Raw genomic sequence first — 248882 nt, forward strand, 5'->3', positions numbered from 1 at the left:
GTTATCGCTGTTTTCTATGTTCGTGGAGTAAATATTTTTACAAGGCTTTTTTAAAATGCCAGGTAGCCAGTGTTTCACGTGCGTTTGGCCAATCAGCATACACTTATGTCACTGGTAGAAATGTTTTAGACCCTTCTCAGAAATAGGAGTTTTCCTAGTTTCCTAGTTCCTAGTTTCTGTGGTGCAAACACACCAAAAAGTGGAAACTTAGTTCTAGGAACTATGAAAATGATTCTCTGGTGCGAAAGCCCCTCAAGTTAATCTTACAGGAATGGTTCACCCATATGATGTTCCCAACCTGATGACTTTCTTTCTTCCAAGAGACCTTAAAAAGAAATGTTAATGCTATACAAATATTAATGAAAGTCAGGCTGTCAAGCTCCAAAATAAAAAAAATAAATAAAAAAATAACTGTCCATGTGACTTATGCCATACATTTGAAGTCTTCAGAAACTATAAAATATCTTTTGTGCTGAAATGTAATCATTATTCACTTGCTCATTTTTGGGTGAACTGTCCCTTTAAGGAAGCCCACAATAAATACATCAGTTTAGGGTTATGTCTATCAGACATGTATGTACATAAGAATATATGATACCGAGCACTAGGCAAACATTCTAACCCATGCATTCCTTTTTAAACCAAAACTGCCATTTCCCTTCTGGAAAGCACACAGAACATTTATTTTTATTTGTAACATTTTATTTATTTTCCAAAAATAAAAAAAAGTCTTAAAGACATTAACCCCTGAGAGGCCCTGAAGCCCCACAAATGAATACATTCAGCCAACGAAACATTGGGGAGTTTGATTCTCCAGAGTACAGCAGGTGGTCATGTGGATATGAAGTTCAATTTGGGCCACAAGAAGCACCAGCCAAAACTCTGTAAGTGCAAATTCAAACAGATGGAGAGCGTGAATACTGCGGACAGTAATGCTGTTCCCCCAAATGACGACACATACACACACACGCAAACACATACACACACAATTCATTCCTGAGCTCATGTACAATATGCAGAAGCACCGAAAACTGCACATTAAAGCAATGCATAAAGAAAGCAACTGTAATAATATACAAATGTGTTTGAGGGTCTTTGAAATTTGAATGTTCCTTATTGATTAAATGCAATTATGTCTTGTGTATATCTTCTAATCTTTTATACACTAAAAACTCTACATTCAGATCATCTTAGAAACATACATGATCTCTTATAGGCTCATATTCCTTTATCAAACTTCACCTTACAGACAGAAGTATTGATAAAATACAGTGCAGTACATACAGTACGCTGTGTACTGTGATAGGCATATACAACATTTTAGTTCATATACAATGCAAAATATATACAGTAAAATGTTTAAAAATCCCCGTTCAGATTTATGGACACAATATTTTTGGAAGGTACAGGCATGTTCGATTTTTAAGAACATTAAATTAAAACAATGTAATAAAGTATGAACTCTCCATGTCTTATTCAGTATATAGCATGCACAGTTTAATCAAAATATTTACTGGATCTAACAAATATGAAGCAGCAATACCCCTTTTAAGCTTGCCAAAATGTGATAAATATGAGTCTCATACTGTACTTTGGTGAAGACTGGTAATGTAAACCTAGCAAAGACGAGCAGTAACACAATGCTATTAGTTTGGAGTCATACACTTAACTATCAAGCACTCTGGGAATTGTTTAATCTTGTACTATTAACATAGCAATTAACTACGCAATTAAAACTTTATCTGGGAGCTCTCATCAGGTTGCAATGCTAGCAAATGCTAACAAAAACAAGGTCTGAATGGCTTGTCTTTTCATAATGAAAAAAAAAATTGCTAAAGTAGCATAGTCCAGTTGTTGTATTATATTTCAATTAAATATTGAATAGCTTACAGGCTATCTATATAGCTATAAAATAATATTTTTGGCACAATGTTGAACATTAGAAGCTGTGGATACATGTACCTGTTGAGAGTCTTGTTTAACAAAGATCTAACTGAGTACTAATGATCAATAATAATAAAAATAACAAACTATTATTATTATTATTATTGTTGTTATTATCATCTTTATTAATATTAATACACTTATGGTAACATATGAATGTCAATACAAAGTCTGTTGGCTTATGCAATAAACGTTTTAGCAGCATTGGTTCAATACTATAAAAATCCATTTAGTATATAGTAAAATCCAGCTGCATGTTTCAAAGCTATTGAGTTATGTATAAGTCTACCAGCTATATTTGGTAAAGCAGGTAAAATCAGAAAAACAATTCCTTTAATGCCGCATAATCAAATTTAAAAGTGAATGAAACTCAAAAGCTGCACTTAGTGAATTAATTTGCTAAAACTGATGCAAAATCAGGGTATATTGCTTGAACGTATGGATATTTCCATAAGCACACATACATCACCAAGACGTTTGAAAGACTCCATCATCTAGAATGCATCTTGTTTTAAGTGTCATTAATATAAGCGCAATTCATGTATTTGAGATGATAAAACACAAAAATATCTTGTTCTAATATCCAAATTTGAAAAGCAAAGTGTTTCAGATGAACAAACGACACCCAGATAAAAACGATATGTAAACGGCTCTGTGACCTACGTGTGCTTTCAGGGGTGTGAGCATTTGTGCAAGCAAAGGTGAAGGATAAAGTCTGTCAATATGTAACATAATCCAATTTAAGTTAGTATTTCGAAAATCCATACTTGAATCCAAACGGGAAAAGTCACTGGTGGAAACAAATATAAACTGTACTATATGGAGGAAGTTAATTCACAGTAGGCCCTTCCGGAAATACTGCAGTCTGCGATAGCTATAAGCTGGACCAATTCATGTCAGAAGTGTCCAAAAAGTCTGTGGAAAATAAGCTAGAAGAGCTGTGTCCATCCATATGTACCATCCCAGGCCCCTCCACTCCAGTCCCACCCATTCCGAGTTCCAGCCAATCCATAGGATCGGAGGCGGAGTCTATCAAATCTGAAGGCGAGTGACTGGAAAAACCCATGTCACATGTATCCATTGGGGAACGTGGGTGGTCTAGGATACTCGGCGTGCTGAGCATTTGGTTGTGGAGGTCAACAATTAGCGTCGTCGGTCCTCCTGGCTCCACTCCCAGCAAAGGTTTGCCAGTAGTGCTTTCCAGGAAATCCTCAAGACGCCCACCTCTTGGGTCACAGTTGCTGTGCATCTTAATTGAAGGAGGCTGAGGTTCTAAAATGAAAGTTTTGAGGGGCGTATCAGGAGGACGGGAAAGACTGAGGGGGGAGGAGCTTGAGCAAAGGGGCGTGTTCGGCCGAAGCCTTTCGAGAACAGGATCAGGTGCAGCTTTAAAATTCTCAGAGATATCTGTAGGATGCAGGAAACAAAGAGCGTGAGCAGCTATACGCTTCTCTCATCTAACTTGCTTTTAAATATTAAAAAAAATCATCATCATCATCAAAAAAAAATAAGAATTTATCTCATCCACGCTGAATTAGGATGTCAAACAGGTCGTCAACCTGCTGATGGCAGCCATTCTCCTGCAAGAACATCAACCTCATTAAATATCATTAGGGATCTCGTTCAATAATCAGATCTGGGATCTGCTCCCCGAAATCCATGAAATCACTCAGATGAAATGGGACAACAAATCCTAAATCAGTCCCAAGTGTTGACAAATCATGGATTTCAACTCAACTTAATGGTCAGAAACATTAATATGAAAAGAAAACAAGTTAATCTCGCAGGGGAACAACAGAAGTTCAACAGAAGATGTAAGAGAGATGGAGGAAGAGACAGTACCTGATGACAAAGAGCTATGGGTGAACACAAGGTGGAAGGAGAGAGCAAAGCATGCTGGTCCGAATCCACACACATCTCCTCCTGACAGAGAGATATGGATGCATATTAAAGGTTTCGTTCTGTCATTATTTTCATGGAACACTAACAGATGATTTCTAATGAATTTCCATGCAGTTCATCTCCATACACAGTAGTTTACAGGACAAAAATACACCAAAATGTAACATAAAAGTAGCCCATATTATTAATACACTATATTCCAAGTCTCCTGAATAGTAGAAGTCGTTTGACCTGTTTTTGTGGTGCTTATTTGATGTTTTTGATGTCTTTGGAGATTGACAGACATGGTCACCATTGAACTATATGAAAAAAACTGCATGAAAGCACTCCTTTTGTGCTCCACATGAAAAATGACAGCTTAAAATGACAGAACATGATGGGAAGAAACAGAGGTGTAAAAAAAGGGATAAAATGATATGTAATGTGGTTAAAAAAAAAAAGAGGAGAGGTTTTAGAGTCAGATTAAGCAGGATAGATCATGATACCATGCCAAACTATCAAAACGGTTAACATGCATGTCTCAATAAAGGTCTTAAGACGTTAGCACAAGCTGCGCTCTATTTATATCACAGACCTATAAATCCGTTCTCCACGAACAGAATCTGTGCCGTATAGCAGTCTAGACACAACTCTTATTAGAATTCCTGCCTCGTATGACATAGATTTTGTTATTTAGGTTTAGAAAATATTCTTGCTGGCCCCAAGACAGTCTTCACACAGAGTACAGACACAAACACAAGCTCTGCTCCGAAAGCCTTTTTTGTAACTCTTTCCAGCTTTACACAGTCAACAGTTCTTAATCTTAGGTGTTCTGAGATCTCTTTGGCTCGAGGCATGCTTCACATCAGGCCGAGTTTCTTGTGAAGAGCAAACTCCAAATTTGTGAATGTTTTTGAATGGACTCCAGGTTATTCATGACTCTGGTAAGCCTCTTGGGAAGACTTCAGACAAGGGAATCAATTTTTTTTTTTAATTCTAGTATCCACTGTGAATGTTTACAAGGTTTGCACATAAATCATTACTTAAAAGGGTGCTATTACTTTTTCACTTTTTCAACTTTAGTTAGTCTGTAATGTGGCTGTTTGAGCATAAAAAAGATCTGCAAAGTCCAATTTCTTATTACTATCAATGTTTAAAACAATTATTTTTTTCTGGAAACTTATTTTTTTCTGGAAACCATTAATTCATTTATTTTATTTTTTTTTCAATGTTTAAAACACTTATTTTTTTCTGGAAACCATTAATTCATTTATTTACAAAAAAAAAAAAAAAAAAAAAAACCTTTTGTATAGTCCCCAAACGTTTGTAGCATTTTGTTTCTCAATTACTGTGATTAAACCGAACAGCCGATTTAATTCAAAAATTCAGTTATCCCAAAGGGTTCACATACTTTTTCCACATTGAAACTTCTTTACAACAATGTACATTGCAAGGCACAATAATGCAAATGATGTCTAGCACACCAGGTTTTGGAACAGATCTTTAGCATGTACACAAACCAAACACTTACGTTATTGTTGTTGGGAGATGAGGGAACGTGTTCAGTGTCGTTCATGGAATCCACTGGAGAGAAGAACGGATGGACATTGGCTGGTGATGAGATGGATGTGCAGCTTGATGCTTTGTAATTGGTCGTCACATTTAGGTCTGGCTTTAGTGCCTGTCAAAGTAAAAACATGCATCTCAATTAGTCCCAATGCTAATGGGCTAACAGCCCATGCCTGCAGCCCTCATTTGAACACCAGTGACAGTGATTAGTCATTAACATTTTAATAAGTGGGTTTAAAAGTCTCATAACCGTGTTCAATGACTTGTCAGGAATAAGTGATGTTGCTTTATACATATCATTAACTTATATGGAGGAATGATGGCAGTTTTCTGCAAAAGTCCTCTTAGCTATCATAGAGTCTCAATGAACATTAACAGCTTAAAGAATGAATGTGGTGATTGAACTAGAAGTAATATCAGCTGAGACTTATCTTTTTCTCCTTTCATTATTTGATCGGACTGACAAAATGTATGACATTTTTACATAAAATAATACGGTCATGTATGTATTCCACATTCAAATTATATTCTGTTTCACACACTATTAAAAAAATACAAAAAAGTGTGTAAAAACACAGCAATAAAGTATTTTTGTACTAACCTTTTTGATTGGCTGTTTTAAAATGACGGTTTGTATGGGCTGTTCTGATTGGTTGTTTTTGTTAAGGAATTCAGTCACGGATTGGTTGGTAAACATGGTGGGTGTACGCTGCAGTCTCTGAAAACGACATAAACATCAATGATTACATGATAATTGTATAGATTTTGACATCTCTAAGCACTGAGGCACAAGTTTAATTTGATTGCTTACTTTGCTCTGGGCGCGGCGGCCTCTGGCCGGTGTCTCTGTGTTTTGATTGGACAGTGTTAGCAGGAACTGGTTGCCATTGCTGTCGGTCACTATGGTGGGGGTTGAGTTTGAGTTCAGTGCATCCGCTGGGAATGAAGAAACAGGACTTGACTGCTGGTTGGTAAGTGCTTGAGGCAACTGCTGGAAAAATGGAAAAGAAGAAAGGTTAGCAGAAAACATGAGATGTGCCATGATTTTCCATTACAATAAAAGTTCAATGTCTGACTACTGCTGTGCCACAAACATAACCCCAGGAGGCTGCGATGTAGTGCTAGGGTGTCAAGGGAGATGTTCTGAGAAAAAGTGTTTCTCCTAAAAGTACTCTGAAAATACAGTGACAACCAGGCTTGCCAGGTCTACATAACAAAACCAGCCCAACTGGTACTGAAAACTAACTAAATCACACCCCAAACTAGGCGACTTGCATTCCTGGGGAAAATGGCGTCAAAATTGCAACAAAATCGCTCAAAAATAAAAAAAAAAGTATGTTTTGTGCTGTCTAGTAGCTGATGGAATAAAAACTGTACATCAGTATAAAAGTAGTAAAAAGTAAACTCATTTGTGTCTTAATTTTTTACTTAATTTTTTAAAATTTAAATATTTTCATTTAATTTTTTTTTGTAATTATGTTACGATTTTTTTTTATTTTTTTGTTTTTATTTTTTTTTGTGATTTTGTTAGTTTTTTTTTTTTAAAAAAGATTAACTTTTGCAATTTTAGCCTTTAATTATGATAGGTCAGTGCAGAGGAGACAGGAAGCGAAGTGCGATAGAGAGGGGGCAGGATCGGGAAAGTTCCTCGAGTCGGGATCTGAACTCGGGGCATGCTGCCCACAAGGGTACTGGCACCAAATTTTATGATTTTTTTTAAAACATTTGGTTTATTTCCAGTAATTTAATGTGAAAAATTTAGTTGCCAAGGCAGCATTTTCAACAAGTTTTTTTATGATTTTTTTTAATTAATTTTATTTATTTCCAGTAATTTTAGTATGTTTCGTTATAGATAGCGGTAGTTATCCTGGTTTATACTTTGAGAAACTGGCTCCTTCGTGAAGGGATCATGACTCAAAGCATGAACCAGACAGGATTTAATTTTGGAACTGTTTTTTTAATTACTCTAATTAGATGATGGTGTTAACGGTTCATATGATCAATCTCAAAAAGGAAATTGTACTGACTTGTTTTTGTTGGTTGTGCTGCTGTTTTTGTGTTTTCCTCTTCCTCTGATGTACTTGTTGCTGCAGGTTGCGCTGATTCTGTTGCATTATGAGCTGCTGCTGCTGCTGGTCCTGCTCCAGCTCTATTGCAACACCCGTCCTTTGCTGCTGCGTCTGCCCTACCTGCGGGAACACCTGCGGCTCTGTCACCATCTCGCTGTCTTCGATCACCTCTATGACCTCCTCTTTAATGATCGCTCTGATCTGCTCCATAGTGACACCAGGAAGTTCCTCTGTCGATCGGTCCGGCGCATCCACACGTTTGCCTTTCAGCTGCGAGCGCAGAGATTCGACCAGCTGCTGTTTCTGCAGCAGCATGCGTGTCAGCTCCTGAATGCGCCGGTCCTTCTCCTGCAGCATCTGGTCCTTGTCTACAGGGGGCGCCGCAGACTGGGACACCAGACAGCAGGAGGAAGGAGACGTCCGGCTGCCGGGCTCCTCTTTAATGCAGACCATGGAAGGGAGAGGAGGAGAAGGTTGCAAGGAGAGCTGGGTAAGAGGAGAGGTCACCTGCAAGGGACAGGAATAGCAAATACATAAATATTAAGAGCTATTCAGAATTTACTCTTTGAGTAAATAGTTACAGTATATAATTGTATAAATGCAATAAATCCATACTCTAGGAATACCATGTCACCAGACACAAGCGGTACAGCACAACAAAACTACATTGCATGCATAATAAACAGTCTACACTAGAAGCAGCTGATATACTGCAATGTACAGTTAGTCGATGGATGCTGCCTTGCGGCACAGCTACTTAAAAAACAACTTTACTACTATGTTAAAATAAAAAAAATTTACATGTAGGTTTTCATACACATATAAGAAAGAAATTATTGATTGCTATTAGGGATGTAACGATTAACCGCGAGCCAGTTGAAAATCGATTCAAATATGTGACGGTTCAAATCATTTGAGATGCTTGATAAAATAGTGGTTATTTTTTTGGTGGTAGTTTTTTTTATGAATGTATGTGTGGGGGGTATATATTTGATTTGTACTGTATTTGTTAAATATGTACTGAACATTACTGCAAAGCTTGTATGATTTTAAAAAAATTCTAATATAAATGGATTTTTTTACCAAATAAACAAATATAAATAGCAATCAATTTTATATTCATGTCATACACAGATGTAAAGAATTACTGAATAACAATTTTATTATTATTATTTTGATGTTTTTCTTTAAACCTTGTTAATAAAATAAATGTTCAATTATAAGATCTTCATTTAAAATAAAGTGGAATTTTGCTGGAGTTTAGCCTAATTATTATTTTGAAGTAAACTCCTTTTACTTTTATTGATAAAATACTTATTATATCATTATCAATATTTAGACTAACAGATTTTCTTTAAAAACAAAGATAGCTGAAGTCTAGATTAATTGTTTTTTTTATTATTAATTTTTTTATATTTTTATTTAAATTAATATATTGTTGTTATTTATTTTATTGTTATCAGTTTTATTCTACTAAAGAAATCTAACCTAACTATTATTTTGATACAACTGATTTCATTAATAATGAATGAATTGAATATTTTTCTATTTTATTATAATTATGCAACCTGCAGCTTTTCTATATTTTATAAATTATTAGACCAACAGATTTTTTTCTATATTTTATGAATTATTTTTATTTCATTTTTTTGTTGATGAATTGTGGAGTATTTTTATTTTATTTTGGTTTGTGGTGAGTGAACACTCAGAGGTGACGTGCAGCTCTGACACATGCATCAGCCTCTAGCTGTAGTGGTGCAACGCTTCCACAGCAGACACAGGGTAAACTTATCTGTAAATGTCACTTTTTACACACTTGATAACGTTTCACAACTGCTTGTCCTGAAGTTACCCATTTGTATTCGTTTGACTAGCAGAACAAAAGCATAGGAGACACTTACCATTTCCCCAAAAGCATCCCCATTACAGCTCGTTTCATCTGGGCTCATTCCAGTCGATGAGTGCTCTGAGTGGGCGGGGGAAACCGGAGGGGAGGAGCTAGTGCTACCAAACTGCATTATCTGAGGTGCTGTCATCTGAGCTCCGCCCCTTTCTGCAGTAGCAATGAATGAGAAGGAAGCAACCCCCACGTTCCTGTCTGCTGATTGGGTGGAGGAAGAGACTCCTCCCACTACAGGGGCTGGTGGTGTGTTGGTTTTAGATGTCGTTGGTGCGTTGGTGCCACCGTTCTGCTCATGAAAATTCTTCAGCCGCTCAATAAGGTCATTTTTGGTGCCTGAGACGGTTAAACCACGCACTTTTAACTCCTGCTTCAGCTCTGCCACCTGCAGGAAGTGAAGAGAATGACAGGATGTGACAGGATTTCATTAGACTCCCAGTCAGTGATCAGTACGGACATTTAGAGTTATTATCATAGCAGGGGATTCAACCTTCAGCTCATCCAGGTTGGGAGGCAGGGGTCCTATTTTTATTCCACCCCCGACTGCAGCGGTCTGCTGATTCTGACCAGTCAGATTAGTGGATGTTGACTGGGGGGGCGTGTCATTGTTGGATGGCGACGGGCAATTGGCTGAGGCAGGCTGCTGATCAGCAGGAGGCCTAAATAAAGTGTATACAAATTTTATTATAATGTTAATTGCATTTAATTTTTTGCATTCATGCTATTACATGACAGATACAGGTTAAACATTCAACAACATAATATTATAAATTATAAATATATATTTATATTATAAATATATTTTATGATTATTCTATTGTATATAATTTTATAAAAAAAATATAAAAAAATACTTAAAATCTAACATATAATTGTATCATTCAATATTTAAACAAAATGCATAGTAATTTGTCAGATACGTAATTGTAACATATTTTATACGCTCTCTTGAAAATAAAATAGATTTACAAAAATATATATTTATGTAAACAATACAATAAATATCTGGCATATCTTACTTGGGTGGAGCAGGCAGGATGGTGTGGTGTGGTGTGTTGTTTTTTTTTTTGTTTTGGTTGATGATCTGCAGCTGGAGGAAGAGCTGCTGCTGATAGAGGAGTTTGGTGTAGGAGGAGTCCAGCAGAGGTGGAGGCTCACGCTCGGGTTTCTGGTCTGGAGGAACATACTGGTGATACTTCAGCTTCTTCACCTTTGGTTTGTTATCTCTCACCTTCTTAGAGCGCTGAACAGGGCGCTCACTACCCACTTTACCACCCTAAAAGAGACAGAAAGACATTAGCATGGAAGAGGATTTATCTTGTGGCATCAACACACTTGTGCAAGAGTTTAAAACTGTAATTCCAGCTGTCCTGGATTAAATGAGGAACTGTCACCTTTTGTAGTGCAGGAGCTTGCTTGTGGCCTGTTGCTCCATTGGTTAGTTTCTGCTGAGGGGCGGGGCCAGCTGTGTTAGGCAGCGGTGGTGGTGGAGGAGGAGGAGGAGGAGGAGGGGGCGGGACCTAAGAAAATCCAGAAAAGCACATGAACTCCATCGTGTTTGCGTGACTGCATTCAGAGAGCACATGCGTGTGTGTATGTAAATGCAACTACAGGACCAAAACATTCATGTGCGCAGATGATCAAGTGCGATTACACGCATGCTTGTTAGAATAAGTGTGTGTGAATGTGTCTGTGTGGATGTGTAACGAGCTGAATGAAGATGGTGAGCACTGCAAGTAATTCAGGGCTCTGGAGAGCTGACTGAGCACAACGAGCTACTCGAAGACTTCAAAGTGTGTGTGTGTGTGTGAGATATTCTGATGATGATAGATTATTAGTTTGTTAACCTTAGAGGGGATTTACTCAAACTGCCAAGATTTGTGCAGGTTTAATTAAAAGTTGAGGGCACCTCTTTGAGACACTCAATTTACATTCTGTGCATTAAAAGTATATATGTTACTGGTGATGGGAAAGTACATATTTTTGACATGCCACTGATACAGTTTGAAGTGTTTTATTATTATAATTATTATTAATACTACTAATACTATTTTGAATTAGCTTCTATTTTTGTTTATTAGTTTTCATTTTAATTTTAGTTTTAAGGTTTAGTACTTTTGACCTTTGATACTTCTGTTTAATTAATTTTTATTTCAGTTTTTAGTCATTAAATACTTAATCTTAAATGAAAATCAGAAATTCACTGGCAATTAGAAATGCATTAGAGATGCACTGACAACTAACCAAAAAAAAAAAAAAAAAGTCGGTTGAAAATAAAATATAAATATCAGATTAAAAATAATTTACTATATATTCTTAATCTAATTTTTAATAAGCTTTATTTTCAAATAAAAACTGTTTCTAATAGTTTTAAATTTAGTTAACAAAAATGATACTGACATCACTAAATTCATTAGCTTAGCTGTTCATAATAACTGGTTTAGTTAGTTGAATTTTATATTACCATAAATGATGCATATTTAACAAGAACACAAATGTAGGATGCAGTGATTTATCATTCTATGTATTCATATATTTTTGTTTACAGTAAGTATAAGCAATGTTATGTGCTTTTAATTTTCGATATTTATATTTAGCTTTATTTTCATTTCAGTTTTAATCTTTTTTTTTTTTAAAAATGAAAATTAGAAGTGTTGCATTGGCAACTATCTGAAATAAGTTAATTAAAAACAAAATATAAATATATTACATGAAAAACATGTATTTTATTACATATTTTAATGTATAAAGTTAATAAGCTTTATTTCAAATAATGAAAACCTCTAATGGTTTTCGTTTTAGTTAAGAATAACAATATTGACTAATTGCATGTCAACATTAAAATGTAGCTAAATTCATTGCCTTAAAATACATTTTAAGCTTAGTTTTTATTTGGCAGGTTAGTTTGTATTGATTGTTTTTTTTTAATTAATTAAATTTTTTTTTATTTGTTTTCTAAAAATTATAATTCTTAAAAATGTTTTTAAGTATGCAAACTGACATAAGGCACCTGTTTTGGTGTTGTTTCATTGGCCGGTATCTCAGGTGGCAAAGGTAAGTGTCCTTGACCGAGGGGAGAGTCCTGATTAAGTGTCTGCTCCGGTGAGAACGCGTCACTGCTTTCCTCATCAAACGAAGAGCTCTCCGCTTCTACTTTTGGAAACTCCGTCTCTGAGAAAGAGAAAGTGAAAAAAGGATGCTTAACATAAAATATTTTCACATTTTCTGAAGAAAGTATAAGAGATGTTTACCTAAGATTTAAAGATGCTTAAGATATAATTTTTTTATTATTGGATTTTTGGTATGTTGTTATTCTGTTTGTTTTTTGGTATGTTTCTGTTCATTTTAAATTTATTTTTATTTTTGCATTTTATTTGCTTTATTTTCTGCCAGGTGTTTGATTAGTCAAGTAACAACAGCCCACCTCTCCTTAAAGGGATAGTTCACCCAAAAATTAAAATTTGCTGTTTATCTGCTTACCCCCAGGGCATCCAAGATGTAGGTGACGGCTAAAACATACAATAAAACAAAAGAAAGTGACGATACATTGATGTGTAAAGTTAAGTTTATTTATCGTAATTTTTTTTTTTTTTATTGTATGTTTTAGCCGTGATTCCCATCCACTTCCATTATAAGACTGACAGACTGCAACGGTTTCAGTTAAAAATCTTTGTTTGTGTTCTGCTGAAGAAAACAAAGTCACCTACATCTTGGTTACCCTGGGGGTAAGCAGATAAACATCAAATTTTCATTTTTGGGTGAACTATCCCTTTAACAAGCTGCATGGATTAAAATATAATTTATGCCCACAGCTCAAACATACTGTATGGGACTTCTAATACTTCTTTAAATAATAATAAAAAAAAAAAAAAAAAAAAATAATAAAAATAAGAAAAAAAAGAATGAATTGTTGTAGAAATGTTGTTAGTAATATTATCTTAAATAAGAAAAACGCCGTAATAGTTGGTAGTATTATATGATCTTTAGCGCACTGCTTCCACATTCCACTTACGCTGCACTAATATTGTCCCAGAGTGAATAATAAAACCTTTAAACTCCAGTGCATGATATTTATATTTAATTTGAGCCTGTTCTGAGAGCGTGGCACTATGCTGATAATCATCAACGATCTAATTAGGATGTTTATGGAGTAAAACAGTTCAAGTCGTTCTGTGCAAACGTCTTTCAGCCTTCCTTCACTGTGCTGCATTGTGTGACGCTGCACAAACTTCATGGTTAATCGACTCATACCACCACAGAGTGGCGTATTCTGTATGAACACAAATGTAAATTCCCCTCTAATTAATTTAACTTGGTGTTCAACGCACAGCAATCTCATTACCATAACTCTGCATTAAATGATCACGTTCTGCACCGCTGCAGGAACGTGGCGGGATATAAATATGAAGATGAATGCGCACACACGGCTAATGATGTGCTGGAATGAGTACTGGAGCCTGTGTATGGATGTAGATTGAGCGGAAAAAGGGAATGATCCAAAGGAAATGTTGAGTGAGAGGAATATAAATGCGAATGTTAGTCCATATTATAAACATTTCTATATAATTTGACAAAATATATACATAGTAGTTAAAATTATAGTAATTAAAATTACTTTAAATTTACTTAAAATGTAGTGAACTAGACACAATTGTGTTATACTTCTAATTGTGGTTAAACATTTAATTTTGTTTTTATGTTGTGTTTTTTGTTTCATGTTTGTTGCTTGAATGTAGTACCTATGATGGCTTGTTTGAGGCTGCTGTGCACTGGAAGGATGTTTTTGTGAATGAGCTCCATCAGTCCGGGTCGCTGGGAGATTTTATCGTTCAGATCGTCGGCTAGACGAGCTCGTTTCAGCAGAAGCTGTCTGGCCTGTAGAGACGGCTCTGCTGACGTCTCTGTATACAGGAAATACATACATATAAATACATATCGTGCATGATCACATTGTTCATCATATGTACTTCAGATTAAATTGTACATACCACATTTTAAATAAATGCATTTAAAGCACAGGTTGCATCCGAAATCACATACTTCTCTACTATACTGTAGGTGAAAAACAGTATGTGAGAAGTATGTCTGAACTCACAGTATTTATTATACAGTAGGTAAAGAGTCCCTATTATTTATGGTGAGGTTTTGAAATATGCATACGGTGGACATTTTACTGCTAGGATTTGTGAATGGCAGTGAAGTGACACAACTGACACTGTTAGGTCAGGTGACAAAGAAAACATAATGAATGTAGTACATCCGGATTACATTCATACTACTCACATTAATACTATATAAAACATACTTTTTAAACAGTCGCTAAGTAATTGCTTATTCCACAGAAGTACCTACTCACAAAGAATGTGATTTTGGATGCAGCCATAGTCTTTCTATGAGGTGTGTGTCAGGGTTTGAGCTGCAGGGGGCGTTATTAAAATACTCACCTTCAAGAATGTGCATCCTGACCAGCTCGGACCTCTCTGGACGACTGCGGATCTTTCTCTTCAGGTAGTCTTCAGTCTGAGATACAAGAGGAAAGTATGAGAAATAAAGTTTCATTTGGCTTCACTGGAAAGAGATGATTAGGATCTGTGAAGGACTTACCCGAGCTCGTTCTAAACTTCGTCTCTGCTCATGAAAGGATGCAGAACTTTTCAGTGCTGGAAGGCAAAAAGAAACGAAGTGATAAGACTATTAAATCCAAAGTTGATATATAAATGTATAAAGTTTCTCTTAAAGGAGCTGTGAGAACAGAAAACATTTTTCGGTAAATGAGAAAAATCATAAATAGCAAACTCGTTATCTGCGTCGTGCAGATTACAGGAAACATCTTTACTGCAGTGAGGTGCAAATTCTTTTCAACTTTTTTTGGATCAGGTAAAAATGTTATTTTTGTATATATAAAAAAAAAGATTTAGAGAGAAAAAAAAAGATGTTTGATAAAAGACCTTGATACAGGAACAACACATTAAACTGCACCTCTTTACTCCAGGCACACATACGCACTGGTACACGCAAAATCTAAAAATAATATCGCAACAGGCACATCCGGGAGACAGTTTAATCCAGCAGGTTCACAGTCTTGAGTGTGTGTTTCTGCCCCATATTTAATACATCTTGAAACACAGCAGAAACACAGGAGTCTCCGGAGACTGAAAGCAAAGCTCACTGAAGATACAGATACTAGAGATTTATGAAAATTTGTGAATGGCGCTTGGCCAGGCAAAAGTCTGCGTGGTCTGCTGAACAGTCTGTATAATTATCCCTTTCTAAATATATATTTAAACAAATTATATTGTATTTCAGTTTCTAGATATTTATTTAAACAAATTATATTGTAATAATAATTATATATAATTAAAGTATTAAACAAATTATATTGTAATAATAATAATATATATATATTATTACGTGTATGTGTGTAAATATATAAGTTTAGTTTATGTATATTTACTTATTTTTAACTTTCATTTATCATAATATATTGATATATGATTATATTTCATACATTTATTACACACATATAACTATACATTATATTTATTACTAACATGTAAAATCACTTTCAGTTGTTGCAGATTGAAAACATTACACTTTAAAATAAATAAATAAATAAATAAATTAATAAAATAAAAGCCTGATAGCTATGGATATAGATATAGCTTATATCTAAAACTACAACATTTTTAACAACTGAAAGGGTTTTTGTTCCTACTTTTCTATTGTGTACTGCAAGTTCATTTTTGTTTTCATTTTTTTTTCTTTTTTTTTTAATTTTTTTTATAATTTTTTTAATAATTATGTTAAATAATGTTAAATCATTTAAAAAATATGTGCTACGTACAGTATAGCCTATGTGCTTTTTAAGAATTAAAAAGCCACAAATTCAGGAAAGCAGACAAATATATAATTTAAGAGATAAATGCAATGACAGCACGTGGAAGCAAAAACAGTGGGCTGGAAAAAAGCAAGAGGAAAAAGAAGAGTAGTTGTTTATTAGGAGATTCTGGTCTGCGGGTCAGAGCGATTCACATACTGCCCACAGCAACACACAAGCTTCTTTCACATCACTGCATCCACACACAATGCCCTTTAACCCTGACCACCAAAAACACAAAATGCAGTTATGCGCCTGAAGAGAGAACAAAAAGTGTGTGTGAGAGGAAGAAATGATGAGGTTAGTGTGAAAAACCACTTGATCTGTGTGATGTCTCATCGTCATTTTCAGCTCTAACACCCCATTAAACGCCACGTCACCCAACCGCCATCTTGATACCAGGGATTTATTATATCACCGGGGTCAAACACAGTCACATTATCTGACAGAAAATCTTCAACAGGCCAATTACTAAAGCTAATTACGCACTAAATGAGGATCCTATATTCACAATGGTCCTCCACTGTCAAAGCCTTGATGATGTTTGTCGTTTATCTGCAGATGAGACATTAACAAGGCTAAAAAGGTGAAAATTAGGGCACAGGCAGTTTGTGTTGTACAACTTCTTATAACTGCATTTGTAGACGTCTGTAGAGGCTTTCTAGAGTATCCAATGATTTCATGTTGTTTTATGTAATCAGACTTGCAGAAAGTCCCTGTAACCACATCCCCATCAAGATTCAGGCTCAAATCTTCAGATTTCCTTTCTGAACTGCATGCTGGATATGTGATTCATCGTGCTGATAATGCAAACTTAAGGGTTTCTAAAACAGAACATGTTTCCTTTGACTAAAACACTTACAAAACAGTGTTATCAGCATTCACGCAAACTAACAATGCATGCAAAACTTCATTAACATTTCCTGAAATCAAAACTAAATTGAAAAACAAACTACACTAAAATACATGTCATGCAATAAAGCACAAAAATACAGAAACTAAACCAAATCAAAACTAACTAAAACTAGAACACACACACAAAACACTAACTTTAAATTCAGAATAAAAAATAATGAAATTAAAAATGATGAATTAACCTAAATCAAAATCACAAATTGAAAATAATAATAATAATAATAATAATAAATAATGAACTAATAATAATGAATCAATATTATACATAGATAAGTTGTATATATATATATATATATCGATATATATATAGGGCAAAACCAATTGTTGTTCCTACTTTTATATTGCATACTACAATACATTTTTCTTTTTTTTTATCTATCTCTTTTATAATATTGCAAACATTCTATAGAAAAAAAAAAAACTATGTTAAATTAGCATATATGTACATTTAAGACTCCTTTAATATTTCCTTTTATGTCTATGATATATTACTCCCTGCCTACAGTGAATGAGTATCACAAAGCCACAACTACAGAAAAACAAATAATTTATTTATATTTAAATATAAATAATAAATGTAATAATAGCTTGTGAAAATATATTGAATATATTCAATTCAATTCAGAAAAAAAATAATGTAAATATGTATTATATATATATATATTTATGTTTAAAATTAAAAATTATTTTATGCTTTTTTGAAAAGCTTTTCAACATCAGAAAACCGGTCAAACTAAATTTACAATCTGTCCTGGTGGTTCTGAGTTCTGATGCTTCAAAAGTCAAACTGTCCTTCTTCTGAAGGCTATAATGACGGGTTTTAATGGGGGAAGCTTCATTTGAGAGTAGAAGATGGCAGCTCAGTCAAGGGTGATCAGATAAGAGTGAAAGAGTGCATTCAAGTTGACAGGAAATGCAAGCCAGCACAGGAAGTGAAAGGGAGAAGACAGTGAAAGTGGGGCTCAGGAATATTCTGAAAGTGCAGATACGCATTTGCACATTTGCTGGTTGCTCTTCCTTCCCATTGGGATCCATATTTAGATCCAGACAGTTAATGGGTGAGCGCTGTAAAGATCCCCAAGGTTGCCATCTGCTGTCATTGCGGTTTATTTCTATCCTGGACAGAGCCTTTCTAACCAAATGACTTTCTATATTCTCTCTTCAGAGTATCTAGTTTGATCATATAATCAAAAGGATTTGGAAAGCAAATTGAAAGCAAATGGCTTTGATGATTAAACCAGGCGTCTGACCCCTTACTAACAGATATAATGGGAAACATGGCATATATTTAAATACACTGCTTATCACCTGCTCAATGGCTCAGCTGAGTGTGTGTGTGTGTAGCCCACCCAAATGAAGAGCATGGCTAATCATGCACTCACTATGAGTAAGAGTGCACTAAATATTTCCATCTTAGACTAAATATTTCCATCTTAGTTTTAGCATGAAAATGTGTAATCTAAACATTTAGTGTCTGTAATACAAATCAGATTTAAAGCATTTTGAGACATTCAGGTTTAAATTAAATTTTTTAAATTATTTTAAAGCTTTTTTATGAGCATTTTTTGTAAATCTATTTTAAATGTATTTTTTTTGTATTCATATAAAATTGAAATGATTGTGGTTTTTTTTGATGATGTTTTCCCAAACCTACTTTTATTTTAACGCAAACATGCCATGTTTCATTTATCCCAAAAAATAATTTCTCAGGACACATATTTAAGTGATACTGGATAGGTAGTGCGATTTTATGCATTGAATTAAAAAAAAAAAAAAAAAAAAAAAAAAAAAATTCACAGAAATAATTAAAATAGAAGAAATTAATGAAAATAAAAGAAAAAAAGAAAGTTAAAGAAATAAATGAAAATAAAAGAAATGCAAAATAAAAGAAAGAATGAATATAAAAGAAATACAAATAAATGAATAAATAAATAAATCAACAAATAAGACTGATGTAATCAGAATGTCACTGTAACCATACGCTCAAATCTTCAGGGCAGTTTTCAATGAATCAACATGACAGATGGATAGTATAGAATGCTAAAGAGATCATTTATAAAAGATATATAAAAATTAAGGAGATCTCTAAGAAACAGCTTCTTAGTATTTTCTATGGTGTCACTGTTGCCGGTTGAACAGTGTTGACAGTCAGTCAGTGTGCCAAGTGAGATGCTGATATCAGCAGACACTGGGTTCAAACTGGAAGATGCTGGAAGATATTATGGGCCCAGTATGAAGCATTACATAAACCTACTTAGGGGAACCATCACCTTATTTGAACCCTCTACTTCTGCTTTTCTGGCTTTCATTTCGTTTTCTTTTTCAGATGATTCTAAGAAGAGATCTTAAGCAAGATTTCCTTAAAGGGCCAGTCACACAATCAAAGTTTATTAGAAATCAAACATAAATTTATGTCAGATTTATTAGTATGTGTTGCTTGCATGCTTTAAAAAGGATGCATGTAAATCTATAATCATACTGTGATTTTTATAGATGAAATTGGCACATGAAGCATTGAAAACAGGTATGATTAAACTTCACAACTGTAAATTAAAATGGGGGGGTTGAAGAAATGCAAAGTTTTCACAAACAGTTCAATCTTTGATTAGCTAGTCCAGATCTCTGGAGACAAAACGAGGTGGTTACATGGTATCTGCATATTTGAGAGAATGAAATTAAAGAATTCAAGTCTCTACTGTAAATACTTAAAATGCAAACTAATATTCAGATGCAGATGAAGGGGTCAGAGCAACGGTCTGTTTTTAACTCTCTAACTTCAAGCATCACATCAATCTGATCATTTGGATTACACAGCTTGTGTTTCTCCACAAGATATCGTCAAAAGGTTAAGTCTGATGTTTTGTGTAGGAGTAAAGTTGGAGATCGGAGGATGGCACACAATTGCAACTTACTGGTTATATGTTTCTGCCATACATGATAATCGTTAATAACTTGGAAACAAAAACAGGACCGAATCTGTTTGCCAGTGGGTAATACTGCTGTTAATCTCTAAAATAAAATAATAAAATAAAATAAATGTGTACAGCTTCTTTGCAACAACTTCTCCAATTTTGCTCTCTTAAAAACATGGAAACACTTCTACTACTTTTTTTCTTTGATATTTTAGTTATTCACGTTAATTAAATTTGTAACATGGAAGGAAACAACTTAAATTAATCATGATCCTATAATACAAAAAACTTCACTGTAAAACTATTATCGAAGTAAACTGGAATAACCCATAAGAGGTGCATGAAACAGCATTTAAAATGTTCTCAAAGGCTGCTAAATTAATCATGAACCTTTGCGTTGTTTTAAACTGTGCATCCTGTGTGAGCCAACTTTAGTGTTAAAGTCTCAGTTAAATGTCAACAATATGCTTAACATAACGCCTATAGAGACACTAAAATTACGCGACTTAAACTTCTCGCCTGACTAAACTCTACAACCACTACAAAAAGTGTAACAGAACCATCCTTTTGCACTGATATAAAAGCGGCTTCAAATTAACCTAGACCCAAACAACATTAACAGAGGCGGACACCACATTTAATGAACCGAATCAAACTTTCTGCTCATACACCATCTTAGCTATGACCAATAGTAACCTAAAACTTGAGGTGTATCTTGAGGTATTAAATATAATTTGGTAATTCTTGTATAAGACACTTGGTGAAGGAGAACAAGTATAAAAGAAAAAGAGTAAGAGATCTGTTGAGTAATTTGGGCTACGCTCCTTTAAAGTTTGGACTTCAAAAAGAGCTTTTTCAACTTACACTGGGATCCATGTTTGGGTGAGACCTCCGGTTACTCGTTTTACTCCTCATTAAGCCCTGAAATCATCATCATTTTAACTAACTTAACTCAAACCATACATCTCCAGCCAACATTAGATGGAAACCATTTTGTTCAAATCAAGCATGTCTTTACTGCCTTAATTCAAACCATACATCTCCAGCCAACATGAGATGGAAACCGGGGGGGTGGGGGGATGGGGATGCATGGCGGTCGGGGGCCTGAGAAATAAAACCGGGTGGGGTGGGGGTGTGGTCAAGTGACGAGAGTGATGTGAGACACTATGATCCAAAAGCACACCTTTTGTTAATAAAAGTTTAATTTCTTCGTTTAACATAATCGAGTTTGTCTTTATTGTTGCTGGTTTCGACTTATTCATTTTGTTAATAAAAGTTCGATGTTTAACATAGGCCTATTGCGAATTTGCCATTGTTCTATTTTATGGCTGATGTGTTTTAATTAATAGGCTTATAATGAACCACAAACTACAATCGTTTTAAAGAAAGGGGAAATCCATAGACCGTTTATTTATTTGTGTTACAATTAGAGATGCACCGATTGCAATTTTCTTGGCCAATTCTGATTTCCGATAGTTCTCCCGATACCGATTTTTGTTTGTTGATTTTTATTACTAAGACATTATGTGTTTTTGGACTGATTCGACTTATATTTTTTTGTTCAACGCAATGTTTTATTTTCATTAAAAAAACACAAGTAAAAAGTCAGTAATAAAATACGAACAAATAAAAAAAAAATAAAAAATTGCAAACAACAGCACAAATAAATGCAACGGAATAAATAGAGCTATGAAACTAAGTTAAGTAAAGTAGGTTTTTATTCAGGTAACAAATACTACAGAAATTAAAGTAATCAAATGTAAAATAACACATCCAGTGCTATTTTACATTTGATTACTTTAATTTCTGTAGTCTTCATTGTAAAAACTAAATACAGATTAATGCTTACCATTAAAGTTATAAAACGTATTCAGTCAGGCGCAGAAAGTGATTTTCTTTGTTTTTTGTTCTTTGATTCACATGACAGACAGCAGCAGGAATATTGGACAGCAGTCCCTTTAAGAGTTTATCCACAGACCCAATATACTGTTACACAACATGCGTTCTCTTTCTCAACTATTTAACATTCCAAAACTGACACTGTTTAACTGGATACTTGCCAAGACGGGCAAATTGAAATAATTTTGTATGTATTTAAACGTTTTAGCGCAGTTAGGCACTCATGACTGGGTTTTGTGGCTCACAAGCTGTTTGAGACCAAGCAAGACTTGTGCGCTCCACTTATATAGATCAGTGGTGGGACGCATGCTTTTGGTGTAAGCGTGAAACCTGCGGGAATGACTAAAATAATGTGCAGTACAAGCACTATTTAACTGGTGCGTTATTGCCTGTGCCGCTGGCAACAAAACGGATCAGCTCAGAATCTGAAAGAAGTGAGACTGATCGGTTGGTCGCCGATCCGGGCTGATCATGAGGAAAAACGGCCGATTCTGATCCCTGGCCGATCGATCGGTGCATCTCTAGTTACAATGCGGGTAAAACATATTTTCCTTATTTATATTGTTTATAAAAGTTCAAAGTTTAATATAAGTGAATTTGTCATCATACTGTTTTATTGTAGGCTATAGCCTTTTTTTATTATTATTAAGAATAATAATGAGCCACAAACTAAGCATTCGTTTGAAGTAAGGAGAAAACATTTTACAACGCGGGTATGACTTATTCGTTCTGTTTATAAAAGTTGTATGTTTAATATAAGCTACTTTGTCACTGTAGTATTGCTGATGTTGTGTGTGTGTTTTTTTCATTAAGAGTAATACTGAATCAACCATAAGCATTAATTTTGTTCCAAGAACAGGAAAGATCTAACGTTAAAGATCAAAAGTGCTGCAGATGCGAGAATGCGAGATTGGTTGCTGCTGAGGTAAATAGACGCTTTGATCCTTCTCTGCTGTATCTTTGCACTAGCTGTAGAAATGATCGTTAATTACTGATTTGGGTACGGCACAGACGTGTTACAGGTAATAACATGATCAAAAATTCATGGAAACAAATTAACTCAGTGAAGTCAGTAAGTTCAAATGACTTTCACAATCAATTTGATTCAACTTAATTCATGTTTTACTGTTGCTTCTTGTCATTGTAGGCTTAGGCTACTTTTTTCTATGAATTTTAATGAATATACTAATAAATAAAATGAGTTTGATTTATTTATTTTTTGTTACAAAATATTAATTTATTTATTTTTAACAACGCACCCCCAGCCCTTTCATTTTTTAATTTATTTATTTTTAACACCATTTTTTCTTGGGCTACACGCCAGGGGGTGCTGATGTGAAAACACCATCAGAATAGTGATGACCTGACATTTAAACTCGAAATATTGTAGTTTTGAGATGAATGGGCCAACTTTTCATGCTCAGAGAAAAACCACAAGGTAAAGGAAGTTCGACTCTATCTTGTTTACCAAACCAAATCAGCATCTTAGACAGGATGAGAGACACTAGCTATACCTACTAGGTCTAACCACAAGGCATCTACATTTCACCCAGATTCACATAAAGATGAGAACCATGAACCAGGTGTAGGAACGAATCTTGTTCAAGGAAGGAAAATGCTTTCAAAATCAGACCAAAGGAACATTCGGGATGTGCTACAGACGTCTGAGATCCTCAAATCTACATGCTAACAGAACTGCCTAGTAGCACCTGATTATTAACTACAGTAGTACTAGTAGGAGTGTGGGAGTGCTCCTTACGTGGCATGATCCCCTGGTTCACCAGTTCTTCTCGAGTCCGTCTCTGCTGAAGTTTGAGTTGAAGCACTACAAGAAAACAAGAAATCAAGTCAACGATGAAGACATTTAGTCAACTATCAAGGATGAAAATTGGGCAAAATGACTAATTCAACTCTGCCTGCACAACGGGTTTACAAATACTCATTCTTGGGACATAATTTTGCACTGTTACACAACAATAGATTGATTGGATGGTTGGTTTCAGAAGTGCAAAATCAACTATGCACATCAATTGTGCACAAATACAAAACTATACATACATATACATGAAATTAAACATTTTATAGAGTTCAAACCCAGTAAAAAAAATAAGAGTGCTAGTATGATGCTAACAGAACGGTCTTGTGCGATGAAAACAGAAGCACATCTGAAAGTTGTGAGGAAATTACTTCACTGTAGTTCATTACTATTCTAATGCATCAATATTTGCATGTTCGGGAGACAGCACGCTATAAACGTAAGAAAATACAGCATGACAAGACACATAAGTTGATAAAATACCCGGCGAGCAGCTCGATCGGTCTCCTTCATCCTCCTCTCGAACAAGCTCTTCCTGAAAGCCGGCAGAGAGCTTATCAGTCAGAGAGGAGAGAGTACAGACTTCAACATACTTCCTCTTCCTGTTTCTGCATTCAATTTAAAACAGAAGTGTACGAGATGTTTCCACGGTTTACCACAGGAAGAAAGACTCAATTCTATTAAATGAGTGTCTGAATCTAAATAGTGATTAAACCGAGAAACACGTATAAAAAATATGCTGGCGTGTAAAATACAATATACAGTAGCAGGCAATGGTTTAGATGTTTATACTACTTTAAGCAAACATCTTTACAGGTTATCTGGGGTTGGACTGAAACCTCAAAGGTACAGTCACAACAAAATATTCGCTTGATCAAGTGATTTACCAGTAAAGCCACAAAGAGACAGGAGCTTACTGGCCCATATATAAATTAACCTACAATAATATAATTGTCATTATGCAAAATATCCATAACAAATATTCATCAAGGCCCCCAAAACAGAAAGACAAGCAACTACCTCTTCCACTAGAAGAAACACCAACAGTAGCGCAATGGAAAATGCTCGCTGTGTGTCAAAGGCTTTACTGAAACCATTCTGGTGGATAAAAATGTAAAGCCTCATATCGTATATTGGTATCATACCGCTTCAAACATCTACGAGAATGCAAAACCAAGCCGTTTATGTAACAAACACAACTAAACACCACCACAGAGGGAAAGGGCTCTGTTAGATTAATAACCTGATACAAGGCTAAAACGAGCCATCTCTCGCTGTGGTTTTGGTTCTCGCATCTGACATTTTGACACATTTGCTCCCCGGAGTCATCGTTAACCATGTGGCATAGAGTCAACATGAACGAATCGAGATGTTAGAGGAATCACAATAAGAGCTGACAGAACATGCAGAAAAATAAAAAAAACTGTCAATCATATAAACAAATATTTAAACATTTTCGTCAAGAAATGTTACAAAATATGTAATATATGTGACCCTGGACCACAATAAGGGTCAATTTTTGGAAATTGAAATGTATAATACATCTGAAAGCTGAATAAATAAGCTTGATGTATGGTTTGTTAGGACAATATTTGGGAGAGATACAACTATTTGAAAATCTGGAATCTCAGGCTGCAAAAAAAATCTAAATATTGAGAAAATCGCCTTTAAAGTTGTCCAAATGAAGTTCTTAGTAATACATATTACTAATCAAAAATTACATTTTGATATATTTACGGCAGGAAATTTACAAAATATCTTCATGGAACATGATCTTAACTTAATATCCTAATGATTTTTGGCATAAAATAAAAATCGATTATTTTGACCCATACAATGTATTGTTAGCTATTGCTACAAGTATACCACCAGTGCTACTTATGACTGGTTTTGTGCTCCAGGGTCACATATATGATTACGATGGTAATGATATGTACTTGTGACGTCAGCATAGTCTGAGATTAAAGCCAGAAGATGTGTTATTGAACATGGCTGATGATGTTGAGGTCTGAACCTGTCAGCACGGGTAAATTTATTAACTGAGCGCCTATAGCAACTGTACACATGCTGTTTGTGTTGTGGAATAGAGCCAGTGCCGCACCTGTTGCGCTGCTAAATTGTGATCTGGCTCTAGGTCATCACAACAGCTGATGGGCTGCTGAATTTTCATCTAGCGTGAGGTCACTAAATGAGGTGAAATTGAGAAGGCTGGCAGGAGGTGTGTGCAAGTGTTTCAGGAGGACAGCGGTGCTAACATACACACTAAACCTCAATGTTGTAAGCAAGAGAAATGAGGCTGATGACTCATAATTGCAGTATTAGGGATCTAAAGTTGGTCCGGGAAAATTGTGCTTGTGTGTGTGTGTGTGTGTGTGTGTGTGTGTGTGTGTGTGTGAGACGTGTGAGTTTTCCTTCAGTGTCAGAGTGAGATACTGCAGCACAAACTACTGCCAAAACACATCATCCACATTGATATAGAGATGTAATGTCATCCTCAAGAGACCTGAAGAGTGAGAACAAAAGAGGAAAATAAAGGGATGCCCATCCTATCTAGGCTCTAACTTCTGCTCTATTTCCCAAATTAAATCTTGAAAAATGCTGCAAGATGCTGTTAAATAATACATTAAGGCATGTTTATTATTTTTTTAACCATGAGTAGAACTTATTGTCTTACATATTTACATATGAAACATAATTAATTTGTAAATAATATTTGTTTATTATTTTTTTTGTAAATGATTTTAAATTATTGTTTTATGTGTTTAATTTTGAAAGTAGTATAGATTATATTTTATATATGTAATTGTATGCCATGAAAATATTTGCCACACAGATAAAAATTTTGTCATCATTTAAAGCCTCATTTCACCTGTATAAGTTTCTTTGTTATGTTGAATTTAGATTTCAGTTTGCACACCATAGTAGGGAAAGACATACTATGGAAGACAACTGTTTGATTACCAGCATTCTTCTGTTTGTGTTTCAATATCAGGTCTTTTATTGTTTAAAAATTAAACATGATGATTTTGGCATATTTCAGGTCTTTCATAAAAATTTTGGCATACAGCCATGAAAACCCAAAAAGACAATATTACAACCTCTATGTTGACCATTTTGTATGAATAGTGATTGAAAAGTGTTTTTAATACAAAAAAAGTCAACCTTCAGATAATTATGTTCAGTTATGCACTCAATACTTGGTCGGGAATCCTTTTGCAGAAATGACTGCTTCAATGCGGCGTGGCATGGAGGCAATCAGCCTGTTGGCACTGCTGAGGTGTTATGGAGGCCCAGGATGCTTCGATAGCGGCCTTAAGCTCATCCAGAGTGTGTTGGGTCTTGCGTCTCTCAACTTTCTCTTCACAATATCCCACAGATTTCTCTATGGGGTTCAGGGTCAGGAGAGTTGGCAGGCCAATTGAGCACAGTAATACCATGGTAAGTAAACCATTTACCAGTGGTTTTGGCACTGTGAGCAGGTGCCAGGTCGTGCTGAAAAAACGAAATCTTCATCTCCATAAAGCTTCTCAGCAGATGGAAGCATGAAGTGCTCCAAAATCTCCTGATAGCTAGCTGCATTGACCCTGCCCTTGATAAAACACAGTGGACCAACACCAGCAGCTGACATGGCACCCCAGACCATCACTGACTGTGGGTACTTGACACTGGACTTCAGGCATTTTGGCATTTCCTTCTCCCCAGTCTTCCTCCAGACTCTGGCACCTTGATTTCCGAATGACATGCAAATTTGCTTTCATCCGAAAAAAGTACTTTGGTCCACTGAGCAACAGTCCAGTGCTGCTTCTCTGTAGCCCAGGTCAGGCGCTTCTGCCGCTGTTTCTGGTTCAAAAGCACACGCCTGTGCACGGTGGCTCTGGATGTTTCTACTCCAGACTCAGTCCACTGCTTCCGCAGGTCCCCCAAGGTCTGGAATCGGTCCTTCTCCACAATCTTCCTCAGGGTCCGGTCACCTCTTTTCGTTGTGCAGCGTTTTTTTGCCACACTTTTTCCTTCCCACAGACTTCCCACTGAGGTGCCTTGATACAGCACTCTGGGAACAGCCTTTCGTTCAGAAATTTCTTTCTGTGTCTTACCCTCTCGCTTGAGGGTGTCAGGTCGGCAGTCTTACCCATGACTGCGGTTTTGAGTAATGAACCAGGCTGGGAGCGTTTTTAAAAGCCTCAGGAATCTTTTGCAGGTGTTTAGAGTTAATTAGTTGATTCAGATGATTAGGTTAATAGCTCGTTTAGAGAACCTTTTCATGATATGCTAATTTTTTGAGATAGGAATTTTGGGTTTTCATGAGCTGTATGCCAAAATCATCAGTTTTAAAACAATAAAAGACCTGAAATATTTCAGTTGGTGTGCAATGAATCTAAAATATATGAAAGTTTAATTTTTATCATTACATTATGGAAAATAATGAACTTTTTCACTATATGCTAATTTTTTGAGAAGGACCTGTATAAAAGAAACTCGTATAGGTTTGGAACTACATGAGGCTGTGTAAAGGATGAAAGGTGAGCTATCCCTTTAAGTGTAGGTATGAGGTAGCATCAAGGGATTTAAAATATGATCATGCAGAATAAGTGATTAAGCATCAATATGTGTTTTATAAAGTAATAATTAACAGCCAATATGCTAGTAATATGCTAATAAGCAACTAGTTAACAGTTAACAGATTGATTCCCAAATTAAAGTGTTACCCATCTCTCAAACGAATTCAACAATGCCAGGATATAAACTGATCTGACCATTGTAAATGAGTCATTTTACTTTGTGTTTGTCACTACAAATCTCACAGTTAAACTAAGCTCACAATGCACAACTTATCTGGAATCCCTCCATCTTTCTCTGTAGCTTGTTCTCCATATGTTTCTATTTGAGTCCTCACAGTCATATTGTACCTGACACTCAATCTGTGTGGCAGGCTGCTGAGCTGCTGCTGAGTTATTGAGGTTATCACAGTAAATTACACCTCATGTCTCAAATTGCAACCTGCAGGACACCTAAATGTGCTGTTCAAGCATGTGTGTGTGTGTGCATGAGCTGATGCTTCTTCATCCTGGATTGTGGGAATGTCATCGCTCTGGTTCCCTTATCGCCCTTGGCATAGCACGCACAGCAAGCACAATCACACAAACACGTGCAAACAGCTCAGTGGATCATGCCTGCTGTTTACAGGTCTCAGCTTATAAAATATTTAATGATACAACATCACTGCTCACATTTGATATAATTACATCTGATTGCTAATCCACAGCAAGTTTAAACTCTTTCAACACACTTAGTCGATAAGCCCATCTCAAAAGTGAATTCCTGTCATCATTTTCTCACCCTCAAGTTGTTCCAAACCTGTATGAATTTATTTTCTTCTGCTGAACACAAAATATATTTCGAAGAATGTTGGGAACCAAGCAGTTGATGGTAGTCATTGACTTCCATTGCATTTTTTTTCCATACTATGGAAGTCAATGGGGTACATCAACTGTTTAGTTACACACATTCTTCTTCTTTTGTGTTCACCAAAAGAGTAAATGATGGCAGAATTGTCATTTTTGGGTGCACAAACCCTTAAGCAAGACTTCATTGGTGGCACAAGTATAGTTTACACAAAACGGTGTACCATTACATGCAGGGACAAAATAATGCTAATGAAACCATGTTGCAGTGTTGTTATTGTTAAATAATTAAAATAATAATATTATTCATTTATTTGTGGTTGAAATATAGCTGAAATAAAATAAAACAGAAATATTAGATTAAAAACTAAAAAAAAAAAAAAAAAAAAACTAAAAATTAGAAAAATAGATTTGGCAACTAACTGAAACATACTTAAGCTAAAGTACTAAACTTACTAAAACTGCAATAAATAAAAAATCAAGCTTTATATATTAATTAATTTATTTTGTTAATTTAAAAAATAATTATTTAAAACATGACAAATGTAACTAAAACTAAACCTAAAAAAAAAACTGAAATACAACTGAAGATACTGATAAATAATGTAACATTGTATAAATAATAATAAAATAACACTGTAAAACTCAACACCATTTTTCTCAATTTTTATCATATATCAGGCCTATATTGTACGAGTCTAAAAGCTTAAAACAGTAATAGCACACCCCACAAAGCCACACAATTAGAGATCTCAATAATATCTGTAACACAAATGGTGTGGATCGAGCTATTCAAAGTTTAACTGACTAAAGGGTCTTTTGAAATGCTTTAAGAATGTTTGTTGGTCTGAACGCACACATGCAACATGACTCCACACCTTCTCTCAGACTCAGACAGGCACGCCGCTCACGGTCCAATCGGACGGCTTGTTTCTTCACGCCGCGGCTGATTGGAGAAGATCCAAATGGGGCGGGGTTGGCATGGAGCCACGAGCTGGTGTCCAGCATGGTGGTCAGGTTTTTAAAAAAGGTTTCAAAAGGTCAAAAAATAAGTGCTACAGCACTTTTCCTTCAAAGAGACGCTGAGATTTCTAACTCCAAACTTCATTCAGCCTTTGTGTCTTTCACACTCCGCCTGTTTCTGGCATTCACTCAGAACTGCTGATGTGCTAACATGAATCCAGATGAGAGAAAAAGAGAGTGGAAGACGATGGAAAAGAAATAAATAAGAAATAAAGGAAGAAGATATCTGATGAGAAGAAACAGCTACATCAAAGATCCAGAGCCCTGCTGTTGCAGAAGCAGCATGGAGACTGAAGTTACCCGCAGGGAAAGGTGTGTGTGTGTGTGTGTGTGACAGCACTACCGCACAACCACAGCTGTTCCTCAAGTCATTCAGTACACACACACACACACACATTTGTGCTGAGTAGTGTGTGCTTTATTAAACCAGCACACTCTGCACTCAATGACCTCTCTCTGCTGACAGAATGACACACACAAACGCACATTCGCAGTCACAGAAGTGTGTTTCTCAATATGAATATATGGCTGAAATTAAAATCTGTGAAATATGACTTCCTAAAAATGTGCAGATTTCTGGCGGCTGCATGGAGAACATCACAATTGCCTAGTGCAGCTATTTAAAGCTGCTGTATTTATGGTAATGCGTCCAAAGTCTGTCTGACAGCCACACCTCACCGCTACGGTGTAAAATCGCTCAGTTCGGCAGGTGTTTTAGGAGCCTTTTTTAGCAAATGCGGTGCAGACTTATTCCTGTAGCACATTTGGTTTTACATCCCGAAGTGTGAGGGTGTAAGATATCCTTGGAGGAGACAAATCAAGAAAGATGCGTGCATTTTATAGATAAACTTGGCACTTAAGAAAATGTGATAGCTCAAGGTTGACAGAAATGACGAACTGCATTTAAATGAATAAAATGTGTGTATATGTAAACAGTCTTGTCTCCTGCATCATGAGTTATAAAAGGAGTCTCTCATCAGTGTTGTTACTGTTAACTAAAACCATTAATGTTTTTTTTTTAATTGAAATAATGCTGAAACGAAATAAAAAATAATTATTATTATGGAAAAAATGGATCTACTGTACTAAAGTGAATGGGTGTCGTCAGAATGAGAATCCAAATTAAACCATCACAATAACCCAAAAGCAATCCACACAACTCCAGTCCGTCAGTTAATGTCTTATAAATTTAAAAGCAGTGTGTCTGTAAACAAATCCACCATTAAGATGTTTTAAAGTCATTCTTAAGATGTTTTTTTGGCTTGTAAGTTAAGCATATTTCTCTCCTGATTCAGACAAGATACCTGGAGAAAGCAATATTACGGATAGAGGACTCATATTTTAGCTGAATAGCTGGAAGCGATGGCTTTAAGTTAAAAATATCTTTTGGCTTTTTGCTTCACAAGACATTAATTAATAACTAGAGTCTTCTGGATTATTGTTGTTTTTATCAGCTGTTTAAACTCTCATTCTGACGGCACCCATTCACTGCAGAGGATCCATTGGTGAGCAAGTGATGTAATGACAAATTTCTCCAAATCGGTTCCAAAGAATAAACCAACTCATCTATGGCCCTCAGGATGGCCTGAGGGTGAGTGAATTTTCAGCAAAATTTCATTTTGGGGTGAACTATTTCTTTAAAGGAGAAGTTCACTTCCAAAATAAAAAAAAAAAATTCCTGATAATTTACTCACCCCACGTCATGCTAGTTGTAGGTGTTCTTTTTTTTTTTTGTTTCAGTCAAATTAAGTTTTTTTTTTTGAGGATTACATTATTTTTCTTCACATAGTGGAGTATAATGGCAGCCAACGAGTGGAAGGTCCAAACTGCAGTTTCAATGCAGCTGCAAAGGCCTCTACATGATCCCAGCCGAGGAATAAGGGTCTTATCTAATGAAACTCTGTCATTTTCTAAAAAAAATTAAATAGAATACACTATAGAACAAAATATAGATAAACTTTAGATATATATATAATATATATATATATATATATATATAGATATATATATATATTATATGTATATATTAAATATATATAAAATACATATATATATAAACTTATAACTTATATGTTAAAAAAAAATAATAATTTCTTTGCCACTGAAGAAAGAAAGACATGAACATCTTGGATAACATGGGGGTTAGTTCAGGAAATTTTCATTCTAGAAGTGAACTAATCCTTTAAAGCTAAATAGAAATCTTAAAAAACCTAATAAACACTAACATACACATAGCACATGAACAAATTACTAAATCTTACACAAAAACTACAATTAAAATTAAACTATGTATGTATATGTGTATATGTATTATATGATGTTTATTTGCAAAAACAAATAACTCAGTTTTTATTTTCTTAAATCATATTTTTATTTTATTTTATGTTTTTATTGTGTTTTATTGTGTTAGTTTAGTTGTTATTATTGTTATTTAGCTGTATATTTTAGTTATTATAAAACAACCCAAATGCAGTCTGATGTTAATTGGAATGCAGGATAGAAAAAAAAAAAAATCTTGATTTTTGAAAGTTTTTAAGATTTTGAGAGTTTTTATATCCAACTATAACTAAAATAATAGTCTCTCATGCATCTGAGGTCCACAACAATCACCACAATGACAACCCTGCAATGTTGCCAAACAAACATGCAGTTGGCCCCCAAAAATTAACTAAAATGTACACAAATGAATGGCATTGGATAATATAACAAATATATAAACGCGTCCAAATATTCTTTATGTCTTGACTGTACAGCATAAAGACAGAACATACACTAGCCTATGTCTTCTGTAAATACACATACTGCTGTGAGTTTCATTGCTGAAACAATACGATTTATTTAAAAATAATTCTTTTTAAAAGCCATACATATAATCAAGCAATAAGCACCAAACTTAAATAACATTATGTAACTCATTTCCAGTTCCTGTACAGAAAGTGCAAGTGACACTGCAGACAGAGTAGAGTGCACGTCTGCAGCCAGACCCTTCTCACTAGGGCCGATCCATTAGCCTCAACGAGGCACTTAAAATCAGGTCACTCCGGCTGCTTAAAAGCATCTGCTAAATGACTACTCACTTGCCAGACTGTGTATAAAGTCTAAGTGATTGCAGGCTGCCCAATACTGTTCAAGGATTAAAAAAAATAATAAACCAAAGTGCTGAAAAGATCCACTGGGTGGCAGTAGTGACACCTCAGAGATAACAAGGCTTCTACAACTAGGTTTTTAATCTGAATTTCAGTTTCATATTTAGAGCTTGTGGGATGTGAGTGTGGGTGTTAACAAAGATTAGTAAAGCAAAATAACCCTAGAAACCTTTATTAGCCAGAGGCTGGTCACCATATGCTAAACACAGTTAATCAGCTTAGCCATGTGCGAGCATGTGCACGTTTGCAGATCAGAACACTAAGCCTATCATATCAAATCATAACATTATGTCTATGCCTAATTGTGCATGTTAGTGAAAGTACATTTATTTGTTCTGATTTTGGTAACCCTTAACAATACGACCCATTACGGATAACTCACCCAAAAATGAAAAGTCTGTCATCACTTATTCACCCTCTAGCTTCTGCTGAACACAAAAGAAGATATTTTGAAGAATGTTAGGATCCAAACAGCTGCTGGTAGCCACTGACTTCCATAATAAAGAAACCGCTATGGAAGTCACTGACTAAGGGCAACTGTTTGGTTACCAACATTATTTAAAATACCTTATTTTGTGTTCAGCAAATGATGACAAATGTTTCATTTTTGGGTGAACTTTATCTTTAATGCAATAGCTAACATTAAAACGAGCAATACATTTGTTACAGCATTTATTTATCTTTGTTAATGTTACTTGATAAAACTACAACTTTATTTAGGTCCTTTAAATAATATTAAGCAACTTTTGATTCTAATAAATGTATTATCAAATGCTTAAATTAGCTTTAACTGAGATTAAAGAATGCTTCACAGGTATTTTTCATTGTTAGATCAAGTTAATTAATGTAGTTAGCTAATGTCAACAAATGTATTGTAAAGTGTTACCATAATTTTTTGGAATTATTTAAAAAAAATCTATTTTTTAATTTTGTGATAGTACACAGAGGGTCCAAGATCAGCATCCAATAAGTAATAAATGAAAACAAAATTGCTTGCCAATTGGCTGCTAGGTTTACAAAAGACCAGCAACAAAATACATTGTCTAGAATGAATCATACCTCATTTCTTTAACATTTTTGGTTGAAAACTGGCCATCAGAAGCTTACCTAGGATTTCTTAAGTTTTATTTCCTTCATAACTCCATGTGGTGACACTGACATATACTGTGTGTGAAAAATTCTTCTCATTAAGCCACCCAGACAAAAATATGAAGAACAAAATCAGTCCTGACGTTGTTCTGACAGGCGGCGTTTCACAGAGCGATGGAGACTGACTCATCTCATATACTGTATTATGCAGCGAGTGACACAATGACCTGCACTGATTGCCAGAAATACATAAGAAAAACAGCTAAATAATTCCAGCATGACTGAAAAATAATTTGAGTATGAGATATATTTATGACAAATAAATTCTCGATTCACCTGTTATTGGGTAGTGTGGCAAAAAGTACATTTTAGACCATCAGCTTAACTCTACAGTATACAGTATATGCAAGTTGCTTGATAAAAATAAACAGTATGTTTACCTAATTTTGAACAAGGAATTTTTTAAAAAATTGGAATTTATAGAAGCAATAAGCAACTCTAAACTGTTACTTAAAATAAGTGGACATCTGTCATATTGGTATTGGTTATCATATAAGTAAAGCTTATGAATGCTGTGTTCACAAATGCTGCAGTCAGAATTATTGAAGATTCAATGTCTTAGATTTAATAATTACATGCAACCGTTTTTGCATTACAAGAAGCTCACCATTCTTCCTCTCATGAATAGGAAGCAAGTTGAGGGCGGGCTGAAGAGACAGTTCTTGCAGCTCATTGGTTACGGCATCACTCTGTGGACTGGAGGCGGAGCCTGTGACATCAGCAGGGGCGGTGACACTGGGACTTGACTCCTCCCCCATAGTCGCCATAGTCAAAAACAACCCTAAAACAAAAAGAAACATTATTAAAAGTAATTACAAAAGTAATTTATTGTTAACCTACTTTAAGTTAGTATTTAGTAAGCTTGTATAACTTCAAAGGGAACAAAATGTAATTTGTGACAACATTTTCCAGAATATGTACGAGGATATTTTCCAGGAAAATGTAAAACATTGTCAATATGACCTTTAGTTACATAACAAAGAAGAGGGCCATTCTACTCGGAGAGGAAATGTGTGTGTGTGTGTGTTTTTTATATTATGGTATATGTTTGTGTGTGTGTGTGGTGTGGGGTTATGCAATCTCTGTTGAAAGGAAAAAAACAGCGGTAACACAAACTCTGCTGCGGTAATTTTTGATAACACTTCACATACAGAAAGAGAAACACAAGTAGAATCTCAGCAGTGACAGATTGTGAAGGCTAACATAACATCATCCTAACACTGAGTCACAAATTCAGTCACGACCACATCTGCTAATGAGGTTCACCATGTCCAGCAATCAACTTCCATTTCAGAATGTTTGCAATATCTGGAACACATCAATGTTTAAAAAAAAAGAGATCATTTTAGAATGTCCGCATTCTGCAACATTTAGGCCTAGTTTCACAGACAGGGTTTAGACTAAACCAAGATTAGGCCATAGTTTAATTAGGACATTTAAGTAATTTTTTATAAACGTACCTTATAAAAAAACATTACTGGTGTGCATCTTGAGACAAAACAAAGGCACGTTTTAAGATCAATCAGTGCAAGGTTTTTTTTTTTTTTTTTTTTTTTTTTTTTTTTTAAAGTTAAATTAAACAGCTCAGACTTACATTTTAGTCTGGACTAGGCTTAATCCTTGTCTGTTAAGCTGGGGGCTAGAATGTTACAATGTTAAAAAAAAAAACACATAATTGCAATATGTTTAAATGTAAAGGGCGGAAAAAGATAATTTTACAAACATTTGAATGTTCAAACAAGAGAGTTTCTGAATATCTGCTACAACTAATGTTTGAATATACAGGGAAATGAGAATTACAGAATGAATGAAAAACTAGAACATTTGAATGTTGAAAAAAAAATACATCTAGAGTGTTTGAATTAAAAAAATAATAATATAAGGATAATTCTGTGTTCACAATGTATGAGTGTGTGTTTGTAACATCCAGGAAATATAGGATGCATAAAAAATATTTAACACACACAACTCACTTCTTTAAAGGAACTTTAATACTAATGTAATCATTAAATCACAAATTTCTCTTCTTTCAGAGAAATTCAACAAAAACCTCTCAACTTTCTCAGTAAAATGGAGTCTGCTTCCATCAGAACTGATCTCAAGTAACAAAAATCCCTGTTCAAAAACCCCCCAAAAAACAGTTCAATGTCAGATCCTATTACCTTGCTTTAAATAACAGGGAAATGACATGGTTAATTCAGCTATTTAATTGGAAGTTGCAAACGTCAAGAAAGCTGCAAACTCAAGCACAGGAGACATATGAAGTAGTTCAGCTCAATTACTTGGTAAAGCCCAATTAATATTTGAGCAAAAACTAATGAAGATTTTTTTTGGTTTAATTTGAGTCTAATTAGGAATTTTAAAAAGACAACTATAATAAGTGAGTCTATAATTAGTGAATTCTATTGATTCAGTGGAGCATTTTCACTGAGCTCTTGAAAAAAAAAAGTAGTAGTTGTGATAAATGAACACTTGCAGAACAAGAGAATTGGTTTTGATAGAAAGATTGTCAGGTGTTTTCAGAAATGCATTTCTCTCTACAGGGTTTGAATACAGAGCAGATAACAGTTTAGTCATGAGCACAGTGAGTCACACAAACACATACACACACACACACACACACACACACACACACACACACACACACACACAAGTGAGTACACACACACACACACACACACACACACACACACACACACACACACACACACACATACTTCGTTCTCATCAGGCCATCTGAGCAAAACTGTGCTGCTGGAATCTATTGCCATGGTGATGATGTCACAATTGGAAAAACATGACTGACGGGCACATTCTGTTTACTTCTCAGTTTCCCAGCACCGCATTTGCTTTCGCAAAGTAATTTATTTTTCCCTAATTTCCTTGTTTTTCTTCTGTTTGTTTGGTTCACAGAACATTTCTGGGTAGTAAGTAATACTAAAAATATGAGTGGGAGTATTTTTTGGTGAGTAAAATGTGCTGAAAGCGATGATGAACAGAGGGAAGTGTTGGGAAAAGGGACGGCGCGAGTCTCACATGTACTGATGTGGACAGATTGTCCAAGGAGTCATATGATGCGATTTCAAGTTTTCCTTTCTCTTTGGAGTGTTACAAACTGTTTGTGAATAGATAAGATACCTAAAGTTGCAAAGACTAAAGTCTCAAACTGAAAGAGATATTCTTTATAAAAGTTAAGACTTGTCCACGCCTTCCTAAAGGTTGATTTATACTTCTGCGTCAAAACTACACCGTAGGTTGTGTGTAGTATGTGCAGGCTTCGGCGTAGCCTGACATGCACCTCTCCAAAAATGTGGATCTCTCCAAATCTGTGACTGGTCTGCTAGTACCCCTTCCTCCGTATGTATTTGAGTATTGTGTGTGTGTTTTGCACTTTAATATATTTTAATGTTACAAAATAAAACAAAGCAAAGAACAAGTGTCTTCTCATTTATTATAAAATGTAGCATTACATCACTTTGTTGTCCGTGACAAACAGTTGTTCTGCCAAGGTACAAGTCCTTGTGGAGATTGAAAAAAATGGCATCTTCTGCTGTTCCACTGTCATCTCTTTTTTGTTGTTTTAAATAAATTATCTGTTATTTGATATTTATTTGCCACCGTCACGGCTGCTTCTCTGACAACCTGCTTCTTCTTCAGCTTTTGCAGTGGTCTGCAGGTTACACAAGCAACATGCCCGTGGACACTGCAGACTACCGGTTTCCATGTGTACTACACGTCAACGCGGACAAAGACGCAGAAGTATAAATGAATACCGACGCACATCCTACGGCGTAGAGGCATATGTCCAATGCAGAAGTATAAATCAGCCTTAAAACATCTTTTTTACAAGCACGAACATGTATGTATCACTGTGTGAGAAGATTTTCACGATGTGGAAAATCGTCACGCGCAAAGAAAGAAGGCATAATTTAGATTCTCGCTGTAGTATTGTTGCCGCCACTGTGTGTGTAGTTGTGAAAGCGAAACTACTATGTATGGCCTTCTAAAAGAGGACACGACAAGAAATCAGTGTTTATGTTGTATTTACAACACTATTCCAGAACAGTTCAACCCAAATATTCAGATGTTTCCTGGAGAGAAGCCTACAATGCCGGTGTTCTGACAAATAATGCTGACTCACAGCCTGTAAGTACATTTTCATATTTAAAGAATTTGCCACTGATGATTCAAACGCGAATTTTGAGCTGTGCAGATTAATGCTTGTTGTTTGTCGTTTCTCCGATCAAAAATGCAAAATTATGGTTTTGTCTCGTCACACCGGGACACGCCATCACAGTATGGTATGGGACGTAACATTTCCGTCACACGCTTCAGGTATTCGCCCAATCACAACGCACTGGATAGCTGGCCAATCAGAGCACACATCGCTTTTCAGAATGATGAGCTTTGTAAAAATCAATGTGTTTCAGAAAGGCGGGGCATAGAGGAGCAACAATAATGTAAAGTATGTGAAAAATAATGTGTTTTTTCATTATACCAAATACACAAAATAATGTTCTAAAGTTTGACAGTTTAAAAGCTGAGCCTAAGCCTCCAGCCTTTGGATTACCAATTCGTCACTTTAGAACTAGTAACGAAGGAAGGTTGAGTTGCTTCATTAAAAGCTTATTGTATTAATGTATTAAAAGCGGTGTATTACGTATAACTAGTAGAGTATTATGAGAGACTGACTGAGCGATTATGATTACCTGCATCTGATACAGCATTCATTCTAGGGCTGTGCAAAAAATCAAATGCGACTTTCATGCGCATCTCATCAGTAAAGGCGCTCCAGCACGTGCTTTCAGATGGAGCGCATTTTCTACACAGAGCCATAGTTCAAGTCGCTAGGATTATTTGAAGCAGTGGACTAGGGTGACGTTCATCTGAGCTCATACGCGCTTCTCTACACTATACTGACCTGGGTCACCAGTAGCAAACAATGGAGCGCGCTCTGCTGGACAAACTAAGTAATAACACCATTCAGAAGCATTTAATCTGCATTACATGTTTTGCAAAAACAAATTTTACATCGGCGGCATATCCGACGATACAGATATATCGGCGAAAGGCTCATATTGGCTAATAATATTGGCTAAACGATATATCGGTCGGGCTCTACAAATAATAGCTTAATGAGACCACAGGCCTGCCCGTCAGATTTACCCAAAACTAATTATAACTCATGTTTAACTACTATAGAGACATCAGAGTCAGCGGCAGATTCTAGAAGATCTGGCTGAGGTGAGGTGCTCTCGGGCAGCTTCATGAGCGCAGAATGGCCGCTGCCGCTCTGGAGCTCACAACAACGTCAAAGCAAATTTTTAAATATGTTATCTTTATTTATAAACCGCCTTTTTGAAGTTCAAACAAGTATAATTTCGCCTAAAATGCTCTTAAAACTACATTCCGTGACACAAAATAGTATTATTTTTTAAATTATAGTGTATTTGGACGTCCGCCATGAAACTCGCTATAAGAAATACGGCAAGCGTTGTGATACAAATGGCTGAAAACAACTGTTGGAGTTCTATTGTACTCTAATATCAACACTCTTATCAGCCAATCAGATCGAGGACCAGAAAGAACTGTTGTGTATATGTCAAATGATTAATCGTGATTGATCGTATCCATAATAAAAGTTTTTGTGTACATAAAATATGTGTATGTACGGTGTATATTTATGTATAAATAAATACTAGGGATGCACCGAATGTTCGGCAACCTAAATTTTTCGGCTGAAAATAGCAACAAAAGCTCTTTCGATGTTCTGCCGAATAAGCAAAAAGACTGAATAAATTGTACTGAACAATGATATGACACAATCAAATAGCACCCAGAGAAAAGTGAGAGGAGCACACTCTTTAATGCAGTACACATGTCAGCAGTGTGGAAGCATTTAAACTGTCCGAGAAAGACGCAAAAATCATTACATGCACCGACAGCGAGAGACTGTTTATTACTGCATTGCATGTCTTCGATGAGAAGAGGAAGAGGTGATTGTTGCTGGTTACTGTATGATGATTGAAAAGGCCTTAAACAATTAGTAAATAAACTGCAAAACATTCTGTTTTCTAAAACATGCACGAATTGCATGTATTCTGACAGCGCTGCACGAGTTCACGGTGGATCTGCTTGTTAAACAGGGTTCAAAGTCCAAGCCCGAGGAAAATCTGCACTGAACCAGTGTTACTCATCAGTTGCTCAGTCACATTTTTATGAATTTTTACAAGGCATGTGACAATGCGATATGTGCTACGTATTCGTTACGAGACTCATTTATAAATTTGCTGTCAACAAAAAGTGCTGAGGTCTTCCTGCACGTTTCCGCCAAAATAAAAGCTGAGAAGAAGCAAGAACTCCATCAACATTTATAAATGATAGAATTGTAATTTTACTGTTGTTCTACAAAAAATAAAAAGTAAGACAATAATAATGATACTAATTATTACAACAGCTCTGTTAATACATGTATTATAACATTCATACAGTGTTCAAATTAGGATCTGAAATATCTTCTCAGCAAAGCTGCTTTTAATTTTACAGTAAAAATATATGCATGATTCAAGAAGGGGGTCTGATGGCCAAAAAAATATTATTTTACCAACTTATTCATTTTAAGTTAAATTGTGCTTTGTTGGTATAATGTCTGCTAGAATGTTAAAAATGTTCAGTGTTAAATATTTTTTAATTGTTGTTTTGTAATTGTATTTGTTCTTTGAAAAGCAAGACAAAACAGTAAAAAGGACATTTTGGCTATTTAATTTATGCAATGGTGAAAAAATTGTTAATTATTTTTTTGTAATTGTGTTTTTGTTTTTCATTTTCTTCGGCTTCGGCCAAGAATTTTCATTTCGGTGCTTTCCTAATAAATACACACACATGCATGTATATATAGTTTACTGTTTACCATAACTGTTTAGTTAATTTTTGCTATGCTATTTAAAAAAGACAGAGAAAAAAAAAAAAACTCCAGTATGCTTCTGTATAGGGCTGGGCGATATGAGCAAAAATTCATATCTCTGTATTTATTGGCTGATTTGCGGTATATGGTGGCCTATATATCTAGGTATTTTGTTTTTGGATTAAACAACATTGTAACATTGCAATCTAAAAACAAAAATAATCCTTTTAAAGCAGAAGTTAAAGTTACTAAACTAAAAATGAAAATAATAAAAAGCACAGACAAATTGAGTAAAAAGTCTATTTTGATTACCCCATTACACTTCAAAGTTAGTTCTATCATAAAAATGCACTTACTTGTAGGTTTAGAATTCTACATATGTCACATTTATTGACCAACTACAAATATTTCAGCAAAATGTATTATTTTAGTCAGATTTATTGCGATCCTATTTCATTGAGCTCTGTCTGTTTGGTGCACATTGCGCGCGGCAGCGCTCGTTCTAAAAGAAGTCTGTGGAGTTTAGCGGAGAATCGCAAAGCAAAAGCTCATGCTCTTCTGACAGCAAAATGGAAATATTTCCATGGCTTTTTTAACATTTACAGATGGAGAATATACCTGTGAAATTCAAGTTATGCATTAAGGAAAACAGCACATCTCCAACACATTAAACAGCGCGTCTCTGTCAGCCTCACACGCAGCCTTGCTGTGAGAGCATCTGACGGGGTGAGCGGGAGCCACTTTGAACTGAAACTACTGAACTATGAAACTATACATATATCATGAACTCAAAATGTGTAGCCGCTACGCAAAATGTGTACAGGTTGGCAGGTCTGTAAATATACAAAGTACACACATATTTATTAAACTTTTATTTTGGATGTGAATAATCATTTGACAGCACTAATATATATACACACATATAACATTCACTCTGAAATCCTGACTGTACAGTTGAACAGTACACTCACTCACGCTAATCACGGATGACGACACAGACTTTGCTATACACTTAGACGAAATGTATATAATTTATTGATCATTATGGGAAACTGATGCTCCAGTGCTGGGAACATATTGCACTTACTGACAATCGTATATCACTGCTAACTCTAGGCAGACATTACAGTCTTTCCAATACACTGTTTTATTACCTCCCAGCCAACTGATCTTTTAAATCCAATTAAAATCTTGGGGTTGAGGCAACTTTTTAGGGTGAGGAATGGGATCAGGGTATGACTTACACCCAAGCCTACAGCATTAACACCATGGCTCAACATGTGTTGCATTTTGGCTCAACTTTTAATATGTGGTTTCCCTCAGGTCTTTGAATTGTAAAACTGTGGGCAGGTTTCTCATTTTGGCTTTCGTGGTCAGTCTGTTTGCTTTTATCTGGGTCAGAATGCAAAACATCATTCTCTTTGGGAGGAATGCTCTCTGGTGGTACTATCAGCTTCAACGGAAGGCAGTTAGTAGGGATGCAACGATACCATTTTTTCAGAACCGATCCGATCCGATCCGATACTGAAAATTCTGAGTATCTGCCGATACCGATCCAATACGATACCAGCACAGTTTTTTTTAATCAATGTAGAATTTCTAAACTTCTCTGTGTTGACCTGATCATTAATCACAATCTACTACATATACACAACTATATAATCATAATCTATGTCAAAAATACTATTATAAACTAGGTTAGTGGATAATTCAGCAGCAAAAGATACTCTAGATTCTAGAAAAATCACGGGTGCACAATAATTTTATAAAATCTAGTTAAATATTCAAATAAAAGTGAATAAGTCTAAAATCTGGTAAAATGTGACACATTGCTCTTTTTTTATTGTCCCAAAATACATTCATGTAAACAAGTATATACATTTATATAGAAATCTAAAAGATGTTTCTTTTAAATGTACTGTATAGCACAGTACTAAAGGCAGCAACATGTGATGGATAGGACAGAACAAGAAAGACTATTAATAATCTTTGATTGCGCAGAAAAGTATTATAGTACTAAAGGTGCCAATACAGAGCGGCACAGAGCACTTATGCGCATCCTGTGCACAGAAAGATGAGCTTGAAACAAGACGGAGTCACAGTGTGCAGGCTGCGCAGCCCTCTGGGTCTGCATAGAACAGTTAGTACAACACACATGCTGCTCTGCTCATGTTCATCTTCAGTTCTCTCTTCACAGCAGTTCAGTCAGTGTACTGTTTGAGTAAATGAATCACTCTGGGATATTGGTTTATTTCGACTCAGAGAGAGTGTCAGCCACGTTAAAAAAGTAAATAACTTAAGTAATTTGTGGATTAATGCATACTGTAGGGGGGAGCGGGTTGGTTAAAGATTTTGTGTGATTTTTTGTGATGTTTTTAATGTTTTTTTTCTATGAGGAGACGGTTGTTTAATAAGACTTTTTTTTTGTGAAGGGCATCACTAGGGAAAGGGAAGAGATATTGATACGTAGTGTATTAAATCTGTGCGTTAGTTTAATGAGCCTTTTCTTTGAACAGTTTTAAACCTCAGTTACCATGCGCTCTTGAAGAGAGTTTCATCGTTTTGACTGTAGTAACCGACCGCAACACACAGTTTGATTGCTGAATGGAGGATGACAGACAGCCTCAGCGGAAAGAAGAGTTTATGTGAACTTGAATTTAATTACTTCAATATTATTCTGTACCTCACATGAAACTATGGAACAACTTCAGAACACTTAAAATATGTCCACAAAAACGTTTTGGTGCTTTATAATGTTTTTGTGCCTTTTGTGTGGCTCAACAATAACACAGAATAGTATACGCACAATATTGGATTTGGATCGGTCTCGTCTGACTGATACCCGATCTGCAGAAAATGCCAGTATCGGAGCCGATACCGATCCTGAGTATTGGATCGATGCATCCCTAGCAGTAAGATGTTTTTTTTTTCTGCTTACCAAGCTAAACAAGTGAGGCACAGACAACGCAATAGTTTAAGACTACACACTTGACCCAAACGATGAGGTCACTGGGTCAGAATATCATGCCATGCGCCTGGTGCCTCTGCAAAGTGGCAGCTGGCTAATCCATGCCAGGTGCGACCAGGCCAACTGCTTGGTACTCAGCCAAGTAGCACACATTGCCATCTGATTTTCAGTCGCACAGTCAAGCAGGCTAGTACTGTTATTCTGTCTGAGATGCATCAGATTACAGCAACAAAATGGGTTGTGAATGGGATTTCACATTGACTTTGACTACTAGGCTATATGGCTACCAATTTTGCAACTATAGTGGAAAGTATTTCATTCACACATATGCAATTTACTTAGCATGACGTGAACGTCTTACAAATAGAGGATCTGGAGGGATGTTAAAACAGAGCTTGAGAAGCTCAGAGAACATCAGGGGTTTTGGGAATTGCATACGATGCAGCAAAATAAACACAAGCAGATTTGAGTTCAGTTACCTGATTTACTTCCTGCTCAAAAAACTCCAACGTAATTCCATGTCAGGTGTGAGGCGCCAGTACCTGAAAGAAAGAAAAATAGCTAATAAAACAACAGCTATGAGATCTTACACGAGGGGCATTAAAAAGAATGTTCAATTTGTATTTTGCAAAAAAGTATTTTATATTTGTAAGAAACATTTAAATTTACTTTTATTATATAAATATTCATATTTTTCTTGCCATGCTAGGCGCAAATCCACGCTGATAATGAACGTGCACTGAAAAAATTAACTTGTAGGATTTACTTTAAAAAAAATCTTCGTAACAATTTGCACCAACATATTCTAGGTAAATTTTAAGTATTGAACCAAGTAAAATCTACTTAACTATGTTAGGTAAATTTAGCAAAGGAATTAAGTAAATTTAACATGGCCAGTTAGAGTTTGATGAGTAATATCTACTTATTTATTTAGTTAAATGCAATACTCCAGTACATTTCCCTCAGTTACAGTTTATAAAACTTACTTTAACAAGGTAACACTCAAAAACAACCATGCTTTTAAAACATGTGGTTCACTTGCAAACATGCAAGTAAACAAATAGACAGCTTGTTATCCTTCAAAGATAATATGTCCACTCAATATAATTATTTCCCAAATGAACACAAAGACCTCGATACTTGGTACACGATACACAATGATGGTAACAATCAGTGGCTAGTGTTTGAGTATAAATGGATCATTTCGAGTAGAAAATGAACTCCACATGTCACAAAACAGTAAGTTACTAAACCTAACAACAAAAGCAACCATAAAACAGTGTAAATACAACTCGAAAACAGTTAAAAATGTAACCTTTTTAATTATTCATGCCCCAGTGCATGATGGGAAATACAGGATCATAACTTTGATATTTACTTAAAGAATCCTTGTAAACATAACAAGCAATTCCTAATAGGGCTGGGTGATATATCGCATGTGATTGTCACGTGCATTTCGTCAGTAAAGCCGGTTCCCTGACTGACAAGCTACGCAATATCACGTTCATTATCGCAGATGAATCGCCTTCGATAATGAACGCGATATTGCGTAGCTTGTCAGTGATCTGCGGCTCTGTATATTAAATGCTGCTCCATTTGAAAGCAGGTGATGGCGATTTAGCGGTAATCAGGGAACCGGCTTTACTGACGAAATGCGCGTGACAATCACATGCGATATATCGCCCAGCCCTAATTCCTAGTAAAATATACTTATAAGTTCAAACTTTAATTTCTACAAGCTTAAATTGAGTACTAATATAGAATTTACTTTTTTTTATTCTTGCCTTAACTAAATTATTTAATGTAGAAATTTCATTTGTTTTTATGTAGTATTTACTTCACCACAAAATCATTTTTATCAGCGTGGATTTGCGCAGCTTGTCATTTAACAACGGCTCTGTGCATTAACAGCTGCTCTATGTGAAATCACGCACCTGATGGAATTTACCGCTGATTAGAGAACCGGCTTTACTGAAGACATGCGCATTAATTATCGGCCGATATTTATTGTGCACCCCTAATACCAACTACACAAACTGTGTGGGGGAAACCTAAACTGAACCATTCACTACAAATACTACAAGCAGGGCGTCGCTGAAAATGAGTGTGTAAGTTTGTTTACAGAATGCTGTTGTCACTTCTGCAAACTCCCATATGCACAAATAATTATTTGATAAATATAATTTCCCAGCAGCCAGTGGGCCCCTCCCAAGTGTAGGCCCCTGAGCTTCAGCCCCTTACAGCCCGTGCATTAATGCGCCCCTGATCAGTACCCACATGGGCCGCACAAAGATACCAGAAGAGTACTGTTATCATACACAGAAATCCACACAGCAGAATTACGTCAATAAACCATAACCATAAGATTATCCACCTAGAACAACAGTTCCACTCGGACCATTTAGGCAACCCAAACAACACATATTTTTGTGTGGAAGAATTAAGTGCTTTATCAAAAGTACAAGTTTCACATTTCTGCTGTTGATAAAATCAAACTTGTTTTAAACCTGGAACATTCCTTTGAAACCTGCGCTGCAAGAACAAAAGCACGAAAGTGAGAATGACTAAAAGAACAGAGACATAAGAGACACACCGACAGGAATACACAAGCACTGTCGGTTTTATAAATTTAAGCTGATTTATCTCAAAGTCTCCTGTGTGAGATAAAGCAGAAGTTTGAGTTCCTTTTGTCCCACTTTATTTTGTCACTATGAATCATAAGTTCACAAGTCACACTTGTTGATCATAAACCGTGTTATTACTGTGAATATGTGGAATATCTTGTATTCAGTTAAAATGTTGATGTGACAGAAAGAGCAATCAATAAATCTCATGCATCATGCAATACATCTCAAGACACTTACAAAAGAACCTTGAACCCAAACAAGCTTAAAAAGCATTTGATTTAGCAAACCAACAACATTAATGCAAAACAGGACATTACACTATTGTTTTATAATGCAGTTATATAGTACAAATGCATCTTTATGACCATCGGCTTCAATCAGACAAAAAAAAAAAATAAATAAATAAATGATTGTAATACCATGGTACTCTAACACACCTTGGTACTGTATGATTACAGTATTCATACACTGTGGTATTTACATGGTAGTACAATACATTAATGTAAAAGTGCATAAAACATGGTATTACCATGCCCATACCATACTGCTTTTAACCCAAAGGCAAAATAACACACTTAAAAGGCTGAAAATAACATATGTTAAGAGCTGTCATAACATGCCAAACCACCTAATGACAGATGCATACAATAAAAGAATAAAAACACCATGTCATGATGCATGTTACATAACATTCCCAGCTTCAAAGCATCAGGACCACATCACCCTCCCGAGCCCACTGTGGCCAAGGTGACCTGCATCCCGTATAACCTTCAGTCAGACGTTTGACAACCCCCCAAAACATGCTGTCTCACCTAACAAGTAACCTGACAAGCAAACTCAGGCCATGTGCTTGCTGTTCTTAACTAACGTTACACAGTACAACTTCCAGCAAGCATATAATGCAATATTAAACGCCATGAAAGCATTCGAATAAACGACTGCGCATACACAGCGCAAGCGTGTCAAACAGTCTTAACAATAATCAGTTTAACAGTTGTCTTACTTTACAGTGCTTGATGCATCCTGGTCTGCACTCCATTAATCGTTTCCGATATCCAGTAAACTTCAACCGGAAACCCGCCTGTCTTTAGGACTCGTCCAACAGTGTGGACTCTGAAGAACGGCATTGCGGACAGCCAATAGGCTCATTCAGATGACTTCCGCGAACCCACTAAGCCAATCACTTCGCTGCTCGATGTTCTCGGTGGAACAAGTGGACCAATTAGAATGCTCACCGGTTGTGGTGGAACGCTCAGCGTTGAGATTCTACCACAGCAATAGATAAGTGTGTACATAATAGTAATTAGCATGTACATAAGTTTTGATACAGTAAAAAATGTATATTAATTTAATTCATATTTAAATATTATACTTTATAGTGGACAGATATCTCTAATAACAAAAAACATTCTATTTAGGTTTTTTTTTTTAAATTATTATTATTATTTTTTTTTAATCACAATGGAGCATTCAGCTTTCTGAGTACTCAAGCAACCCATGAAGCAGGACAATTTATTAACAACATTAATAGTTGTAGTTGTAGTAGTAGTAGTAGTAGTAGTAATACGTGTAATAAGAAAAAAAAAACATTTTTTATAAATACATTATTTGGATTTATTTTAATAAAAAAAAAACTTTAACAAATCACTAAATGATGGGGACATGGAAGGCTAAATTTATTTTGACAGAGTTTTGAGTTGAAGTACACCACAAAAAGAGGGATCTTGCTGCCTCCTATAGGCCAATTTATGCAATTATGCAAATTATTTGAAAAAAAAAAAAAAAAAAAAAAGGTATTGTCTACTTTTTGCAGCTGTGGTTTTTACCAACATTGTTGGTTGTTACCTTTACCATCACATTATTATTCACATTAGCAGGATATGAAATTCCTGTACACTGTACTGTTTAATTAAATAATTGTAATAAAGCTATTTCTCTTGAGCTTTTTCTTAATTTTCTTTAAATAATGTTTCTTAGAGTAAATTATCTACAGGACAAAAATGAGGTAAGAAAGTATAATGGCAGGTTTATCTTTTGTATACCCTATAATAATTGGCTGATACATCACCTTGTTGAAATTGAATAAAAAGTCTTTAAAAAATAGTCTATTTCAAAGTCTCAAGTCCTCTGAGAACATTTTTATTGTTTTACTGTCATTAAAAGAAGAGGACAGCATTAACAGGACAGCAACAGAAATACAGCAAACTGATTACAGTAGTAGGCTATTCATATTTTCATAGATTTAGAGGTGAATGACAATTGAATTGTTTTATAATTAAGAATATTCTATAAGGGTGTCATGGGAACATAGTGGTATTTTATTAAATCAAACTTCTGTGGTAAGTTAAAAATTTACATTTTATATACAGTAGGTTATTCAGTGACAAGAAATAATTAGGCTATTACCTACACAGTTAATGAGCTACTTAATTAAAACAGCACAACAACAATAAACATCCACAAAGTAAAACCTGAATATAGCTCATCACCTACAGGGAATATTACATCTCCATCACTCATGAGAAAGTTCCTGAACAGCTCATAAAATGGTTTGATTAAAAAAAGGTCTGTGATCTTGTTACAGATGAGGGGGCTCTGGTAAGACCTCCTGTCAGAGTTCTGCGTCTTGATGGATTCTCAGCTAGTCTCCGTGCATCTTCTTCCTCCTCTCTCCAGAGCTCACGCTTTTTCCTCTCTAACTCCTCCTTATCTTCATAATTCTCCTCCAGCTCTCTCTCCTTTCGTGCAATCTCTTCCTGTCTCTCCTCCAGAATCTTCTCTTGTTTTTCTCGTATCTTTCTCTCTGAATTCGGGTAAAATGACGTTGTGTAGCAGCTTCTGCCATTGATGGCCACCAAAGTATCGATCATCTCCAGAAGTTTGGTCACTTGCTCAAAGTTTCCCATGTTCTTGTTATTGAAGAATACAAATCCACCACTGCATGTGCGGATAAAGTCTCTGAGGTCTTTGTCTGAGCTGGCAATCACATCATTTGGCATTTTCCCCTCTAGGCGGTCTCCGTGTGTGAGCAGAACAACCGTGTAATTCCAAACGTTCTTCCCGAACATGTTCTGGATTGTCTTATGCATGTTCTTGTCCTCATTGGTTAAGTTTCCCACTGGCTGAACCAGAAGAAACACGTGTGGTCCTGGTTTATAGAGAGAGACAGATTTCATGATCTCCCTGATGACTTCCTTCTCCATTCGATTGGTCTTATTCAGTCCCGGCGTGTCGATTATGGTCACAGGTCGCCCGTTGATGTTTCCAGATGCTCTTTCGCAGAACTGTGTGACTCTGCTCAGCTGCATATCCGTGTTGAAGACATTGCATCTGAGGATGGTGTTTCCAGATGAGCTTTTTCCAGACCCTCTCGCACCCAGTAACATGATGCGCAATTCCTCTGCCTCAGCCTCAGCTGGAAAAAAGATAATGCACATAGTATGGTATGTTGAAATTTTAAACTAGGAGAAGATATTAAGAGATAAATCACAACAACAACAACAAAAAAATAATAATAATAATAAATAAATAACTCACCATTATGTATTTACTTTTTTTTAAATAACATTTTATTTTATTTTCGTTTGAGTGTATTGCATGGAAGAAAGTAAGTCAATCAGGTTGGAATGACATGAATATTCCTTTTAACGGGTAATTCACCCCAAAATGAAAAATGGTGGTAATCAAAGAGTTTTTGTTCCTATGACTTCCATAGTGTTTTTGCCCATACTATGGAAGTCAATGGGATACAGGGTTGGAACTACATGAGGTTATAATTCATGATTTAATGACAAGGATATGATGTGATGTAAGGGACTGACAGTTATACCACCTTCCCATCACTAGATCACCTTCTCCAGAATACTGACAGAAATCTTCATTGTTCACACTTGTGCAATTCACATTGTTTTCTACTGATTTCATTCCATGTTAAACACTATCTCTGAACCCAACTATATGTATTATTGTACTACTTGAAGGACTTGAAACTGCATAACTTAATCAAATTCAATATAGGCTACTATGAGAGAACGTGGATTCTGTTCCAAACCTAAGCGAGCAGATTCACTGTCTATTTTCTACATTAGCAGCTGCCTCGTAAGGGAGCATTCTAAATTCAAAATCCAATCCAATCCAATCCAATATTACACTAATACACAAAACTCTCTTACAGTATGCCATTCTTCAATCTTTAGGGTTTGCTCAAAAAGTGTTGTGTCAGTTATGTTCTTTTGTCTGAACTGCAGTCCCTATGTTCTTATGCCCAAAAACTGTTTGGAAAAGCACATATGACTTTGAAAAACCCTGTTAGTATCAGTTCTGAGCATTCTTGGTATTCTGATCTGATGAGTTCGGTTCTTTATCTTGTTTTTGTTCTTCTTGGCATTTTGTTTTTTGTATTTACAGCTCAGATCGGAGTGATTTCATGTGCAATGGCCATTGTCAACTTCTCTAACTCAAGCACTAGCAGACAATAGACCCACTGCAACTGCTTTGTACATTGATTTATTTATATTTAGTGCCAGTGGTAGTTAACATCACACTTACCATTCAAGGAGGGTGATTTTGAATTTGCCTTTAAGTCTTGACTATCTAAACCAGATAAAGCCAGATCATTGTTTAATGATAATAACATACTACTACTAATAAACATCATGAATTAATATAAATATCACAATTTATATGGCTTACCATGCAAAGTTGGTGATTTTGAGTGTGTTCTTACATTTTCATATAGTTCATCAATTTCAGCTACGGAATATATTAATATTAATATTCATTGTTAGTGAAAATTTGTGTCTCTTTATATAAGACTTACTAGAATGATTTGATTTGAATGAATTGATTCAGACATGATATATGAATCGGTAACTCACAACCCAGTGACGAGTCCAGTTCAAATGCTTCTTTCTCTATTTCAGCCTTCAGACTGTCCCACAGCTTCTCATCTGAAGTCATTGTTCTGTTTTATATATATATATATATTTAAAAAATAAAAAAATAAATAAGATAAATGAAATATTTGGTCTCAGTATTTGAGAATCACCTCCCATCTTTAATATCTAAAGATGTATAAATGAAAATACTCACAGTGGTCAGAGCTGATATACTTATGATTCTGGATCCACAGACAGAGTGTAGAGTCCTTGATTCTGAGTTCCTTCACCACTGTGAATGACTGAGAATCCTGTTTAACCAGTGTCTTTAAGGGTTGCACAATGAGAAGTCTTCTATCTGTCTTCTAACAGGCATTTAGATGATAAGAAACGAACTAAACATCTTTCAGATAGGCAAACAATTTCATTAGTTTCAAGCATGAAGACATACTATTGAGTTAAAGGGTCGGTAAGGTAAAGGTTGCTCATATATATATAGACAGAGAAAATTGACATAATTTTCAGCTGAATTAAAAAAAAAGTTTTTGCAAAATTTTTATGAATATTGCTCAAAACTGATTCCTGTTTATTGAAATATAGTTGAAGACTATAATGAAGACGTTTTAAAATATTCACATAACAAGTTGAATGGCAAACAGTCCTATTTGGAGCTTTTTATATGACTGTGTTAAGTATTTCATCTTGTGGTGAGTCAGGAAGTGATGTGCGACTTGTTTTCAGGAAGTGCATACTGAGATAACACCTGTGAGCTCGCAAGTCAAGAACAAAAAAAATATGAAACATCAAACAGTGTTATCTCTGATTGCCATCTGTTGCTATTTTATAAATGTGTTTTTCATTCAAATTCAATTCAAAGCTATGCATGTATATAATATGAAATAATACTAACCAAACATAAATATCCCTATAAGCACAGCCCTAAAAATTATAAAATAATAATTAATTATTTTTTAGTGTGTGTGTGGGCATGGCCTATTTTCACAGTTTTTTGATCCTGACACAAAATGACCCGCTAACATAAATTGACTAATCATATCAGCAGCACATGTGAAAGTGTGAATAAGTACTAGTCAGGTTAATCACTATCATACTAGTTAGAGCAGACTGATGGAGGGAAGAAGCACTTCCAATCATTGTGTTTTGCATTTTGATGCATCAAAATGCATCAAAATGGCCTCACATGCAAGGAAATTGTTATAAAGAATATAGCACCTGAAAGAACCATTTACCGGATCAGGACGTCCCAGAGTGACCAGCAAGCGCCAGGACCGTCTCCTCCTGAGGGGTCAGCTACAGAATCATGTCTCCAGCAGTGCAGAGCTTGCTCAGGAACGGCAGCAGGTTGTTGTGAGAGCATCTGCACACACAGGCCTGGTGTCAAGAACAGCAGCAAAGAAGCCACTTCTCTCCAAGAAAAACATCAAGGACAGACTGAAATTCTGCAGGAAGTACAAGGACTGGACAGCAGAAGTGGAAAGAAAAGAACAGGTGCACAGTTATTTTCACATCCTGTGACGTGCCAACAGTGAAGCAGCCTGAGAGCATCCATGTGTGGAGGTGCTTTTCAACCAAGGGAGTGGGCTCTCTCATAATTCTGCACAAAAACACTGACAGGAATAAAGAATGGTCTCAAAACGTCCTGCAAGAGCAACAACTTCCAACGATCCGTGAGCAATTTGGTGATGATCCGTCCATTTTCCAGCATGAAGGAGCACCATGTCACAAAGCAAGAGTGATAAAGAAGTGGCTCGAAGATCATTACATTAAAATTTTGGAAACTGTGGCCAGGCAGCTCCCCGGATCTCAATCCCACAGAGAACCTGTGGGCAGTCCTCAGAAGGCGAGAGGACAAGCAGAAGCCCAAAAACTCTGATCAACTCTGAGAACTGATAAGGCAAGAATGGATGGCCATGAATCAGGATTTGACCCAGAAGCTAATATCCAGCATGTAGAGGTTATGAAGAACAAGGGTCGACACTGTAAATATCGACTCATTATATTTTTTTTGCCAATAAAAGCCTTTACAACTTATGATTTGCTTATCATTGTTTTTCAGTATACCATAGACACAGAAACAGAACTGTCAATTCAGCGTAAATAAACTTATAAATATTTTCGCTTACAGTTTCCCTTTATTTAAAGCTGAGGGAGCGGCTAACGTTTCTGATTGGCTACAGACCTCGAGGTCAAATGCAACTTTTCTCCAATCATCTTCGAGGAAATTTCTACAAGCGTTTTCATTGGCTAAATCGGATCCGGAAGTGGACGTTGATCTCTTCTCTGGAGCTCTGTATTCCTCTCAAATCAGAACTCAGGAAAAATATTATTTGCTTTCTAGCTAAATAAAATAAAGAAAGTCACTTTGCAATTGCACCTTAGCGTTTCCAGGGATGGGCTCTAAAGATCTGAAACTCATGGATGTGTTTTCATACGAGAGTCTCGTGCACGCAGTCGCCGGTGCGATGGTAAAAACACAGCTTTTCATCACAACTGTACGGTCTTTACATGATCCACACATTTACAGCTTTTGAATGATGACACAGTCGCGCATATTTATCTACTTTCCTGAGCTCTACCTGCTGCGTGACAAAATTAAAAACAAATCAAGAAGAAATCAAACAAAATGTGGCTTTCTTATTTGCTTTGTACCTTTAAAGTCAGCATGTTATATATGACAAAAAAATAGGATATACAGTAATATTTTATATAGTAATATGCAAGATAATATTTTGTTTCAGTTCATATTTTTTATTTAATATGAATATAGTAATAACTTGTATTAATAGAAAAACATTGGCTTATTGTGTTATTATGCTATAATGCTAAATATAATATAATTAATATTATATTATTATGATATAATGTTAGGTTTTACATTATATAGTATAGTATAATATCTATCTATCTATCTATCTATCTATCTATCTATCTATCTATCTATCTATCCCAGTGATAATCTCTTGAGTGTATTAGAATCTGTTGATTTAAAGTGATTTGTTTGTTTGTTTGTAGGGCAGTGTAACAGCAATGACTGTTTTCTTTCCTCTTGACACAGCCCGGCTCAGACTGCAAGGTAAAAAGGGAAATGCATAAGTTTATTTTCCTGCTGACTTGACTTTTGTTAGTGTTTTAAAATACGCGACCACATTTCTTTCTGTTTCTGTGCAGTTGACGAGAAGCGGAAAGCCAAATCTACCCCAGCCATATTGTCTGAGATCATCAAGGAGGAGGGTCTGTAAGTTATTTCACATGCATCTCTTTGTTTTGTGTCTTTATTTATTAAAATTATCTTTTTCATTTCAGGTTGCATGCATAACCGTTTTTTTTTTTTTTTTTTTTACTCTCTCCAGGTTAGCTCCATATAGAGGCTGGTTTCCAGTGATCTGCAGCCTTTGTTGCTCAAACTTCGTCTACTTCTATTGTTTCCATAGTCTGAAGGCCACCTGGCTGCAAGGTCAGAGGTCAACACCAGGACGAGATCTCATTTTTGGCATTGCTGCAGGTTTGCTTTTCTCAAAAACGTGAAGTGATCAAAAATGATGTAATTTTTTTTGTAATATTTTTTTATTAAGTTTTTTGGGATCAGTAAGATTTTTAATGTTTTTTTAAACAGTCTCTTTTGCTCATCAAGGCTGTATTTATTTGTTAAAAAATACAGAAGAACAGTAATATTGTGGAATATTATTGCAATTTCTAAAATTGGTTTCTTATTTTAATATACTTATAATTTATTTCTGTGACACAGCGCTGAATTTTCAGCATCATTACTCCAGTCTTTAGTGTCACATGATCCTTCAGAAATCATTCTCATATGATGATTTGTTATCAGTGTTAAAACTGTTGTGCTACTTAATGTTTTTTTGGAACCTGTGATACTTTTTTCCTTGATTCTTTGATGAATAAAAAGTTAAAAAGAACAGTGTTTATTCAAAATAGAAATATTTAAGTTTTTGCTATTACTTTTTATTCATCTAACACATCCTTACTGAATAAAATTATTAATTTCTTAAAAAAAAATAAAAAAAAATATTTACTGACACCACACTTTTGAATAGTAATGTATATATATATTGTAACACAAAATTTCTATTTTGAATAAACACTGTTCTTTTTAACTTTTTATTCATCAAAGAATCCTGGAAAAAAATAATCAAATGTCCCAAAAAAATATTAAACAGCAAAACTGTTTCCAACACTGATTATAAATCAGCATATTAGAACGATTTCTGAAGGATCATGTAACACTTAAGTTATTTTAAATTGCAATAATATTTCACAAAATTATTTGTTTTTTCCTGTATTTTTGATAAATAGATACAGCCTTGTTGAGCATAAGCAACTTCTTTGAAAAATATAAAAAAAAAAATCTTACTGATCCCAGACTTTTGAATGGCAGTGTATATATTTTGTACAACCAGTATTTAAACAGAAATGTAGGAATGCATTGTTGGTGCTTCCCTTGTGGGAAAGCACAATTTAGCTTTAAATTACATGGTTTCTTCTTTTCATTTTGAGTTCTCTTTGTTTCGAACATTAATATTGTGAATTATTAAATGGTGTTGCTGCTAATTTATACAGAGACCTGTATGATTTTTTTTTTTTTTTTTTTTTTTTTTTTTTTTTTTGGCAATCATTATTGGGTACTAGGGCTGGGTTTTGACACAAATTTCATGATTCGATTCTCATTCACAAGCTTACAATTTGATTCGATTCGATTCAATATTTATTATTTTGGATATCAGGTACACATGCCAAATTTTCTCAAGGAAAACAAATCTCTTAACTAATGCTGTAAAATATACACTATAGGGTTCAAACGGTATTAAATTGGTATTTTGTTGGTTTTTTGTGGGTTATTTTTTTATGATTTTTTTAGGCTATGCAACTGCTTAAATGACACTTTTTAATAATAAAAGTTACAATTACATAATATTTTTACTTAAATTAGTTTTTTTTTTTATATACAAACATTTAAATGGGGGCTGTCATAAAAAAAATATAAATAAAACATTGTAGAACAATAAAAGTTATAATGAATGTATTATATGGTGCATAGACTTAGCAAAATGCCCCTCTCTACAGTTTATTATTCTAGCTGACTGAGTTTATGGTTTTTTGGAGGTAAATGTGACATAACGTGACAGTGTTTACAAGCCGTTATATTGGCGTCTTTGCTCAGCTGAAACACTGATTGAGCGATTACATGAGACAGGATATGGACTGTAATGTTGTACTCTTTCTTTTAACTTACCTTCGGATGTTTAGTCATGACTCATGTTTTTTTGTGCTGAAACTGGTATTAATGTGTGAGGAGATAATGTGAGATTAATCTGTGTGCCGCATCTGTTGAACTGAGTCGCTACAGCGATCTGTCACTCAACATTAAACAGCGCTAAAACAGCATTTACTGTTTGAATACTGCAATACAATGGACATAATTTGAAAAGTACCAAATCACAATGCTTATTGCGATTTTTTGGATGGGAGGTGCCCATCAATGTTCCGTCCATTAACTGAAAACAATAAGTTACTGTTCATAACCTTGGTTCTCTGAAACATCGAATGTAGAGATCCACCTATGGGAAGGGCATCTGCTCCTGACCTCTGCAGAAGCATCCAATTGCCGGCTTGAAAGAGAGGAGCACATGCCGAGTGGCAAGTAAGGGCCGCCCCTTAACCAAGCGCATATAGCCCCTGCATGCGCTACCTTTCCTCAGTGAGCATATTCATTTCTCCTGCAGCAAGCGGGGCAAACTTGGTGGATCTCTCACTCTGTTTTTCAAAGAACACACATTTGGCCCAATGTGTTTAAGTTTGCCCTCTCATGGGCCAGGCCAGAGAGAACCACCCAGTCCGGGTGAGGGTGGTGGACTTCCCCATTCGATTGGGACAGGAGCTCCATGAGAAATGGGAGGGGCCATGGCTAGGCATACAGAAGAGGGATTATCTCTCTCAGCCATAGAGACTTGGGCCGTGTGGGTGCTATCAAAATCAGGGTCAAATTCAGTTTTTTTCACCCTGACCAGGGTAGTAGTTTTTAGGCAGAGCAAGTCCTTGTCCCATAGCAAGAAGAAGCCTGGCCAAGCCTTCTCCCGCACTCAGACAAATCATCCTAGGCTTGAGCGAGCCCGAACGGGAGAACTGTGAATTCTTATCACATGCCTTGGTTGGTGAAACGAAATAATTTCCTGTGCGGAGGATAAATGCTTATGTGGAAGAAATGCATCTTTTTAAATCGATTGGTGTAAATGCTTATGTGGATTGATGTGAACCAATGGATTACTGAACGTAACAGAGAGCCGTGTGTTAACATTTTGAAATTGTATTTCCTCAAATGTTTGTTCAACACTGAGATCCAGAATAGGACGGAGAGAACCATCATTCTTTGGAACTAGGAAATAACGAGAGTCTGCTTAAGTGCGGGGACACTCGAACCAACCCATTTCTCAAGGAGGAAGGGGATTTCATCTTTCAGAATGTGAACAGAGCTCTCTTCCATATGAGAAGAGAGGACTTAGTTGAAACGTAGGGTCTTTTGTAAACTGAAGTCTGAACCCCTTCGTTATTGTGTGAATCACCCATTCAGGAGCTGACTAAGACAGACTGTACATGATTTGCGAGCATCCCCACACAGACCAGAGAACTGCTTAGAGCTGCTAGTTTGGCCGGTTCGCTCATTTGTGGTACAATGGCGCCATCTTGTCTGTAACAAAGGTGCAGCATGTAGGGCTATAAAGAGATGTTCTCTCTTATTAACAAATTCATGTGATTTGTTTGATTTTTATCTTTTTTGTGTGTTGGGCAACACTGAGACCGAAGCATTTACTGAATTTGTGAGAGAAGTGTGAAGGAAGCTGTGTGCTGACACAGCTTGTGCACTTTTTCCTCACTGTATTCCCTGCTGAAAATGGGGAAACAAACACTGGGCTACACCGGGAACAGTGAAGCCTGTGCCAACACCCCTGACTCCGCCGACAGATAACCTCTGTTGTTTAAACGGGGAAATATGAGGGGCAGAACTGGTGTCCAGAGGCTGGCCGCCAAAGAGCTTGAACTCATAGTCACCTGTGGGCTCATGTTTAGACGGGGGTTATGATTCAAGCCAGTGGGAGTGAGGTTAGGGTTTTTTTTCTGGCGTGGCGTATGCTTCCTAGGAAGGCAAAGTTTAAAACCCTCATCCTTCTTTTCCTTATCGTCGCAGCACTGCTGTATTAGTGTGATGGCAGAACTGAAGAGAGCCTGGCCAGGCTCGACCGGTGATTCACTTTCAGGGAGACTGTAAAGATAAAGCCACAGTGTGTGATTTCTGACCACAGAGAGAGCCATAGAGCGCCCGCTTGTTCAGACAGTTTGAGGAGCATTACGGAGAACAAGGTGATTCACCGTGAGTAACTCTTCCCAGAGAACGCCGGTGATGACGACCCTTTCTTTTGTTATCCCATGTTGACCGGCAGTTCGCTGGTAAGCAGATGGCAGGGAGGAGATGCTGAGGGCTCTTACTGCCAAAGCCAGGGCTTTATAAGAGGCCTGATGAATGAACGCTGAAAAACGATCCGTTTTGCCTGGAAGAACAGGCTGTGATGGTACATGTGTTTCGCACATGCAGAGAAGATGGGAAAAGCAGCTTTTGTTTTTTTTTGTTTTTATAAATATGGATTTTTTTTTACCCAGCCCTATTGGGTACCATTCAAAGTTTGGGTTAAAAGAAAAAAAGAAAAATGGGTTAAAAGAAAAAAAGAAATTAATAGATTTTTTTTGCAATTTTTTTATTAATGTTGTATAAGGTGAACCCTTTAAAAAAAAAAAAAAAAAACAGGATTTCCACAAAAACACTAAGCAGCAAAAACATTTTTTCAACATTAGCAATAATAAAAAACATTATTAAAGGGATACTTCACCCCAAAAAGAAAGTTTTGTCATTTTACTTAGTTTTGTTGAACACAAAATATAAAGATATTTTGAAGAATGTTGGTAACCAAGTAGCTGTTGGTTCCCGTTTGACTTCCATCCAGTCAATGGCTACCAGCAACTGTTCGGTTACCTACATTCTTCAAAATATCTTCATACAGTATGTACTAAACCTTTCTGTCTTCCTCTAGGTGTAGTAAATGTTCTCGTGACCACTCCGCTCTGGGTGGTGAATACCAGACTGAAACTGCAGGGGGCGAAATTCAGAAATGAAGACATACAGCCCACACACTACAACGGAATTATTGGTAATTTTAAAAGACATCATACAAGATCTTAATTTCATTATCTTTTAATTCAGATGTGTGTCCAGTGATGATATAAGGTGATCCGTCTCTCTTTAGATGCGTTTGTACAGATCATGCAGCAGGAAGGAGTGGGTGCGTTATGGAACGGGACGTTTCCCTCCCTGCTGCTGGTGCTCAATCCAGCCGTGCAGTTCATGATCTACGAGGGTCTGAAGAGGCAGCTCATGAGGGGCGTCCACAGAGAGGTCAGAGAAGCAGCATAAATAAACAGATGAGTCACAAGATCTCTGTTGCCTGGGAAACAGTAACTACAGCATTTCTGATATTAAAAAACATGCAGATGACGATTCGCTCATTTAGATGCTTGTATTCATGTGCAAGCATCTGTCGAGTATACAACCCCACATGCGGCCGTAGACGTGCATTGTTACCATAGCAACATAGGAATATGGTTATGTAACTCCTTGGTAACCATGGATGATGTCACAGTCCATTGAAGTTTAAATCAGAACATATCAGTGTTTTGGTTTGACTTTTAATGTGTTAATGTCTTGATTTATCTACATATTTAAGTTTCTTTACCCAAAAACCTACATTCTGTCATCATATTGGGGTTTTGTGATAACGGAGATGGAATGTAAATGCACAATTTGTGCGATTGAATGAGCATAAAAATTTGACTAAATCTTCAATGACAACCTGCAGTGTTTTTAGTGTTATAGAGGAAAGACAGACTCCTTCATAGTTTAACTTGACTATTTTTTCCATTATATTTCTGTCTGATTGTTTATAGCTCTCCTCAGTGGAGGTGTTTCTTATTGGAGCCATTGCCAAGGCCGTTGCAACCACCATAACATACCCTCTACAGACAGTTCAATCTGTTCTACGGGTAAGATCAGAATACATTTAGTTTATATGTGCCCAAGCAGCTCATATCATGCATATTGGATTATTGGTTCTCAACTGATTTTGTTGCAGGTCTTTGATTTTATATACTGTTAGCAGCTCATATCATGCTTTTTGGATTATTTGTTATGTATTGGTTTTGTTGGAAAGATATTTTGAAAGAAATAAAGACTTTATTTAAAAGGAACATACTCTGAAAAAATGCATTAAATCTACAGTTACAATAGCTGTTAATCAAACAATCTGTATCACAGATTTACAAAAAAAATATTAAGCAGAACAACTGTTCGCAACATCAATAAAAATAAGAAATGTTTCTTGGTCAACAAATCATCATAGTAGGATCATGTAACACTGGAGACTTAATAATAAGAAATGTTTCTTGATCAACAAATCATCATAATAAACTAGTACAGTTGGCTTGAGAAAGTCTGACCTATTTGAAGTATTTTTAAAAGTGTTCATTTGAAGAAGTCTGAAGTTTGAATAAACGATAGATAGATAGATAGACAGATAGATAGACAGATAGATAGATAGACAGATAGATAGATAGATAGATAGATAGATAGATAGATAGATAGATAGATAGATAGATAGATAGATAGATAGATAGATAGATAGATAGATAGATAGATAGATAGACAGATAGATAGATAGACAGTAGATAGATAGATAGATAGATAGATAGATAGATAGATAGATAGATAGATAGACAGATAGATAGACAGATAGATAGATAGATAGATAGATAAGATAGATAGATAGATAGATAGATAGATAGATAGATAGACAGATAGATAGATAGATAGATAGATAGATAGATAGATAGATAGATAGATAGATAGATAGACAGATAGATAGACAGATAGATCAGATAGATAGATAGGTAGATAGATAGACAGATAGATAGATAGATAGATAGATAGATAGATAGATAGATAGATAGATAGATAGATAGATAGATGATCACAGGAATAAATTACACTTTAAAATATATTAAAACAGAACAGTAATAAAAACATTTGTCACAGAAAGAAATCACAGATGAATTTGCACCTAAAAACTATACAGATTGGACATGTGACCACTGATGTCAAAAACAATAGATAAGAAAGGGAAGAGTTTTCCCTCCCTTCTAAGAGTTGGTTTTTACTCTCTAAACTATGCATGGTTATATAGTTACGTAAGTTTTATTATTTGCATCTGCATCCGTTAGTTCAGATCTGCTGTGATATATGAAACCAGAGAACCACACTTTTTTTTTTAAAGCTTCAGTTTTGTTTGTGGAATTGCAGTATTGCCTATTTTATCTGTCGTTCTCATTTGTGTTCAGTTTGGACAGCATGGGCAGCCCGCAGATCAGTCCAAACTCCTGAACAGCCTGAGATCTGTTATGTTTCTGCTGATCAATAGAGTCAGGTAGAATAACACATTTCACCTGACCTGATTTTGCCTGTGTAGTGCAAATATATTTCACTCTGCAGTTCATTTTTAGTAGCTGTCATGCAAGCTATTGTCAAGTGATTCATTGGTTTCTGTTGACTTCTGAACTCCTCCGCTCAGACTGAGATGTTTGTTGATTGATTTGTTGCAGGAAGTGGGGTGTGCTGGGATTGTTTAAAGGCCTGGAGGCGAAGCTGCTTCAGACGGTCCTAACTGCCGCACTCATGTTCTTACTGTACGAGAAGATCGCCAACAGCACCTTCAGGGTCATGGGCTTCAGAGCACAGTGACGGCCCACTGACCTCTCACAGGATGATTATTAGCTCACCGATGTCATAGGAACTGAGTATACCTGTGTTATGAAAAATAGTCAATTGATATGTTTTTATTTAATTTTTTATATATATATATATATATTATATATATATATATATATATATATATATATATATATATATATAAAAATACACACAATGGACAGGAACACTCAAAAGTTTAGACACACTTGACTCAGTTTGTGTTCCTCGTGATCTTTAAAACATTTTGATCTATAGGCTTCAGTAATTGTAATAAAATATAAATATTAAAATATAAATAATATATATAATATAAATAATCAAATAAAATATAAATATTAGGGGGGAAATTAAAACGAAAATTTTTGGCAGCTAACTAAGCTAAATAATTAAGTTTAACTAAATAAACTAAATAATAATTATTAAAACTAAAAAGCTACACAGAAAAAAAAACACTTAAACTAATATTAGAATGAAGACTAAAAATATAAAACAATAGCTAATTTAAAATATTAATAATGCTTTATTAGTATATACATAATATTCTGATTCATAGATTGCAAGGTTTACAGTATAAAATGTGGGTATTTCAATGATGATCATTTGTGTTATTTCATAGTTGAGTGACTTTATTAGTATTCAGGAATTCTTAAGAAAATACTAAGAGTAAGTGTGTCCAAACTTTTGATTGAAAATATTAATAAATTATCACAAATAAGATGTATGCAATAGTACTGTAATCAGTCCCACTTATAAAAATAATTATTGCAATATGTGCTCTTTAATGCTAAATTGCCTCAATAGGTCAATACCTTGGTCAGTGTTTCATGTAGATTTTTAAAGAATATTTCATTTAAAATATGAACTGATTGTTTTTATGAATACCAACAAATCTGGACTGCTTTACATAATAGTGTCAAAAAGAAAATGATGCATGTGACGGATCTGTTTTGTAAGATCATTGCTGTCAACACTGGAGCCTGCTCTTAGATCTGCCTTCCTACATTAATACAGTTTACTGTACGAAAACAACTTCCAGACTAGTGTTGGTGGTACTTGATTTCACTTGACAACACAAAGCCACTGAGACTGTAACAGACCTTCAACCTAAAATGTTTACAGTCTGGACATGAAAATAACTTTTTTTTCTTCTTCAATCTTTCTTGATAAGGGACTGTAGAATAACTAGTTAGTCATCCAAACTGAATTTTAGATAGTAAAATCATTTCTCTCTCAGCACTGATGTTCACACTGTATGAGAATGCATACAGTTACAGTTATGTATGAATGTAAAATGTGAATGTTTATTATTGAATGTCAATGATTCTATTGACATTAATAAAAATATTTATTAATAATCACAGATTCAGGGTCAGTCTGATGATTCAAAATATAAATAATTTAGATGATTCATTAATGACTAATTAACATAGATTTTATAATTGATGTCACATAAAAGTTGTATGTATATATATATTTCTACAATAAAATAATTGATCAATGATAATGTGGTATAACATTGATTGTTTTGCTTTTTTATATTTAATTTTTTATCTTTGCTTTCAATAGAAGCAACCTACATTTTAAAATCCACTGGTAATGTTATTGTTTTAGTGATTATGCAAACAAAAAGTAATTTTGTTTGTTGGTTTTTAAATATAAAACCTTTATATTTTGAAATAAAATAACCCATGTTTTTTTGAAGAGTCCATGCACATTATAAAAGCTACTGATGCAAGCTGTTATTTACTTAAGTTGGTCAACCGATGTGATTGCGCGTATGCTCCGGTACCTGCCCCTACTCTAATAACATGCCACTTTGGTCCGGGACCTCTCAATTTACAAATTAAGCACTGACAACAGGCATTAGTAAATCACTAACATTCATAACCATTTAGGTGACTACAAAAAAACAAAGATGGCTTGTAGAGAGAGAGAGAGAGAATGATGAGAAAACACAATTATCATAATTTTTATACTTTGATTTTATTAGTATACATGAACATCATAATTTTTATACTTTTATTATTATAATAATGTTTAAATTACCAGCATAAATGTGTAAAGTTAAAAGAAGCAGACAATTATATTTTTATTTATTTTCTATTTTTATTTATTTTATTAGAAGCAGAAAAAAAGTCTATATATATATATACGTGTGTGTGTGTGTGTGTTTATTGAAGGAAAAAAGTTACAATGATCATTTTCATGTTTAAACATGAAATTATTTTAAAATCTGGCAGAATTGTATTAAAACACTCTTTATTGCAACACAACACTTTTAAAGAGCATTTTGGCTAAGTGCCTAATGTAAACTTATATTTCAATCAATGTTTTCTGTACAAAAAGAAAGTATTACTTGTCATATAAAGTATTCTCCATCATTAAAAAGAACAGTAAATTCATAATTAATTATATTTGATTTATGCAGGAAATATGCAAGTTTTACTCCTGCAAATTACAGGTATTTATCCAAACTCTCAATAGCATCCTCTTTTGTGTAGGATCTCCATGCATGTGGAATCTCACCAGATCCTTTGAAAGTTTTGTGATAGTACTTCTCCAGATCTGACTGGAATCGACATACAAACCACTTCCAGTATGGCAGCTCTGAGAAATCAGGTGTGATGGACCAGTTTGCATACTTAGGACCAGCTGTTTTGTAAAATTTCCATGGTATTTTCCTGTCTGCGTTAGTGGAAGGGTAAAAGTGACGATCACTTGCCACTGCAGATGTGCAAAAACTCACACTTAGATTAGTTGTACCTTTGTAAAACATCCCATTCATCCCACAGTTACGATGGAAGGGGACAATATGATCTCCAGGATGGTCCTCCATTGTGTTAATACATATGGCTTTACAGAAGGGACACTGTTCCCAGCAGCATTGGCAGAAATGTTCAATCAAAACCTCATCTGGCTGTTCCCTGAACATTTTCATTTCAATATCAGAGGTTTTTGTTAAGGTTCTGTTCAACTCTGCTATTATGGGGTGAAGTTCTTTCTTTACAACCTTCTCTAAAAGTTCAAAGTCTGTAATGTCCTGACAGCAGTTACCAGTGAGATGTTCTTTACTGTATTCAAGCTTGTCTTTCAGACAGTCTGAGAAAATCTCCAGCCACAAATTGGCATCTCCACCTTTACTCAAGACTTCAGCTGTAGCAGTTTCAGCAGCCGTGATGACACATTGCTCCTTGTGTCTGATGTTCCCTTTAATCATTACAAGAGATGAGGAGTTACCCTCTGTTATGTATGCTTTTACTTCACGTTGGATAAAATCTTCAAAGTGGTCCCGAGGATAATTAATGTACTCTATAAACTTGTAAAAGTCCTCCTCCTCTGCTAGTGCTTTCAGAATGTGTTTCTCCAGGTTTGACCTGTTGCCCTTGAAAGCTGGAATATTGGTCCGCATCTCTCCTGCTAGATCGTTTGCCGTCTTGTTGTAGACACTCTGAAGAATGGGTTTTTTCAGCTCACTACAAATCAAGGCTCCAAATACTGCAGCAGATGTTGCACCTTTGCAGAATCCCTGGAAGACGCTGTAGTATTCTGGTTTCTTCTTTTCTAAATAAATCCAGGGATCATTAGCCTCTCTGAAAACCTGATGAAGTTCTGCAAACCTCATACCTGCCTGTTGGCACATATAAAGTGTCAAATCAACAATGAACTCTTTTTTGAACTCATATTTTGTATACATGCACTTGTGTCCTCCAACAGAATCTTTAACAAGTTGTGCAATTTCCTGTATATAACTTGAATTATAACCGATCTTTGCAACTGATTTCGACTTCACCCGGTTCTCGGTTTGACGAAGGACATTGTGCATCAGTTGTTTTATTGACTCTTGCTCTTCTTGGGGTAACAGGGAAGTAACATTGGGATTTCTGCCAGATTTTTTGATGGGATTTACATATATGATAAAATCAGACACTTGAAAGATGTTTTCAAACTTACTGAATCTGCTACGCACAAGTGTTCCTTCATGCATTTCATTTAGGATTGTAATTACATCATTTTCTATGTCGATTTCTTTAAAAGGTGGAACATCTGCTGTCAGCTCAGAGACCCACTTTTCCCAAACTGATTCAAATAGTCTTCTCAACTCATTCTCATCATGAGCCATGTGCTTAAGACTGAATGCAAGCTCTTTACTCTTCTCTAGTAGTTTTCTTTCATGCAATGTTTTCTCTCCATCCAGTTTGGTGAGAGCTTCCTTTTGATAGATTATGTTCTCCAGCTTTCTTTTTGCATCTCTCACAAGCTCCCCATGAAGGTGTTTGATTTTCTCCTGAAATTTCAGTCTCCACTGAATCAACATTTCTTTTTCTTTGTGTTCTTCAAAGTAATGTTTCATGGAGCTTTTCACCTCTTCAAGGGTCTTTGCCATCTCCTCTTCCAGTTCTCTAATTTCAACTTTATGCAGTTGTCTGTTGTTGATTCTGTTGTGTAATTTGTCTTCAATCTCCAACATGGCACTTCTGAGACTCCAGGTCCACTTTGCGTACTCCTCCTCCAATTTCCTGTATGTTACAATTTCCAAAGTATTCTTGAAGCTGAAAACAAAGTTTTCATTCAGAAGAGCATTCCAGAGGTCTCCAATACGATCTCTGAACTGTGTCAGTGTTACACCACTACATCGTGAGGCATGAGACAGAATAGTGCTCTTAAGCTCCTGGACGTTTTCACTGTAACATGGATTGGGTGGTGCCATGGGTGGGCTGCCCTCCCAGAGCTGGGCAAAATACCTCACATCAGTCTTTATATCAAATTTAATGACATCACTGAAACATTCTGCATCACAGACTTCTTCTTTAGCAGCTAGTTGAGTCATTTCATCTAGTTTCTCCTGCAAGCGCCTTTTCCCTACCATGTTCTTCTCGCCTGCTGTGATGTCTCCAACGTTCTGATGCACAAACATGCAGCTGGGGTTCAGTCGCACCTTCTTCATCCTCAGGAAGGCTTGAACAACAATCTGAAGGATGTCCTGCATCTCAGCTGGATTCTCACCAAAGATATTGATTAGAGTCATGTTTCCAAGACCAACAACAAACGTTGCCATTTCATTATCGTGATTTCTTGTTGACCTGCCAGCCAACTCCAGAGCTCGAAGACCCTCAGTATCTACGACAAGAATGTAGTCAAAATGTATCTCTTTCCTTAGTTCTTCAGACACCTTGACCAGCTGCATGAAGGCTCCTCTGGTGCACCTTCCAGCGCTGACTGCAAACTGCAGTCCAAACATGGCATTCAGCATGGTGGATTTCCCAGTGCTCTGAATCCCTAAAACAGACAACACGAAGACTCTCTGGTCTCCCAGGATTTTGATAAGTTCCTCTAAAACTGCTTGAACCCAAATCAGAGGCACATGAGCTGCATCACCGTCCATCAGCTCCAGTGGGTATCCGGAGATCATGAGCTCTGCTACAATCCGTGGTAGAGACCTGACATCTATTTTACATCCAGATCCTGTATTTTTCTTAACACATACATCTGATTCATATATCTGCCCAATTTCACGAAGTATATGCTCCAAGCCAAATGTTGCTGCATTCAGTTTCTCCGAGAGCATCTCTAGTTGTGATTGTTCTACTGCGAGATGTTCAGATTTATTGTGTTTCTTTTTCAAATCCAGCACTTTTGACCATTTTTCATCATATTTATGATGAAGAATGGAGAGGTCTTCTGAAGTGTACTCATCCAGAAGGATCCCGAGCCATTTAAGGAAATACATCTTCTCGTCAACATTTCTGGAATAAATTTTATCAGTAAACAACGTCATAAAATTACTGACGCTAGATGCTTTCTGCTGCTCCCGGATTTTGTGCATTTCTGTTTGTTTTTGACTATTGTGCATTTCAATGTTATCCCCTTGAGGTCGATGTAGTTCTTTGTTTTTCAGACACCAGTCGTGCCACAGTTTTCCCTGACAAGGCAGAAACGTTTCTTTGATTTTGAACAGTTCCTTTCCCTCCAGTAGTCTTATCATCCACTCTGCTGTGTCCTTTCCTCCCCTGCAGTCATCATCATTCTCGTCAACTTTGATTCCTGTGTGTTTGCCAATATTCGTAAGTTTAAAAACTGACAGTTTTTTTGAGAGGCAGTCTTTGATGGCTCTTCTGACATCCTCAGATATATCTGATTTATTTCTTTGTTTCAGGCCAATTGTATATTTGCCTTCCTGCAGTTTGGAAACACCGGAGTCATCTTCAGTCAGAAGGCAAATGAGAGGCTTTGTGCTGCTGTAGAGCTTTTCCACCATTGCCATAATTTTGTCACTCTTATCAAGATATGGCAAAAGCACTACGTTTATCGAGGAGTCTTTAGTCAGAATTTTTAGCTGTGTCTCATTAGCTTGAGCATCACCATGAAGATTACAGAATGCAACACAGTCTGGGAATTTATCGTTTTTATCTCCCGACGGACAGTACCAGGCGATCTCAACAACTCCATCCATTAGCAGGTGGGATTTGCTGCTTCCACAACAGTGTCTGTGAAAGAATGTGTTATGCCGTTCATTGATCAGGTTGTTCATTAATTCAGATTTGGATGCAGAAACTTCTGAAAACCTAAAAAATGCAATCATAGGTGTTTCAGCCTGCTGGATTGTCTGGTTTTTGCTAATGTTTCTTTTGTGTGACTTCCAACTTTTCTTGATTTGTCGGAAGGTCCACAGGGGAAATTCAATCTCTTGGGTGAATGGATTGGGCACAAGCAGAGGAAGAGCATACTGACACTGTGAGAGTTTTGTTACCATGAGCTGACGTAGGAAATTATCTGCATAGAGGTACACTATCATCTGAATGTCCATTGGGTGAATGGGCTGGCTTCTACTCTGTTCATTTGTTTGTTCAGGTGCAGACCTCTTGAAAATTTTCTCAAAAGCATCGGTCTTTCCTGTATCTAAAGCCATGGTTCTTTGTGAGTTGAACACTTCACTGGGTTTTTCTTTTACTGGGATGTATCTTGCTCTGTAATCTGTCATCAGGAGTCTTTGTATATAAGTTTGAACCAAGTTACTCTCCTCACAAGGTTCATGCCTCTGTAATGAAGGTGCAGATACTTGCAGAAAGGTGTTTGACTTTAGTTTGCTGTGGAACTTGCCCAAGAGATTAAGCCTACCAACGAGTTGATGGATGTTTTTCCGCTTGCAGCTTTCTTTGTCTTCATATTGGTCTAGTCCCACCACTCCATGTTCATTGTCTTTTTTCTGATAAAATAGAAAAGAGCTGTTCATATCTCATATTATATTTAATTAAATCAATTTAAATGTATTCAATTTATGTGAAATGAAGTCTAATCAATGAAGTTCACAAACGGTGCATGTCAGTGCTATAAATATTAAAGAAATAATTCACACGACAATGTAATTTCTTTAATTACTCTCATGTTGTTCCAAACAATAGAACACTCAGAAAGCTCTCGGATTTCATAAAAAAAAAAAAAAATCTTAATTTGTGTTTCTAAGATGAATGAAGTTCTAACAGTTTTGGAATGACATGAGTAATTAATGATGAAAATTTTCATTTTTGGGTGAACTAACTCTTTAAGGTTAAAAAATAAAATGTAATCTGTCACTTAGAGGGGAAGCTGTATATCATTAATTTAATTTTATGTAATGCATCATTTTAATTTCATGATCTGCTATGTATTTAGTGTATTTGTGGGATACAATTTTACCTTGCTATTGCCTGGTTTCATTTGAAATTGACTGCCTAAAAATAAAAAGACGAAACAGTAGAGAAATCAAGGTTTTCTGTGTGTAAACATTTGTTAAACATCTGTTATAATCAATTATATAAAACCTATTGTTGAAATGATACTATGCTTTATTTTCAGAAAAATAAAAATATACAGAATACATTGGACTACTACTCTGATGGAAACAGGAGGTATCAAATGATTAGTCATACGTTTGTACTTACTGTCTGGGGCAAAGTCACTTCTTTGTTTTTTGATATTTGCTGTAACAGAAATTAAACCAATTACAATTGCTCAACATGTGCTGCTCACTTAAGCAAACCAAACTAACATCATGTAATCATAAAATCTGAATTCTTAAATTCTGAATTCTTGAATTCCGGAAGTCTTTAATTAATGTCTTAAATTAGTCAGCTGTTGCTATAGTATAGTATAGTACTATTGCAGTAGGGCTGCAATAAATTATTATTTTGGTAATCGATTAATCTAACAATTATTAGAATGACTAATCGATTAATCATCGATTATTTCACTCATTAATCAGTAGACTTTTTTCAGCTTTTGCAGTTTTGTTAAACTTTGTTAAAGAGCACAGCATATTTTTACAAACTGTATTCATCCAAACACTATTGAGCAGCTTTAGATTTGGCTGTGTTTGGTCTAAGGTAGGGATGGGTGTATCATCCTAAATATCAATATATCCATATATATCGATACTGATGCGAGTGATGTGTTTTAGATTTTTATTTTTTTTGTGTAATTATATTTTTTTTGTTTATTGCCTACATTAAAAGTTCTATTTTGTATTGTGTTTTTTTATTTATTGACTTTGTGTATTCTACATATTTTTTATTTTATTTGTGCAACAGCGTGTCACTGGCAGTCCCTAATGAAAATGAACCATGGCTTTACTAAAATGACTGTAGTTCAACTCGAGGACGGACTGGGAGTGAAAAACGTCCCTGGATTTTCTCCCAAATAGGCCACCACAACTGCAAACAGTCACTACACAATATTACAGCAATCCTGTCGCATTTGTGGCAAATAACATCACAAATCCCATGGTGACCCTGCTGACAAAAACAATAGAAACGGTCACAGAAATTCTAATGGTTTCCACTTCAAATAAAACTTTTTAAAACAATAGAAACGGTCACAGAGTTGCTAAAAAGAACATTATGTTGTGTATATTATTTGGTGTAATGTAATGAAATGTGTTGCAATTCAAAAAACACATTATTTTTTCACATACTGTCTTTCGCATACCCCGCCTTTCTGAAGCACGTCGATTTTTACAAAGCTCATTGTTCTGAAAAGTGAGGTGTTCTCTGATTGGCCAGCTATCCAGCGTGTTGTGATTGGCCGAATGCCAAGCGCTACTCTACACTGCTCAAAACTTGCCTTTGAATCATCATTGGCAAATCCTTTACATATGAAAACGTACTTACAGGCTGTGAGAAGCGCCAGACTGTCCTTGCAAAGTTGGAATTGCCCCACTTTATAGAAACAACTCTCCCAGGATCAGGAATCAGTCCTCTATAAAATGCACTGCACAAATCTGAATATTTGGTTTGAATTGTTCTGGAACAGTGTTGTAAATACAGCTTAACCCCTGAATTCTAGTTGTGTCCTCTTTTGGAAGACCAAACAAAGTAGCTTCGCTTTCACAACGAAACAGCATCTCCACAACATGGCGACGCACCAACAGCAATACTACAACGAGAAATAAAGTTACGCCTTCTATCTTTGCGTGAACATTTGGGCGGTGATAAGCAAACCTTCCCATACAGTGACTTAGGGGGGGCGTGTTTAAATGAGACGTTTTAGGAGGGCGTGGACGAGTCTTAACTTTTATAAATAATATCTTTTTGGGTCTGAGACTTTAGTCTTTGCAACTTTATGGATCTTATCTATGCACAAACAGATTTTAACACTTCAAAGAGAAAGGAAAACTTGAAATTGTATCATATGACCCCTTTAAATAAAAGCCACCAATAGAAGACGACCAATTACCAGTAGAGACCAACAGGCACAATTACAGTTTCCATTAAAACCAATACAATTTAAATTATAACCAGTAAAACCATCACAAATTATGTGAAGGTTCCTATTTTTTTTTTCAGCAGGGTATTGAAATAAACGTATTATTGTATGAACTAAAAAACATGAAATCTACATAAAAAAACAGAAGGGAAAAATGTAAAATATGACAATGATAAACCTAGATTTTAGAAACCTGAAACAACAGAATTTGATTATTCATATCTCTCTCTGTGTGTGTAGTATCGCCCATCAGAGCCGGGCCAAGGCATAAGCGAACTAAGCGGCTGCTTAAGGCCCCCCATGGTCACCAGGGGGCCCCCAAGAGTACATGAAATATCAGGTTACATTTTTATTTTATTTATTTATTTATTGTGATATATTGTGTCAATGGACAATGGTAATTATACAAAAATCAAATATTAAAATAATTAAATAATCTATATGTATCATCTTATTATTATTTATTGAGTCATGCACAACTCAGATCAGAATCAGATCAGAGGTGTTTACTGTAGGTTAGTCTGAATCCACTCTGAACTAATTGTTTTCACACGTTTTCGGAGTTCTATTCACTGGCAGATCTTCCCATTATAACAAGAAAAACAGTTTCTCACATAATACATTTTAAAATTTGAGAAAAGTTTTGTTTGTCCACGTAAACTGTTTCAGGAATGACAACTGGAAGTCTAGAAAATATGCGAGTGAATCAGCTGAACTGTTCCGCGAGTCATTGCTATGATTGACACTTTTGACAGTGATAAATATTGTAGCTATGGATGGAATGAACTATCTGACCAGCTGATATCAAAATAGAGCTGAGTAACATACCTACAGCAGCGACAAGTCTGCTGGCTGAATATATTTAGCAGCTCCTACAGTTAAATTTAAAATACTTAATGCATTATTATTTAATTATTATACCATTAATAATTAACTTATTCATATTTTAGTACACTAAAAGTAGAAAAATTTGGCACAATAGTCATTTTTATAATAAATCCAAGCAAATACTGAGTTGATGATTGATCCTGTGCTGCCATCTAGTGTTAACAGTGGTAATTTCATATCATTTTCATCTTAAAAGTTTTGTTTTTTACTAGGAGACATATTTTGGCATCCCCCCCGCCTCCCATCTTCATGAATAAAAAGTGAATCTTTAAAGTGAATTTTATTGCACAACTGTAGAGTTAAAAAATAATATAGGCTTTAAAATATTTTGAGTGTTTAAAAAAATTTTACTGCACATGAACAGTGGGTAAAGGGTAGTGTGTGTATTTTATATATATATATATATATATATATATATATAGTCATGCACCTCACTCCAGCCAGGCAACCAATGTTGGCAAATGGCAACCCCGATATAATATAATATAACATTTTACTTAGCTAGTTTTAGATAAAGTTTTTGTCTTCTGTGTAAAAAAATAAATAAATAAATAATAAATAAACTTTCCTGGTATATATTTTTTGTAATGAAACAATTCTGTTTCATAAAATTGCCACTGATAAAAGCTTAACATTATTTACCTTAGTCTACCTTTGGGGTCTTTGCTATTATATTTAAATATCATTATTATAGATTAAGAGTTGTTTTTTTTATGTACAGATGGCTTGCTGCTGTGTATAATAATTTATGTTGTTAAAATAACATTCTGTTCTGTAAATGCATTGTCTGCTGGTTTATTTAGCTACTTTTCAGTACACCACATTAAGTATGCCATTAAGTGTAAGACTTTAAATGTTAAACTGAGGGGTCCGCAAATAAAATTCTGCTTAGGGCCCCATAAAGGCTTTGGTTGGCCCTGTCGCCCATCCCTACTCTGAAGCATTGTGTCTTCCTTTATTGAATTGCATACAGGAGGGCTGAATTACAATCTTGCACTACAGTGCCACACTGGTCTAACCGCATTGTTGCAGGCTCTTGCATTAGGTCATATGAGACCAAATGACAACTTGACAACAAAAATATTTGTTTACACATTTGTTGACATTTTTTTTTGTATTGTCAACATTGTCGACATGGCCCTGAAATATAATGACATTTTTTTTTTTAATTGTCAACATTGTCGATAATGTCAACGAGTCATTTCAGCCCTATATTGTGGTGTATATTTTGGTGTTAAATGTGTAAAATAGTCTCTTTTGTCACCATTTGACTTCATTCTAAATAAAAAATAAATAAAATAAAAAAAAACGTTGCATTCTCTTTCCTTAATTACTAATCTGAGCAATGGTTGAAACTTTATATTACAAGGATGTCCTGTGTTTATTTGCCTCTTTATAATGAATGGTTTATTCCTCAATTGTAAGTCGCTTTGGATAAAAGCGTCTACTTAATGAATAATTTTATGGATAAAAACAAGATTTAGAAATATGGCCTGTTTAATATTTGTGAAATCTGTCAGTGCAGATGAGCTTGTGGTCAACCTTCCTGATATGCATTTAAACAAAATGTAAGTTAAAAAGAAATCACACTTACTCTCTTGGAATGACTCATTACTCTTTCTTTTCCTTAGTCCTGATTCCTGACAATGTGCAGAAGAAGTTTTTGTATTGTTTTTATTATCAGCCTTTGAGAAAGGAGAACCTGTTACATGAAAATATAATACTTTAGCTTCCATGTGCAAAGACAATGTGCTCAATCAATTGGTCATTAAGATGATGATTATGGATTTGTTTGCTTACCCATGATGATGTCCTACAGTAGATCAGACCAAACCCTTTTCCAGCTTAAATCATGATAACTCTATCAGAGAGCACTGTGATTTACTGAGAAAAAGGTGAGGCAAAAAAAAAAAAGTCATACAAGTGAGTCAGATACAAGTAAAAAAAAAAAAAACCAAAAAAAAAAAAATAAAAAAATAAAAAGCTGATTTACTAAAAGATATTTCATACTCTATAAATGCAAACACAACAGGATGTGCAGTTGCATGCATTACTGTGTCACATGATATGAATGCTTGCAAATCCAGATCAACTCTGTCATCTGCTTACAGACAAAAAAAAAAAAAAAACAATCTTACAACCAACACTCGTCTAATAATCAAATTTTGAGGAAGAGGCTCTAACTCTTGAGAAAATGACACTGACATCATTTAATGTGTAAAACCTCAATTGTAATTGTAACATTTTTAAAATGTTTACTTAAATTTCACCAAAGCTATTTTTATGGAACCTTAACTTCATTTTCTAAAAATTGGAATTAAAAAATTAGCTCTTAATCACCATTGCCAATAGTACAACATATTAAGAGCATGTGTGCAGTGACCATGTTAATAGCATAATATTCTGAAACACAACACACCTGCCACCTTACCTTTGCCACACAGCAAAATGAAATATTCTGACATCTTCCTTTTCAGTCTATTGTATTACTACATATAATGTAATTAATTTGTATTCTTCACTGTATGAAGATGACTTACTGCTATTACTGCCTACTGCCTACTACTATTTGCTGTAAGACAAAGGGCGCTGGAGAAAGCAGATTGTTGGACCTGCTGTAGCCTACTGGTTTCAGATATCAAATGTAAACATAACAAATTATTAACAAACATAATAAATGCCTGCCAATAAGAAAATTAAACTTTTATCCATCTTAGAAACTTCTGCTCGTGGCTTTGGAATTGTCAACCTTTTGAGACAGTTTCTAATGCAATTGTTTACTTAAGTATTTGGTTTTTGCGTGTTTTTATTTATTTATTTTGCATTTGGTATTTAAAACACATTTATTTCCTACATAATATAAAGTACAAAACACAACGTAATGTAACACGATGTAAATATAAATTGCGGACTCCGAGGTATAAAATATCGGTATTCGAAAATTATAAACAAGTCAAATGAGTATAACAAACGTACCGTCTGATGATTCCAGAGTCTGAGGATAAACTGATCTCACCTCACAGCTGCACACGGAGGCAGAAATGAAACTTACAGTAAGTGAAACGAAACGAAACTAATACTGATTACCATTTTTCCAGCTCTTGTTAAAACCGTCAGGGCTGTGCGAAGTGGGGCTTCATGGCCCTTTTCTTTTGTTTACACGTTAGTGCAGGCAAACTTAACTTACTTTAAAATGTGTATTCTAGTGGGGTCAAATTGCATCCCTACTGTTTTTCCCAAAATAACCAACTGATAGTCAAGATACATTTTTGTTGTTGCTATGGACTGCGTTGACAATAGTGATGCAGAAGTTTACACTGGTGATGTAGACTACGTAGTAATAATAAGGTCCTGAGAGAAAACTGATTTTACAGTAACTGATCCAATTTTCAGCAGCAATTTTTTTTTTGTACAATATCAAGGTTAGGCCTATGCGAATAAAGGCTGTAAATAGGGAGTAGCCTACGTATTAAGAAAAATATCATTAGCCTATATTTTCAGAAGGATATAGTTTTATTTAATTTTATAATTTAATAACCTAGTCTGTGGAGTAAAACGCCTCCCAGTGGGCATGGCTTAATTACTGTAGTTACTCTGTTCTGAACATCAAATCCTTTGTTGCTCCATCAAATGTATTCTAACTAGGTGGTTGAATAAAAATATTTGGACACTATATTTAAAATCGCCTTAAGTTAGCATCAGGTAGCTAGTTAGTTAGCCAGTTAGCATCAGCTAACAATGTCTTGCAAATAGGTTATTATAACCCCCTTTGGTACAAATTAATTTTTTGTTAAAAATCTGATAACATGAAAACATTTTTTCATACCAGGTTTATAATTTAGGCCTATGCCATTGTCTCTAAAATTATGATTCTGGACATTTAATTTTTGTTTCACAGAAAAAAAAATTACAGTCGTAAAGGCGTGCATTTCCCCCTCTCTACCCTATGTACTGGCACACAAAGGGAAACTGACATTAGAAATCATTTGTAAGACACAGTCATTTTATAAAAGAATTTTTGCATTATTTGAATAGCATGAAATGGAGGGGTTCCTCCACCTTGAACTGCCTGATTGGTATCTCCCTCCTACACACTCTTGACACATACAAACTTAGCCAGGGTAGTGCCATATTTATTTTGACAGGATCAAATGAGAGATGAAGGATAGAAGTGTGGATCTGATTGAAAATCAAACTATAAAAACAGATGAAACATTCACAAAAAGAATATACAGTAATACTTTTGCTGATGGTTATGGCTGTGCAAAAAATTGGTCCAGGTAAAGCAGGGCCATCAGTTTCTTTGGATGATTGTTTTGTACTGTCAATTCAGCCTATTTAATGTCCTGAAACACACACACACACACACACTCACACACACAGTCTCTTTTTCTATTGTATGACATTGTCTAAACTAAAATTTTATTTTATTTATATCTTGATAATAAGAATACTAATAAATATTCCCCACCTCACCACATTCAATGCAACCCCCCCCAAAACAAACAAACAAACAAACAAAACAAACAAAACAAAAACAAAAAACAAACAGACAACAACAACAGCAGCAACAAAATCTTACGTAAATTACATACTTGGAATGAAACCCCTTTTTTCAAAAGGTGGTGAGATGAATACACTGTAAGTAATTGTTTACAACTGAACACCGTCGTAATGTTCTCTAAATATTTTTTCCTTAATTCATCCTTTCTGTACAATACTCACAAATGTTACCATCGATTCTAATAAAGGATTTCTTTTTAAGACGTGAAGTTACAGGGGCTTAAAGACCATTTCAAACAGTTCCTTGAGCCTAAAGGTCATTCTACTGAAGTCATTATCCTACAGGAAAAGAAACAGAAAAAAGACTGAATTTAGTCTATGAAAAAAGGTTTTTATTAATTTTATTAATTTTTTTTTTTTTTTTATTAAATATTAATAATTATTTAGAATAAATTGATTAACTACATTTCCAAACTCACCCTGTTGGTGGTGCAGTGGTGGAAAACATATTCAATAGCCGTGATAAACTCTCGCACTGTGTGATAGTCATTATTCGCCAAGTTCATTTTCACTCTGCCCAGCATCATGGGACCACAGATGTTCTCACTGTATCCTGGAACCTGGACACCCGCAGTGCAGACGTCACATGCATGTACACCATGTATAAGAGCTTTAAATATTTAAATGATCCAGAACAGGACAGACACACAGGCAGATGATATTTACATTGGGATACAGGTCAGTCATGCTCTCACGTAGCAGGTGTAACAGCAGGTACTGGCAGTGCTAGAACAAACAAATCTATAAGTGTTCAATTCTTTTCCCTGTACAATGAAAGAAATGTTGTTTTGGACCCCAATGACTTCCACTTTATGGGCTAAAAAAAATCGTATGAACTTTACCAGTGTGTACTGAGAGACTGGACTGCTCAAAACATCCTGTTGGGTCTTTTGGCTAGAACTTTCCATATTCTTCATCACACAAAATGTGCAGCTCCACTGGCTTCTGTACACACAAAACACACAGTGTTACACAGTCACATGTTTAGTCTGTGTAATCCAGCATGATTTCTCTCTCTCTCACCCAGGTGAGTCTCCGCCTGGAGCTGGTAGGTGACAGCGTGAATGAAAAGCTCGTGGACACTCGTCACAACACACAAGCTCTCCGTCAGAGTTACACACGAAACACACGTCATCATTCAGCTGGGACAAGAGTTCATACAGAAATTAACTATACTGTTACGAGATTTCAAATGTCAGCAGTTCTGATGAGTTTTTGATGGTCTTGTTGATGCTTTGACATGACTGTAATTGTGAGTGATGTTGTCTTACTTGGTTCTGATCCGGTTCTTTGCAGATCGCACAATCACAGTTGACTGCATGTGGTTCCAAAACTCTTTTCTGAAAGTATGTGAAAGCGTATTAGTATTGTGTATACTGCAAAATCATTTGATCAGACCCTGCCATACACTCTTAAAAAATAAAGGTGCTTCACGATGCCATAGAAGAACATTTTTGTCTAAATGGTTCCATAAAGAACCTTTAACATCTGAAGAACCGTTCTGTTTTACAGACTGTTTCTTCATTTTATAAAAAGGTAAGAAAGAGATGGTTCTTTAAAGAACCTTTGACTGAATGGTTCTTTGTGGAACCAAAAATGGTTCTTCTTTGGCATCGTTGTGAAGAACCTTTAAAGCACCTTTATTTCTAAGAGTGTACTAACAGACAGCAATCATTCACGCATAGTATGAAAAAGAAAAATATGGAAGTCAATGGCTACCATTGACTATTTTGTCACCAACATTCAACAGAAGAAAAAAAAATCATTTAGGTTTGAAACAACTTGAGGGTGAGTAAATGATGACAGGATTTTCATTTTTGAGTGAGCCGTCCCTTTAAAGTCTATAAACACTTACGAACCCCATAAAAATAACACTAGTCATATAAATACGGCGCAAACATCAGGCATGATCATATGTGATATCTTGAATTATCTAGTGTTTTTGTATGATTTTATATTGGGTTTTATTATATGTTAAAGGACCCTCATGGGGTCATCATAGCACAATGAGATAGCCTTGTTTGTTGACAGCCACTGTTTGTAGAAATTTTCAAAAATAATTTTTTTATATATTTACTATTTAGTATTTTCTTTTACCTTTATAAGCTTCCCAAGAGGCATTCCATGGGACACAATGTCTTTCTTCCATGTTCCATCTGGTTTGCTCAATTTGGTGAAATCCTCAGGCGTCAGCCAGTGGTTCTCTGTTCTTATGCATCTCCTACAACGCCCTGAGATGAAGACAATACTGAGTGCAAAAGTCTTGTCAGCCTTCTGGTTCTCAGTTCATTTTGTTCTCATTTTTGGTTTGTGGTTGAAATTTAAGTTCGGTGTTATTATTTAAGATACCCTTATAGTGCCTCTTGTGGAGGTGTCAGATAAAAATTGCAGCGAAATATACCCTCAGCAAGGTATTTCAGGTTTTGCAGGAATGTAGGCAGAGTCACATATTTCCAATGAGCCTGGCTTTTGAGAAACAGATAACTTGTCTTCAAAATTTTTATAGTTGTGCATGTAAAACACTGACAAAAGCATAAAAGCATTCCCACTCACACACCTGTGGAAAATCGATATTTGTGTAGAATGCCAGAATCAGAACCACAGGTAACAGGCAGGACTGGACCTTCAAACACGCTCATGTCAATAGCCTCATCATCATCTTCCTCATCATCATCGTCTTTATTGTCTTCGATCTCTTCATGTGATTCTACAACAAATACACAAATATTCACTAAACAGAACAAAGTCTTTCTTATTCTGAATAACTGTTGTAATGATCTTATTTAAAGGAATGTTCCTCCACAAAAGAAAGAAGATGAGTCCCATTTACTCACCTTGTTTTTTCAAACCCTCGTGGCTTTTTTTCTTCTGCAGAACACAAAAGGATAAATTTTGGTAGCACTATATTTTACAGTACTTATGTACTTATTATAGTAATTACAATGACTAGGTAACTTACAGTACGTACTAACCCTGAACCTACCACATGTTCAGTAGTTACCTTATATTACAAGTACTTTCTTTACACTGTAAGCAGGCTACACTGTAAGTGCACATACTGTCAAATAAATTGCAACCGAAATTTTGATCAACATCTTGGTCACTTTTAAGTCACATTTGAAAGCTGCAGCCTAGAAAGGATAAGTCTTCCATGAAATCAGATCTACAATGATCGAAAATCAGCCAAACCTTTGCATCCTGAACCCTGCTTTTTTTAAAGGTTGGAGCTGAAAGAAATCCATCCTATAAACAGAAAAAAAACAAAGTTAAATTTGTTGTGAACTTATTTATACTGTATATGACAGTTGTTATTTATATTATCTATGTTGTGTCCAATTTTGTTTCAGGTAACTGTTATTTAATCTGTGTTTCTGTAAAATATGATTTACTAACAGATCACACTCACGAATCGAGTCCATATTAAACAACAACAACAAAAAAAAGTTTAGTGCATTAGTTATAACTGTTATTTAAAGTGGTCTTATGCACCTCTATGAGTTTCTGGAGTGGGATCCCACTGCAAAGGATGCTGGTCCTCCACTTTTTGTTCTTCTCCTTCATACCAAACCTCTCAAACTCAGTGGGCTTGAACCACTGTTCCTCACTGAAGATGCACTTCTGCTCTGAAGACAGATAAATGATCTACGATCAACTACTACTGGAATGACTTTGTTCATTTGGATGTTCTAAATGCTCCAGAATTACAACCTTGAGACATTCAAAAATGTGTAGCTCTTCATAAACATTACTCAATTCTTGAACATGTAGAAACGTTTTTGCACCTACTATCATAATATTTTTTCAAATACAGGACACCCTCTTTATAGCCACATGTAACAGGAAGTTGATATTTGTTCTGAGTGTTTTTTCGTCCTGAAGATGATTCTGAAACAAGCAAAATCAAAATCAGTTAGGTAAAGAAGAAAAAAAAAACTTCTCAATAACATGTTTGGCAATGTAAATGTGCATCTCCTGTTATTTTGAAGAACATCTACTTGATTCATCACTGTTTTATCATTATATTAGTAAAAAATAGTTTCTGGACTTACTGGGGCAGTTTTGTTTCTTGACTTGTTTCTTCTTCTTAGAATGGGAGGAAGACCCCGTCTGCTGTCTCTTCTTACAGCTTTGTTTCTTCATCGTCCTCTATTTTATCGCTTCATGTCAGTCATTCAGATTCTAGAATGCTCTGAAAGAGTCATTTCATGAAGGAGACTTTCGTATATTCAGCATTATTTGAACAGCAGGAAGTGGACGTGTTCCTCCATGTTGAATTTTCTGTGGTGTGATATCTCCCCTCCCACACTCACAGTGTCGAAACTGAACTGAAAGCTGCTTCCTGGTCCAGAGCCTTTGCATCTTTCTAGATACAATTTAGTAAAGAGCCATACAGATACCTAATGGGTTAACCATGGTATTCCAAATTTATTTTTTATTTTTTTTGACCACAAAATGACTCTAATTTGCCTCTTTGCATTGGAATTTAAAAGCCTTTCTCTATTTAACCTTAAATACTACACTAAGTGTAATATAAGTAATATAAATACTAGAAAAAAATCTTTTAATCAATGGACCATTATTATAATTATTGTACAAATAATATTTAGCACCAAAAGATCTCCTTAAAAAAAAAAAAAAAAATAATAATAATAATAATATAATAATAATATATATATATATATATATATATATATATATTATATATATGTATATTATTGAACTAAAATATATAACATTTATTTAAATGAAAAAGAATTAAGCTGTATGGTCACATTATAAGTAAGCAATACCTGAGGGTTAAATAAAAAAAACATATTAATGTTTCCTCTCCATCACTCTCCAGAATAAAACGATATTGTAAATGTCATCGATAATAATCAATACATAATATGCTGTAATGTTTACCAAACATCGCTTCAAATACCTGTATAGTGAAGTGAAGCTGTCGTCTATTCTACTTAAATCCATTCAAATGGATTGTCAACGCTCGTTTGTTTTGAGAGCTCCATGAACCACGTGACCGCGCGGCGACTCCGGCAAGATCAAAGCTTGTCGTAACCCTGTTTTTCAGTGGCTCTGGCTTTAATGAACTGAAGCGCTACATTTTACGATTCACGCCACATTAAGTGCGCCATTAAGTTTCATATCTCAAGCAGGGCTACTAATTTGACATGAGATTTATATATTTATCTTATCAGATATACACATTTGCAGACGCACACAGGGTGAACATCTTTCATTTACTCTCTTCGTACACCAACACATTGCTCTCCATTTCCTCTAGCTCCCCCTACTGGTCACTATCCTACATCCCTCTTTTCCTTAGAAATATGTGCTTATTCATCAAAATGAACCACACCTCAAAAGTCTCAACATAATGCATACTTTCCAATACAGCATACTGTCATTCCAATTATTATTTGGACTTAACATAAACATCACTTAGCAACACTTAATAACCATATTTGCCCAACAGATATTAGACTTATAACCTCAGATGATGCTAACCCTGAGACAACATACAGAACTACCACATTTTGCTATAAGTTTGATTTCATAATTGCTGTTAATAGTGTTAATCGTCTGTTTGTTTACGTCTTTTATGAATTTTTCCGAACATTTCTGCCGTATGCACATAAACTGACAGTCATCACTGATAAGCTACTACTAAATATTGTAGAAACTTAATTTTCTGTAAAGTTGCTTTGCAATGATTTGTATCGTAAAAAGCGCTATACAATTAAACTTGAATTTAATTAAATTGAATCACCTTAAAGGGATAGTTCACCCAAAAATGAAATTTTGATGTTTATCTGCTTTTTATATAGTTTTTTCCCCCTCTGATGCACTAAAAAGCCTGAACTGTCTGAACTGTACTGTGCGTCCTTGACACAGCCTGCACGTGAGGCATCTTCTTCTTGCTCGCTTTACTTATAAGTGCATTACCGCCACCTATCTCTCAAATGGACCACTGAAACTCCCAATTGAGTTTGTAGATAGGGTCTGCGATCCGCCGTAAGCAAGTAAGAAGAAGAAGTTCAAGTTCAAGTTCAAGTCTGCTTTGTCAATTCTTCCACATGTACAGTACATACATACAGAGAATCAAAATTGCATTACTCTCAGACCCCCGGTGCATTCAGATAACACTAACAGTAGAGCCTAAAAATCTAGATCAAATATAAAATATAAGATAAAACTATACAATAAGGGAATGTAAAAAAGACATAATAGAAAAAATAAAATAAAAATAAGGTTAAATAAAAGCAGCGCAAGGCACATGGCAGGTAGAGTGCAAACCAGTGAACAAACAGTGCAGATAAAAAGATTTTTAGTGCAAAAAAAAAAAGCTTATTCAGTCTGATTAAAGTGACAAAGGGCTCAAGAGCAGTTATTTTACTTAAACTGACTGATGAGGTGGTAGAATGACGTCAGTTCCATGGTGAATGAGGTAGTGAGCAGACCAATGCTGCACAAAGTGACTGGTGCATGTCATCGTTTGTTAGAGGGAGGGGGGGGTGGAAGGACCTGGAGATGTGGGATCTGGGGGGGGTTCATAGTTCAGTTGTGCCTGGGGCAGAAGAGGGACGGGGGGGCAAGTTCGGGGGAGCGAGTTCAGCTTTCTGACAGCCTGATGGATGAAGCTGTCCTTCAGTCTGCTGGTCCTGGCCTGGAGACTCCGCAGTCTCCTCCCTGATGGCAGCAGACTGAAGAAGCTGTGTGACGGGTGAGTGGGATCACCTGCAATGCAGAGGGCTTTGCGAGTGAGACGGGTTCCATAAATGTCCTGGAGGGAGGGGAGAGAGACACCAATGATCTTCTCAGCTGCTCTCACTATGCGTTGCAGAGTCTTCCGGCAGGACGCGTTGCAGGCGCCATACCACACAGTGATGCAGCTAGTCAGGATGCTCTCAATGGTGCCTCTGTAGAAGGTGTACATGATGGGGGGTGGGGCTCTGGCTCTCCTCAGTTTGCGGAGGAAGTAGAGACGCTGCTGTGATTTCTTGGCCAGTGCTGCAGTGTTGTCGGTCCAGGAGAGGTCCTCTGTGATGTGCACACCCAGGAACTTGGTGCTGCTCACTCTCTCCACAGTCGCACCGTTGATGGTTAGAGGAACATGCTGAGTGTGCGCTCTCCTGAAGTCAACAACAATCTCCTTCGTCTTCTCCACGTTCAGAGAGAGAATGTTGTCATTGCACCACACGGCCAGGCGGCTCACCTCCCTCATGTGGTTTGTCTCATCCTTGTTGCTAATGAGACCCACCACAGTCGTGTCATCCGCAAACTTAATGAAGAGGTTGGAATTGTGTGACGGTGTGCAGTCGTGGGTCAGCAGAGTGAAGAGGAGGGGGCTCAGCACACATCCTTGAGGGGCCCCAGTGTTCAGTGTGATGGATGTTGCTGCCGACACGTACTGCCTGAGGTCTTCCAGTCAGAAAGTCCAACAGCCAGTTTCACAGTGAAGTGTTGAGCCCCAGCTCGACCAGTTTTTGAATGAGCTGTTGAGCGATGATTGTGTTGAATGCTGAACTGAAGTCTATGAACAGCATTCTGACGTATGAGTCTTTTTTCTCTAGATGTGTGAGTGCTGAGTGGAGGGTAGTTGAGATGGCATCATCGGTCGACCGTTGTTGGACCGATATGCAAACTGGAATGGGTCCAGGGAGGGGGGGGGAGGGCAGACTTGATGTGGTGCATGACTAGCCGTTCGAAGCACTTCATGAGGATGGGAGTAAGTGCAACAGGACGGTAGTCATTGAAGCAGGATGGAGAAGACGCCTCATGTGCAGGCTGTGTCGAGGACACACAGTACAGTTCAGACAGTTCTGGCATTTTAGTGCATCGGAGGTAAAAAACCAACAACATATAAATACTGTTCAGTTTCTTGCACAGACTGATCATTCTGTGTCTTTGTATCGTCACGAGCCGCAGGGTTTAATTTCATTTTGTTTGTGTATGTTTTAGCCATGATTCCCATCCACTTACATTATAAGACTGACAGACTGCAACGATTTCAGTTAAAAATCGCAGTTTGTGTTCTACTGAAGAAACGAAGTCACCTACATCTTGAATGCCCTGGGGGTAAGCAGATAAACATTAAATTTTCATTTTTGGGTGAACTATTCCTTTAAATCACCATAGAAATTAGAAACATTAACAACTCTTTAAAACAACTGAAAACTCAGTTTTCCCTTCTATGTTTCTTTTCCTCGTTTTCCCCTATCTTAAAGGCCGGGACACACCAAGTCAACATCAAAGAACGAGCGTTGACGAAAGCCGATGGTGTTGTTGCCTCAAATCGGTAGTGTTGCTTTCGTCAATGAAAATTCTGACTAAATATCGACGTCAACGAACCTTTATCACGTGACGAAAACGAGACGAGACACAACGTAAATGCTGGTCATGTGACGATGACTATAATTAAATGTATAATGCAATATTGTTGACGAATAAAAACAAGATCAAATGTGGTTTACAAAATAAAAACTATGCCAAAATATCTCTTCATTTTCGTTGACCAAAACGAGACGAAACAAAATGTTATAATGTTATTTTGTCTCGCTTATTGGCATTATTATTTTGCAGTATTTCTGTTTCTTGTGTCTCACTTCAGGGGCTGTGTCAGGTCGCACTGTGCAGACGCAGGCAACATCACTTCCTCAAGCCCCACTTGCAGCATTATTTAGAAGACGACAACAAACAAAGTTAGGTGGGATTTATACTTTCGCCTGGCTCGGCTTCGCGAGCCTCCGCTGACTGCGAGCACACCTTCCCAAATGGACGAGGCTTTTATACTTGTCACGTTCATCGTTGTACTATTCTTTGAAATGACAGGGGGCGACGAAGAGTAATTGTCCTCTAAAACTGTCGGGAATCACCGATGCGGAGCCAGGGGGGCAGGGTTTCATATTTTTTTGAAGCATCCCTGGGCGCCGCCATTGGCTAGCGGACCCCCACCTGCTGTTAGCATTCCATTGACTCTCATTCGTTTTGGCGTCACTTTGACAGCAAATAACTTTACATCTGAGGCATTTAAAGACTCCATTTGTCCATTCATTATTTCTAAAGAAACACGAAAATGTATAAATGGCCCCATTACCTTGTATCTTACGTTATGGCCCCGTAGAAGCAGTTTTTGTAAAAATAGTCTAACGATTGCGTCATAACCTGCGACTCTCTGTCGCACAGTAGAGAAATTACCGTATGGACAGGAGGAGAAGCTCGCAGGCAATCTTTTACTGTCTATGAGGCAATCGGGGGGACGTGGAGGCATGAAATCAAGGGAGAAGCCCATAAAGAGTCCATAAAAGACACGGGACAAAATTATTCAACGACGTCTGCAAGATTTGGTGGGTGATTCAGATTTCTTTTGGCACAGCGATTAGAAGACTTACAATTGTCAGACAGGTTGCTCACGTGACATTTACGTCATCAAGCTGAGTTTGAGTCTGCGCAGTACGCTCGACCCCCAGGAAGTGTGTGCTTCTAATTGACTTCACTTGTCTCCGTTGAATCCAACGGGGTCGCTGTGTCCATTTCTTTTACTGTGCGGAGCTGTGCAGAAAGTTCCAAAAAATGGCGTGCATGCCACCATGCGAAATGAGTTCGCGCACACTCAAAGCAAACTTTCGGCAACACCGCAATGACGTCTTTTTCCACGCTCACCAAAGCGAACTTGCGGACGCGTCGAGTATAAATCACCCTTGACACAGAGAAAGGGACCGATGGCCGGCCAGCAGGGGTTCGTCTTTGGGAGAAAAATTGGCTGATTTTTTAAAATTTATTTATTGTTTTTATTTATTTTATTTAAATTTATGTGTGTGTACTTCTAACATGTTTGGTTGGTAAAATAAATGTTGTAAATTCAAATCAGAGCGTCTTCCGTGTCTGGAATGGATGTATTCTTGAGTCTATAAGGTAACAATAATATAATAAGATAACCTTTTTTTTGAAATGGGTTTGGCTAAAAGAAAATTTTGGTTTAGTCTATACTACTAGGTACTTGTACTATATTGACTGGGTTAAATAGAATGGCATTACTAAAGAGAGACTAAAATACAATTTTCATTGACTAAAGCTAGACTAAATGTCATCAGTTTTCGTCGACTAAAACTAGACGAAAATAGTCATGGATAATTCAGACTAAAATAAGATTAAAATGCTCAGACTTTTAGTTGACTGAAACTTGACTAGACTAAAAAGAATATGAACGTGATTAAAACTAATAAAAACTAAAATGACAGCTTTACACAAAGACTAGACTAAAACTAAAATTAAAACAGGCCGCCAAAAACAACACTAAACATCGGCAGCGTCCAACCAAAAAGCTGCACTTGAACACACCGCACAGACTACAGCCGACGGCAAACTATCATGTGCATTTTGCACATGCATGAGAGGAACGAGCTGTCCATATCAGCAAATATCAAAAGTATATATTCGTCATTCAAAAAGAGAAACCGAAACAAAGATATACGAGATAAACACAGATATACGAAATGTAAACAAATCAGCGCTTGCTTACCATTTTGAATATCAGTAATGTTGATAACTTTAATCATTGAAAGTGGCTCATGTTGTTATGAAAACATTCACGAATATAAATGATTGGGAAAGACCACGTAACATTTAAAACTGCCTTCTGTCTGTACCACCTTCATTTACTTGCTTATTTTCATCACTTTCGTTTAAATTTTTGGCACTGATTTGTTTGCTAAACTGATTATCCAATCAGAGCTCTCACTCTCACTGATGGCCCTGACGGCCCCGACGCTGATTCAACATGTTGAATCGGGCCAACTGCCCATGAGCCCGATGAGAGCCGACGAGTGGAACACACCAAACAAACTAGCCCGACCGTCACTCGCCATAGGTCCAACGGCCAACCGTCGGCTTAGTGTGTCCCAGCCTTAAAATGTCCTTGAAAAAACTTCTCCAAAACACAAACACAATCAATTCCCTTGATGGCTGGGGTAGACTACCGTGCCACCCAGACAGTGCCAGAGATTATATTTCCCTTTAATGCCAACTGCCTGTCTAACATAATCCTTCAGTGCAAGAGGTTCCCTCCTGATCCTCCGAGGCCTATGTACAGATTCTTCTCTCACAGGCACATGTCCAGATGGTTCTTTAGAGACATGGTCTGATCCGATCCAGGCATCATCCATGTCAGCACTATGAATTTGTGGTGAAATCCATCTCTTGAATGAAGAAACATGTCTCACACCATTTTTTTCCAGAATGACAGATGATCCTTTCCTCTCCACAACACGGTTCGGCTCAGGCTTGAATGCTGTGGTTAACTTGTTCTTTTTTTGGTTGCTTTAGCAGAACACAATCGCCTGCTTGGATCATGCTGTCCACTGCTGCTCGTCTTTTGTCAGCCGCCTGTCTACCCTTTTCCTTTTGAACAAAATCTCTCTGTCTCACTGCAGCATCTCCCACTGAAGAGGAAATGATACTGCTCACCTCTGGCAACTTAGTATGGAGTTGCCGACTGAACAATAACTCAGCAGGGCTGCAACCAGTAACAGAGTGTGGAGTAGAGTGATAGGCCAGTAAGAATGTGTACACTTCCTTACGCCTGTCTTTAGCTTCAGAATGAGCTGCTCATGTGGCTTGGCACAGTGTTCTGTCTCTCGACCTAACCATTTGCTTAAGACCAGTATGGTACGATGTGTCTGTTCTGAATTGCATTGAGCACCAAGAATTCTTTGAATTCAGCCCCTATAAATTGTGTGGCGTTGTCAGAAACAATTGTCTCTGGAAATCCGTGAGTGGCAAATATCTGAGTCAAACACTTGATGATGTTGCTAGCAGTGATGCGGTGAAGCACACTCACCTCCACCCATCTTAAATCGTAGTCGGTTATGACCAGCAAATGCTCACCTGAAGGGAACGGCCTACATGCATCAATTGCAACAATTTGCCATGGTTTCTGTGGCAGTTCAGGATGCGTGACTGGAACAGGTCTGGGAGATGCCCGATTTATTTGACATGTGGCGCAGGACCTGACAAGTTGCTCTGCATCTTTATTAATTCTCGGCCACCATACCTTTGTACGGAGGCGCTGTTTGGTTTTTACAATACCCTGATGCCCCTCGTGGCCAACAGCTGAGTACGGTACCTGGCTGCTTGAGGAATAACGATGCGGTTTCCCCTTAGGACAGTTTATCTTTGATGCACGTGTAATCAAGAATACACAAACTCCAACAATTCTGCTTGATCCATTTCCTCAAACTGCACTGAGTTTCATCGGCTGCTGCTATTTCCTCCAATCCGTGAGGTGTAAAAGCTTTCGGGACGGCATGCTTTGCAACAAAGTAAATGTGCTCATCGTCATCTACTGCAGCTGGTGATGGGTTCACAGTTAGATGAGAAAGTGAATCAGCTGCATTCTGTGGGCCAGGTTCTAAATAACTTTGAATTTGTAGGGCTGTAGGCTTAAAGCCCTACACTCAATCCTGGCAGGGGCTTTTGATTTTGGTGAGTAAATCGCCTGCAACAGTTTGTGGTCAGTTATCATTGAAAATTATCTAAAGTACAAGAACACATGGAACTTCTCACAGGCCCACACCATAGCAGCTTCTCTTTCGGTCTGAGAATACCACCTTTCCACATCCGTCAAAGCACGGCTGGCATAGTACACTGGCTTGTACGCACCATCAGCTTGTGCTTGGGTCAAGATCGCGCCGAGCCCTACTGGACTGGTATCTACGATCACCTGTGTGTCCGCCTCCTGGCTGTAGTAAGCCATCGTTTGTGAACTTGCCAGTGCCACCTTCAATGCCTTGATTGCAGCCTCTTGTTCCTTCCCCCAATACATTGTTTGTGATGTTGTAGTTGGATGATTCAATGGATCTGCAGTAGTAGTCAGGTTGGGAATGAATCGACCACAATAATTTACCAAGCTGAGAAAACTCCTCGCCTCAGTGGCGTTCTTTGGCTGTCAAAGGGTTTTGCACTGCCTCCACTTTAGACTGTGCTGCCCCAACTCCGTTCTTTGAAAGCACATGTCCCATGAATTCCATCTCCGTCATCCTTTTTAACTTTTTTTAGTGTCAGCTGTGTAAGAAAGAGTGATGAGGACGCCTTCCATTCCCACATCTTTGGTAGACTTTTAGGTGGGAACAACCAAATGTTAAGGTGATAAGATTAAACAGAATCCCTAGCAGTTATTTGATGTACCCTTTTGGTCAGCAGATGGTTCTTGATATTCTGCTGCTGCTCCCACGCTATAATTGACAAATTATTGCTCCGGAGGTACACTATTTACATACTAAGATCGGAAAGAACTATCTCTATGATAATTAAGCTCTTTGTAGGGAAAGGAGCATAGTTTAATACACAATTTTTAGTGGAAGCTGGGTCGAGGCAGACTATAATTTCTTACAGCTGTTTCTCCTGCAAGAGTTTCAGCACTTGATACAAGCGTGTGTCATGCTCCTGCACAGTCTTTTCAAATACCACTTCATCCGAGATGTTGTGGACTCCATCAGTGACCTGCAAAACTTGCTGGATTATGCGTTGGTACATTTCAGGAGCAGAAGAGATGCCAAACATGAGTCTTTTATATTTTCATAGGCCAATGTCTGTGACAAATGTAGTCAATGCTCGTGATTCAGGTTCCAACTGAATTTGGTGATATCCCCATTTCAAGTCCAACTTAGAGAACCACTCGGCACCTGTCATGTGCTCCAGAATTTCATCGATGGAGGGAATGGGGTGTCATTCGCGCACGACAGCTTCATTGACTCTATGCATATCCACACAAATCCTGATGTCTCCACCTTTCTTATGCACTACCACGAGAGGTGATACCCATTGAGTAGGTCCATCTGCTTTTTCGATGACATCCAATTGTTCGAGCTGCTGCAGTTTCTCCTCAACTAACTTCCTGACACTGAACAGCAGTCTGTGTATCGGCTGTGCAACAGGAACGATGCTGCTGTTGACATGTAATTGTAGACGGTAGTCTTTTATCTTCCCTAAACCTTCAAAACATGCCTTGTATTCCTTTTGTAATGATGTTGCAAATGTAGAAGTGTCCTCATGGTGCACTGCATTGATATTTGACAGAGCACCAATGTGTAAAATCCCGAGAGCAGTTGCAGTTTTGCATCCCAACACAGATGTCTGTGCACCATTCACAACCAAAATGTCTGCTTTTGCGCTCTTATTCCCTGCAGCCGGACTAATGTCAGCAGTGAAATATTCTTCCATAGCCAGTGGTGTATCTGATCCATAAGCATATAGCTGTTTGGATGTGCTCTTTAACTGTGTATGACCGTTGTTATGCAGTGCTTGGAACACATTTGAACCGGCAATGTTATGACTTGCACCCGAGTCTATTAGCATGGTCACTGGCATCCCATCTACCAGTATTGACATTTCAGCATCATTTGTGTCCCCTTACAGAATGAACAACCATTCAGGATAATCATCTTCTCCCATGATGTCCACTGACACTTTGTTGTGCGGTGCCTTACTTGTCACTTGGTTTACTTTTATTCCTGTTTTGGTATGGCAAATCACTGCAAAGTGGCCCTCTTTGCAACAGGAGCAAGAGTGTTTCCCTTTTGCAACAGTACACATTTTCCCATAATGTCCTACTGTACATGGCCACAACAACGGCATTTTAGTTGGCTTGCATGCTTTGTGCTTTGTTGTGAAAATGCAGACAATTTGTATTTTGATTGTGGCTTGCCTTCAGAAGACTGTGTGCACACGTGCAAAGTTTTGACTTTTCAAACAGCATTAATAGTGAGTTTTTCTATTTTTGCAGCTTGTTGGTCTGCAGTTTCCATAGTTCTGGCAATATCTTGCAAAATATACAATTTGAGATCCTTCTCCCGCAAAAGTCTTCTGAGAAAAGTAGAGATACACTTTTCAATGACTTGATCATGAAATGAAATCATCTTTATGATCGCCAAAATGGGAAAGTCACAGCCAACTGCTTCAGTCTGCTTACAAACGAGTCCACTGACTCACCCTGCTCTTGTACTGCTTGCCGAAAAATATGCCTCTCATATGGAACGTTTTTCTTTGGCGTGAAATAATTGTTCTGAGCATCATCTTTAATGCCGGAGGCCATCACAATAGAGTTTGAAACTGCTCACCTATTTTGCCCATCGCACTGCAATGCCGGTGTTGTTCCCAATTATGGCATGGTCGGTGTGCACATCAAACGGGCTGAGAGGAGGCGATTCAGGGCCATCGCTATGTTGCTGATATTTCCCTTTTAGTATGCTTTAAGGTCTCACAATTTTAAGAACAATCCACATTAAAGTGCCTTCATTCAAGAGCTTTAGTCCTCGTCGCCAGATGTAGCCTAATATTTATCTTATTAGATATACACATTTGCAGATGAGTGAACTTTTATTTACTCTCTTCGTACACCAACACATTGCTCCCCCTTTCCTCTAGCTCCCCCTACTGGTCACTATCCTACAGGCAGCGTTTCTTATTTATAGTATTATTTCATTAATTAAGGTTTTAGTCTCTTAATTAGTTTCTTATTTAGAGTCTTATTTAGCAGTTTTAGTTTCTTATTTAGAGTATTATTTCATTAAAAAGGGGTTAGTTCACCCCCCCAAAAAAGAATTATATATATATATATATATATATACATGTGTGTGTATGTGTGTGTGCATACATGTGTGTGTGTGTGTATTTTTTGTCATTTACACACAAAAAAAATAGATTTAAATAATCTTTTGGGGGTATTTTCACAGTCAGATGTAATTTGCTGTGTGTGTCATTTACACACAAAAAAAATAGATTTAAATATTATTTTTTGGGTGTTCTACGGTGTTGTAATATTGGAATATGATTTCATTCATTAACACTCTTACTGTTGTCCTGTATCACAAACAGGCACACACATCAACATCAATATTCCTTAGAATATTTCCACTTTTTAATTTGAAATGTGATAAAAAAAAAAAATGTTCATGATGCCTATTAATGGATTAATTAATGTTAACAAACTGAAAATTTTACGGTATTACCATTACCATCAATAAATTGTACTCTCTCTCTCTCTCTCTCTCTCTATATATATATATATATATATATATACACACACACACACACACACACACACATATACACACACACACACACACACACACTCCATATTTTATGTGATATGCTGGAAGTTCCCTATCAGTCAGTCACTTTGGAAGTCACATTGGTGACCAACAAATTGGGAATATTGCTAGAGAAACCAATCTACTTCGAGTGTAAACTAAGCCAGTCAATGCACATTGTCATGCAATATTTGCATCTGACTGCCACGCCTCACAGCACGAGTATACAGTAAATAGGCAGCAGGTGCGATGCGTATTCAACTTTTCGCTTTGGAACCAAGTGGTAGTTTTGTTACTCTCCCCATTACAAGCTTCAGTGTAGGATGAGCAAGCCTCTGTGTGTGGGTGTTACGGCACTGCAGTGGGTTGCTGAATCCTTTGTTGAGTGGGTGCAAACTGGCAAAAGCCAGGGGAAGACTACTTCTGGTAGTCACTTTGGTGGTCTCAGGGTGTTGGTGAAGACTTTGCCTCCAAGGAACCAACCTCCCAGGGACCCTCATCCCACCAGCACTCAACAGTCTGTGGAGATGCTCGAGGAACGTGCTGGACCTTCTCGAGGTGTACCAGCCATATCCTTTGGAGCTCCCCCCGATGATCGGATGTCAATCGCAGCACTGGAGGGTGAGCCAGAGCTCTCTGGGGAGAATAATCCAGCTGTGTTTCCATCTTCTAGGATGGTAGCAATGCCAGAGGTGGACCCTGACATGACGGCTATGCTTGCCCGGGCCACCGAGAGGGTAGGGCTCAAATGGAAACCTCCACCGTCCGTGTCCTAAACTTTCGAGGCTGGATAATAGGTTTCTCTGTGCATTTTTTCCCGGAAGTGCATGAAGAACTTGCCAGTTCAGCTATGTCACCTTTTACTGCCCAAAACCATTCTGGTAGCTTCCCCCCACCAAGTATGTTTTACATAATCAGATTCTGAAAATCAAGTACCTGTAATTAGATTAAATTATATTTTAAAATACTCGTAATCAGACTACAGTTGCTTTTTTATTGATTACATGATAACATATTATTCACAAAACAAAAAGAAATTATTCATAATTTATTGATTCTCCCTAATACCTTTTTTCATCTTACAAATGTTCCTTTCTAAAATATCCTTCCAGTTTTGTGGACATTCACACAAAGACCAGTCATTATTCAGGTGGATGCAATTACACAGAAAACTGAGAGGCCACACAGCATTTGACCACTGGGTTTACAAAAATCCTTTCAGGTTTAAGAAGTGCTTCAACATTGCATCAACAATAAATTAATTTTTATTTATTTACTTTTTAATTTATTTATCACTCAGTGAGTTAACCATGTATTACTAAGTCTTTGGAAGGCTTTTGTCATTGAAACACATGCACAAATTCGCATGATTTCTTATTCACATATAATGTACTTTTTTTTTTTTGTGATTTGAACCTCTTTCTCCTAATATATTAACTTGAAGTCACCCTGAGTTTTTAAAATGAATATTTTAATAATTATGTGTTACATTTGCATTTTTTACAGTTTTCTGATGTTGGTTAATGGTCACATGAAGTGCAGGTAAATAAAAAAAATGTACAAACCCTTTTTTTAGTAAGTGTTGTATTTTGATTGATCACTTTTAAATTATTATAATTTAATTATTAGCTTTTCATTGAACTCACAAACCCCCCTGCAGCTCCTTTACAAACCCCAGTTCGGTAAACCTTGACATAATGTAATGTTTAATGCACATGTGTGGTTTATAACAACGAATGGAATATATTTTCTTACTCTTTGTATTTTTATATCAGTATAACTCACCTTCATGCTCCGTCAGTGAGCTTCTTATAAAACATTGCTGCCCTCTTCAGGTAAAAGCAACATAGCAATTAAACAAGGAGGCTTTATTTCATAGTAACACTCCATTCACTGACTGAGTTTATTGAAACAAAATTACTGGAATTATGAGCTCTGCCTATCAAGTGACTGAAAGTGCTAAATAAATAATGCTCGGCACATAATTTACGAAGGGTAAACTTTCCAGTTCAGGTATGTTCAAAATATTCATCTGAAAAGAAAACAAACCAGGTTAGAAGAGCAAAATGGAGATAGCTTATTGTTTAGTTTAGTTTAGTTTAGTTTAGTTTAGTTTTAAAGACTACCATTAGGTCACAGAATTGAAAAGATATTGTTTCATTCTGGACAAAATGCATTCAAGTACTAAGACACATTACCATCAATTCTTCCTGTTCTCATCTACATGAGACTCTTGAGGTTTGTGCCTTGGCATAACATACTTGTTTTCCAGGACTTGCATGATTCTTTTCCACCAATTTTCTCAAATATATAAGGGGGGACCATTGCTTTGCCACATTTTATGCAGTCCCTCTTTCCTGACAATAAAGTTGAATTTTGATGTGTTAATAAAACAGTTGTGTAAATGATCTACGGATAGTCTAAGTTGAATCATTTTCATCAATTAATTATAAAAATGTATTTGAATGTTAAATAACTGTATATAGGCAAGTGTAACATGTAAGTCATGTTAGAAAACTGTGGTTTTCTGGCAATTGTAACATCTGAAAAATACATTTTGTTAAATTGTTTGTTTTGTAAAATAATTTTTGTTATGAAATTATTTTTTGGGTTAAATGTTTGTTTAAGAGTTTTTTTGTTAATTAGATGAGATTAGGAGAAATTTAGCATTACATAATTTGCTGACCAAAGGATTATGTGCAATGAATGGGTGCCATCAGAATGAAAATGTCTTAAATGATGATTTTGTTTCTTTAAAAAAACAAAGCTTTTCACTTCACATAACATTAATTGATTGATTGAGTCATGTAGATTACTTGTGGATTTTTGTGATGTTTTTATGTTGTTAGAACTGTCATTCTGACGGCACCCATTCACTGCAGAGGATCCATTGGTGAGTAAGAGATGTAATGCTTAATTTCTACAAATCTGTTTCAATGAAGAACATTCATTAGGTCTGAGGGTGAGTACATTTTCAGCATTTTTTCATTTTTGAGTGAGCTATTCCTTTAACCTACTTTGGGTCAATTAAATGCACAAATGTATATGGTACTAATTATTTTAGATGTCAGGAAAAACAAAGTACACATCTCTTTCTTACCTTTTTATAATATGAAGAACCTTCTTTCTCCACAAAGAATCTTTTGTGAAACAGAAAGGTTCTTCAGATGTGAACCTTTCAAAAGATCATTTTAAACTGAAACATTTACTCCTTCATTGTTGTGTGTCATTCAGATATGAATAGCGAATGCCTTTTCAATTCCAAGTGAATTAACCTGAATTGAGGTATAAATGCAGATGCAATTCTCATCTGTAAGTACGGAAGAATTCAAATGAATTGGAACTCAAAGAAATGAATGCAACTGTATTTTAGAAAAGCAATATTTGATGCAAGTTTTGGACGTTGGTGTGGCAAAGCCTTGGAAAAAAGTTTTAAAACACCTGAAATGTGAAGGTTCAAAGGAGAGATGATAAGAATTCCATGGCACTTCTCGTAAAGAGTAGGGATGTAACCCTAGGTGTCCTGGCCAAATTACCGCCACAGGCCCTCCTAATAATCCCCATCCACTTTGCTCTATGACTCTCTCTCCTCTCCACCTGTACAGTAGCTGGTGTGTGATGAGCGCACTGGCGCCGTTGTACTGTGGCTGCCTTGGCATCATCTAGGTGGATGCTGCACACTGGTGGTGATTGAGAAGAGGCCCCTGTATGATTGTAAAGCACTTTGGGTGTACAACAATACACAATAAAGCGCTATATAAAAATGTCTAATTCATTCATTCATTCATTCATTCATTCATTCATTCATTCATTCATTCATTCATTCATAATTACCCTACCCCTTCAAACCATTCTCCTGGCACATACTCTTCATTCATGATGTGTCAATTACACAAAATTAACACAACAAAAATTACATAACAACATGTTTAAAAAAACAAACACTAATAGTAATTATTTAATAATAATTAATTTCTAAATGTAAAATCAAACAATCAAAATACTCAAATTACTGCACACATTTTTTTATATAAAGGTACCCGTTTATTTAAGTTTAAATAAAAGAAGGAAAAAAACAGTAGAACAATAAATGTGAAAAAAATAACAATAATGTTCAGTTAGATTCAGATCTTAGATGTGAAGAGTGTAATTTTTGATGTTGAAATTCATTCTACCTCAGCTTAGAAGAGGCAACTATAATTTGAACATTTATTGATAGTGTCCATAGCTGTCTCTGTTGGGCTTTTAAAACGGCATTGTGTTTCTTTGGCCATGTACACACTGCAGCTAAATTTCCTTGCCAATTCACATTTTAGTGCTTAATGGTGTTGTAAGTAATTCACAGGAGTGACAACTGTGTTATACAACCGAATTAACTCCTGAAAATTCTGCATTTACAAAAATTGCACAATTGTTCAATTCTGAATTTAACAATTAGTTGTTAATGATGATGATTTAAACACATACTGTACCAGAGTTGTGCCTTTCTTCAGTATGCTTAATAGACATCGCTTATAATATGTGGACATAGCAACACTTCAAGAGTGCGCTCTGCAAAACATTACTGACATATTGACAAACAACCTACAGCATGATGTTATAGGAGCTTAAAGATGGTTTCACACTCCCTCTTGAATACTTCCTTCAGCCTTGAGGTCATTCTACTCATGTCACTGCCCTACAGAGATGAGGGGTGGGGGGGAACAAATGTAAAGCTTAGTATATAAAAATAGGATGATAAATGTAAAAGGTGAAGACTATTGTCATTGGTAAACATTACATAAGGTTAAAATGAAACTCACTTCACTGGAAGTGCAACAGTTGTTGAAAATCAGTTCAATATCTGTGACAAACTCCTGTAATGTTTGATAATCATTATTCTCCAACTTCAGCTTCATTCTGTCCAGACCACAAATGTTCTCACTGAATTCTGGAACCTGAACACCAGCAGTTCAGATGTCATATACTTTATATAAATCACATATAAGAGCTGTAAGAGCCAGATGAATATGAGACTTACATCGGTCTTGCTCTCATGTAGCAGGTGTAACAGCAGGTACTGGCAGTGCTAGAAGACAATCAAACAGACATTTAATTGTTAATTGTTTGGTCTATAAAATGAAAGAAACCCCACTGACGGTGGACCCCACTGAATTGCACTGTAAAAAGTTTTACATAAACATCACCAGTGTGTACTGAGAGACTGGACTGCTCAAAACATCCTGGAGGGTCTTTTGATTGGAACCTTCCATATTCTTCATCACACAAAATGTGCAGCTCCACTGGCTTCTGTACACACAAAACACACAGTGTTACACAGTCACATGTTTAGTCTGTGTAATCCAGCATGATTTCTCTCTCTCTCACCCAGGTGAGTCTTCCTGTACAGCTGGTAGGTGACAGAGTGAATGAAAAGCTCGTGGACACTCGTCACAACACACAAGATCTTCCTCAGAGTCACACATGTAACACATGTCATCATTCTGCTGGGACAAGAGTTCGCAGAGGATTTTTAGTTGTCATGTTGATGTTCTGATGTGGCTGTAATTGTAAGTGATGGTGTCTTACTAGGTCCTGATTCAGGTCCTCACAGATCTTACAATCGCAGGTTATCATATGCAGTTCCAAAACTCTTTTCTGAAAAGTATGTGAGAATGAAGTGTCAAATTATTTCAAAGAGTTTAAAATGTGAATTTCATTGGTTTTTCAATTGGTCTTTTTTTTTTTTTTTTTTTTTTTTTTATTTAACAAAAGATTTCATTCAATAAAACAAACAAACAAACAAACAAGAATTAAACTTCAAATTTTCATGTCAGTAAAGTTGATCAGAACCACTTTGAGGAATATGTACCATGTACTACATACATGTGTAACAATTTAATGCAATGGGACAATTTTATATGATACATTTGTATAAACTTCTCTATGAAGATTCTATGAAATAATAAAGAATAATAACCAAAATAATAGATGTGCTGTGATAGTGATACAAAATAATGTCATAATCAATATATTTTCATATCAATCATACCATTGCAGCTTTATCCCTTTTCCAAAAGTAAGCATGCTGTTTAAAATAAAAGTTATGACTGATGCATATTTACAATTAAATCAAAACAATTGGGTTGCTGTATCTTCCGAGGTACATTAATATTTCTAAAATGAACAACTAATATTTCTCTGACATGCGTATAGGTTGATGAATCTATGCCTACACATAAAAAAGCCCTGCCTATGTGCTGACCCGATGATGACCCGCTTTAGAATTCGAACAACAATAGTACCAGATGACTATTATTCTGTTGCACAGAACTGAACTGATGATGATATGGTTTGATCTTTGTCTGACTAGTCAGGTCAAAGGTGTGTTTAAATATTAAATATATTTTTCAATTTTCTACTCCTGAATGTAAAACTGAAAGGTCAAAGTAACATCTTGTTTTTAAAAAAAAATAAAAAATAAAAAAATAAATTAAAAAATCATTTCACCATTATAAGTTTCCCCAGAGGTATCCCATTGGATAAAATGTCTTTTCTCCACATTCCATCTGGCTTGTTTAGTCTGATAAAATCCTCAGGTGTCAGCCAGAAGTCTTTTGTTCTTATGCATCTCCCACAACGCCCTGGAATAACAACACTGAGCCTCTGTATCGAAGTTTAAAAAACTCTTAGAGCTATGAATTAATCCAAAATGTATTTGGGCACTTGCATCACACTTAAAATGTCTAAATGTCATTGCAGTAGATACAAAATATAAACCAAGTGGGACTCCACCAGAGCTTCTCTGTATGTCACTTTTGCTCACGGACTTCTGGTGTTTTGGGTGATTTTTTGTGCAAATACTCCATGAAGTCAGTTCTTCTCAAATTCACACAGTTATCCAGAGTAAACACTGATGGAGTTCATCATATTACCGTGTTCTATTGAACAAATTTACCAATTTTTAAATCTGCAAAATATATCTGTTTTGCCTACTAAATTTAAACAAACCTCATTTTTTTGTGACACATTTTGCTTAAAATATGCATTTGCTAGCTTTCTCAAGAATAAATAACACTTTTTGAGTGATGGTTGAAGTTTGATATTTTGTATTTTCAATGACATCCAGGCATTTTTTGGAGCTACTGTAGCTATAAATGTAAAACATAACTGACTAACACACAATATTACTTATTTTTTAAATATACCCACTCACATACCTGTGGCAAAGCGATTTTTGTATAGGATGCCAGAGCCAGAACCACAGGTGACAGGTAGAATTTGAACTTCAAACATGGTCATGTCAATGATATCTTTATCATCCTCATCAACAATGTCACCATTGTCATCACTGCTCCTGCTGTCTGATTCTACAACAAATTCACAAACAATAAGGAAACAGAAAATAAAGAATACAGAAATAGAAAACGGTTGATATTAATCAGCATATTGTCTAGTTATGGGTGACTGTTATACTGACTGGAGGAGGAGGTGAACCGCTCTCTCTGACACTGCAAAATTAAGAGATGCAGACATGTCAGTGATGGGGAACATGGGAAAAGCTCTCACAACCCTGTTTATCTGAGATTATGTACCCTAAATATCGGGACTGGATTTGTTATTTATTTTTCATTTTTTTTTATGTAAAGTCATCATATCAGGATCTAACCTTTCTTTTTCTGAGTCTATCAGCAACAGGTGAGGAGTTAGGAGAATCAACCTGTACAACAGACAGAGATTTAAAAACATTTTTTATTTCATAAATATGTTTTGTGGTAATTTTGTGCTTTTTGGTAACAAAAACAGTCAAACCTGTTTATTCTGAATCCGGCTTTTCTTAAAGGATGACAGAAGTCCAGCCTATGGATGGAAGATGTGCGAATCTTATCAACCCTGATATATGTTATTGTTCTACTTTAATTAACACTCAAATATTTAGATTTACTAATAACTGAATCATAAAATCAGATCCGTTAAATGCAAACATTGTGCATTTTAGCCATTATTGAATGCTAGATAAAATTTTATGCACCTCTGTGAGTTTCTGGAGTGGAATATTATCACAAAAGATGCTGGTCTTCCATTTTTTGTTTCTCCCTTTTCCTCCAAACCTCTCAAATTCGTTGGGCTTGAACCACTGGTCTTCACTTAAGATGCACTTCTCCACTGAAGACAGATAAATATTTATCTAAAATAATACTGGATTTACTTTTGGACTTGTTTTAGAGGAAGTGTTTTGAACATGTCTAGATGCTCCAGAATTATTTTTGTGACTCTTCACGTTATATTAAACATAACTGCAATCTTTAATCGTCTGGACCTACTGTCATTATATTTCTCCACATGCAGGATGCCGTCTTTATCTCCACATGTGACAGGAAGTTCAGATTTGTTTCCAAATTTTTGTTTCAAATACTGTGTGGAGTCTGAAACAAATATCACAAAAGTCAAACATCACACAGACTTGTTCAATTAAACAAATTTACCAGTTCTATTAAAATACAGATTTGTTTAAAGTTTTTTGTTTCAAATACTGTGTATATATTATATATATATATATATTGTTCAATTAAACAAATTTACCAGTTCTATTAAAATTGTTTTGTCAATTAAATTTAAACAAACCTTCTTTTGGGCATCAATGGAGCTTCAAATTGAACACGTTGCATGCTGAGCTGTGTTAACTCTCTTTAGAATTCATCTAATTGTTTTGTAATGTAATTGCTGAAATGTACTCTACTTTGGAAAGCTCACTTGGAAACTTTGGTACCTTCGGCTTGTCTCTTGTTGGGTGTACAGAGAGATGATGGCCCTTTCTGGTTACATTTACGTTTTTTCAGTTTCCGTTTTTTCCCTTGTTTTGCTTCTGCGCTGTCATTCTCACTCAGACTGTCAGATCCTGTGCTGCTCCCAGGATGCCATTCTGATTCAGATTCTGAGTCAGACGTAATCTCTATGTCCGACTCTCCTTCCATGTCCTGTGGTTCTCTGAAAAACAAGCAATACTGACCGATTATATGCGTTTCATAGAGGAAATTACCATTACTTTGCACGTTTAAACATGATCATGTGAACTTGCTTTGTTTACTGTATGTAATGATGAATAAAATTATGTTACAAAGATGAGCATGATATGAGAAAAGAAACATGAACATGTCTATAGTTTACCAATAAAGGAAATGTTTATATTTACAGTAAGTGAAATAATTTCAATATAAGGGAAAATACAAAAATGGACTGACAGTCATTTTAAAAAGCACAGATTTTAACATTAAAATTTATAATACAACAAATGTAAATATAAATAAATGTGCATTTTAATAAAATAATTGTATTGTTTTAAAATATTAGTATTACATCATTTTACACTATTACATTTATAATTTTTTAATCACTATACTACATGTTGTACAGTATTTGAACTTTCTACAGTGCACATAAATGCTGTAATTGCAAAACTGACATCATATTCTTATTGTACAGTAGCTGCATAAAGCAAACTGAGTCCTTCACGCTGTTTTGTTTGCCAAAAAAACAACAACATAAGAACTAGATAAACTCCATACATTATAATGGGATTGAAATCTAATGAACACTGGAAGCTTCTCTCATACTGAAACAAAACTGAAAGTTACCTCCTGTAGTGTTGTTTTGAAATCTATGTGACAGATAGAAAAAAAAAAAAGAAAAAAATAGAAAAGAAAAGAATAGAAACCACAGACCAGAAAATATTCACAACATCAAACTTGGATTCACTAATTAATTAATGTACTTACCTGTTTCTGTACAATGTCTGTTTCCTCGCTCTACGCACAGGTAATTACGTACATACAAAAACATGGTAACCTCCTTTCCTTTCATATGCTCCACCTAACCACACCTTTCAGCTGGTGTGGCTGCGTCACTGAGGAACTATTCCACTTTATCCTTTAAAAAACATTAATAAAGAAACACCAACTTGCACATCATTCAGAATTCAATTTGGGAATGCTGTTTAAATAACAAGTCATTTTCTGAATTTGAATGGAACCATTGTATTTGAGGAACCAGAAAACTAAAAACTAGAATGACAGAACAACAGACTCTAGTAAAACTCCTCCCACTTATTACACAAGAGAGCGCCTGCAGGGGACTTAGATTTACTGTTTTCCTCAGAAACACACTGACACAGAAACGAAACTGAAATTTAAACTGAAATAAAACCATATCATTGTGGTTCGACTGAATTAATACAAATACAAACAATTATATATTCTCACTATCCTTTCAAACCAGCATATCTCCACACATGATCAAATGTTAAATAATAAAAGCTTAAAAGTTTGGTACAGTACATTCAACTATTGAATATATTGCAATAGTTCTTATATTAAAATCCTAAATAGACATAATTAAAAGAATCTGATTGAGAAATCACAAGGATTAGTTTATATCACACACAAATACAAATAGGTTAGATAAAGTCTGAAATTATAAAATATTAAAGAAAAACATAAATATTAGTACCTCTCAGAAATTCAGTAATAGGCACCGGTAAGACTTTTCAAAGGTAGATAGTTACTGTTCATCTCTAATGAGAAGCAAAAACAAGATGTGAAAGTGACCAAAGGTTTTCAAAGAAATCATAAAAGACAGAGAAGCATCATACAGAACATGAATGGGTGCACATATTAAAAGTAATAAATGCTGGTTTGTTAAAAGGGACAGATGGAAAAAGACATTTATTTTTATACATATAAAAAAACTGGTGGAATTTTTTTTTTTTTTTTTTTTTATTTTAATTTTTGCTTTTGATTTTTAGTTTTATAGGATACCTGTGTCATTTTTATTCTTGGTCTGCATGTTTACACTGGATTTGTTGTCGGACAATGGCCTTGTGTTGCTACTCTGTTTTCCTTCCGATCACACTCTGGCTGTGTCTGATTCATTACTGACTCAGCATTTATCTTCTTTAGGTCTTTGAGGGGCAAATGTTATGTCACATTTAGTTCACTTGATTGATATAGAAAAAAAAATAGATATTGCATAAAATGTTACAAACAGTTGCCATTGATGAAAACAAATACAATAGAAGTCAATGGCTACTGACAACTGTTTGGTTACCTACATTTTTCAAAATATCTTCTTCAGTATCTTTTTTTTTTCACCAGAAGAAAGAAACATACAGGATTGGAACAACCTGAGTGTGAGTAAATGATGGCAGAATTTTCAATCCCTTAATCTACTTGAGAAAATAATTTTAGAGTATGTCAGAATAATATCAGATTTAACAATTTATTATTAGTCATGTAAATCTGTAACATGCCAATAACATGATCAGTTCAGAGATAATCAATGCAAGACATCAAATTCTCAAAGATAATTCTAAGTGTAAAAGATACATATCTGACCTCAGAAAGATATATAATGAGGAGTGTATTATTTGACATGAAATAAAAAAAAAAAAAATGACTTCCAGGTGCCCAGATTCTCTGAGATTAATGTTTGAGGAAGTGTTCCAGAAAATCTTCAGTATCCACTAACCGCTCTCTTTTACAAGTCTTTCAAAGATACAATCTGGGTAGCTTTGAATATTTATTACATCTCATTATAATGTATGTAAGATGCATGATTTTTTTTTTTACTTTTGCAGTCCTGCAAAGACAAGCAATTTGGAGAATGAATGGATGCTGTATATGACTTATTCAAGTCAAGTCAAGTCAAGTCTGCTTTATTGTCAATTCTTCCACATGTACAGTACATACATACAGAGAATCAAAATTGCATTACTCTCAGACCCCCGGTGCATACAGATAACACTAACAGTAGAGCCTAAAAATCTAGATCAAATATCAAAATATAAGATACAACTATACAATAAGGGAATGTAAAAAAGACATTAATAAAAAATAAAAATAAGTTTAAAGTTCAGCGCAAGGCACATGGCAGATTGTAAACCAGTGAACAAACAGTGCAGATAAAAAGATTTTTAGTGCAAAAAAAAGCTTATTCAGTCTGATTAAAGTGACAAAAGGGCTCAAGAGCAGTTATTTTATTTAAACTGACTGATGAGGTGGTAGAATGACGTCAGTTCCATGTGAATGAGGTAGTGAGCAGCCCATGCTGCACAAAGTGACTGGTGCATGTCATCGTAATGTTAGAGGAGGGGGGGTGGAAGGACCTGGAGATGTGGGATCTGGGAGAGGGGGTTTCATAGTTCAGTTGTGCCTGGGGCAGAAGAGGGACAAGGGGGCAGGTTCGGGAGCGAGTTCAGCTTCCTGACAGCCTGATGGATGAAGCTGTCCTTCAGTCTGCTGGTCCTGGCCTGGAGACTCCGCAGTCTCCTCCCTGATGGCAGCAGACTGAAGAAGCTGTGTGACGGGGGAGTGGGATCACCTGCAATGCAGAGGGCTTTGCGAGTGAGACGGATTCCGTAAAATTTCCTGGAGGGAGGGGAGAGAGACACCAATGATCTTCTCAGCTGCTCTCACTATGCGTTGCAGAGTCTTCCGGCAGGACGCGTTGCAGGCGCCATACCACACAGTGATGCAGTTCGTCAGAATGCTCTCGATCGTGCCTCTGTAGAAGGTGCACATGATGGGGGGTGGGGCTCTGGCTCTCCTCAGTTTGCGGAGGAAGTAGAGACGCTGTTCTGATTTCTTGGCCAGTGCTGCGTTGTCGTTGGTCCAGGAGAGGTCCTCTGTGATGTGCACACCCAGGAACTTGGTGCTGCTCACTCTCTCCACAGTCGCACCATTGATGGTCAGAGGAACATGCTGAGTGTGCACTCTCCTGAAGTCAACAACAATCTCCTTCTTTAGTTCAGGGATGCTCAAATCTGGCTCATGAGATCCAATTTCCTGCAGAGTTTAGCTCTAACCCTAATCAAACACACCTAAACATGCTAATCAGTGTCTTCAGGATCATTAGAAAATCACAAGTAGGTGAGTTTGATCAGGGTTGGAGCTAAACTCTGCAGTGGATTGGCTCTCCAGGGCAAGATTTGAGGAAGCCTGATTTAGTTGTTGTTCAACACTTAAAGGAATCATTAATGTCAAGTGCATTTTAATGCTGATTTTAACAATTCAATGCTTGTCGCCAATTATATTTGTCCAAAAAATCCTCTGTTGTGTGGTGTCATTGCGATTATTTAACTGCTTCCAATCAAGGCGGAGCGTCCACGAACTTGATATTGCTTGGTGCTTGATATTTACAACTCTTGATCAGGCTGCCTTTGGCGGGATACCCAGGATAGCCAATGAGAGCGAGCAAGCGTCACCTACTGGATGTTTTGTGCTTCTATAGCCAAAACTTGGCAGCCACAAACTTGCCATGAAACAGAGTACTGAGAAAGAACATCACCCATATTCTATTTTACACTTTATTTTTCAGTGTGGAACAGAACGAATGCAAGGAGAGCTAGCTGACAATGTTTATTGTTCTATATTTATTATTTTTCTCTAGTCAGGTTTGATCTCGCAAGTCTTTGTGAGATCATGTGTCACTGTGAAAACGTTCCTACAAATCAGCAAGCGTGTGGTCTCTCAGTCTCGTCTAATGTGCAGATTCAGAGGATTATAAGGCTAAAAATCGTTTGAAACTGTCTTCATGTCTATGGTCTCCCATGGTTTTAAAATCGGTTATGATTTGAAAATTGTCTAGTGTGGGGCCAGCCTTATTTTCTAATGGATGCTGGAAAACATACTGGGGCTGGTTCAAAGGATATATCTATACTGACTTATGCTTTTCTTGCAGGCAGCTCAGCAATATTTTGCACAGAGCTACTGATGAGAGAATTGAATGCTCATGGATGAAAGATTGATATATTTTTGAAAACTATGGGTCATACAAAAACTGTTTCTAGTTACAAAATCTTTGGACTTTAAATATCTGCACTGAAGAGAGATGCTTATCTGACTTTACTTGATGTTTACTCTTAAAGAACAATCCCAGTCACCAAAAACAACATTCCTAAAATGGAAGACATAAAAAGGTGGTCTTACCTGAAGGATGTGGATTTAACCCAAATAAATGTAAATGCTGGATTACCTATAGGCATGAATGCCCCAAACCTTAGAGCTGTCGAGAATAATTAACAGCAAGGGTACAGGAAAATATGCTGTAAAAAATGCTCCCGGGGTGGGTCATTAGTCGTCCACTAAGTCTTGATATAGATGGGAATGGTTGGGATACACCAACAGCTCAAGTCAACTGAAGCACAACACCTTTTGTTGTTATGCTTGAAAGAGGATATGCAGAAATTGTACCTCAGGATGAGCTGGAACCAGTGAATGGAACATACCACAACATGGACTCTATCACCTTCGTAAAAAGTGAGGTGTTTGATTTTGCAGCCACATTTGATGAAACGTCTTTGAACAAAAAACTGCAAGGTCCAGATTTGACCAATACACTTACAACGGTGATGTGTACTACTCATTAAGGTCCAATTGCTTTCATGACATTTACCAAAACAATGTTCCAGGAAAGGCATACTGTCCATTGTTAGTTCTCTTTATGATAACTTGGGTTTTATGGCACCAGTCATTATTCCTGCAAGGCAAATTTTGCAATAACAATAAATGTCATTTTAAGTATATTTCTGAGGAGTACATAAAAAGTACACTGAAAGTATACTTTTAGTTAAAAAGAAGCATACTATAGCACACTTCAATAAACTTATTTTTCATAAGGGATTGATTCCTGCATAAATGCATTTCAAAGATGTATAGATAATGGAACTAACTTCGTTAGTAATCGTGAACTGCAACAAGATTTGCACTGAACCAAAATTTGAAACTCTCTTGCACAGGATGAAATAAAGGAGTCTTTCAACCCACTGTGTGCGGCCCATCATGATGGAGTCTGGGAGTGCTAAGTGCAAGAAGATGCTTTGTTCTGTGTTGATGCAGCAAGTATTGGTTGACAAATCCTTGCTTACTGTGCTATTTTAAATTATCGTCCAGTTACCCCATCCTCAGACGATTCAACAACCTTGAGGCACTGACCCCGAACCACATTCTTCAGCTAAGAGCCAGTCCTATTTTACCTCCAAGACTCTTCAGAAGGGATGATCTCTACAGTCATAGATGCCGGAAGCAAGTGCAATACATAGTAGACCTGTTTTGAAAAAGATGGAACAAAGAATATCTTGAATTGATGCGAGGGTATTAAAAGTGGAATGAAGTACATTGAAGTTTAAAGAGAGTTTAGATATTTTGTTTACTGTAGAATGTGTGTCTTTCATGCAAATTACCATCTGTCCCCAAAAGGTGCAAACTCTCCACATCTAGGCATTGATCAATGTAAATTCCAATTTTTAGTTACTGTCTTCATTTGGAGGATGTTTGTCTTGGTCTGAGTAATTAAGGAAAATTTGCAAGAGGCTCAGGGCAATTTTGTAGCTAGATGAGCCCATAGTGTGGATTGTGTCCATAGTTTTATATGGCACATGTGATCGTAGGCGGCTGCAGCGCCGATTAAAGTCGGACACAGGGACGTGCAGGGGGGTGGCCCGGTGGCTTTTAGAGTGAAGACTACAGTTCCTGAAGCTCGTTGCATTAACAGGTAGAGACATTAAAATCCACATTACAGTCAACGGATGATTCGCTGAATTAGTAATTTGGTAGTTTGTTTTATGTATTCTGTCGGTAATGATTTGCTCTCAGCCTTCTAACAGTGATAACAACAAAATATTCACGTTCTTAGAATTAGAATGCTTAGTCAAATTATTGTACCCAATCAGATCTAATAAAATAACACAAAATTGTCTGTTGTTGGCACACTTTGTAGACAAAAAATAAAAATAAAAATAAAATGCCTTCACAAAAAAGAAGACAGAGAGAGAAAGAGTGAAGGGAGGCTGCTAAAAGCAATTCAACATTACAAACATGAATTCATAGCTCCAGCAAGCCAGCAGGTAAATAAACATATAGAATATTTAGCAGTTTGTCACACTCTAATTCTTGTAATGTAGTATATTTCCAATTATATTCACTTGTTTTGATACTAGCAATCTATAAGACATATTTTATTAAAACCATATTAATAGTAGGCCTATAAATAGTAAAAAAAAAAAACAGTTCTACATCAGTTGTTTCTTAGTATATAATATATTTATGCTGTAAAATATAAAATTAAATGTCTAATACTTATAGGGGAGAGTGGGGTAAGATAAGCCATTTTTGTACACATGTACAATGAAAGTATCTATCCTATCCTAATGAAAGTATTCCTATCATTTTAAATGATCAGAATGTATCTATCACAAAGGGTTCTAAAAATATGTCTTCTTATAAAAAAGTGTTCCTCAGTTTGCCCCGGGTTTGGGGTAAGTTGACCCGAGTCGAGTCAGTGGGTAACATGCACAATCTGATCTAGGTGTAAAATGACCATCTGACCAAATCTGATTCAATCCCATGTAAAATGAATAATAATTAAAAAACTATATTTCTTTTCATAAAGTTACCTTTAACAACATAAAACCAACCAAATTAAGTTTAAATCTCAATATTTAATTGTTTGCATTTCTGAAACAATATGTTTAACACCAAAGTTGTAGCCTTCCTAAAAACAGACTAAACAGAGAGTTTGTTGGCCATTACTACAGGTGTCTATCAGAGAAGGATTTGGTGCACTTTTACACTGTCCATATAAAAAAAACTACAAATAATATGTATATACGATAAACTAATCCACTAATATCACATTGAAATACCAGTTTATAATTCAGAGATTTAACTTAACTACAGTGCCTTATTGTGGCGTAAGTTAAAATGCTGACACAATTTACTCCACAACATTTGGCTCACTTTGTCCCATAGCTATTTTTTGGAAAAAATAGCTACATATAAACATGGCATAATCTCCTTTCGCTCCACCTAACCACAGCTTGCAGCAGGTGAGCCTTCCTAAGGCATTAAGAATTCAACCTAATCACTTACAAAAATGAAAAATGAAGAGAAACACATATAGAATTTAATTTGGGAATGCTTTTTAAATTACAAGTTAATTTCTGAATTTGACATATAAGGTGGTAAACAGAAAACTAGAAACTAGAAGAAGAATTTGTCAGGAAGAAATGAGAGAACAACAGAACAACTCCTTCCCTTCATTACACCAGAGTGTGAATACAGGGACTTTGATCTACTGTATTTGCTTCAAATACTGTACACACTGACACAGAAATTAAACTGAAATTTAAATTTAATTTAAACTGCTCTATTTTCATGTTGTAATTTTGTTTGTAACTGTAAATGTTTAAGTGATATGCCATTCATGAGCTTTTGCACATTAAATAGAACCTATTATATTTATTGTTGTTACTAATGTAGATATACCAGTAGATACTGTATGTATATGTAGATGCCTCATTAGCGACTGTTTCTATTAGTGGAGAAAGCGTAATGGTCTCTTGTTATTGGGAGTTACTTGATTACATGTCTGTTTAATTGGTTGAAGTGTATGAGTTTTTGTTTTTTGGGGATCTCAGTTGGCATTTAAGAATAGGAATGAATGGGAAGTGCCTTCAGCTGAATCCCACCTGTCACAATATGTCATTGACTTCTTTTATAAAACTTTTTTTTTTTTTTTTTTCAGTTTAAACTAAAACTAGTTTTAACCAAAACTAAAGCATTAGCCAACAGGCTGGCGATTCAATAAATGATAAGCTATTTCCTCAAAAAAAAAAAAAAAAAAAAGCTGTTTATTCAGCATAGTGAAGCCTCTCCTCCATTGACAACCATTCAAAAAAAAAAAAAAAGTTGCAGGCTTGCCTTCTTTGTTCATTCATCATAGTAATCAATGAATATTCAAAGATGGCACAATCCTGCACAGCCAATGATCTGCGAAACCATAGAATAGTGAATGAAGTCAAGTTGACCGTTACAACATGATGGATGCATCTACGTGCTTGAAGTGGACGAAGGGGGCATCTATTCATACCTATGGATACACCTTACATGTATTTTTTTTATTCATAACATCTTAGACCACAGTTCTATTTCTTTCTCTCATCAGTATTGACTATTTTTGTTTAATTTCAGACCTAAGTTTTTCACTCATCATGTTTTTAATCATGTCATTACAACTTCAGTGATTTGCTCCTCCTTGACTGAGGAGTTAATCTGGGGATTTTCAAAATCAGCAGGAATTAGAAAGATATATTGAGGCGGTGTGTCTTGTGACTGTTTTTCCACCAGCTTCTTCAAAGACAAATCAATTGATTTCAGGGTGTTGTTAATGTTATTAAACTGATTTTCCAGACATTTAATTAACTGCATCTGGCCTATCTTCTCAGTCTCTTCAGAAGCAACAGGTTTCTGCCAGTCAGCAGGAGAATCACTGAAGTTCAGCTGAGCTGCTGCTTCATCTGTGGTCTGATCTGCCTCGTCTACAACAGGAGATACTGCAGGTTCTGTAGCATCAGTGGGAGAATCACTGAAGTTCAACTGAGCTGCTGCTTCGTCTGTGGTCTGATCAGTCTCCTCTATGACAGGAGATACTGCAGGTTCTGTAGCATCAGCAGGGGAATCACTGAAGTTCAACTGAGCTGCTGCTTCGTCTGTGGTCTGATCAGTCTCCTCTATGACAGGAGATACTGCAGGTTCTGTAGCATCAGCAGGAGAATCACTGAAGTTCAACTGAGCTGCTGCTTCATCTGTGGTCTGATCTGCCTCATCTATGACAGGAGCTACTGCAGGTTCTGTAGCATCAGTGGGATGAGCAGGTGAGTCTTGGTTTGGGGAATATAGTCAAAGATAGTGAATTAAAACATTTCATTTAATTTTGGTATCACTCGCTTAAATAAGAATATTTAATGGTCATCCTATTCTAACCAACCCACTTAGTTCAACACTGATCCTTCATAGTCGAATAAAAATCAATCAATTCTAAAAAGTCTCATATTAAGAGAAATTAATCATGATAGAATGAAATAACTGATCTCAACAAACCTGTATCATTCCCAGTAGATTCTATATGTTCTGTGATCTTTTTAATGATAGTTTCAGTTAAATTTACAGGTTCCCTCCTGTTCTGTGGTGAAAAGAAATGATAAGATTTAAGTAATGCTTTCTGTTTGTCTGCTAAAAGGGGATATGTGAGAAATAATACATATCCATGAATACATGAAATAATGAGGGGATGTTAAAAAAAAAAGTCACACATACACACACATACTGTATACATGAAAAAATACAATATTTTAAAATACAGTATGTTAAAATGTAATTTATTCCTGTAATGGCAGAGACTCCAGTCTTCAGTGTCACATGATCCTTCAAAAATCATTTTAATATTCTGATTTGGTGCTCAAGAAACATTTCTTCTTATTATTATTATCAGTCATCAATGATTGTGTAAATCAGGGGTTGGCTACCTATGGCACTCATGGAAATGTTGGCTCCCAGAGGGATAATCACTGGCACATGAGCCATAGGAAAAAATGCATACCGACGTACATTTTGAGGTAATCATTCCTCATATTCACACAGCCTGTTAAAGGGATAGTTCACCCAAAAATCAAAATTATGTCATTAATGACTCACCCTCATGTCGTTCCAAACCCGTGAGACCTCCGTTCACCTTCGGAACACAGTATAAGATATTTTAGATTTAGTCCGAGAGCTTTCTGTCCCTCCATTGAGAATGTATGTACGGTATACTGTCCACGTCCAGAAAGGTATAAAAACATCTTCAAAGTAGTCCATGTGACGTCAGAGGGTCCGTTAGAATTTTTTGAAGCATCGAAAATACATTTTGGTCCAAAAATATCAAAAACTACTACGACTTTATTCAGCATTGACTTCTCTCCCCGGGTCTGTTTATGAGCGCGTTCACAGCACATCCGGTTCGCGAACGAATCACTCGATGTAACCGGATCTTCTTGAACCAGTTCACCAAATCGAACTGAATCGTTTGAAACGGTTCGCGTCAACAATAAGCATTAATCCACAAATGACTTAAGCTGTTAACTTTTTTAACATGGCTGACACTCCCTCTGAGTTCAAATAAACCAATATCCCGGAGTAATTCATTTACTCAAACAGTACACTGACTGAACCGAGCCAGATAACGAACGAAACATTGACTCGTTCTCGAGTCAAGAACCGTTTGCATCGTTTTTCGGATCACCGGTAGTTGATGGGAAGTTCTGTTCTTCTCCGCGAACCGGTTCTTTCGGACAGTTTGATTCAATAAACCGGTTGCCGAAAACGGTTCACCAGTTCTTTTGCTAATGTTGTGCGCTCGACGTATGACTTCATTGGCGATGATTGCCCCTTGATTCAAGCCTTCGGTTTACCCGCGCTCATAACATTAGCACAGACTCAGTTCAGAATCAATCACCAAAAGAACCAGTTCAGTTCAGACGCGCTGTGTGTCAGTCTGCTTCACGTATGCCCAGTATCATCAGCTCCTCGGTTCTCGAATCGGACGCGTCCGACTGTAACGGTTCTTGAGTCGAGAATGAGTCAATGTTTCGTTCGTTATCTGGCTCGGTTCAGTCAGTGTACTGTTTGAGTAAATGAATTACTCCGGGATCTTGATTTATTTGAACTCAGAGGGAGTGTCAGCCATGTTAAAAAAGTTAAACAGCTTAAGTCATTTGTGGATTAATGCTTATTGTTTGACGCGAACCGTTTCAAACGATTCGTTTGATTTGGTGAACTGGTTCAAGAAGATCCGGTTACATCGAGTGATTCGTTCGCGAACCGGATGTGCTGTGAACGGCTCATAACAGACCCGGGAGAGAAGTCAATGCTGAATAAAGTCGTAGTTTTTGATATTTTTTGACCAAAATGTATTTTCGATGCTTCAAAAAATTCTAACGGACCCCTCTGATGTCACTTGGACTACTTTTGAAGATGTTTTTTATTACCTTTCTGGACGTGGACAGTATACGTATATACATTCTCAATGGAGGGACAAGAAAGCTCTCCGACTAAATCTAAAATATCTTAAACTGTGTTCCGAAGATGAACGGAGGTATCACGGGTTTGGAACGACATGAGGGTGAGTCATTAATGACATAATTTTGATTTTTGGGTGAACTATCCCTTTAAGAGCTATAAATATTAATGAAGTGTGAGAATTAACCCGTGCTAGTCTAGAGATGTGTGTGTGTGTGTGGATCTGTTTGACTGTTTGCTTGAGTGATGTGAAGATTTTGAGTTTAATAACAATGCTGCTTATTTAGATGCTAAAATAAACTTTTAGGATTTTGAAAAGTTTAAAAAAATTAAAAAATGCTTCAGAAATATTTAAAGTTCAAAAAAGGTCTGAAAGGTTGCTGACCCCTTTTGTAAACCATTTCTTTGATGAATAGAAAGTTCAAAAGAACAGCATTGATTTCAATTAGAAATTATTTGTAAGATTATAAAGGGTTTTTTTCACTCATCAATTTAATTCATCCTTGCTGAATAAAAGTCTTTAAAAAATATCTTACTGACCACAAACTTCTGAATAGCAGTGTATATTCCTTTATCCCTCATATGTCAATACTTATATTTCAATATTCTATTAAAATTTATCAGTAAGTGCATGCACATTGCTCAGTGGGTATCTCAACCCATCGAATCTCACCAGTTTGACTCTTTCAGCAACAGATATGGACTCATCTGAAGAACTGTCTGTATGGGGCAGAAAACAATTACTTTTTTTTCAGATGAACAGGTGATAATCAGTAAATGGTGTGAAAGTGAATCAACAATGGTGAAATTAGCAGTTATGTGCTGTAAATATAGCAACTTGCTGCATACAGAGTTTGTACTATTTGTGCACAATTATTTTTGAAAAATAAATTTTACAGCTTTGCACTCCACTGAACTTGTAAGCTTAGAAAATGTCTGGATGAATTTGCAATGTAAATGATCACCCAAACCTACCCAGCTGAACTGTTCCCTTCAGCACTGTGTCTTCTTCATTTCCACACACAGGTATTTCATTTCTATTTCTGTGATTGTTTTCCTTACTGCCAGTGAAATCTAATTGTAGAAAAGTCCCAACTTTTATTAGGTTTAAATGTTTTGACTGTAAAGAAGTCATAGCCTATATGCTCAACTAAACATAGACCTCTTAAAGAGTTAATAAAGACGCAATTTTCTTACGTTTTGTATGGTTAGGTGTCTTTCTTCTTGTCACATTTCGCTGAGATGATGAGTCTGCACCACATCTATCTGTCTGTGTCACCTATAAATAAAAAATATGAACATATCTGAGTAATTCTGCATCATGATTAATCAATGGTATACTAATGTTAAAATGAATCTTTAAAAAGAAAACAAAGTACTGAATAGATTACAATTAATATTTTCATGAAACACATGCTTGTGAGTTTGCTAATTCATTTGCAGTGGTTGAAATACCTGTCTAGATGACTTCCTCGGATATCCATACTGTGGCAGACACCTATTCTAAGATGGTTGCATTATAATAAGATTTACTTAAATCATATGAGGACCAGTAGGAAAATAAAAAATAACATTCAAGCCTTTCACTGTCTGCACACAGTACATACTTGTATGAGTTTCTCTAATGGCACTTGTTGAAGGCCATTTGATGACTTGTAATAGATGCTACTCTTCCACTTCTTGTTATTCCCCTTTCCTCCAAACTTCTCAAACTGTCTGGGTGTAATCCATTTCCCTTTATATGAAACGCACTTCTCTCCTAAGACAGGGAAACATAAAGAACATATGAATAAGGAGCATATAATTAAAACAGTACATGTCTTTCTAAAACTAAATTTGCATTTCAGTTTCTTTCTGACAATAAGAAAAAATGGCCATAATCTCGAAACTTACCATTCTCATATCTTTTTTTGTATATAAGACCAGTGATTTTTCCACAACAGACGGGAAGTTTTGTCTTATTTCTGGCCTCCTGAAAGATTTCGTCCAGGTCTAGACATTAAAAAGGAAAGGATTCTGTAATTACGAGCTATCAGACTTGTATTGATTTTCCCTGTTCTTCGCTTGGTTTTTTATTTATGTTTTCTTATCACACACCTTTCGTACACAAGAGATGATCAAAATGTAATTCTCTGCTAAATTAAACTCAACTTCACCTTGATTTATAAAAATGCCAAAGATGTGCTTTAATGTAGTCTTTAGAAGTATAAAAAACACTTTGTCTGAAGTTTTACAGACCGCTTCAAGAATTAAAACTGATTATTACTTTTTTTTCTCAATATATAATTCTCCACCCCTGCTTACCTGGACTGCTTTTACTTCTATTTTTTTTCTTCTTGTTGGAATATGCTCCTTTCTCCTTGCCATCGTGTTCCCTAATCTTTCTTTTTCCTCCTTGTTTTCCTTTACTTTTTTCCATTTCACTCATCCAGTCAGATCCCGAAGAGCTGTCCGAATCCTGCTCTGAATCTATGGTTGATTTACCATCCATCTCCCGTGGGTATCTAAAGGACAGTCATCATTTAGTTGTGGATATTTAGAATTGGTTGTATTAGGCGAAATAGATACACACTTGTGAACAGAATGAATGATTCTTTCAGTTCACACCATTCAGATAAATCCATGCAATTTTCCTATTAAACTGTTAAGAGAAGATCATGTGCACAAATGCCTTTCATCAAAAACATTCACTATGTCATAAAATATATATCTCTGAGCATAATTAATGGAAGGACAAGATGACCTTACCTGTATAACACAGAAATGAACCTGGCTGCACTTCAAACTACTACTACACTAAAGAGAAACTAAATGAAACACTGCTATCAGACTGGATTCTCTACTCTGGTGTTCCAGAAGTAACGTCTATCACAACAACACTGACGACACAGAAACACGCTCCTAGGACTCTTTGTCTTTGCATTAAAGAAAAGAAACTGGAAATGAAATATTCAGAAAAAGAGATCTGTCAACATTTGTTTTTTACCTGACCACACCTGTCTTCTTACAGTAGCTCTGCATTCCTGATGAGTCACTTCATTTGTAACAACAATCCACACATAAAAAGTACTTTTAAAAATAATTAAATGAACATTAATATAAAACTAATACATATAATTAAACACACACACACACACACACACACACACACACACACACACATACACACACATATATAAACACACACACATACTTGCATTTGTGGTTTAAGGGGACTCTCCATAGGCATAATTTATACAGTACAAACTGTATTTTCTATCTCCCTACACCAACCCTACCCCTTACAGAAAACTACTGCCAATTTTTGAATTTGATAAAACACCTTTTTGTATGTTTTTTAAGCCTTTTGTTTTATGGGGACACAGGAAGTGTCCTCATAAACTATGTTTACATTGTAGTACCCAAGTCATTTTACACATTTGTGTCCTCATAAACCATATATACAGTACACACATAAATAGGCTACATATATAACAGAAAGCAGGTTATGTGGCATACCTGCTTATGTTTGAGGTAAGTGAGCGGATTAACTCAGCTTTCGGTTTGCAAAAACATAACTTTTCAAGGTATTTAAATAGTCATAGCAATTCTCTGAACATAACCCGCTCCAGAGCAGCTCCTGCTACTTCGGAGCTATCAGCGCGTGCATGCGTGACCTACATTTACACTATTATAATAAGGCAATGTTTATTTTATTCTAATATATTCACTCTGATCTGATCTGCATTCAAACGTTTTTGCAACGGGGAGCATTTGTATGATAATATATTTCTAAAATAAAAACATGTGATATCTTACTGTACTTTACAATATGGAAGCAAAATGACTAAACATTAAAAAAACAAAAACAAACGTATGCAGTCAAATTATCTTTGCAAGCACAAACTGTAGTGCAACTTTTGTTTGGAGAAGGACAAAGAGAATGAATTTAAACCATATTATTAAGTAAATTAAATGTGATTTGATTCACTTAACAATACAAATTTAGTATGGTATGTTTCTACTATTAGATAAATACTGTTATGCGAATATGCTGATGTAAATCTGATTGAGGAACAGTAAAATGAAATTCACACATGAGGGCTACCTGTTTCTCCAGTTGCTCTTGTAGGCCGATCGACAACATGTAAAAGATGCACACCTTCTACTTTTTTACTATTTAAAATGACCTGAAACAGAATAATAAAGACAACTAAAAATAACACATTTTAGGGCAATTTCCAAAACAGTGTAAATATCTGGCTGTGTTTTTTTTTTTTTTAAACAGAAGGTATGTATACTACAATGGCATATGTTTAGACGGGCTACTCGTTTATCAGTGGAGATCAGAAAGGGTGGTCAGACTGTTTAAAACTATTTTATTTTTGCAATCACAGAAATGACACATCTTACTTTTAAGGTATCTGGACATTGACAGTGAAAGGTCTATAAAGAATAACAGAAAAACAGAGGTTCTGTACAACACTGCCACCTGCATCCCATATTGAGAAAAACAATGCCTGCTGCAATGGAAAGATTGTAGCTGTACAGCAATCCTCAAATAAGAAACATCCTATCCATCCATCCTCCAAACAACTTATTCTATGTAGGGTCCCAGAATATTAAAATTTTTTATACATTGTAATGATATCTAATTAATAAAGCTGATTATGAGTGATCAAAAGTGATTATAGGTACATTTGCCTGTTAATAACCTGACCCAGAGACAAAACAGGAACATTTATAGTTTACTGTAAATTTTTCATGGTTTTATGATGAGTCTATGTGGATTGAAACCTCAATGCAGTTTTGTTTCTGGAAAATGACACGAAAAAAAAAAAAAAACTGAAATAAAATAAAACTGAGATTTTCACATTTTAAATATGTGACAAAAACAGTAAAAAAAGTTTACCAAAAGGTGTTAATTTTCTTGGCTATTGCGCATTAAAACCAAACTTGTGTAATAATTGTCTAATAAAGATATATATACTTTTAATCATAGCCTCAGTACTACCCCTAATTTGTTCGGTGTCAAACTTTAGTCTACTTGACTATTTAAAACTTCCGTAATTTGCTCCTTCTTGACTAAGGAGTTAATCTGGGGATTTTCAATAACAGCAGGAGTTAGACTGATGTATTGAGGCAGTGTGTTTTGTGACTGTTTTTCCACCAGCTTCTTTAAAGACAAATCAATTGATTGTAGGGTGTTATTGATAGTATTAAACTGGTTTGCCAGAAATTCAAATAGCTGCATCTGGCTGGTCTTCTCAGTCTCTTCAGAAACAACAGGATTCTGCCATTCAGCAGGAGAATCACTGAAGTTCAGCTGAGCTGCTGCTTCATCTGTGGTCTGACTGGCCTCCTCTATGACAGGAGATACTGCAGGTTCTGTAGCATCAGTGGGAGGTGCAGATGAATCAGTTTGGGGAAGGACAAAGAGATAAGAGATTAGACAAAGTCTGAATTGTTAAAACCCAAAGGAAATAAAGAAATATTTGTACCACTCAATAACAGACACTGATAAGAGTTTTCAAAGGCCAGTGGTTACGGTTCAACTATAAATATTTTTATTCTAATGAGAAGCAAAAAAAAAGAGATATGAAAGTGACCAAAGATAGTCAAATAAAAATATGATACGGCAAATCCATAAAGTTCAAAATAAGAGAAATTACATGACAGAAAATAAAAGAGCTCACTAACCTCTAGCATTGGCAGTAGATTCTACCGGTTCTGTCATCTTTTTACTGACAGTTTCAGCTAAAATCACAGATTCTCTCCTGTTCTGTGCCGAAAAAAAGAATAAGATTAAAGCAATGCTTCATTTGTTAATGAAGGATATTTGTGCACAGTAATTGGGTACATGTCATTAACTAAGGGAGAAAGAGAAAGATAAAGTTACTTATTTGTATTAATTTGATATATTTGGTTATTTTTATATAATCACTACCTCAGAATGTGAGCAGAATTTGTCAATGTGAGTTATGTCATCTTGTCAATAATAATAATATAAATGTATATATTTCAATTTATATCCCTTAATAATATATTGTGCTACATTATACGCTAAACTCAACTCTCCATATTATAATACACATGCAGTATTAATTAAACTAATAATTTCCAATTGCTCAATAAATAAACATCTCACCATTTTGACTCTCTCAGCAACAGATACAGACTCTTCCGAAGAACTGTCTGTATGTGGTAGAAAGCGTAAACACATTAGGGTCAATGTAGATGACCACGTAAAAACATAAAACCACATAAAAACATTTACAATGAGAGAAGAAGCTCATTGGCAATCTAGACTCAGCAACCTGGCTTAATATGTGCAAAATAACCTCAAGGAAGTATGGTGGGGATCAGAGAACTGAAGAACAGGTAATTAACACTAGATAGTGTGATAGTGAGACAGAGATCACTAACTAATAAACCTGAAATAAAAATGTTGATTCAAACTCACCCGGCAGGATTGTTTTCTTGTCAATTCCACACACAGGTATTTCCAGAGTCTTGGAAAACAGTCTTTTCCAGGACTCTGGAAAACCTTTTAAGGAGTTAATTAATTCACTCCTCCTTGTTACATTTTGCACTGAGTTCGCACCGTCTCTATCTGTCTGTGTCACCTGTGGTAAAATACAATGGTAGTGATTTTAAAACATCTCAGCATGATATTAGTAACTTACTGGATTATTTTCAAAAGTAATCTATAAAACCAAAAAACAAAGTAAAAAAAATATTAAAGTTGATTCATAACCCACAGAATACAATCACTGTTGTGAGGCTGAACTACAACATATGGATATCATTTATGTTTTATGGCCTATGGGCTTATAACTCGTGCATTGGTACAATATATACAAAATACCTGTCTATTTGACTCTCTCAGTTGTCCAAATTCTGAAAGACACCCATTCTAGGAGAAAAAGGAAAGTTCATTTAAATAAGATGAAGTTTACATATGTTCATAAAAATGTCAAATAAACTCGTCAAGACTTCACACTAGCTGAATACATACTTGTATGAGTTTCAGCAATTTAACTTGTTGAAGGCCATTTGATGGCTTGTAATAGATGCTACCCTTCCACTTCTTGTGATGCCCTTTTCCTCCAAACTCCTCAAACTGTCCGGGCGTAAACCATTTCCCTTTACATGAAATACACTTCTCTCCTGAAGACAAATAAACATTATACAGAACATATAAATGGAGTACACATATTTTAAATAATAAATTCTGGTTTGTTAACACATACAGAGGGAAAGAGACACTTTGGCACTTAGCCATGAATTTACAAACATCTGTGAAAAAAATGGGTGGTTCTTAAAAGCTCAGTGCATTCAAGTGTGGTACTGTGATAGGATGCCACCTTTGCAATAAGCCAGTTTGTGAAATTGCATTCCTGTTGGATATTATACTGTTAACTGTAAGTGGAGCATTTAGGAGCGGCAGCACAAAGCAAAGACCATGTAAAGTCACAGAGCGGATGTGTCAAGTGCTGAGGAGTATGGTGTATACAAGTCGCCAACGCTCTGTTGATTCCATAACTGAAGAGTTCCAAACTTCCACTGGTATTAATATCAGCAGAAAAACTGTGGCAGGGGCTTATGGAATGGATCTGGATAGGTGAGCAGCTGCATGCAAGCCTCACATCATCAAGTACTAAGAGTCAGATAGAGTGGTGTAAAGCACACCACCACTGGACTCTGGAGCAGAGGAAACCTGTTCTGCAGAATGATGAACCACACTTCTCTGTTTGGCAGTCTGATGAGTGAGTCTGGGTTTAATGGATACCAAGAGAACATTACTTGTCCAACTGCAAGTTCAGTGGAAGAGAGAGTGTTGTGTGCATAAACATGGGGCTGTTTTGTCAGCATTTGGCCTAGACCCCTTAATTCCAGTGAAGGGAAACTTAATGCTTAAGGATACTGTACCAAAATTTTTTGCACAATGCTATGCTTCCAACTGAGGAGAACAGTTTGAGGTAGGCTCTTTTCTGTTCCCTGTTTTTTCCAATTCATAAAGATGCCAGTGAAGATGTGCCTGTTTGGTTAGAGTCGCACTGAAGCTGTGCATCTTCAGAAGCGGCTCCGTGCGCAAAGTTACAAAAAATACCGTGAACACTGCCACGTTTAAATTGGGGCCTCACTTACTCAACACGCACGGCTGCCCACTTCCCGATGACATCATTTTAACCATGCAGACCTTTGCCCTCGTACAAGTTTAAACCAGGCTTGACTGTGCCGAACTGCACAAAGCGAGGTTCATAAAGATATGGATGAGTTTGGTGTGGAAGAACTTGAATAGCCTGCACATATGTAGCCCTGACCTCAACCCCATCTTTGGGATGAACTGTAACAGAGATTGTGAGGCCAAGCCTTCTTGTCCAACATCAGTGCCTGATGAAGAAGATCCAAGATGGCAGAGGGTAGTACTTGAATTCAAAGTACTATCAGCAAAATAGCATTGAAAATCACAATAGTTATAAACAATATATGTTAAAGTCTCAGTGGATGGACATTACACTATGCAGCCGTGTCATGATACATCAGCCGTCTATGTGGTTGGAAGAGACTGATCACATCAATGCCATACCAAAGACGGATTATACATCTTATAATTTATAAGACTATATTTGTGCATGAAGGGGCAAATTGGTAAAAACAGCGATTAAAACGACATCGGTAGATTTATCAAACAGATCGGAGAAAGATTAAGTGTGTTTGGATATATCCTGTTGACTCTGATACCACTCTCGGGAGATGTACATCTAAATCCGGGACTGACTATACCTCATTTGAATACCCCAGTGACATTTACTACGGATGGTGCACCTCAACAAGTGAAAGGTGATTACCTCACTGGAGAGTTGCAGAGAAATCAGGATTTGGTGCATTTGAGTCCAGGGCCGATGATGGACGATTTGGGTGTGCCTGTGCTCCTGACGGTATATCTCACTAAATAATTGGTGAACATTTTGTGGGTGTGATGCAGAGCAAATTTGACTGTATACATCTGGATGCTGGGCCAATGATGGTCGATTTGGGTGGCCTCATAGCGCATGTTGCTGGTGGTGTGCCTCACTGGATGGAGGGCGGGTGCTTGGCTGGTGTCTTGCGGAGCTACTTGGATTCTCTGCATCCAGGAATTGATCTGGAGGTGGCTGTCTCGACAGTTCCTGTGGCTCAGGGATTAGTTGATGGCATGTCTCATCGGGTGAGGGGTGAGTGCTTCGATATGGTGATGCAGAGCAACCAGGGCTCTACACAGCCTTTAAGGACAGACTTGAGAAATGTAGAAGCTTTACCATAGGAAAAAGTGCTGATTGTGTCTTCTTCGCAAATTTTGAATCAAATGAGCTCTGAGGTGAGATTTTAGTACAGAGTAAATCCGGAAATTTCAAACAGAGACAATTGAAACTTTTTTAAACTGTAAACCACGCAAGCATTCTGTGGGACATTGATGCCAAACGAAAAGGATTATTGGGTGTTCATTTAAATATTCATACAATTATGGCAAAATGTGATGAAATGAAACATCTTGTCACAAATTCAAATTAGGATTTTTTATGTCTGACTGAGGGCCTGTCCACACGAACACAGGTATTTTCAAAACCGCAGCTTTTTCTATGCAGTTTGGCCATTCATCCACATGCAAACACAGCACCAGATCACTGAAACCGAACATTTTTGAAAACTCCTGCCAGATTTTCAAAAACTCAGGTTGCAGTGTTATCGTGTAGACAGCGAAATCCGGGATTTTGGCTTGTGATGTCGAAGCACGTGCTGTTATCTCTTACTGGAAACTTTTTCAGGCTTCTGATTAGACAACATGGCTTTACAGTTGAGATTATATCGCCACCTGTTGGCTTGGCATGATCTTGACAGTGCTTCATAGCATGCTTTTGTGTTTTCACATGGACAGAGATTTTTTATAAAAATGGAAGGATAAACTCTTCATCATACTTCATCAGCAATGTTGTGCGTTCCTGGTTCTAATATTTTTTAGAAGGGATAGGTTGGTGGGTAGAGGTGGGGGTATTATGTTTTATATTAAGGATAGTATTTGATGTACTGAACTACAGTTAGCTTATAACTTTGATATTGAATGTATAGTTTTAGATGTTTCTCTTTCACCACAAATGTCTTTTATAATTATAGCAGTTTATCAGCCACCTTCAGCAAAAAAAAAAAAAAGAATTTTATGATAAATTATATATGCTTCTTAAATTATGTGATTTTACCAAAGAAGTTATTCTACTTGGAGACTTAAATGTAAATAGGTTAGATAAAACTGGAAGGAAGAAATTGAAAGATATAACTAGTAACTCTGATCTGAAGCAGCTTGTAAAAGGACCCACAAGAATAACTAGATCGTCTGAAACACAAATTTATTAAAGAGCAGGTCATATGGGTTTTTGAAAAATCTCTTTTGCAGTTTATAACGTAGCTATCCTTAAATGAAAACAATCTGCAAAGTTGTTAATCAAAAAACTGCATGATAAATAAAGATATTGTCTCTCAAAAGAGAGAGTCGACTCAGAGTCGCCTTTACGATTCGTTACATTTTCAAATCTTTTGTCTGTTACCGGTATATCGTCACTGGGTAACACATTTGCATAATCCCCGCCTGCCCGCGAAATACGAACAGAGTCTGATCTGCCCACAAACACTTTTGCTATTAGTGCGTTTCACATCATGTTGAGAAAGACGCGGTGTTCAAGGATACAACAGAAATACAATTCAAGCCTTTTGTTGTGTGCTTGTCATTTTATCAAGAACTGCTTCTCTAATCTGGGCTTTTATCTTCGTTGGCTTCTAATCTTATTAATTTGGACTAACAAGCTCTCTGAACCACGACCTGTAAGTAGTACGATTGATACGTTAGGTGTACATTTTCAATTGAGTGCTCAAAATATCAGTTTTTTGTGCCGATATGTGATGTATACCTAGTGCAGCTTTAGGTTTCCAGGTAAAGCACAATATTACTGTCTTACTGAAGTAGTTCTAAAAATTCGCAGTGAACCTAAGAATATGTAGATTATTGTAGACTGACGTTGTTCTAATTACTTTGTTTAATAATAAAGAATGTAGTGTAACATACAGACTTTATAATAATTGAGAAACTGCTGTTTATTGTGCTGCACTGGCAGTTACAGGGTTAATGCGGGAGAGATGAGTGATTTCGGCTGGTGCTCCTGTGATACAACTGTTCTGCGTTCTGATTAAAAGTTAAGACCAAGCGTCTTTTGTCTGTCGTTCTTCAAACATTACGGTAGATATATTTTGGTTTACAAACTGTATTGTTTAATCAGTTAGTCACGTTAGCACTCGGCTAACGTATCCACCTAGTGTTCACAGTTTAGCAGCTAAACTTTAGCTGTGGGCACGATTCGCTTGCATGAGTGTTTTGTATTTTATGTCATTATAAGAACGGATTGACTATATTATTGTTTTATGTAAAGGTGCTTTGTCAATGGTAGCGCTGGCTAACTAGCTCAAGGGCTCATCTCTGTGCCAATCACAACAGGTTTGGCCAGCTGACCAATCAGAGCAGAGTAGGCTTGAGGAAGGGAGGGGCTTGCTCCGAACTTGCTTGAAACGAATCATTTGCTAATCATTGGCAAATGACTCTAATATTAAATGTATATTCTGAGAAAATTACAATGTTTTCTGACCTAAGATGCATTTAAACCTGATGTAGGGGACTCCAATACAATATTGGGACACTTTAAAATACCATATGACCTGCTCTTTAAATTGTTACAAATAAACCTGATCACGTACTTTTAATATGATTACAGGATTGTCAGATCATAATTGAACTTTTGTAGTAAGAAAACTGACTATAAATAGAAAAAACATGATTTGAATCATTTAAAGAGGGAATTAGAAGATATAAAGAGGGAAGAAATTTTTTTCTCAAAAGGGTGTTGAAAGGGATACAAATGTTCTAATGGATGTTATTCAAACTACTGTGAAAGATCCTATTGTAAAGAGAGATGCACATACACTTTCATCTCGCTCTCTCTCTCCTCTCTCTTGAATTGGCAATATCTGAGTAAAAAGTTAGCGATTTCTAATCTTATGTGTATGGTGGTTATCGCCCTGATCAGTCTGTAATGATATGAGGTTAGCAAACTTTAGCGAACATTTCTTTGAATAACATGACCGTAAATATGAACACACGGTTGAATGTAACATAAAACAAATGATTACTTTTCATTAAAATCTTTATTAATGCAAATAATGCTTACATTTATGTGTTTTTTTTATTCGCTCGGGCAGCCATGTTGCTGCTGAAGCCAGTTTATGCTGAAATAATTCATACCCCTTCATTTGAAGTGTGGTCCAGAAAAATCTTAGTTTGAAGGGCTATCTGGCCCTTCACCTTACCCCTACCCTTCCAACCAAAAGAGAATCGAGACACCCCACCCCTTCACGTGAACGCGCGAAACGGAGAGGTAGGGGAAAGGGGAAGGGCTAAGGGGTAGAAATGGGATTGGGCCTAAGTCTAATTGTCCGGATATCCCATGTATTGCACTGATGGATAGTGTCTTGTCCAAGTTTACTCTTAAACAGGTGTAAAATAGAGAAGTTGATAGAATAATTAGTTCACTTAAAAATTCAACAGCTAAAGATAAATATGGATTGGACACTATTTTTTTAAAAACTCATAAAAATTATTTACCAGACTTCTAACTCAGATTATTAATTTACTGATAATTTTTCCCTCTGCAATGAAATTTGGAGTAATTACCCCGTTCATAAATCTGGAAGTTATACAGAAATTAGTCATTATAGACCAATAAGTATTCTCCCAGTAATGTTGAAAGTCGCTGAAAAATGGGTAGCGGAGCAAATAATCACATATCGTAATAATAGTGCCTTTTCCCTTCACCCTATGCAATTCTGTTTTAGAAAAAAATATTTTACAGAAACGGCAAATTGTTTTATGTTGGAAAATATTAAATCTTTGATGGATAAAGGAGGTGTAGTTGGTGCTGTATTCCTGGATTTTAAGAAAGCTTTTGAAACTGTAAATCATGAGATTTTACTTTCTGTGTTATTAAATTAACATTTTTCAACTGAGGCCGTTATGTGGTTTAAATCTTATTTAGAAAATAGAAAACAATGTGTACGGGTTATAAATGCGACATCAGATTACTTGGATTATAATATTGGAGTTCCGCAAAGTTCTATTTTAGGCCCATTATTGTTTATTATGCATGTAAATGATTTACCAAATGTATATCCTCCAGATGTTATTTGTCAATTGTATGCGGATGATGTTGTGTTGTATGTACATGCAAAAAGTCAACAACAGGCTGCACAGAAATTCACTGACACTATGAATCAAGTTACACAATGGCTTATCAACTCACGTTTACATCTTAATGCCAGAATAACTGCTTGTATGTTTTTTTACTAAAATGCCAGACTATGATGTGAATGCAGATGTATTTGTCCAGAAACAAAAACTTGAGGTAGTACATGAATTTAAATATTTAGGATTATTATTAGATTATCAACTTTCTTTTAAAAAAACATGTGAAGAAAGTGGTAAATATAGTGAAATTTAATTTAGCGAATTTCAGATTTATCAGAAATAGTTTGATCAATGTAACAGCAGTTCAATTCATGAATGCAATGATTATTCCCCATATCACATATTGTGTGACTACCTGGACTCAAACATGTAGGTCTTTTCTTAAACCAGTTGAAATGATGTACAAACTCTTTATAAAGTCTTTACAAAGGTCTTTTCACCATTGTAGCATATTAACTAAGTTTTCTATTTTAAGTTGGGAACATTTGATTCAATTTGCTGATTTGGTACTTGTTTTTAAGATCTTAAATGGTTTAGCTCCACCTGTTTTTAAGGATTACATAGATCAGATAACAGGACGGTATACACAAGCCAGTATTAGAGGTGACTGTAACATGCCATTAAGAAACACTACCTTTGGTCAATTATTTTTTGCTTTCAGAGGAACACATGAGTCGAATAGACTCCCAGTAGAGCTGAAAGAATAAAAACATTGAACAGGACACTGTGGTTTCTCGAAAAAAACTGAAAATATGGTTATTGATCCATCAAAATTTTGATATGGATATGGTAGTTTGTAATTTTGCATTTCAATATAATGTTTTCCTTCTGTTTTCATATTTTCTCTCTGTTCATAATTTGGTGTATAAATATTGCTTGTCCTGTCCTTAACATCAACCTGCCAAAAGGGACTACGGATGAAAACTGCTAATGTAATTAAAGTCAAAGTGTAATAGTGAAGTGTCCCAATACTTTTGGACATGTAGTGTATGTGTGTTTATTTATTAATGACACTCTACATTAGTTAAATCTCATTTCAATCTGACTTTAAAAAACTACATCTGCAATTTAATTTCTCACAATGTGAAAAATAAATACAATAAATAATTATTTTTGTCCTCCCAAAACTTACCATTGTCATATTTTATTCTGTACAGACAACCTGCCATTTTTCCACAACGAACAGCCAGTTGTTTTTTTTTTTTTGATTTTTTGATGTTTTTTGTTAGGTCTACCCCTAAAAAAAAAAAAAAAATAGAATAGAAGAATATTTTCTCAGGACACAATCATACAAAAACAGTACAAAATTACTCTTAAAAAAAAACAAATAAACAAAAAAATTATAGAAAATGTATGACATTATTGGGAAGAAAAAAAGAAACCTAAGTATTAAAGCATTAGTTACCCGTGTCATTTTTATTCTTGGTCTGCCTGTTTACACTGGACATTTGGTGTGAAAATGGCCTCTTGTTGTTACTCTGCTTGAAGCATCTTTGCTTTTTCCTTTGTTCTTTCATTCTCTTTCTGTCATCTTCATTAAAATCAGTTTCTGAGCAGATTTCCTTCAGTTCACATTCTGGCTTAATCTGCTTCATAACTGATTCAGCATTCATCTTCTTCAGGTCTATGAGGGGCAAATGTTATGTTATATTGGATCTGCTAATGGACCTCAGCTTACTTCATAAATGGCGTCAATGCTGCCAATTGCCTTGATGTGGTCTTAGAATTTTATTAAAAACATGAACAATCTAGATCACCGACTGTTTCAAGAAACAAAAGTTAAAAATATTTATTCTAGGTATCGGTTTATGCTTACCTGGAAGCCTAGAGTTTTTACTTCTGGCTATTTTCTTCTTGCTACTATTTTGTTGATTCATCTTTCTTTTCTCCCCTTGTTTTCCTTTCCTTTTTCCCGTCTCATTCCTCCAGCCAGATTCAGATGCGCTGGCACAATCCTGCTCTGAAACGGTAAATAATTCTCCATCCATCTCCTGTTGCACGATAAGAATTTATTTAATGATTTTTTGTGCTCTTTGTATTGTAGAAGTATAATGTTGCAAATATAATCACTTGAACTGTGAATATGTGAGAGTGAGCCAAAATGGATTACACACATGAAAACAAAATACATATCATTAATTCATTTGAATGTATACAGTTCAGGTAAATTCATGGAATATTCTATTAAATTGCTTAGAAGCAGATGCCTTTCTGTCATAAACATCTAAATAAATAAACTAGGACTATCCACAGATTAAAACAACGTACAGTTAAAATAATTAAAGTGGGATTTCATAAGTTGTAACAGCAAAATGTTCTTCAGGGTTCCCAGTCATATCCAGTCTTTTTGTGATCTATACTTTTAGTATATATGCAGAATTTCTAAGACCATGAGAACCTTGGTTTTTAAAGAAATAAACATAAGTCCTTTTTCAGGCATTTTGATGCACCCTTGGAGGTTCTCGAGGCGCGTTTTTAAAAATGTAACAACTTGTAGCACGTTGTAGCACGTGTTTACATCGTAGAAACACAACAGAAATGCAGTGAAACAATGGAAAAAAGATTCGAAACATTCACGTAATGTAGGTAGCCCAGATATTTGTCCTCTCAGGACGCTTCTGTAGTTGCATTTTGTTTCAAAAACAGCACTACAAGCTTCAAACGATACTATATTTAAGATCTCATGCACTCTTTTAGAAGTTAAAAAGATAACAGAAATCGCCAGTCAGCGTAAATGGAAAACAGATTGTCTTGAATTAAACACATTTAAATACTACTCATTAACAGCAATAAGCAGCTTGGTAGTTACCTCAAACTATTCAGATACAGGGGCGTATTCTGAACTGTCATCCGACTGCAAGTAGAGAATTCCAAAAAGAATCGATTCCGGTGCATTTGGGAATCGAGAGTTGATTCCACAGGCTGGAATCGATTCCATCAAGGGGAATCGACTCCTCATTTAGAGCCTTTTTCAGTTCAACAAAGCATATCTATGGGAGTTTCTCAAACGGAAGGCTGCATCCTACGAAGGCTGCACTCATTTAAATTAACGAAAATAAACTGAAAGAAAACAAATACAGCTACATATTATGAGAATAATACATTCTACGACCTATCCTGCAATAATCATGGTGAGATTAGGTTCCTTCAATCTAAAAAAAAAAAAAAAAAAAAAAAAAAGAACCGGAAAAGATTCGAAAACGACAGTGAGGAATCGATTTCAGAAGCAGGAATCAGAATCGGACTCGATTCCAAAAATTTCGGAATCGAACAGCCCTTGTGGGCGGAGAAACACAAGAAGGTGCATGCTGAAAAGGATGCGCGGGATATTTTCGCTTCAGCTAGTATTTAAATCATCCTTCATGTTTTAAATAATTCAAACAAACTAAAGTTTCATTACATGCTTTTCTTCTATTTATGCATTGTGCCCCAGTAAAAGAGTCGGGATAGTTCACCCAAAAAGAAAAGGCTATCATTTACTCACCCTCATGTTGTTTCAAACCTGTACGAATTAGTTTCTTCTGCCGAAAAATTTTGAAGAATGCTGATAATCAAACAGTAGCTGGTAGCCATTGATTTCCTATAATATGAAAATAAATACTGTGAAAGACAGTGCTACCTGTTTGGGTGCAAACATTCTTCAGAATATCATCTTTTGTTTTTAGCAGAAGAAACGAACTCACATAGGTTTGGAACAGTTTCAGGGTGAGTAATGACTTCTCAGTTTTGGGTGAACAATCCCAAGGTGAAAATCAAGGTGTAATACAAACGTTGAATTTACTCACCTGACCATCTGCCATCTAAGTATATCTACATACCAAATGATATATTCAATGAAATTTATGATTTTTATTTACATAATAATATTAACACACACACACACACACACACACACACACACACACACACACACACACACACACACGCACGCACACAGGCACACAGACACACACAAATACAGGACAAAAAGAAACTACAAAAAAAAAATACATTAAACAAAATGTACTACTGTTATTAATAATTATCATATATATATATATATATTATAGATATATATATATATATAATATATATATATATATATATGATAATTCATAGATTATATATATATATATATATATATATATATATATATATATATCTATAGGTATATATATATAATAAGATTTTCAAAATGTTTAGATAAAGGTATCAATTTATTCATATGTACATATATATATACATTTATATATAAAAAAAAACATTACAATGAACAACAAATAATTAAAACAACAAAATGCTGCAATATATTTTGTTTTAATATGTGACAAACAGAGGTGTAAAAAGAACTGAAACATCAGTGAAAGTACAGATACTCAGTGAAAATTTTACTCAATTAAAAGTACAAGTATCTGGCCAAAACCATACTTGAGTAAAGGAAAAAAGTACCAGTTTAAATCATACTCAAGTATTAAAAAAGTAGAGTTTTTTTCTAACGGATATAAAGAATTTTTGTTAAAGGGAGAAAATGAAACAAAATGCAATCTTAGATGTATGGTCAAACACATACATCTAGTGCAACAACAACAATTAAAATGCAGCACAGTGGAACACACACAAATACAGGGAAAGGGATTAGAAGGAAACTGTCCTTTCCACCCTCATGCCATCCATATATAATATAAGATATATTATATATTATATATTATTATATATATATATATTATATATAATATATATATATATATAGCCTTTCATTATCCGATGAAATACAAACTACTATTGTTCATTTTTTAATAAAATTCTAAGACCACATTCAAGGCAATGGCAGCATTGACGCCCATTTATGAAGTAAGCTGAGGTCCATTAGCCGATTCAATATATATGCCTTTCATTTATCCGATGAACACAAACTAAGAGTTTTATAATAAAAATGTATTTTATTTTTTCAGTGTTTTATTTGTTTGGGATGTAAAAAAATGAAAAATAAAAATACCAATATTTTAAATTTGACCGTCGTGTTCACTTTGTGTGGTTTCTGAAGTGGTCCTTTACCCATGCATTATACAGACTAAAAATATTTTCTTGTGTTCATCTGAACAAAGAAAGTCATAAACACCTGGGACGACATGAGGGAGAGTAAATGATGAGAGAATTTTCATTTTTGGTTGAACTATTCCTTGGAATAGCAAGATGTGATACAGAGGCTAAAACATATTCCAGACAGAATACAAGAAAGGCCACTTTTTTCTATTCAACATCACTGTCTAAAACAGGGATGGGGAACGTTTAACCTGGAGGGCAGAGTTTAGCTGCAACCTTAATCAAATACACCTGAACAAGCTAATCAAGGTCTTCAGGATACAGGTATAGGGTTTTTTTTCTTTTTTTTTCTCAGGGTTGGAGAAACTCTGCAGGACATGGCCCTCCAGGATCAACATTCCCCACCCCTGTTCTAAAAGGAAAATTAAACTTTTTATTGTTTATTTGGGGCATTTAGAGGTTGTTGTTTTTTTAGATTAATTAATGAGCAAATCATGCAATTATTAAGATTAATAAATATTCATTGACAGTCATAATTGCTACTCAGTGTGTCATATAATGACATTATAAATACAACTTATCAATTACCTGGTAAGAACATCACTAAACATAAATTACAATTTATTTAACATGCAATGTTCATTTAAACACTTTTTTGGAGATTTGTAACATAATAACATTCCCACAAAAATATTAATTGTATTTAAATTCTCATCACTGATTTATTTGCACTCAATCTTGTACATTCAGCCAATATATTACACAGATAATGGCTCTATCAAAACATGATAGATGCTACCTCAATATGCTTCTTCAGATTTGATTAACTTTTGAAGCCTGACATTTATCTGATGAAAGTCACAAATGAAGTAGAAATGTGTGTGCTTGATTCATGAAAACAATGATCATTGGTTCTCACGTCAAGCAGACACATTTGAACTTCTGTTTACCATATTTATTGTGCATAAGTTAAAACAAAAATGAAATGTACTTTTTAAGATGAAAAAATATTGTAAGGCGTAAAAAGTTCTGTTTTTTTCTCCAGAAATGTAATCAAGTAAAAGTACAAATAAACAGTTTAAATTGTACTTGAATAAAGTACAAATCCCCTAAAATAAAAGTAATCAAGTAAAATTACTCAAGTATTTTACACCTCTGGTGACAAAAACAGTGAACGATTATCAAAAAGGTGTTTATTGTCTTGGCTATTAAAAACACATTAAAAACAAAATTAATTAAATTTAAACTTAATAAAAAATAATAATAATTATAATATATTTATTGATAACCTCTCAGATCACAGTTCTGCTTCCTCAGTACTTCCCCCACCTTCTGTGACTGGCTCCTCCTTGACTAAGGAATTAATCTGGGGATTTTCAAAATCAGCAGGAATTAGAAAGATATATTGAGGCGGTGTGTCTTGTGACTGTTTTTCCACCAGCTTCTTTAAAGACAAATCAATTGATTTTAGGGTGTTGTTAATAGTCTTAAACTGATTTTCCAGAAATTTAATTAACTGCATGTTCTCAGTCTCTTCAGAAGCAGTAGGTTTCTGCCATTCAGCAGGAGAATCACTGAAGTTCAGCTGAGCTGCTGCTTCATCTGTGTTCTGATTGGCCTCCTCTACAACAGGAGATACTGCAGGTTCTGTAGCATCAGTGGGAGAATCACTGAAGTTCAGCTGAGCTGCTGCTGCTGCTTCATTATCGTGGTCTGTTTGTCTAATATAGGAGATGATGTAGGTTCTGTAGCATCAGTGGGAGAATCACTGAAGTTCAGCTGAGCTGCTGCTTCGTCTGTGGTCTGATCTGCCTCGTCTACGACAGGAGATACTGCAGGTTCTGTAGCATCAGTGGGAGAATCACTGAAGTTCAGCTGAGCTGCTGCTGCTGCTTCATCTGTGGTCTGATCTGCCTCGTCTACAACAGGAGATACTGCAGGTTCTGTAGCATCAGTGGGAGAATCACTGAAGTTCAGCAGAGCTGCTGAGCTTCATCTGTGGTCTGATCTGCTCTACGACAGGAGATACTGTGGGTTCTGTAGATCTAGTGAATCACTGAAGTTCAGCAGAGCTGCTGCTGCTGCTTCATCTGTGGTCTGATCTGCCTCCTCTACGGCGTTACTGTGGGTAGCATCAGTGAGAGAATCACTGAAGTTCAGCTGAGCTGCTGCTGCTGCTTCATCTGTGGTCTGATCTGCCTCCTCTACGGCAGGAGATACTGTGGGTTCTGTAGCATCAGTGGGAGAATCACTGAAGTTCAGCAGAGCTGCTGCTGCTTCATCTGTGGTCTGATCTGCCTCGTCTACGACAGGAGATACTGTGGGTTCTGTAGCATCAGTGGGAGAATCACTGAAGTTCAGCTGAGCTGCTGCTGCTGCTTCATCTGTGGTCTGATCTGCCTCGTCTACGACAGGAGATACTGTGGGTTCTGTAGCATCAGTGGGAGAATCACTGAAGTTCAGCAGAGCTGCTGCTGCTTCATCTGTGGTCTGATCTGCCTCCTCTACGACTGGAGATACTGCAGGTTCTGTAGCATCAGTGAGAGGTACAGATGAATCTTGGTTTAGGGAAGGACAAAGATAAATCATGAGGATGAGTTTATAGCACACACAAACAAGTTATACAAAGTATGAAATGGTAAAATTCAAAAGAAAAAACAAATATTAGTACCACTCAGAAATTCAGTAATAGACACTGGTAAGAGTTGTATGAATTACTATGAATATTCTTATTCTAATGAGAAGCAAAATCAAGAAATTTAAAAGTAACCAAAGGTCTTCAGTCTAATAAAAATATGTCATTTTAAAAACCGTAAAGTTCGAAATAATAATAATTATAATCATAATATATAGAAAATAAAAGAGCTCACTAACCTCTAGCATTGGCAGTAGATTTTACCCGTTCTGTGATCTTTTTACTGTTCTGTGCCTATAAAGAAAGGATAAGGCTAATGATACATGGGGCAACTTTTTGAGCAATTTTGCCGGGCAATTTTTTTTTTGAGCAATGTTACTTGGGCACTTTCCCACTGAGAATTTGTAACAAATTTCTATCTGGATACTTTAGATCAGCCATGGGCCCTGTGTCTCACCTGGTTGCCTGTTGACGGCAACATTTCCCAAAGTTGCTTGGCAACATTGCTCAAAAAGTTGCCCCGTGTATCATCAGCCTAAGATTAAAGCAATGCTTCATGTATTAATGGAGGACATGTGGGCACAGTAATTGGCATGGTGGTATAAACAGTAACTGAGGGATAAGGTGAAATACAAAGTTAGTTATTTGGATAATTGTACATATGTAGTTATTTTTATATAATGACTCCCTCAGAATATGAGCAGAATTCCTCCAGTGTCAAGCTGTTGTTTACATTATTATTTAATATAATAATTATTATAATTTATTCTTATTTTAAACTATAGAATATTAAGCAGAGTCTGCTGCTGTTATGACATCCTGTCAATAATAATAATATAAATGTATTTATTTCCATTTATGGTTATATATCATCCTGCATATGCTAAATTCAGCTCTACAAAATAGGATAATACACATACAATCATAATATACAATTGATCAATACATGCACATCTCACCATTTTGACTTTTTCAGCAACAGATACAGACTCATCTGAAGATCTGTCTGTATGTGGTAGAAAACAAACATAAACCATAAACATTTTAGGGTCAATGTAGATGACAACATAAAAAAAGAAACACTAACAATAAGAGAAAAAGCTATTTGGCAATCTAGACTCAGCAACCTGGCTTAATATGTGCAAAACATCCTCAAGCAATTATAATGGGGATCAGAGAACTGAAGAACAGGTAATTAACAGTAGATGGTGTGATGTTGAGACAGATCACTATTGGTAGATCACTAACTAATGAATCTGAAATGCAAATGTTCATTCAAACTCACCCAGCTGGAAAGTTTCCTGTTCAATTCGACAAACAGGTATTTCCAGACTCTTGGAAAACAATCTTTTCCAGGACTCTGTCTGTGTCACCTATGGTAAAATATAACGGCAGTGATTTTAAAACATCTCGGCATGATGATAACTTAATGGATCATTGTCAAAAGTAATCTATAGAGCCAAAAAAGTCAAAAACATTAAAGTGGATTCAGACACAATACAATCACTGTTGTGAGGCTGAACTACAACATATGAATATGGTTCATGTTTTATGGGTTATGGGCTTATATTGTGCATTATATTATTGTGCATTGGTACTGTGTATACTAAATACCTCTCTAATTGACTCCCTCAGTTGCCTTGATACTGCAGGTTCTGTATCATCAGTGGGAGGTGCAGGTGAATCTTGGTTTGGGGAAGGACAAAGAAATAAATCATGAGGATGAGGATGAGTGACAGCGCACACAAACAGGTTAGACAAAGTCTGAAATGGTAAAATACACAGGGAAAAAAAAACAAATATTAGTACCACTCAGAAATTCAGTAATTGAGAAATTTGGTGTGATTTTTAATGGTAAGTGTTTTTTAATGTTCAGATGGTTACTGTTCAACTGTAAATAAAATACTATTATTCTAATGATAAGCAAAAATGAGATGTGAAAGTGTCATGATGTCCACAGCTCCAACGTCATCAGGGCACTACAATCCGGACTATTGACTTATCAGGCATTCCAAAGACATTTGGGACTTATCTCCAGTTTGACGGACCCACTGCAGATTTCAGCCAGAGCAGCTGGCATCCAAAGGGCCTCATCAGTGTCTGTCCCAGAGTCTGCTCCTGTCCAGGAGCCTCCAGAGTTCACTCCTGTCTGTGAGTCTGCTCCAGAGCTTGTTCCAGGCTATGAGTCGGATCCAGAGCCCGCTCCAGTCTTTGAGTCTGATCCAGAGCCAACTGCAGAATCTCCCAAGTCGACGGGGTCCGCTTCAGCTCCTCACAAGGTGGTGGCCTCCGCTGTAGAACCTCCAGTGATAGCGGCTTCGGCAGCAGAACCCCCTGAAGCGGCGGCAGTGTCCGGCTCAGCTCCTCTCAAGGGGCTGGCACACATTAATGAACTCTCTGCCTGTCCAGCCATGGCCAAGGAGGCCATTTATGAACTCTCTGCCTGTCCGGCCACAGCCAAGGAGGCCATTTATGAACTCTCTGACTGTCCTGTTATGGCCGCAGAGGCTGCTGTTAACCTCTCTGTGCTCTCTGTTGCATTTCTACCTGATCCACCTTGGTTTTCATCTGCCTTACTAGCTCCATTTTGGAGGACGTCTGCTCTGCTGTGGTGGCCATCTGCTCCACCATGAGGATCTTCGGGCCCGTCTGCTCTGCTGTGGTGGCCATCAGCCCACCTGCTCCACCCTGGTGATCTTCAGACCCATCCTGATGGTCTTCAGCTCCGCCCTGGTGGTCTTCATCCTTGCCTGTTCTGCTGGCTCCACCCTGGCTTCCTGCTTTGCTGGTTCCGCCTTGGCTTTTTTCTCTGCCTCACTCCCCAGACCCCCCTCTTCCTGCAAATTGACTTGGCCCTGTCCCTCCCCTGTTCCACCTCTGCTCCACCTTCCTCCTGGACTTAAGTCTGCATCTGGAAGCTGCTTCTTAACTGGGTGGGGGGGCTCTGTCACAATATCTAGCTGAAGTGCCCATGAGCTCCACCAAAGGGCACTCCACCCCTGACTCTTGCCACTCTACCCTGGACTTCATTTCCCATAACCTCCTGCCTAGGAACCAATTTACAGACACACCCCATTCGCAATCAGGAGGACTATTTAAGTTGGACACTTGCTCATACTCTTTGCTGAGTAGGCCTATAGTTTGTACGATTGTTACTGCATTCCTTGCCATTTCTAGTTTTGGTGTTTCTCTGTGTTTCCTCACCTTTCCTTTCCTTTCCTCACCTTTCCTTTCCTTGCCTTTCTTTGTTTTTTATTTGGTTTTTGTTTTTTTTTTTTTGATTGTTTACCTGGTTTTTTTTTTTATTGAGTACTCTTTTGTCTCGCTTTGGATCCTGCTGTGATTGCTGATTACTCAATCTGCCTGTACAACCTAAAATACAACCTAAACAACCTAAAGCCTGCAAGTGTATCTTCAACCCTGCTGGCATGCTCCTCATTACAGAAAGTAACCAAAGGTCTTCACAGTTTAATAAAAATATGGAATTTTAAAAATCATAAACTTCAAAATAAGAGAAATATAATAATATATAGAAAATAAAAGAGCTCACTAACCTCTAGCACTAGCAGTAGATTCTACTGGTTCTGTGATCTTTTCAGTGAGAGTTTCAGTTACAGTTACAGATTCTCTCCTGTTCTGTGCCAAAAAAAGGATTAAAGCAATGTTTCATTTCTTCATGGAGGATATGTGGGTACAGTAAATGGGTACATTTCAGTAACTGAGGGAAAAGGTGAAATATAAAGTTAGTTAGTTGGGTTAATGAGCTGTACGTATTTAGTTATTTTTAATAACTCCCTCAGAATTCTTTCAGTATCAAGCTGTTGTTTACACATAATTTAATAGAATGATTATTATTATTTATTCTTATTTTAAACTATAGATCTCCGGACGTCACATGACCCTTTCTATTTATACCACCATGCTGGCAGGCAGGGACAGCCAGGAGTGAATATGTAATGAGTGGCGCCAGCATGAATTTCAAAGCAACAGAGCTCACTGTGCAATTTAATTCAAAAGACATAGACCTGTACATAGCAAAACTTAATAGATGAAAATAACAGATCCCTATAGATGGTTTTATCGGCAACAACATAAACAAATGTTACTGCGCATGCACGCTTTTGTGGCCCTAACTTAACTTCCGGTATACAGACTTATTTAAAATGCAAATTCATTCTCTGCCAGCAGGAGGTGCTTTAAGGCGGGAGAAACAGAGGTTTCCCAGGTAACGGCTGTACACAAAGCATGAACCGCTTGTGCTTACAAGCCCTCATGCTTTATCAGGCATAAAACATGCAAGATGAATTGAAAATGACATCGAAAAATTTTCAAAAGACAGTCTTCCTACGTGCATCGTTTTGATTTTTAAACGTGCTGTATGTGCTCATGTTTATTCAACTTCCTTTTGGAAAATTGGTCAGTTTTGATATCGTGGCGGGTCGCCACAAAAAAAATAAATGTATGGAAAACACATCCCACAGCACAACCTGAGCCCAACTTCATTACTCATCACTTTAACTTTAACTGCGTTTGTAGCCAGGGCAACTAGCCAGACCGATAAACAAACACAGACCAGAAGTTAACTTCGGGCCAGGCGTGTGTGCCCGATGAAACGGTCTATAATGCCCCCAGGGTGCTTTTAACGTACATATCAATAAGTTACAACTACCTCATCAACTTTTCCTCGTCCTACTCCGGAGACTAAAAGCCTAGAAAAAGCCTGGAGGGGTACAAATGGATGCAATCTAATTTTTGATGAATAAACCTGCTATGTCATCATTGAAAGGGTATGTCAAGTGTGTTGTTAGCTAACGTAATCGACCATAGCTATCATTGTAAATAGCCAGTAGCTATATCACCGTGAGTACAGTAGACATCATAAATATCATGAAATCTTAACCCGTTTAATCCCTAAGTTTGTGTTGGTTTGTACGTTTTATTGCAGTGAACCATTTTAGTTGTCTATCAGGATCCTTAGGAACATGATAAAATGATTTCCCCTTTGCTTTATGGAACAATCACATAGGAAAATGCATATTTTTCAATTAACTCTTTCCCTGCCATTAACGAGTTATCTCTTCTTTTAGAAGACAATGCTTCCCCGCCATTAACAAGTTTTTACGGCTTTTCATGTTTCACTGTTATACACTCGAGGGCATTATTAAACACCTTCTGAAAGAATACAAAACCTCCCGAACAAAAACACACATGAACAGGACGGAAAAACAAGCGATCTCTTATGTAAACAGATGCATATGATAAATAATGCGATCATCAGCAATAGACAGCATACACAAAAATGAGTAAATGGAGTAAAATGATGAGCCAGGAAGTGGTATATGGCTGTGCAAGCTTTGGAGGTGTTGATGGAAGCGATTTACTGCATTTATGATTTGATAATTGTACTGAATATTATCCAGATGTAGTTTTTGATAAAAATGTGATTTTCTCACCTTTTTGCTCAAAATTATAATTTTTTGTGAAACCTACCTATATTCAAGTGTTGATAAAAATGAATGCTTTAAGCTAGAATAAAACAGTTCCCTTTCAAGGGAACTTCAAACTGCGTCCTCTAGGGGTCGCTATGTGGAACACCTCGTCGTGACCTGTGTCTGAAGCATACATTGAAAAAACACCAACGAGTTGGCCGGCGACAGCCTCTGACGTCAATACCGGCGTGACTATAAACAGGCACCGGGATAACACGTCATTCTCTTCTTCGTCTTCACTGACTGTTTTGTTTGAAGTGTGCATCTGAAAGAACTGGTAAGAGTGCTCTTTCTCTGTCTATCATGGCGACTACTAGCAAGTGTTTAGATAATGTGTGCGTGTCGGCGTTATTTGACACCTGATGACACACACAATCTTTGCGTCATTTGTTTTTTGTACAGAGCACGCACGTGATGTCTTTGAGGAGGCAATCTGCGTGCATTGTGAGCGTTTTTTCAATGAAAAAGCTCCACTCTCGTTCGTCTCTCTTTCCGAGAAAAAAAAAAAAGACAGCCATCTGCTTCCCGCGGTTCAGCATCCGCCACTGCTGAGGCACAGAGGAGAATGAGCACGTGAGAATTTCAGGTGGATCTGTCTGAATGATTTAGAGAGGGACTTTCCCTTTCACGCTCGTAATGGCGGCGGACGAGAGAGAGCCTCGGGAGGATGATGTTATATCTTTAACACTTTCTGATACTGAGGTTAGTGCTCTGCTGGGTTTTTACCCAGGAAAAAGCAGGAGCTATTTGAGGATGGTGAAGAAGCTGAGGCTGAGCCTTCTCAATTCTCCTGCCCTTTGTATGTAGAGCTGTTGGAGGTTATGGATCGGATCGCAAGCCACGGCAAGGTTGAAACGCTAACAAGGTGACGCTGTGAGGCCGCCTCGATGAGTGTTGTCTTTCCGACCATAGCCCTCCAGCTCAGGTGAGCCTTCCATTTCTGCCTGATCTCCATACAGAGATCGAAAGGAAATGAAAGAGGCCATTTTCTTCTCGCATCCATCGGTTTCGGCATAAGAGTTTTGCCGACATCGAGGCGATGCGCGAAAACGGCTATGAGAGGATGCCCCCTGTAGAAAGAGCTTTCTTTCTGCGGGGGAGACATCCTCTCTTAATCTCCCTCCTTGCCATCTAAGCCCCTTGAAGAAATACATCTCGCTTTAATGGCAAGGCATACGCAGCAGCAGGTCAGGCTGTGGCTTTATTACACACGATGGTGGTGCTTCAAGCATATCAGACTGATCTGCTAAGAGACCTGGATAGAGGGGAAGGCCTTTTTCCTGATCAGGTAGCCGAGCTGCGCTGCACCACATATCTCTCTCCAGGCTACCAAGCAGGCTGCCTCTGTCATGCGCAGGACCATGGTGGTAGCGGAGAGACTTCTGTGGATGAACCTGGCAGTCATCGAGAAGAAAGCCTTTTCAGGCTCAGGTTTCGCCTTCTGAACTTTTTGGTATTTCCGTTGAGACGGTGATCGAGAAGTTTGGGGAGACGAAGGTGCACTCCGCTGCTTTCAGATCCTTCGTTCCATGAAGGTACAGGTCTGAGCCCGAGCAACATAGGGGTCCTGGCCTGTCTTGATCTGAGGATCAAAGATGGGCACAGAAGGCTAGTTTCGCGACTCGTGCTTCTCCCCCACCTGCGGGCAGGGGTAAGAGGAATTGTGGGTCACAAGGAGGTAAGCAGAACCTAAGGGATGTGATCCAGACGAGGCAGCGTTCTCGTCTGAATCAGCGATACCGAGGTATCTACTCATTCCCTTTAGGGATTTTTAACTTCTGCTTTTATCCTCCCCTTCCTAATTCCCCTGTAACCACCAGCTCTCCACCTGATCAAGGTTAGGTGGAAACCTCTCGCATAATAGTCTCCTATGCTGGACCTATAATGTTTTTGGCTGGTTCTATGTTCATAGCAACCACCTTACTGATGGTCCGGACTAAAAGGAGGCGCCCCTTGAGTGGGGCTCCAGCGCAGGAGGGTGGGAGTATAAAAATAACCCTTTCTGTATATACTTATGTGTAAATTGCTGGCGGTTATGTGTCTACTAATAAACTCTGTGAGTTTCCTTTGCAGTGCTCAGTTACAGTGTTTACTAAACACTCGTCAGCACCAGCCATCCGGCTTCATGTTCCGGTATTAGGCGGCTGAGATCACAAGTTTCTGCGGGAGCCTACTTGATCATCAGGCCTGGCACAGCACTGCAGGGAATTTCATGGATGTCCAGCCAGGTCAACCTGAGGGGTCTCCTGGCCGCTTAGCTGTGCTGTCGCATCCAGTGGGAAGTGAAGGTGGCAGTTACAGAAGTCTTCTTGTATATGCTGCCTTAGGTGATGCTCCCCTTGCTAGAGGTTTGTAAAATTTGAGCTTGCCTCTCCCGTGCGGTTCAGCGCCTCTGCGATGCTTAGGAACCTTCAGGTACACACACTAAGCTCTGTGTACTTTCTGAAAACCACATGGTGGTCAGTGTGCACATGAACACTTTGCGCACTTTCTAAAAATACACGTATTGGTAAGTGTGCACACAAGACTCTGCGCACTTTCTGAAATCCTGTATGGTAAGCTCCACCTCGTTCCCTTTCTTGAGATGATTAGACCTTGGTTCCTTGGGCTCCATTCAGCCAGTGTGTATTCGTTTATACACTTCAAGCATCGCTTCCCTCAACATGGGGGCTATTTGGGCGATTCTCGTGGTAGTTTAGCAGCGCTCCCCTTTTCCAAGAAGGGTTGCCTATTAGCGCGCTACTCTGGATTCGGAGTTCTCCTCTCATATGAGACTGAGTTCACTGTTTTTCCCCAGAACGCTCCAGCATTATTTCCACAGATCGAGTTGATGACTCTCAAACATACTGTTTTGAGATGCACCATTCCATCTATGAGCTGCTCTATCAGAGTGCCACGAGAGCCCTTCCTTAGAACAGTATTTGAAAATCCATGCTATGGTAAGTGTGCACGTGAAGTCTTTGCACACTTTCTGAAATCCACACTGTGGTAAGTTTGCACGCTAGTATTCTGCATTCTTTCTAAAATCCTATATGGTGAGGGCTTCGCGCGGTTGCTTCGTGCCCTTTCTTGAGTTGGTAAAAGCCCCGTTCATCTTGGGCGCCACTCCACCTATGTATCCTCGGATACCTATCTAAACAGGGTGTTGCTACTGGAGATCTGTTGAGACAGCTCCTTCAGCAAGCTTTTGCGAGAGCCCTTGTGTGACAGGCAAGACTTAGCATAAAATGCTAGGTTCCTAGCCGTATGCCTTTAAAGGATTCCTTCCTGATTCCAAGCCTTCAGCTCTACCCCGGGCTGAGGCCCTAACAATTAAGTTGGGTATGTAGCTTAGGCCTTTGGCCATAAGGGGTACTGTCACAGACAGTCGTCTAAACGTCCCAGGGGCAACTCCCATGGAAATGGTAGAGTTGATACTTAGTGTTCGCCATGATTCTGGCCTGCACTCCCCTCAGCATGGCGGTGTGGGTATACTGTTCCCCATAGCGACCCCTAGAGGACGCAGTTCGAAGTTCCCTTGAAAGGGAACGTCTCAGGTTACGAATGTAACCATGGTTCCCTGAGTAGGGAACGAGACACTGCGTCCTCTAGCTCCCTGCCATGCTTCAGATGCAAGCTTCAGACGAAGAAGTGAATGACGTGTTATCCCGGTGCCTGTTTATAGTCGCGCCGGTATTGTCATCAGAGGCTGTCGCCAGCCAACTCGTTGGTGTTTTTTCAATGTATGCTTCAGACACGGGTCACGACGAGGTGTTCCCCATAGCGACCCCTAGAGGACGCAGTGTCTCGTTCCCTACTCAGGGAACCATGGTTACATTCCTAACCTGAAATGATTTTTTTGTTTAAAAGTAGATGCTTTGATCTTTATTTTGGTGTTTGCATATTCAAATATTCATACAGCAAATTATACTATAGGCCATCAAATTTTAGTGAAAATCATCAAAATCGCTGGTGATGGCTGGCAACTTTTTTCAAATATGCTGGTGGGAAAAGAGTTAAAGAGAGAATATTATAATTTGGTGGTTATGGTTTTAGTGTTTTTTATAATATGCTGGTGGGAAAAGAGTTAAAGATTCTCTTTTTAAGATTGATAGGTCCTTATTGATCACATCTCAGTGGGTGAAGTCGTGGCCTAGTGGTTAGAGAGTTTAACTCCTAACCCTAAGGTTGTGGGTTCGAGTCTCGAGCCGGCAATACCACGACTGAGGTGCCATTGAACCCCCAACTGCTTCCCGGGCGCCGCAGCATAAATGGCTGCCCACTGCTCTGGGTGTGTGTTCACGGTGTGTGTGTGTGTGTGTGTTCACTGCTGTGTGTGTGCATTTTGGATGGGCACAAATTCTGAGTATGGGTCACGTCACATCTCAGATTGACTGCATGTTTATTTGCGCGGCTGGATGTTGTACTCATGAAAAATTATCACATTGTTTGTATTTGCTAAAACTGATTTACTCAAGTCAAAACACGGACGGAATTGGCGTTAGCGTGAGCGCCACTTATTGTGATGCGGGAGCATGACTTGCCAGTGTTCTGACGACTTGTGCTACCCTGTCAGATTTTGCTACCTCCCATTAAAATGGATGGTAGCATAATTTGATAGTGAAAAGTTCCACCTATCAGATTTTGCTTCCAGCATGATATTAATAAGGTGTGAAGCTTTATTAACATGTACACCTACCCCAACCCTAAACCTACCCTTACAGTAGGATAAATACAGTGTTGGTGACATAATCTGATAGGTAGCATTATTTGTCAGAACACCGGCAGATGATTCCGCAGCCTTCCTCGAACAGTTGTGTTCAGGACTTTTTTTGATTTACTTAACGGATATTGCGTGAGGGGGCAAGAAACGGGCCAAGAGAGGTCACGTAAGGGACACATAAATTAAGCCGGAACATCCCGGCTAATACTGGATGGTTGGCAACCCTAGCTTCACCAGCCTGTTCAGGCATCCTGGTGCACAGCAGTTGTCCACCATGTTGAAATAGTAAGGTTTGTAAGGTCTAAATAGTCTGGTTTTAAATTATGGTTCAACCACTGACATTACCAATACTACAGCCTCTATAGTGCTCTCCTGATGGCCTGCCAAAATGGCGGAGTTTAGATTGCTTGACGTCAACCTCCGCAGCTCTATAGAATATTAAGTCTAAGAGTCTACTGCTGTTATGACATTCTGTCATTAATAATAATAATGTATATATTTCCATTTATGATTATACATAATCATGCACATGCTAAACTCAACTCTCAAAAATAGGATAATACACATACAATAATAATTTACAATTGACCAATACATGCACATCTCACCATTTTGACTCTTTCAGCAACAGATACAGACTCATCTGAAAAACTGTCTGTATGTGGTAGAAAACAAACATAAACCATAAACATTTTTAGAGTCAACAAATGAACACATAAACAAAAACACTAACAATAAGGGAAAAGGCATTTTGATAATCTAGACTCATCAGCCTGGTTTAATATGTGCAAAACGTCCTCAAGCAAGTATAGTGGAGATCAGAGACTGGTAAGACTTTTCAAAGCCCAATGGTTATTGTTCAACTATAAATATTCTTATTCTAATGAGAAGCAAAAACAAGAGATGTGAAAGAAACCATGGCTCTTCACAGTCTAATAAAAATATGAAATTTGAAAAATCATAAAGTTCAAAATAAGAGAAACAACATAATATATAGAAAATAAAAGAGCTCACTAACATCTGTCATTGGCAGTAGATTCTCTCCTGTTCTGTGCCAAAAAGAAAGGATAAGATTAAAGCCATTGTTGATGTATTAATGGAGGATATGTGGGCACAGTAATTAGGCACATTTCAGTAACTGAGGGAGAAGATGAAATATAAAGATAGTTATTTGGGTTAATTAAGCAGTTCTAAATTCCAATCCTTGCACAATAATTTACAATTGCTCACTACATGCACATCTCACCTTTTTGACTCTTACAGCAACAGATACAGACTCATCTGAAGAACTGTCTGTGTGTAGTAGAAAACAAACATGAACTATAAACATTTTTAGGGTCAATGTAGATGACCACATAAAAAACAGGAACACTAACAATAAGAAAAAAAGCTCTTTGGCAATCTAGATTCAGCAACCTGGCTTAATATGTGCAAAACGTTCTTAAGCAAGTATAGTGGGGATCAGAGAACTAAAGAACAGCTAATAAACAGTAAATGATGTAATATTGAGACAGAGATAACTTATGGTAGATCACTAACTAATAAATCTGAAATGCAAATGTTCATTCAAACTCACCCAGCTGGATTGTTTCCTCTTCAATTCTACATTCAGGTTTTTCCAGAGTCTTGGAAAACAATCTTTTATGGGACTCTGTCTGTGTCACCTATGGTAAAATATTATGGTAGTGATTTTAAAACATTAAATGGATACAGGTATAAAGAGGTAACAGGTGCATCCACTCATTCAGATTTTTGCTTCAGAGTCAAATGGGTGAATGAATTTCAACTGCACAAAGCCAATCGTTTCTGAGAGCTGGAAGGAGAAGAGGTTGTTCTGGTTGGCGTTATGGTGCATACAGCGGTGTCCCTGTCATCAGCGATTCCCCTGGGCACTTCAACTAAAAGAGCAAATCACGGATGAGTCGCATCTTTTTAAAGATGCCACTCTGTCCATGTCCTCTTGGTTGCAGTTGTTATCTGTCTTCTGTCAACAGCCATGATCGTTGTCTTCAGTGTCTGGGCATCCAACACACTGAAGCTGTGTTTGTGGATGGTTCATGTGTTCACTTGTGAGCGTATGAAAATGGCAGCGCTGTGATCGCATCTCTCTCTCCTCAAGGTGATGAGAGTGGCACACTTTCTCTGTCTCCTCCCACAGTGGCTGTCTTGTGCGGCTCCTGAGTGATTTTGGCTCATGACGGTCCCAGCATTTCATTCGGTGCACCGCCATTCTTACTGTTTCGTTCGAGGGTCGGGCATGGCAGTACAGTGTCCTCCCCTTCGTGCTGTCCCTGTCTCCCCCCCATGTCTTTACGAAGGTTGCAGAGGGCGCCCTTACCCCGTTATGGGAAGTGGGCATCAGGATCCTCAACTATCTCAAGCATGTCCCACTCGTGAGAACAGATGTGCGATCACAGGGACCTGGCGCTCCGGTGCCTCAGCTATTTGGTGCTTTGGATCAAATGGGAAAAGATCAAGCTTTACTCCGTACACTGAATCTCATTCTCGGTATAGAGTTAGACTTGATGAGTATGATGGCGTCTCACCAATGAGCATGCCCAGTCAGTGCTGAACTGCCTGAGTTCCCTCAGAGGCATTCGCACCTGCAGTCATGCCGCTCAGATTGCTTCATATGAGACCTCTTCAGCACTGGTTACAATCCAGTGTCCAGAGATGGGCATGGAGCGGCGGTACAGTTCTCGTGACCATCATGCCGACGGGTTGCCGCTCCTTCAGCCCCTGGGCAGACCTTGCCTTTCTACAGGCCGGAGTGCCCTTAGAACAAGTCTCTCGGCATGTCGTTGTCATGACGGATATCTCCAGTGTGGGCTGGGGTTGCCTTGAGATGCTGGCAGTGCTACTAGTCTTGCGGCAGTTCCGGCCAATGCTGCTTGGCAAGCACATGTTGGTCCGCACAGACAACACTGCGACTGTTTCATACATCAACTGGCAGGGCTGTATATGATCACGTCGCATGTCACAACTCGCCCGCCATCTCCTCCTCTAGAGTCACTTGAGGCTCAAGTCGCTGCACACCATCCACATTCCGTGCGGCCGACGTGCTCTCACGACAGCTTATTTTTCCCTGGACAGTGGCGACTTCATTTCCAAGTGGTCCAGCTGAGCTGGAGTCGATTTGGGGAAGCTCAGGGGGAACTGTTTGCTTCTCACTAGTCCTCCCACTGCTTTTTATACTATTCCTTGACTCAGGCCCTCCTCGGCATGGATGCATTGGCACACAGCTGGCCCGGGCTCTACACAAGTATGTGTTTCCTCCAGTGAGCCTTCTTGCACTCACACTGTGCAAGGTCAGGGAAGATGAGGAACAGATCTTGCTGGTTGCACCTTACTGCCCATTAGGCTCAGAAACTCATGCTCCTTGCGGATCTCCTTTCTCGGGGGCTCGGCACCCTATAGCACCTGCGTCTGGATCTTGGGATGTGGCAGACCTAAGTTATATGCCACTGGTGGTGGAAGACACTTTCACTCAGGCCAGAGCCCTCTCTATGAGGAGAGCTTTTTCCTTGAAGTGGAGTCTGTTCGAAAACTGGTGTTGTTCTCACCGAGAAGACCCCTGGAGATGCACAATTGAAGTCGTGCTTTCTTTCCTGCAAGAGAGGTTAGAGTGTAGGCTGTCACCCTCCACCTTGAAAGTGTATGTTGCTGCTACTGCAGCACATCACGAAGCAGTGGACAGCCGGTCCCTGCATAAGCATGATCTGGTCATTAGGTTCCTGAGGGGTGCCAGAAGGTTAAATCCTCTTAGTCACCCTGGTGCCCTTCAGGGATCTCTCTACCGACCTGGCTGGCCTTCAGAGGGATCCCTCTGACTGCACTTCCATCAAGAAGGTTGGGGACCTCCAAACATTTTTGGTGAGCGAAGAGTGCCTTGTGTTCAGGCCGGCCTACTCTTACATTGTCCTGAGGCCCCGGCCTGGATACGTGCCCAAGGCTCCCACCACACCATGGTGAACCTACAAGCACTGCCCTCGGATGAGGAAGACCCAGCCTTAGCATTGCTGTGTCCCATAAAGGTGTTGTGCATATATGTGGACCGCACCTGGAGTTTCAGAAGTTCTGAGCTGCTCTTGCTCTGCTACAGAGGACATCAAAAAGTGAAGGCTGTCTCCAAGTAGAGTTTGGCCCACTGGATATTGGATGCCATCGCCTTGACGTAGCAATCCCAAAGCAAGCCATTCTCCCTGGTGGTGAGGGCTCAATCCACACAGAATGTTGCCTCCTATGCGCTGGCGCACAGCACCTCTCTGGCAGACATCTGTAGAGCTGCGGGCTGGGCGACAATGAACACCTTTGCAAGATTTTACAGTCTCCGTGTTGAGCCAGTTTCTTCCTGTGGGTTGGGTAATAGGTAATTAGCGGGAAGGACCGGGCGGTTTCGCGCTTGCTGCACCATCGCCCTTCACACGGTGATGCGAGCACCTTTTTCCTCCTGTAAGTTCCCCGGATGGCGAACCCTGGTTGAGTGTCTTCCAGCACCCCCGGCAGTCAGACTGGGCGGAGCAGTCTGACGCCAGGCCCAGTATTGGTGTTAGGTTGCCTGGGTCTCTGGTCAGCCCTTGTACTGGGCTAGGTGTCCATATAACTTGATTCCATTCAGGCGATCCCATATGTGTATTCTTCCATGGTAAGGTTTCCCTCTCTGTCAACCCGTGTCTTCCCTTTGACAGACCATTCTGTCAGTCTCTGCTGGCAGTTGTTCCTCCCTACCTTCAGCAAGGACCTGCCTCAGAGTACCATTCCATATGTAGTACTGCCCTAGGCCTGGGTCAGTCCATATTAGCATCTCCACATGATACCTCCCTACCGGAAGGATGTGGCCACTGTAGAGTCCTTACCTTGGAAGGCTCGCTTCCCCATCATTATTGCCTAAGCTGAGAACAACAAATAGGAAAGATCTGAAGCAAATCTTTCACTGTAGGTTGAAATCCCTTCTGTTAAGAATTTTTTTGTGGATGGAACAGGAGCATGGCTATCTCCAGTTGATTTTGATGTACCCACGGGCACCAAGGTCAGTAAATTTGCGCTGGGGTGTTGGGAAGGTTACGACCATTGCATAGCATTTGTCTGACACGCGGCTGCTTGTCAACATTTGTGGTGCCACATGGCTGCGACAGTGTTCAGATTGTGGCACTTTCCATGGACCCCTATAGAAACAGTAGGCATTCTGAGACATTCGCCTGGGACTGCAAATTTGCAATGGCTGGTCTAGCATGAAAAATAAGCATTTTTAACACTATTTGAGCAAAATAAACAACATTTATGATACAGTTTTTGTCAGATTTCAGTTTTGCTGAATTTGATGTTTTCCGATTCAAAGAGATAAGAGCTGCACTTGCATGCCGGAGAGGCATTTCAAAGATGGCCGCCGAGTGACATGACTTGCCTTAAAGGGACTTTGGCTAAACTCAACTCTCCAAAGTAGGATATTACACATACAATAATAATCTACAATTGATCAATACATGCACATCTCACCGTTTTGACTCTTTCAGCAGCAGATACAGACTCATCTGAAGAACTGTCTGTATGTGGTAGAAAACAAACATAAAGCATAAACATTATTAGGGTCAATGTAGATGACCACATAAAAAAAACAGAAACACTAACAATGAGAGAAAACTCTTTGGCAATCTAGACTTAGCAGTTTGTCTTAATATGTGCAACATGTCCTCAAGCAAGTATAGTGGGGATCAGAGAACTGAAGAACAAGTAACACAAAGTAAATAGTGTGATGTTGAGACAGAGATCAGATCAGTAATGGTAGATCACTAATTAATGAATCTGAAATGCAAATGTTGATTCAAACTCACCCAGCTGGATTGTTTCCTCTTCAATTCCACATACAGGTGTTTTCGGAGTCCTGGAAAACAATCTTTTTGGTGTCGCCTATGTTAAAATAGTGGTAATAATGGTAGTGATTTTAAAACATTTCTCCATGATAATAACTAATGAATAATTGTCATAAGTAAAAAAGCCCAAAATATCAAAGTTGATTCATAACCCACATAATACAATCACTGTTGTGAGGTTGAACTACAACATATGAATATGGTTTGATTTAAAACCTATGGGCTTATAACTTTGGTACTGTATATACAAAATACCTCTCTATTTGACTCCCTCATTTGTCCAAATTCTGAAAGACACCCATTCTAGGAGAAAAAAGGAAGGATCATATAAATAAGATGAGGTTCACATATGTTCATAAAAATGTCAAACAAATTCAGACCTTACACTAGCTGTGTACATACTTGTATGAGTTCCAGTAATTTAAATGGTTGAAAGCCATTTGATGGCTTGTAATAGATGCTACTCTTCCACTTCTTGTGATGCCCTTTTCCTCCAAACTTCTCAAACATACTGGGCGTAAACCATTTCCCTTTACATAAAATACACTTCTCTCCTAAAGACAGAGAAACATAAGAAACATACAGAACATATGAATACAGTATCATGTCACTGAAACCAAACCTTTTTGAAAACTCCTGCCAGGGTGAAGATTTTGAGAAACTCTGGTTTGATTGTTGTCATGTAGCCTGTGAAACTGGAGATTTTGGCTTATGACATCAGAGTCCATGCTTTTTTGTCAGGCTTCTGATTGGCCAACATGGCTTTACAGTTAGGGTTATATCCCCACCTGTTGGTTTGGTATGCTCTTGAGAGCACTTAATAGCATGTTTTTGTGTTTTCATGTGGATGACATTTTTTTAAACAAAGGAGGAAAAACTGTTAAATGTAAAAAAATAGCCGTGTATATGTAGACTAAGCCTAAAAAGACAAAAATATTGGGACACTAAACTCAAGCACCTAGCCACGCTGTCTGCATTTACAAACATTTACAAACATCATTTACAAACATCTGTAAAAAAACTGGTTCTTTCTGAACAGCTCAGTGCATTCATGCATGATACTGTGACAGGATGCCACCTTTGCAATAAGTCAGTTTGAGTTCGATAAGAAGAAAAGATCTAAATTATCCAGTTGCGGTACACTTTTTAACTTTGAATCATGATGTAACCTCTTTACGTTTTTGTGGGATTGAAAAAGTAACTTTGCCACCTAGAGGTGGAGACATTGAATTACTTCTACAAAGACGCAAACTGTTTTGGATTTACACCCTTCAAACTTTATCACCTATGGGTATGAACGATGAAGCATTATTTAATGTAATGCTATAGTCATGCAATTGTTTTGAATGAGGTGTTTTTTCCACTATGTATTCATGATGAGTTTGAGTGACTGTGGAACCTGACTGATTGTTATAACTGTTTAGAATTACAATTTGATGCTGTTTGATGACGATGTGTTGATTATGTGTCTTTTGGATGATTTTGTTAACCTATAGGGGATCTTGATTGTTGTAACTATAACAACTGTTTATGATGTGGTGCTAATTATATACTCCCAATGAGTTTAATTATTTGCAGATGGAACTCTGTTAATTGGTCATGTGTTTATCTCAAAAGAGATGAATTTGAACATTTATATACTCCTGATGAAGGTCGTGTGACCGAAACGTTGTGTGATTAAAAATTTATTTTAAATTTATTTTAAATTTATTTTATAAATAGTGTGTGGGAGTTCCTTATATGAATAAGTCAGTTTGTAAAATTTCATCCCTGTTGCCAGGGGTGGATTAAGGTGGTCAGGGGCCCCTAGGCTCCTCTTTGTGTGACCCCCCAAATCATTATGCTTTACTGGAGAAATGTATTTAGTGTCATACATGGTCCACACGCAAACAGTAAGGTGAACTGTCATACACACACAGCCAATCCTACAGTGTTTCCTCTACATTGCCAGTGTCCCCACAGTAATTTGTGAGACTGTGGTGGGTGCACATTAGTTCCTCTAGAGCAGGGATCTCCAACCCTGCTCCTGGAGAGCTACCATCCTGCAGACTTCAGTTCCAACCCTGCTCCAACTCACCTGTCTGTAATTATCAAGTAGCACTGAACACCTTGATTAGCTGTTTCAGGTGTGTTTGATGGGGGTTGGAGCTGAAATCTGCAGGACAGTAGCTCTCCAGGAGCAGGGTTGGAGACCCCTGCTCTAGAGGGTTCAAGGCGTATGCCCCCCTGTAAGTTAATTTTGTTCATTTTAAATTTAAATGCATAAATCTGGTGCATTTTGAGAGCAGAATCAAGTGACTAGATCAATGAAGAAATATGTGCTCTTGTAAACAATTTTGTGCTCTTGTAGTAGTTTATTTATTGGTTGCATATATGTGAATGTGATGGTAAGGCTCAATTTTTATAAAAACTACAAAAGCTATTCTGTCAAGAACAGTGAATGATTTTCTCCTCCTCTTTTGTTGTTTGATTATCATTACCACCGACACTTAATTAACTCAAGAGACGAGACATGAAATTGGGTTCACGAGAACAAGATGATAATTCTCAATGACCACAAAAACATAACTGGAAAAAAATAGTCTGCAGGTGCATTTAGAATTGTTTTAACTAATCATCTGGTAATAAATGCCATTTCAGTTCTACTTTCTGAGTATGATTTATCATATTTAGTAAAAGACAACAACACTCAAGCACTGTAAAAGGTTTTGCCACAAACTCAACTGACTGGCTTCTCTCATGTATCATTTCAGTCTCTTCAGACCATAAAACTGTAAATGAACAATGAGCTTCTAGAACATTTGACCTCCTAACTGAACGCCTTTTCACAAATTGAAAATAGAAATAAAAACAGTAGAAATAACAAAAAATAAACAACATAGTTATTTCTTAGCTGTATTAAGTGCAAACAATAAGTGCAGCCATAATCAAAGTAGCCTACTCTCTCAATATTCAAAGTGCAAATAGAGACCAAATTTTCCCAGCATGATACACAGCTACAGACAACTACACAACCTATTGTAGCCTACACACTAATAACAGCCTAGATATGTTATGTAGCCTAATTTGCTCACATCATCAAGTATAAAGTTGTACTAAGAGTCATATAGAATGGTGTAAAGCACCCCACCACTGGACTCTGGAGCAGAGGAAATCTGTTCTGTGGAGTGATGAATCACTCTTATCTGTCTGGCAGTCTGATGGGTGAGTCTGGGTTTAATGGATACAAGGAGAACGTTACTTGCCAAACTGCATCGTGTCAACTTTCAACTTTGGTGGAGGGATAGTGTGCTGAGGCCCGTTGTGCATAAACATGAGGCTGTTTTTCAGGATTTATACCAGGCCCCTTATTTCCAGTGAAGGGGAAAACTTAATTTTCTAACTTCATGAGAACAGTTTGAGTAAGGCTCTTATCTTTTCCAGCATGACTGTGCCCTAGTGCATAAAGCCAGGTCCGTAAAGCTGTGGATGAGTTTGGTATGGAAGAACTTGACTGGTCCCCACATTTGTAGCCCTGATCTCAACCCCATCAAACACCTTTGGGATGAATTGTAATGGCTCTGCTGGATGAATAGGCCAAAGAAAAAAAATATTGTAGAAATCCTTCCAAGTAGAATAATTCTGCTATAGGATCATTCCACAAAATCAGTGCCTTTTTCACTTGGGGAAAAAAAAAAAACAAGTATAATCAACATTTTTATTTATATCCACGAAATGAAGACACCTTAAATTGACAAGAAATTGTACTGTGCCATCTCAGTATATGTAATTTATTATTTTATGACTATTGTTCTACCTCATGTTTTGGTATTTTTGTCAACTCTGTTACCGACACAAGTGTTACTAGAAACTATAATTTTATATATAATTAAAACTGTGATAGTTTTCACATTATATGAGAAGCATTTTAGTCCCTCTTTTCACTGGGATTGTGATTTTGTTTTTAAAAAAAATTTCACTGGGAATTTTTTTATTTATATTTTTATATTGTCATTCAGATGACCAAGAACATTCTAATTTTGGAGGGTGACCACGTCACTTAAGAAAAAATTATTTTTACAAGAGAGACATTAAAAAATAGTAAACAGTCAATTTTTCAGTTTAAGTCAGTTCATTGTTGATTTAGCAACAATAAAGATTTACATTTTTCTAAGAGGTCTAATGTTTAAGGGTATTGCTAGATAATCTGTTTGTCTGTGTCCCCTCACAGAACTTCAAATATACTGAACTGGTTCAATTATTAGGCAAGGAAGATGATCAGATCTCGGTCTTTCTTTAATCATCTAAAACCAGACCAAGATCTTGACTTTCTTAAACATTGAAAGGCTGAGGTAAAGGTCTGCAGTCATCTTGCTGCTCGTTTGTAATTTAATTTATATGGATGCATTATTGACAATGATTTATGGGGGAAAAAAAAAAGTTTTATTGAGACTGATCATCCTATGCCGGTCATTGACAGCAACAGTAATAGTAAAAATTCCACAAATACTAACTAACATGTAACTCGCGCTCATATGCCACTGAATGATTATTTAATTAGCATTAGCTCAAAATTACACCCAGGGTGACATTTTAAACATGTTTGCATTTTACACAGACAATTTTTAAAAACAGGGTGACACCTAATCTATGTCATCCCTGTTACCCCGATGTCAAAACATGTTACCCTGAAAAGTAAAAGGACTGACAGTGACAGGTTTGACTATTTCAAACTAATTTGCTAATTACTAGCTAATAGTCAAGTTCACAAAAACGCATCGTACACTTTAAAGATTTCGATTATATTAAATGTAATAAATAATTGTTTGAATTTACATTTTAAAAATGGTAACATTATTGACACTGCATGATGCCACCCAACCCCCCAAGTCCTGCTGAAAAAGAAATATCATAGTGAGGAACAAGCCAAAAACGTTACCCTTATCAGCATAAATGTTATTTAAATTATTTAAAATAATATCTAAGTGACTTTTTTGATGTAATATTGATGAAAGAATAGTATTATGTTTTAAAATTTCTAATTTATCAAAAGGCACCAATTTCATGGAATGACCCTATAGCTGAAGCTGTTATAGCTGCAAAGTGGGAACCAACTCCATATTAATTGTCTATGTGTTTAGAATGTGATGTCATTACAGTCCCTGCTGGTGTAATGGTCTAGTGTCCCAATACTTTTGTGCATATAGTGTGTGCACGTATTTATTTATTAAGTGACACTCTACATTTGTTAAATCTGACTTTAAACACTACATATGCAATTTAATCTCACAATGTGAAAAATAAATCAAATAAATAAAATTTTTTTCTCCCAAAACTTACCATTGTCATATTTTATTCTGTACAGGTGACCTGCAATTTTTCCACAATGGACAGCCAGCTGGTCCTTTTTCCTGACCTCTTGAAAGACATCTGTTAGGTCTACCCCTTAAAATAAATAAATAAATAAATAAATAAATAAATAAATAAATAAATAAATACAATAATTAAAATATTTTCTTAGGATATAATCATTAGAGAAACAGATCAAAAGTAATCTTCATATCAATGAACAAAGACATTTCTAGGAGATGCTTGACATAATTGGATTTGCTTATGAACCTCAGCTATCTAAAGATCACTGACGGTTTCAAAAATCAAAGTTAAAAATATTAGATGTCATTTTATGCTTACCTGGAAGCCTAGAGTTTTTCGTTCTGGCTATTTTCTTTGTTTTACCATTTTGTTGATCCATCTTTCTTTTTACCCCTTGTTTTCCTTTCCTTTTTCCCGTCTCACTCATCCAGTCAGATTCTGATGAGCTGCTCCAATCCTGCTCTGAATCTGTGAATAATTCACCATCCATCCTCTGTGGCACAGTCAGCATTTAGTCAGTGATTTTTAGTGATCCGATACCTTTGATCATAAACATTTGCTATGTTGTAAACATAAAAATAACTAAATATATACATACATAATAACTGGAACTGTCCATAGATTAAAACAACTTAAAATCATAATTACATTAAAACTCATCATAGGATTTCATAAGTTGTAACTGCAGAATGTTTTTCAGAGATCCCACTCTTTTTCAGTAGTTTTGTGATTTACACTTTAGACTCCTTATATATGCAGATGTTCCAAAACCATGAGAACCTTGGTTCTTTAAGGGGAAAATATATATATTAAATTTATAGTCATCTTCATGCACCCTTGGAAGGTGCGTTTTTAAAAATGTAACTTCTTTTAATTTGAGCACAGTGTTTTTTGGCATGCATGTGTCATGCGCAAGATGCTCTGAAAGACAAGAGAAGTCTGTCTAGCATGTGTTTACATAACAGAAAAACAATGGGAAAGCAGTGCAGAGGAATGCAAACAAATGTTATGTGTGAACATAGAAATGAACACAGTAACTTGCTTCTTTGACTGTTTGTTTAAAAAAAAAAAAATACAATAAAAATAAAAAACCCCAAACCATTCATATAATGTGTGCTCTCTCAGGACATTTTTTTGTTGCCAAAAACAGCACTACAATACTATATTTGAAAAGACTGGCATCAATTAATCAGAATCAGAATCAGAATGAGCTTTATTGCCAGGTATGTTTACACATAAAAGGAATTTGTATTCATGACAGAAGCTTCTGCAGTGCAACAGAAGAATGACAGTGACAGAACAAAAAAACAGATAATAAAAGAATAAAATAATAGAACAAGTAAGGAATAACAATATACAAATTGACAATTGTATGTGTGTCAGGGACACCACCGGACACAGATGCATGTTTCAGTGTGAGACCAATTTATTTTTATAAGTCCAAAAGAAACTTCCTCAAACGAACAGAAAAAGGCCGGGAAATCAATGAAAACAGAAAAATCAGAGGCTTCAATGTCCTTGCGAAACCACCCGGCAGGGGGCGCCCGATGGCGCGGCCGCGTAGAGAACGGAGAGGGGAGGAAGACACATGAGAACCGACATCAGAGCGGACCGAAAAAACTTCTGCGGAATGCAGATGCCTCGTCTGGGAAATGAGGAAGGGGGAAAAATAGAAAGACCAAAACAACTGGTGGCAGAAAAACCTGACAAGGACCGACAATGGCACGACTAAACAAGGCTAGACTGGAGCGGACAGAGTGGCTGTACATTGACTATTGGCGTGCAACGATCTGGCACCAATTGGCACGAAAGACGGAAATAAATACAGCGAGAGATGAACAGACATTGAATTCAGGTGAGCGGAGTCAAACAATTAGGAGCGGAAGGGAAGAGGTAGTAACGAGTGGGGGGGGGGGGAACGCCACAGAAGGGTGCATGGCGAATGATCAAAACAAAAAACACCATGTGCGCAAATGCAGACATATACAGAACACGCACACCGAAGAACAGGGTGATCAGACAGAAGACATGACAGTACCCCCCCTCCGACGGACGCCACCAGGCGCCGCAGGAAGGGGCTCACCTCGTCGCCGATAGGAAGTCCTCGACCAGTGTCCGATCCAAGATGTCCTGGGCCGGAATCCAGCTCCTCTCCTCTGGACCATAGCCCTCCCAGTCCACAAGATATTGAAAGCCCCGACCCCTACGTCGGACATCTAGCAACTTCCGCACCGTATAGACCGGGGAGCCATCCACTAGACGGGGGGGAGGGGGGGTTGGGGCAGAGGGAACAAGAGGGGAATGCAACACAGGTTTAACCCTGGAAACATGGAAAATAGGGTGCACCCGACCAAGCGTGGTAGGGAGCTTGAGCCGCACCGCCGCTGGACTCAGGACCTTGGTGATCCGGTATGGGCCAATGAACCTGGGTGCCAACTTACGTGAGGCTACCCTGAGAGGCAGGTCCTTGGTGGAGAGCCATACCCTTTGACCACACACGTAACGGGGAGCAGGAGTCCGGTGATGATCGGCCGCTGCTTTGGTCCGCCTATTAGCCTGGGCCAAGGCCGCCTTAGCCCTCTTCCAGGTGCGTCGACACCGTCGGACAAGAGCCAAAGCAGACGGGACCGCAGCTTCGGGTTCCTGTGTGGGAAACAGGGGGGGTTGATAACCGACAGAACACTGGAATGGGGACATACCTGTGGCAGAGGCCGGAAGGGAGTTATGGGCGTATTCTACCCAGGACAGCTGTTGACACCAGGAGCTCGGATTGTGGGATGCCAGGCAGCGAAGAGTACGTTCCAAATCCTGGTTTGCTCGCTCTGACTGCCCGTTGGTCTGGGGATGGAATCCTGATGACAGACTCGTAGAGGCCCCGATCTGCCGACAGAACTCCCTCCAAAACCGGGAGACAAACTGGGGACCCCTATATCAGAGACCACGTTGACTGGAAGACCATGAATCCGGAACACGTGATCAATCATCACCTGAGCAGTCTCCTTGGCAGAGGGGAGCTTGGGAAGGGGAATGAAATGGGCCGCCTTGGAGAAACGGTCCACCACCGTGAGAATGACGGTGTTACCCTTAGATTCAGGGAGGCCAGTGACAAAATCAAGGGCCAAATGTGACCAGGGGCGAGACGGGATGGGCAACGGGTGGAGCAGACCAACGGGAGGCGCATTGGAAGTCTTGTTCTGAGCGCACACAGAGCAGGCAGCCACAAACTGCCTGACATCCTTGGCCATGGATGGCCACCAGAATCGCTGACGGATGGCAGCCAGCGACCTCCGGACTCCTGGATGACAGACCAGCCTGGACGAGTGACCCCACTGGATTACTTCAGAGCGCAGCTTGGTGGGAACAAATAGATTACCCGCTGGAACCCCCCTTCGGCACAGGCCCCTTAAGTAGGGGCCTCCTCTACTCGTCTCTCGATGCCCCAAGAGAGGGATGCCACCACCACCTCTTTGGGCAAAATGGTGTCAGCTGACTCTTCCTCCCCAGGAGCCTCGAAGAGACGAGAAAGAGCGTCGGGCTTAACATTTTTGGACCCGGGCCTGTAAGACAGGGGTGAAATTGAACCGGCCAAAGAAGAGGGCCCAGCGAGCCTGTCGGGAGCTCAGCCTCCTGGCCGAACGGATATACTCAAGGTTTTTGTGATCCGTCCAGACCAGGAAGGGCCGAGCTGCGCCCTCCAACCAGTGACGCCACTCCCCCAAAGCCAGCCTGACCGCCAAAAACTCCCGATTACCTATGTCGTAATACCGTTTTGGGGAACTCAGGTGGTGGGAGAAGAAGGCACAGGGATGCACCTTTCCATTCTTTTGTGACCGCTGAGATAGGACCGCGCCTACACCAACATCAGAGGCATCCACCTCAACAATGAATTGACGTTCAGGGTCTGGAATAGACAAGACAGGAGCAGAGATAAACCGGGACTTTTAATTTATCAAAGGCCTCCTGTGCCCCAATATTCCACTTGAACGATACCTTAGGAGAGGTGAGTGCCGTTAAGGGTGCAGCAATCTGACCAAAGTTCCGGATGAACCGCCGATAGAAGTTGGCAAACCCCAGGAACCGCTGCAGAGCCTTACGAGAGTCAGGAGCTGGCCACTCGTCAACGGCCCTTACCTTACAGGGGTCCGCTCTGATCTCTCCCGCAGAAATAACGAACCCCGAGAACGGAACCGACTGGGCATGGAAGACGCACTTCTCCGCCTTGACATAAAGCTGGTTCTCCAGCAGCCGTTGTAGCACCTGGCGAACATGCTGAGTGTGTACCTGCAGAGATGGGGAAAATATCAATATATCATCAAGATACACAAAAAGACGAAGCGATTCACCATGTCTCTCAACACGTCGTTAACCAGGGCCTGGAAGACAGCTGGGGCATTGGTCAGACCAAATGGTAGGACCCGGTACTCAAAGTGTCCCGTGGGTGTGTTGAAGGCTGTCTTCCACTCATCCCCCTCACGTATGCGAATTAGATGATAGGCATTCCGGAGGTCTAGCTTGGTGAAGACCTTGGCTCCCTGCAATAGCTCAAAGGCAGACGACATAAGAGGCAAGGGCGTACCTGTTCTTAATAGTGATGTCATTCAGGCCTCGATAATCTATACAAGGACGCAGGGAGCCATCCTTCTTCTTGACAAAGAAGAACCCAGCACCTGCAGGAGATGAAGAGGGTCGAATGAGACCGGCTTTGAGGGATTCATTAATGTACTTGTCCATGGCCTCTCTTTCAGGACCTGAAAGGGAAAACAAGTGACCCTTGGGCGGAGAAGTGCCTGGGAGGAGCTCGATGGCACAATCGTAAGGGCGATGTGGAGGTAAGGAGGTAGCCTGGGACTTGCTAAACACCTGGCACAAGTTGTGGTACTCCACCGGGACCCCATTCAAATCAGCAGCCTCCACCTGCAAGACAGGAGACACACAGACACCGGAAAAGAGGCAGCACCCAAGCAAGACGCAAGACAAAACTTACTCCAAGACAAGACAGAGTTGCTAGACCAATCCACGTGAGGGCCATGTTGCACCAACCACGAGTGCCCCAATACTATGGGGGCACTCGGGGATTCAAGAAGGTACAGCGTGGTTACCTCACGGTGATTGCCCGAGACAATAAGATTGACAGGAGGAGTAGCATAGGAGACAGTAGTAATTAAGGTGCCATTCAAGGAACGGGCAGGAATAGATTCAGGAAGAGGAATGGCAGGAATCCCCCACCGGGTGGCTAGAGAGACGTCCATAAAGTTGCCCTCTGCTCCTGAGTCAACCAGTGCCGCGCAAGAGTTAGAAAAACATCACCAAACTGAATAGAGGCAGGAAGGAGAGTACGAGAGGAGGGGGAATTCAATAAAGGGGGTAACGCTCACCAGGATCCCCCTCTTTACTGGCGAGCCTTGACTTTTAGCGGGCAGCCTGCTGCGAAGTGACCTGATTTGCCGCAATACAGGCACAGCCCTAGGGCAAGGAGTTGCTGCTTTTGTTGTGGAGTGAGGCGAAGGCGCCCCACCTGCATTGGCTCAGGCTCAGTGGAGGAGACATTCAGGGAGTCTGTGGGGGAAACAGGAGATGACTCCTCCGTCCTCCAGGACGGACGAACTGCCAGGCGCTGGCAGCGAAGACGACCCTCGATCCGCAATGCCATATTGATAAGGTCATCAAAGTCACATGGCAAGTCCTGAGTGGCCAGCTCATCCTGGATGTCATCCTCTAGCCCTGCACGGAACATAGCTCGACAGGCCTCCTCATTCCAGTCACAGGTAGCTGCCAGAGTCTTGAAATGGATAGCATAGTCAGTCACTGAGCGACCCGCCTGACGGAGCCGTGCTAGCTGGTTGGCCGCTTCCTGACCTCTGGCAGAGCGGTCAAACAGCCTCTCCATCTCCTGGCGGAAAGCTTTGAAGGATGCACAACAGGGAGCTTGAGTCTCCCAGACGGATGTTCCCCAGTCTCTAGCCTTTCCAGTTAATAGAGTTAATACAAAAGCCACTTTGGACTCCTCAAGTGCGTATGTGCGTAGCTGCAGGGCAAACACCACGGAACACTGGGACAAGAAGGCCAGCAGGAATTGGGGTCCCCATCATAGGGTGGTGGGTTATTACATCGGGGCTCCGGCTCATGGCGAGGAAGCTGGTGAACTGCACCACCCTGTGCGGCTTCTCGTTGCAGCTCTTGGATGCAGGTGGTCAGCTCAGCCACTTGGTTTGCTAGGAACTCCACCTCCCTTGTGGTGTTCGTCAGTCTGGCTTCATGCTGGCCCAAAAGAACGCCCTGCTGGGTGACTGCGGTTCTGACCGGATCTGCGCCTGCTGTGTCCATCTTGGCCAGATCGTTCTGTCAGGGACACCACCGGACACAGATGCAGGTTTCAGTGTGAGACCAATTTATTTAATAAGTCCAAAAGAAACTTCCTCAAACAAACAGGAAAAGGCCGGGAAATCAATGAAAATAGTCCAACAGAAAAATTAGAGGCTTCAATGTCCTTGCGAAACCACCCGGCAGGGGGCGCCCGATGGCGCGGCCGCGTAGAGAACGGAGAGGGGAGGAAGACACATGAGAACCGACATCAGAGCGGACCGAAAAACTTCTGTGGAATGCAGATGCCTCGTCTGGGAAATGAGGAAGGGGGAAAAAATAGAAAGAACAAAACAACTGGTGGCAGAAAAACCTGACAAGGACCGACAATGGCACGACTAAACAAGGTTAGACTGGAGCGGACAGAGTGGCTGTACATTGACTATTGACGTGCAACGATCTGGCACCAATTGGCACGAAAGACGGAAATAAATACAGCGAGAGATGAACAGACATTGAATTCAGGTGAGCGGAGTCAAACAATTAGGAGCGAAGAAGGAGGTAGTAACGAGGGGGGCGAGTGGAACGCCACAGAAAGGTGCATGGCGAACGATCAAAACAAAACACCATGTGCGCAGATGCAGACATATACAGAACACGCACACCGAAGAACAGGGTGATCAGACAGAAGACATGACAATGTGCAGGTATATTAGAATAAACAATTAGAATTTAGGGTTCTAGACTGCGACCAAAATTATCACATGTGACAATTTTTTTGAGAATGTGCCAGTGAAAATATGATGTGGTCGCATTTATGCCAGTGCATGGTCTGCTGCTCCATACGCCGCAGAGCCACAGCACATTGTTGTGGAAATGGTTCATAAACACATGAATTTTAACTAGTGCTGACTAACTAATTTATTGAATCAATAATTAATTAAATTGATTAATCTCACCTAACATTAAAGCTTTTAAATATATTTTTATACTGCAATAATTTCACATTCAATCTTAAAATAAATGTAGAAACAACTGATTCAAGGCGGGTATCACTGATACCATTAACCACTGACTTCCTCTTTTGATTTCCTCTTTTTTTTTTGTTCTTTGATTAATAGACATCACGGCAGCTGGATTTTTAGGTTATTTGGCTGCTATTACTTTAGGAGCTGCCAATGCTGAATGTGACGCAGATCTGACATGCAGGCTTGTAGTTTCATCCACGCTTTACTTTGAAATGATACAGGCTTCAGCACTCACCACCGTATTTGTGCGTGCCATTGAAGAGTATGTGCTACAAGCACAGTATAACGACTGACAGGACAGGAAGATTCTTTTTGAATGACATATGACCTGACAACATCTCATCTGACCACAGTTCACTGTTCCACTGAAGCTCCTCGTCAGCTGTACCGTTTCCGTACTCGTTTGACATGCCTGGCACTGTGGAGTGCGCGTCCAAAAAACGAGGGTGGCGATCCCTAGCTCCACCTCTACATTAACTGCGTTAAATATTTTTAACAATGTTAAACTGGAAAAATTAATCACCTACATAAACAACCTAATTTTGACAGCACTAATTTTAACACAACAACACATAAAATATGCATATTTTACAAGTTAAATACATGGTGTTTACATGAAAAAATCAGTGTGTTAAATATGCGCAAACAATGCGTATTCAACGCATGAAATATATGTATAATATGCGTTAAATATGTGTGAAATATCACAACTTGACAGCAGAAAAAAAGGAAAAAAAATGTTAAATGTTTATTTACAAAAAAGCCTTGAGTCGAGCAAAACGAGGCAGTTTTATTTTTTATCAAATTTTTCATGGAACCGCAAATTAAATATTTCATTTCTATAAACTATAATAGGGCTGTGCGATTAATCGAAATCGTAATAAAATCGCGATTTGAGCGTGCGCGATTTCTAAATCGTTTTATAGCACGATTTTCCGCGGTCCCAACCTCCCGCAGTATGCTATCCGATCCAATCAGAATGCAGCGCACCTAAGTGGAGCGCGAGAACAGAACAGACTGGGCATATGCCTAACTCCAGGTTCACACACTCTGTCTGTGATGCATATTTTTTCCGAGCCCATGTTAATGGATCAGAACGTTCACAATGCACACGGTAAAAGATGTGAACAGAAAAGGTTAGAAATCGAAAGGTCCGAAAAGAATGAATATCTAGCGCATGAGCATAGAGAGAGTTGTGAGTGAGTGAGAGGAGACGTTTTAATTGCGCGCACTCTCTCCGGACGAGAGCAGCGTGTATCTGAGCACGCGTGTCTCGTTTTGTGACAAAACAAAGGAAATATGCGTGCGAGCGGAGAGATTGGTGCTCGCGCATTATTTTAATGTGCTTTCGCGTTACAATAACGCGCTCTCGCTGCTGCTTCTGAACCGCATACACATACTATATACGTATTGCAGACGGAGTACGTGTGAACCTTGGGCAATAAATATATTTCAGCACCTGAGGCACCGCAACAATGAGCTCTATGACCAATGCATGGCAAAAAAAAAAAAAAAAAAGGACACGGGTTTTATTTAATTTTTTTATTTTTTTGCCATGTCTAGACATTTTGTTTGACATCTTTACTTAGTGGTTATTTTGACTTATGTCTGTTCTAGGCATGTTACAACTTTTTGATAAAGCTGTCATTGGTTTTCTTTTGGAAATATGTTTCAAATTTATACTGAATGCATTTATGACTGTAAAGCATGTCTGTGTGTGTCAAAATCGTGATTAAAATCGAAATCGCAAAATTGATCAAAAAATCGTGATAGGTTTTTTTTGTCCATATCGCACAGCCCTAAGCTATAAGACAAAAAAGGTCAAATAAATAAGCCGATCTAAATGGACTTTGATATAGGGCCCCCTCAAAATCACATTCAGTGGGGGGTAGGGGTTAAAATCAAGCCCATCCTGCCAGCATGAATGTTTTGCTGGGTTATAGGGCCTTCAATTGGAGTAAATAAATGAATGAATAAATAAAACAGGACAGGACCAAAAAATTATAGCTATTACTGAATTCATGGCAAATGCAACAAATGTAATATAATAATGCATTTTTGTCATATAGAAATGCACTTGACAGTAAAGCGTTGATTTTGAGCTGGAATTGCAGGAAATTGCTTATAAATTCTGTGATCATTTCCTCACCCTTCTGTGGAACACAAAAGAAGATATTTTGTATTTTACCAAGCCATTTTGGTTACCCTTGATTATGGACAAATATTTCTTGAATTTCTCAAATTATCTTTTATGTTCTACAGAAGAAAGAAATGTATACAGGTTTGGAATGACATGATGTTGAGTAAATTATGATATTTTACATTTTTTTGTGTTAATCTCCCTTTAAGAACTTTATTATTTGTAAATAGCCAACACCTAATTTATATAAGACACTGACATTTATCTTTAATCAGGGTCTTATTAAATCAACATTTTACTTCAATTAAAATTCATTAAAATTAAACATTTGAAGAGAAAGAAGTTCTTGAGTTTAACTGACTAGTATTAGTAAGATGGTGGTCACAAGAAGTAAAACCATTGTCCTAATTATCATGGTTATATGGTTTTTAAAATAAATAATAGTAATAAACAATGAAATTTGTAGTTAAGAAAAAAAAAACCTACAAAAACACCTTTTATAAATTGTAAATATTCCCCAGTATGTAATAACCATAGACTGTAACGTCACCCGTTCTGAAGAGCGTTTTTGAAGCCTAAAGTGGGCGGAGCCAGCCGTCGCCTGCTTGGCAGTGCATGATGCCACATCACTCCTGGATAATCGAAAATGGGCAAAGAGGCAGGAGCTGGTTGCTGAAACCATGCCCACCTAGCTCGACAGTGGTGACAGCAGTGACAATCCACCTGTCACTCAAGTGGCCATGCCCTTAATTATGCAGAACTTTAAGGCTTAATATAATTTAAACAGATGAGTTAAAAAAAAAAAAAAATCACCCCTCTCACAGTTGTCATGAAGGGCAAAATTAGCTATATAGACCAAAATCACTTTTTGTACCAGGCTGTAAACATATTTTTTTCTGCTGTAAAATTGGGCATTTTAACATTGGGAGTCTATGGGACTGACTCCGTTTTGGAGCCAGCCTCTAGAGGCCAGTCGTTGGATTGCACTGTGAATTGTTTTAGTCACTTCAGTGTTGGTTTCCTTGTGCCACACAACATCCAACAGGAGGGGGGGTGGGTGCTCTGGAGGTCCCTCAGGACAGACATGAGACGGTGGGCCTCCATAGCGGTACCTGCTCGAGGCACCATGGTGGGGTAGGGAACACAGGAGGCATTGGTGGAGTAGGGAACACAGGAGGCCATGGTGGTACAGGCAGTTCAGAAGGCCATAGCAGAGCAGCCTCCGAGGCCGCAGCCCCAGCCCCTACCTCGGCCTCTACGGCCATCTGCCTTCCACCGCAAAAAATCTCCACTAACAGAGAGAGCACAGAGCTCACCTACCTGCTTAGCAGAGCAGAGAGCCCAGAGAAAATCCATTTAGAAATATATATTTCAAATCTGTTTTCACAATAGGCCCATACCGGGACTTAGTGAGAGAGTTCAATACAAGAAGTCCGAACTCGGTGCCCGCAGAGTACAGTCTGGACACAAGCTCCCTTTGGAAACTTACTTATTAAAGGAGGTCGGCCTAATAGCTGGTCATTGGCCTGGCCTTCCTGGCCAGCATGGTGCCACCATCAGCACAGAGTAATGACCCTCCCTGATCCTCTGAATGACTTGAGGAATAAATGGAAAAAGGCGGAAAAGCATACAACAATCCTGTTGGCCATTCTTGAGATAAAGAGAACACCTAGGCCAGAGCAGTCTTCCTGTACTATAAGGGAGTACCATTCCTGACCATGAATTGTTTCCCTGGATGCATAAAAATCGACCTGGGCTTCCCCATAATGGGTTCAAATTTGACCCACTACTTTGGGTGTAAGCGCCACTCTCCTGGGAGAGGCCCTGTCCTGGACAGGATATCGGTTGCCACAAGTGGGATGTGAATTGTTCTCAGTGATGCTAGCCGGGGTCATGCTGAAGTCAGTAGCTAATTAGTCACCTGGAGACAGCACAGTGTAGCGACTTCATCCCACCCTGGTGAATTATATGATAGATGATCTGTTCTCACTAGCACATGCTTGTGATGAATTAAGTGGAGCAACCCCATGAGGGCAAGATAAACTGCTTTTAGTTTGTGTAAGTATTTGTTATAATAAGCTCATTTGTGTGTTCCAAAGACCAATGGAGCTTCCGCGTGCCCCTAAATGACCAGCCCTCCCAGACAGCTCTCCAGCCTGTCAGTGATGAATCTGTTGTGATCACTGCTCTTCTGTGAGGAAGAACTCCCAGTGGAACTCTTCTGAGAAGAAAGTCTCTGTTCCTCCAGGGGAGCAGAACCTTCATGCAGAACTGTGTCACCAACAGCTTTTCTCCTTTGTCTTTTTTGGATGGAGATGAAATTAATTGAACCAACACTGTGTGCCACATGCTCTCAACAGGCCCAGAAGGATCACCACTGATGCTGCTGCTACTATCAGCCAAAACAACTTCTTTAATTTGTGCGCATTCACCAGTTTTCCTGACTGGAAATGTCTTAATGCTTTTCCCAGACTGTTGGCCCTCTGAGGTGAGACGTGTATTTATTGTCACAGAATTAAAATGGATCCTGATAAAGTTCACTATTCTACCAATTTACAGTGGAACCAATGGATTGAATATGGGCCAGTACTTTCTCTGTGTCCATTACTCCTTGATTTAGAGTGGGGATGCAGATCAACCAGTCGTCTAGATATGGAAGAATTTTGATTCCCTGTAACTGAAGGGGGTCTAAGGCCTGAGACCACTCGAGTAATACTCTCGGGGAATTATTTTGAATGAGAGTACCTTTAAGTATTGGTTGAGACTCATGAGGTCGGGAATGGACCGATAACCACCCTTTTTTATTTTTTTTTATTGTGGAGTAAAACCCATTTTGCTGTGCGGTGGGAGGAAATGGGTCCAATGGCTGAAATGGGTCCAATGGCTCCTTTTTTCAACACATTTTGAACTTCCTCCACCAATACTGGCTCCAAAAGGGCATGCTTGACAATAGTCATTTGGACCCCTGAAAAGGGAGGTGAAACTGCAGTCGGTACTCATGAGTTACCGTGGACAAACCCTTCAGGGAAGTGAGGTGGGATTCTGACTGTTGACATGAAAGCTATGTTCTTAGACACCAGCAGGGCCACCACATCATGTCCATATCAGGCAACGTTTATACATGAAGCCCCTGGTGATTCCTTACCTCTGCAGCATCTGAATGGGAATCTCCCAATTCTGATTGATGATCACTATCGAACAGTGAGTTGGGGGAAAAATAGACAGCACATCTTCATCTACAGCCTCTTCTCCCTGAGGCACAGATGGAGGAATGCTTTCCAGGCTGAGCGAAGAGTTGATTAGAAAAAGGAATGATGAGCCTCTAATCTGTCCATTCTCTGAGATAAGCTCTGAAGAGTAGTCAGAATCTTAAACTGTACATCTGTACTTTCTGTTGGTGGAGCAGTGGTTGGTTTATCTACACACTTATGACTTCTTGGTTAGAAATTGTAGTCATACTGGTGGTCATGCAAATGTTTGCGAGTGCACTTATGATCACGACCACATAAAGAGCATTCCCTCTTTTTACCATGCTCAGCCACCATGCTGCGAATCCAGTTCGCATGACAGTCTCTCCTTTCTAGGCAGGACGTGGTCCGGGAACAGAACTAAGTCACCCTGCCTTAGAAACAGGCAATTGGCTGTGGGAGAGGACAATGCATATTGTTTGACTCGCATGCCTCTGGTGGGCCTGGCTGCTGCCAAGGAAATTGTGCTCTCACAATATTTTCAGACCTTTTTCAAGTATATGCTGAGCCTCCTGGCCTTGGTTAAAACCACTGCAGGCAGCGATGGGATTTGAACCCATGCCCCCAAAGAGGCTAGAGCCTAAATCCAGCACCTTAGACCCCTCTCACAAGTTGCACTGCAAGGATTATCCATATTGTCTGTCAGGTGAGCAATCCTAGACATGAGGGGCATCTGGATGTCCATCACAGGGGTCCATTGCTGATTGACAAAACTGGCAGCACTGAGATGAAATGGATGCAATTGCAACTGCAGTAAATTAAGCCAGCAAAAAAAAGATGACCTTCACCTGTAAGCGAACATACTCAGAAGGCTTATACCAACCCCCAATGATCGTGAGCATTAGTAAGGGTTAATTAAATGCAAATAGAAAAATTGACCTTCACTATTAAGCGAAAATACCTGGTCTCTGAGGCGAGAAAGGTAAGAGAATGAGCCTGAAGGTCATCCCGCTTTTATAGTCCGGGAAGCTCCACCTCCAGGGTCATTTGCATGACTTTGTTTACATAAGGTCCCGAGAGAAGGCAGAACGAAGGTTATCATTCTGTTAAGACCGTAGTGACGGTCAGAGTGAGATCGAAACAGATCGTGAGGGTTTAGGATGCCATTTGGGTCAGGGCCATTCTTGCTCTGTCTGCATAGCATACGTGAATACGCTGATGACGTATCCTGTCTGCCCGAACCGGGTGCGCAAAGGTATGCAAATACATATGTTGACAGGCAGGTAGGAAAGTCAATTATTAGATGAACATTTATTTGTCCTATGCCTTCCACAGAATTTATAAATGTATATGTTTTTTGCAATCCTGTAAAAATTTCAAAGCATTTGTATTTATATTTAGATCATAATATACAAACAAACATTGTCCCATTTTATATAGGCAGCGAGTTCTAAACATGCAGTCAAGCGCGAACTCCAGAAGTTATTTTCTACTGTAAGCAAGATGTTCATGCTCAGAACCTGAGCCAGCAACCTTTTGCAAAGACCCCTCTCCCCCCTTATTTAGTGTTGCCACGTCCAACAAGCCATGCCGCTTTCATGCCACGCATGATGTTATCATGCAGTGAAAAATAAAGCAAAGAGGAAACTGACACCATGCCGCCAGACAAGACAGAGCAAGTTACTTTAAAGTAGCTTTAAAATTTTGACTTTTTTTAAGAAAGTCAAACAATAAATACCATTTTGTAGCTTTTTAATGTGTCGTGACAGATCACTGAAGTGCCTCAATTGTCTCCATTGTCAAGTTAAATAAAATGGTGCGCTTACGTTTGCAAAGTGATTTTTGTACAATGTTTATAAAATGTTTGTGTTTATGAAAATTCTTTGAAATTTTAATAAAATCTGGTTTAAATTATTTGTTTTTTTTTATATGAAATTTATTGTTTGTTGATCTCTTCAAATAAATTTTTTTTAAGATACAGTCAGTACGGAAAGTATTCAGAACCCTTAAATTTTTCACTCTTTGTTATATTGCAGCCATTTGCTAAAATCATTTAAGTTATTTTTTTTCCCCTCATTAATGTACACACAGCACCCCATATTGACAGAAAAACACAGAATTGTTGACATTTTTGCAGATTTATTAAAAAAAAAAATCATTCAAGTATTCAGACCCTTTGCTGTGACACTTATATATTTAACTCAGGTGCTGTCCATTTCTTCTGATCATCCTTGAGATGGTTCTACACCTTCATTTGAGTCCAGCTGTGTTTGATTATACTGATTGGACTTGATTAGGAAAGCCACACACCTGTCTATATAAGACCTTACAGCTTACAGTGCATGTCAGAGCAAATGAGAATCATGAGGTCAAAGGAACTGCCTGAAGAGCTCAGAGACAGAATTGTGGCAAGGCATAGATCTGGCCAAGGTTACAAAAAAATGTCTGCTGCACTTAAGGTTCCTAAGAGCACAGTGGCCTCCATAATCCTTAAATGTAAGATGTTTGGGAGGACCAGAACCCTTCCGGCCAAACTGAGTTATCAGGGGAGAAGAGCCTTGGTGAAAGAGGTAAAGAAGAACCCAAAGATCACTGTGGCTGAGCTCCAGAGATGCAGTCAGGAGATGGGAGAAAGTTGTAGAAAGTCAACCATCACTGCAGCCCTCCACCAGTCGGAGCTTTATGGCAGAGTGGACTGACGGAAGCCTCTCCTCAGTGCAAGACACATGAAAGCCTGCATGGATGTTTGCTAAAAAACACCTTAAGGACTCCAAGATGGTGAGAAATAAGGTTCTCTGGTCTGATGAGACCAAGATGGAACTTTTTGGCCTTAATTCTAAGTGGTATGTGTGGAGAAAACCAGGCACTGCTCATCACCTGTCCAATACAGTCCCAACAGTGAAGCATGGTGGTGGCAGCATTCATGCTGTGGGGGTGTTTTTCAGCTGCAGGGACAGGATGACTGGTTGCAATTGAGGGAAAGATGAATGCGGCCAAGTACAGGGATATCCTGGATGAAAACTTTCTCCAGAGTTCTCAGGACCTCAGACTGGGCCGAAGGTTCACCTTCCAACAAGACAATGACCCTAAGTACACAGCTAAAATAATGAAGTAGTGGCCCAGCCAGAGCCCTGACTTAAACCCAATTGAGCATCTCTGGAGAGACCTGAAAATGGCTGTCCACCAACATTTACCATCCAACCTGACAGAACTGGAGAGGATTTGCAAGGAGGAATGGCAGAGGATCCTCAAATCCAGGTGTGAAAAACTTGTTGCATCTTTCCCAAAAAGACTCATGGCTGTATTAGATCAAAAGTGTGCTTCTACTAAATACTGAGCAAAGGGTCTGAATACTTAGGACCGTGTGATATTTCAGTTTTTCTTTTTTAATAAATGTACAAAAATGTCAACAATTCTGTGTTTTTCTGTCAATATGGGGTGCTGTGTGTCTGCCATATAACAAATAGTGAAACATTTAAGGGGGTCTGAATACTTTCCGTACCCACTTTATAAGGTCTTTGTGTCATGTAGTGCGCCCAATAATAGCACTGCATATTAAATTAAAAATATATCATTGCTGTGGCTCAGTCATGAATCACTGATACAGTATGCTTAAGTAAATGATAATTAAAACATTTTGATCAGTTTTATGCAATTTACAAGAAGCCTGTTACATTTAAGAAAGCAACTCAGAAATTATAGAAGAAAAATGAGATCATTATTTTCAAAAACTCAAAAGAAATGCAAATACTTTCTTAACACTTTAATTACTGAGAACTTCTAATAAAAACGTTAAGCATGTTAAGAAAATGATATTTTTTTTTATATTATTTATTTTAATATAAATCACGGTCGCACCACATTACATTTTTAAGACTATAGGCTAGATGAAAAACACTAATATCACTTAATTTGACATTTTAATATGAATTTGTGTACACAAAATTCTTAATGCTTGAACAATTGCAACAGATATTATTATTTATTATTATTTGTATTGAAATTGGCCTGTCAAATATATTTAGCTGACAAACTAGCTAATGGGTAAATGACGTAAAAGGATATATCCTTTTACGTCATTTACCCATTAGCTAGTTTGTCACTGTGGTCTACTCTTTTATTGTTGTTTTTCAATTAAGAATATCAATAAATCTGTATTTTTAAGCATTTGTTTTAGTCTTAAAAGGTGAAAGGTGTATAGATGCAATGAAAACAGACGATTATCTTTTCTTGTAAAACGTGATCACAAAATCGCGAATTCGAAAGCGAAAGCGTCAGAAGCCCGGCTTATAACACCAAAAGAGGAACCACCTAATTTGGAAAACGGGATATCTTCAGTTATACACATTCAAATACTACTCTTTAACAGCAATAAGCATTGGCAGTTACCTCAAATTCCTCAGATACAGCAGCGTATTCTGAATTATCGTCCGACTAAGTAGAGAAAGAGGGAGGAGAAGCACGAGGAGGGGGGCGTGCAAGACTGAAGAGGATGCGCGGGATCGCTTCAGTGGGTGTTTGAATCACCCTTCATATTTTTAATAATTTTAATAAACTAACGTTTAATTAACAAGAAAGCCTGTTTTTTTTTTATTTATACATTGTGCTCCAGTAAAAGAGTCGGTGTAGTTGTTCCAAACCCGTTTTTTTTTCTGCTGAAAACTGGTAATATTTTGAATAATGTTTATAAACAAACAGTTGCAGCTTTAAGTGAGTAAATGACGACTTAACATTTTTGGATGAACTATCCCTTAAAGGGCAACCCAGATAAAATGTTACATTTAGTCACCTGACCACGTGCCACCTGTCATCTACTGTAAGTATATCTACACATAGGCTACCTAGTCATCAAAATACTCAAAATACAAAAAGGCTACTGAACAAAAAGAAACTACACAAAAAAACACCTAAAACAAAAACTACTATTAATAATAAACATAAAAAATCCAAATTTTTACATAAAAGTATTGATTTATTTATATTTAATGTATGTTTATGACATAGAGATTAATGAACAGAATATGATTCAAACAACAAATTGCTGCAATACATTTTGATTTAGTTCTTTAAGGTGAATTGTGCAATTTTTATTGTTAAAATAGTTTATTGTTAAAAAACAAAGAAACAAAGAAACAAAAAAAACCCCACAAAGCCACAAATTAAAAACAAAAAAAGACATTTTTAGATAAATTTCCAAAAAAAGAAGGCAAATATCTGGCTCTGTAGTGTTTTTAATGCCGTGTGTTTGGGGGTGGGGCGGTCTGTTTTTTGAACAATGGAAGACGAAGCAGGTCAGAAAGGGTGGTCAGATTGTTTAGGAACCTATTTAAAACAATCATTGTTCTTGCAATTACAGAAAAGCCTTCACCTTTAAGGTACCTGAACACTGACAGTCATAAGGTCTATATGGAGACGAAGAAAAAGTTAATATTAGCAGATCTTCTGTATTGTCATAATCAAATTACCATAAGTATAATGTTGGGAATGACATAATCGCTCACTGCATTGGAAAGATGGAAATACATTAAAAAAAAAACAGCAACTAAGCCCTGTACTGCATCCGTCCATTCTCCAAACCACTTATTCTTCACAGGACTAAAAAATTTAAAATTTTATACATATTATATACATTATAATGAGATTATATTCTCATTATAATGTATCTTTGAAAGACTTGTAAAAGAGAGCAGTCATTGGATACTGAAGATTTTCTGGAACTCTTCCTCAAACATTTGCTTCACCCTGGCACCCATTCGTCCAAACTCATTGTCCTTTAGAGAGCAAGAGAACAAAATATAAAAAAATCTGTCAAAAATCAAATGTAATGTACAGTATGAGTCCACGTATAAGATTGCAAAACAACTTCATTTTAACAAGCTACTGATCAGTTATTTGGTGATTTATTTATTATGTAACATGTTTCAGTGAATCTTACCCTATTGAACGTGCTGCAGTTGCTGAAAATGAGCTGAAAGTCAGAGACGAACGCTCCTACCGTCTGATACTCTCCACTTTCCAACTTCTGCTTTATTCTGTCCAGCCACATCGGCTGAGTTATGATCTCAGAGTATCTGGGCACCTGGAAGTTATTTTATTTCTGGTTTTTAAATGCAATGTAAATTCATATTTTTCATCACTTCTATTCTCTTTAGATTTTACATTAAGGTATGAAAAGAGTAAAATTCTGAAGCTGGGTCACATGTAAAAGACAGCAAGAAGAAGAAAGGAGGCAATCTCACTGTTTGTCGTGGATCCTCAACAAACACCTTCTGGATGTCCTCTCTGTACACACATAACAGGAGACAGTGGCAGTGCTAAAGATGAAAAACAACACACACATATCCACAGTTAGACCCATAAACATTTGTTCTGTTTCTAAACCTGCTGAGCAGCCTGTAGGCAGCACTTTAGGGCACTGAAGGCTGTTACAAATTGTGAGCACCTTTAGATGTTTGTGTTTATCTTCTATATTAAGGTGCTGAATTTGTGTGTGTGTGTGTGTGTGTTTACCAATATGTGTTGAGACACTGGGGCTTTGAAAGCTTCTTGTTCAGAGATGTTACTGGAGTCACGCCACTGTTGACTGTTTCTTAACACGCAAAAGGTACAAATCCATTCCCTGCAAGCAAACACATATATACAGGATGAATGTCCAACATACATACTTGCTGATTTAATGGTTTTCTCTTTGTCTGTCTCTCTCACCCAGGTGAGTCTTCATCTACAGTTGGTAGGTGACAGTGTGAATGAAAAGCTCGTGGACACTCGTCACAACACACAAGAGCTCCCTCAGAGTGACACACATAACACTCGTCATCATTGTTCTGGGCCATCTAGTCAAAGGATGACATGACACAATATTTATCATCATCACAGAAATGAGCTCAAATGCATTTGGCTCTTCTATCTTACAAACTTGTTCACCACAAAAGGGGTGGAAAAAATACATTTTGCATCAAGAAATTTAAGCTTACTGTAAGTCCAAGTTTTATTATTATATACTGTATATATATTTTTTGACATTAGTTTCATAACCATTTAAAGGATAGATAAATGAAAATTCTGTCATCACTTATCCTCAATTTTTCCAAATCCAGTGTTGGGGGTAACACATTATAAGTAACGTGAGTTAAGTAATCAGATTACTTTTTTTAAGTAACTAGTTTACTTAACTTTACTTTAACTAATTTAGAAGGTTTACTTTTTCAAATAAGAAATGCCAGTTACTTTGTTTCCCATGTATTGACTGTCAGCTCTTGTGTTGCCATGTTGAGAGAAATCGGGAGTAAGTGCAGAGGCTGTGTCTGCGCTGTGTGAACATGATGTTACTGTAGTTCTAGACTAAATATGAACATGTATTTACTCATCTGACCCGCACAAAAACAGATTCAGAATTCCTCATTTAATCTCATTTTATTAACCAATATCTTTGATAATGACCTACGATGATCCAATTCAACTATACTAAGCAAAAATGACACATTTGTGTTTCATTTTTGTCATTGGTGAATAGAGTTTAACTTTCTTCACCTGTGTCATATTCTTCATGTAATTTGTTTGAGCTGCGCCCTCTACTGTACAGACGTGAATTTACATTTCCTTCAGCCTGAGTATTCATTTAACTTTTGTTGTGAAAGGGCTTTTACGTTTGTAAAAGAATAACTTTTTTTATAATAAAAACAACAACAAAAAAGGCCTGCCCAGATTTAATAGGTAACTCAAAAGTAATGTAAGGCATTACTTTCCATAAAAAGTAACTAAGTAACATAATTAGTTACTTTTTAAGGAGTGACGCAATGTTGTAATGCATTACTTTTAAAAGTAACTTTCCCCAACACTGTCCAAATCTGTATGAGTTTCTTTCTTCTGTTGAACACAAAAGAAGACATTCTGAAGAATGTTAATAACCAAACAGTTGACTGACTTCCACTGTATTTCTTCCCTACTATGGAAGTCAATAACTACAGTATGTCAACTGTTTGGTAAAGAATATTTAAAAAAAAAAACTCTTTAGTGTTTAACAGAAAGAAAGAAACTCATAATACAGTTTTAGAACAAGTGAATAAATGATCATGTACACATTTAAAAGACTGTTAAGAATTTAAGTTAATATCATAAATAATTTTTATGATGATTGCTTATGATAAAATATTTCAGGTAGAGATGTTTCTCACCACATCTTCCTTTTGAGTACTGCATTTTGCACATTCACACAGAAGGGAATGGATCCGCAGGATTTTTTTCTAGAACAAACAATAAATAAACAAACAAATAAATAAATACTCCTGCTTTTTGTAGGCACTCTCCCATTTGTTACCTTGAGTAAAAAGTTGAGTGTTTTTCCATGGCACAGTATATCTTTCTTCCAGTGTCCATCAGTGAGAGTCGGTTCCTGTTTTACAAATTCCTCCAGAGTGAACCATCTTTCCTCAGTACGTACACACTTCCCACGACTCCCTGCAACACAACATAAACATAAACACTTCCCACTCAAACCTCTGACACAGACAAAACAAACTGAGCTCTGCACACAAATCCGAGCAATAACATACCTGACGCAAACCTGTATTTGTACAGAGTCCCAGTCAGTGAAACACAGGTGACTGGTAAAGAGGGAGCCTGGAAAACAGACAGATCCGCCATGTCTTCCTCCTCCTCCTCTTCCTCAACTCTCCCTCGAAACTCTGTTCCTTCTCCTCTCCCTCCCTGCTCCTGGAAATCTTCAGAATCACTTTCCTCCAACAAACTAGAGCTTGTTTCTAAATCTTAAGGAATAAAACACATTACAGCATTCAGACAAAGAGCGTGTGAATGAGCGAGGATTATGGGTACTCACCTGTAGGGATGTAACGATTACTGGTTTGACAATAAATCATGATAAAATTCCCCACGGTTAGTATTACCGTTTCATCTTTTACAACTCGCGATAAATAAATACTGTCCAGCATAAAGCACAGTTTTCAGTAACAGTCTCACGTGCGCACAGCATGCAGAGTAGTTTCGTTTTGAGTGAAAACAGGGCGGAAAAGCTGGGAGATTTTAAAAGAGTGCTAAGGGAATTATTCAAATGAATATATGAATGAATTAATTATATCAATGTACCTTTGAAGGTTCTGATTGTCTTCTGAAACGATTCGATGGCATTTTGTTTTCATCTTTGCTCCATGTAATAGCTTACCTAAAGCAGCGGTTCTCAATTCCAGTCCCCGCGCCCCCCTGCTCTGCACATTTTGTATGTTTCTCTCATGGCTTCAGACGTTTGTTCTATTTGAACGTAAGTGCCCTGTGACGTGGACATCACAGGATATTCCGCCATGATTCCAGTTTGAAGTGAATGTACTGTAGGCTATATGTTCCATTCAAAGTGCACTGAAGTGTGCGAGACAGAGTATTTGAGTGGAGCGGCGTGATTTTGCCTGGAGGTAGGAGTGGATTTTTTTAAAGTGTTGAGTGTTGAGGTTTTCACTCATTCCGAAAGCGATTATGCCAACTCACGCATTAAACACAATTAGGGACGAGTGCGGGAGTTGTACGTTGTAAGTTGTACAGTTTGTTAATCTCCGCTCAAAACTAATGTGCTGCTACATTGCTGCACACGTACAGAGCACACAAGCTATTACATAACATAGCCTACAGATCGTGCGCATACACTCAGGAATGAAGAAAAACTGAAAAGTTACAGCATATTCTTTCTTTTTCTGAAGTAACTTAGTTACCCTCAGCTTCACCACAGTAGAGAGAGACGTTGCATAGACAAGTAAACTAAGTGAGTTAAAGGGTGACTCCACCACAAAATGAAAATTTTGTCATTAATCACTTACCCTCATGTCGTTCCAAACCCGTAAAAGCTTTGTTCGTCTTCGGAACACAATTTACACAAAGAAAACTAAAATAACGACTTTATTAAACAATTCCTCTTCTCGTCTCGACGCTTCATAACATTACGGTTGAATCACTGATGGCAGATGGACTATTCTGACGATGCTTTTCATACTTTCCTGGACCTTGACACTGTTATTTATTTGGCAGTCAATGGGACAGTCACAACCTCCCGGTTTTCATCCAAAATATCTTAAATTGTGTTCCGAAGATGAACGAAGCTTTTACAGATTTGGAACAACATGGGGGTAAGTGATTAAAGACAAAATTTTCATTTTGGGATGGAGTGTCCTGTTAAGCAGTCAATCAATATGGACTTGGGCTAATTGTAGTGTTCCAATAAACCATGTTAAAACTATTCTCCAAGTATTATGCATTTATTTTTTGTTTAATATAATTTCTGAAGAGAACTTTGATTTTTCAAGCATATTGAAATAATTTAGCTGCGGAGCGGTGTTTCTGATCAGTGGAGTGAAGAGTGGCGCGAGGAGCGGGAAATGGTGAACCAGGAGCGTAGCTGGAGCAGAGTGATTTTTGCATGCTTGGAGCGCGGAGGGGAAATTGTTGCCGCTCCACTCCACTCACATACTCTGGTGCGAGACGTGAATTTAAATGTCCATGTGTGAAGACGTTGTGCAGCGCAAATACATGAATGAATGTTCCGAATGAGGTAAACTTCAACAGATTTCCCCTGCTCAGGGAGTAGGGACCATGTCAATGGGAACACAGTTAATGCACGGAGCTCACTTCTTTAGAGTTGATTGTTTGTTTTATGAGTGTTGTGTGTTAGAGAAGAGAGATGTGATGTTAAGGGGGTCATGAGGACTGGAATTGAGAACCGCTGACCTAAAGGAAATGTTCTTAATATCAATGCTGTTTTGTCCACAGAGGTTGCAGGAAACAGCTGTAATTCAGCTTTTCCATAAGCCCTACCTGCTGTCAGAGAGTGGATTTATGTAGCTTCTGTCTGGCCAAAAATGGTCCGAATTCACATGCCCTGTTGTAAATTTTGACTGGTTGATGAAAAACAAGTTTATGTGGATTCTATACATTTAAACAATTCAGATAAGTTATCTAGAATTATTTATGGAGTGGATAAAATACATATAATAATTTATTAAGCAATTATCATTTTGACATAATCTTTTCTTTATTTAAAGGCTGAAATGTGAGGTTTACCTTTTTATTAAACTTTTTCAAAGCTTTATTTGAACATTTACATTAGATATCTCAACATGCTATTAAACTGTTATCAGTCAAGTTGTCATTTAAATTTCTGGACATCATTGGTAAGGTTATTGTTTTAGTGATTATGCAAACAAAAAGTCATTTTGTTTGTTGATTTTTAAATATAAAACTTGGTTAAGTGATTTATGTGTCTGTACTTTTTTAACATCTCCAGCACATTTTAACAATACCGTGATAATACTGATAACTGTGATAATTTTGGTCACTTTAACCGTGATAAGAAATTTTCATACCATTACATCCCTACTCACCTGCACTGGAGCTCTCAGATGAGCTGACTGGAAACTTCATGTTCTGCAGGAAGGAAGAAAGTCACTTATGAATGTCAAATGAAAAACAGAGGAAAAGCAAATCCTGACATTGCACATAGAGAGACAAAGTACTTTTTGAACACATGTTCTCTTTCTTCTCTCCATCGGTGGACACTGAAGATGCTCCTCCTGAAAAATGAGAAAGAAAGTGATACACATGTATATGAGGAGTCTGCTGTATTTAATGTAACTATATATTTACCTCATATGCTGTAATTAAAGAGTCGATACAAAAATGTGTGCTGTATTTCTGTTGCTTTGTATTAGAAGCACATTCCAGCTATAATCTATAAGTTGCTAGTTGTACAATCAAACATTTTTTTTAAACAAGAAAAAAGGTGCATTTTTTTTTTTCAAAACAGTAGTTGTACCAATTAAATACAGAAATAAAAATGCGAGTAAAAAGTTCATTTGTGCAGGCAAATTAGAACTTTATGTTCATATAGATATTGTACAAATAAAAATGAAATAATGACTAATAAATACAACAACCAATAATTATTTATATCTTAAAAATTAGTTATTTGTTTATTTAGATTTTGTAAATTTTATATATATATATATATTAAATTACTACTTTCATTTTTACAACAGTCCCGCTCTACAGACTGATAATGCATTGACTGAATATTTATCAAAATGAAAAAGTTAATTTAAAAATATGTGTATAAAAAGTATTTGTGCAGTGTAAAATAAGTTTACAGCAAAACCAAGGACAATTTGCAAAACCTTTTAACAAAGATCCCAAGAATCCCAACAATCTGTAAGTGCTCGCATTATTTACTTCTATGAGTTTCTTTAGCGGTGTGTTTCTGCAGCGGATGCTGAGTTTCCAGTTTTTGCACTTTTCCTTCCCTGCAAACTTCTCAAAATCAGCTGGGGTGAAATACACTTCTTCCCTACAGAAGACAAGGACAGGATGCATTCAGGCCAAGCAATCCACCCCACCAAACTGTAATAAAACTAGGAGAAATGATAGCAAAAACTCAATGATGGTGAACCTTCAGGCAGTTTGTCCCGATACAGAGTGCCTTCTTTATCCCCACAGGTTACAGGCAGCTGAATTTTATAAATGGGCCACATCCAAATCTCCTGTTTGTCTCCTTTCTTCACAGGAGATGCTGAGAAAGAGAGAGAAGATGACACAGATCAGGAGAGAGTGAAAATACAGAGTCACCGGGCACCAGGAAACAGAGTGCATGTGTTAGTAGTAGTGATACTAATATAGTTTTTATGACTTTTTTTTTTTTTTGAGTAATTTTGTTGTGTGCTTTGTTAGTTACAGAATCTGTACATTTTCATTTTTGGACAAACTCTCCTTTAATTTTATTGCAGTTTCAGTTATTTTAGTGCATCGATAAGAACTAAATGAAAATAAGAAATAAGTTTCCTCTGAAACTCTCTGAAATAAAATGTTTTTTTATATTTTATATTATTTTAGGTTTGGTTTACTTTATTGCAAGCAACAACATTTTTTATTATTTTAGATTTAGTGGTATTTAACCCTGATGAGAGCTTGGATCTGCTGTAGTTCAGGGACTCACAGAAAGAGGGTTTTTTGGCTGGTTTCCTCCGCTTGGGTGTGGAAGCAGAGGAAGGACCAGGATCATCACTATCCTCACTACTTCTATCATCTTTACTTCTCTTTCTAGTGTAGCTCTTCTTCTTCCCTTTCTCTCCTTTTCCTTCACTCTCTTCCTCCTCTGTCAGTGTCTCAACATCCGGAGGTTTCTCATAGAGTTTGAAAGTGCCTGGGACAAAGAAAAGAATAAAAAGATACTGTGCATATGAATGCATTCTTGATCTATCGTAGTATAGTTGCTCATAATAATAAAAAACACAAACCGTCCAGCAGACTGTTTCTGAGGATGCGTAGCGTTGGGTACAGCTGCAGGATATGATCTTCAAACACACAGCGCCAGAACAGATGTATGTACTGAGGTCTCTTTTTCTCCACCCAGTCCAGAACCTCATAGAAGCCCTTCTCCTTCTGCTCACGAGAACGCATCTTTTTCACATTCTACAGACAAAAAAAAGTTATGTAGGCTACACAATCATGGGGAAGACTGCTGACTTGACAGTTGTTCAAAAGACGACCATTGACACCTTGCACAAGGAGGGCAAGACACAAAGGGTCATTGCAAAAGAGGCTGGCTGTTCACAGAGCTTTAGTAGAGAGGTGAAGGGAAGGAAAAGATGTGGTAGAAAAAAAGTGTACAAGCAATAGGGATAACCGCTGGAGAGGATTGTGAAACAAAACCCATTCAAAAATGTTAGAGAGATTAATAAAGAGTTGACTGCAGCAGGAGTCGGTGCTTCAAGAACCACTACGCACAGACGTATGCAAGACATGGGTTTCAGCTGTTGCATTCCTTGTCAAGCCACTCTTGAACAACAGATAGCGTCAGAAGCGTCTTGCTTCAAAAAGGACTGGACTGCTGCTGAGTAGTCCAAAGTTGTGTGCTCTGATGAAAGTAAATTTTGCATTTCCTTTGGATATCAGAGTCCCAGAGTCTGGAGGAAGAGAGGAGAAGCACACAATCCACGTTGCTTGAGGTCCAGTGTAAAGTTTCCACAGTCACTGATGGTTTGGGGTGCCATGTCATCTGCTGGTGTTGGTCCCACTGTGTTTTCTGAGGTCCAAGGTCAACGCAGCCGTATACCAGGAAGTTTTAGAGCACTTCATGCTTCCTGCTGCTGACCAACTTTATGGAGATACAGATTTCATTTTCCAACAGGACTTGGCCCCAGCACACAGTGCCAAAGCTTCCAGTACCTGGTTTAAGGACCATGGTATCCCTGTTCTTAACTGGCCAGCAAACTCGCCTGACCTTAACCCCATAGAAAATCTATGGGGTATTGTGAAGAGGAAGATGCGATATGCCAGACCCAACAATGCAGAAGAGCTGAAGGCCACTATCAGAGCAACCTGGGCTCTCATAACACCTGAGCAGTGCCACAGATCGACTCCATGCCACGCCGCATTGTTGCAGTAATTCAGGCAAAATGAGCCCCAACTAAGTATTGAGTGCTGTACATGCTCATACTTTTCATGTTCATACTTTTCAGTTGGCCAAGATTTCTAAAAATCCTTTCTTTGTATTGGTCTTAAGTAATATTCTAATTTTCAGATACTGAATTTGGGATTTTCCTTAGTTGTCAGTTATAATCATCAAAATTAAAATAAATAAACATTTGAAATATATCAGTCTGTGTGTAATGAATGAATATAATATACAAGTTTCACTTTTTGAATGGAATTAGTGTAATAAATCAACTTTTTGATGATATTCTAATTACATGACCAGCACCTGTATATCTCAACTTTTTGATGATATTCTATTTATTTGATTTTTGATTGTATATATGCTTCATTTGTGTATCTATGTTTTATAAAAATATTTTTTTTAATTTAAGTTTTTTGCAAAGATACTATGTGGCATGTTGGAAATGTGGTATTGCTATTGTGGCATTGCTAAAGTCCAATTAGGGTGCAATGTCCAAAAACAGCTATGGTACAATGATAAAATAATAATAATAATAAAAAAAAAAAACCTTGGTATTGCCATAGTACATGACCCCAAACATGGTATTACTATGGTTAAATGCCCAAAAAACAATATTATCATGGTATTACCATAGTATATGGTATTACCAAGTTACCATGGTATTATAACTTTTTGTCTAGTTTCAGAAATAGCGTGAGTTACTATATAAGAGTACAATATACTGCCCTTCAGCTAACTCTAAAATGAAAGTAAAATGCACAGGGTGGGTGTAAGGGTGGGCGTGTTTCTACCTCAAAAAGCTTCTCTGACACCAGATCGTGGTCGCGCAGCTGAGTGAGGAGTCTGTGTGGTTGCTCTATGCACGAAATCTCCGTCTTTTTCCGGTGGAAGAAAAACAGCAACTCTTCATTCGTTAGAAAGTCTAACGGGTCCATCTGGGCGCTGACTCCCATTAATTCGACCTATAGTGTGACATTAAATAATTTCAGCGACTTTACAGCAGCATGCAGATTAATATACAACGAAACAGATATAGTTCCGTGTCTAAACATAATTATAAAGCAATGTCTCACTCACACTCTTGTACTAACAGAATAGGCCAGATATGTTATGTACGGATGTTTTGCTGACATTAACGCAACAGTTGCGTATCTGACTCTTGCGTAACGTTACCTGTCATCGGCGGAACTGTCTGGAAGAATGTGTGTATTTCTGTACTTGACACGAGGTGAAGTAAAACAGAAAGAGTTGCTTCCAAATCTCCCGCCTGTATAGGGAAAATCTGGCTCATAAAGTCAAAATGTGGAAGTGATGTAGGGAAAGCGGATGTTGATCTGTTACAGGGCTGGAGTTCCGCTAACCGGGTCATTCGAACGGCTTCTTAGAATTCTTTGAAAGACAGCAGGGCGTGTATATAAGGCGCACCGCTTCGACGTTTATTTAGGACGTTTATCGTAATTTCACGTGTTCCAGTTCTGTTTATTACATAAATGCGAATGCTGACATTAAGTTTAACTTTTTAATGAAATGTATTAAGCTAATAACCATGGATTAACTAGGTTTTGATAAAAAAAAACTGCCATATACAAGTTTAAAACAGGTTTTATATTAGGCCCTACGTTTTATTTATAACATATATTTATTCCCTAATGACCTTAAAATAATACAGGCTGCAGTTGCCGCTTAAAATAGGCTACAAAGTTTAAAATAATACTAAAATAGAAGCAATTTAATCATTCAAGACTTGAGTTTCTGTAAAATCTTTTTTTGCAAAATAAAGAAGGGCTTTTATTATGAGATCAAAATCCTTTCTGCTCAATTTGTGCAGAAATTGTTTCTGGCTTGATTTAGGTTTAAAATCACCTTGAATTACTAAAAATGTACATGGCCCTTGGTCTACATTCAGTTTTTTTTATTAACTATCAATGTCTTATGTCCCAATGTCTTAATGAATGAGACTTATTTGACTTACTATACTTTATGTATGATGAAAGCACAATGAATTTGACAAATTAAATTCACATAAGGGAATAAACGTGCAATTTGTGTTAATAGTGTGTCAATGTGAGAACATGTGACTCGAGATCAATCTTCTTATGCTCCCATAATATATATATATATATATATATATATATATACAATAAAAAAGACCTGTAGCCTATTTCATTTTATGATTAACTTTTTGTTTGTTTTGTTTATACAAAAGAAAAATAAGACCCATATGCTTTTTTTCCCCACAGCAACTTTTAGTTTTAACTGTACGTGGTTATTTTTCCACAGTAATGAAAACATCTTCATAGTGACTTGTGTAGCATCATACATACAGTACCTCATATTTTACACAAATCCAGTCAGAGTTAACCAAAAGCGTATTACTGCTACATTAACATATACAATGAGCACCAAATATAGGGATTCATATTAAACCTAAAATGTAAATCTGGATACAGTTTGAGAATTTTGAAAACAAACATTAAAGCATGACATAAATGAAGAAATGTTTTAGATTCTCCATTTCACAGTTACATGAAAATAGGCTAAATCAGCAGATATACATGTTGAAATTGTTGAGAAGGTTTAGCTTCTCAGCATTATTGTGGGTTCTGAATCCAGTTCAGTTAGGCCTACTAGATGAGGTTTGTTCTTCAGCAATCTGTAGAATTATCTGTTGCATTGTATATTAATCTGGATGCTGTTTGTAAAGTCGCTAAAATGATTTAATGTCACACACTATAGATCAAATTAATGGGAGTCAGGGCCCTCACTAGGCCCACACTATTACTCTATATCTAAACTTGATCTGAAACATCTGAAATGGATGCAGTCACCACATAAAAAAAAAAAAAAAACTCCTTTAGACTGAGCTTGAAATTGCACATTTCCCAAGCAGACACAGCACAATGGGTTCAGCAGGTGAGCCATGCTGGCTAGGTTACTGCTGCTTGTTATTGCTAAGTCCCTCTACACACATGGCTTTACTTAAAGGGGTCATATGATGTGATTTCAATTTTTCCTTTCTCTTTGGAGTGTTACAAGCTCTTGGTGCATAAAGAAGATCTCTAAAGTTGCAAAGACTAAAGTCTCAAACCCAAAGAGATATTCTTTATAAAAGTTAAGAGTCAACCACTCCTACCTAAAACGGCTCGTTCTAACACGCCCCCACATGTCTACGTCACTGTGTGGGAAGATTTGCATAATGCTGCCCAAATGTTCATGCAAAGAAAGAAAGCGTAACTTTCGTTCTCGCTGTTGCAGCCGGTGCCATGTTGTGGAGACGCTGTGTGTTTTGTTGTGAAAGTGAAACTACTTTGTTTGGGCTTCCAAACGAGGACACAACTAGAAATCAGTGATTAAGTTGTATTTACAACACTGTTCCAGAACACTTCAAACCAAATATTCAGATGTGTGCAGCGGCGTGATGCGGCGCGGTGTGATGCAACGCAACGCGTAATAAGACAGTATAAGTCAGCGGTTCTCAATTCCAGTCCTCGCGCCCCCTGTTCTGCACATTTTGTATGTTTCTATTATTGCTTCAGACGTTTGTTCTATTCGAACATAAGTGCCCTGCGAAGTGGACATCACAGGATATTCCGGCATGATTCCAGTTCGAAGCAAGCGTATATGTTCCATTTAAAGGTCATTTAAGAGTACGAGACGTGAATTTAAATTGTATTTATTTACCAAGGTATATTATATCACATTTGTCCATGTCTGAAGACATTGCGCAGCAAAAATCCGTGAATGAATGTTCCGAAGTGAGGTAAACTTGCAAAATATGTAGAGCTGGGGGCGTGAGGACTGGAATTGAGAACCGCTGGTTTTGTCATTATAATCCATAATTATGTCCCCACTGGATGCAACAAATCCCTCCTTTATAATGGGTTTTAATGTTTTTTTTTTTTTTTCTTGGCCCTCCAGGACACATGGCATCACAGTATGGTGAGGGGCATGATATTTCCATCACACGCTTGAGGTATTTGGCTAATCACAACTCACTGGATATCTGGCCAATCAGAGCACACCTCGCTTTTCAGAGCGGTGAGCTTTGTAAAAATCTGCGCGTTTCAGAAAAGCAGGGCATAAAGGAGAATCAATAATGTAAAGTATGTGGAAAATAATGTTTTTTTTAACCTTAAACCACAAACACATTTCATTACACCAAATACACCAAATAATGTTCTTTTTAGCAACATCATATGACCCCTTTAAGGAAACCTAAAACACCCTAGCACTCCTAGTGGTAAAGAAGAAAACTGCCCACAAAATTAATAAATAAATATTAACAGGTTCATGTTTGTTCCACCTCAAATATGGCTTGTGAGATCCACTTAGCTCCAACTTTGATCAAACTCACACACCTGTGATTTTCTAATGATCCTGAAGACATAATCAGGTGTGTTTGATTAAGGTTAGACCTAAAATCTGCAGGAAAGTGGATCTTGTGAGTCAGATTTGAGGATCCCTGGCCAATATGAAACAACATGTTCTGAAAAGGTCTCTTTTGGTTTGAGCCATTACAGTTCAACTGAGTGGCTAAAGAATGGCCAGTCAATGTTTTTTTTGTATTCTTCTAGTTGCATTAGAGGACTGCATATAAAAGATCACCTGTCATGGTCCAAATGATTTAATTTAGAACAGCAAGCTGCAAGAAAAAACCTGCAGTACTCCGACAAGAAAAAGTGTGTAGCCTACGTCTGCTCAGACCCTGACGTGACGCTAAGCACTTTTCCACGTCCAAAGGCAGTTTTTACAAATATGAGCGTTGGCGTCGATTTAAGCATACGTACACACTAAAATAAAATCTGCTTTATAAATGAGGCCCCTTAAAGGATTAGTTCACCCAAAAATGAAAATTAGGCCATAGATTACTCACCCTCAAGACATCCTATGTGTATATGACTTTCTTCTTTCAGACAAATCCAGTCAGAGTTATATTAAAAATTATCTTTGATCTTTCAAGCTGTTTAATGCCACTCAGCAGGTGTCACATGCATCAGTCCAAAAGAAGTTAAATAAAAAGCACCCATCCATAAAAAAAAGTGTCTAACACGGCTCCGGGGGCTGAGCAAAGGCCTCCTGTAGCGAATCAATGCATTTTTGTAAGAAAAAAATATCCATATTCAAAACATAATAATAATAATAATGAAATACAAAACTTGCTCTCATCTTATAAGAGGACTTTGGACCACTGGGCAACAGTCCAGTTCTTCTTCTTCTTAGCCCAGGTAAGACGCAGCTGACATTGTCTTTGCTTCAGGAGTGGCTTAACAAGAGGAATACGACAACTGTAGCCAAATTCATTGACACGTCTGTGTGTGGTGGCTCTTGATGCCTTGACCCCAGCCTCAGTCCATTCCTTGTGAAGTTCACTCAAATTCTTGAATGGATTTTGCTTGACAATCCTCATAAGGCTGCAGTTCTCTCGGTTGGTTGTGCATCTTTTTCTTCCACACTTTTTCCTTCCACTCAACTTGTAAACATGCTTGGATACAGTTCTCTTTGAACAGCCAGCTTCTTTGGCACTGAATATTTGTGGCTTACCCTCCTTGTGAAGGGTGTCAATGATTGTCTTCTGGACAACTGTCAGATCAGCAGCCTTCCCCGTGATTGTGTAGCCTAGTGAACCAAACTGAGAGACCATTTTGAAGGCTCAGGAAACCTTTGCAGGTGTTTTGAGTTGATTAGCTGATTGGCATGTCACCATATTCTAATTTGTTGAGATTTTGTTAAACATACATCTCGGCTGATGTCTTTGTACTGTACAGTACATCTTTCTGTTACTAACAGTACAGAAAGATCTGTCATAAAAACCTAATTAAATCATAACCTTATCAAAGTACTTAGAATGATAAAGACTTTATAGATCACAACATTCTATTTAGTTTAAGCAAAAATGTTAATATCATCTTGAAACACTTAATCAACTGCATGTCAAATAAAGGCACACAACTCTAAGAAATTCTGGAATTAAAGTTATAATTACTTACTAATATAACTTCACTTCCATGATAAATTCTAGCATTGCTAGCAACAATTATTAGTGTCATTCATTACCTTTGAGAGGGACTCATCGTGGAACCCACACTTCCCTTCCTTCAGTTTATAAGACTTCATTTCTGACATTCACAAACACTTCAAATGTGGGATGATACTTTGGACCAAAAATACAAACTCCTCAGTCTGAAAAAGAAAAAATCTATGAAAGTAATTCTTGGGCAGAAAAAAAACCAAAAGGCCTGATAAATCAGCATTTATCTTTGTGCTAAAACAACTAGAAAAAAAAGGGGGAGAAAAATAACTAAATGTGACATTGTTAGAGACATTAAAGGGATAGTTCACCCAAAAATTTTAATTTAGTAATAAGTAATTCTTTTTTATATATTTTTTACTGGACCATGAAATCAGAAATTAATTTTCTCCTTAATTTATATTTTTGAGGAAACTAACACATTAATTATAACAGAATATATTGTAGAGATTTTTGCAACTAAAAATAATGAATAATGTTTAATTTAAATATGATACCGTTGGCTGCACTGTTAGATCCGTCTGGTTGACAACACAGACGGTATTGTGTTCCCAGGATGAGACAACACTTTGAACTGGTTTTAATATGTTTATTCTCCACGTGCTGGTCCTTAACTTAAGAAGAGGTTGGGGTTAGGAAGAGGCTGTGTAGGCCAGCCAGAACCTAGGTAACAAAAATGGTCCCTTCCAACATAAGAGACAATAGCTCCTCAAATAATTGCTAAACAGCCTTTATTTTTAACACAATTAAGAAATTTGACTTTTAGGCAGGAGTGTTTCCTCCAAGGAGTCAAGGGAGGCTGTACCTCCTCAAAAACACCCCCAAAGTGAATGAATTGCCTCCATCGTGACATGATTGGATATGACTGGTTATGACTGGCTGTGATTGGTTCATATATGAAATCCCGCCTCTTGTGTTTGTGTGCTTTCGTTAAATTAGTCTGAATGAGCAATATAATGGCATTAATGGAAAGACTCATTTAAAAAGTTAAGTAAACAATTCACACACATAGATATAACCAGTAATTTATGTCAACAAGACAAAACAAGACTTAAAATTGCATGAAAATATGAGCTGTGGGAGTTTTTAGTAAGTAATCAGCTTGGTGACATTTAAAGTAAACATGGAAGACAAGAAATTGTTGAAAAACTAAAGCCTTTACAAACTGTAAACTGATTGTATTCCTTGTATAATCACTGAAGCTTTCAGTTTTTCATTGCAAGCCCATTGGTTCTACATTCTCACAATTAAAGTTGACTCCACTGCAGTGAATCTCTTATTTACATCTACACTTTAGGGCTTTTCACACTGCACTTAACCCAGGGTTATCATAGTTTTAATCCCTGCTTTTAACCCTAAGGTAATTTCACACTTGTAATTTAGAAGCAGGGTTAGAACCACGTTTTAAACAGGATTATAACAGGAACCCTGCTCCAGAGAAGGATTACTGCCACTTTCGCATTGTGGTGTCAAAATTATACAATGTGAAATGACACTTTGTTAGAATGTTACAATTAGAAGTTTATCAACCAATCACATGCCTCATATTCACGTGCTTTGGACAGTCACAGAAACACCACGTATAAACAGCTGTTTCAGCGATTGATGGAAAAACATGTCAAATGTTGATGGAAAAATACATGATTTGGAGTGCAGAAGGTTGAATTGTGTACCTTTACAGCCTGAGAAGTCAGTTCAGGAAATATTACAGCCTACAATATGAGGATGTGAAATGCTAGAGCCTTGATGTAAACAGGTTGTGTGCTGTATTCATCCAATCAATGACATTAACACCACAAATATGCAAATAAGAATGTAAACCCAGGGTTTAGGAATGTACGGTGTTAGCCCCAGGTAAATTATGAACATTGTGCTCATATGATATGAATCAGAGTGCATGTTAATACAAGCCCACCCAAATGCCATGACCAATTTTTAGTATTATATTATCATTTAAACAAAAAATATTGGTACCTCTGACAGTGGAACATTCCATGGGAGCAAATGGACATCCACTATGTTTTCTTCCTGTCTCACAGCTATTGGTCGCAGAAAGACAAGTGCTTGGGCAACGACAGGGGAAGGAGGAAAGATCATCCTTTTTATGAGATCTTTGATGTCAATCATCACATAAGCTTCAGTCACTTTAAGCGGCTCCATTATTGCTACATTAGCACCAGTGAAATGTGCTACAGATAAACAATCCATGACTTTCTCTGTAAAACACATAAAAATTGTAGATACTTATATTATTTAATATATGCAGCTGGTTTTCCAACAAAGCTGATTATTTAAACCCTCACACTGTGAGAATTTTATGCATCCATCACATTTAGAATGTAGAAATTACCATACCTGCGAACATTTCACAGTGTGGAAGGTGCAGTCCTGTGATTGAACCATTAAAACAGTTCATGTCGTACAAGGGTCCTGCAGGCTGCCTCACACCCAAACCATCTAACAGACGAGGATCCCATGAGACAGTGTTAAAAAAGCACCTATCCTTCACCCTCCATCACAAACACAAGGCTGGTCAGACTGCAACGAAACTAAACCAGCAACAGCAACTTCCCAGAAAAAATTGAAGATTACTGAGGTTAAAACACACACACACACAGACAAACACACACACACACAAATACCTTTAGATTTTTGTGTTTGTCCTTGTCATTTCCTTTAAGTATTTTAGGTGTAAACTCTTCTGCAATTTCTGAGTACAGTACAATACAATTCTGAGTAAATACAATACAATACAATACAAATACAAAAGAAGTTTAGCATCTAGGATAGCTAAAGTTTTCTCCATGGCATAATTGTGATGACAGCTTTCCAAGATCACATAAAAGACAAATAGCATTTTATTGGTTATGAATAAAGTCATCTTTGAATAGTTAATAACACCCAGCAGCTGTAAAGAGTCCTTTTTTTTTTTTGGTTGGTTTTTTTAATCTTGTAAGTGCTGCTAACAGTCTACATGACAAAGCCGCAGGATTCTCGTGACACAAGCTTGGCTTGCCTGCTGCTTCTCTACCACTTCAAAATGAATTGAGCTTGCGGTTGTTGCATATACTGTGTACATGTAGTGCAGCCAGATGAAAGGGGAGTTTCAGGGCCGCCCACACCTTTGTTTATGACTTTTTACACATTTAATAAAAATGTTTTTATTGATATTTTTTAATATTGGAAAATTTAATATTTTAAAATTTTGATTTTACAAGTTTTGTTTTTATGATTATTTTTGAAATTTTAGTTGAGAACTATAGCATGTCGCTGGGTCATTTTTAGGGGAGCTATGGCTCATGGTGTAAGAACGTTTTTGATATAGACATTTCAGTGCTTCAGATCTTAACAGTGAGGGTAAGTGACATCATTTCCTGTATCTTACATAGTTGTGGGAGGTGATTTTTTTTGTTTATTGACAATGGTTGTTGGGGTTAATCAGTTGACGCAAGATTTACGAACACTCCTGTATATATATATATCTATATATATATATATAAAAAAAAGTTTAAAAAAAAATAATGTTGTAGAATTAGGTAAATGACTCTTTAGGGTTTTCATAAATAAAATGAATGGAATATTACCAAAAGAAAACTACAATAAAATATTTTGATTACACAATGATACATGATGGAAAAAATGCACTGACTAATACGGACAACAAGAAATCATGATTTTCAGCTATTTAAGACACTTTTTGCAAAAAATATTATATTGTTATGGACGGTAACATCTTTTAATTCATAACAATGAGTATTAAAATAACAAAAAATATAACCATTTGAAACAAGCAGAAAAAAATAATGACTTTGGACATCAAAATTTACCTGCAATTATAGAATCACTCTTTTGAATAATGAAAAGTAGTTTTTGTCTGCTCATCATATTCATCAATGTTTGAATCATTTAAGAAGAAACTGCATTTTCTGTATTTCATTTCTGGGTTAAAAAACGAAAAATGAATGGACGCAAAAGTACAGAGACCCTCACTTGCACTGGAAAGAGAGTATTACAAAAAAAGATGCACAGTGTTAAACAGCAACTAAGTCATGTATTGCATTAATCCATTGTCCTATGTAGGACTTCAAATTTCAAAATTGCATACATCTTATATACATAATAATGAGATCTAATGAATATTTAAAGATTCTCAAATCTCAATTGTATCTTTGAAAAACTTGTAAAGAGAGCAGTCATTGGATACTGAAGATTTTCTGGAACTCTTCCTCAAACATTTGCTTCAGCCTGGCACCCATTCGGCCAAACTCACTGTCCTTTAGAGAGCAAGAGAACAAAATATAAAAAAAATCTGTCAAAAATCAAATGTCCTCTTGTAAAGTTAATCATCTCAACAATAATCATCAATAATGTCCTATATATGTGTTTACATATAAGATAGCAAAACAACTTCATTTTAACAAGCTACTGATCAGTTATTTGGCGATTTATTTATTATGTAACATGTTTCAGTGAATCTTACCCTATTGAACGTGCTGCAGTTGCTGAAAATGAGCTGAAAGTCAGAGACGAACGCTCCTACCGTCTGATACTCTCCACTTTCCAACTTCTGCTTTATTCTGTCCAGCCACATCGGCTGAGTTATGATCTCAGAGTATCTGCGCACCTGGAAGTCATTTTATTTCTGGTTTTTAAATGCAATGTAAAGTCATATTTTTCATCACTTCTATTCTCTTTAGATTTTACATTAAGGTATGAAAAGAGTAAAATTCTGAAGCTGGGTCACATGTAAAAGACAGCAAGAAGAAGAAAGGAGGCAATCTCACTGTTTGTCGTGGATCCTCAACAAACACCTTCTGGATGTCCTCTCTGTACACACATAACAGGAGACAGTGGCAGTGCTAAAGATGAAAAACAACACACACATATCCACAGTTAGACCCATAAACATTTGTTCTGTTTCTAAACCTGCTGAGCAGCCTGTAGGCAGCACTTTAGGGCACTGAAGGCTGTTACAAATTGTGAGCACCTTTAAATGTTTGTGTTTATCTTCTATATTAAGGTGCTGAATTTGTGTGTGTGTGTGTGTGTGTGTGTGTGTGTGTGTGTGTGTGTGAGGTCTCGGTGCCCCAAACATTGAATGGCTCTACACCACTTCCAGAACAGGACATCTTCTAAACATGCTCAACAATGACGATATAACCGTTAGAGAACTATCACGCGAATCGCTGTTTTTACATCTACAGCGTCGCAAAATACCTGCTGCTTCTACAAACAAGTCCCAGTTTCTTGGATTTAAACTAAAGCAGAACGGAAAGTTAGACATCAGAGCAGCCGGATTTGGAGTGCGCTCCGATTGGCTAGATTTAAATGATCTCTGCTGCCGTACAGAAATACAGCTGTCCTGGATGAGACCCGACGGAGAAGTAGTTACTCTCAGCGACAACATAATCACCGATCCGCTGGTTTGGTTGATCTGGTTGCAAAGGACTTGCAAAAGGTAATCTGTGAACATGATAGAAAGATATACAAGCATAGCACTGTACGATTTAACTGGTTTCATCATAACACATCTGACAGTGATTACTTTAAAAATACTCCAAATACTCCTGACATTGTAATTATAAATGAGGTTATGAAATCTGTATGTATCTTTGAGGTGGGCTGCTGTTTTGACCTGTATATGGATACTTGCTATTATTCTAAACTACTGAAACATCAACCACTGGTAGATCTCATTCACCAACTTGGATACAACTGTAAATTAATAATTCTGGTATTTGGAAGTTTAGGCCATGTCCATAACAATGAGATCAGGGGGATGCAGTTAGGGGCGCTGCAAAAAAAGGAAGCAAAAAGGCTTGCAAAATTCTGCTCTGTTTCAGCCACCATTGGGAGCATGCATATATGGAAATGGAGATGTTTTGTTTATCCTTAATGTATTGAGTATTATAAATGGAAGAACCTGTACAAGTATGTGAGCCATGAATTGTAGATCTGTCACCTTGACAAAGACCCTTCCCAGAGTATTTGGATCTTGTTTTCTTTGTAATGTCTTTTAGATCCAAATAAAAGCAATCAAATGTGTGTGTGTGTGTGTGTGTGTGTGTGTGTGTGTGTGTGTGTGTGTGTGTGTGTGTGTGTGTTTACCAATATGTGTTGAGACACTGGGGCATTGAAAGCTTCTTGTTCAGAAATATTACTGGAGTCACGCCACTGTTGACTGTTTCTTAACACGCAAAAGGTACAAATCCATTCCCTACAAGCAAACACACATATATACAGGATGAATGTCCAACATACATACTTGCTGATTTAATGTTTTTCTCTATGTCTGTCTCTCTCACCCAGGTGAGTCTTCATCTACAGTTGGTAGGTGACAGTGTGAATGAAAAGCTTGTGGACACTCGTCACAACACACAAGAGCTCCCTCAGAGTGACACACATAACACTCGTCATCATTGTTCTGGGCCATCTAGTCAAAGGATGACATGACACAACATTTTATCATCATCACAGAAATAAGCTCAAATGCATTTGGCTCTTCTATCTTACAAACTTGTTTTGATGTATAGGAATCTAACCACAACAAGTCGTATTTTACTGCAAAAGAAAGAAAAAAAAGTGTAGGCCCAAGATTTTTATTATTATTATTTTTTTTGGACATTACACTGACATTATTTTCATAACCGTAAAGGGAACAGAAGAAAGAAACTCATGAATAAAGGTTTAGAACCAGTGAAGCATGAGTAAATGTAAAATTTAAAAAATAAACAATACATTTTTTATATAAATATAAAATTTTCAGTGATTTTCATGACTTTATTCTATGAAAATCATTTTAATTATCATGTAATGTAATGTTAATAATCATTTAATTAACATTAATGTACAGTTGAGATCAAAAGTTTACATCTCCCTTTCAGAATCTGCAACATCAAGTGTGAACAGTGTCATTATTATAAATTCAACTATTATTTTCTCTTGTGGACTTTATGTAAACATATTTCATGTGAAATATCTTATTCAGGTCAGTACTAAATAAATAATAACATGCAATTTGTATGATCCCTCTTATTTTGGTAAAATAATTAACATTTTGTAGATTGTAAATTGGGGGTTAAACTTTTGACCTAAAGTGTACACATTTAAAAGACTTAAAGGGATACTCCACCCCAAAATTAAAATTTTGTCATTAATCACTTACCCCCATGTCGTTCCAAACCCGTAAAAGCTTCGTTCGTCTTTCAGAACACAATTTAAGATATTTTGGATGAAAACCAGGAGGCTTAAGACTGTCCCATAGACTGCCAAATAAATAACAGTGTCAAGGTCTAGGAAAGTATGAGGATGCGCTGTTTCTACATGTATTAACTTTGATTTGAAAGAAAACAGCGCATCCTTGTGGTGCGGATGATACAGAAGAGCATACACAGCATACGGTGATATGGAGAGACACAAAGGAGACTTTTAACAAAGGAATTGTTGAATAAAGTTGTTCTTTTTGTTTTCTTCACTTACAAAAGGTGTTCCCGTAGCTTCATATAACCCAGATTGCACATCTGATGGCAGATGAAGTATTCTGATGACGACTTTCATAATTTTTATGGACCTTGACACTGTTATTTACTTGGCAGTCTATGGGACAGTCACAGGCCTCCCGGTTTTCATCCAAAATATCTTAAATTGTGTTCCAAAGACGAACTGAGCTTTTATGGGTTTGGAACAACCTGGGGGTAAGTGATTAATGACAAAATTTTCATTTTGGGGTGTGTATTTTATTATGGATTTTGTGTTAAAATCGAATTTTATTTTTATGTTTATTGTTTTTGATTATAATTTTTGGGGTTGAGTTGTTTTTATAAATTTTTTTTTTTTGAGTATTGTTTTTTTAACATTCACACAGAAGGGAATGGACGTGCAGGATCTGTTTCTAGAAATTAAAAACAAACAAACAAACAAATTAAATAATCATACTTTTTATATGCTATTTCTCCCATTTGTTACCTTGAGTAAAACGTTAAGCATTTTTCCATGGCACAGTATATCTTTCTTCCAGTGTCCATCAGTGAGAGTCGGTTCCTGTTTTACAAATTCCTCCGGAGTGAACCATCTTTCCTCAGTACGTACACACTTCCCACGACTCCCTGCAACACAACATAAACATAAACACTTCCCACTCAAACCTCTGACACAGACAAAACAAACTGAGCTCTGCACACAAATCCATGCAATAACATACCTGACGCAAACCTGTATTTGTACAGAGTCCCAGTCAGTGAAACACAGGTGACTGGTAAAGAGGGAGCCTGGAAAACAGACAGATCCGCCATGTCTTCCTCCTCCTCTTTAACTCTCCCTCTAAACTCTGTTCCTTCTCCTCTCCCTCCCTGCTCCTGGACATCTTCAGCATCACTTTCCTCCAACAAACTAGAGCTTGTTTCTAAATCTTAAGGAATAAAACACATTACCGCATTCAGACAGACAGCAGAGAGCATGTGAATGAGCGAGGATTATGGGTACTCACTTGGACTGGAGCTCTCAGATGAGCTGACTGGAAACCTCATGTTCTGCAGAAAGGAAGAAAGTCACTAATGAATGTCAAATGAAAAACAGAGGAAAAGCAAAACCTGACATTGCACATAGAGAGACAAAGTACTTTTTGAACACAGGTTTTCTTTGTACTCTTCCTCTGTGGACAATGAAGATGCCCCTCCTGAAAAAGAAACGAGAAATGAAGTGATACACATGTATATCAGGGGTCTGCTGTATTTAATATAACTACATATTTACCTTATGTTATTAACTTAAATACTAGGGCTAGGTACTGACACAAATTTCACATTTCAATTCACAAGCTTACAATTAGATTCGATGCAATATTGATTATTTTGGCTATATACCAGGTTCAATATCGATTATTTTTTATATATTTTGGTTTTTTTGTTTTATTTAATTGTGTTGTATGTGATTGAGGTTAAGATGGTATTACATTATAATACTGTGGGTTAAAATTAACTAATCTGTATACAAACACAAATTATACTCAATTATTTTTTATAATATTAAACTTATAATACTAACTTGACAATTAAATAATTATATTTCTACTCTAATATTTATTTTTTTGAAATTTAAACATTTAAATTGTGGCTGTCAAACAAACTTGATGTATTTATTCAAACGACGTAAGCCTAAAATTCAAGAATCAAGAAAATTCTAAATGCAAAAATCAAGAAACTAATATTTTTTACCCAACACCAAGAAAATTCTAAATGCAAAAATCAAGAAACTAATATTTTTTACCCAACACCAGCTGATACAAAAATATGTAATGTACTACTGTTGCTTTGTATAAGAAGCATATTCCTGCTAAAAAATATGTAATGTACTACTGTTGCTTTGTATAAGAAGCATATTCCTGCTATAGACTAAGTTCCTAGAGTTGTAGAATCAAATATTTGTTTTATACAATTACTTCTCTTGGCAATTTTATTTCAAAACAACGTATCACAGTGGTGGGTGTCCCTCCTGAGAATATAATGTAGAAATCAGAAAAATAAAAACCAATGCCACTGACATCAGAGGGTCCGTAGAAAAACAAACATACATTTTGGTTCCACATATCAAAATACTTTATCTCATAATTGGTGGTTGTATATAATAATGAATCTAATAAAAAAATGCAAATATATATAAAACACACATTTGTGTTGTTAAATATTTTGGGATGTTAAATAAAAGTGTTGGGTTTACCTAATAAGAAATCAAATTTATACGCTGTTGCTGCATTACTCCGCTATCGAGAAGGCTATGTTAACAAATCACGCAGTTCAATTAACACTCCATACACCATAATGACAAAGCAAAAAAAGATTTGTCAATTTCATACATTTATGAAAAAAAAAAAAAAATGAAATAAGTACATTGCATAAATATTCAAACCCTTAACTCAGTACTTAGCTGAAGCGAATTTACATTTTTTTTGTTTTTGGGTTTGAAGTGTTTGGCTTTTCAGATTTTTGTTTTTATATTCCATTCTTCTCCTCGCCTCTCCACCTCTCAAGCTCTGTCAGGTTGGATGGGGGCAGACGCAAATGTTCAGATCAATTTTTTTCTTCAGTGTGGACACAGGCTTCCATAGCAAGCTATATGAATGCTCCTGAGCTCAATTTCAACTGTCCCAGATAGGGGTTTGAATACTTATGCAATGGAATCATTAAAGTTTTCTTTTTTTAATAACTTTCCAAGTTAAAAACCTGTTTTTTTTTTTTTTTTTTTTTTGCTTTGCCATTATGGTGTATGGAGTGTAGACTGATGTGGAAAAAAAGTAATTTAAAGCAGTATAACATAAGGCTGCAACATAACAAAATGTGAAAAAAATGAAGTATACTTTTGCAAGGCACTGTGTGTGTGTGTGTGTGTGTGTGTGTGTGTGTGTGTGTGTGTATATATATGCTGTGTGTGTGTGTGTGTGTGTATATATATATATATATATATATATATATATATATATATATATAATATTCTATATATAATTTCTAGCTAATTGTAATTTAACCTATGAAATTTAATCTTTAAACCATTTAAATTACAACTAAAATTCTACAGAGAGTGGGACAACAGTATATAAAGATAATGTATTGACTAAATATTTATCAAAACAGTAAAAGTTAATTAAAATATCTAAATAAAAAGTATTTGTGCAGTGTACTTTAAGTTTAAAGCAAAACCAAGGGCCATTTTCAAATCCTTGTTTTTAACAAAGATCCCAAGAATCCCAACAATCTGTAAGTGCTCGCATTATTTACTTCTATGAGTTTCTTTAGCGGTGTGTTTCTGCAGCGGATGCTGAGTTTCCAGTTTTTTGTTGTTTTTATTATTTACTTATATGTGTTAACCAGCTGGGGTGAACCAACGTCCCTGGGACAAAATACACTTCTCCCCTACAGAAGACAAGGACAGGATGCATTCAGATCAAACAATCTGCACATAAATAGTATAATAAATAATACTGTAATAAAATTAAAAGAAATGATAGAAAAAACTCAGTGATGGTGAACCTCTGGACAGTTTGTCCCGATACAGAGTGCCTTCTTTATCCCCACAGGTTACAGGCAGCTGAGCTTCCGGCAATGTCAAAATCTCCTGCTTGTCTCCTTTCTTCACAGAAGATGCTGAGAAAGAGAGAGAAGACGACACAGATCAGGAGAGAGTGAAAATACACAATCAAGACACCAGGCACCCGGGAACTGTTATTTTAGTATCACTGAGATAATATTATAGATTTTATTATTACTTGAATATATTTTAAGTTTTATATTTTCTTAATTTTAAAGTAATTTTGTGTTTTTTCAGTTTCGTCTTGGACTGCCTGAGGGTGAGTACATTTTCTGAAAATTTTCATTTTGAGGTAAACTTACCTTTAAGGTGATGATAAACTGGGAAACTTTTTTAAGAAATGTTGCTGGCTAACTTGGCTGAGCAAAGTTGCTTGAGCACTTTCTCAGTGAGAACGGGCGACAAATTTCTATCTGGACATTAGACTGGTAGTGGGCCCTATGTCTCACCTGGTTACCCATTGACAGCAACATTGTCCAGCAACATTTCTCAAAAAGTTGCCATGTGTATCATCACATTTAATTATTATTTCAGTTTCAGTAAAGTTTTAGTGGTATTTAACCCTGATGAGAACTAGGATCTGCTGTAGTTCAGGGACACACAGAAAGAGGGTTTTTTGGCTGGTTTCCTCCGCTTGGGTGTGAAAGCAGAGAAAAGGTCAGGATCATCACTATCCTCACTACTTCTATCATCTTTACTTCTCTTTCTAGTGTAGCTCTTCTCCTTCCCTTTCTCTCCTTTTCCTTCACTCTCTTCCTCCTCTGTCAGTGTCTCAACATCCGGAGGTTTTTCATAGAGTCTGAAAGTGCCTGGGACAAAGAAAAGAATAAAAAGATACTGTACATATGAATGCATTCTTGATCTATCGTAGTATAGTTGCTCATAATAATAAAAACCACAAACCATCCAGCAGGCTGTTTCTGAGGATGCGTAGCGTTGGGTACAGCTGCAGGATATGATCTTCAAACACACAACGCCAGAACTGATGCATGTACTGAGGTCTCTTTTTCTCCACCCAGTCCAGAACCTCATAGAAGCCCTTCTCCTTCTGCTCACGAGAACGCATCTTTTTCACATTCTACAGACAAAAACAGAAAGAAGTACATAAAGGAAGAAGGAAGTAGATCAAATGTCTTATGCATAAATAAGCAAAACAATGAACTGACACACTTTGACACACAACTTTTCTAAAAGGTATAGTGGAGGTACCATGGTAAAGTAAGATCAGTAAAAAAAAAAAAATTAAGAAATAAATACTGTTATTTCTAGTTACAAAAAATCTGTTTCAAATAAATGCTGTCTTTTTTTTTTTTTTACTTTCTATTCATCCAAAAACAATCAAAAAAAAAAAGAGGCAAGGAGGCAGACTGCTAGCAAGTTTTCTGATGTAAGATGTACTTACAATCATATTTTGCTTACATTCATTAACAAAAGCAATGTTCCCTGCTGCTGTTGTTTTAACACTGTTTTAAATGTGTCGGCACAGTGAAATTTTGTGTCATTGTCAATAGTGTAGGAAAAGCACATTAGTCATGTAAGTTGCTGTAAATCAAGCAGCCTTCTGTTGGTTAACGTGGCGAAACTGCGCTGAAAACTGATTTAAAATCAACAATCTTTTCCCAATTTCACACGAAACTTTCGAGAGTGAAGAAACCTTTACAAATTACTTGAATTTAGTATGCAAAATTTCGCCCAGCAACAGTAAATGTGACCCCACTTTTAGACTGTATTTTACTCTGTTTTTGTCAATAAAGAAACAATGACTGCAATGTTATTTATTTATTATGTCTAAAGTAGTGGTAGATTTGATCAAATGATTAGCAATATGTGATAAGTGCTTTGGAGCCACTGGTGCAGACTAGCTAGCTTACAATATCTAAATTTACTAACATGACATCAAATAAGTGGCTAACATAATGTCTAACATTATGTTTATTACATAGCAAATGAACCAATCAGAAGATGGACCATTTGTTCACTATTCAGGTAAGTACTGCAGTAAAACTCACACTGAATAATTCATTTATACCAAATCAAGCAGTTTTAGTTTAGAAACTTTAGTTTCAGCATTATTTTGATCTTTTATTAGGTAGAAGACTCTGTCGCAGTCCCACATGACCAGGAAGTTACCTAATATCAGTGCACAGGTGGGTTATCTACTGTAGGAAGGAGAAAGATCATCTAGTACTGTGCTTTTGTCTCAAACAGCTACCCCTTTACAGTTCAAATTGGCTCAATCCTCAAGCCCGCCGGCCGCTCGTTGTCAAGCCCACCGGCCGCTACTGACGCAAGCCCACCAGCCTCTGGCCTCTCAAGCTGGCAGGCCACTTCACTCTCACAAACCTCAGCCTAAAGGAAGAGGCTGAGGAGGAGGCGGTCTTCCAAAGCTCCAGCGTGCCTCTCTGCACTCATAGACATGGCGCTACCCCCAGAGTCCTCGGCTCCTATCCTCACCCCAGAATCCCCTCCAGAACGCTCTCCTTCGTCTCGACTGGTCCCGACCAGCTATCCATCGTCTCCCAAGTCTCCCTCGCCTTTGCTGGTCCCGACCAGCTAGCTCTCCATTGTCTCCCGAGTGTCCTTCGTCTCCGCTGGTCCCAACCAGCTCTCCATCATCTCCCAAGTCTCCTTCGCCTCCGCTGGTCCCGACCAGCTCTCCATCGTCTCCCGAGTCTCCTTCGCCTCCATTGGTCCCGACCAGCTCTCCATCGTCTCCCGAGTCTCTTTCGTCTCCGCTGGTCCCAACCAGCTCTCCATCGCCTCCCGAGTCTCCTTCGCCTCCACTGGTCCTGTCCAGCTCTCCATTGTCTCCCGAATGTCCTTCATCTCCGCTGGTCCCAACCAGCCCTCAATCATCTCCCAAGTCTCCTTCGCCTCCGCTGGTCCCGACCAGCTCTCCATCGTCTTCCGAGTTTTCTTCGCCTCCTTCGCCTCCGCTGGTCTCGTCCAGCCCTCCTTCGTCTCCTGAGTCCCCTGTGCTAGCAAAGCTCTGCTCCTTCAGAGCGCCCCCCCAGAGCCTGCTCCTCCACAGTATCCCCCAGAGCCCGCTCCTCCAGAGTGCCCCCCCCAGAGCCCACTCCTCCAGAGTGCCCTCCAGAGCATCCTCCGGAATCCCTCCGGGCATTGAAAGACCTAGTTTTTCCCAAGAAAATTTGGGTGGGGGCATATATCCGTGGCCATAGTGGCCGGGCCGGGGTACATGGACAAGGCCACGAAGGCACCTCCATGGCCTCCAGAATGGCTGGCACCTCCATGGCTAACTGAACTGTCTGCTCCGCCATGGCCTCCTGAACTGTCTGCTCCACCATGACTCCCCAAGTTCCCTGCTCCTCCATGGCTCCCAGAGCTGCCTGCTCCACCATGGCCCCCTGAGTTCCTTCCCAGTTGGAACTGTTATGGCGCGGGACGCGCCTTCTAGGTGGGGGGAGATATGTCACGTTAATGTTCTGTGTTTCTATTCTCTCTGCCGTTTGATCTAGTTTTCCCTTGTGTTTTCCTTTGCCCATATTTGGTCTTCTTGTTCCTGTTCCATGATTTTTTTCTTTTTGATTCCTTGTGTGTCTCGTCTTCCCCTCATTAAGATGTTTACTTAAGGAGTGTTTGGTTCAGAGTTCTTTGTTCAGTGTTTATTGTCATACCCTGTTCTACTTTGTCTGCCCTTTTGGAGTTTATGTTATTAAAGTCTGTTCAATTGGAAGTGTATCTCCTCGTTTTGCCTCCTACCGTGACATTTATAAGATATGGATTTATTCAAACATAAACATTGAAGAACAGTATATATTATATTAAATAAGCTATGTTATATGGTACATATATTTAGGAAATTGTTCTTCTCTGAAGTTAATTTTTCCAGCCGACTAAGTTTATGGTCAGCGATTTTATTTTTTCCTGAGGTAAATGTGACGTTACGTGACATTGTTTACAAGCTTTTAAACTGATGTCTTTGCGTGGTTGAAACACTGATTGAGCGATTACATGAGACAGAATTTCGGCAAGTTGTACTCTTTTCGACATACCTTCGAATGTTTATTCATTTTAATTTTGTGCTGCCGTTTCTAACTGAGTCAGTGCAGCTACAGCGGGTGAAATAAGTATTGAACATGTCACCATTTTTCGCAGTAAATATATTTCTAAAGGTGGTGTTGACTTGAAATTTTCACCAGATGTTGGTAACAACCCAAGTAATCCATACAAAGGAAACAAAAAAAGTTTAGAAATTAAGTTAAAAAGGCATTGAAAGCCAAGACACCAGCTGAAATCTATCAGAAAATAGAAAGCAATCCTTCCCCTTGTTGTCAGTAGAAATTAACATTAACTGGTTCATTCCCAACACCTACAGTACTAGGATGATGATTATGAAACAAGGGTTTCAGCAAGACAATGATCCCAAACACAGCCAAGGAAACTCCCGATTGGTTTCAGACAAAGAAAATAAAGCTGCTAGAATGGCCCAGACAATAACCTGACTTGAATCCAATAGAAAATAAGAACTAAAGATCAGAGTTCATAGAAGAGGCCAACAGAACCTTCAAGATTTGAAGACTGTGGAAGAATGAGGCAAAATCACACTTGAACAATGCATATGACTAGTTTCTCCATACAGGAGGCATCCTGAAGCTATCATTACCGACAAAGGTTTTTGTACAAAGTATTAAATAAATTTCAGTAGTTCAATACTTTTCCCCTGGGTCATTCCATGTTATTACACATAACTCAATTGCTGAACTTATTTGTTTTGTTTCATTTGTATGTATGGATTACTTGGGTTGTTACCAACATATAGTAAAAATTTCAAGTTAACAGAAAGTAAAGAAATATATTTACTGGGAAAAATGGTGACGTGTTCAATACTTATTTTACCTGCTGTATCTTTCCAACACATTCTCACTCCCAACTAGTCACATATTGACGCTTGGTCAGGACCCCTTGTAGTCACATTTTATGATGCACAGGGTACCCCTTTAGCATCATTTTTCAACGTGCAGGGTCCTCCATTGCTTTTAAGGCTGGGACACACAAGCCGATGATTGGCCATTGGCCAATGTCGGGCCAACGGCTAGCACAATCGGGCTAGTTTGTTTGGTGTGTTTCACTCATTGGCTCTCGTCGGCTCACGTTGGCGGTAGTTTGCCCGATTCAACATGGCGTCGGGGCCATCGGTAAGAATGAGAGCTCCGATTGGATGTTTATCGAATGGGTCACTGCCCGAGAATTAAAGCGAAAGTGATGAAAACAAGCACTTACATTTTCTTTTGATTTTACTCACAGGACAGCAGCTCTACAAAAATATGGTCTTTTACAACATGATGCATTGTTGTAGATTAAACTACTCAACAGTATATTTAGTAAGCAACTTTAAATTTAATAACCCTGAACGTAATCAGAAGTAAAATGCAACATACACAGTAGCGCAGCAATAATATTAATGCAAAACCATCCTGACAAATTCTTTTTTCAGAACAATACGGTATACCTTTACTTTTACTCTCAAAACCTTATTAGAGTATACAAGATAATACTTTTATTTAAAGGACAGTTCACCCAAAAATGACAATTCTGTAATCATTTACTCACCCTCAAGTTGTTCCAGGTTAGGAATTTTCATTTTTGGGTGAACTATTCCTTTTGATTATAAATATGACTAGTAGCTTTTCCCCAATACGGTATTAGTAGTTACTTAAAGTAGTTTACTAAAGTATCTCAATATTTCTTCTACCAATTACATTGTCATAGCTCTAAACAATTTCTCTTTTCCTTCTTTCCCTAAATCAGACCAGACCCCTGTACTGCAGGATAAAGATGAATGTACCAGCACTGGACAGGTTTTTTAAATGAATGGCAGCATGGATGGGGTGCCACAATCCAGACCCTGGTGTTTCTTTTCTGTCTGCCAGTGGTACATCATACAGAGTGGTCTCCAGAGTGTTTGACATGCCTCATTCCACTGTCATTGTCCTCCTAGTTGCTGAGGAGGTGCTGGCCATTCACCAAGAGATTCACCTCCCGAAGACCCCAGAACACATGGAGGGTGTCACACTATGCTGCAGGAAGGAACACGGAGCCATGGATAATCGAAAGAGTCTTTATTAATCCAACACAGGGGTAAATCCAACATGGAGAACAGGAGGAAGACACATGTACTTGACTGTTAGACCTGACAAAACTGAACTGAAAGGACATGGGTTTTTAAAGGCAGGATAATTGGGGAAGAATGAGTCACACCTGGGAGCAAATTAACACAAAGAAAGATAAAACTGGGTCACAGGGAGCAAAACATACACAGACATGTCCATAATCCTGACATTTCACCCCCCTCCCGGAAGGTGCGTCCTCGCACTGTAGGCAACAACAGGAGGAGGCATAGGTGGGAGCTTTGAAGGAGGCTCAAGTGGAGGACAGACCCCCGGGAGGGGGCCATCAGACAGAGACCATGGAGGGAGGAGCCAGGGAGGAGACGGGAGGAGCTTGGAGCAGGAGGAGTCCATCTGGACCCAGGCGACAGCCATAATGACGGCCCATGCTGGAGCCAATGGTGGGAGGAGCCATGGAGAAGGAATGGCCACTGACTCCAGGGGGCCAACCAATGGTTGCGGAGCAGGTGGAGGAGGAGCCCGAGGCGGAGACGGAGAGCCAATGAGCCAGGGGAATGCCGAGGATCCGGGGGGCAGGGTGGAGCCAAGGGCTCTGGTGAACAAGGCGGAGATCCAGAGATCCACGGCGGAGCCAGAGCGACGGAGGACCAAGGTGGAGCTGGCAGGAGAAAGGAGCCCAACAGAGCTGATGGTGGGTCGACGTCTGACCAAGGCGGAGCCAGAGGGACAAGGGAGCCCGGTGGAGCTGATGAATCGATGGTTGACAGTGGAGGTGAGGGAGCTTGGAGCCGAGGTGGAGCCTCTGGGACTAGGGGCCGAGGCGGAGTCCGGGCAAGGAAGGCTGGAGGCGGGGATGAGGGATACTCCAGCCACAGCGACACTGGAGGATGGCAGTCAAGCTGAGCTTGCACCGCATAGATGGTGGGCTGAGGGCAAGCAGAGGGGCTGTCAGACAACAGCGGTGGAGGAAGCAGGAGCGGGTGGGAGGGCGGGCATTTTCGAGGAGCGGGCACTGGAGGACACTTTCTAGGAGCAGACACTGGAGGACACTTTCTAGGAGCAGGCCCTGGAGAATCGGAAGCCCCCTCAGGGCTGGACAAGAAAACCAAGGACAAAGGAAGGCTGGATGGGACCAGCGGAGATGACGGAGAGAGGAGAGGGGGCAGTTCAACCTCCAGTTCAGATTCCCAGTCTATCAGATCCCCCTCCCAGTTTTGGCACCGACACCGCTCCATACTCGGCTCACCCTCAGCCGCGATGCAGGGGGCGGAGCTCCACTCCGCACTCACACTGTCCAAGGCTCTCTCCCTTGTGGAGGGCACTGTACCCAGCTCTCGCACCTGGTCTGACAGGTTGGGCTCCATATCCGGGGTGATCTTCCACTCAGTCGCTTAGCATTGCGCTGGCTCATTGATCGCGGCAGTAATGGGCTCTCCATCACCGGTGGGCTCGGGCTTCGGGGGATCTCTGTCATCTGTGGGCTCAGGCTGATGCTCCGTGGATTCGGCGAGATCCTCCTCGGGGCCGATGGTGAATGGTGATCTGTTTCTCGCCAGAATCCACTCCACGAAGGCGGTGAAATCCACTCGAGGGCCCCAAGGCTCTCTCCCTTGTGGAGGGCACTGTACCCAGCTGTTGTGACTGTTGTGAAAGTTTGGGCTTGCTCCAGCAGGAGGAGGAGAAATTCTGGGCGGGTGTAGGGATCCATACACAACGTAAAGAAAAAACTGAGGTAAAAACAGAAAACAAATGGAGGGGAGACACGCAATAAACTGTTTGTAGGTCAGGTCTTCTGTCACACTATGCTGTCGGAAGAAACACGGAGCCGTGGATAATCGAAAGAGTCTTTATTAATCCAACACAGATGTAAATCCAACATGGAGAGCAGGAGAAAGATATATGTACTTGACTGGTAGACCCGACAAAACTGAACTGAAAGGACATTGGTTTTTAAAGGGAGGATAATTGGGGAAGAACGAGACACACCTGGGAGCAAATTAACGCAATCAAAGGAAGACAAAACTGGGTCACATGGAGCAAAACATACATAGACAGGTCGATAATCCTGACACAAATTGAGGTTATCTTAGGAATAATTAATTTTTTTCTGATGTTAAACCTAAGCTGTGTTGTAAATAGTTGTAAAAAGTACTTTCAGTAATGTATAGAACAATATGTTTTAATGTGTAAAAAAAAAAAAACAATTTTTACAGAACAAAAACCTGACCAAGTGTCAATATGTGACGAGTTGGGAGTGAGAATGTGTTTATCTGTCACTCCACATTAAACAGCACAAAACAGTAGACAAAATTTGAGACTTTGCTTCATATCAAAAGTACATTTACATATACATTAATTGAGTCATTTAGCAGATGCTTTTATCCGAAGCGACTTATTAATGAGGACAATGGAAGCAATCAAAATCAACAAAAGAGCAATGATATGCAATTGCTATAACAAGTCTCAGTAAGCTTAATGCAGTGCACATTGCAAGTTTTTTTTTTTATTATATAGCTAATAGATAAAAAGAAAACTAGTGTCAGAGGCCTTTTTTGATTTTGTTAATTGTATAATAAATAAAAAGAAAACAAATAGATATAGAATTCAAAAAGATTAGAGATGCTAGTGTTAGTTGTTGTTTTATTTTGTTTGTTTGTTTGTAAAAGTAATAAAGCGCAAAGCCTATTATGATTTATTAGATGGGAGGTCAACTACAACATTCCTTTCATTAACTGAAAACAGGCTAGACTAATCGATTCCTGAGATTTAAGAATCCACATTGTTTCGAAAAATGACAATCGATTAAAATCGAGGAATCAATCTTTTTCCCAAATCTACTGAAGACTGGATAATGATGCTGAAAATTCAGCTTTGACATTACAGAAATAAATTAAATTTTTAATCATATACAGATATATATATATATATATATATATATATATATATATATATATATATATATATATATATATATATATATGTGTGTCATATGTATGTAATAATATAATATGTAATAACGGTTCACAATTTTTTTTCCACTTTTTGATGTTAAATGCAGGCTTTTTTGTATCCTTGTGCAGTGGTGCCCTGAGAAGTGGGTATACTCTTAATTTATGCCCCCCAACCTGGTCTTTCATGTGTTTTTAGGGAATATTTGCATTTATTCACATGAGTTTGGATTAGTTATTCAGTGATTAGTAATGGTCTGACATGATTTTGGCTAATGCAGGACAATACTGAATGATGCACATCAGAGGGGATTTAGAAGTGGGTATACGCCGTATAGGGTGTATTAGGGTGCAATGTCCAAAAACATTGACTTGCTATGGTACAATGATGAATAACATGGTATTGCCATAGTACATGTCCCAAAACATGGTATTACTATGGTTAAATGGGCAAAAACAATAGTATCATACCACACAAAAATATCAGGGTATTACCATAGTATATGCTCCAAAACAAAACGTTCATAATAATAATAATAATATAAAAATGTTCAATAATGTATTATTATGGGACCATGTTAAAAAAATTGAAAATGTATTGTTGAAAATGTATTGCTATGGTTGAATGTCCAAAAATAATGTTATTAGTACCATGTCTAAAAACGTTATTAGTAGCATGTCTATAAGAGTTACTGCCCTTCAGCTAACTCTAAAATGAAAGTAAAATGCACAGGGTGGGTGCAAGGGTGGGCGTGTTTCTACCTCAAAGAGTTTCTCTGACACCAGATCGTGGTCGCGCAGCTGAGTGAGGAGTCTGTGTGGTTGCTCTATGTATGAAATCTCCGTCTTTTTCCGGTGGAACAAAAACAGCAACTCTTCATTCGTTAGAAAGTCTAACGGGTCCATTTGGGCGCTGACTCTATATTCATTATATGAAGATATCATTATATCATTTTAGCGACTTTACAACAGCATGCAGATTACAATGCAACAGATACAGTTATGTTTCAAAATATATTATTATAGGCTCAAGCAATGTCTCACACTTGTATCAAATGAATAGACCAGATATGTTATGTTCTGATGTTTTGCTGGCATTAAACGCAACAGTTGCATATTTGACTCTTGCGCAGCCTACCTTTTACCGGTGATCTGTCTTGAAAAAATGTTTGTATTTCTGTACTTGACACGAGGAGTAAAACAGAAAGGGTTGTTTCCAAATCTCCCGCCTGTATCTTATAGCCTAGTTAATAAAGTGAGAAGAATGCGGAAGTTGTGTAAAAAAAAAAAAAAAAAAAAAGGAGGAAAAAGGAGGCGTGTTGTTGGGGTGGTTGTTCTCCGGCAGGGTGGTGTTTTTTTTTTTAACGACTAACGACAGCAGGACGCTTGTAGGCACAGCGTTTTGACGTTTATTTAGGATGTAAATCGCAATTTCATGTGTTCCAGCTCTGTTAATTACATAAATGCGAATGCTGAAATTAAGTTTAACTCCGGGACTTAAAAATGTTTTACTGAAATGTAATCAATCATGTGTGTTGATAAAACTGCCATACAGGTTTAAGACAAGTTTTCTAGTAGGCCTACGTTTTATTTATAACATGTCTGCTATACAGTTAAGTTTTTCTCAAGTATGTGCCCCTTCAGTCAAATACTCACATTTAGGGTTGCCATAACCGTCCCGTAGGCTATAGCCGGGACGTAGCCTATAGCTTAAATTGGGCTTGTACAGTAACACTGACTGATGCAACAGCAGCAGCGCTGATCACTTGAGAACTGGGCTGTGAATCTTTGGGTAGACAGTGATTAGATTCGAATTCGATTCACAATACATAGGGTTTCGACTCGATTCAAGAGCGATTTTTGCAAATTTAGAGCAATTCAATTCGATACAATTCGCAATTAAATTCGATTATAACGATTCGATTCTGCATTCTTTAAATGCATTCACAGGATTATTTAAATGTTTAATATTTAAAAATTATTTAAATCTAAATTCTTTACAAGCAATAAAAAAAAAAAAAAAACACTTTTGTCCATTGTTAGATGCTAGTTTAATGATGCTATGGCATGACATGGCATATGTATTAAAAAAAAGAGCTTTAAAAGTATTAAGCATATAGGCTAACATTTTGTCACACCAGGGACGTAGCCATAATTTCAGAAGTGATAGAAATGTCAAATATACAATTATTTTATGTATGTATTTTTTATTCTTTTTTTCACAAGGAATGCTTTTCTTATCTATTACTTTGAATTTGCTATAAGAAACCAAATACACTGCTGGAAAACATGTAATTTGTAATCTATTGTAATCTATTTAATTTTCTGCACAGAATAAGGTAGAAAATATACTTTATAGTTTCTGTACTGTAATAAATTGTCAGTTAGCACTGCATCATTCATAACTTTTATTTATTTATTGTCTGAACGTTTCAGTTCATTCTGCTTTTTATTCAGTTTAGCTGCAGATATCTGGCAAGTCCTTTGAGCACGATAACACTTCTCTTTCACTGCCAAACTTCTCATTTTCATTCGATTCTTAGCGTTTTAAATCGATTACTGTCCGAAATCGGCGATCCACGATTCAAAAATAATGTTTCAAGATCGATGCATATGCATCGTCAGGGTTTGTAATCGATGCATCGATAAAACGAGTGAATCGTTACACCCCTACTTGAGAATGATCACTGACACCTGTCATCATCCAATCACAGCCACCTTCACACGCAGTATACTTAAATAGCCTAAATCAGAAATCGTGAACATAACTTTAACTGTTTGAAGAAGGATCTCTGCCGGCTGGAGCAGCGCTAGCGCCAAATTAACCATGGTTTTACTACTACTACTACTACTACAAAAAAAAAAAAAAAAAAAACACCCCTTGGTTACTATAATTAACCCCTTCAGACCCGAGTGTTTTTTTTTTTTCACTGAACATTTTTTTTTATCCACCTGATAGACTATTTGCTCTTCTCCATTATAGAAATGAGTCTAGGGCCCTGTTTATACCTGGTATTAAGATGCGTTTTGGTCGATCGGATCCATGAGTCCAAAATCCAGCAGCACAAGAAAACATGCAATCTAGGCTACCTGAGATTTAATCAATAAGGGAAGTCGTCTTTCACTACTGCAATGTTGTAAAATAGAGAAAACCATTTTACATTTAAGTAACTAGCTTATTCTTAACCTTGGACCTTTTTCTTGAAACACAAAAACTGTCCATCACATGGGCGTCGCTAGGCCATTTCAGGGGGCATATAGCCCCCCTAAAATGACTACTCAGCCCCTATAAAATTTTGCAATTAGTTCCATAAACTGTACACGAATTCGCCTACAATTTCATATGAAAACGGCTACAGGCTTCGGCTCCTCCCCGTCTTTCAGTGCGGCACAGAGCGAGAAACAGAGGACAAGGTGTGCGTTTATCGATAGATTGTTATAATATCTGCATCTGTGCAATTCTTTGTCCACCAGAGGGCGCAAATTATCCAGAATAAAAATGTTGAAAATAAAATCATGACTCAACTGTCCAGACAGATGTACAGGAGTTTGTTCAATTACAGTCTAAAATTTTTTATAATAAAAGTTTTTAAAACATAACTTTTTAAAGGCACACATTCACAGTAAAATATTGCTTAAATGAAGCTTTGGGGAAAAAGTATAGTAAGTAAACTAGATTCTCTTAGTGTCTCTTATGTTGATGTTTCTATTGATTGTGTGTAACAATATACCATTTAAACAATAACACGTTATTATCAATGCATTTTATAATAATAGGTTATGATTTAATACATTAACTCATAGGCTATAATATGATAATCATATAGCCTAATATATATTAACAAGAGCAGTAAAATGTACAGTCACCAAAATGCACCTTGTTGAAATTATCAGTTTTTTTTTTGTTTTTTTTCCCAAAGGTGATGCCATTTCATCTGGGAGTTTCTATAGGCTACAAAACCTGCAGTATTTTGTGGACAATCCTCTGAGATTCCAAGGTTGCATCCAAAAGACTTATAACACACAACCTTACTTGCCCATATCTCTTCACAGAACCCAAAATTGCTGTTTTGGAGAATGACAAACTAAAATATTAAAAATGAAGCATGCAGGGAATAGTAGCACATCTGAGTCAGTGTCAGTCCCTGTCAGAGTGTTGAAGAGATAGTTTACTTACCCTCATGTCATTCCAAACCTTTGTCACTTCTTTCTTCTAACACAAAGGAAGACATTTTGAGTGAATTCTCTGAAAAAGAGTGCAAAGCTTGAAAAATACTTTCCGTAAGACTGAAATTGCCTCAAACACTATGAAATTACAGGAAACAATAACACATATCAACACAAAAACATCTGTCTCCATATCCTGCTCTCTTCCTTCTCATACCCTGCTTTAAATCACTCAAATGACCCCATAATGGTATGTTAATTTAAGAAAAAGATTTAATTCAAATAGTTAGTTCTGGGAAAACACAAACAATTTTTTTGTGTAGAATGCAGAAATCACTTGGTTTGATATTTTATATCTAGTTCAATGACATTACAACACAACACATCAATCAGTATGTGAAGACAGACCTGACAGATGTATGTGGGCTCAATAATAAATGTCCTAAGATGTGTTAACGAAAAACAAAACCCGGCATTGTTGGCAGGTGCTGCATTTTCTCTCTGTTCTGTCTTTGTTATTTATATGTATTTATTACTCATGGTCTTGTGCCTTATGTAAGCATTTCCCATGTGCACTGTATTCCCAGTCTTCTGAAGCCATACTTGGCAACAAGAGTTTCTTGCAAGATATCTTAGACATTAGCACTGTTCTCATATCTCGTTTGCATATAGACATAATCAAATGACACTTGAGAACCAAGTATACATCTAAGGATTTATATATATATATATATATATATATATATATATATATATATATATATATATATATATATATATATATATATATATATATATATATATATATATAATAAAACCTATTACAAAGTTCAGGGCCAGTAAGAACTAAAAAAAAAAAAAAAAAAAAAACACAGTTGATGGAAACCATTGACCTCCATAGTATTTTATTTTTACTTTTTTATAAATACTATGGAAATCAATGACTACTGTCAACCGTTTGCCTACCAACATTCCTCAAAATATCATCTTTTGTGTTCATTAATTCATACATTGAGGGTGAGTAAATGATGACAAACTTTTCATTTTTTGGGTGAACTATCCTTTTCAGTGAACTATCCCTTTAAATGAAAATATTAATTCTTTCTGAGTTGGTAACGCATCATAAGTCTCAAACCGGAGACACCAGGCACCAAAGGAAACATGAGCACACACAACTGCACAGGCCTGACGTCAGAAATCCTGGATTTACTAAAAACATACACATGATCAGGCCATACGCAGACCAGCACCAGCCTAAGCACCATAAGGAGATGATTCTAATGCCACGTTCCAGGCAACCCGTAACCCGTGTTTTTCCAACCTTCTACCCGTGAAAGTGCACCAGAACGGCAGTCAAACCCGTGACTTCCCACCCGTGAACTCGTACTAGATCGATGTACTCCCAGTTCCAAGCTCTGACGTCACATAGCCAGAAAAACAACAATGGCAGCCCCTACGGATAATATTGCCTATTGATGCAGTGTTTATGCAAGTGGTACACGGTGAGAAATAGACTTTAGGACAATATAACGTTGCAATAAATTTTATAATCTAGCTACAATTCCTTGCGCTCATGCAGTTTGGGGTGACTTGCCTGGAACGCTACAAAGTCATGAGTTGTGGTTTCAAGTCATGATTTACGGGCTCAAAAAGACTGGAATAAAGATGCTGAAAATTTAGCTTTGATCACAGGAATACAGTATGTGTTAAAACATTAAAATATATTTTTAAATGGACACATTTCACAATATTACACTGTAAAAAATGTACTGTAAAATTTACAGTAACTTACTGGAAATTTTGGTTGCCAGTAATCCGGTAATCCATTTCCATTTCTTTCCATGTTGGCTGCAGTTGCTGCTACCTAAAATATAAATCAAAATATTTTGCATTACCAGTTAAACATAAGGCATTAAAAATCAAAATGATATTACTTACATCAGCTTCAATTAGAAGGGATTCTGTTCTCTCTTTAAAATGGGCCGTTAAGAGTTGCAGGATGCACAGGCCTAGAGAATTTCCCTCTTGATACTTTGACAGAACAGCATGCACCTCACTGTTTATTGGCCTTTCTTGAAAAAATCTTAGAATCCTCTTCCCTTTCCCTTCAATGCTCTCCATGACTCTTAGGAGCAGTGTGATGCCAATAAGCAAATGAAGATGTAAAAAAATACCCTTAAGACAAATCAGGTAAGGCCATGAGTTGTTTAGTTCAGACAGTGGCAGAGGTGGAGTGGCGTTTATATCACGGCATTGACGGTAATATGTGACCTCCATCAATTTGTGAAGTTCTCCTCTAATGGCGCCAGACATTCCTTCAGTAGAATGAAGCAGTACCATTTGCTTGCGCTCCTCTTCTAGTGTCATCAGTTTCTCCTGCAGGAAGCTCATCTGGCTGCCAACTGACACAACCATATTGATCAGATGGCCTTCTTGAGCTTTGACTTGTGGTTCTGCACGATGATCATAGTCGTTCATTTCCCAGACGAGCTAATATGTTGTTTCTGTTTACATGTTCAACACGGGTTTTAACTTGCAAGAGCAAAGAGGCATACCCACTACCTATTTTTGTTCCATCAGCATAGCTGTCCGGGTACTGTTTAACAATGTTCTGCACTTCAATCTGACACTGTGCCTTTGATGGGTTGACTTCATGTTTTCGCATATTATCTACTAACATCCTTACTAGCTGCCTTTGATCAGCTGGTGATGGTCTTTTTTTATTTTCAGTGGCCAATTTAAGTCCAGAAGGCATGACTTCCCAAGGCACCTTAAATGTGTCAGTCCAGGAATAAGATGCTGAATAGCAAGCAGAAGAACTAGACGGTGTAGAACTTGAAGAACTCTCTGATCCTGGGCTTGATGTATCAGAAAGAACTTGATGTGATGAGCATTGGGAAGTCGAGCAGCTGACTTGTTCTAACACAAATAACCAATATATTAAGAAAAAGTGAAGTTTGAACATGGAATATTTAACAATATTTTTCAAATATACATCAGTAACAAATAGTATTACGTTTTCTGTAAAATACCTTCATTTTTCCACACATTTAGTAGTTTTCGACATTGGATAGGCCTGAGGTATTCCATGAGGTTGCCTTATTTCAAATAGTTGAGGTCAGTTTTTGTTTCAACACCAATAGCAGTAAGCTCATGGATCAATTTTTGAAGGGTTTCATCAGAGAGACCAGGTAATAAAGAGCAGATGGCCAGTTTTATCTCCTCTAAACTGGACATACCTTAAAAAGATGGAAAACAGTGGAGTAACACAATCACAGACAAGCCACATGTTTTGTACTCCTGGAGAGGGTAATAATCTGATAACTCCATGTTGAAGGACACAGACATATCTTGGGTCCTCATCTGCTATGCAGTATACACCCAAATCCACCAACTGCACAGCACAAAGTAGACCACCGAGTTCTGGTGAGCAAGAATTAATTTAATTCTGCCAACATCCAAACCCTCATCATTACTGACCAAAAGCACAACCATGCCTTTCCTCTACTTTGTTCCTTTCAAAGTGATTTCAGTAGCTACTAATGTATTGCCTGGCTGAAAATCAAAATGATCAATTGATTCCTTGACCGCTTCATTATAATCATCTGAATAAAATTCAGAGCCTTTCTCAACTTGCACAGAAAGCTGGAAGAGATTTCCAGCACTTAAGTAGGCTAGGAGAAGCTGGTGCCTTTCTGCAAGTGTTGCACATAAGTTTTTGAAGTTGTGCAATTTTCTACCACATTGCTTGAAATATGCTTGCTCTCAAACCTCATAGTCCATAACCGAATGAGTGGTCCAAATTGTTTTATGAGCTCTGGGTAATAGCACAAATAATGATGTTTAGGCTTGAGAGGCTTAGAAGGGAAAGTCACAGACCTGAAATGAACGTACTCATAAATGAGCACTCTCAGATAAGCGACCTGATCTGCCATTATTGCTGGTGCACAAATTAGGTCTACAACTTGTCTGAGAAGCAGAACAAGCTGCCACACTTCTTATTCTGGATCCTTAATCCGGTGTCCAACAATAACTGGCAAAAGTCTTAGAAGACACCAATTCTGCACAGCGTGCCGTGACCACAAAATTTTCTCACTCCCTGAGTTCATCTCAGCTGGTTTACTGGCAGCATCATTTCCTGTGTAGTCAAACTGTTTAATATAACAATTAAGCTCTGTGAAAGTAAAGCATTTTTCTTGATTTACCAAGTAATCAATGTACAGCTTATGATCAGATGCCACAACACCCTCAAAGAGTTTAAAGAGGTTCATAGCAAAATACAGTAATGCTGTAAATTTCAAAATACAGTAGTCTATTGTAAATATTGTAACACAGGGGAAGAAGTGGGGGCCCGAAAATATTTTTCTCTACAAAAGGGGGGCCTGGCAGAAAAAGTTTAGGAACCACTGCTTTACATAATATGCAGCGATTATAAAAGAAGAGACCTGGGAAATCAGCCTTTTAAAGCAGTGGCCAACTGGCAGGAGTGGATTTGACGTCTTTATTATAAACCAAAGTGCACAGCGCCGCCACAGACACCATCCACCGCATCATTAATTAAGAGGCTCCCTTCCATACGCAAAGAGGCCGATCCCCAGCATAAAATCATGAGCGTGTGGCTTCTGCATTTTCACATTCACAACTCAAGTCCAGTTACACAACAGATGCAAATGTGCCCTAAAGGGCACACAAACCAGATTACAGAGATGTTACTAATTAATCAAGTGCAATCTGAAAGTATGAAAAGAGCGAAGCTACACTTGAAATAGTAGATTATTCTATGATGTGATTAGTATGCAAATTTGCATGAAATGGCAGGATCAAAATGTGCAGTAGTCTACCCAGTGGCTGTGTTTAAATTAAAGTACTAAATTACTACTTAGTGTATGCAGCCTACTATTTAAAATAAAAAATAAAATAAAATTAAAATCTATGATCAGAAAATAACATTACATTGTTGATGCTGCAGGCCTACTGTATACTGTATATACTGGCTACTTTATAGCCCCAACAATGCACTGCACTCTATTTCACCTTCCGTTGATGCATATTATGTGTTAAACGTTTAAAGTCGAATAGTTTCACATACTTTTTTTTTTTTTATAATAGCAGGCATGATTCAACATTATGTTGTTCAATTGCAAATAACGTCATAGCATTCAATTATGCATGTATGCAAATAAATAAGGAACAAAATGGCTTGTTAAAATGGACTAATATATGACACAATTCCTTATTTATCTGTTCCGCAAACCCTTTTTTTTTTTTTTTTGCATATTATTTACCTCAATTTGACAAAGCATCACACATTACAATCCTTTGAAGCATCTTCAAGAGAACAGCCTGCTGTTTCACTCATAAATACACAAGAGCATCCTGCCATCCTGTTTATTAATACTGTATGTGTCAAGAGGCTAGACGTCAAGCTTAGGGACAGACTATTAAATATTCATCCCCTTCCCTTTTTATTCTCTTTTTCTTGTGCATTACGTTACTAATTCTTCTTTTCTGTCAATACTCTCTCCATTTATTCATCTTCCACATGGACTGTTGGTCTGTTATTTGGAATTCAGATGGAACTGCTGAGGTAGCAACTCTGACAGTCTTCTAATTTATGCTTGAATAAAACATTTATGGATGAAAACTCAACACACACAAATAAAAACACACAGTGTGTGACATATCTCCACATGTGAATGAGGGAACGTGTTTGAGACACTCTGCTGGTCTATTCGCTTACTCACTGCCAAGCTATGAATATTTCATTCACCCCCGAGTAGAAAGAAAGAGATTGAGAGAAATGAGAAGTATGTAAACAGTTACATAATTAGACAATAAGACTAGTGGCAGATGGGAAACCTGTTGTAATACAGTCATTTTTGCAATTCAATTTGGTGACACTAATGGAGCAGAAATGACCCAGTTAAGCCAGAGTTGTTTTCATTACCTCCATGAAGAAATCGATTTTTAATGATTCTGTATAATCCTTTCAAAACAGACTTCTGAGATTATTAATCAATATATGCTTTATTTGAAATCACGAGACAGCTTAACTTCATAAAAAAATAAAAATAAAAATAAATAACATTTAATAGCCAAATTCCAGATGAAGAAGTCTTTAGAGTTGATTTGAATTGAGTTTAATTGACATTATTATAATGTAACACAATATTTTATTTCAGATTTCATTTCAGATAAAAGCTGTTTTTTATTTAACTTTTTATTCATAAAAAAAGAGGCAACAAAACTGTTTTCAACATTGATAAGAAATATTTCTGGAGCTGCAAATAAGCATATAAGAATTATTTCTGAAAAATCATGAGATACTCGAATAATGGATTCTGAAACTTTTTATATGTCATGACAGCAATACATTTTCAATATCTTATTAAAATCAAAAACCATTATTTTGAATTCTAACATTATTTCACAATACAGTTACAGTTTTTACTGTATTTTTGATAAAATAAATACAGCCTTGGTGAGTGTACTTTTGAACAGTATTGATTATAAGAATATTCTGCAGTCCTTTTTAATAAATATATGTTTTATACCTATATATCAACTGCCTATGAATCAGTAATTTTATATTGTACTGTAATTTTTTGTTTCGATTGCATCGTTAAAGCGTTTCTTGAGATTGTAGTTCATTCCCTCATAAACAGCAATACGTTTCTTTGCCTTCTGCTCTGATTTTAAAGTACTTCATAAAATTCCTATGAAGAAAAGAAATGGGAATAATACTTCCCAAATCAATGCTACTGAAAAGGTGTGCAGTTCCCATTTTACCCAATAATGTCTAAGTTCTGCTATACTGTGTATAAAATAATGGCTAAAGGTCAGTTAGGAGCCTCACAGTTCAGTCATTACTACTGACTAAAACTTGACTAAAAACATTGTATTGACCAATTAGCAGCCAGAACTGTAACTTTGCATATTACAAAACCTAGTAGAAGGAAACCAAGTGAGGACAGAAACCAAAGAAAAAGGGAAAACTGATTTGTATTCATCCCTCAAACCCACTCTCATCCCCTCACTGACGCTCTCCTCACATCCAGTTCACTTCTTTACTGCCATCAATGCTCTTTCAACACACACACACACACACACACACACACACACACACACACACACACACACACACACACACACACAGTTACATAATCAGTGTAATCCCTCTTCTGCTTTATGTGAACATTCATGATCTACAAATCTTTGTGATGATCTTCCTCAGCTGCTATCTCTCTTTCATCAATCACTCTACGTCTCTACTGTTCAATCTACACTCTCTCTTTTCTTGTCCAGGGAGGTTCTACTGCGAATGACAAATTCATTTCAACATTTTTTTTCTTCCATCTTTACCCCCCTGTGTTTTAGTGCATATTTTACCATAGCATAAAATCTCAGGCAGGATGAATTCCTTCTATCTAATGTTCTTGTTTCGAATCTGATCTTTGGCTCGCATTCCTCTTCCCGTTGTGTCTCTCTGCGGTATGTTCCTGGTCAGCAAAATGTCAGGCAGATCCTGCAGTCCCCCAGAGAGAGACAAGCTGTTAATGAGGAGCGTGAGCCAGAGACACACAGCACCAGCCCTCCATCTGATCTGGGTTCAGAATGAGAAGAGACTGTGAGATACTGTAGTAAGAGAGGGAACAGCATGTCTGGGCAAGAAATAATCGAGAAACAAACAACACAGAAAAGAACATGGACATTAGGAGGAGCTTGTAGATAAAGCCTATATAAATGGAAAACAAGATACTTAATTTAGAAGGTCAATAACATCAGTGGCACAAAGGCTAACTGGAATAAAACCCACTGGAAATCTCATTAAACTGCAACTGTCTGACTCACAAATCAGTATTAATGCACAGTGGTGGACTGAAAAAAAAATCTTGACATACAGCAAAATGTGACAAAACAGCATAGTTCTTCATAGTGATTCACATTTAGATTAAATATTTATCTTTTTTCCCTTAAAAAAAAAAATTGCTGAAAATGTACTCACCCTCAGGTCATTCAAGATGTAGAAGAGTTTGTTTCTTTATCTGAACAGATTTGGAGAAATTATATCATTGCTCAATGCAGTGAATGGGTGCCGTCAGAATGAGAGTTGAGAGTAACAAACATTAGTGCAATAATTAGCAAGGGAAAACATTTTGTGGGTAATTGCAGCAGCAGATGCACCCAAACACATGAATACATTTGAATGTATATTCAAACTCAAATTTTGGATTTGCTGATACCACACAGTAGACTCAGATGTGTTTTTTTGAAATTTTATTTATCTAAACAGAGCAATTATTGCACAGAGTTGACAAAAATAATTAAAAACTGAATAAAATATCATAATAAAGTCATTAAAGGTTTTTACTGCATTTAAAAATTGCAGGAACAAGGATGGAACATTCTGATAAAATCTTGCAGCATTTAATCTCAGCTAAAATCAAAAGCACTGTTTGAACTGGCAAATGTTTCTCAGGATGATGACTAACATGTTTGCATACCTCCTTTGAGATGAAACTTTGAATTTGGGCAGCAACCTTTAAAATTCAAAACAGCAACCTTTAAATTAGCAAAAAAAAAAAAAAAAAAAAAAAAAAAAAAAGATTCAAAAATATTTTTAAAATGACATTTGCATCTGCATCTGTTGTAAAGTGTTCACTACAGCCCTTGCACCACAGCTGCATTAAACACAACTGCAATCAGTGGCCTGACTGGGCTGGACAGAATGACAGTGACTCAAACAATGGCTCAAAGTTTGGAGGTGAAATTAAGTTTTTCATCTGCTATTTATGTGATTTCATTCAATAGCACTCATGGCACAGAAATTACTCCCATAATTAAATTACAAACAAGCAACTGTAATTTCTGTTACATAAGCATGTAAAATGTACCATCCAAATAGGGCTAAAGACTATTATAACAGGTAAAAGGTTGTAAAGAGTTGCAAATTATGAGGTTTCAGCATTTATGAAATACGGCTGTGAAGAGGTATACCAAAAAAAGAGCACTAACTGTATTATTGCATGACTACAAAAACCTTCAGAAATCAAGTTCTGAAAATGTATATGACAATCAAGTATTCACAGGCTGGTTATTTGTTGTAATGGGGAAAGGGGGGGGAAGGAGATTGCTGGGGTTTCATTGGGTGGATATGAAGGGGTAAGAAGAGGGTGAACAATGAAAGAGAAAGAGGAATCTGAAACAGGTGGCAGAGCAGCCCACTGAGAGAGACACTGCTGGACAGGAAACAGAATGAAAGAGACAGACAGAGAGACAGAGAGAGAGAGAGGATGCATTTTTAAAATGACACATGAAATGGAGTGCAGCGACACACATTCTGTCCTGAACAGCCTCACACAGCAAACACACTCCTACGACAACCTGCCAGCCAAATACAACGAATATTCAGAGACTCAAAGAGACCGAAACACAGACTGACACTTCAGTTGTTACAAAGCACATAACTGTATGTTAACTCACAAATGCATTGAAATGGATGTCTTTCAAAACTACACTTAACTGAAAACTGCCGCTTACAATTCGTTTTACCTCTGCCATGTGACACACACTACTGTTCAAAGGTTTGAGGTTTCATTTTTTTTTAAAGAAAGTTAGATTTTCATGCTTCAAGGACACATTTAAGACATTATGTTACACAAGATTTAATATGTAAAATAATAAAATGAAAATGACAATAAAATAAAAAATAATAAAAGAATTCATCAAAGAATCCTGAACAATACATAATGCAGTTTCCTCGAAAATATTTAGCAGGACAACTGATTTGAGTTTGATTTTAGAATGATTTGTTACTGAAGGATCATGAAGACTGTTGTAATGACTTGAAAATTCAACTTTGACATCACAGGAACAAATTATATTAAATTAGGAAACGGTTATTTTAAAATTGTAATATTTCACAATATTAGTATTTAATATTTGGCACAATATTTTAAATCAAATAAATACAACTTTAGTAAACTTATGAAATCTTACCGCCCTCAAACTTTTTAACAGTATTATATTTCCAAATGAAACAGGATATTCATCATCAAGAGCAGGACTGTAAAGTGAGCATTGCATACTAGAATGAATGAATGAATGAATGAATAAATAGTTATTTATCTATTAGCAAACGTTATTCAATAGCACACGTGATGTCAATAGAAAAGGAAAGCTGTCTCCAATGAAGAGCAAAATCATGGATTAAAAAGGGATTTTTGGGGGGAATAATGTACACCATGTAAACTTTATTGTGAAACAAAAATACGGTTAATTTCTGAATGAAAATAACACCTAGTTAAAAAATGGGGTAGGACTGCACTTTTATCCACTTGGAACTGATTGGCCATTAAAGTGGGTGTAGCATACCAGAATTCATTCATCTATTGTATATTTTGTTGGGATGGTGGTGGTTGATTATTAGTGGGGGGGTTTTTGAATAAGATGTATTCAAAATTAAATACGGTAAATAAGAGTAAGTAAGTTAATACATGTAGATGAAAGCTTACAAAGGCAAAAGTTTTCTTTGGAATAACGTGCTATAGTGAATTGCACACAATAAGACCATCGTGTTAAAAGAGTAAAAGTAAATATCACAGGAAGAGAAAAAAATTAAAATTTCCTTAATTAGGTCCTGCAGTCAGTTGCAATAAACTCCATAGGTTCAATAAAAATGTTTTAGAAAAGTTAACCAAACTCCTTAAATTCTGTGCTTATGGCTTAAAATTGAAGCCTTTAAAACATAAGACAGGAAAAGAGTGATCTAGGGAAGTGCATAAGAAACTGTCTCCTTTTTTCCTCTTCCAATTTCATACACAAACACACACACACACACACACACACACACACACACACACACACACACACACACACACACACACACGTCTCAAGTCAAATAGGGCTGCATAGTTAGGACAGATCCGTGAGTATAAATATCTCACAGTGAATATTGTACGGACAGGAAACGGCATCAGGAACATTTCCAAACGCACACGGCCAGACTTCCCCCAAAGAACATGTAGAGCAGGTTCTTGACTTCATGGCTCACCTCGAACCCAAACCCCTCACCGATCACCACATGCCACGAACTGCCAAACTTCTTATCCATGGACTCCTTGATCATCTTGGCAGCGCTCTGAAAATAGAGTGAACCAGCGAGAAAGAGAGCGAGATGAAAGCATGTAGGCTACTGGAGCAGCCCAGATGGCCAGACTGTGAGCGCGTGAAGCGTCCTGACTCAGAATTAGACGGAAACACAGAGCCCAACCCCACCTGTGTGACCTGGGGAGCACATTTATCTGAAAACCTGCGTTTCATAATAAAAGCACACACTCAAAGCTGACTGACCTCATTGTTGGATGCAAATTTCTCGCAGGCTGTGACGCAAAGCTCCATAGTCTCCACACGCATCTCCTCTGGCATATCTGTGTGCTGCAGATTAAAACAACACCACATATTCTAGTCAAGCTCTTACAGGTGGATTATTTTATAAAGAAATAAGTTATATAGAAAAACTGCCACTGAAACATCTGGGGTCAGTAAGATTTCTACTTTTTTATTCATCATAGATACAATCATTTGAACAAAAGTGACAAAAACTTTTACACTGTTACAAAAAGTCTATTATCATATAAATAATATTAAATCAATACTGATTTACTAAAATGAGGGAATTAAATAGGTTGTGGGAACTAATTTTTAATGCATGGCCACAATTGAACTAAAATTAGGGAATTAATTAATAAAACAACTGAACAAATTAAACAAATGATGGATAAATATATTTTTATCCACAATTTGTGTGCGAGATTCTGGTTGCTTTTTCAACTTTTAACATTATGAATCTTAAATAAAAAAGATCACAGATTCCACAAATATATATATATTAACAAAGATAAAAATAAGAAATATGTCTTGAGCAGCAAATCAGCATGTCAGAATGATTTCTGAAGGGTCATGTGACACTGAAGACTGGAGTAATGATGCTGAAAATTCAGCTTTATCATCACATGAATAAATTACATTTTTAAAAACATTCAAATAGAAAACAATTATTTTAAATTGTAAAAATATTTCACAACATTGAGGTTTTACTGTATTTTTGATCAAACACGTGCAGCCTTGGTTAGCATAAGAGACCTGAACTTTTGAACGGTTATGTACAGAAAAGTTATTACAAATTATTATTAATAACAATAATGTAAAGATATATTAAACGCTTTAAAATAAATACACAAACTATGTTGCGTTGACCAAGGCAGTGCAAAACATTAAGACAGTAAAAAGACGCAGAAGCAGTGCAAATATTATGCTTGAGTAAAAAAAGGGGTAAATAGATGTTTAAAATCTCATCTTTTGAAAAGGATGGAAAAGGGAGCAATTAGAGTGATCTAATACAAACAAACTCAGACTCATCCATTACTGGTTATTTCTATCTAGGTCACAGCAGCAGTGGAGCTGCACCCACCCTGATGAGCGGAAAGCTTTGCAGTCTTTTGTAGTCAGCATCCTCTTTTTTACCATCAACGGTTTCTGCCATTCTTTTCTTTTCTAAAGAGAGACAGAAGGATTAGTCCCCTCTGGTGAAAAGAAAATCAGAACATTAGGTCAGAATTCTCACCCATTTTAAGCACTGGCTAGGAGAATGAAAACACATTTGTCTGTCCATGAACAGAAGTGAATATGGGTTACTGTCCTCATCAAATATGCAAATGTACCAACATGAACACAGAGGAAACGACAACTCATAAATTTACAGTTTATACATCTGGGTGATTCTTGAAAATCAGGACCCCAACAAGAAGTAAATAAGAAATTTTAAAGCTTTAAAGCCTTGGGTGGAAAAGAGGAAGAGTTTAATAACTACATAAAATGATTTCTGAAGGATCATGTGACACTGAAGACTAGAGTAATGACTGCTAAAATTTCATCTCTGCCATTACAGGAATAAATTATGTTTTTAAATATACTGAAATACTAAAGAGTTATCTTAAATTCTAATAATATTTAACAATATCACTGTATTTTTGATTAAATAAATGCAGCCTCTGGGAGCTTCTTTCCAAACACATTTTATTAAACTTTTATTTAACTTAATTAAAATGAAAACATAATATTTTTTCCCATTTCTAACTGTAAATATCTTAGCATTGCATTTATAATATTTGTATAAGATGTATATTTGTATAATAAAATGATGTTAAAGCCCATGTCAATTACTGTAAAAGCATTTCACAACATTCAACTAATATCCAACTAAAAACATTCAGATTTATACTAAAATAAACACTCTGTTGTTAAAAATAAATTGTGCCAAAGGCAACAGAACCAGAACTGAGCCAGAAGTCTTCACACTTAATAAGATTCCCCACCCAAACAGATAAAAATTGTGTGAAAATACATATGTTTTGCGTCTTTAGCTCGTCGTTACATAAAGTAAAGTGATACATTAGTGTGAAGATAAACAATGAATCGAGAACGCGTTTGTTTTTAGCATCTCTAGGCTAACGTTAGCTTGCTAGCTCGACTCCATCACCCTTCGACTTAAAACGCTAAGACTGATGAACAGCTGAAAGAAATGGATAAACGTAAACATGCAAATCATTTAAAGCTCGGCTATATTTCATTTTGAACAGCACAGCTCCATTACATACCGCTCTGTAGCGCTGTACACAGACGCGTTCCTCTACTAGTGTTGTCATGGAGACACACCGGCCTTGGCAACCTCAGACCCACGTGACCTGTTCATTTCCGCCTCCGTCCACATCTTTCTTTCCTTCGTATCCTTTGATACAAAATGGCATGATTTTGGACATAATCATTTCCAAGAATAGCCTACTTTACTTTTAGTAAGTGATGGTGTATGTATTTAAATAACAGTATTACATAAAAAAAGCCTGAAAAGTGTGTTATTGTGTTAAAATAAGGTCAGTTGTTTGGTGCACCACACAAATCTGCCAGTAAACCCTTGGTTTTAGATTATAATGGCATTAGTTCATTTCGTTTCACTCCTGAATGGTCGGAGAAAGAGGGCAGAAAGGTAATCCCAGTGGGAATTATGACATTTTGGAGATTAAGGAAACTACTAGGCAATGTGGGCCACCCGTCTCGTCCTGGGACAAAGCATCTAAAAAGCTCAATGTGATCTAGAAAAGAATAAATTCAACCGAAGTTCTGATCGTGATTGTTTAACATGGCTCACGCGTCTTTGATTAATTTATTAATTTTTTATTTTTTGGTCCACGTGCAGATGTTATTGAGCAGGCTGCCATCAGCGCCCACACCGCCGACACAGATAGCAGTATTTCATAATAGAGACTAGAGGTTAAAAGACCTCCTACACATCTTTCCCAAGCATCATTCACTTCTCCACAGGGGATGCTGGTTTGTCTGCTGTTTGGGAGATTTTGGTGCTTTTTTCTGCACCTTCAAATACTTTGTTGGCACTTTTAAAGCTGTATAAACCTCAAAGTAGCAAACAGAGTTAGGGTTTCTCTGCTAACATATTAGGATGATACTCAAACTGCATGAACCTGATTTACTTTGCTTTCTTTTCTGAATTTTCAGATAAAGAAAATATATTTTAATTGATCTCTAAATACGTTAAAGGTATATTTTGATCAAAAATTACAATTCCATCATTATTTACTCACCCTTTCTTTCTTCTGTTCAACATAAAAAGATATTTTGAAGAATATGGGCAACCAAACAGTTGATAGACTCCACTGACTTCCATGGAATAGAAGAATAATTACTATGTAAGTCAATGGGGACCATCAACTCTATGGTTACACACATTTTTCAAAATGTATTATGCAAAAAGAACAAAATGTAAACTGGTTTGGAACAACTTGAGGGAGAATTAAATAATGACATTTTTTTTTTTTTTTGTGAACTATTCCATTAAATGACTATTTCTCTACCTAATTTTGATTTAGCTTATCCTGCATTAGAAGAACAAAGGTGGAACAATTCAGAGAGAAGAGAAAAAAGGACAAGAAAGAAAAAAAAGTTTGGGTTCTACATTATCAGAGCATTTGGGGAACCTCTAGACCTCCTTTAAAAAAAACACATCCAGACTTACTGGTCCGTGCATCTCGGGTACAGAGATGGATTTAGTTAAAGCATGCTGGGATTGTTTTTATACTCTGAGACAGCGAAAATAAAAGCAGACAGAGACAGATGCACACATACTCAGAGAGCTGGGTCAGGTGAATTTGTCGGCTGGGCACAGATGATGGAAGATCTACTACTCGCTGTCTAATCCACTCTTCCCTTACGAAAAAAGTCTAAATATACTTGAACTTTACTTAAGTATACTTAATAAAATAAACTTGAAGTATACTACTTTTTGGTAAGGGTTACAATGGTTAGAACAAACCGAAAAAGACAGAGAGAATTAGAAATGGTTAAATATCACAAACACGGGTGGGTGATACTAAATTAGGACATACTCATAGAAAAACATTGGCCCAAGAGCAACTGTGCTGTTTTTCAGCAACTAAACATGCACATGCTCTTTTTAGCATAACCAAGCTGATATAATCATACAAAAAGACATGCACAAAATCTGGTTCCTGTCTGAAGAACCTAAAATACACACACACACACACACACACACACACACACACACACACAATTACATTCAGATGATGTGTACAAGGATGAAAGGAGCTAATAAACAGAAATAGTGCTCAGCCTCTTGAGAAACATTTTACATTCTCTCACATCTCCTGCTTCAGTAAAACACAAACGAATCAAAAACAACACCTAGAGAGAGAGAGAAATGAAAGAGAGCTCTAGTGTTCGGTGTGCTATATATTTTAATTCTCATATTCATCTTAGATTTAAACACATTTGATCTGCATTTCAACACAGACAAAGACAGAATGCAAGAAATGAACATTACAGGATAGTAAATGTAAAATGAGTAAATCCTCAGTGTAGAAAAATGTTCAAGCAAAATGAGAGTACTTTATATCCAACTTCCAAGTTATTTCTTCTTTCAAAATCAAATATATTCCAGAAAAGGTAACAATCATTTGTTGTAAATCTATATGTATGAATTTTATTTATTGTTCATGTACATTAAGAGAATTGAACATCACAAAATGACCACTGAATGCAAACAAACAGGCATTGCACTAACAACAGCAAATACACTATACATCTGAAAGAAGATATATTTAATGCTGAAACACTTTCAAAAACACAATTCCATACCATTATGATGATCTTGTGCCGTTCAGTGTGGCCATGGAACCTCAAACCACATGCTTATAAAACAACTGTTTACACCAAAATAAAACCACATCTATAATAATCTCATTCTGTCCATCAGTGTGTGTGTGTGTGTGTGTGTGTGTGTGTGTGTGTGTGTGTGTGTATATATATATATATATATATACACACACACACATAATGATTGTGCATTTGGAACAACATTCTTATGTATGACAAGGCCACAAAGCAGGCATTTTCCAGCCTGCTGCATATTACACATAAATAATAAATTGAGTATAATCCACATAAAGCATATCATATGTGTGGCGTAATTTACATAAGCTCAGAGATGCCTATTCAGTCACAGTTATGAAGAGAGATAGCTAGACTGTGGAATGTACATATAATGCTGAGTGTTATACATTCATCATATGGAATGTTTGCTGGTTTTTTTATTTATTTTTTTACAAATATTATTTTGTTGAGTAGATTTTTGTATAAATCTATATATGCTATACATGCTAATTTCTCAGCATGAGAAGATATCTGTTTGTATGTAGAGATTTGCAGATTATGTTTAACAATGAAAACAGTTCTCAGAAAGCATGTTACTGTAGATGCCACATTATAAAGGGTTTCAAAACCGTGGCTTTAAAAAGTTTAAGGAGTTATTCTATGAAATATTGCTAAAGTATTCATCTGGTCAAATGCCGCCCTTAACTGCTCCCTTTTCGGTCTTCGTTCTAATTCGATGTGATTCTGATGGTGTTAAAGGGATTTTAATGCAGAAGAATTCAACCAGGACTGGTCTGACCAATAGGATTCAGTCTGCTGGAGTGATCACCGTAGAAACAGTGTGATTCAAAAACATAAAAAAAAAGAGATCAAACATACAACAACAAAAAAACCTAGTATAAAAAAACGGCAGACTAAAAGCAAACAACTTCCCAGCTGTGTGTGTGTTTTTTTTCTAAACTAATTTAAATCAAATACACTGTATAAATAACAACAAATCTGAATGAGTATGCAAATATTTGCTTTGAACTGTGGGAAAAAAGAAATCCTTTTATCAAGCACTGAGCCTGAATATCCCACATCAAATGTTTACACTGATGTTTGCCACTCGGATGTTCAACAAGGTATAACTACTAAATAAGATGTAAATAATGTAAACAGAGAGATACTTTCCCACGCAGAACTCACCCCTGTGATGCAAAAGTGTTGTGGTTTGTTGTCAGGGCATTGCTATGAGATTACTAAGCTGTTCTGAATGTCTTTAGTATATTGCTCAGGTGATTTGGACATTGCTAGTTGGAAAGGAGCCTGTGTTTGGTACTTCTGTTTGATATTTTTGGGTTGTTTGATTTGGGTTGTGTTAGTTAAGGTTTTGGCAAACTTTCACTGGCAAAAAAGATCCATTGTAAATAGCATGAAGACCACCTCACAAAGAAGTCACTTTCAAACCAATCAGCTTTCTTTTGGTCAACACATCAAATCCACATGACCAATTTAGGAAATTTGCGTGATCTGATTTTATTGCGAAATCTTGTTGCGAAATCTGCGAATTTTTGTGGATATTGTGTGTAACTGCAACTTAAAGGTGTAGTTTTATCCTGAATTTAAATTCTGATTTACAAGTTGTTCCCAACCTGTAAGAGTTTCTTTCTTCTGTTGAGCACAAAAGAAGATGTGTGTAACCAAACAGTTGCTGGTAGCCATTGACTTCCATAGTATTGAAAAAAAAAATACTATGGAAGTCAATGGCTATTGTCAACTGTTTGGTTACACACATTTTTCGAAATATCTTCTATTGTGTTCAACAGAAAAAAGAAATTCATACAGGTTTGGAACAACATGAGGGTGAGTAAATGATGACAGAACTTTCATTTTTAGCTGATGTGTCCCATTTTATCATCTGCCAAGTGAAAACCACAGGTTTGATTGCTTAGAAAAATAAGAGCACAGTTCTCCTCAACAAGCCACATGATCTGAGGTATCATTCTTGTTCGTAGCACATTCTTGTTCGTGTGGGACGAGTTATGCGCTATTTATTTAACACTTAGGGTTAGTGGTTTGTTCAAATCACTAACCCTGAACAGTAATGATTAGGCATGTTTCAGCAAATACAACTAACAAGAAACTCTGCCTTTAAGAAATCAACATGACCTGATGAACCTTTGCTATCTCTGAACACTCTGTCTTTGACTCTCTGACCATTAAATGAGCCCTCAGGAGCCCATCACTGTCTGGCACTGGAGCGATGCTCGCAATAATCGGCTGGTTGTTTGGTGACGCCTCCGAAAACCTCCACCTCACGGCTGGTCCATGGGACTACATTACCCAGCATCCCTGTGCTGCAGTGGGCAAGAGCAGAGAGCTCCATGTGTGAAAGCGGCCGGTCCCACATGTTAAACTCAGACAGCTCTCCCACCATAGCCCGAGATGCCTCGAAATGAAGACCGCCCAGTAAGCTCTGCAGGAAACAGGAAATACATTGAAAAAATATATTTATCAAAATATTAAATAAAACAAAGATTGGTGGTATTTTACAGGAAAATATTATTTCCATTTTTCTACTTCAAAATGTCACATTTAATTCAATGCGTAACTTGAATTAATTTGCTATTTCTTTGGAATTGTTTGGAAATTTACTTCACAAATAATTATAATGCCAGTGTAGTATTCAGATTGTGCAGGAAATTATATTTAAATTTGTGAAATGTTTAATAAAATCATATTAAAACTTCTCATTATTCATTAAAATCAATAAGGGGATTAGATCAGATTTTTTTAGTAAAACCCTATGTGTTTTTTCCTATTATTTATTTATTTACTGTATTACCAGCCTTTACGATGATTATCCCAATTAAATAGTTATGTGCTGCAACTCTGCTCTATACTTCAGATACAACAAATACATAAAAGTCTGGTATATAGTGCATCTTATTATGCATGAAAGCTATTTAGATACTATTTTAAAGACAACACATAAGTAACAAGCAAAAACTGATGACTTTGAAGTTGGAATTTCATTACATCCATATATTGACTTTCTCAGAAGCATAACTTTAAAACACTTTATTTTTTGTGGTTCTTGTCAAACTGATTTATCAAGGAAAACAAAATGTCTTCAAGAAGCATTTGACCATTTCCGAAATAATGGAACCTTTTCATTTTAGCTCCAGTGATACAAAAACATTTGCTTCTTAAAAATGTGATGAAGAATGTGTCCTAAAATATCTTTAGATTCTGATATTAAATTTAAAAAACAAATGAAACATGGTTTTCCTTAAAATTTTGTTAATATAAATTTTTCCTTATAAAATGAAAAGGGCAGGGAAAAGTAAGGGAGATGATAAACAAAAGGGTGTGCTTCGGATTTGGTTTGTGTTGATGGTGATTTTACATGCTGTGTGAATACCACCGTCTGGCAACCCGTTACAACGGCCAAAATTCTGACGTACCTGTTCTTGGCCAAGTATGAGAGTTCCTCCCGGTCGGATGCTGTGACGGGTTGCCAGGTCACTTCCTTCAAGCTTTAGTTTGCCCCCTAATTAGTAGTGATGCGATGCTGCTGTTCTGTTGTTGCTGATAAACATATGCTGCCATCTGCCCACTGTTAAGTTCAGAGGTAACGGCGCCACCTACAGGATGGAGGATCAAAAAATATTCAAATTAAGATCCAAAGACTGATCCTGAGATCCATGTGCTTGGATAAGACCAGCCTGCACTTTAGAAAGAAAGCCTGGCAGATTATCTTACTGTCCACTATTACAACTAGAACACGAGCAAAACAATTCAATCACAGCAGTCAGAGGTCAAACTAAGCATCTGTTCATCTGAACACAAATCTAAAACAAACAGCACAACCAGTATTGTCCATATTTGTTCATTACAAGTATTAAGTGAATTGTTAAGATGAATCAGAATCATTCACATTTTCATAATTTCTGTCCATCAAATTTGATTTTGTGGTGCTCTACCTCATTATTAATGATGAGCTCAATGGGTCCATGAACCAACTGCTGAAGCACAAATTCGTGGCTCTGGTCAGAAACAGCATAAGAAACTACTGTTCCCAAGATGCTCTTTGCAGGTTTGATCCACATGCAGGCAGTCAGAGCGTGGAGGGCTGGGAGTTCCTGCTTTACAGTGGCATACATGGAAGTGCTGCGTACAGGGAACGAGAGTCTGTAACCCTCCGGAAACTTGTTCTCAGAGAGACCTGAGAGAATAATGTGAGAAACAGATAGAGAATGAATGACAAAAAAATGGATGAATTAAACCTAAGCACAGAAAAGACAACACTGGATAAGACTCAAAAACATGTTCCAGGTTCAATAAAAGTTAAGCTCTAATGACACCATCTCTGACCTGCTGTCGATTACCACAGAAATTTTTTGGACTTATTGTAAAACCAAACAAAGATGTGATGAAAGTATTCCACAGGATTTACAGTGAAAATGCATAACTGAATTGATCTTCTAGTAACAGTAGTAACAGCTCATATAATAAACATCTACAAAACAACAAAAATATAAGCTGCTTTTAAAACACAGAGCTTAACTTGTTTAGAACTCTGAATCATAATAATTCATTTATATTACACATTCCTTTGTCCATCCTACGAATGAAAAATCTCTCATCATTATTTACTTGGTCTCATGTTGTTTCAAAACTGTAAAGAAGCAGAATGCTATGATCGAAAGCACAATGGAGACCACTGACTTCCATTGTATAGACCAAAAATAGATAAATAAAACACTGCAGCATACACTCAACACTCAAAATATCTTCTTTTATATTCTACAGGAGAAGAAAAAGAAAGTCATACAGTTTTGTAACAAAACAAAATGACTAAATGACTAATGTAAATGTAAAACATGTGCGTGAATAAACACTGACACAACTGTCATTTTTGGTTGAACTATCCCTTTAAGAAGCTCTTGGTAAAATAGGTGTTTTTAATCAATATTTCTTCCGGCAGTAAACCTAATCTCTCCCTCACCTTTCTCCAGGCTGCTTATCCGCTGGTGTACAGTGTCCAGTCCGAAGTCAATATGCTCTTGATGTTTCTGTGTCTCTTTCCGCAGTGCTTTCCTCTCTTCCTCCAGTAGTTTTATCTTTCTCTTCAGTTCTCCTTCCAGATCCTCCACTCGTCTCTGTGCAGCTGCCATTGGTGTACGAGCAGCACCTGCTGCTTTCTGCGAGCTTGCGTCTGTGTGATTGAACGCCGGTGGTGCCATATCAGACTGTAAACAAGACAGTGATCATATGGCATTTAACTTTAATGTAAAGTAGCCTAAATATTTTATGACTGTTTGATGATCTTGTCCTGTGCTAAACACAAGAGAAGAAGCTTTGAAAAAGAGTTTCTGGTCCCAATTGACTTCCATAGTATTTTTTTTCCATACTACAGAAGTCAATTGGAACCAGTGATGTTTGGTTTCAAAATATCTTTTTTTGTGTTACAACAAAGAAAGAAATTCATGCAGATTTGGAACAAATTGAGGGTGAGTAAACATGAGAGAATTTGCATTTTTGGGTAAACTATCCCTTTAAGGAGACCCATTACAAAGCATCGCAACACAGTAGCCCACTTCCCCAGTTGCATGCAATAACAAATTCTATTCTATTCTATTCTATTCTATTCTATTCTATTCTATTCTATTCTATTCTATTCTATTCTATTCTGGGAAAACCTCACAGTCATCTGTTCCAGCTAGCTTGCAGACCTGTCATTCACAGCTGCAGGAGTCCATAATATGCTTTCAGTGGAGTGTTATGTTTCTCATCTCTCCCCTGCTGTCACACACGCTCTAGGCTAGTCACTGATTGAAGAATACCAAAAATAGTCTATTCGTGGTTTACACCCTGAAATATAACTACTGTTTACCATTTAATTTCCTTTTTATGTAAAATACAGGTTCTCGTTATGCTCTATTTACCTTCAAGTAGCCTACTACGGCTAGATTTACATTAGACTGCTAGATTTTGGTTAGATGGAGGTTAATCAGCTGCTTTAGAGGTGGTCCTGATGATGGAGATGTTATTTGTTGCTTCTATCGCCTCATAAACCATAAAAACTGCGCAAGAAGCCTATATTTCCATGGAAACCCAATCAGGGTGGCGCATCTAGCGCACAGTGATAAATCACAGCAGAGGCGCGCGATCGTCGGCTACGTGAGCTGAAACACAAACGATCTGCTCACAGGAGAGATGAAGTTTACGAGCACACTGCAGCACACGAAACAGCATTTATAAGGCTCCTATCATCACACTGATCGTCTTTATCAACAGGTCAGACAGTATCTAACATCTAGCACCAGCTTTATTTTATAAACAGCTCTGTGACGTACGCTCAGTTTAATTATTTAAAGTGCTTTTTTAAATAAACCTTTTTTTTTTACATTTCTGAATTTAAATTAATTGTGATATTTTTGAGGTGCTTAAAACAGCTGTATAGGCTAGCGATGGAGAAAAAAGACAACAAAAAAGGCATCATTAAATGCATGGTTTGGTCTTCAAAAACGTAAAAAAGAAGGAATTTTGTTTTTAAAAAAATGATATATGAAACTTTAGAAAAAACTTTTATCCGTCTAATAAAAGACAGTGTGACGTAACAAACATGCAGGGAGCCATTTTGTTGTCATGTGACTTTCACATTATATTTTTACAATACATTTTTACAAATTTACACATTTAGACATTTTTTATAAAAAAGCAAGAATAAGAACAAAGAGAGAACTGTAGGGAAATCTTATTCATCATTTGTGTGTGTGTGTGTGTGTGTGTGTGTGTGTGTGTGTGTGTGTGTGTGTGTGTGTGTGTGTGTGAAGAGTTCAAATGCAAAAGCCTCTGAGTGCCGTCTGAAATTTTATTATAATATTAGCATTTTTCCTCAGGCTTCTATGTTTATATTCAGTTATTTCACTTTAATGGCAATGAACAATGAAAATAAACTATTTATTGTCATTAAAGTGAAATCACTGCCTGATATGTAAATATTTTGTATATTTATATACATTTTCTCAAGGTCTTGCGCCTTACCTCCAGTTTCTCAATGCGGTCTTTCATCTGAGTTATGGCATGCACCAGCTCCTCCATCGCATGAGTGGTCCGCATCGAGGACCCCGGATCGTCCTGCATCATTAGCTGCTCCTTATTCTCTTTCCGCGCATCCCCAAGTCCCGCGCTCCGTTCCGGGACACTGCGTCCCTTCAAGCCACTCTCGCATTCCGAGAGCTTTCCCGTTAGCTCCCGTATGGTTCTCTGATCCGTGAGGATCTCATCCTTCTGCTGCAGGACGGTCTGCCGGAGCTCCTCTGCGGTGGTGCGCAGGTACCCCCAGTCCTCTCCCGCGTATAACGACGGGTCGTCCGCTTGTTGCTCAAAGTTTTTGGGGTTGCACTCACCGGCGGGGACAGGGGTGCAGATGAGTCTGCTGTAGGTGACCTGCTGCTCGCTGCCTCCGGTCCCTAGTCCCGTTAAACCGTAGAAGGTTGGCGCCTCCGGTCCTCCTCGTTCCCTGCTGGTCGCATCGGTACCGTGAAGAGCGTCCAGCGGTCCTGCTCGGGCCACGGACCCGGTAGAAAACGCCTTCCCGGTTGCGTCCTGTGAGAGTGAATGGTTGTCAGCCAGGGGCTGCGCTGCGACCGCGGATGCCGGTGGAGATCCGCTGTGAACCGCGGCGATGATGCATATAACCGCTCCGATAAACGCCACCATCCCGGCGGCCAGAATGACAACGATGAACTTCAGGGTGGCGGTTAAAAAAATCAGTGATGGTAAGAAACAAAAGATAAAGGGGAGATATGGGCCTTAAGAGTGAATTAAGTTCATCAGTAAATTCTTCAGCGCTTGAAATCAACAGCTTTCCCTCAGTAATGTGCCCGTCCACGCGCAGGACGCGTCTCTCTATGTCTCCATCTCGGTATTACCGTGGGGACAACAAGAGGTGGGGGCTTAGCTTACACAGGGGTGGGCTGCACTTGCGAGGGAGGTGGAGGCAGCACCCGCCTCATGTCAGACCAATGTGAGACTTCATATATAGCCTAGTCTGAAAAATACCTAGAGTGCTTAGGAAAGCAGGATGCAGGATACAAGATAGGGGTCTTAATAGGGAGACTGGGAAAAATTGATTACATGATCTAAAACTGATCATGTAATCTTGTTCCAAATCAGTATGTGTTCTTTCTTCTGTTGACCACAAAATAAGTTATTTTGAAGTATGTTGGTAATCAATCAGCTGATGGTAGCCACTGACTTCCATAGTATTTTTATCATTTCCATAGTTTTGGTTTCCCACATTCCTAAGAATGTCTTCTTTTGTATATATACAAAAAAAAAAAAAAAAAAAAAAAAAAAAAAAAAAAGCCAAGTAAAATCCTATTTATTAAATATTATCTATCCATTATCTATTATGTATAAAATAAATATATATATATATATATATATATATATATATATATATATATATATATATATATATATATACACACATACACAGTTGTGCTCATAAATTTACATACCCCTTGCAGAATATGCAAATATGTTAATAATTTAAAGTAATAAAAAAGTAAGAATAATAAGATGAAGTCACAATTACCCTTTTTATTTTTATTTTAGAAACACAAAAAAAAAAAACTGATGTGAGATGTAAACTCAGAATTCAGAATAAAAAAATCAGAGAACAGCGAGAACAGAGAACATCTCACAATTCTTAGTTTAAATCTCGCAGCCCCCCCCCCCCCAAAAAAAAACATTCGGAATTGTAAGATAAGTGTTTAAATTACTTGAAATTGAGTTTCTAAAAATATATTTTATTTTATTTTTTGTAATAAAAACAAGTTGCGCCATCATATTTGTACACCCTCCTGTCCTCATTAATGAGCATCCTAGCAGGTAAGTGTCGAACCCTTGGAATCCCCCTTGATCCCACACTGTCCCCGGTGAAGCGTGAAATCTCCCGAGCACAGGAGGAGATTAGTGTCCTGGATAAGCATGACCTCATCATTTCACATGCTGCAACTCTACGGGGTCACCCTTTTATGTGTAATCCACCTCCACACACACACTCACACACCACGCGTGAGGAGGATGAGACAAATCGTGCATAAGAGACCCAGGCCAGCGGCAGAGGATTAACACAGATTTATATCAAATAATCCCTAACGATCATGTTTTATGATCATGTTTTATGTGGGGATTTCTGTCTTTCTGGAGGCTTTATGTTATTTCAAACTTTAAATAAGAAATTGTGGATGGTGACTCCAATTCAGCTGTTTTTGCCTAGTTCCCAAACACTCTGGATTAGAGATTCAGTGGATTCCATGATGGAAGACATGCTGTCAAATTTAAGGATTCTTTTATCAATCTGGGAAGAGTAGCTTTAAAAATTGGCTCTTTTTTATTTCAAAACCTCCTTGATTAAAATAGCATTGTGTTGGTGTTATTGCATAATGAAGTCAAATCCAATGTGTTCAGAGATGTCTGATTGGATCAACGTGAACAGGAATTATTTAAACGTGTATGAATTCATCCTGTTATTGCAGTTACATAATCAGAAAAGACGATCTAGTCACAATCTCCTCTCACTGCCACCATCATTCTCATCTAGAAAATGAACATCCTCCAACACCCTGTTCTGTCACTTAAAACATCAGCCATGATCGTCCATAAACTTTCTTTGTGAATTCCTGGTAAGTCGAGTGATTAAACTTCTGTTATTAAGATTTATTGGCCACAAGTATAGCCTTATGGGCCTGGATTTGATTCATTGTGTTCAGTGGAGCTTGTGGTTGCCAGCTGCTATTTTGGAGAAATGTGCTGCAGAGGTAAGAGAGGGAGAGGAGAGGAGAGGAGAGGGAATACTATTCCTGATTTCATTAAAAGCTAAGGGGCAGCAGTCTAAGAATGGAGTGTGTCACTCTAAAATAGAAAGACTGACTGTGCGGTGTAAAGACTAAGAAGGCCACTGCCTGTCTATATAAAACATACGTGAGCTGAGGACAACTTGATTTCACAAATAACAAGAACATTCGGTAGCATAGTAGGTTAAACAATATAACCTTGAAAATGGCTTTCTTAGATGGCCTAACATCGATACAATGTATTCTCTATACTCACTCTTCTTAATCCTCAATGTACAAATTAAGTTTCTTCATGGTCAATGGCAAGGTAATAAAACCTTTTCCTCTTCAGGGAGCAGATTATTGTTGTTGCTTTTAAAGTGTTTTAGTGCTGCCCTCTAGTGGGCCCTAACATTAGAGCCCTCTGGAAATCACAGCAGTTGGCACACTTAAAGGGATAGTTCACCCAAAATGAAAATTCTTTCATTAATTACTCACCCTCATGTTGTTCCAACCAGTAAGACCTACGTTCATCTTCGGAACACAAATTAAGATAGTTTTGATGCATTCTGAGAGTTCTCTGACCCTCCCATAGACAGCAATAACACAATCAACGTCCAGAAACAATACCAAAATGGCGCTAGGGAGGAGATGAATAGTTGAATAAAATCATCATTTTTGTTTTCTTTGTGTACAAAAAGTATTCACGTAGCTTCGTAAAATTACGGTTGAACCTGTGATGTCACATGGATTATTTTACTGATCTCCTTGCTATGTTTCTGGACGTTGATTGTGTTAATTACATTGCTGTCTATGGAGGATCAGAGAACTCTCAGAATGCATCATAACTATCTTAATTTGTGTTCTGAAGATGAATGGAGGTCTTACAGTTTTGGAACAACATGAGCGTAAGTAATTAATGACAGAATTTTCATTTTTGGGTGAACTATCCTTTTAATTTGATGCTTGTTTTGGTTTCCATATAGATAAGGGTTTGTTCTTGACTAAAATTGCTTTTTTCAATGAAGCAATGAAGACAAAACTATATCAGAATGTCCGCATCCTGGCCTTTTCAGCAAGGCCTTTTGTTCAAGGTCTCTATAACAGCAGGAATCAAGCTTTTCCCCCAAAGCGAGCCCTTCTGCGCCTTGGTACCCTGTATCTGCGTCCTGAGGGCAGTAACGTGAGATACCAATTTAATGGGTGTGTAATTTCCTGCTCAGTTGAGGTCACCATACATGTAATGGCCCTGTTATTTAAGTCTGTCAAGTTTGATGTGAGAAGACCAATTATTTTAGAAGTGATGGTGATTATACAAATGAGTTTGGCCTTATTCTTGACAGATAGCATGCCAAAAAAAAAAAAAAAAAAAAATACAGGCAAAGAACGATCTGTGCTCTTGCAGCAGTGTATGCGCCAAACTCAGATTCCAGTGACATGCATGCATATTTAATCAGATTAGACCCATGATCTCTAGTTTCCGCTAACTGTCGTACGTGTGTTCAGGATAGAGTGGCGTTCCAGCAGATGATGCAGGATGTAGCGTAGCATAAGTTCTGGTGAGAATATGCTATACTCTCACAAGAACCAAGTTTTGTTTACAGCAAAGGAAAACCAGTCTGCTCTTGGTTTATATCGAAATCCTCTGACATTCTTCCTTACAAATTCTCGTTTTGTACTTTTAATTAGTTTTGTTTTGCTCTCTCATCTGTGCTTTCATGTTTCTTCTCACCGGAGCTTACGCTACGCTCACGTCCCACGTGTAAGAAAGTTAAAAGAAGATTTAGATTATGGTTTATAAAGTTTTAAATATTGATATTTGTATTAAAAAATGCATTGATTCACTTCAGAAGCCACGTGGAGCACTTTTTATAAAGTTTGGATGCACTTTTTGGGGCTTCAAAAACTTGACCACCATTCACTGCCATTATAAAGCAAACTCCAGTTGTATTTGTTTGAAAGAAGAAAGTCATATGCACCTAGCTTGTGGGTGAGTAAATCATGGGATATTTTTAATTTTTGGGTGTACTATCCCTTTAACTGAAATTTAATCAGATCTTTAACGTTTTTATACAGTCTATGATCTTTAATTAACCTTTGCTTATTGGCCTCACAAAAGATTTGGCCTCTGCTTGCACTTGCGTTTCTGAATGATTTGGTCTATGAAAAACTCAATGACTTACATATTGGCTGCGTCTGAATGTAGAATCTTCACTCTCTTTTAGCAAATGACAAGGTTAAGAGCTCTATAAAAGATCCTTGTTTTTGTTGTTGTTGTTTTCTCATTACTTGGTAATGTGCATGATTTACACTTTTTAATATCATCTGGTGTTGTCATGATTCATAACATGAAATGTGTAATAAGTGTGTTTTTACTTTTTCTTGAAAAGGCCTGAAGAGCAATGGCAGAATCTTTAGCAAAACCACCAAAACAAAGAGACACCAGGAGACAGAGTATAGACATAACTCCACGTACAGGTGTATCTCAATAAATTAGAATGTCGTGGAAAAATTCATTTATTTCAGTAATTCAACTCAAATTGTGAAACTCATGTATTAAATAAATTCAGTGCACACAGACAGAAGTAGTTTAAGTCTTTGGTTCTTTTAATTGTGATGATTTTGGCTCACATTTCATCTCAACAAATTAGAATACTTCATAAGACCAATAAAAAAAAAAAAAATTTAGTGAACTGTTGGCCTCTGGAAAGTATGTTCATTTACTGTACATGTACTCAGTACTTGGTAGGGGCTCCTTTTGCTTTAATTACTGCCTCAATTCGGCATGGCATAGAGGTGATCAGTTTGTGGCACTGCTGAGGTGGTATGGAAGCCCAGGTTTCTTTGACAGTGGCCTTCAGCTCATCTGCATTGTTTGGTCTCTTGTTTCTCATTTTCCTCTTGACAATACCTCATATATTCTCTCTGGGGTTCAGGTCTGGTGAGTTTGCTGGCCAGTCAAGCACACCAACACCATGGTCATTTAACCAACTTTTGGTGTTTTTGGCAGTGTGGGCAGGTGCAAAATCCTGCTGGACAATGAAATCAGCATCTTCAAAAAGCTTTTCAGCAGAAGGAAGCATGAAGTGCTCCAAAATTTCTTGGTAAACGGGTGCAGTGACTTTGATTTTCAAACAACACAATGGACCAACACCAGCAGATGAGATTGCACCCCAAATCATCACAGACTGTGGAAACTTAACACTGGACTTCTAGCAACTTGGGCTATGAACTTCTCTACCATTCCTCCAGGCTCTAGGACCTTGGTTTCCAAATGAATTACAAAACTTGCTCTCGTCTGAAAAGAGGACTTTGGACCACTGGGCAACAGTCCAGTTCTTCTTCTCCTTAGCTCAGGTAAGACACCTCTGATGTTGTCTGTGGTTCAGGAGTGGCTTAACAAGAGGAATACGACAACTGTAGCCAAATTCATTGACACGTCTGTGTGTGGTGGCTCTTGATGCCTTGACCCCAGCCTCAGTCTATTCCTTGTGAAGTTCACTCAAATTCTTGAATTGATTTTGCTTGACAATCCTCATAAGGCTGCGGTTCTCTCGGTTGGTTGTGCATCTTTTTCTTCCACACGTTTTCCTTCCACTCAACTTTCTGTTAACATGCTTGGATACAGCACTCTGTGAACAGCCAGTTTTGTTGGCACTGAATGTTTGTGGCTTACCCTCCTCGTGAAGTGTGTCAATGATTGTTTTCTGGACAACTGTCAGATCAGCAGTCTTCCCCATCATTGTGTAGCCTAGTGAAGCAAACTGAGAGACCATTTTGAAGGCTCAGGAAAGCTCTGCATGTGTTTTGATTTAATTAGCTGATTGGCATGTCACCATATTCTAATTTGTTGAGATGGTGAATTGGTGGGTTTTTGTTAAATGTGAGCCAAAATCATCACAATTAAAAGAACCAAAGACTTAAACTACTTCAGTCTGTTCGCATTGAATTTATTTAATACACAAGTTTAACAATTTGAGTTGAATTACTGAAATAAATTAATTTTTCTACGACATTCTAATTTATTTAGATGCACCTGTAAGTCAGTAACCCTGAAACAAAATGTATAAGTTAATGAATGATTCCATGTCAACTCAACCCCAACTCAGTTTTTTGAATTTGTTAATATTTGTTTCTGGTGAAAGAAATACATAAATGAAAAAGAAAGCCATAATATTAAATGTCATAGATGTATATTTACTGAGTCATGCACTATTTTGTAGAGGGGGTCAAAATGATTCAAGACATCAAACACTCAGCAGAACTCAGAAAAGTGAGTCTCGATTATTGACATTTTAATGATCTGAATGGTTTCATTTGCTTTGTAAATGAATGTGCTGAATTACAAATAAAAATAAAATGTGTTGATTGATCATTATTAGCAAAACACAGAGAAAGAGACAGCTGACAGCAATGAGTTCTTCACTGCTCTGTTGCGCTCCATTAAGAGATGTCAGGCTGAGCTGCTGGAGAAGATGGAGGAGAAGCAGTAAGTAGCAGAGTAACTCAGTGAAGAGCGACAGCAGGAGATCACTGATCTCAAGAGGAGAGAAACTGAGCTGGATCAGCTCTCACACGCTGAAGATCACCTCTACCTCATACAGGTCAGTGTCTGTAAATCGAACACCATCAGAGCAGCTCTGACTCAGCTGCAGCAGACTCTAGAAGAGAAACTCAGTGAAACCGGTAATTGAAAAACAATTTATATTGATACATTGCATTCAATTGAATCCATGACTTTGAAATTGTCAGCTGATTATCCTACCTGTCAATTACAATGAATGAATTTTAATCCATATATGAAAACAGAACAACCTGCTCTGCTTCGGTTAACAAGATAAAACACTGATGCACTGACATTCAAAAAACCCAGTCTGCTTCTGCATCTGGATTGTTGTGTACACTGACAATATTTCATCTTCTATACTGTAAATCTATTCTCTGAATTACACTTGTTAACTGTGTTGGTTTGTATTGACATGATCAGTATGTACACAAATGAACAATCGATAATTAGCCAAATCACAAATGCAATTCCTTTATTAAAACAGGGTCAGTGAGCTTAGCTACACTTCTACTTCAAAGACGGTACAAAAATTGCCATGATTTCCAACACTTTGATAATTACAAATCTGTACACAATACATCATCAAAGCAATGAAAAATAATTATCATTTCGCTATGGCCAGTACAGAATAAAAATCAAGCATGAAGTTATTACAGTATATAAAAATTAATATTTACAACTAAAACGACCAAATCAAAAGGACATCGAATGCATAAATCATTCACATAATCATCACTGGCTAACAAGCGGTTTCAGACAGAAGGTGGAAAAAAAAAAGGAAAAAAGAAAAAGGTTCACACAGGTTTCAAAAATGATTTACATTTAAAACAATCGGCATAATAATGGAGATGAAGAATATATTCCCTTTTTCTCTCAAACACACAATCACTATTGAAGCCCGATCAATGTCAAACTACACAGAAGAGATCTGAAGTTACACAGTGAACTAAGGGTTCATTCTCAAACATTTGGTGCATTAATGATCTTCGCATATTCTGTGTGCTTTATAAGTCTCAGCTGACACTACAGATCTGGCTGAATGTTGGCCTGATAGTTGTGCCTGAAAGGTTGAAGGTTCACTAGAAGTTTAAGTCTTATGTAGCTAGTCCAGTATATTAGCTGATTATAAGGTGTTTGGTATGTTGGCATAGAATGAAAACTTTCCATTAAAATCTATAGGATATTCAATTGTCTGGAAATCAAGTTGAGTTAGAAAGGAAGTGAGAACAGCCTGAAGGACTATAATGGGTCTGCTGGATGTAGTTTGAATGCTTTAGGATGTGTTAACATAGGTGTGTACAGTATAATAGTACATTACATTGGCTTTGTCAAGGCAACATAATAAAAAGTTTAACACATTGCTTTGTATATAAAAGTCATGGGAAAGTCATGTCCGTTCTGATGTATGTGAAACCGGAGCTGCACGCACGTTCTAAGAAATTAATGCCACATATTCAAACTTCACTCAAATGAATCACACTGAAATAAGAACTATGTATGTTCAGTTTGAAAATATTTACATATTCAAAAACTCTTCCTTTGCCCAAAGGCACGAGTGCATTAACATTGAATCTTTTTAAATAACACAAACATGAAAACATGCATTTTAAGTACTGAGGAATTTCCAATTCCTCAAATTTGCCATTTGAAAAAAAGAAAAAAAAAAAAGAATATGGCTAAATAAACAATATGGCTGAACAAACAACTCCATTACAATAACAATTCATTTTATGCAGGTCAACGGGAGAGTGTGTCCTTAAAACATCCTCATCATGGAGGTTTGAGCTAAACTGTCAGCAGATGTGGAGGAATAATAAGAGTCAGGATTCAGCGGGATAAACAGAATGATGCCCTGAACTCAGAGCCAATCTCCTGACGGGGATTTTGAGAGGAAATCTTGATTCTCAATCCCTCTCCATGCACAAGTCTTGGAGTGCTGGTTAAGTGGGATTACAGGGGAGGCCATAGGGATCAGAAGATTCAATGTTTGCTGAAAATATCAGGGATTTAGGACCAACAATGTTGGAGCAAGCTGCAGCGAGCAGGACTGAGAGCTGGATCTTGATGACATAAATAGACCTTCATAAGCAACTAAATAAAAACAATACAAGACAAAACAAAACCATCAAGTTTTTAGAGAAGCTTCAAGCTCAAAGTACACAAGTTGTTATAACCTACTCTGAAACAGACCAAAAATGCAATCCAAAAATTAACACATTAATGAGGTTACACATTGAAGAGCTTCCATTTTAAATAGCAACATCACATAAATTAAGGTTAATTAATATAATCTAGAGTGGCGCTTCTGGCGATTCATTTTTGAGTCAATCAATTCCTGACTTTAAAATAAGGTTTAAATAATGTACATAACAGGCTTGTAGGACACTGAGAACAAGGCACACCAAGAACATAAGGGAAACTGAGCTCAGTTTATGACCCTAAATATTATGTTTGGCCACAGTAAAAGTTTCCATATCAATGACATCACCCTCCACTTCATCAGGCTAGTGTTTCACTTGTGTCTCTTCTTATTTAAACTCTGACACTGGCTTGCATCAAGACCCAAGCCCATGGGGTTTAAACTTCAGTTCTCATTAAAGCCTAACTGGAGGGTAGAGACCGTTCCAACCACATCAGGACTAGATCAAAACCTCGCTTTTCCCAGAAAGGCTCTTCGGCAAAGTCTAAGCAAATACTCTTTCTCTGGATTCAAAGTCGCAGACTCCACAGTCTCTCTGCTGAGATTTATCTATCCATGTCGATAAAGAGAGCAGGATGATACTAAAGCGAATCCTGTGATAGCTAGGCAACATTTGTGTTTGAACTGGAAGCAACTTATTGACTTCATTTGAGCTCAAAGCTTTTTGCAGCAGTCTCTTCTACAAAAGAGCACTTCAGTTAGAGGCAAAAGAGCTTAATCTGAACAAATTTGTCTTTGAAAAGGTAGAAAACCCATTAACATGAATACACACTAGCCATTAAATAACAGTTAATGTTCCTTGTCAATCAGTTAACAGAGATTTCCAGCTAAATTAAAGGGAAAATGTAGAAAAAGCACAGAAGGGTCTCACTGCCCACTGGCTTAGATTCCTGGAGTTGAACATTGAGCATTAAATCTGCATTTCAGCTTAGCAACAAAAAACTCCTGTTCTTCATTCTGTCTCCTTCTCTCACATGAGTATTTCTTACTGTATAACTATTTCAAGAAACCTTGGTGAAAGGGACAGTGGGTAGGACAGCACTATAAACACTTGGCAGATAGGTATGACTGAGCTAAAACATACACGTTTGACACAGATGGTTGAGTTGTTAACCACAGGTGTTGTTATTCTGCTTCATTACGAAGGTACTGGCTGTGGGGAATGGGGATGCTTAAAGGTGGAGGTGTTTTTGTCAGGAGTCCTGTCATATGCCAAAGCCTAACTAAAAATAAAAATATCCAGGGTCCAGAATTAACTTACGGGTGAATTGAGAAAGTTTTATGGCTATAAATATTTCTAACAAGCAAAGAAACTGCATTCTGCTGTTCTAATGAAAA

General features: G+C 37.4%; 11 protein-coding genes, 1 long non-coding RNA gene and 2 pseudogenes across 30 annotated transcripts; 1 reads left to right on the forward strand and 13 right to left on the reverse strand.

Annotated features, from left to right (window-relative positions):
* Positions 1 to 680: 680 nt before the first annotated feature.
* Positions 681 to 48135, reverse strand: LOC109092293 (myocardin-related transcription factor A-like). Of its 7 annotated transcripts, none has more exons than XM_042720677.1 (20): positions 48005 to 48135; positions 44854 to 44916; positions 35110 to 35283; positions 23726 to 23791; positions 14968 to 15023; positions 14808 to 14883; positions 14103 to 14264; positions 12374 to 12534; positions 10758 to 10883; positions 10383 to 10639; positions 9854 to 10022; positions 9365 to 9748; positions 7422 to 7970; positions 6206 to 6382; positions 5996 to 6112; positions 5357 to 5506; positions 4654 to 4657; positions 3787 to 3869; positions 3469 to 3524; positions 681 to 3353 (listed from the first exon to the last, which is right to left on the reverse strand). In XM_042720677.1, exons 3-20 carry the CDS (start codon positions 35267 to 35269, stop codon positions 2819 to 2821), a joined length of 3288 nt encoding a protein of 1095 aa, XP_042576611.1. In that variant the 5' UTR covers positions 35270 to 35283; positions 44854 to 44916; positions 48005 to 48135; the 3' UTR covers positions 681 to 2818. The 7 variants fall into 7 exon arrangements, with proteins under 7 accessions (XP_042576611.1, XP_042576609.1, XP_042576612.1 ...); XM_042720675.1 differs by having other exon boundaries at positions 6206 to 6385; XM_042720678.1 differs by lacking the exon at positions 4654 to 4657 and having other exon boundaries at positions 3787 to 3867; positions 6206 to 6385.
* Positions 48136 to 49115: 980 nt separating this feature from the next.
* On the reverse strand, positions 49116 to 52331 carry LOC109086351 (GTPase IMAP family member 4-like). 2 transcript variants are annotated; one of them, XM_019100768.2, is made up of 5 exons: positions 52093 to 52331; positions 51879 to 51964; positions 51694 to 51753; positions 51550 to 51594; positions 49116 to 50416 (listed from the first exon to the last, which is right to left on the reverse strand). In XM_019100768.2, the coding sequence occupies exons 2-5, from the start codon at positions 51958 to 51960 to the stop codon at positions 49557 to 49559; spliced, it is 1047 nt and encodes a 348-aa protein (XP_018956313.1). In that variant the 5' UTR covers positions 51961 to 51964; positions 52093 to 52331; the 3' UTR covers positions 49116 to 49556. The 2 variants fall into 2 exon arrangements, with proteins under 2 accessions (XP_018956313.1, XP_042576616.1); XM_042720682.1 differs by lacking the exons at positions 51550 to 51594; positions 51694 to 51753.
* A 1817-nt stretch (positions 52332 to 54148) lies between these two features.
* LOC109080808 (peroxisomal membrane protein PMP34-like) lies at positions 54149 to 64122 on the forward strand. Of its 2 annotated transcripts, none has more exons than XM_042720684.1 (9): positions 54149 to 54391; positions 54912 to 54972; positions 55068 to 55134; positions 55250 to 55401; positions 59999 to 60115; positions 60212 to 60360; positions 60909 to 61004; positions 62355 to 62440; positions 62616 to 64122. In XM_042720684.1, the coding sequence occupies exons 1-9, from the start codon at positions 54290 to 54292 to the stop codon at positions 62752 to 62754; spliced, it is 969 nt and encodes a 322-aa protein (XP_042576618.1). In that variant the 5' UTR covers positions 54149 to 54289; the 3' UTR covers positions 62755 to 64122. The 2 variants fall into 2 exon arrangements, with proteins under 2 accessions (XP_042576618.1, XP_042576619.1); XM_042720685.1 differs by having other exon boundaries at positions 54149 to 54364.
* Positions 64123 to 64727: 605 nt separating this feature from the next.
* Positions 64728 to 76748, reverse strand: LOC109066009 (interferon-induced very large GTPase 1-like). 2 transcript variants are annotated; one of them, XM_042720686.1, is made up of 6 exons: positions 76366 to 76748; positions 75190 to 75273; positions 74984 to 75091; positions 70683 to 70721; positions 70438 to 70472; positions 64728 to 69967 (listed from the first exon to the last, which is right to left on the reverse strand). In XM_042720686.1, exons 2-6 carry the CDS (start codon positions 75191 to 75193, stop codon positions 65219 to 65221), a joined length of 4935 nt encoding a protein of 1644 aa, XP_042576620.1. In that variant the 5' UTR covers positions 75194 to 75273; positions 76366 to 76748; the 3' UTR covers positions 64728 to 65218. The 2 variants fall into 2 exon arrangements, with proteins under 2 accessions (XP_042576620.1, XP_042576621.1); XM_042720687.1 differs by lacking the exon at positions 76366 to 76748 and adding an exon at positions 75400 to 76347.
* Positions 76749 to 77506: 758 nt separating this feature from the next.
* LOC109065995 (nuclear body protein SP140-like protein) lies at positions 77507 to 93340 on the reverse strand. 5 transcript variants are annotated; one of them, XM_042720695.1, is made up of 14 exons: positions 93069 to 93340; positions 82002 to 82141; positions 81739 to 81837; positions 81442 to 81575; positions 81142 to 81195; positions 80787 to 80820; positions 80510 to 80659; positions 80050 to 80183; positions 79224 to 79292; positions 78976 to 79094; positions 78795 to 78897; positions 78619 to 78678; positions 78372 to 78512; positions 77507 to 78231 (listed from the first exon to the last, which is right to left on the reverse strand). In XM_042720695.1, the coding sequence occupies exons 2-14, from the start codon at positions 82090 to 82092 to the stop codon at positions 78163 to 78165; spliced, it is 1257 nt and encodes a 418-aa protein (XP_042576629.1). In that variant the 5' UTR covers positions 82093 to 82141; positions 93069 to 93340; the 3' UTR covers positions 77507 to 78162. The 5 variants fall into 5 exon arrangements, with proteins under 5 accessions (XP_042576629.1, XP_042576628.1, XP_042576630.1 ...); XM_042720694.1 differs by having other exon boundaries at positions 82002 to 82315; positions 93069 to 93339; XM_042720696.1 differs by lacking the exon at positions 93069 to 93340 and adding an exon at positions 82877 to 83272 and having other exon boundaries at positions 78795 to 78894; positions 82002 to 82315.
* A 4739-nt stretch (positions 93341 to 98079) lies between these two features.
* Positions 98080 to 104072, reverse strand: LOC109076702 (nuclear body protein SP140-like protein). 4 transcript variants are annotated; one of them, XM_042720690.1, is made up of 15 exons: positions 103796 to 104072; positions 102790 to 103007; positions 102344 to 102445; positions 102052 to 102185; positions 101832 to 101879; positions 101689 to 101739; positions 101500 to 101530; positions 101240 to 101389; positions 100530 to 100663; positions 99609 to 99677; positions 99408 to 99526; positions 99227 to 99326; positions 99061 to 99108; positions 98843 to 98977; positions 98080 to 98718 (listed from the first exon to the last, which is right to left on the reverse strand). In XM_042720690.1, exons 2-15 carry the CDS (start codon positions 102992 to 102994, stop codon positions 98638 to 98640), a joined length of 1407 nt encoding a protein of 468 aa, XP_042576624.1. In that variant the 5' UTR covers positions 102995 to 103007; positions 103796 to 104072; the 3' UTR covers positions 98080 to 98637. The 4 variants fall into 4 exon arrangements, with proteins under 4 accessions (XP_042576624.1, XP_042576625.1, XP_042576622.1 ...); XM_042720691.1 differs by having other exon boundaries at positions 99408 to 99523; positions 103796 to 104071; XM_042720688.1 differs by having other exon boundaries at positions 99227 to 99329; positions 103796 to 104071.
* Positions 104073 to 111490: 7418 nt separating this feature from the next.
* Positions 111491 to 117810, reverse strand: LOC109072370 (deformed epidermal autoregulatory factor 1-like). Its single transcript, XM_042720698.1, has 10 exons — positions 117656 to 117810; positions 117212 to 117411; positions 116801 to 116899; positions 116515 to 116666; positions 116363 to 116410; positions 116105 to 116186; positions 115883 to 115981; positions 115581 to 115627; positions 112952 to 113033; positions 111491 to 112731 (listed from the first exon to the last, which is right to left on the reverse strand). The coding sequence occupies exons 2-10, from the start codon at positions 117396 to 117398 to the stop codon at positions 112073 to 112075; spliced, it is 1455 nt and encodes a 484-aa protein (XP_042576632.1). The 5' UTR covers positions 117399 to 117411; positions 117656 to 117810; the 3' UTR covers positions 111491 to 112072.
* A 1438-nt stretch (positions 117811 to 119248) lies between these two features.
* On the reverse strand, positions 119249 to 129422 carry LOC109072372. The gene is made up of 7 exons (XM_042720699.1): positions 129346 to 129422; positions 121905 to 122056; positions 121755 to 121802; positions 121350 to 121512; positions 121035 to 121081; positions 120587 to 120668; positions 119249 to 120304 (listed from the first exon to the last, which is right to left on the reverse strand). Exons 1-7 carry the CDS (start codon positions 129380 to 129382, stop codon positions 119925 to 119927), a joined length of 909 nt encoding a protein of 302 aa, XP_042576633.1. The 5' UTR covers positions 129383 to 129422; the 3' UTR covers positions 119249 to 119924.
* An 11-nt stretch (positions 129423 to 129433) lies between these two features.
* LOC109072376 lies at positions 129434 to 131179 on the reverse strand. The gene is made up of 4 exons (XR_002014673.2): positions 131023 to 131179; positions 130030 to 130204; positions 129619 to 129837; positions 129434 to 129450 (listed from the first exon to the last, which is right to left on the reverse strand). It is a non-coding gene; the product is annotated as an uncharacterized LOC109072376 (long non-coding RNA).
* A 4069-nt stretch (positions 131180 to 135248) lies between these two features.
* On the reverse strand, positions 135249 to 174434 carry LOC109057510 (suppressor protein SRP40-like). The gene is made up of 18 exons (XM_042721403.1): positions 174329 to 174434; positions 157602 to 157776; positions 157251 to 157355; positions 152334 to 152485; positions 152187 to 152234; positions 151893 to 151968; positions 151558 to 151604; positions 147638 to 147725; positions 147308 to 147354; positions 147080 to 147110; positions 146670 to 146716; positions 139425 to 139506; positions 137485 to 137555; positions 137156 to 137243; positions 136830 to 136876; positions 136328 to 136405; positions 136110 to 136164; positions 135249 to 135793 (listed from the first exon to the last, which is right to left on the reverse strand). Exons 2-18 carry the CDS (start codon positions 157771 to 157773, stop codon positions 135249 to 135251), a joined length of 1779 nt encoding a protein of 592 aa, XP_042577337.1. The 5' UTR covers positions 157774 to 157776; positions 174329 to 174434.
* Positions 174435 to 175217: 783 nt separating this feature from the next.
* Positions 175218 to 186097, reverse strand: LOC109098455 (nuclear body protein SP140-like protein). Its single transcript, XM_042720702.1, has 16 exons — positions 185559 to 186097; positions 185177 to 185347; positions 183223 to 183397; positions 182922 to 183128; positions 182364 to 182498; positions 182162 to 182268; positions 181450 to 181506; positions 181318 to 181360; positions 178492 to 178704; positions 178257 to 178396; positions 178114 to 178182; positions 176645 to 176772; positions 176450 to 176558; positions 176179 to 176253; positions 175875 to 176018; positions 175218 to 175710 (listed from the first exon to the last, which is right to left on the reverse strand). Exons 2-16 carry the CDS (start codon positions 185336 to 185338, stop codon positions 175630 to 175632), a joined length of 1845 nt encoding a protein of 614 aa, XP_042576636.1. The 5' UTR covers positions 185339 to 185347; positions 185559 to 186097; the 3' UTR covers positions 175218 to 175629.
* Positions 186098 to 194444: 8347 nt separating this feature from the next.
* On the reverse strand, positions 194445 to 211817 carry LOC109098265 (annotated as a pseudogene).
* A 9148-nt stretch (positions 211818 to 220965) lies between these two features.
* Positions 220966 to 228506, reverse strand: LOC109095291 (dynein axonemal light chain 4). 3 transcript variants are annotated; one of them, XM_042720701.1, is made up of 5 exons: positions 228358 to 228506; positions 227172 to 227254; positions 226052 to 226135; positions 225753 to 225839; positions 220966 to 222744 (listed from the first exon to the last, which is right to left on the reverse strand). In XM_042720701.1, exons 2-5 carry the CDS (start codon positions 227241 to 227243, stop codon positions 222712 to 222714), a joined length of 276 nt encoding a protein of 91 aa, XP_042576635.1. In that variant the 5' UTR covers positions 227244 to 227254; positions 228358 to 228506; the 3' UTR covers positions 220966 to 222711. The 3 variants fall into 3 exon arrangements, with proteins under 3 accessions (XP_042576635.1, XP_018964549.1, XP_042576634.1); XM_019109004.2 differs by lacking the exon at positions 220966 to 222744 and having other exon boundaries at positions 225368 to 225839; positions 228358 to 228505; XM_042720700.1 differs by lacking the exon at positions 220966 to 222744 and having other exon boundaries at positions 225368 to 225839; positions 227172 to 227283; positions 228358 to 228428.
* Positions 228507 to 232971: 4465 nt separating this feature from the next.
* On the reverse strand, positions 232972 to 238934 carry LOC109095283 (annotated as a pseudogene).
* Between the last annotated feature and the right edge of the window lie 9948 nt (positions 238935 to 248882).

This window comes from Cyprinus carpio, chromosome B3 (genome assembly GCF_018340385.1).
Source record: "Cyprinus carpio isolate SPL01 chromosome B3, ASM1834038v1, whole genome shotgun sequence".
Lineage (NCBI taxonomy): Eukaryota > Metazoa > Chordata > Actinopteri > Cypriniformes > Cyprinidae > Cyprinus > Cyprinus carpio.

Bases quoted from the DNA above. Each gene is read 5' to 3' on its own strand.
- LOC109092293 (XM_042720675.1), bottom strand. From the start codon at position 35,269: ATGGCGACTATGGGGGAGGAGTCAAGTCCCAGTGTCACCGCCCCTGCT. The intron at 14,265-14,807 runs GTGAGTATTTTA...TCCTGTATACAG, and splicing joins CAGGATGCACATTCTTGAAG to AGACGTCAGCAGAGCCGTCT. The intron at 3,525-3,786 runs GTACTGTCTCTT...ATGTTCTTGCAG, and splicing joins CCATAGCTCTTTGTCATCAG to GAGAATGGCTGCCATCAGCA.
- LOC109086351 (XM_019100768.2), bottom strand. From the start codon at position 51,960: ATGACTTCAGATGAGAAGCTGTGGGACAGTCTGAAGGCTGAAATAGAG. The intron at 51,595-51,693 runs GTAAGCCATATA...TATCTGGTTTAG, and splicing joins AAAATCACCAACTTTGCATG to ATAGTCAAGACTTAAAGGCA. The intron at 50,417-51,549 runs GTAAGTGTGATG...TCTTTTTTCCAG, and splicing joins AAAATCACCCTCCTTGAATG to CTGAGGCTGAGGCAGAGGAA.
- LOC109080808 (XM_042720684.1), top strand. From the start codon at position 54,290: ATGGGCTCTAAAGATCTGAAACTCATGGATGTGTTTTCATACGAGAGT. The intron at 54,973-55,067 runs GTAAAAAGGGAA...GTTTCTGTGCAG, and splicing joins AGCCCGGCTCAGACTGCAAG to TTGACGAGAAGCGGAAAGCC. The intron at 60,116-60,211 runs GTAATTTTAAAA...GTCTCTCTTTAG, and splicing joins ACACTACAACGGAATTATTG to ATGCGTTTGTACAGATCATG.
- LOC109066009 (XM_042720686.1), bottom strand. The intron at 70,473-70,682 runs GTAAGTACAAAC...TTTTATTTTTAG, and splicing joins AAGTGACTTTGCCCCAGACA to GCAGTCAATTTCAAATGAAA. The intron at 69,968-70,437 runs GTAAAATTGTAT...CTATTTTATCAG, and splicing joins TGAAACCAGGCAATAGCAAG to AAAAAAGACAATGAACATGG.
- LOC109065995 (XM_042720695.1), bottom strand. From the start codon at position 82,092: ATGAAGAAACAAAGCTGTAAGAAGAGACAGCAGACGGGGTCTTCCTCC. The intron at 81,838-82,001 runs GTAAGTCCAGAA...TGCTTGTTTCAG, and splicing joins CAAGAAACAAAACTGCCCCA to AATCATCTTCAGGACGAAAA. The intron at 78,232-78,371 runs GTGAGTTTGGAA...CTTTTCCTGTAG, and splicing joins ACCACTGCACCACCAACAGG to GATAATGACTTCAGTAGAAT.
- LOC109076702 (XM_042720688.1), bottom strand. From the start codon at position 102,994: ATGGAAGGAGAGTCGGACATAGAGATTACGTCTGACTCAGAATCTGAA. The intron at 102,446-102,789 runs GTACCAAAGTTT...TATTTGTTTCAG, and splicing joins CAACAAGAGACAAGCCGAAG to ACTCCACACAGTATTTGAAA. The intron at 99,678-100,529 runs GTGAAATGATTT...CATACTTTTCAG, and splicing joins CTCTGGGGAAACTTATAATG to AAAAGAGTTTTGGAACTGCA.
- LOC109072370 (XM_042720698.1), bottom strand. From the start codon at position 117,398: ATGGATGGTAAATCAACCATAGATTCAGAGCAGGATTCGGACAGCTCT. The intron at 115,628-115,882 runs GTAGGTTTGGGT...TGCCCCATACAG, and splicing joins GAAGGGAACAGTTCAGCTGG to ACAGTTCTTCAGATGAGTCC. The intron at 113,034-115,580 runs GTGAGATTCGAT...TTTTCACCACAG, and splicing joins TTGCTGAAAGAGTCAAACTG to AACAGGAGGGAACCTGTAAA.
- LOC109072372 (XM_042720699.1), bottom strand. From the start codon at position 129,382: ATGGCAGGTTGTCTGTACAGAATAAAATATGACAATG. The intron at 121,513-121,754 runs GTATTTTGTATA...ATTTTACCACAG, and splicing joins TGAGAGAGTCAAATAGACAG to GTGACACAGACAGATAGAGA. The intron at 120,305-120,586 runs GTTAGTGAGCTC...TTCCCCAAACTG, and splicing joins ATCTACTGCCAATGCTAGAG to ATTCATCTGCACCTCCCACT.
- LOC109057510 (XM_042721403.1), bottom strand. From the start codon at position 157,773: ATGGATGGTGAATTATTCACAGATTCAGAGCAGGATTGGAGCAGCTCA. The intron at 151,605-151,892 runs GTGAGTTTGAAT...TACCACATACAG, and splicing joins AGAGGAAACAATCCAGCTGG to ACAGTTCTTCAGATGAGTCT. The intron at 136,165-136,327 runs GTGAGACACAGG...CTTTCTTTATAG, and splicing joins TGCCGTCAACAGGCAACCAG to GCACAGAACAGTAAAAAGAT.
- LOC109098455 (XM_042720702.1), bottom strand. From the start codon at position 185,338: ATGGGAGTCAGCGCCCAGATGGACCCGTTAGACTTTCTAACGAATGAA. The intron at 182,499-182,921 runs GTGAGTCCCTGA...TCTCTTTCTCAG, and splicing joins AGCCAAAAAACCCTCTTTCT to CATCTCCTGTGAAGAAAGGA. The intron at 181,361-181,449 runs GTACTTTGTCTC...TCCTTCCTGCAG, and splicing joins AGAGAACATGTGTTCAAAAA to AACATGAAGTTTCCAGTCAG.
- LOC109095291 (XM_019109004.2), bottom strand. From the start codon at position 227,243: ATGGCAGAAACCGTTGATGGTAAAAAAGAGGATGCTGACTACAAAAGA. The intron at 226,136-227,171 runs GTGGGTGCAGCT...TTTAATCTGCAG, and splicing joins AAAGCTTTCCGCTCATCAGG to CACACAGATATGCCAGAGGA. The intron at 225,840-226,051 runs GTCAGTCAGCTT...CTCTATTTTCAG, and splicing joins AATTTGCATCCAACAATGAG to AGCGCTGCCAAGATGATCAA.